Source organism: Cnephaeus nilssonii (genome assembly GCF_951640355.1).
Source record: "Cnephaeus nilssonii genome assembly, chromosome: 4".
Classification (NCBI taxonomy): domain Eukaryota; kingdom Metazoa; phylum Chordata; class Mammalia; order Chiroptera; family Vespertilionidae; genus Cnephaeus; species Cnephaeus nilssonii.
Genome location: NC_137075.1, coordinates 75,702,277 through 75,948,844, shown reverse-complemented (window position 1 = coordinate 75,948,844; position 246,568 = coordinate 75,702,277). Strand labels below are relative to the sequence as shown.

The 246,568-nt window shown below is 41.6% G+C and overlaps 1 protein-coding gene and 1 pseudogene across 9 annotated transcripts; both read right to left on the bottom strand.

Moving 5' to 3' along the window:
• Positions 1-18,829: 18,829 nt before the first annotated feature.
• Positions 18,830-19,138, bottom strand: LOC307098735 (annotated as a pseudogene). The gene has a single exon. The product of its transcript is annotated as an uncharacterized misc_RNA (transcript).
• Positions 19,139-50,376: 31,238 nt separating this feature from the next.
• Positions 50,377-210,190, bottom strand: DAAM1 (dishevelled associated activator of morphogenesis 1). Of its 8 annotated transcripts, XM_079769871.1 has the most exons (27): positions 210,053-210,125; positions 194,597-194,671; positions 182,081-187,700; positions 146,178-146,396; positions 129,150-129,239; positions 104,747-104,818; positions 98,189-98,283; positions 95,900-96,233; positions 95,197-95,307; positions 94,987-95,090; positions 94,635-94,701; positions 94,285-94,402; positions 93,722-93,860; positions 93,378-93,436; positions 90,118-90,305; positions 89,341-89,640; positions 88,956-89,063; positions 81,676-81,782; positions 73,853-73,937; positions 69,014-69,120; positions 67,203-67,291; positions 66,153-66,321; positions 62,222-62,329; positions 60,869-60,929; positions 58,222-58,353; positions 54,291-54,461; positions 50,377-53,084 (listed from the first exon to the last, which is right to left on the bottom strand). In XM_079769871.1, exons 4-27 carry the CDS (start codon positions 146,358-146,360, stop codon positions 52,875-52,877), a joined length of 3,207 nt encoding a protein of 1,068 aa, XP_079625997.1. In that variant the 5' UTR covers positions 146,361-146,396; positions 182,081-187,700; positions 194,597-194,671; positions 210,053-210,125; the 3' UTR covers positions 50,377-52,874. The 8 variants fall into 8 exon arrangements, with proteins under 8 accessions (XP_079625997.1, XP_079626000.1, XP_079626001.1 ...); XM_079769874.1 differs by lacking the exon at positions 194,597-194,671 and having other exon boundaries at positions 210,053-210,127; XM_079769875.1 differs by lacking the exon at positions 182,081-187,700 and having other exon boundaries at positions 210,053-210,126.
• Positions 210,191-246,568: the final 36,378 nt, after the last annotated feature.

Below are 246,568 nucleotides of genomic sequence, written 5' to 3'. Positions count from 1 at the left end.
CTGATTAACATGTTCAGCCTCATTGGGGAAGCATGTTCCCAGGGTGTGACTCGGCCTAAGCCCTGAGTTCAGCTGATGATAATTAAGGAAATGCCCAGGTGCCTCCCAGGCAGCCCTCTACAGGGGACAATTTGCATATTAGCCTTTTATTATATAGGATATACACTAAGTGGCCAGATTATTATGCGTTCAGAGATCTTAATAATCTGGCCACTCAGTGTATATTCATGTCAGAACTAATGATGTTTTAATTTTTCTTCTTCTCCAGGCATCATCATAATCAGAAGTTTATAAATTATCTGTATATATCTTGCTACACTCAGCGTAGTACAAAGTAGACGAACTAATCTTTTCTCTTCAGTAATTGTTATAAAACATACACAGACTTTATGAAGCCAAACAAACATTTAACAGATATCTATACTAGTAGTACTTCCTGTTAAAGGCAAAAAAGTTGTGTATTTTTTGGCATTGTGAGAAAATGGAAGTCATTAGAAATAATAAAAAAACAACTTCTAGTTATGAGACGTATCACAGACTAGGAATTCGGCAACTGTGAATAAAGGTCAGAAAAAGAGAAACCTTGGGGGAAGAAGGTGAGCATGTTGCAAAATAGAGTATTGCCTAGGACCGTGGTTGGCAAACTGCGGCTCGCGAGCCGCATGCAGCTCTTTGGCCCCTTGAGTGTGGCTCTTCCACAAAATACCACGGCCTGGGTGAGTCTATTTTGAAGAAGTGGCATTAGAAGAAGTTTAAGTTTTAAAAATTGGCTCTCAAAAGAAATTTCAATCGTTGTACTGTTGATATTTGGCTCTGTTGACTAATGAGTTTGCTGGCCACTGGACTCTAGGATAAAGAATCAAAGGAAGGTATTTCATAAACACATGTAATAAACAAACATGAAATGGAATAACTTTCTGGTGAATGAAGGGAACATCTGAGAGATTGGAAGTGAGAAGCTGGTGGCATGAAGGACTTTAAGACAGAAAAGAAATTCCCACCCTAACTCTTGGTAGGTAAGTGGTAGGAAGTTTTAGTAAAGAAATGGCTTGGGGAAGAGAAGGTGTTAATGGCTCTAAGAGTTATGGTTAGCAAGAATAAGAGGGAAAAAGATCCCTAGCCAGTTGGGCTCAGTGGATAGAGGCATCAGCCTGTGGACTGAGGGTCCTGGGTTCCTCAATCCCCAGTAGGGGGCGTGCAGGAGGCAGCCAATCAATGATTCTCTTTCATCACTGATGTTTCCCTCTCCCTTCTTCTCTGAAATAAATAAAAACATATTTTTTAAAAAGAGAAACTTGTTAGTAAGTTACTGGACAACCTAGAGTGCTATGTTTTTGTTTGTTTAATGCGAGGCTATACAACTAGTCAGTGATAGAACTAGGATTTGAAGCACAGTCTTCCTGGGCTCAGAGCCCTATGTTCCCTCCTCTACCCTCTGTGGTCCTCACAAAGGTCAATGGTAGGGAAACTAAGGATGAGAAGTTGTGGTACTATCATCATCATCAATCTACTGTTTTTATTTCCTACTTTATATTGGGCAACGTCTGAGTACAAAGGCTAGTAAAAGATAGAAATCATAGTGCCTGCCTTAAGAAGGCTTAACAGCTTAATTAAGGACCTTGTACTTTATAAAAATTGTCCATAATCAGGACTCTTTATTTTACCTATGGGGAAGAAGAGGTGCAGCATTGTTAAATGTGGTTATTAAAGGAGATGGATTTGGAAGCAAAAGACATGTAGATAAAGGCCAACTATGAACCTGGTCCAGTTGTAAATATTTAGAGGCAAAAATTAATGCCTTGAATAAAAGATAGAGGAAGAATGACTCTCCAACAAATTTAAGACTTGAGCCTTTCCTCATGCTGACTGAGTGCATGATTTTAGGGTCTTTGTGGGAAAAGGGGAAAGAAAGGTGTGAAATATTGGGAAGTGTTAAATATGGCATAATACAAAAAAAAAAAAAAAAAGCCAGAATGTAATCCTTCATATCTCAGTCTGCTCCCAGCTCAGATATTTCATTTCAATGGAAATAACAGCAACAAGTCATATTCAGCATAGTACATACATTAGCTCATTTAATCTTCAAAGCAACCCTCTGAAGGGGGTACTAGTGTGATCATTCCACCTATTTTACAGATGAGAAAACTGAGGCACTGAGGTGCTATGTGATTTGCCGAAGTTCACCCAGGAAGTAATGCTAGACATAAGATTGGTACCTAACAGACTGGTGCCAGAAGTCTGTCTTAATCACTGCATTGTGCATCTATCTCATTTGTAAAAGACAATGGGAAATCTGGAAAAGAGCCAGAGACGTTAAAAACAATGATCAAAGCGAGGGGGAAATGGGTAGCATAACATTTAAAAGAGAGGATTTGGAGAGCAGCTATATAAGATGTGTATTTAAAAACTACATGAAGAGATTCTTAGCAATCACTTATAGGTATAATCCCAGGCCTGAAAGATCCCAGTCACCCATCTTCTCTATTTCTGCTCCAGGGCAGCTGAGCACAGCTGGAGAAAATTACAGACAGATCAATAGTACCCTCGGCACCTAGAATCCATAGCCTCACCAGGTCCCTCTCCCCTGCTCAGCCATCTGAACCTCTGTGCTTGTCAGCTCACTCTTTCTGCCCACTGTAAGTTTCTACAAACTTTCTCCCCTCAAACTTTTAATGACCCTCCCCTGTTGGAGGATGAACATCCCTCCTATTTCACCAAAGAAACAGACAGATACATATCTATACTAATAAAAGCCTAGTCTTTGCGCCCTTGCACATGACATCACCACAAGATGGCCGCCACAAGATGGCCGCCACAAGATGGCCGCCACAAGATAGCCGCATGCACAATGGAGGCGGAGCCTGGGGACTGCTCCGCACAGTGAGGCCTGGGGTTCCCGCGGCTCTGCACAGCATGGAGAAGGCCAGTCCTGGCGTCTCTGCCACCTCGCATGGAGAAGGTGGGTCCTGGCAGAGAAGGTGGTCATGGCAGAAGAGGGCAGCTGGGGGCGATCAGGCTGGCAGGGGACGGCAGTTGGGGGCGATCAGGCCGGCAGGGCAGCAGTTAGGCATCAATCAGTCTGGCAGGGGAGTGGTTAGGGGGTGATCAGGCTGGCAGGCAGAAGCAGTTAGAGGCAATCAAGCAGGCAGGTGGGTGGTTAGGAGTCAGTGGTCCCTGATTGTGAGAGGGATGTCCGACATCCCCCAAGGTGTCCCAGATTGGAGAGGGTACAGGACTGGCTGAGGGACACCTCTCCCCACCCCGTGCACATAATAGCCACTAGTACATTTATATTTTAGCCCCCAAAGGTAACAAACTAAACTGGATTTCTGGGCTCTATCTTTCCAATAGTCAAGAAACCAGTCCCCTCTCTAGCCTCGGGAATCTCATGCTACCAATAATTTTCTTTCCCCACATCCTCAGCCTTTCTCACCGATCCAAATCCCTCCCCTGAGCACTTAAGCATGCTCTAAGCTCTCACTTATTAGGGTGGGGGAAAGGCCTCTCCTATTCCTCTACCCCTTTACTCTCCCTCTCTGTTCACCTCCCAGTCCTGGAGTAGCCCCTCTGTCCTAGGCCTCATGCAATTTATTCCACACGTGTGCAGCCTAACTTTGTTCCAAAGATCTATGGGGGAGCAGCCATTCAGACTTCTGCCTACACGTTTGCTGCTAATCTAAAGCCGAGTCCATGATTTTCATGGTGCAAGGAAGTCATTTTTATGTGACTCCTTTTTCCCTAACCTCCTCTTCTGCCAGATGGCAGAACCATAAGATCCCAGCATCCAGGCTTTAGGGCATACTTAGCACCAAGGCACTGGTGAGCCTGAGTCTTTGGTGGTCACCCATCTGTACAGGCATTGCGTCTCCAGTCACATCCACAGCACACTTGTGATGATCCCCTGCCGGGGTTCTTTTCCCAGCCTTACAAACGGTTCAGCATTCTGGAGAAAGGGGCTGCGCGTAGATTCAAGAAGGAGTCCAAGGACGAAAGGTAGTTTTGATAGGCATTGGGGGGTCAGAGGAGCTTCAGCTGAAGGAGCTAGAAGACTCTCCTTGTCTCAGGACCCCTTGCTTTTATTAAACACAATTTGTCCCAAGGCAAGGTGGAAATATACACTTCAAAGGGTACGGTATCAAAGGGTATTGTCAGTTTGGGGAGTAGCCTACAGCTGTTCAGGTTTTTGGCCAACAGGAGGCAATAAAATGCCCTGAGCTGTCTGGCAGTTAACAATCCCATTCAGGTTTGGGGGAAGTGCCGTTTAGCCATTTCTAACAGGTAAATTACATATGTGGCTCACCCTTGTTGAGCCCACCAAGTCCCATCAACCTTTTGATGGAACTCTTGTAATTATTACATGCTGGAATTGGTTCCCGCAATCCCCGCTCAGTCCCAGAGGGCCCCGCTCTAACGTTAGACCACATTAGAGCTCTTCTTTGGGCACGGAAAGATTATTACTCCATCTCACACCCACAATGCTGTCTCAGGCTGTTTTTAAAAAAATCCTTTTTAGTATTTTTGACTATTTGGAACATTTTAATATTGTTGGGTCAATAAATCAAAGCTATGTATAAAGTACACATTGGGTGTTCCGCTTATGGAATGGCAGCGGGGAGCTCTGTGGACCCACTCCCCAGTGAAACAAGTAGAACTGGTGAAAATTATTTGAAAGGCAACCATCTGAAGTCCCTGGAAATTGTCCCAAGAGCATGAAGCAGATGAAGAAATATTCATTCAAGGAAGTAGACTATGATTCTGGAAGAACAGCGAGAATCCGTGGAATTTGAATTAGAACCTTCTCTCTCCCTGCTCCCAGCTCAGTGTGGTGGAAACTGCACTTCAGGGGAGTACAGCCCAGAGAACAGGGCTCCCTCTTTCCCCAGCTCCCAGTCAAGGAGGTGGTATCTTCCTGGGAGGGGCAGGCCATGGGAACTTCTCACCTTCCCAGGTGCAAGTGGTAGAGGCTAAATCCCAGGTGATGACAGCCGCGTGGTTGGCAGTTCTCTTCTTCCACCTAGCCCCCATTCGCAGGGCAGATGCTTAACCTCAGTGCAGCATGCTGGGGCTATACTAACTATGTACTGTAGTCGTGTCCTTAGTCTTTGGATGTGGTTCTTTTAGGGCATAATTTTCGTTCCCAAGGGTAGAGTCTTTCTGTTTGTGTTCAGTGAATGCCTGAGGTGCTCAGCGAACTCTCTCCACTCCGGTTGGACTTTAACGCCAACATCATCCAGTCCGATGTCATTTCAGGTATCTCTCTGTTCACCTCCCAGTCCTGGAGTAGCCCCTCCGTCCTAGGCTCCATGCAATTTATTCTACACGTGTGCAGCCTAACTTTGTTCCAAAGCTCTATGGGGGGACCGCCATGCAGACGTCTGTCTCCGTCACATAACTTCTTTTTCTCTGGTACTCTGCTCCACAAATTCCAGCCACTTCAGCTGCCTCCAACTCTGATCTCTACATTCCCAGGGTGGCAAGACCACCTTTCTTTTCTTTTTTTTTTTTTTTTTTTTTAAATTTCTTTATTGATTAAGGTGTCACATATTTGTCCTCATCCCCCCATTCCCATCCCACACCCCTCCCCTTGGATGCCCCAACCCTCTGTTGAACTTAAGCATTGGTTAGGCTCATATGCATGCACACAAGACCTTTGGTTGATCTCTCCCCCCTCCCCCCACCCTCCCCTATCCTCCCTCTGAGGCCCGATAGTCCGATCGATGCCTCCTTGTTTCTGGTTCTGTTCTTGTTCATCAGTCTATGTTGTTCATCATTTCCCCTAGATGAGCGAAATCATGTGTCACTATAGATATACTTATAAGAATTGAATGTGCGACGAGCAGTAATAGTTATGCTGACATGCAAATGAATCAGTCTGTAGTGAGTTTCTTTCTGGACCAACAGTTCTTTTGAGACCCAATATCAATGTCCACCGGTTCCCTATGAGTACATGTCGGCACTGACCCCTCAGCTCTGGATGGTGGACAAATGGTGGTAATGCAGGTCCGACTCCCTCTGGTTTGGTCTCGGCTGGACCCAGGGGCACTGCTTCACCCGGATCCAGGGGCCCACGGCCTCACCTGGACCCGGGGCCAGGCTCAGCCAGATCCAGGGGCCTGCGGCCTCGCCCGGACCCGGGGCCCAGGGCTCACCCGGATCCAGGGGCCCGCGGCCTCGCCCGGACCCGGGGCCCAGGGCTCACCCGGATCCAGGGGCCCGCGGCCTCGCCCGGACCCGGGGCCCAGGGCTCACCCGGATCCAGGGGCCCGCGGCCTCGCCCGGACCCGGGGCCCAGGGCTCACCCGGATCCAGGGGCCCGCGGCCTCGCCCGGACCCGGGGCCCAGGGCTCACCCGGATCCAGGGGCCCGCGGCCTCGCCCGGACCCGGGGCCCAGGGCTCACCCGGATCCAGGGGCCCGCGGCCTCGCCCGGACCCGGGGCCCAGGGCTCACCCGGATCCAGGGGCACACGGCCTCGCCCGGACCCGGGGCCCAGGGCTCACCCGGATCCAGGGGCACACGGCCTCGCCCAGACCCAGGATTCAGCCTCACCCGGACCCAGGGGCGCACGGCCTCGCCCAGACCCAGGATTCAGCCTCACCCGGACCCAGGGGCGCATGGCCTCGCCCGGACCCAGGGGCACGTGGCCTCACCCGGACCCGGGGCCCAGCCTCACCCTGACCCAGTTCCCAGCCTCACCCAGACCCAGGGGCACGCGGCTTCACCCGGATCCGGGACCAGCGGGGTTTCGTCTTCTTGATCCCAATTCCTGTTGGTCAATTCCCTCTCAGCAATTCCTTCGGCCATTTTCTCAGAGTTCCAGGGCAGCCACCGCAGAACTCGTTGGGCGGCGGGCTCGGCGAAGCTCCGGTGTGCCCGGTGCACGGCGGCGGGCTGGTCCGGGGTGGCTGCGTCGGCCCTTGGGTCTGCAGCGGTGGCCGGTCGCCGAGCGTGCGCACCTGGCCGCTTCCGGGGTGTTGAGATTCTTGAAGGACTCGGAGGTCAGCAAGCGCGTAGTCTCCCGCCCCATGTCTCCCAGGGGCTCGTCTGTCCGTGCTCGGCAGCGAGTGAAGCCTTCCCCTCAGCCGGAGACCGCTGGGGGAACTGCACCGAGCACGTTCCAGGCCGCCATTGTGTCGCCTGAGCCGTAGTTTTTAAAGTGTGGTCTTTGGGTCACCGGCATCAGCTTCATCCCGCGTACCCCTCTCTTTTATTCTAGTTGTATAGCATCCGCTCAGTTAGCCCTCCGGTGGTTCTGGATGGTGTCTGCTCTGCTCTCCCGTCATAGTCTCAAAACCGTTGTGGTAGGCAGCAATCAGGCTTCTGCCCTATGCCTCCATCTTGGTCCTTGTTTGTATAGTTAAGTCTTGATTGTTGTTGGTGTCACTGGGAGGAATTGTCCTCCAGGCCTATTGGCCGTGCGGACCCTCTGTGTCTATAAAGGAAGAGTTGCTGTGCGGAAGACACGCCTATGTGCCGGGTCTTGGTGCAGCAAGGCTTCGGCGCTCACTGCGTCTGCCTCTTGAATGTGTCCCTTATGGGAGTGGTTCTTTTCTTTTCTTTTCTTTTTTTTTTTACAGAGAGGAAGGGAGAGGGATAGAGAGCTAGAAACATCGATGAGAGAGAAACATCGACCAGCTGCCTCCTGCACACCCCCTACCGGGGATGTGCCCGCAACCAATGTACATGCCCTTGACTGGAATCGAACCTGGGACCCTTCAGTCCGCAGACCGACGCTCTATCCACTGAGCCAAACCGGTTTCGGCAAGACCACCTTTCTTTACTTGGGCTCCACCTCCCAATGTCAAAGTCTGAAAAATAGCCCTAGGCAGAAAAAAATGAGTAATTTATATAATGCAAATGCACACAAAGCACTCAGCATGATGCCTGCACAGAGTAAATGGGCAATATATGCTGGTTTTTCTTATGAAATCTTTATTTACAGATATGAAATTTTATATATGTGTAACTAGAGGCCCGGTGCATGAAAATTCATGCACTTGGGGGGGGGGCGGTTCCTCAGCCTGGCCTGCCCCCTCTCACAGACTGGGAGCCCTCAGGGGATGTCCTACTGACAGCTTAGGCCCGCTCCCCCCCTGGGAAGCTACAGTCTGGCCTCCCTCTACGGGAGGTGACTGGGAGGGTCAGGGGAAGGTGCTGCCCCCATCACACTGCTGCTGCTGCCAAAGCTGGCTGCTGTGGCTGCTGGTCCTCGGCCCTCACTTCTTCTTCTTCTTTTTTTTTTTATATATATTTTATTGATTTTTTACAGAGAGGAAGAGAGAGGGATAGAGAGTTAGAAACATCGATGAGAGAGAAACATCGATCAACTGCCTCTTGCACACTCCCTACTGGGGATGTGCCCGCAATCCAAGGTACATGCCCTTGACCAGAATCAAACCTGGGACCCTTCAGTCCACAGACCGACGCTCTATCCACTGAGCCAAACCGGTTTCGGCACGACCAATTTAACTGGGGAAAAAATGTTTAATCCTGTCTTATCTTCAGCTGTGAGAGACAAATGACAGGAGAGGGCACTGAGCTCACCACTGCCTGTGCTCCTGAGCGCCTGCTTGTTTCTGGAAGCCGGCGTCCACCGGAAGTGCTGCCTTTCCTAATAGCCCTCCCTGAGCTCACTCTGTGGAAGGAGGGAAATCCAAATAGCCTGTCAGCTGCAATATGAAAGCCTGAAATACTGCTAATTCCCCACTAGGAGGCTCTATTGTCAAGTACAACAAGTTTCAAAGAGGGAAAAGTATCAACCATTTTAAAAGTAGTACATCATGGTGCATTAAGCTTTCATAATCTTTAACCACTTTAACATTCCTGATTACAGTTTGGTTCTTATTATCATATAAAAAAAGTATGCAAAGTAAGGCAAATGTATCATGTCTTAAATCCACAACTTAAATTAAGCTGAGAATAGAGAACAAGAGAGAGGTGTTTGTTTTGTTTTGTTTTGTTTTGTTTTTTGGGGGGTGTAGGGGTCTGGGGAGGCGAGGTTGATAATTATAATAAAATATATTCCCTCATGTTTTAGTTATTACATTTGATCCAAGAGTTGTCACATAGATTCAACTTTGGCTTTCAAAGTCAAAGGAAAAAAATGATTAACCTTTGGCTAAAATGTTTTCCCTTTATATATACGGCAAAACATTATTACCTGTTTAGTAACTTTGCTTAATCAATAACACATATGGCCATGGCATTATTTTAATATATCTTTAAAATGAAAGCCGTGAATACTTCTAACCAGATGATGTAATACCTTAAAATATTGGTAATATCATTTCTAAATGGCCACACATTTATTAAAAGTATTTAAAAAGGAAATATAGCTTAAATACATAATAAAGAATTTATACAATTAAGATCTTTTTTCAAAGTATGATGTTAAAACTAAATATATGATGTAACACTGTATGGTGTTAAAACTTTCCTTTTGCATCCTCAATTCTCTGAAGAAAAAAACTTAGAATAAATATGACCAGTGCCATAAGCGTTCAATTAAGTTTATGTTTAAATCATTTATTGCATGCCATATGGTGTGTGCATAAAATATATCAGGGCAACTGAGAAGGCAAATTTCTTTACATGAAAAATATAATTAGATTTGTAATTTGTGAGTTTTAGTGCTCTGAGACTTCAGCCTTCTTTAGCGAGTGGGATTTGTGGCTGTAGCTAGTATTTACTGAGTGCCTCCATCAGGTGCTTTGCTTATATTATTTCATTTGAGCTATATCCATGGGCTAGATATTAGTATGTGCATTCTGCAGAAGAAGAGACTGAGACTCAAAGAAATAACTTGTTCAAGATCCCATAGCCATCTAAACAGCTGGTACTGGAAGTACAGGTATTGGACTCACAATGGGAGTGAATGGGGAGGGGAGTGGGGGAGGGATGGAGGTATGAGAGCCTGAGAGTAAGGAGGAGGCAGGATGACATGAAGGTGGAGTCTTACCTGGGTGCGCACAAAGGAGAGATTTACACCCCTTAGCATGCCTACCGGTCCTCATCAGCCTCTCTGCACCAGATGTGTCTCTATTTATCCAGTGAGTTGAATTTAAGCATCAATATTATGTTTGAAATATAAGAGTGAAATTAGCATCCTATGATAACTTTTTAAATAATTACTGGGTAGCCAGGCACTAGCTTCTTAATGTCCGGTCACTCTCCCTAAAGGTCTGGACTGTGCCCTGCCAGCAGACGAGAGAAGACCTGGTGGCTGTGTCTCAGGGCAGCCTGAGCCAAGTGGTCAGGAGCTCGCTGAGACTCCCCAAGGCCCCTGTGCACCTGGAGGAACCTGGTGGCCTTGGGGATGCTTGGGCTGCCAGAATAACATCACATCAGAGTCAAGAGCGGATTTTGTCTTAAGTCAATGGTTGGGATAGATGCAGAGCAAAAATAATCTGAAATTAAACACAGAATGTTGGTTTTAGCATGAAGTGTATAAACAGCCTATCAAAAAATAAATAATCCTCTTGTGTACAAAAGCACTGAAGTCAGTAACACAGGTGAACTTGTCAAATAAGTTCTAAATAGATTCTAGATTGGTTCTTTGTCTTTGGTGCCAAAAAGACTAATCAACTTACCTTTTAAAAAAATTAATAATGAACAAAGGTTCGTGAAGTATTGTTTCTAAATATTTAAGCATTTACAGAATTCAGTTTGGCAGTTTTATTTTAGAGCTCACATCCATATATTACTATAGAGAGACATCCATCCATTTATTTATTTATTTTTCCTTTATTCAAATCATTTTTTATTTTTTAATTACAGTTGACAAACAATATTATATTGGTTTCAGGTGTACACCCCAGTGATTAGACATTCTATATCTTACTAAGTGATCATCCCAATAAATCTCGTATCCATCTGACTTATTGACTATATTCCCTATGTCTTACTTTATATCCCCTCTACAACTTACCTTTCAATGATCAAATTGCAGGTGTGATAAAATATTTCTCAACCAGTATGGTATGGATACGCTGGCTATATACCTTAAATAGTTTTGTTTGCTTTTTTCTTTTTTAATGCATCTTGGCAGAATAGTCACCCTACTTATGGGGAAACTGGTAGGTAGTTAGCATGCAATGACACTTCCCCCTTGGTCCATTAAAAAATCAAGCTACTCCTTTGGGGAAAAGGGAGAGGTCATTCCTCCTGAACAGATTCTCCACTTTTGGTGAACTCCTCAACATTTCTAAGATAATGTGTGGACATTCTGGTTGTTGAAAATATGTGGAGGATACAATTTGAAAAGCAATGTCAGTTTGCTTATTATACATTAAAATATCAATAGTCACGCCATGAGACACGCAGAGAAAGAGGTCAAAGGGTAGAGACTCCTTAAGCGCTGGCTTCCCCAGATGGGAGGGCCTGGCGTGCTTTTGGACCACATTGCAAACAACCACAGGTTCTATAGGAGGCAGCCCTGCTGTTATACAATGGGGAAGGAAAGAACAGGTTTGGTTCCATGTGACCCCCTGGGCATCTTTTAGTATTCTCCTGCCTAATTTACAGTAAAGGAACAAGGACAGCACTTGGTCCTTAGGAGGGCATAGTGAGCAAGGCTTCAGAGGGCACAGTAATGAGTGTCAGAGTCACCTGACCAGGGAAGCCATCTAGACTAGCCCAGGGTGAGCCGAATTTGGGTGGGTGATGGGGAAGGGAGATGTGGAATATCAGCAGCATCTCTGACATCAGCTGCAGGCAAGGGGATTGTACTTCATCCCACAAACATTTCTCCTGAGGAAAATGGACCAATCAGAATCCCGTGGGAGCTGTACCCAAATGGAATGAATGGTTTATATAAAGCAAGTGAATACAGGCAGTGCAAGGGGTGAACTGTGGTGGATACTGTGACATCTTGTCCAGACACCCCCTTTGGGACCAAGGCATTCATCTCCCCAGCTGGCCGAAGTGTTAGCTATTGATGGCTCATGGCTAATCCCTCCTGAAGAATTACTCTCAGATGGAAGGAATTGCTTCTCCAAAGGTTATGCCCAATCCAGAGGGGAAGCCCATACCCCGTGATTGGCCAAGGTGGAGACACAAAAATCCAGTCCTTTGCCCTTAATTTGGGACAGCTCTGCAGGACCATCCCAGCCCCCAAGCTCTTAAGGGATGTACAGATGCCTTTCTGACAGTTTCATCACAGTTTGCCTTCTATTGCCCACTCTTGCTTCTCTAGCTCCTCACAATTTTTATTCCTGAGACCACTCTACAATAAACTTCCTGTGTACAAATTTCTTTCCTGGAAAATATGGTGTAAGAGAGTTTCCTATTAACAATTTCAAATGCATGTGGAAAAGTTTATGTTTGTGACACATTTTATCAAAAATATGCCAGGAATATGCTATGCTTGAGTTTATGTTAACTAACTTAGCAATCCTCACTAAAACAAATGTAAGGCTTTAGCAACAGATTAATATTTGGTAATTAGTTCTAAATCACTGGACAGGCATTCTAAACATGCTATTTTAAGGCTATGCTTTATTTTTAAGTAAGTAATATATGTTCAGCCAAATCAAATAAACTACTTTAGTCCTTTTCATAACATTTGAAGTTAATAAAATAAATACCAATGATGATATGCTTTCACTTTTCCATGTTTTTAATTTATCACAAATTTTTAACTGAGCTTTGTCGTCATAAAAAACATTTTCAAATCTAAGGTTTATTATTTTTCAACCTCATGCTTTCAATAGTTTGGTTTCATTTGTCTACTATGATAAGTTTCAGAATGTATTAAAAATTATTTTGTTGACATTTCATTTCTCTAAGTAGGAGATTCTACAGTAGGCACCTTGAAAAGTTCACTTCACAGCCACACTCATGCTAACGAGGCCTGAGAGATAGTAAACGATAAAGCAAAACTGTAAAAGCTTTCAGCATCTTTGTTTTTAATAACAGCTTTATTGACATTATCATTCACATATATAATTCACCCTTAAATTGTAAATTCAGAGGGTTTTAGTGTGTTCAGACTTGTGCAACCGTTACCACGTGTGACTTCAGAACTTTTCATCACCCTAAAAACAATCCCCACCCTAAAAACAGTCCCCACACCCACCAGCAGTTGCTCCCATCCCTTCTCCTCCCCGTGGCCCCTGGCAACCACTAGTCTCCTTCCTGTCTCTATGGATTGGCCTATTATGGACATTCCATATGAACGAAATCAGACAACACGTGTTTTTGTGACTGGCTTCTTTCACTTAGTATAGTAACAAACATCGTTTTCGAAGTTTATCTGTGTTGTAGCGTCTATCAGTACTTCATTCTTTTTATTGCTTTATTCTTTTCGTTGCTGAATAATATTCTATTATATGGATATAGCGCATTTTGTTTTTTCATTTATCAGTCAATGAATGGGTTGTTTTCACTTTTTAGCTGCTGGGAGTAATACTGCTATGAACAGTTTAAGTTTTGTGTGGATGTATGTTTTCATTTCTCTTGGGTATATGCCTTGTAGAGAAATGTTAGGTCATACGGTAAATTTATGTTTAATATTTTGAGGAACTGCCAAGCTTTCCCAAAGTTGGCTGCACCATTTTACATTTCCACCAGCAGTGTATGAGGGTTCCAATTTCTTTCACGTTTTCACCAACACTTATTATGGATTATGGTTTTGTTTTGTTTTTAACATTAGCTACACTAATAGGTGTGAAGTGGTACCTCATGGTGGTTTTGATTTGCATTTCCCTAATGACTAATAACCATCCTTTAAAAAATAGTGAAGAAAAACATGGACGTTTAACTTGGAAAATAGGGAAGACTTCGGCAGGAGGGCCTGAGAGCTGTCTTTAAGTGTTAAAATAGAGGGACAGATGAACCGAGAGTTGATGTTAAATAGAGGCAGAGCTTGGCTCTATGTAAATGAAATGTACCATGAGTAGGTTGAACAGGGAGGGAGTAGGTTTCTATCCCCTAGGGATGTTCAAGTAGATGATACGGAAGAACTGCTCTGATGATTTGTAAACTTGTGTGGCAAATTCACAAGGCATATCACGATTATGTTTTAAGCCACACATACATAAGCTTAGTGAGAACACTGTTTTAATCAAGTTACTATGTGTTAATAGGTACTCTGGGAGACAGAGTCTTAACACCAGTTGGAGCCTGTGGGATGCAGGGCATATTGGGATAACAGTACTAACCAGAAGCCCCTATGTTAGGCCAATGCTAATAATCCACTTCGGTTAGTCAGGCTAAACCACCAGAAGCCAATTTGCTAACCCTTGAGGTTCACAATATATTTTCTAAATGCTCTCAAACCACTGATTAATAATATCCTAGAGAATCTTTCTAGATTAGAGCATGCTATCATGTTCTGAGATTCAACTTCTTGAAAATCAGAATCTTCACTGTTTTGACACATCTACTATAAATAAGAGGAATAATTGAATTTCTATTACATAGGTCTGCATATTTATATGTATGTATACGTGTATATGTGTGTATACATATACATCTGAATAATTACTTATTGAATTAATAAATGAATGGTGATGATTTAATAGCAAAGGGAGTGATGCCAAAGAACATAAAGCTGCTTCCAAAATATAAAACAGAAAAATAGAGAAATGCATGGACAGCTGTAAATAATTTTGCTGTTTATTTGACTCCTAGTTTTCCAAAATGCAAATATAGAAAAGGAAGAATATTGAACTCAACTCTTACTGAGGCTAAGACAAATGATGGAAATGCTTGAATTTTTTTTTTTTTAAAAAGAATTCCTAGTATGGGCTTGCTTACTAGCAGAGTTCAAAAAAGATAATTATTAGATCCAATATCATCTATAGTTGTTGACTGGGGTATTTTGGTAAGCATTCAAGCATACAGTCTACATGCTGTTTATAAGAAGTAAATCTTGCCTTCAAAATAATATTTCAATAAAATAAACTGAAGAGAGAGGAAGCTCTTGCTTTATCTTATTTCTCTTCTTTTAATGTAACAGTTTTATGGTATACGTTTAATTTCCTGTTGCTGCTGTAACAAATTGCCACAAACGTAGTGGTTTAAGACAACACACATTTACTCTTCTTCTATAGTTTGGAGTTCAGAAATCTGAAATGAGTCTTACCAGGCTGAGATCAAGATGTCAGCCGGGCCGGCTCCTCCTAAAGGCTTCCCGAATTCCTTGGCTTAGGGCCGCATCCTCCCAATCGCTGCTTCCACCTTCACATTGCCTTCTCTCTCTGACCTCTTTCCTCCCTTTGGTAAAGACTCTTGTGATTACATTAGAGCCACCTGGATAATCCAGGATTTGCTCCCATCTTAACCCTTTGCACTCGCTTGCTTTTTTCTCGATTCCTTTATTCTAATGCTAACCGTGTCGAGTCACACTCGACATCCGAGTGCAAAAGGCCATTAATCATAGCTGCAAAGTCCCTTTTGCCACATAAGGTAACATATTCATAGGTTCCAGGGATTAGGACATGAACCTCTTTAGGGGGCTATAATTGATCCTATATTTAAAAGTATAGAATAACTTTTAAAATGCATCCTAAATTACTTTTGGAGTTAAGTAGGGTCATGCCACCAATTAATCAGACAACCAAACAGCTCTTTTTGATAATATTTATCTCTTGCTTACTTTCACTGCCTTATCACTTAAACTCCTACCCATTAAGAGAAGAAATAAGCTTAATAAAAAACCACAGCAGGTTCATTTCCAGCATTGAATCCTGTGTTGATTCAAAAGCAGTACTCAAATAAGTGCTTTTGACCGAATTGGAAAGGAGGAAAGTTGAGCTTTACCTGGTGCCTGGCATTTGTCTGAGAGGGCATCCTGACCACCTCCAGATTGATAAACGGATCAGTTCTGGACAAGATAAAACCATGGTCATGTGATATCCAAGTCATAGCCCTGTGGGGTTACTCAGAATCACAGACACAGTATGTAGAGAGATCAACTTTTTTTATAGTAGCTTCCATGCAGCTGTATGAAATAATAGAGAGATGTCATGTGCCTTTACCCAGTTTCTCCCCAAAGCAACACCTTGCAAAACTATAGAACAATATTACAACCAGGATATTGATGCTGATACAGACAAGAGACAGGACATTGTCATCACCACTGGAATCCTTCATGCTGCCCTTCTGTAGCCACATCTATTCTCCTCCCACAACCTTCACCCCTGGCAACCACTAATCTGTTCCCCATTGCTATAATTCTGCCATTGTCATAATGTTACATGAATAGAATCATATAACCTTTAGGGATTGGCTTCCTTCATACAGCATGATTCTGTGGAGACTGATCCAGTTCCATACATTAATACTTGGTTCTTGTTGCTGAGGACTAACCTGTAGTGCTATTCTGAGTCCTATTTTACAATCACAATTTGGTTAACCATTCCCCTGTTGAAAGACATCTTGTCGTTTTATTGGGGGGCTATGACATATAGAGCACAAATGAACATTTGTGTATAGGTTTTCACATAAACTTGAATTGTCATTTATCCAAGATAAATGTCTGGGAGTTCAATCCTTGGGTTGTATAGTAGTCACGTGTTTAATTTTTTTTTTAATAGAAACTGCCATTATTTTGCAGAGTAGCTGCGCCATCTTATATTCCTGCTAGGAACACATGAGTGATTCTGTTTCTTCTTATCCTGGCCAGTATTAGTTGCTGTTCTGATAGGTGTGCATTGATATCTCACTGTAGTTTTAACTTGAATTTCCCTATTGGCTAGTAATGGTGAACACCTTTGCATGTGCTTAGTTGCTTATTTCAATTGCTGTGTCCCAAGGACCCTTGGTGTCTCTGTGAGGTGGACATGGCATCCAAGAGAGCTAGTTCCCTCTGCTTCTGCCAAAGCTGCCCATTATTATTATTATTATTGTTATTATTATTAATTTCTTACCCACTTTACATATTGGGCTTCTAAGCAAAATTTCATTTAAACAAGGATTCCTTTGCTAAAGAAAAAAAAAGTGTGACATCAACTTCATCTATTTTGCAGGTTATTTTGTAGGATATGACTTGACTTCCCACAAATCCTAGACAAAAACTAAATTCTGAATTAGAATGAATACACTCAAATATCTATATATATAAAAGCCTAAGTGACCGAACAACCGAACGACTGGTCGACTATCACGCATACTGACTACCAGGGGGCAGATGCTCAGTGCAGGAGAGCTGCCCCCCGGTGGTCAGAGCGCTCCCACAGGGGGGGCGCTGCTCAACTGACCGACGGGTGCCAGACGCCAGGCTCACGGCTGGCAAGCGCAGCTGTGGCAGTGCAAGCCTCTTCCACCTCCACGGCAGTGCTACCGAGCAGTGGCAGGCGCAGCGGGGCCAGGATGAGCGGGAGCAGCACAGCGCCGTCCAGCCTGGGCTTGGGCTCCTCCCCAGGCACCTGCTGCTTCATGCACTACTACATCCCTTGGGGGATGTCAGCCTGCAGGGATTGGGCCAAAACTGGCAGTCTGACATCCCCCGAGGGGTCCTGGATTGCAAGAGGGCACAGGCCAGGCTGAGGGACCCCACCAGTACAGGAATCCGTGCACCGGGCCTCTAATCCTATATAACGAAAGGCCAATATGCAAATCGACCGAACAGTGGAATGACTGGTCACTATGATGCACACTGACCACCAGGGGACAGACACTCAACTCAGGAGCTGCCCCCTGGTGGTCAATGTGCTCCCACAGGGGGAGCGCCGCTCAGCCGGAAGCCCCGAGCTGGCTCACGGCTGGTGAGTGCAGCAGTGGTGGCAGGAGCCTCTCCTGCCTCTGCTGCAGGTGGGCGGCAAGGATAAGGAGCGAGGAGTCCCGGACTGCGAGAGGGCGCAGGCCGGGCTGAGGGGACCCCCCCCACCTCCCCCCCCCCCCCCAGTTCATGAATCTCGTACACTGGGCCTATAGTATTTACATAAAAATATATTCCAAAGCCGACTACCTAAGTCAGTATGTACTTTTTTTTTTTAAACAACTCAGCAAAATAAAATTCCCGTTTATTGTGGACAACATTGTTTCACACATACATCAAACAGGCCAAAAATAAACAAACAAACAGCAATCTCATAGACCAGTGGTCGGCAACCTGCGGCTTGCGAACCACATGCGGCTCTTTGGCCCCTTGAGTGTGGCTCTTCCACAAAATACCACGTGCGGGCACGCACGGACAGTGCGATTAAAACTTCGTGGCCCATGCGCAGAAGTCGGTTTTCGGCTCTCAAAAGAAATTTCAGTCGTTGTACTGCTGATATTTGGCTCTGTTGACTAATGAGTTTGCTGACCACTGTCTTAGACAAAAAAGGGGAAAAAAAGAAACCTTTTTATCTTTGGCCTTTTTAACCATCTCACACAAACCAACTACTTATAGTACAGCTAAGTACATACACAAAAAGTTACTGGAATGCTCGGAATAAGATTCTTTTTGTTTTGTTTTTGCTTTTTTTACAAGGTTTTTTTTCTCCCTTGAGATTATAATGAACATGGTCACACCACAAGTAAAGTCAGAAGTAGGACAGAGAATGCTCTGAAGGCTGGTTTGTGGTCATCCCAAGATCATTAATAATGGCTGACCCCTAACAATATGCACAAAAATATAAAATGGAAATAAAAAATACAAATTTTCCTTTTTAAAGTACTTTTAAGAAAAAAAGCAGGGCCTTGGAAGTTTTGCTTCTTTTTCCCTCCCCTGTTGAAAATTCACGTTGTGGATTTGGTTGTGTGGGTGGCGCTGCCCGAGGTGGGCGGGTGGGCAGGCGGGGGAGGGGGAGTCTCTACTCAAAGGTGACCACGTTTAGATTCTGAGACGGGAAGTGGAGGGTGAATAGGTAATGGAGGTCTTCACTTTTTCCTTTTTTTGCTGTCTAGTCATCCTCATCGGTCTTCTGCTTCTTGGTGTCAACATTGTCACCCTCATCATCTTCAGCTGCCTCAGCCTACTCATCTTCATCTCCATCCTCTTCCTCCCCATCACCTTCCTCTTCCTCCTCCGCCTCTTCCCCTCCTTATTCCTCTTCATCTACCTCATTGTCAGCTTCCTGCTCCCCATTTTCCTCATTAGCGTTCCCATTCGCAGGTGCATCGCTTCCACTCTCTGCCTCCTCAACTTCCTTCTTCTCCTTGGAGTCCTTGGTGGTGATCTCGGAGCTGGTGTCCACGGCCGTGTCTGACATGGGGGCACCGGGTGATCCTATGCAGCGGATTTTTTTTTTTTAAAGCGAGAGTTGGAGGACTCGGGTGAAGAAGCTGCCCGAGTCCCAGCGGTGGAGGAGGCGTGCTGCGGAGTTGGTTGCAGCGAGCGGAGAGGGGGCCACAGGAACAACGCAAAGATGGCTTTTCAGAGCAGCCAGTCAGTGTGTACTCTTTTTTAACTTTGTTATTTCTTTACAAAGAATAACTACAAGGTAACTCTAGTTTTTAAAATGAAAATTGTATCTCTCACTAATTTTAAAAAGGCTAAAACATCTCTCATCAATGGTCTGTAGCAGTTTCCTCTCATGCGGGACCAGCACACCAATCACTCTTGGACAGGTCAGACAGGAGGGGCACTAGTATGGAAGAATAAGAAGTAAGTAAAGGTGCTCATGATTTGGTTGTAGTGCCTCAGATACAAATATGATATACTTGTAACATTTAACAATGATGGTGAATCCATGCAAAGATGCTTGCATACAGTCTGGTTCTCTAGTTCAGTCATTAGAAAATAAACCATTCCCACCTGGCCTGTGTGGCTCAGGGGTTGAGCGTCGAGCCGCGAACCATTAGGTCAGGGTTCAATTCCAGGTCAGGACACATGCCCAAGTTGTAGGCTCGATCCCCAGTAGAGGGTGTGCAGGAGGCAGCTGATCTATGGTTCTCATCATTGATGGTTCTCTCTCTCTCTCTCTCTCTCTCCCTGTCTCTTCCACTCTCTAAAATAAATAAAAACATATTAAAAAAAAAACACAAACAAACTATTCCCAGGGAGCACAATCATGCTGTGATCTTAAATTCCTTGGGGGAAAAGTACCCCTAGAGACATTAGTATTTTAGAACTTTCTTCCCATACTCAGGCCCTCTTGTTTTTTCATTAGGAGAGATGGTTTTTTGAGCAAAGCTAAAAAACTTGTCACTTAAACACACACACACACACACACACACGATATCCCTACGGCACTTGTCCTAGTAATTCCCACAGCCCAGTGGTGGGAGTGGCAGAGCCCGCGCTCCTGGAGGGGAGACACAGGAGGGCATCGCGTAGCCAAGCTGATGCTAACGTGCTAGTAACTCAGTCGGCCTCAGTGAGGCCGTCTGAGGTGACAGCCTGTGGCCGGACATGAGCTGCATCCTCCAGAGGACGAGAAGACAGAGGTCACTGCACCCCAGCTCCCAGGGAGCAGCGTGACCTCCCCACCCACTGCGCAAGCCAACAGGGGCTCTCAGCTGCCCATCCACGTGCACACAAATGGCTCTCCCGAGAACACAAATGACAGTGGGACATTTTTCTCCCATGTTATCATCATCCATTCTGATTCTTCTGCTGGGAAATCTGTGAAGAGTCAAGGATCGGTCTGGCAAGAGGAAAATAAAAACAAAATCTATCTGTGTGTCTTCCTTCTGCTCATGCACCTTCCCGGAACCCTGCGATCCCCGGGCTGAAGGTGAGGGCTTCATACATGGTGGTCAGAAGGCTCCCCGGAGAAGCTGCATGCTATTGGCCTGTGAGTGCTTTTCTCTCTTCTCCGTGTGTGGCAGAGTGACTTAGCAGGGGGCAATCTTTTTCGGAATAACATGTTTTACGATCCTATTGGACCTCGGGTCGAAAGCACAAGTAAAAGTTTAGAGGGAGAGTTGGCATCGAGGTAGGACAGAGGCCTGCTGGCTTGCTGGGCCCCGGGGAAGAGCTGTGCTACCTCAGCTCGTGCTTCATTGGATGCCTCTCTCTTCCCGGGCCCTGTCAGGACCCCAGCAAAACCGGAAGGCAGAATCAGGGTGCCGGCCAACTTCATCTTTCCCATAAGAAGTTAATGGCATTCCCACCAAACTCACTTTAACTCAGGCCAGAGGATGCAGGGCTGGTGGAACATTCACTCCTTTTCCTCGAGGAAGTAGAAGGCCCTCGTGCCTAAGAAAATGTGAGACTTGAGCCCATCCCCAAATAATTATGGAATCAAGGCAATTATAGTATCCACCTGGTCCTGGCCCTTCCAGAATAAATGCGGTTGTGTTTCAGCAGGAGAATGTTTTCTAATGTGGGATACTCTCAGAATCACACGCATATCAACAGCCAGAGAAGTGAGAGCCTTCGAGAAGAATGATTAAACACTGGCGCTGGGCTTTTATAAATCTCTCATTTAATCTTCACACAACTCTTAGAAGATACTAGTATAAGCCCCCTGTGGGAGCCGAGGGGTCGTAAGGTGAAATAACTTCCTCAAAGTCACACAGCCAGCAAGGTGAAGCCCTGGGACTTGAACACAACCCCAGAGCTCTCATGCCTAACCACTCAGCAGTCCAACCAAGAAGACCCGCCACCGAGGATGATGGGGAGAGACACTCACAGACTGGGGACTGAGATGGACAGAATCCTCCAACGAGTCAGAACTTGTGCTCAGTCCTGAAGGTGAGAAAGAAGTTAGAAGGGAGAAGAAGGGTCAGAAATGAGAAATGGGAAGATTCGCTCAGAAAGGGATATGGGATGGACAAATATACAGAGGCAAGGGGAACAGGGCAAGTGTGAGGAAAGCTGAGTGGTGCCCTGTGCTAAGATCATTGCATTTTGGTGGAACTGAACAAGGGGGTCCAAGCAGAAGCAGACGTAAGAATTAAGGATTTCGCCTGGCTGGCATGGCTCAGCGGTTGAGTGTTGACTTATGAACCTGGAAGTCACGGTTTGATTCTCAGTCAGGGCTCATGCCCGGGTTGCGGGCTCCATCCCCAGTATGGAGGGTGCAGGAGGCAGCCAATCAATGATTCTCTCTCATCATTGATGTTTCTATCTCTTTCTCCCTCTCTGAAATCAATAAAAAATATTAAAAAAAAGAATTAAGGCTTTTGCTAAGTCAGGCCAAAGAGAGTTTAATTTTGAAGGTTAAGGAAAGTCACTAAAGGATTTTGAGCAGAGATGAGGGTGACAAGATTTGCATTTCAGAAAGATCATGATCTGTATAGAAACCAGAGTGGCAAGATTTGCATTTCAAAAAAATCACTATTTACACAGGGATTCCTGGCAGGAAATCAGGGCCCAGGTGTGGCAGTAGTCACATGTGAGACAGTGAGGCTGTTGAGGAGAGAATGCCTTTATCCAGTAAGAAATGACAAGGGTGTATGTAGCCTCAGAGAGTGGCAGTGGGGATGGAGAGGAGGGAATTGACTTGAAGTAAAAGGACTCTGAACCAGTTGAATGAGAATAGGGAACAGGGAGTGTCAATGATGAGATAACACTTATGCGTTTCATCCATACACGATAATGGTATTCATTCATTTGGGGAAAGCAGGGTCGAAGAAGGCGACAGGGTTGGGAAGGACAAAGAAAAGGATAATGAGAACAATTTCTTTTTATTTCTGTAATCCTCACCCCAGGATATTTTTCCATTAATTTTAGGGAGAGTGGAAGGGAGGGGAAGAGACAGAGACAGAAACACCGACGTGAGAGAGACACATCGATTGGTTGCCTCCTGCACATGCCCGAACCACGCCCAGGATCCAGCCTGCAACTGAGGTACATGTCCTTAACTGGAATCAAACCAGGACTCTTCATTCTGTAGGCCCACACTCTATCCACTGAGCCACGCTGGCTAAGGCTAATGAGAACAATTTAAAACATACTGAATTTGATGTAACTATGGGGCAACCAAGTAAATATTGGCTAAATGAATCTGGGGGCCAAGAGAGAGGCTTAAGCTGGGAAGATGGGCTTGTCAATCCTCTGGTGGGATGTAGGTTGTGGGGTTGGCCCAATTTTTATCTCTCAATCCAAATTCACTCTCTAATACTGTCAGATGCTGGAGCGGGGACTCCGAAAACCACGTCTCAGGCTCTGCCAGTAGAGCAGTGGTTCTCAACCCTCCTAAAGCCGCGACCCTTTAATACAGTTCCTCATGTTGTGGTGACCCCCAGCCATAAAATTATTTTCGTTGCTACTTCACAACTGCAATTTTGCTACTGTTATGAATCGTAATGTAAATATCCGTGTTTTCCGATGGTCTTAGGTCACCCTGCTAGCGGTTCTCAACCTGAGGGTCGCGACACAAGAGGCATCGCATTCATGGCATTCCCACCAAACTCACTTCAAGCCCACAGGTTGAGAACCGCTGCTGTAGAGCCTAGGACCATCGGAAAACACAGATATTTACATTACGATTACAAACACAGATTTACATTACAAACACAGATATTTACACCACCACATGAGGAACTGTATCCAAGGGTCGCGGCATTAGGAAGGTTGAGAGCCACTGCAGTAGAGGGAGGCTGCAGGGCTGGAGGAGAGAAGGCTCGAGTCCCCACCAGCCTCTCCTCTTCACCCAGCAGCTGCAGTTGGTTCCAGGAGCAGCTGTGGGGTCCAGTGTGCATTTCCCTAACACTCGAAGAACCAACTTCCTCTTACCCCACGTAGAGACCCTGCAGTGCCCAGTTACCCCGCCTCCCCGAGGTCTGGGCCCCACGCAAGGCAACGCTCCTCTAAGCTCTAGTCTCAGTAACTCCAGCCTCTTCCTCTGTCCCTTCAGCCCTGGAGGGGGTGTTGCTTCCTGCGGGTGCCACCTCCGCCAAACCTTCGAGTTCCTTTGTCACCCGTCCAGTTACCTAGCTAATACCTTCCTGCCGAGCTAACAATTCTCTACATGAATTTCTTCCTTTTAAAACGACTGGCGTGGCTGTGTCTCCTGACCGCCCCTGACGGTTGCAGGGTGAGTACAGCACCCAGGGCAAGTACAGAGCGTCGTGAAGAAGAGCTTTGAAAGGAACCCAGGCCCACCGGTATTTAAGGGCTGTCAGCCCAAGCAGCGGGCCAGGGAGGTGCTGGGGAACCCAAACAGTCAACTGAGAAAGAAAGAGAAAACAGTCGGACCAGAGCGATAATTATGAATGAAGCAAGGCTCCTGAGGAGGTGGTAGAGTAAGCTTCATCCTTGAAGGGAAAGGAATGAAGGTGAGCGAGGAGTAGGTAAGCTTTCCAGAGGGACGGTTATCCACTGGGGGGAAGTGAGGCAGTCTGAGGGAGGAGGAGGCGGCGGGGCTGGGGATGGATGGATGGAATAGAGGCTGCGTGTGGGAGAGGGCACAGAGAACTTGAATTTGAGGTGGCTCCAATCCATATAACTGGGTGTGCTCTTTGTTTTATACTGTTTGGGCATAGCAGCCCTTTGTGGGGCATTGAAGAGCCAGACAATGAGTTTAATCCAGGGAAGGAGCTTACCAGGTGCTCAGAAGACAAGTGGGTGTAGGCAGGAGAGGGGTTAACATGGAGGGCTGGGGCTGAGGTTGGCAAGAAAATGAAGTGAGGCTTATGGGGGGTGACGTGCAGAAACCGCACAACCCTGTGGGAGCTCCTGAGGGTGTGTGAGGGTTTAACTCTCTTCTTTAGCTAAAGCCATAAAAGGAAAACCTTTTCTATATCCTCTGGCCAGAGAAAAAAGTCCCCCACAGAGAATGGACACACGTTTTAATCTTAATAAAACATGGTGGCTCATCCTTAGGTCTAACCTAATTTACAAGTTACCCTTGTTAAGTGGCTGATCAATCTGATATATAAGTCGTGTATTTATTCTAGGTAAGGTTTTTATTTATTTATTTATTTATTTATTTTGAGAAGCAGTGTGATAAAGAGCTTAGAAAACTTCAGAACTCCTCAAATATGAAGAATCAGGGATATTGTTGTAATGAGGTAGGTCTGCTTTAAATGCTATTTTATTGCTTTAAATTTTCTTAGGGTGAGATCAAGTCTGATAAGCACTTCAACTTAGGCAAATAAAGATGGTAATAAAATATGCCACTGCAAAATAAACTAAGTGCCCAGGCTTCCGAACTTTCCCAATTATTTCCCTGTAAATGCATTTCTATGGGGGCCGTTTCCCCCTAGGACAGAGCATAATTTTAAAAGCTTGTGTTCACTGCAGCCCTATAAATTACTGTTTCCCCTTAACGTTGGCAAGTAGTGATTTATCTCAGCAAAACTGCAGACTTCACTAGGCATGCTTTACTGTGTATGTACTTCCCTGGGGCACGCAAGACTTTTTTAGCATATCGTATAGGGGAAGCATGAAAGTCATTAAATTCATAAATTAATTTACACAGGAATTCTCAGTTTACTATGATTCGTCATATATTTTGTTCAAAATGGCTGTTATACTTGCATTATCTATAAGCAACTAAATTATACAACTATCAGTAATTCTTACATGTGTAGAAGAGAGCTTTATTGCTGCTAAATATCTTTAAATATGTGTTTTCCACTTCTGCATTTCTGATTGTGAATTGTAGCATTGATTAATGTTATATCTAAGACTCACCTTTCCACAGACATGGAATTTATTTGAACCCTTCTCACATCACGTCTAAGAAAGGCATAGGAAACACAGTTCAGCTGAAATAGGTGTAGTTTTCTTTCAATCACAGAGACATTTGAAAATAAAATTTATTCAGAAAAATATACAGTAGGTCCTCGGGTTACGTCGGAGACCCGTTCCTACAGTCCTGCGACATAACGCGATTTTCTCCGTAAGTTGGAACCCACCTACATAAGCACCTACATCACTCACATGAAGCACACACACAGCAGTAATGAAGTGAAACAGTCAAAAAAATTTAAAAGCAAGATAACAATTCTATATCTTTACTTGTGGTACATAAATAATAAAAAACATAAAGCACATATGTACATAGGTCAAGATGATAGAACTTTTTTAAAATAAATAAATGGGAGATGACAATGTAACCACGAAACAACGTACGTTGAGTCTGATGTAACCTGAGGACCGCCTTTATGGAATAGGAAATGTTTCATAAAATGGAAAAATGTTAAATGGTTTAAGGGGAAAAAAGGTCCAGTGCCATGAATTGCAGCTACTTTCAAAGTGTCAGAATTGTAGCATTGGGGACCGTGGTGGGAACACTGTAGGAATCTTCACAAATCCAACAAAAAGGAAGTTACTTAGTAGAAAAAAGGTCACTCGAGTCAGACAAGTCTAAGTCTAGCTCATCCACTTACCAGATTTTGACCTTGGTCAACTTGAACTTTCCTTAGTCACCATTTCCTTGTCTGAAAATTGGAGATAAAGTCATTACCTCTCAAGGGCCTTGAGAGAAACGTGTGATCACAGGTGCTGAGTGCTGGCACCCGGGGAGCCGGGTGCACAGTGGCCTCCTGCCTCCGGGGCCCCTGGCTTCCTCTGGCCTCAGGTTCTGACCTCCCAAACGACCAACTGGGGACACATCAAGTAAGACTGTGCTCGAACTTAAAGGGCAGATGCCACCAACAGGCCATCGTCTGTTGACTGATTACAAACTTTAAAAATGTGGAACTGGTTATACTTTGAAGACCTGATGCAAAATGTGTGATGGAGAAAAGAAGTTTGTTCAGGAAGCTGTCTCTATCCAGAAGGGGACGATAATGGCACCATAATCCCTATTCCATTGCCTTGTCATAGAAGCCCCAAGCATCGTTCCTTAAGTTGGAAACATGGCTGAGAGTGCAGATTCCAAAAGCAGTTGGGATAAACAAGAAAGTTGGAAGGATCCACACAGTTATTTGAAGCACACAGGAGCAAATTCTCTTGTCAAGAGAGAGCCTGGCTTAATCACTCCTTTGCTATCCCATCCAGTTACCCAAACGTTAGCAGCGTATTTCATGTGACTGTTTATCAGATCTATCAAGAAATCAGAGTCGTACCATTGGTTCAGGAGACTCCCTGTGACCTTCTCCGCAGCAGCTGTTCATTCCTCTGTTTCTCATCAGCCTGTCTTTGCAGTACGTGACAGCTTGTGCAGGCTTTTCCTATGGGTAAACTCGACAGGCACGCAGAACTGGAACCTCTCCCACTTCTTGTTTCTCTTCTTTATGGCAGTGCTGACTCTTGTCAAACTCTGTGTCACTCAGCCCCTCGCTTCCGCCAATTCTGCAGGTAGCTCCAGAATCTCAAGCTGGACTTCTCACCCATGCTCCAATCCCCGTTTCTACTTGTCTGCTGGACATCTTCACACTACTGTCTCTCAGGTACCTTGAACTCCTCAGAGCCAAAGCCAAACTCATCTTTCCTCTTAACTCATTTCCCTGTTTAATGATATCACTATATTCCCTCAGAGACACAGTCTCAAAAGCTTTGGCTTCTCTTCTGCCTCTAAAATTTAAGCAGTTGCTCTGGTTTGTATAGTCTGCCCTTTATGAAGCCTTTCAAATGGACTCCTCATTTACATTTCTATACTTCCTGCCTTATCTCAGGTCCTCATTACCCATCCCTAGGGCTTCTGCCATAGCCTTCTACAGAGTAGCCCAGTTTTGTCCCACTCTACATGCTCATGCCTCCGATGCTCTAATCATGCTGCTTCCCTACTCCAAAATCTCTGCAATGCTTTAATCGCTTGGGCAATCTAAGTTCCAACTTCTCATCCCACATCAAGGCTCTACACTATGGATCCAACCTACTTCATGCTCCCTTATATCTACCTATATTCCAACCAAACCACTTGAAACCAACTTTGTATTGAGCACTTACTATGTTTTAGACACGGTGATGAAAATTTTAATATATTGTATCATTTAATTCTTATAACATGATGGTATTATTTTGCCCATTTTACAAATGAAGAAACTGAAACCTTGAAAATTTCAGGTAAGTTGTCCAAAGTATTATGGTTAGTAAGTAGCACTGAGAAAATTTAAATCTGAATTCCCTAAATAAATAATTTTCTTTCTTGCTAATCTGCCTTTATGCATGTATTTCCCTTCATGTGCAATTCTGCAATGTCTTCTCCACATACAGTTGCATATCAAAATTGTATTCATTTTCCAAGACACGTCAAATGCCACCCCTTCTTTAAGGTTTTCCTGATGTCCCCAACTGGTGGTGCTTTGTCCTTCACCTGAATGGCCATGCACTACTATACACCTGGCTCTAGTGACTGGTGAACTGGTCGCCTCATCCTCACCACTGGGGCTGTGGTCTTTTAAGGCTGTGGCCATGTCTTAGTCATATTTTTACCCCCTGCACTGAACACAAATCCTGGCACATTATAGGTATTCAATGTTAAAATCAATTGTTCCACAAATAAACAAAAAAATAGGCAACACTAGTGATGGCAAAATAATGGCAAGAAGTAGTTCTTACATATCCCCTGGAAATCATGATGTTCAATCTAGCAACTAAGTAATTTAATATGACACTAAGGAAGACTTTGTGTCTTACTGAAAGGTTTATTTTTGACATTAAATCCTGTTAGAGAGTGGGAATTTTTGAGCATGCTTATGCCCCAGATAGAGTTGTCAGTGCTGACACCAGGCCAGGCCTTGAGATACGGTCTCATGGCCCCTTCCCAGCACGTAGGCCTTCTTTCATAGAACACTGTTAGCTTTCTGAAGAACAGGATGATCCTGTAAATAACATGGTCGTCAATGACATGACCCTGACGTTGCTTGGGAAAACGGTTTTGTCTTGGGTTGCTTGCTCTGCAAAAACAGGATGTGGTTAATGTGCTTAAAAGTGGTCCTGCACAAAGGGTCGTGGCTGCTCTCTGGACTCCCTGTGTGGAGAAAGGCAGAGCAGTCACCGGCTAGCTGGCTGGCCGGCCAGCTGGCTAATAAAGGCTCCCTAACTTTTAATTTGGTCTGGACTCCAGTGGTCGTTCACTCGCGTTCACTCCACAACAAATTCCTGGTTTGTGTGGTTTGTACACCTGAATAACATAGACACTATCTTAGATAGTCAGCAGATGTGGGGTGCAGCTACAGTGTTTGGACAGGTTCAAGCCTTGGGCTAATGAGAGGGCACAATCCTCTCGTAGCCACGTGCAAGTCCCAGCTTGGACGGCAGAGCCCTCCTAGCACAATTATAGCCAACAGCTATAGTTGTAAGCTTGAACCTATGGTCCAAACACGTGGCCCCACGTGCCTAAGTGATATAGGCTGCAAGTAAACAAAGCTTGATCAGGTGCATGTAATTGAGTAGGATCGAAACCCATGAGAATGTTGTAAACATCTTGACCACGCCCTTCCTTTGCCTTGTGGCATCTGGCTATAAAATAAAGACACGGCTTGTAGTCCGTGGCGCTGCTGGGTCCCCAGCAGGGAAGCAGCGTCCCACCGAGTCCCAGCTTTCCTTCTCTTGTCTGTTTTTCCTAATCCTTCACCTGCCCCCACTCAGGGTCACTGAACCTGGCTGAGCTGGCGCGGCACATAAGACGCCCTAGGGCTGAGTATGCCTTGGCCGTGGCGTAGCACAAGCAGACACAGTTGCTGACCAACTGATTCTCCCTCTGTAAGTTGAAGGTGAGTGGTTTCCTGTTTAGCACAAGAAATCACGTAGGGATGTTGGCAACAAAATGGACTCTATTCTAAGTCCATGGGAGCAACACTGACCAGTTAATGTTGTCTGCCAGACACCTTCACACTAGTGTCCCACAGTTACCTTGAACTGTGTTTACCTGTTATGAAATCTGGGGTGTCCTCATTCAGTATTGAAAGGCAGGCAAAATGATCTGACCTAGTAATTCCACTCCACATGAAATATATGAAATATATGAAAGCACATGCCAATACAAAAACGTGCGCAGTATTATTCATAACAGCCAAAACATGAAGTCAACCCAATGTCCATCGACTGATGAGTGGATAAACCAAAGTGGTATATCCACACCTAAGTATCATTCAGCAATAAAAAGGAATGAGCCCAGCCAGTGTGCCTCAGAAGTTGAGCATCAACCTATGAACCAGGAAGTCATGGTTTGATTCCTGGTCAGGGCACATGCCAGGGTTTTGGGCTCGATCCCCAGTGAGGGTCATGCAGGAGGCAGCCGATCAATGATTCTCTCTTATCGTTGATGTTTCTATCTCTCTCTCCCTCTATGAAATCAATAAAAATATATATTTTTAAAAGGGAATGAAATATGAATATGTAACTACAACATGGATGAACTAAGAAAACATTATGGTAAGTAAAGAAGCCAATCACAAAAGATAACATGTTGTATAATTCCATTTATATGAAATGTCTAGAATTAGGTAAATCTAAACACACAGAATGTGGTTTCCTAGGGGTGGAGAGGAAGGAAATGGAGGGAAAAGGGGTGTGCGGATTCTTTTTGGCGTGATGAAAATGTTTTCAAGTTGATTGTGGTAACAGTTGCACAGCTTGTGAATATTCTAAAAGACACTGAATTGTACATTTTGAGTGAGTAAATGTTATAATACATACATTATATCTCAATAAAGCTGTTATTTTAAAAAGCAGTCAACTGGTATCAAGGATTATTATGGGATAAAGAGATATGGTAGTCAATAAGCTGCTAAACATTCTTTTTGAAAGATGAAATTCAACATTTGAATAGGCACCTTCCAAACTTTCTCTTTCTCAAAACAGAGAATAAGGAAGCAGAAGAAATAAAAAAGAAAAAGGTACTTGGTTCGTTGCTCTGTCCCTGGGGCATTATACTTTAAATAGAAACTCTGCTTTTTCAAAAATAGCGTTTACTCTTCTATATTTCAACAAGGCAAAACTGGATATTTCACCGTTTGGATAATGGAGAACTATTATTTCTAGCTTTGATATTAATTTTGGAAAGCACTTAATACAAATTAACATTTTTACCCAGCTAGATACATGTGTTTTAACACACACAGGTTTAACCTTATGTAAGCCCAGACTATGAAAAAATCAGCTGCACTGGTAACGACTGTTATGTATGCCTGGCCCGCTGGGACTTGACAGAACACTGGACCGCAGAAACCCTGTGAGTGAATAACACGGGAAATGGTCTATCAATAGGAAGAATACCAGTTATCTGCCGAAACACACAGCTTTGGGGTTGACCACACAGAGAGAGAGGAGTAGGAACACCATCAGCCTTTCTGACGAGCTGAGTGAACCTTGGACAAAGACAGTAATAAAGATATCATGTTCTCCTGAGCAGATGTTAGGGGCCAGCTTACACCACCTCTCTCGCTTTGGTTGGGTTCCAGCTCCCCAGAAGTGGAAAGTGGGCCTGGGAATACTGATTCCATGAGGCTGAGATGGACTTTGGCTCCTGTGCTGGACTCCCTGGGCTCTTAAAAGCCAACGCACAGGAATGGGGCTGGCTGGCTTTGGTTGGCAGGGACCACCATTTGCTTCAGATGCTGCAAGAGTCTGGGGAGCCTGGAGAACCCTCTTGACCAATGGGAGCTCGGCAGAGTGGCTTTGTCCTGCCCGGAGGATGGTGCGGGTGGCCCCCCGAGTTCCTCCTAACAACCTTGTACTCCAGCGCCACTGCAGTTCTCATCAGTTCCAAACACTTGATAGGCCTATGTTGGGACATACTGTTTCTTTTAGTCAGAATGTCTCTCTTCTTCATCTGCAAACCTCCTCCTCTTCCTTTCAAACTTACCTTTGCCGCAAAGCCTCCCCACGTCTCTCAGGCAAATCAGTCATGTCCACCTCCCTCTTCCTCCTAAAGCTGTCACTGTCATGGCCCTCAAACTGTGCATGGCTCTCGCTTCCCAGATAGTGAGTGTCTCACATATAAGAATTATATATCTATTTTTAACTCTGTATTACTTAGCGTGCCTGGCAGATAGTAAGTATTTAATAAATGTTTCTTGAATTCCACTAGATGGAGATCCTGATATGTGGCCTGAGAATATAGAGACAAAAAAGCCAGGTGCCTGGCCTAGAAGAAGCAACTAGAACATGTGTGTGTGTGTGTGTGTGTGTGTGTGTGTGTGTGTGTGTGTTAACTGCCACGCGTCCAAAAAGGAAACCATCCCGTTTGCGTCTATACCAGTAGACGCTTATGGCATACAAAGGGTTAAGTAAGAGAATGTTAAACTGAAAAGCCAAAGCGAAAGGGATTTCAGGCACCGAGGGGAGAGAGACTTTTTCAAAAACATATGAAAATGGGTATATTACTGGTAGTTTTCTAGGGCTGCTGTAACAAAGAGCTACAGCCTGGGTGGCTTATACAACAAGACGTTTATTTTCTCCTGACTCTGGAGGTTAGGAGTCTGAGATCCAGGTGTCTCCACGGTGGGTTTCACCGTGAGGCCTCTTCTTGTCTTCTAGGCAGCTGCCTTCACACAAGGACACTAATCATATTGAATCAGGGCCCACCCTAGTGAGCTCATTTAAGTTACCTTATTCAATTACCTCTTTAAAGAACCTATCTCCACCAGCCAAATTCTCAGGGTGAGGACTTCAACACATGAATTTTGAAGGGATGCAATTCAGTCCATAACAGTGGGTAACTACCTTCTTGGGTAACTACCTTCTTTGCCTGAGGTTAAGGTTTGCCTTGTACATCAGTTCTGCACATTCTTTTTACCTTCCTTGAACTTGATCTTCAGATCTAAGCAATGTTGACAGAGTCCCTTTAAGCTCACATGAGATGGTAATTGGAGCTGGCAAATGTGGAGCCTGGATGCTAACTCAGATAATCTTTCTCGCCCTTCTCAGTTCTACATGGGATGGGGAGACCTAGCCTGGGGACCCTTTCAGGGGGTGTCCAGGTACATGGTCCCTGACTTTGCACACTGTAGCCTGTATTTCACAGGCTGCTTTTATAACCCAAAGGAATGTGCCTTCAAAAGTCTATGCCAGCATTTGCTATCTTTGCTCTCCAGTTAGCACCACCCAGCACTAAACCAGGTTAGAGCCTGTGAGCCTGTGCATGAGGCTAGAGAGGGAAAGCTGACCGGCCAGGGTCTGTGTACCATCCTCCCAAACTAGACCTGTGTGTAGCTGAAGTCCCCATCCTCAGTGCTGGCATGAAAGCCAGGCCAGTCATAGCAACCTCTGAGTGCAGCTGTCCATTTCAACATAGATCAAAAGAAAATCACGAAACTGTTCAGAGTGGACTCCTCTTGGAAAGAGTAATACTGGAGTAATTTCCTGAGATAAAATTGGGTTTAGGGTTGGCCCTCAGAAATGTTCTTCCCCTCCTTTACCATTTCTCCAGGTGAGGTCCTAGGCCCCCTAGGTGGGACTCACATGGAGTTCTTAATGAAAATGTAGATTCCCATGCCTACCCAAGGCTGACTGAGTCAGGATCTCTGGGTGGATCTCAGAATCTGAGTTTTAATTCTTGCCTTCATTCTTATTCAAGGGAACATGTGCAAACATTGATTTGATAATCCTGCCTGGAAATGTAGGAGGTACACTGCCAGGTGAGTGATGCTGCCTGGACTGTGGCCTCCTGATCACTCACCTTCCCATGGGCGTGGTTCAATGGGACTCCGAGAGATGACAGAGCCACCAAGTCATGGGACCCTGGATCCAGCTGCTGATTCCCACTCCAGGGCTCTGCCCACACGCCCTTTGTTTTTTGAAGCCACAGCTTGAATCATCCCTAATTTAAAAAAAAAAAAAAGTGGTTAAAAGTTTTCTAATCCTGGTATTACTCAATGTTGATGACGGCGTGTTAGTAGAAGGGAACTCTCACCCCAGCTGCCTGGAGTGTAAACTGGTACGATGCTTTCCAGAGGGCTTTTTGGCAATCTGTAGTGAGAAGGTATGAATTCTACTTCCAGAAATGACCCACAAGGGGAACATGATTCTGTCAAAGCTGTATTCAAAATATTTATCAGAGCCTTGTTTGTAATAAGTAATAAATAAATGTTCAACAGGGAACTTGTCAAATTCATAAAATTAAAATATTAGGTAGTTATTAAAATTTCTGTTGTCACAACATTCCTAACAGGTGCAAAAATGCATTTTATTAAGTTTGTTAAAGAGTAAGATTTTATTATATAAAGTCTCTCTATATAATTCTAATCTCCCCCAAAACACGCGCACGCGCACACACCCACACACACACACATTTCTCTATATCTGAAGAGAAACACACCTACTTGTTAAAAATGATTGTCTTTAGGTGAGAGGTTTCCACAGGCAGAGGAAAGAGTAAGGACCCTGAACACCATCATCCAAATCTTCTGCAAACTCTCATTCATTTCCTGCCTTTCTCTCCACTCGAGCTCAGATCAGCCAGCTTGAGCAAAATAGAAGCTTGGATTTGGGGTGCAGGTGGAATTGGCAGCTAGAAACCAAAACATTTTGGCTCTCAACCCTCAGTGTGTAAAAGGATCCCCGGGGCACTTTGTTAAAATGCAGATTCCTTGGCCCCGCTTCTAGAAATGTCTATGTATGATGTGGGGTTAGTAATTGTGCTCAGGTGACCTGAGGGTAGCGGCTGGAGAGAGAACCGCAGGGAGACCTAGGGAAGCCAGAGGCCCCGGGAAGCTGGGCTGAGGGCCACAGGAAGGGGTGTCAAATTTTAACATTGTTCCTTTCTCTTCCATGTCAACTTAGAACTACTTGCTAGAACACTGGGACTGTGAGAACAGTCTGGAAGCCCTTTGTAGGCTAACCTTGAGGACATAGCTATCATTGTAAGCACGATTTCCAGTGGAAAATATGTTTCAAGTTAAAAACTAATTCCCATCTGAACTTTTGGAATTCAGTTGGTTCCTATCCGGACTATCTGTTCTGACCGCCATGCCATAAGCCTCCGACTAGATTTTGGAAAACCACCCCAACCCTGATGTAACCATTTAGATGCCCTTCCGTTTTTCACATTAGTTTAGCTCATTTAACAAGATAGAAAGAAAAAAGATGAACTTGTGTTTTAGGAAAAGGGATATTCACTGTTAACTATAAGATTACATTCACTCTCATGCCAAAAGCCACAAGTCAAATTTGAGCCTCTGCTCACTCACCCCCCCACCCCCGCCCCGCAACGATCTTTGGATTCTTGCCTTTTTGGAGAGGGATAGCATGAGGACTAGGAATGTAGCTTCAAAGTTCTGGTCAGCTTCTTCAGATTTAGTTTTGAATTCGGAATGGCCCTTTAACATTTTATAAATTTCAAGTTCAGTAACTCTCAAAATAAATTATTGAACAGATTTCTTTTGACAGGTACGGAGTGAAAAATAATAAAAACTGCCAGCGCTGAAAGTGCACGCAAACACATGTGCCATCGTACATTTGCACTCTGGTGATGATAAGACGTTGTTTAAAGGGAAGTTCAGATGCGATTTGGAACCAGGTTTGAAGAGTTGTCAGCGGGAGGCGAGCTGGGATGGCGGTGGTTTCCGCGTCTGTCTTGATTGGGTACAAGCAGTGGTGAGATGAAAGGGGCTCGTAGGTGCCACCCCCTCCTCACACTTGAATTTATTTGCAAAATAAATGAATCTAACAGCCCAAGCGAAAGTCCCCAGGGGCTGAGCTAGATGGTCACGATTTGAGCTACCAAGGACCGAGGGTGCTCAGACTAGATCCGTGCTGTTTCCAGCTTCAATAACCAAACCCTGGTTAATACCCGACGGAGCCCTTTGGCTGAAGCAGACGCGGGGAACTGGTGCCTGCTTGTCTGGCCCCGCAGGCCCCCCAAGACCCGATTAGACCTTTGTATCAGTTAGGAGTCTTCGGTTCCCACCCCCAGAATCTGACTTGGGCCAGTGTTCAGAATCGCTGGGAAAGCTGAAGAACTAAACTTCAGGCAGGACCGGAACCGGGGGCGCTCCTGGGTCCTGGGTGGCAAGAACGACGTGCGGACTGTCCCTCAGGGATTGCCACGGAACCAGACTGCGCTCCTCGGTTCTGACTGCCTGGCTCAGGCCGCACGCCCATTCCTTGAACTGGGGGGTGGGAACACTGACTGACCCTCTGGCGGGGGAGCGTGGTCAGCAGAAGAAGGGGGAGTCGATGGTAGGAAACTAAAGCGTGTGCCCACTGCAGTCCTTCCAGGTCCCCTCCAGCCCCCTGATTCCGTGACTTCTGTTCCATTATTAGAAAATCCCCGCTTGCAACAGCAAACAAAATGGCCCCAGAGAGCCACAGGCTCTGTTCTACACTGGAGTTTTAATCTCAAAGATTAGCAGCATTAACATAAAAGAAAAAAAATTTAAAAATCAGATAATAATGGCAGTGTCTTTTGCAATTTTTTTCCTCTTTTTTTAAAATCCTCACCTGAGGATATTTTTCCATTGATTTTTTTTTTTTTAGAGTTGAAGAGAGAGGGAAGGACAGAGAGAAACATTGATGTGAGAGAAACACATTGATTTGTTGCCTTCTGCATGCACCCCAACCAGGGTTCGGGCCGGGGAGGAGCCTACAACGAAGGGATGTGCCCTTGGCCGTAATCGAACCTGGGACCCTTCAGTCCACAGGCCGACACTCTATCCACTGAGCCAAACTGGCTAGGGCTGCAATTTCTTTTTTATTAAATATTTGCGAAGGGTTCACACTCTTTGGTCAGGTTCTGGTTGAATTTTGTGTGACCTTCAGTAAATTTTTTAATTTTCCTGAGCCTCAGTTTCCTCATTTGTAAAATATGAGTCATTGGACTTTTACTGGGTTGTTTTATGGGAATTGCTTATTACAGTGTCTGGCCTTAATAATGGTAGTTATTATTCTAAAAGGAAATTTCCTCTCAAATGTTACCAATGGAAATTTATACAATCCTATTTTAATGAGGTCATTTTCATAAATTCATGAAAGCTTGGAGACATGGTGAACAGCTAGATATTATTGTCAACAGCCAAGCCCAGGGGACGAACAGACTGAATGGTGGCAATTCACCCAAGCTGCAGGTTTGTGTTCCATGAACTCCAAGACCCTCGGAGCCACTGTGTCCGGGTGCATGGCCTGTGTTTATGCCTGACAGCAACTAGGGCAACACTGTAGGAAGAATATTACAAATGCTCCCTACGAACGTTTACCCCGGCTTCTCCTGAAAAGGTTTCCTCCGTACTGACTTCCACACAATGGCAGGGATCACACAGTTCTGTAGAATTTTGATACAGAATCCAAATCTGCACATCCTCTGTGCTTTGGCAGCCTGGAGCAGTTGCGATGACTCTTGGGTCCATCATCGTGTTGACTAAACTACAAATGAGTTTCAGGCCAACAGTGTGTCCTGGGAATTATGCAACCACATGCTTTCGGAAGAAACTCACTCACGTAGGATTTTAAAACAAAGAGGGACTGAAGTCTGGGGGGAGAGTTTCCATCACCTAGTTCATCACAAGCACCTTATTAGGGAACGGGAAATGGGGAGAGGAACTGTTTCTAGTGCCGACTTACAAATTATCCTGGTGTGACCAGAATTATGTCTGAGAGGAAGGGAGTCCTGTCCCTTTGCTAAACACACTTCCTTCCTCTGGACACTGTGGATTGCAAAGTGGAGCCTTTCCTTCCAGAAACAAATGCCAGCGCTTGAAAACTCAGCGTCCATCCTCCAGAATCCCCCAGCTTATTATTTCTAAAATCAACGACCCAGAAGCCTTTGTTGACCACCTACCTACCTCTTCAACCGTCACCAGGCTGCCCCCTTGAGCTCTCAGAAGAAAAGGGTGACTCATACTTCTAGACTCTGCTTGGGGGTGGGGGGTGGGGGGGCATGGAAATACATGGAAATACTAAGACCAGGTGGAAGTCAGTATGACATGCAAACTCATTTCTGTGGCTCACAGGCTGGGTGGGGAGGGGCAGCTTTGTGAACTTGGCTACACACGCGGCAAAACCCCTTGCTCAGCTGGAGGAGGTTTCAATCAGCAAGCTTATCTGCGCCTGACGGAACAGTGTCACTAGGCCGCGTTGGGAGGCACTTTGTTGAAATCATTTCGCATGCAGGAAATCCTGTGTTTACTAACTGGGAAATACTACATAAAGATTTGGATTGGTTTCCCCTTGTAATGCTCTTCCAAGATGAAATTTGGCAACAGAGCCACCGCAGATAAGAAGAAGGTTGCTCAGGAAATGACAACACAATGACAGCTCGTTGTACATAATAGGCCTTATTTCTTTGTTCCCGTCCCGGTTCTCAAAGCTAGTTGATAGAATCACTTCCTTCGGGGAGTCCAGTCACTCACTGGTTTGTGTCTCAAGTGCTGATGCCTTCAGGGAGCCATTGCCATCTCCCTGACAACGTCGGAGAGATGCCTTGAAAATATTGGACTCATCGGTAAAGGTACTGGAGGATAATGCGTAAGAGAAACAGGGAGATTCTCCAGGTTTCAGCTAATCGAACTGAATCAACGACTAAGTGAACAGAAAGTAGGCCCTTTCTGAAGTCATCAGCTTAAACAATAATGTCTATACTTGTAACTCAGGAGTTTCCTTTAATCAAAAGATCAGCAGCTGTAGACAAGACCTGATGGACATTACATAGCATGAAAAAGATGTGTGGTAATATATTTATATTTATTTTATTTTATTATTTTTTAAAATAATGCCACAATAAAAATAGCAGGTTTAACATGCACAAAGCCAAGAAAACCAATGATGCCAGATACTGAATTTATATTGCACTGTCCTTCGAATGCCCAGCAAGAATAAACTGAATGCAGAGACCATGCAGTGCATGTCTCATCAATAGAAGTGTTGATGAGCACTTAGAAGGGCAAACAGATGTAGGGCATTATTAGAATGTGTCCAGCACGGCCTCAGAACCAAAGCCCCTGGAGCAGTATAATCCCATTGGCAAGGCTGTAACTAGGGTGGGAAAGGGTTCTTCCTTGAAATTAACTTAGCTGTGAGGCATCCCTTTAGATTACGTATTTTGTTTTTCTTTGGTATTTTTGGTGGTTTTCTCATTTTTATTTTTTTCAAAAATATTTTTATCGATTTCAGAGAGGAAGGGAGAGGGAGAGAGAGATATAGAAACATCAATGATGAGAGAGAATCATTGATCGGCTGCTTCCTGCATACTCCACACTGGGGATTGAGCCCGCAACCCAAGCATGTGCTCTGACTGGGAACTGAACCATGACCTCCTGGTTCATAGGTTGACACTCAACCACTGAGCCACGCTGGCCGGGCTAAGTTAAACATTTAGTTCATTTTTAATCGTATCTCTGCTTAAGAAATAAAGGAGTCAACAAACATACCTTTGCCTTTGAGTACAGTTCGGGATGTATTCTGTGTATAGTGGCTGTATTTTTACATGAAATTATGTTATATTCATTATTATATGAATAACAATAATAATGAGTTAACCATTAATAATAATAATTAATGAATAATGAGTTGCCAGATTTAGCAAATAAAAATATAAGATTCCCCAGTTAAATTTATATTTCAGCTAAACAAGAGATACATTTTTAGTGTATGTGCTAAATATTAGTTATACTAAAAAATGATTATCTGAAATTATAATTTAACTGGGTATCCTATATTTTATTTGGCAACCCTATTAGTTTTGGTTAACTTTTAAAAAATATATATATTTTACTGATTTTTTACAGAGAGGAAGGGAGAGGGATAGAGAGTTAGAAACATTGATGAGAGAGAAACATCAATCAGCTGCCTCCTGCACACTCCCTACTGGGTATGTGCCCGCAACCAAGGTACATGCCCTTGACTGGAATCGAACCCGGGACCCTTGAGTTCCTGGGACTCTTGAGTCTGCAGGCCAACGCTCTATCCACTGAGCCAAACTGGTCAGGGCAGTTTTGGTTAACTTTTGATCCAATATTTCTTGGGAGATTTTGCCCCAAATGGTTGTGATATTTTTTGTTTAAACTTTTATTGTTACATTTTGTTCTTTTTATGTAGATACTAGAGGCCCGGTGCACAAAATTTGTGAACTAGAGGAGGTGTGTCCCTTAGCCTGGCCTATACCCTCTCACAATCTGGGACCTTTCGGGGGATGTCTAACTGCCGGTTTAGGCCCAATCCCTGGCTCCTAATTGCTTGCCTGCCTGCCTGATCGCCCCTAACCTCTCTCCTGCCTGCCTGATCACCCCTAACCACTCCCTGGAGGGTGGGGCCAGCCAGGGCAAGGGGCCGTGGTGTTCTGGTCTCTGGTCGTTCTACCATTTTGGTCACTGGGCTTTTATTGTATAGGATGGCTCAATTTTTTTAAAAAAATATATTTTATTGATTTTTTACAGAGAGGAAGAGAGAGGGATAGACAGTTAGAAACATCGATGAGAGAGAAACATCATCGGGGATGTGCCCGCAGCCAAGGTACATGCCCTTGACCGGAATCGAACCTGGGACCCTTGAGTCCGCACGCCGACGCTCTATCCACTGAGCCAAACCGATTTCGGCAGGATGGCTCAATTTTAGGAGTGTAACCATAGGTGAGTGGGCCTCAACTGGGGGCAGTTTTACTCCCAAGGGGACATTGCAAAGTCTGGAGATAATTTTGGTTGTTACAACTTGGGGAGGTATGCCAATGGGTGGAGATCAGAGATGCTGCTAAACATCAATGACCACAACAGCTGCCATAACAAAGAGCTACTGGGCACAAAATGTAACAGTTGCTGTTGAGACACACTATCATAAACATTTAAAAGAAGATATTTTCTTTTCAAACATATCCTTGTTTAAAAATATCTACTAAATAAACCTCATCAATTGCATTATTCATGTCTCTACTTTTTTACATATTTGATCTATCAGAGAAGAGAGTGATATATTGAAGTCACTCATTTAAGTTAACAAACATTTATTGAGAACCTCCAGTAAGTCAGACTTTGTTCCAAATGCTTGAATACTCAGTGAACAAAACAAACATCTCTAACGTCATGGAGCTTTTATTCTAATGAGAGGGAGGGGGAGTTGGATCAAGAGACATAATAAACAAATGGTATGCAAAATATATGATGACAACTGTTATGAAGGAAATAGAGCAGAGAATAGGGATGTGTGTCGGGATGGGCATGGTTTGTAATTATAAACTGAGTGGCAAGAAAGTCTTTACTGAGAAGGTTACATTAGAAGAAAGATCTGGAGGAGATGACAGAAGGCGAAGAAAGGGAAGAGTGTTTCAGGCAAAGGACACAGAAGTGCAAAGACTCTGATGTAGGTCGGTGCTTGGGATCCAGGAAGAGGGGGAGCAAAGGGAGGAAGAAGGAGAGGAGTGAAGACAAGGTCAGAAGGGCGATGGTGCTGGGCTGGTATCCAGATCATTTAGGGTCTAGAAGGCCATTGTGAGAACTGTCACTTTACTTCTTCTGGAAAGTTTCAGCGGAGTGATATTTGAAAGCATCCCCTCAGCTGTGGTGATGAGACTAGATAATGGCAGAAAAGACTGAACCAAAGAGACCAGCTAGGAGGCCATGGCCATAATCCAGAAAAGAGATGCTCAGTCCAGGATAGTAACAGTGGAGGTAGTGAGAATTGATTGAACTCATTAGACACACTTACATATTGCTGGTGGGAATGCAAAGTGGTACAACCCTTAGCAGGGTTGTTTAGCAACCTTTAACAATAACCTAGGTGTCTACTCTTCGACTCAACAATCCCAATGCTAGAAATTTATATTGAAAACATATCTCCAACAATAACAAATACAGATGCACAAGGTTATTTGTTGCAATGTTATATGTAATTGGTAAAGGTTGGAGATTGGTTGAATAAACTTACTGACACACAATGGAGTACTATGCAGCTATAAAAAGAATGATCTGAATGAATTGACATGGGGTGTTTTCCAGCAGATATTAAGTGGGAAAGGTTCACTGCAAAAGAGCATATGTAGTATGCTGCCTTTTGTGCAAAAAAAGAAGGAAAAACAAGTAAACATACACATATCTATCATTACAAAAGAAACAAAGGGAAGATAAAGGAGAAAACAAATTTGAATACCTGCCAGATAGGGTGGGATGACAGGGATATAGGAAGTTGGGACACCTCTCTGTGTACCCTTTCAAATAGTTTTGACTTTGAGAGTATGTTAGTAGTCTACGTAGTCAAAAAATAAAATTAAATCAATATGAATGAGGAGACAAAACCTAACTAAAACTGAAAGAAAATGCAAACAAATGGATCTAAGTGTATTTCAAATGATTCTTATAACTGTAATGAGGGAGGAGGAAAAAAGAAGAAAGGACCAGTCCAAGTAATTTATGAGCACAGTTTTTGATTATGTACCACCATCTGTGGGATGTGGCAGGGGAGAGGCATACATTCTGTAGTTTCTTTGTAGTGTTACGTAAGAAGCAATTTTGAAACTCTCTTAGATTCAACATAGGATTGCACAAATGCGTAGATGTGTTATATGGTCGGGAGTTAGTGTCCTCGCTGTGGAAGAAGGATATACAAACATGGAACAGGAGAAAGTGAGGGAGGACCTGTGGGGATGGATTAGACTTTGAGGCACTGGTATGAAGTCATGATTCCTAAAATATGTGCATGTATAGAAGCATGTCTATGTGCACATGCATATTTGTGTGTATGTATGTTATACATGGATATACACCTGTATACATTTCCTCACTGTCTGTGAAACAGGTCAAGAGGCAAAGTTAATCTCAGTCTCTAATGACATTTCCCACTGAAAGCATCAGAGTTCCTGGAAGAAATGGCTCACTCCAAGGCTGGGGCAGGGTAGGTACAAGATAAACCTGGAATCTTTTGCTATGCCAGAATTTAGGAAATTATTTTTTTTTAATGGGACATATTACAAGGACACAGGAACAAGCTTGAGGGGGCATTCTCAGGTCAGATCTGGAATAATTTGAGTATAAACATAATTAAGTCCAGTAATGAATTATAAACCACTGGAAAAAATAGGAATTTACAAGCCTATACTGATCAGAGATAAATTAATGATGGAGGAGTTGGGAGGGCTCTTGATTAGAGTAGAAAGCCTAGGTCGACTGGTAAATGTAGAGAAATTGTTGGAGCCGAGCTATATCATCATTTTCCAACCTTTATAGTAAAGATTATTTCAGCCAAGGATCTACAGTAGCTGCTAACTCTGGGGGGGGGGGGGGGGGGATTTTGAAGAGGAACAGACAGCTTATTAATTGCAAGAGAGAACAAAACCCTATAATTATACAGAGAAGAAACTGGGTCACACCTTGACTGGGTGATGAAACTTATGTTACCTATGAGGGAGAGATAAACATTGTGTGATTCCCTGATAGCACCTATGCTGTCTTCCAGCCCAGAATGCATAACCTCAACCTAACAAAAAGAAATATCAGACAAATACGATACAAGGAAAATTACAGTTATATAAACAAATGGTACTACATCAAACTAAAGAGATTTTGCATGGCAAAAGAAACCATCAACAACCCACTGAATGGGAGAACATATTCTCCAATGATACATCTGACAAGGGGTTAATTTCCAAAATACATAAATAATTTATACAATTTAAAAAAGGAAGATAATCCAATTAAAAATGGGCAAATGACTTGAATAGACACGTCTCCAAAGAGGACATACAGAAGACCAACAGACATGTGAAAAAATGCTCAATGTCTCTAATCATCAGAGAGATGCAAATTAAAACCACAATGAGATAACACCTCACACCTGTCAGGATGGCTATCATCAATAAATCAACAAACAAGTGTTGGAGAGGGTGTGTCATGCACTGTTGGGAATGCAGACTGGTACATCCACTGTGGAAAACACTATGGTGTTTCCTCAAAAAATTAAAAGTGGAATTGTCTTTTGACCCAGTGATCCCACTTCTGGGAATTTATTCTAAGAATTCCAAAACACCAATTATAAAGAATACATGCACCCCTATGTCCATAGAGGTGTTATTTACAATAGCCATGATCTGGAAATAGCCCAATGCCCAACAGTAGATGAGTGGATAAAAAAGCAGTGATATATTTACACAATGTAATACTACTTGGCTGTAAAAAAGAAGGAAATCTTACCTTTTGCAGCAGCATGGATGGACCTGGAGATTATTATGCTGAGTGAAATAAGCCAATCAGAGAAAGAAAAATATCCTACGATCTCACTTAGATGTGGAATCTAATGAACAAAATAAACTACTGAACAAAATAGAAACAGAGGCATGGAACAGACTGACAGCTGTCAGAGGGGAGGGGAGAGGGGGGTCTGCATGAAAGAAGGGATTAGCCAAGAAACATCCTATATAATAAAAGCCTAATAATATGCTAAGTGTCTGGTCGTCCATTCAACCAATCAAAGCGTAATATGCTAATGATATGCTAAGGCTGCTCAACTGCTTGCTATGGTGTGCTCTTACCACCAGGGGCAGACGCTCCAACTGGTAGGTTAACTTGCTGCTGGGGTCTGGCTGATCAGGACTGAGGGAGATGGGCCGGGCACGCCCTGGAGCCCTCCCGCGGTCCCTCCCCAGCTGGCCAACCTCCCGCGTCCCTCTCCAGCCCCAATCATGCACCGGTGGGGTCCCTCGGCCTGGCCTGTGCCCTCTCGCAATCCAGGATCCCTTGGGGGATGCTGGAGAGCCAGTTTTGGCCCAATCCCACAGGCCAGGCCGAGGGACCCCACTGGTGCACGAATTCGTGCACCGGGCTTCTAGTATATACATATCACATAACACAGACAACAGTGTGGTGATAGCCAGAGGAAAAGGGGGTGGGGGCAGGTGGAGATGGGTAGAGAGGGGGAAAATGGGGATGAAAGAGACTTTTCTTGGGGCAATGGGTGCACAGTGCAGTGTGCAGATTAAGTTTTATTGTGTTGTACACTTAAAACCTGTAAGGTTTTGTGAACCAATGTCACCCCGATAAATTTTACAAAAGGTGGGTGGGGGGACTTGTGTTTCTTGGTTTGTGGCACCCTTCTGTCAAAGCCAGCAATCTCCTTACTCCAGCCTGAGCTTTCTTTCTCACATCTCCTCTGACTGAGACCCTCCCGCCTCCCTCTGATAAGGACCCTGCGATAACAGGGCCCATGTGGATGATCCAAGTTAGTCTTCCTGTGTCAAGATCCTTCACTTAATCAAAGTCGTTTTTTGTCATGTGGAATGTAATGAACATAATAAACTGATGAATAAAATAGAAACAGAGGCAAAACAGAAACATTTACATACAAGTTTTGGGGGATTAGGATATGCACATTTTGGGGGGCCATTATTCTGCCTACCACAGGACGATTCAAAAATGTCAATGTCATAAAAGACAAAGGAAGGCTCAAGAGTGTAAGAGGCTAAAGAGATATGGCAATAAGTACAATATCTGATCTTGGACTAGACTCTTTTCTGGAGGCGGAAATGTTATAAAGGACATTCATTATTGGACAAAATTGGAACATGAATGGTTGATTAGATAGAGGTATAAATATACATTTATGAAGTTGATAAATGTACTGAAGTTATATAACAGTATATCCTTATTCTTAGGAAATGCACACTGGAGTATGTAGGAATTAGGGCCATGATACAAACAACTTTTTAATGGTTCAGAGAAAAGGATTATGGAGAGATAAGAAGTGACAAAATAAATAGAGCAAAATGTTAACAATAAGAGAATCTGGGAAAGGGCACATAAGATGTTCCTTATGCGATTTTAATTTTTGTACTTTCTTGTAAGTTTGAAATTATTTTCCAATGAAATGTTTTAAAAAGTCATCTATTCAACCTGCCACTTAATCCCAAACTTCTGACAACAGCCCGGATGTGATGAATAGTGTGGAGGTTTGAATGCCTCTGAGGACAGTGTACTCAGTGTCTCCTGCGGCACCTGTTCAACTGCTGGTTATCAAAGGAGTTTGAAAGTTCACTACGGGTTAAGGAAAATGAAATAGATTTTTTGGGGGGTGACTTTTACCTGTTGGTTGCAGTCCCGTGTTCTGGTGAAATACAGAATAAGTCTTCTCCCTCTTCAAGGCTGGCTGTCATTATGAAACCAAAATGTGAGGTGTTTGAGTCCGAGTTCTTTGCCTCGCAAAATCGAAGATTGAAGTCACAGACAAAAATGGTTAGTGGAGCCGGAGTTCAGTGAGAGAAGCCAGTCCTGGAAAAGGTGCAGCTAGGGTTCCAGGAGCAGGCCAGTGTCGGGAGCTTCCTTTCCGTGTTCCACTGGGGAGTTTAGTGTCCACGCTAATTAAAGTCCACGTGTGGAGGCCCACGTGGCCATACTCACGTGGGCACAGGGATGTGCTCCCCTGCCACAGGAATGAACCCCAGGAACCCTTCGCGCCAGGCCAGGGGAAAGGAGAAGCGCACGCCCCTTTTCATTTAGGGGGTGGAGACAGCGTTGCTAGCTCCTGATTGGTCTTATCAAAGAATTTTGCCTTAGCAAGATCCTTGGGATTGGTTTATATGCCTTACTGCCTTGTGATTGGTTATCTGCACCCGCCTGTCTTAGTATTTTAAAGTTCATGCCTCTCCTGTGTGTCCTTCCCTCCCCCCTCCAAGTTGGGGTGCCTTAGTAACTCCATCTCGTTGGGTTCCCAATTTTATTCCTCCTCTGGTGAGCCCTCTGATGCAGTGGTCCAAATTCCTGACTAGCTAGCTTCCCTCTGTCTCCTCACTGTCTCCTTTGTAATTTGTCTTGCAGGCTACAAATTTCTTGTCAGTGGATGCCACTGAGTCAGCTTTTAAACCTGCTTACCAGGATGCATTTGGGTTTGGCAGTGTTGCTCTCAAAATGCATCGTCCCTGAGAACACAGCACTCCAGCCGTGGCCACTCCGGTCAAGAGCGCAGTGGGCCCATCCATTTAGTTGGATTTGTTCCTGCCTTCTCTCCCAGCCCCACTCTTCCTAAGTCGCCACAACCTCTACAGGGAAAAGCCACTTAATGACATACGTTGCTAAATCAAGGGAGGCCGTTTGGATGCTCTGAGGATCCACGTTACCCCAGTTACCTGGTGAAACAAAAGGAAACCCTGGCATGAGCCTCGCTACTGCTGAGATGGAAGCTGCTCTCAGAACTTGCCCTCCCAGGCAGCCAGGGCAGAGGCGGGTTTCTAGTCTGTGGGTGATAAGCAGAGTGATCAGGAGAGTTTAATGTTAGTAAATTGGCTGCAGGACTGCTCGGCCCTGCAAGGGGGGGGGTGGGTGGGTTTACAGCTGCTCTCCCAGCTCCCCAGAGGGAAGTGAAGGCATTTAGGAGACTCGCCGAAGGTCACAGCCCAGGTCGAAGGCAATCCACAACTCTGGAACTCAGAGTTCTGGGTTTTACAGTGTTGCTTAGAAATCGGCACAAGGGAGCTTGGGAGCGTCTTCTGGGGCAAGTACCTTAATGACTAGTTGGCTTTAGGCTTCCTCGGGGTCCCCTTTGCCGCATTCTAAGAGGGAGTCCAGGCCAACTGACCTGGAAGCATCGTTTCTCCCATTGCATTCATCCTTCAGCAGCGACCCAGTGGACAGGGCTGCATGGCCCGCCGAGCAGTGCTCCTGCGGAAGGAAAGGCCAAGCTTTTTGTGGGAACTCGCCCGCCATGAAAACATCAGGTCACTACACAGCTGCTGCATATCAGGGTCAAACAGCTCACATTTGAGGCAGGAGGAGAGGACTGTTTTCCTCAAAAGTCTTAAGAGAATGCCTAGTGAAGCCTTTAGATCAGGGGTTCTCAACCTTTCTAATGCCGCGACCCTTTAATACAGTTCCTCATGTTGTGGTGACCCCTAACCATAAAATTATTTTCGTTGCTACTTCATAACTGTAATTTTGCTACTGTTAATGAATCATAATGTAAATATCTGTGTTTTCCGATGGTCTTAGTCTCTACAGCAGCCGTTCTCAACCTGTGGGTCGCCTAAGACCATCGGAAAACACAGATATTTACATTACGATTAACAGTAGCAAAATTACAGTTATGAAATAGCAACGAAAATAATTTTATAATTGGGGGTCACCACAACATGAGGAACTGTATTAAAGGGTCGCGGCACTAGAAAGGTTGAGAACCACTTTTCTAGATGGTGGAATGATGGTGTGACGACGGGAAATAGGGAGGGAAGGACAGGCTCCTCTGGTGAGCCCTCTGATGCAGTCAACTTGCAGAAACTGTCTTAAACGGGAAGTCCTAATGATTTATAATTTGAACCACCTGAGCATGCTTAGCTCACTAGCGTTCAATCCCTCCTTTTATTTCTGCCCCCACCTCTAAAGTAAAGGAATAGACAGCGTGGTCCTACTGGCCTAGGAGTTAGTCATGAGGTGTTAGAGACGGGGCTGGTCTCAAAGGACGGTGGTCAGAAATGGAAGTTCCAGGAAGTGTGAGAAGCTACCCTGTTCTTTGGAGATATACCCAGATGTGGATAAACTGGGGAAGTCAAGGGGGCGATAAGTTATCAAAGGGAGTTTAGCTGAGGGAGGGCATGTGCAAGGGAGTAGGGCAACTTAACCGGATTCGGTGGGGAAGTGTCCTGGCCATGCACGCAGGGGCTTTCTCCTTTTAAGCAGCTGGTGGAGGCACCTCCTTCTTCCTCTTCCCTGTGCCTGTTTATCCGAGTCATTGCTCAGCATCATAATCACCTCCCCTCTGAGCACCCCTTCCCATCTCAAGAGTCAGGTGGACCTCAAATCTCAAACATAGGAAAGTTTCTCTACTCTGGAGGCCAGAATTGGGGTAGGGGTGAGGCCACTAACAGGAAACGTTCATCACCACACGGGGGACTGCAGATTCCTTTGCCATAGAAATGTCCCCATATGACTCTAATGGGTGTAAGTAAATAAAACGGGAAATGGTACCAAAGACCAGTATTGGGCTGTTTCTTTTCTTCCTCCTCTCAGTGAAAGAAACCACAGGCAGAGAAGCAGAGAACAAATACTTTATTGGAATGACATGGCGACTTTATACCTCAAAACCTCTCTCCCATGAGAAATAAAAACATATCAAGGTCTGATAAAAAAATAAGGATCTCCTTTGTCAAAAACCCCTAGTGTGCAATCCTGTGTTCATGTTGTTTGTTTGATACCATGGAAACACACAGTTGTTTGCAGTAGACAAAAGTGTGTCAGGGAAGAGACCAAAGGTTAGATTCGATGTTTTCCCCATAAGACTGAAGAAAAATAATTTTGATTGGTCTTCGCTATGGAAAACGCAAAAATCCTTCTAAAAAAGAAACTCTTTCCTCTAGGATTCCAAACTTTCGCTAAGGTAAGAATTTACAGATTTTAAGCCACCTTTTAATTATGAACTCAACAGGGTTTTAGACGTCAGTAGAGTTCATATTGATAGGGAAAACAGGCATAAAGAGACTCAGAAAATGGGCACCTAACTCAACACAATGGCAGTCTATAAATGACCCCGGAGCAAGAAGCCCAGAACTTTGCTTCAGGGTCATTGTCCCATGGGTAGAAGGCTCTCTTCCATCTGAATGGGAACAAAGCGACAGAAAACCAAGTTCTCTACACACAGTCCAGTGGTTCTCAAAGCTAGTGTTTATGGAACTGAATGGTATCAAGTAATTGTTAAGCCTTTGGGTTCTTAATTTAGGCTTTCCACTTGGAAACAAAATCTCACCAAACAGCTCTTTCAGAACAGTCTTTTGAATAATTGTGTCTAGTTTAATAAAGATGATCCTTTTGCCTCACCTAAACCCATGTTTGGTTAGAAAAGGGGCAGAGTTCTGGAGGGATCAGATAGCTTCACCTCCTGACAGAAGTACATTTTCCCCAGTGATGATTTTTTTTTTGGGGGGGGGGGGGAACCAAAGACATAAAAGTAAATGTAATGAGCTGAAAGTTTCATGTTTTCTCCTACTTCTATTAACACACCAAGGGCAACTGAAGGTCTAGGTGGTTCTCTATGTAGCTTCACACTCAAACATACTAATAGGCAATGGTAGGTACATTCAGTACATTTGTGGAATGGAATATACCTAATGAGTAGAAGGCTCTCTTCCATCTGAATGAGAACAAAGCATCAGAGAACAAAGTAGCCTTTGTTGTTGTTTTTTAAATATAAAATATTAAATATTTGTGTTGTTTTTTTCTTTTTTCTTTATTGATTAAGGTATCACTGACTGGATGAAAACCAAGATGGTTAGTAATTATAAGGACATCATCAATCCATTCGAAAGTGCCTGGGTCCTCTATCAGCTACTGGGACAATTTGTTTTCAGCTTGACTTCAAAATGGTTGAGGATAGCCAGGCAGCCAAAGTGATGTGGGGCCAAGAGAAAGGCCCAATTTTCAGAGGATAAAATACACCTTCCTTGTTTGGTACAGGCAGCACTTCCCATATTAACCTAGATCATAAATTAATTTTTAAAAAGGAAATGCTTCAAAATGAAATAGATTTTGATTCTAGAGACTACAGTCTTTTCAATACCCCCAGATGAATAATTTTATCAGTAGCCCCACCATGAAACTATATAACTCACAGAGTTATACAAAGAGGTAGCAGATGGTAGGCTGTGGACATACTGAATGCTGCCATAGCAGAAAACTATACCCTTCTAGGTCTAGTATGTACAAGTTAAAAAATATGTATATGTTTCTGATCTAGTAGTAAATAACTTGCAATATTTAAATTTACTGGTGGAATGTGCCAAAAATTTGATAATGCTGTTTTAATAATTCATAGAAAGCATATACATACACCCAATGAATTCATCTCTTTATTGCATATTGCTATTTAAAAAAATGTACAATTTCATAACACATACAACATTTTCTTCTTGGTACTATAGCAACAATTTTGCACCTAAAGACTAAGTGGGTCCAACTACTAAGCTAATAAGATACAAGACATACAATTAAGTTTACAAATTATAATGCTTTTTCTTTTTGGCATTAATTTAAAAAAACACAAAATTTAAAATACACACCCAAGAGAGAAAAGTGGCTACTTACACCAGCACCAATCTAAAAAAGTAGATTTTTTTTTTCCCAACATGGCACATGGAATTACCTGCACACAGCTTTTGGGGAAAGAAACCAAAAAATGGAAATGGCATAGGAGGCAAACCAGGATGGTCATCTCAAAATGAGGATGATGGGAAAGGGCAAGAGGGACATGACACACAGCTTGCTCCTTTAGTGACTCTCCAACCACTTGTCTATTCCTTAAACTGTAAAACAAAGCCATTCTCAAAATACAGTCCCCAAACGGAGCCAGACCAAATTCTCCTGCTATAAATAGAAAAGAATATATATAGAGGCACTTTAGTTAAGGAATAGACAAATCCACCAGCATATCCCACTCCTCCTCATCTCCAGCCTTTTTGGAACAGTCTCTGCCTGCACCTTTAATGTGGTGTATTTGCAGACCTTGGTAACTAAAGGTTGGGGGAGCCCAACCTCTGCTGTGTATTTATGTTTTATCTGCTAGTCATTTACTTCTATTAATCGTAGAAAGTCACTAAGTTTGCAACGAAGGGGAAAATGAAAACCACAGCTCTTGACAACGCTTAGAGCATTATTTCACAGCTTCCACACAGCGCAGGGACCTTGCCGTCCACGCTAAGCATTATAGTTTATACAAACTATTTTTAAATAGCACGATTCCTGTACAGCGCACGCATTGGTATTTTATTCACCCCTAACATCCCCGTTAGAACATGAGTTCCTTGGGGGCAGGGACTCTGTCTTGCTTACCATTGTAGCCCTACTATGCTTGACACATAGTAGGTGTTTAATAAATATTTGTTAATTGACTGAAAAACTCCATTTAGTGAGTAAATAATGTTCTAGTGCAACAAGACAAACTACTCTCTCCACAGGAAACCCAACCACAACAGGATAGATGGAAAGAAAAGAGAGACCCTTAGCCCTCCTCCCCCACTACAAATAAATAAAGCAAAGCCAAAAAAAAAAAAACAAAAAGTAACAGCCCCCTTTATATACCATATAATTTAAAGATATTAAGAGTTGGTAGGTTAATGGTAAGTATCTATATTTTATTTTCTAATGTTCATTGTTTTTATCCATTTCTCCCTGAGAGCTTTATCTTTTGGACTGAAGTTTTACAGGTAGCTTTACTGACACACAATTTAAAATGACAACATATAACAGGAAAGCACTTCAGACATACTTAGAGCTAAATAGATCTCGGCATCTCTGTTGGTGTTGTTGACATTTTGTGCATTTACTTAGTATTCTTTCGTCCAGACTTATATTTACAGAAGATGCAGCTTGTCCTAAAAAAACTGAAAATAGATAATACCAAAAAAAAAGAAAAAAAAAGAAAAGAAAAGGGAAGGCACCCCATAAACAATTTTAAAAATAATTTTTAATCCTTCAGAGAATCCCTCCTTTTAGGTCTTGGGTGGGAGTTTTATTTTTAAAGTTTCTATATCTCGATTGTTAGAACAAGCACATTCCGGCAGTCTTTTTCTTTAACAAGAGCACAGATTGCATTTAGATAAACAGTGTTCTTCCCAAAAGCAATTAAAGAAATCATTAGGATGCTTGGCAGAGAACTCAGTGAAATTACGAATAAAAAATTGATGTCCAAGTTTTAAATATATGAAAAGATTCTGACTGACATTCTACATAATTCAGATTGTGTGCAAGATGTCCTCCACAAACAGTTACAGACGCCTCCCTACACCCACGTCAGAAATCGGAGCTGGCCCTGTCAGGTCCTGATGCGAGGCACCGGCATCACATGGGCAACCACCAAAACCACTTTAAATCTGTGTCTTTCCAACACCAGCTTCACCAATGAGAATAATTCCAGAGCGTACCAAGCTTGGAAACCATATAATATTTCAAGCTTCTTTTTTTTTTTTTTGTCTTTTACTCTAGGGAATGTCTCTGTCATCTCTTTCAGGAGATAGTATTGTGCTTCTGAACAGGCGTGGTGTTCAGGGAAGAAGACGAGCCACACTCAATATGAATGCATACACCAAGGGCTTCTGGGCACAAACATCAACGTAGGTTTTTAAAAACCATACAGATAGGTCTCCAGACAACACTCAGACTTCTATATACATTTTTAATATACATATACACATACATTTACATACACACACACTCACACCTGTACTCACAGATGAAAGGAGAAATTGCCACTGTTCGGATTGCAAGGCAGTGTAATGAAAAGTTCTAGTCACTTCAAAGGGCTGCTAATGAGCTTTCTAAAAAAGTTTTCAAGGAAAATTAGAAATTAAGTTTTGTGACTGGTCTCTCTCGGCTGCTGTCCGTCATCTGGTTGGTAATGCGTTTGCGATTCCGTTTCAGTTTAGAGAGGTCTTTGTCAAACACTTCTCCCGAGCGCAGAGCTGAAACCAGGTCGTCGAACTCGCCGCCTTCCTCGCTATTCTCCTTAGCTTTTCTTATTTTACGTTCCCTTTCACGCTGTTCTTTGAGCTGCAATCAGAAAGCACCCTCTTAGAAGTGTCAAAGTGCTGTATTTTGTTTATAGTGGCGATGAATTCTGTGAAATACGGCAATGCTACAGCCATGTTCATCTACAGCTGCCAACCCCCCTCAGAGTCACAAGAGAGGGGTCACTGGGACTTTGCTCATTGTGGAAGCAATAATCAATAGAGAAAAGTGACCACTACCTTGTGATTAGAATATCACCATCTAGAATCTAGGTAAACCTCATGACACTCCAGTTAAAGAGCAATTGAAGCAATGAGAACATCATCACTATTAAACTGACCCCAAATATTGGTTTCTTTGATGGTACAGAGAGACTAAAAGCAAATACTCATCGGGCCACTCTCCTTACATCAAAGGCTTAGCCGGTATCTATTGTGAATGCCTGGAACCTGCTATGCAACTTACTATTATTAAAAGCCAAATAATACACATACATTATAGAAAATTTGGATAATTCAGATACACAAAAAGGAAGAAATTCATCCTTAATTCTTTTATTTATTAATTTGTTAAATTTATTGGGGTGACGTTGGTCAACATGAACATATAGGTTTTAGGTGTGGGTTTCTATGTTAAAGATATGTATATTGCACTGTGTGCCCACTACCCAAAGGCAAATCTTCTCCTGCCACCATACACTAGGTTAATTCTACTATCAAGAGATAATCTTTGTGAACATTTTGGGGGAATATCGCACTACTATTATTTTCTGTATTTACACTTATTTTACATAAAAAAAAGATTTCATGTAGAAATCATTTTGTAAGCTTTCTTGCATTATTAAATAGTCTTTGAAGACATGACTTTTAAGGGCTGCATAAATATTCCTTCATGTAGCTATTATTCATTTTAGAACTGATGCCTTTTTAGGTTGTCTGCAGTTGGGGCAATTATAAAGACTGCTGTTCTCATGCAAATTTATAATCATTTCTTTAGAATAATTTCTAAGAGATGGAATTCCAGATCAAAAAATGTGGATATAATTTGGGGGGCTTTGGACACAGACTGCCAAATTGCCCCAGGGAAACTTTATGCCGATTTAAACTCCAAGCAGCATTCTAGAGAGTGCTCTGACGCCCTCCTTCTTGCCAGCACACCAGAGTGCTATTGAAAAACCAAGAGTTGAAGCAACAGACCTTCGAGGAGGTGGGATTGGCCAACTAGCCAACTAACCCATCATTCTCTTACCTGAGCTTCCATGCGCGCTCGGCGCTCTTCCTCCTCCTTCCTCTTTCGCATGTTTTCATTCTCTTGTTTGGCTTCTGACACAGCTTGGAGAAACTGATCGAAAATGCCAAAGAACTCATCTGGCTGCATTTTGCCAGCCTCTTCCCCAAAGTGTTTCACTGCTTTAGTAAACTGGAAAAAAGGAGGTTTTAGTAAGTCCGGTGTTCCACCATCAAATCTAAATCCCTCTAGCACTCAAGCTCAAGCTGAGCCAAATTTAACTTGCGGGATTTGAGTGAGCCTGCATTTATCTTTGGCTGCCACATGTGTCTATCAGTCATTTTTATTTTTATTTTATTTTTATATTTTTTAAAATATATTTTATTGATTTTTTACAGAGAGGAAGAGAGAGGGATAGAGAGTTAGAAACATCGATCAGCTGCCTCTTGCACACCCCCCACTGGGGATGTGCCCGCAACCAAGGTACGTGCCCTTGACCGGAATCGAACCTGGGACCTTTCAGTCTGCAGGCCGACGCTCTATCCACTGAGCCAAACCGGTTTCGGCTATCAGTCATTTTTAAAGTAAAAGAATTAATACTCCTCGACTTTTGAAACCATTTATTCTTGTCTGCCTCATTTCAGCTTAACATCTATGATTACCTCCTATGACTTTTTATTAACTAAACAGTAGTAAAAACAAGAAAGCAAAATATCATAAGGCAGAGCACTCAAGACATAAAACTAATAGCAAACTCAGCAGGGGTAGGGAAACTTGTACTTTTAACTTTTCTTTGAAGTAGTTTAATATCATTTATTGGTGCCATATGGTCAATATCAAAAACAAATGGGATCCAGTGCTTGTTAGATGCTCTTTCTAATAATAAATAATGCTATTATTATCATATTTCCTGGGCCTCAATTAGAAAACAATAACTGATTATTAAGGGAGAATTTAAAAAATATATTAAAATATATGTATATGATAAAATAGTATTTTCAGTCTTTTTAGTTTTAACTGTTTCTAATTTTAGTTTTTCTGGCAGTTATCTTCATAACTTGAAATCACATGCTTCTAGGAGTCAGCGTCATTACGATCATCCAAATATGTTCAATGCTGGTCAAATTGTTGGTTAGACTTTTTCTTTCTCTGTAATGGTCTAAAGCTGTTACTCTTAAGCTACTAAGAATGGTGTTTCTAGGTTCAAAGTGAAGTAAATGATCACTCCCTATGCCTGTTTCACTACTTAAAAATTTCCAGAACTTTTTTTTTCATATTTAGACCATAAAGTTTATGCAGTTCCATCACAAAAGTTTCTAACTACTTTTATTTTTTTTTTGCATGACTTGCCTGATTACTATGGTTTTCTGATATTTCAGTGATACCATCTACCTAAAGGAAATGTTTTCAATATTTAGTCTCTTTTTATATTTTTATCCCACCCTCCAGTTTTATTGAGATATAATTGCATACAGCACTGGTATCCAGTGTAATGACTTGACTTACAGTATTTGTGAAATGATTACCATAATAAGTTTAGTTAAAATCCATCATGTCATATAGATACAAAAAAAGAAAAAAAGGAAAAATATATTTTTCCCCCTTGCAATGAGAACTCTTCAGTCTACTCTCTTAACACCTTTCAACCCCAGCACACAGCAGTGCTCACTACAGTCATTGTGTTTAGAACATCACATCCCCAGGACTGACTTATCTGAGTGGATGTTTATACCTTCTGACTACCTCCCTTCAATTTCCCTTCAATATATATTTTTTAAAATATATTTTATTGATTTTTTTACAGAGAGGAAGGGAGAGGGATAGAGAGTTAGAGACATCGATGAGAGAGAAACTAATCAGCCGCCTCTTGCACACCCCCCACTGGGGATGTACCCGCAACCAAGGTACATGCCCTTGACCGGAATCGAACCTGGGACCCTCCAGTCCGCAGGCCGATGCTCTATCCACTGAGCCAAACTGGTTTTGGCTTCCCTTCAATATTTATTCTTAAATAAACAGTTTTTAATTATGTTATACACTGAGTGGCCAGATTATTATGTGTTCAGAGATCATAATAATCTGGCCACTCAGTGTATATGTGTATGTGTGTGTGTGTATATATATATATATATATATATATATATATATATATATATATATGATATTTTATAAATGTTATTTCATATCTTTAATTTATAATAAAATATTCCTTTACCACTTTTCCGTCACTGAGGAGTTGTTCTCAGTGTTTTACATATTTGGAAATATTCTATTAGAAACCAGAGCTCTTTAGGAAAAAACACAACATTCTTCACACACCACATACAGCACTCCAGCTTGTTCCATGGTTTTATAAGCTCATTTCTAAAAGCTCTGGTATGAACAAAATGGCAATAGACAGCCTACAATTGTGTTTCTAAAACAGTCAAGTTCATGCACTCCAAGCCATCCTGAATGATCTTTTTATCTAGGAATTCTAGTGTTGATGAAGTCATATATATTTTTATCTTAGAAACATGAAGAAAACTAGTTCCAGACTAAAGTTCCCACGCTAAAATAAAGGGAAAAAAACACACACTGTGTATTTGTGTGTTTAAATAAAAGATTAACTATCCAGTTGATTCCTACAAAAATGTTTGAGCCCTTGATGAAGTAGGTACTATATGCCCGGTTTGGGGAGGGAGGTCCCCTTCCTTACCGAGTGTGTACTTCAAGTGGTGAGGCATACACAGACAGGGAGGGGCTATCCCGGTGGAGGCTGCTGGCATAGTTGACCTATCGCATTCTTCAGAGGTTGGACCTCTAACAGCAGTCATTGAAGATGTATTGTCTTTCCATTTATGTAATAATGTTGGAAATGGGGCTGAATGTTGAGACTACCTAATGTATCTCCTTCTTAATTTTAACCAGTATGTGTGCACACTTACAGAACAAGCATCCAGTTCTATAGCTGAACACGTGACCACAGAAAAATGACATCCATTACTCAAGTTTCAAAGGAAAGATTCAAGTTAAAGTGAAATTTGTGGTAATTGAGAGATGGGTGTATAAAAGTACTTAATAGGTCAGGGTAGAGGCTTAATATAATTTATAAACAACGAGAAAGAAAATGAGAGACTATATGCCTATATATGTATTATGAAGATGTATATATTTTGGAAGAGGAAATAACGAGAGAGAGAGAGAGAGAAAGAGAGAGAAAAGGGGCAGGAGAATTTAAAGGTCTTAATAATTAACCAACACAAATTTTTCCTTTATAAAAATACAAAATTTAAAAATAGCAAAAATTATAAAAAGAAATCTTATTAAAAAGTATTCATCTGGCAACAAAACTTAAGAGGATTAAGAGACACCTCATTTAATAAGTTCTTGTTTATTTATTCTGATTGTCTTTATTGTTTATCATTTGTCATGGAATTATCTATTATTGCACAGCAATTATAGTTTACAGACTCCTTCTTGAAAAAAAAGTCAATTCCTAAAAATAAAAACATATTTTTACAAACTTTTAGTAGAATAAATTACTCTAAATGTACACTCCACTGTGAATACTATATGTGGGCCATCCTCTGCCCTGTTGAACTTGGCATAAGTTCTGCTAGAGATTCAAGAGGGAGTATCCTGTCCTCCCGAGCATCTCAGGAGAGCATACTGAGGCACACGGTCTTGTCACACCTGATCTCACATTTCCTGACTTTAGCTTTCATAATCTCTTTTCTGTTTTCCAGCGATAAGTACTTTGACCCACTATTAATCAATAGAAAAGTGTCTTAGTTAATTTACTGGTTTTACACCATTTGGATACTTCATAGTCTTGCTAAGTTAAAGGCAACAGAGGCCAGGCAGACAAAAGGGTGTGTTTTAATTGATCACAGCCTGAGGGGGGTGGGGGAGAAAATATGCTTATAGTATAATATAGGAAAGTGCCAGCCCTGTGCACGGGGAAACTTACCAGATCTTTAGCTTCTGCTAGAAGATCTTCAACATCAGAGAAGCTGAAGCTGGCCACTGTGATGAACTGGCTGACAACGGACACAAACTTGTCTCCAGGCTGCGGGGGCTGAGTCTTCTGATATTCCAGCTCCTTAAACCCAGGAAAAGGATAATGTCAGTGTAGGCCTTGAATGCAGACACACCTTGTCTCATTCTCCATATGCTCACATTCAGTAAGTCAGAAACCTGCCTTCTGCCCACCGTGCTAGGCCATGCCCATGTGCACACATATTTGCAACAGCCATTTATTCAATCATCTGCATACTGTATCGGTGTAACTCCTTACACTGGCTTAAACATAAGCAGATTAGTATCTGGATAAAATTAATAGAAGTTAAACAAGAACTCTGCTTCTTTGATTTTTTTTTCCTTTCTCCCTCTGCCAAACCTACTTAGTTCCCAAACCAGGATATCTGGGTAGGTAGGATTTCAACTGCAGCTACCATTTTCCTTCTTGTCCACCCAGTGATTCAGTTTTTGTGAACAGACAGGTGAGGAGTATCAGTGCCTTGTTAATTATCCATATTCTCCGTTACCATGGTGATGAACACACATTATTCAAATTTAATAATTAATTTCAACCTTTACCAGATGCACTTCCTTACTTAATCCCACAAAACCTCAATGAGTGAGGCATTGTAGAGGGTTTTAAATCCTTGTGCAAAGTCACATAACTGATGTATGACAGGGTCAGAATTTGAACTCAGGTCTGCCTGACTCCAGAGCCTCAGTAACAACGATGCTGTGTAACAATGGACGTAATCCGGATCTATTTCCTTCTTCACCTGCTTTGGCAGAGGTGCCAACAAGCAGGTGTGTAGAGGTCACAGGCTATGGGCTCTGACTCAGCTCTACCACTGATTTGGTTCTCATCTGTGACGAGTGGCCTGGGCCTCAGTTTCTTCACTTGTAAAAGAAGGGCAGTATCTATATCACCATGAGAGTCAAATAAAATAACAGAAGTGGAAACTCATAAACTATGGAGCTTGCTCTGATGGAAAAAATGGCTACAATCCTAGCACTTTGGAAACTTAGCATTGTTTGTGTGCGAGAGACGTAGACGTGACGGCAGTTTTAAAGTGTTTCATTAGTGTAACAATATAATCACCTTTTGCCAACCACAATTAGGACACATGAACATTTACGTTTCCTTCCCATGCTGCCTCTTGACATTTAAGCTGCTGGGGGTGGGGAGGGGAGGCTTCTGGAGCCCCTTTCCTATGAAGAGTGTGTGACAGTGTACATGACCCAGGGCCGGAGAGATTTCAGCAAAACTACCTTTAATAAACCCCAAACACAAAACTTCCTTGCCCCGCCCCGCCCCGTGCCTTGCTGTGAAGTAGCTCTCAGCTCAGTTTCGAGTGTCAGAGCGCCCATGGTCAGGCTGTAGGGCGGTCATGACTGCCATTCCAGCTCAAGAAAGCCTTCTCCCGGAAGGAAGTAAAACAGCCTCGTCCCAAGTGGCCCTTCTCCGTTGGGCTCTGAAAGCCGAGGACGTCCCACGACTCCCCCAGTCTCGCCCACGGGGGCTGGGAGGAGAGTTCACTCCATCAGTTCATTGGCTTTTCTTTTTAAACAGCTCCCCCGCCTCCCCAGGGGGAAAAGAAAACCTTACGTGCTTCTTTGTTTACTAAAAGCCAACGGAAAAGATTAGACATTATAACTTCAATATTTGTTGAGCTATGTCTTTAATGAAGTCAATTCCTTTCTATGGCATCGTTTTGAAAAGTATTTGAGAGAGGGGCACCTTTCCAAGCTGCTTGTGAATCGGCCTCCCTCACCGAGTGCCAGACCAGAGCTACGTCCATTCTCCTGAGCAAAGCTCCTCACCCCTGACCTGCTCCTCACTGACGGGGACATCCGTGCAGCAGCTGGTGGCACTGTGCCATCACAGCCATGGTCTCCCACCGCCTCTAGCGGTCTGACCTGCTTCCCTCCTGCTGAGGCCTGGGCCAGGTTGTCTGAAACCCTGGACATCCTCCCTCCCATGCGCCTAGGTCTACCCTGCTTCTCAGCATAGCTCATGCCATCTCCTCCAGAAAGGAAGCTTCCTCTAACTAACACATGCCCGTCATTCCCAGCCTCAGCTAGCCGAAATTCCCCCTTCTTCCCGAAGCCACCTTGGCCATCACCGTGCTTTTCTGGAGGTGGCCACAATGGGTAAACGTGATGCTCTCTGGACTGACTGCTTTTGGCCATTGCAACACCTAGACAGCAAAGGCTCCAAATCGTCCCGACCCCTCGCCTTGAGAATGGACTGTACCCCCAAGTGTCTGCTCAATACACACTCCCCAAACACAACAGCGAAGTTCCCTGACTCTACGGAGAGAGCACACATCATTTATTAACAGGACGGGAACACTGTGAGGATCCCTGAAGATTATCTAGTCCAGCCCACGTTAATGAGCCCTGCCCGCGCCCCCCCCCCCCCCCCCCCCGGGCAGGAAACCCTGCTGCCTGGCTGAACACAACCTGCCTTTGCTTCTTTAGTGTTGCTGTTTTGTTTTAAGTCAATAACTGTTTATGCGGGCACACCACATGCTGGATATCACCAGCACCAGACGTAGTTGACGATACGGGGAATTAGAAAAGAAACACACACTCACCATCTCCACCGCTTTCAGGCCACTTCTCAAGGTGCTTATTTCTTTGTCCAGCTCCGTCATGCTGTTACAAAGAGCAGCATTTAGTAACGAACATGTGACTTACATGTATTAAATATATGATGGCTTTAATATTTCATGCTTCAATGTTCAGATTTCACAGAAAGACAACACCATTTTAAACTTGTGGAATTATGTTGTTTTTTTTCTTTTCCACAGCCAACAGATCTGTTTTAGTATAGGTTAAAAATAGCAGAATAAAAATATCTTTCCATATATACAAAAATATTCCATGTTTGAATCTCAAAGATATCACTTAAGCAAATCAGGCTATGTGAAAATGAATGTTTTGCCATGTGTGTCCCCCTTTGAACAAGTCAAAGAAGCGAGCTTGTCCACAGCCACAGCCACACTGTGCTCTTTATAATTAGTGTTGCTTTTCACTAAAGCTCCAAGTGATGTGAAAATTGCAAGGTGATGGCTTAAATTTCAATCAACAATTATTTTTCTTAAGGTTGTACTAACTAGTTTTTATCTTTAAAAACAAAAACAGAGAAAACTCCCTGGACTTCTTCCATAACACTTTCTATTTAACGACTTTTAAATTAGAGAATATAACCGATAATTCACATGTAAACAAATTCACCAACACTTCATTTTTAACTTCATGTCTTACATGGTACATTTCTACCAAACTCTACAAACAGAGAGAAAGCCTGCTTATCATGCTTTTCAGATTCACTACAAATATATATATATATATATATATTTTAAAAAGGCCAAAAGTAGGAGGAGAGAGAACAGCAAGGGAAATTGCCTGCTCCTCAGTCTCTGAAAAGTGGTGTGAAGTTTGTGGTAAAAGTTTGGCTACCTTCCATTTTTTATTTTTAGTGCCTTCATTTGCATAAGGACTGCTTTCCATTAAAAGGTTGCCTTGGTTTCTGGGAGTGTGTGTGCACATGTGAAAGCTACCAGCTACGCCCTGACATTAGTCTTCTATTTGCCTACCCATCTATCCTCACTTACTACCTACATTTTAATATAACTGCCTTTGAAAAGTACTAGTGAAACCACATTCCTTAACTCATAATGCATACTCTAAATAAACCCATGATGAGGTCTTGTGGAAGTTAAGCACCACATGGGGGAGTACTCCAAAGGAGCTAGCATACACACATGTATTCAAAACCATGTTACACATCTGAGTGATTTGGATAAGATTCAAACTTCACTTCATATACTAGTATTCAGGGTAAAGCAAGCAGAAGGACCCCTTTCAGGCAAAGCTAACTGAGTCTCTCAATGGCTAAGGCACAGTCCAAGTGATATGAAAACTAAAAATTTCACTGTACTTACTTTACTTTTGCTGCTTGAGGAATGTCCCGCAGTTCTTCATTGAGGTTGAGAACCTTGGGATATTTATTTTCCACTATAGTTATGAGATAGTGCAAAAGTGTAATGTTCCTACAATTAAAGAAGAATATTAATCATGATTAATATCTGCATATAATTTGCACGTTCAAGCGGTTGAACCCACAAGAATGCTATATTCCTGCATTAATTTCAAATTTTGGAGGTTCCTATAAGGCAAGGCTTCTCAAAAGAAGGGGATATTGGGAGAGCTTACATGAAATTTATATAAACATATGTCAAAAGGAAGCGTACATCTTCTACAAGGGAAGGGCAGGGGATAGGAATTACTTCTAAGGCCCATAATGAACAGCCTTCAAAATCTGGGTGATTGAAATGAAGCTGAACCATTACCATTGGGGGCATACCCTCACAGTGCATCCGCCCAAAGAAGAGGTGTGGCCGGAGAGTGCATACCAGGCAGGGTGGGGACTGAGAGATGTTTAACCCACTAATGAGGATAGCTATTTCAAGTCTAAAAGTACAGAGCAGCAACTCACTGATGACAATTACTGATAGTTCTCATTTACAGTTTCTTTGAACTCCATGATAACTGTTTTCCCCTCTGACTTATTTGCTTTGCTGTTGTGGCAAAGGGTGGTCAGAGAGTTAGAAAGCTCCCAATTTTAGGGCTGGGCCTGGATGTGGGCCAGGACTGCGCCATCATGGATATGATGTCCTGGCAGCCAAGAATCCACTTCCCAATTTTAGCAACACTTCAGCTCCTAACTGCATACCCCCCTTCCCTCTTCAGTGGTGACAGGCCTGAACCCTCACTGACCTGGGTTGAAAAGGTAGGCGTCTCAGAACACTGTTAGGTAAAGCTGTGGTAGTCTGGCCCTGTTGTCCCTGACTCCACTGCGTGCTATAATCACCTGGACTTGATACCTGGGCCCAACTAAGAGTCATTTAATTGGAATGAGGTGGGGCCAGGTGTGGGTATTAATTTTTTTTTAAATTAACCCTCACCCAAGGATATTTTTTCCATTGATTTTCAGAGAGAGTGGGAAGGAGGGGAAAGGAGGAGGGAGAGAGAGAGGAGAGAAATATCAATGTGAGAGAGACACATCGATGGGTTGCCTCCTGTATGCGCCCCCACTGGGATCAGGGATCGAACCTGCAACCCAGGTACGTGCCCTTGACTGGGAATTGAACCTGCAACCCTTCAGTGTGTGGGCTGTTGCTCTAACCACCACGCCGCCAGGGCCAGGTATGGGTATTTTTTAAAAACTCTATAGTGATTTTAACAGCCAGGATCAAGAACTACTAGTCTATTGAAAGTTATCATAATCAGGACACAATGCATTTCTTTTAAAATATTTCCATAATTCTTAGATGGTTGCTAATTCACAATGCTGTCACAACAGCCCACTCACCTCTAGCTCAAGTAGCAGCTGCCACAGTTTTCTCTTCCACAACAGTGAAAACCACTCTAATTACCCTTGCAGCTTCAGAGTCAATGTAATACTGTTCCTGAGTCAACTGACTCACACGTAAAAAAAAATTCCCCTATTTTTTTTTTTTTTGCTCTCAATAATTAGAGAACAATTGTTCAGCAAAGTAAAACAGTGGTTAAAAATTCCAGCTGTATCACTGCACGTCAACTTTGCAGTTCCCAGAATCTACGTGATTATCTGCCCATGTGGAGCAGCCTGAGGGAGCAAATTCCCAACCACCGTCAAAAAAAGGGAAAAGCCATTTTTCTTCATTATTTCAGAGAAATGCTTTGTTATTTAGAAAAAATTAAATTTAACTGACCACATATACCTTTCTTAGTATAGAAAGATTTAAAACCAGATCTGAGACCTAGCTGGTTTGGCTCAGTGGATAGAGTATCGGCTCACAGACTGAAGGGTCCTGGGTTTGATTCTGGTCAAGGGCATGTACCTCGTTTGCAGGCTTGATTCCCAGCCCTGGTTGGGGTGCGTGCAGGAGGCAACCAATCTATGTGTTTCTCTCTCTGTATCTCTCCCCCTCCCTCCCATTCTCTCTAAAAAAAAAAAAAAAAAAATCAATGGGAAAAATATCCTTGGGTGAGGATTAACAAAAAATAAAAATAAAACCAGATCTGAGCTTCCATATATGTTTGTTATCCAAATAACACCTCATTGGACTGAATATACATACTTGGAGAATAAGAAAACAACTCAGGCGCACATTCGATCATCCTCTTGTCATGACCAGAAACAAGCCTTTAACATAGAGTGATTGCACCCTTCATGCTCACTGCCCCCCCTCCCTTGTGCAGTTCGATTAGATTCAATGAATATTTAAAGAGTGCTTATGGGCAAGGCCCTCTGCTATGCACTGTAGGTTTATTAGACACTGTGCTACTTCAGGGGGCAAATATTCACAAGCAGAGAGAGGGGAAAAAGAAAGAGATCAGAAATGCTTTCATTTTATTTGTTTTGAAAAGGCTTGTGGAGTAGATAAAATCTGTAACTTCAATAAGCAGTTCATCCCACAGTAAGGGTCAGGTTATCAGTAAGTTGGGGAGGGCAAAGGGTATCAGAGGCTTGTGTGTGTGTGTGTGTGTGTGTGTGTGTGTGTGTGTGTGTGGTGAGGGGGGGGGCAGAGGGGGAGAGGTAGAGAGACTGGGAGAACAGGACTGACTGGTGGTGAGGGTTTCTGTCCTACCCAACTTGCAAGCCCAGGTGAAGAGAACACCCTTCCGTAAAGAGGTGGCTGCTCCTGATATTGTAAGTACAATGCCACAGTTATTTACTACAACCCCTAAATAAGACCTGTTTTTTGTAGTGTAGAGCTGCAGACAGAGCAATGACAGGTGTCAAATACCTGTAAGGCCAAATACCCTTCTTGCTGTGACCTTGGGCAAGTGGAATGAGTGCCCCAGTCTCTTTATCTGACAGCAGGTGATGCAGCACTTGGCCCGTGTCCTTCACAGGCTGTAGTGACAATCAATGTGGAAGTGCCCGAGAAAGGATCAAGTGCTTACAGTAAAAACAAGGGGCCGTGAGAAAACAACAGCTCTCCTCTGTTCATCCATCTCTGCACAGCGCAAGAATAAGGCTGGGCCCCTCAATTTAACGCATTATTTCCTATGGATTTAGAGTGGTCATAACGCTCTGCCTCAGTAAGCCTCACTAGTTAGGAATGATTAGGGTGAACAGCCCACATATTTTACAAAAGAATGAAGGTACAGAGAAGTTGATTTTAGAAACAGCTATGCATGTTTCTTTGAAGTCAGTGAGAACCTTAGAGACACGTGGCTCTCAGGGAGAGGAGACTTAATGTGCTAATGACCATTCCTGCTAATGACACCAGAGCATTTCCACACCTCAGTGTCTCCAACAGTCCACCTGAAACCCACTTTCTAGGAAGCACTTTAACGAGCCTTGGGATGAGCAGCTGAGCACCAACAGCCAAGAGACATTTACACCATACTTTTTTTCACAAAGCTGCTAGCGTCAGTGTGAAAACCCAGCATGCTTCAGGTCTATCGCCAGATGTCAGGTTTTGAGCCTTTTCCCTGCAACACAGGTCTCTGTGGGGGTAGTGACTGGGAGTCATGCACAGACTAAGCAAACACTGGTCTTGGTCCCTTTCTTGATCTGGCACTAGTTACACAGATGTGTTCAATTTGTGAAAATTCAGCAAGATGTACATTTATAATCAGTGAATTTGTCTTTAGTCTAAATGAAAAGTTTACCTAAGAAAACCCAACAAACAAAAAACTTGGACTAGATGATATCCCTGTGGAGTGAAAATGGATGAAGGATAATGGCTCACTAGGAACTTGGGGGTACCCATGCTTGTGAGAGAGGAGAGAAGAGTGAGAGAGACAAGTGCACACTGGAGACTGCAGGATCAGAGTGTCCAGATTTAAGCCGTGGGTCCTCCAAGATCCCATACTTACTTGTCAATACTGGATTTTGTGTCAGCAATCTTGTTTAGGCTGGATATCTTGAATCCATATGCATTGCCTCTTTGGCCTTTATTCATGTAATTTCCAAATGCCAAAACCACTTCCAGCAACTGCTTCAGGGCACTGCTCCTAAACACCTCTTCTGAGCCAGAGCGGATCGCTTCAAAACAAAACATGCACAAACACAGCTATGACAACCGAGACTTTTCAGTGAAACCCATCCTAACTCCACACACCGAGTATGTATTGAAGATGCAAGATTGGGTTGTTAGATGGCCAGGGGCACTTTCGAAACACCCGAATTAGAAGCAAAGAGCAAGAGGACAGAGAGCTGGCTAACCCTGTTCAAGAGGCCCACAGGCAGTTGCACAATCCTATCCCTTTCCAGGGCTTTTCTTGGCTGATTTATCAACCAGAAGCAGTTAGAAATACACAGAACAGAAAGTGCACTTCCCACATTCCTTTGCAAACACTTTCTTGCCTGGTGTGAGTCAGATCAATAGGCTTACTGATCAATTCCATTGATAAAAACATTGGGTCAGTTGTGTTGCATGTTACAGCTTGCAGGTGGCATCAGGGATCAGGGCCCGAGCAGGGTCCCGGTTCCAGCCGGCCTTCTGGGGCTGTGCTCTCCAGCTGCCTCCACCACATTTCAAACATTTACAAATTTAATCGTCTCAAAATCAACCCACATTTATAGCTTCAAGTCTTCCCTTAGAAAAATTGAGTAAGGCCCTGTTGCAAGAAAGCTAATTAAAGGTTTGATGCTAGTAGCAGTCAAATATATTCCTCAGTAACACCATGGGGTCAAAATGCCAGTCCTGCAGAGGAGCCAGGAGGTGTGCTGTGAGCTCCAGAGCCCAGGCCAGGCCAGCGAGCCAGGTGCTGACAATAGGTAATCACCTGACAGAATCCCAAAAGATTTCGAGCAAAAACAACACCAAAGGAATCCTGTTTACTATATGCATTAGGATTGCACTTGGACATGGGCACTTAAAATGAACATCATTTTCAATCTGGGCGGCTTGATTTTGACTTTACCTTCCACTTTAGGTTTAACTTCTGCGACACGCTCTGCAAACTTCTTTTTGAAGTACAGCGACTGCAATCTTTGCTGATAATGATTAATTCTGTAAGAGCAAGTATAGACTAATGAGCATTCACTTAATATGTCTATGTTCACTCAATGGACTTGGAGGGGAGGTACCTCAGAGCCCTCTCCCCAACCCCAGACTCTCTGTTTCTCTCTCTCTCTCCTGGAGAGGAGCATGGGCATGAGGCGACTTTGCCTTGAGGGCCCACTTTTCTCGGACCTACAGGGGAACTGGGCAATTGCACCAGGGTCCTCCTCTCCAATCAGATTAGACAATGGCTGGCTGCAATTGACTAAAGACCCCTTCCCTTCCTCCAAGTCCCAGCAGTTCTTGAACAGAGAAGATATAAAAAAAAATGTAAATGATAAGACTCCCCATTCTGCTGCAAATAAAGGGCTGTTTCCTACACTTCTCTCCTGGATTCTTAACTTTCCACAAGTCTGCCTGTGGCAAAAGCACAGAGAAAAACTGCCTCCAGCACTTTCTCCTCATACCATCTTCTCCTCACTCACATCTCCAAATCTTCTTCCGTGTAGCTCCCTATCTGCTCCCTCAGGGCTGGCAAGCTCTGCCTTCCAAGATAGCAACTGGCTACTCGAGATAACAAGGATAGATTTGGCCTCTGGTCACCACCAAGGTTAGAAGCTCTAAGCTGCTGAGAAGGAGAGAGTGGACATTTTGGTCCAGATTTTCTGGAATCACTGCCTATCTGGCTCTCTGGCGGAAATTTCAGTCCAGTAGGACCAGGGATCAGCCCCTCCTCCAAATCTATACTATACAATCAGACAGACCTGGGTTTGTTTCCAGGTTCTCCCTTTATTAGGTGACCTTGAACAGGTACCTTAACTACTCTGTTAAATGGAAGAGAACAGCTCTGGACCTCACAGCCCTCCGGGCAGGGCTGACAGGAGGACTAAGCGAGATGATACACGTAAAGGTCTGGACAAAGACTATGTGGAGCTATTGCAGGTGGCCATCCGGTTTGTCTACACAGGTTGCTGGGCACACCTGTCAAAATTTCAAAACCATCCTTTGTCCTCCTGCAGTAGGCAAGTTGAGACAGAACAACAACAAAAATAAGTCTGGATTGGGCAGCAATGTGGAGTAAGAGGCATGTCCACCTTGGATACACATGTTGGCCTCTGGCACTCAGAAGTGCTCTGCCCCGGGCTGACTGAGAGTTTTAGGACTGCTGGTCCTTCTCTAGTGCAGAATCAATTCGCTAGGCCTGGGAGGGCACCTACATTCAACTCACACGCCAGAGTCAACTAAGAACAGTGGCTGCTGCAGGGACTTCTGGAGAAGGCTTGGAAAGCTTGCCAAGGCTCTGTGGGAAGAATGCCACCATCGATTAGTGATGTCTGCTTGTGTCATGATTCAACACCCAGACCTGGCTGTTCAGCTATGTGAGCTCCAGGTTGACATCAGAGTCTGTCCATCATTGAGATGGGGAAGTAGTAGGGAGAGTAAGAAACAATCCCCCAAAATCAGAGGTGAGGAGAAGGATGCTGAATGGAACCAGAAAGTTATGACCTGAATAGGTCTAAACTCATGAGTCAAAAAGCCCAGAAGTAGAGATAATTGTGAAGAAACCCTGACCCTGTCTCACCCATGGACAAGGACTCAAGCAAAACAAATTCCACACAACTCTGACTTGAAAAGATTCTGCAATTCAAAAAGGCTTCAACATGAAGCAAAAGTTTAACTTCCTTAGAGAGATAAGGGACGTCTTCACTTTTTAAGCATTTTTAAACTCACCGGCTCATCTCAAAGAGGAACCTGTCAGCCTTGGCCATCCGATCCAGCTCATGTTTATGTTCCTCCAGAAGGTCAATGTCACTTTTTTCAGGAACGAATTTCAAGAGCTAAAAAGGACACACAATATTAAAAGTGAGGTGTGTAACTTAAATTTCTTCAGTAATTTTTCACCCTTTCAGTTAATTTGTCCCAAGATGAAAGTTTAACTTTTGATTAATTTATAAGCTCTGCTTACAAGTGATTGTTAAGAAACACTAGAAATGACTAAATCTTTCCATTTTTACTTGAAAGTAGATAAATTGGTGTAAGATTCATTCCCGGCCCCTTTCTGTTCTGTCCTGCCTCTCAAACCAGAATGCGGCAGTTCTTCACCATGCCCTACTTCACACAGACCATCTGAGGGCCCTGGAGATCCCACCCTCTCATTAGATGATGGTTTAAACCAGGTCCAGAGAGGTTAGAAAACTTCCCCCAGGATTACAAGGCAAGAGTGTGTCATCACCAGAAACAGAATCTGGGTCTCTTGACGCCCAGCTCTACTCTTTTTTTCTATTACATCATGCTGGGATGAGTTATTCTATGTGTATTTTCCATTCATTTTGCTTATCCAATTCTCTCTCTCTCTTTTCTCTATGTAGAATTGGATGAGAGGAATGAAGTGGGATTTGAAGCTTTTAAGTCCATACTTTATTTTGGAGGAAGAAATGACATGGAATGTGGACTACCATTTAAACAGAAATACCATTTAAAGTGGAAAAAGTACTTCTTGTGTGTCTGATTTCCTTTAAAGGAACAAATATGTGTACGTGTGCACAGGCATGTGTGCTATTTTCTAGACCAAATGCCTGTGGGCGTTTAAAAAAAATTACACTGACCCTGTGGGCCCCAAGGTCCTCCCTAGAACTTGATGCTGACATTGGGTGCTCTATTTAGCAGGTTTCAAATGTTGGATTTAACCAGGCACCTCGAAAAAAGGCAGTCAGTATGTGTGTGACCAGCAGAGGAAGAGAAGTAGAATGACAGGGAAGGAGGCGAAGGGTGTGAGGGTGGAAGTGTATTCCAGGCAGTGTCTATCATGTGCCAGGGCCTGGCATGAGTGGCACAGCACTTATGCAGGTGGAAGAGCAGCTGGACCAGCAGTGGGGGAGGGCAGCAGTGGTCAAGGTTGGGGAGTAGCAAAGGCCTGTTAAGAAGTTCAGTCTTGCCCTGGCCAGGCAGCTCAATTGGTTAGAATATTGTCCTGATACTCTAAGGTTGCCAGTTCGATCCCCAGTCAGGGCACAAACAAGAATCAACCAATGAATATATAAATAAGTGGAACAGCAAATCGATGTTTCTCTCCTCACCCCCCACCCTTCTCTCTCTCTCTCTCTCTCTCTCTCTCTCTCTCTCTCTCTCTCTCTCTCTCTCTCTCTCTCGTCAATTAAATTAAAAAGTTCAGTCTTTATTTTGAGGATACTGGGATAAACTCAAAATCCTATGTAGGGGAATAAGTCTGCATTTTTAAGAAGATTACTGTGCCTGAAGAATGGAGGCAGAATTAGAAGGGATCGGAAGTATTAGGGGCTGGGATTAGATGGCTGATGCAGTAATCCAGGTGAGAGGATGGTGGCCTGGACAGGGCAGTGGAGAGATCCCACAGCTATTTAGGGGGTTTGAGTAGAAGTGGCCTGGCTTGTTGATGGATGGATATGGTAGATGAGAGTCAAAAGGATGAGCTACAGGCTTCTGATTGCGGCAATCTGTAACAGTGTGTACCAGGGAACCCATGAAGAGAAGGCTCATGACGGGTGGGCGGGGAGAAGGTGAGTTTAGAGTTCCAAATATGGCAGGAGAAGCAAGTAGTGATTTCTAGTAGGCAAGAGGACAAGTGGGTATGAAATCCGAACCTGTTAGGAAGAGGAAGCATTAGTATTGGTTGTAATTGCTTGGAAGTGAGGCAACCTGGACAGCCATCGAGAGAAAAAGAGCAGGGCTCCAGAGAAGCCAGCATTTAAGGGAAGAGGACAAGAAGCACCTTCAAAGGAGGCCGTGGAGGGGCCACTGTGGAGTCCCAGGACCAAAGGAGGAAGGCGTTTCATCAGGGAGCAAGTGCCATCAGTGTCACACCGAGAAATCAAGGAAGAGAAGGCTGCCAAGTGCCCTGGCTTTGGCAACAGGAATGTGAGTCCTTGGTGAGAACAGCTCTGGGAGGTGAGGAAGACGACTGCAGTGAGTAGAGGAAGAGTGAATAGGAGGTGAGTGGGGACAGACTTTCAAGAACTAGGGCTGCGCCCAAAAAGAGAGAGGACAACAGCAGATGGAGATGTGGGGTCTTAAGAGGCATGTGTTGAAAAGCTGAGACTCAAACAACTTACATGTCCAGAGGCAGAGGTGAAAGATCTAGGAGAGGGCAGAGTCTCTAATCTGGCTGGTCCCTGAACCAGGGACACCCCTCTTTCCCAATGGTGTGGCAGGGGCGGGGAGAAGAAAGTGGATGCTGGAGAGTTCATAGGTCTGATGGCCTGGCAGCTTCTGGCCATTTATGTTCCGCTGTTCAAACAGTGACAGTGGACTCTTCCTCAGTGTAAGGAGGGAAGGCAGTGGCAAGGGCGATGAGAAGGAAGAGAGAAAAAAAGGCTTGCTTCCCCACCTGACTTTGGATTTTTACCTACTGGGCAAGGAAATTCAGTTCTAGTCTCAGGTATCACCCCGAATCATGATGCTGAGCTCACAACTCTGCCCAGGATAACACGGCCACTAGCTCTCTTTCATTACGAGAGAATAGTAAGAGGAACATGCTAAAGGTACAGAACTTCTCAAAGCACGGATAACAGACTGTGTGTGGAGAGTTTTAAGAGAAGAGTTAGACAAACACCTGGGGGTGGGAGAAAGGTATACAGTCCAGGAGAGTATACTGACCTCATCTGATTTCTGAGCTCAGGAGCTAAAAGCAGGAGAGGAGGAAATGAATGTGGCTCATATGCAAGTCGCAGAGGAGGAAAGAGAGGCTGGCTCCAGCGCCTATCTGGGAGGGGAGAGTGTGGTATGAAGGAAAAGGGAACAGGAGGAATAGCAGATCAGGGAGAAAAGAAAGAGCACGAGACACAGAGTCACCGGAGAGACCAGGTCAGGGGTTCTCGGTGGCCAGATTCTGCTTCATAGACTGACTTTCTCACTTGTATTTATTTGAAGTACATTCTATTTGCACTGCAAGCCCTTTTGGCAAGATTTTGAAATCCTTTCCCTCAAGGAGGAATTGTGCTGGATGCAATTTCACAGTAAACAGATCTTGTGGAATTTAAACATGTGACCTTGTCGATAGGGGCTGAAGGCCTCAAGACTAAGGCAGCTTTCTGTGGCTCTTCACTCTGGGCAAGTGACTGCTGAGGCAGACAGCTGCCGAACGGGCCACCTGGGGGCGGGGACGGCAGAGGCGGGTCTGATGGTCTACAGTGAGGGAGGGAGGACTGCAAAATACTCTAAAAAATGAATCGGAGGCTTAGGAATTACTTTTAAACTATTTATACACAGAGCATCCCAATAGACTTGGAAACACAGTCACTATTTTGATAACTAAATCAAACCTATGCAAGGTTTCCTGTTGCAAAGCGTGAGCGTTTTCACCTCCGAACATTGCAGCTGCAGTGGCTTCAGGGAGGGCGGGTCCATTTGGGTGGAGACACCGCACTCATCACTCCTCCCTGCTTTGTGTCCCAGACCTTTCAGGACACCAGTGAGCACCACTGGAAATGCACACGCAGAGAGCACCCCATTGGGAGCAGCCCCGCCACCCAGGGTCACTGTTAGCAATGCAAAATATTCTTTTCCTCTGCTATGGGGAGCTGAGCACCCCTACAGGTGAGCCCTCAAGTTCAGCCTGGATTCATGATTCTTGTGTCCACAGTCAACCGTAGGTGTACATGGCTCTTACAAACATGGACCTTTTGACCAAAATCACTCACGGTCCCGAGGACAATGAGGCAAGCAGTCAGAACAGTTTAGGCCCAGACCACGAGACAGGTAATAACTCTAGAACATCTGCTAGCTACCGGCACTGTCACTTGGGGACACTGAACAAAGCTGCCGGACAGCACGCACAGAGCGCGTTGTAGAAACACTGCTCGAAGAGAGGCTAGGTCCCCACACCTTGACTTGCCCGCCAAGGATAATACAAATCATTATTATCTGCCAAGGATAATAATATCCGCCAAGGATAATAATAAATCATCTCCAAATACCACGAACAAGGATGTGTGCTGACTGCGGGTAAATCCATCCCAGGCTTGTCAGCTCTGGCAACCGAATGTACTGCCACATACGATGCAAGAAGCGTGCCATATGTCCTAGCCCCAAGGAATTGAAACCCCACCTTATGACATATGTGGATGTTTAGATGTAGATGGTAGTGCTAGGGGTTTAACAGTGGCTTCTGTGGTTGTGGGAATGGCAAGCCAAGACCAAGACACAAATTGTATTAAGGATCTAGCAAGGGTTAGTTTATATAGATTCTTGATATTCCTGTGAAACAGATTTTTCAGTAAATTTAATAGATATATATGACCTACAAAAGCATAATAACGTAATAGCAGTGGGAGGGACATGTTTGCTAAATGCTGGCATTGTGGATCCCAGGCACCTGACAAACATTATCACCTTGCTTCTCACCAATCATTTTGAGGAACATGGAGAGAATAAAGTCATAATAATTTCCTAATGGAAGCCTATGGAACCTGGGCTCAACCCCCTCAGTTCAGAGATGAACACATTATCTATCAGCAACAACCACTTTCCTCAGTGTCTTACTCCCTGCTGAAAGCTCGCCATCACTTGTGCTCTGAGAGACGTCTGGCAGCTCACCTGTTCCAGCATGTCCTTGGGCAGATCTTCCTGCTCATCCATTGTTAGAATTGCTCGTTTGATTTCATCATTGGATAATCTCAACCTGGAGAAAGAATATTTTATTTTGTTAACAATACTGCTTTGAGTATTAAACTTTAATGGAAGATAATTCACTTTGCTACTCCAGCTGCTGATTTTCAAATAACGTTTTGCTCAAAAATCTCTCAGTGAAAGCTTATTTCCTGACAACATTGCACCTAAAAATAGTATTTTGAAACTGCTCTAACATTCTTTCAGAGCTTTGTAATGCTCTGCTGACATAGCGAACAAAGCTGTTATGTTCTGTCGCTTAGGGATTAGCAGATGAGAAGTAGGGGCAACACCCATACACACCATTCTCTTTAATATATTCATGAACTTCAGGTGACAGCAGAAAACTAGAATCTTAATGTGATTATATATCAGGAGTGTGTAAAGCTTGCTGTCATATTAAAATGCATTTAAATAAGTTTAGAATCTATGTTACTAGTATTGTTAAAGATTGAACAATAGTTAACGTAAGTAATAAAACGTACAAACACTTCACAGTTGAGGAGTTTTCACATGTTATTTCATCTGAACTTCAAAATAACTCTAATGGTTCATTTTGTTTAATAGAGGAAGAAACTGAGGCTCAGAATAGTTAAGCAATTGCCCATGGTCAAACATATAGAAAAGTGTCAGTATCTCACACTAACCCAACATGCTTGATGCTAATCCCAAATTCTTTTTATAAATATTGCTTAGGGAAGGATTTAAGCAAAGACACAAATCTGTTTTCTATCTACAATAAATTTATATGATTTACTAATTTCATTAAGGATTTATGTCTTGATTATATCAGAACACCAAAATGTTAGCTGTAAAGAGTCATGATATTAAAACATACTTTGCCCTAGCCAGTTTGGCTCAGTGGATAGAACATCGGCCTGTGGACAGAAGGGTCCCAGGTTCGATTCCAGTCAAGGGAACATGCCTGGCTTGCAGGCTTGATCCCCAGCAGGGGGCGTGCAGGAGGCAGCCTATCAATGATTCTCTCTCATCATTGATGTTTCTATCTCTCTCTCCCTCTCCCTTTCTCTCTGAAATCAATAAAAATATATTTAAAAAACCCCCACAAACTACAAAAAAACGTACTTGCAGCCCTGGCCAGTGTGTTTAGTGGTTAGAGTGTGCCCCCCCGCCCCCCCAAACACACACACACTGGAAGGACACGGGTTCAATTCCTGGTCAAGGGCATGTACCTGGGCTACAGGTTCAATCTTTGGCCCCAGTTGGGGCATGTGCAGGAGGCAACCAAAACCAATTGATGTGTCTCTCTCACATCGATGTTTTTTTCTCTCTCCATCCCTTCCACTTTGTCTTAAAATCAGTGGGGGAAAAAATATCCTCCAGTGAGGATAAAAAAATAAAATAAAACCTCCTTCATTTTTAGTAGACACAACCAATAGTCATAACCAGATTATTAGCTGTAACAATCGAGTCATTCTTTTGTTTTATTTGTAAACATCTGACCCAGACTTATTTTTTTACATCTCACTTCCTTACAAGCTACCACTAATGTGGCATATTAACTTCATTTGATCTGTTCTTCTAGTCTAAGACCTTCAAGAAGAATAACTTTTAGGACTAAAGAGAAAGACATAAACACAAATATGGAGCAAAACATACAGCCCTCACAGGAAACGTTTGAGGACAGGGGACTTGACATTGGAAAGGCTAGTCCCCAGTCTTGGCTGATACTTCTTGGCCAGTGAGACATTGGAAAAAGTGTTTCTTTAGCCTTACTTTCCTCATCTATAAAGTAGGGGTAATAATAACTACACTTAAATGAAGGAGTGTGTGTAGAGGTGTATAAAGTGAAATAATACATGTAAACTGTTCAGCATAGCGCCTGGCTATAGAAGGGCTCAATACACTGTATGTATAGTCTACAAAGCAGACTTCTCTACACCAGAAAAAAGGGCAGCAATACTTATGCAACCTTAATAGTCATGTGCAGTTATCTGAGCATTAAACAGCGCATAGTAGGGTTATTATGGACACTTCCCAAAGTACTCTCATACCCATTATTTCACCAGTTTCCTCTCTGCACACACTACCCATTATGCCTGGGAGTGTTAAAATAGAATTAGAAGACGTGGTGTCTATTTTAGAGGTGGGAGAATCAACCGATAAGCTGAGGCACAGGCACACACATAGTACAGGTGTTTGCTGTGTTCTCAAAGACAGACAGACAGACAGAGGGCTGGAGAGAGCTAGGTGGACATGAAGGCCATCAGGGAGGAGCCCACTCTGACACCTCTGGATCATCCCCTCCTGTAGATTTTGACACAATCTCATTAAAACCATCCACCCCGCCATTTAAACGGAATGTTGTTTCATGTGCCAATAAGTAGGACAGGGAAGGAACACAAATTGGGGAATCCTAGTGTACTAATACCACTCTCTTCTATTTCATGTTTTCATATCCAAATAGAGCCTCTAGGCAACACACCCAGCCGTCCACATTCTAAAACAAGGCCCATTCTACCGCCTTGTCTGATTGTGGAAACATCAGAACTCCTGGGCTGTGGTCGGCATGCTGGACCTGAGCAGACTTCTACAGATTGTTTTAGTCAGTGCCCCATAAACATGGTATTCAGTGGAACATCATGAGGGAAAAGCCCCAAACTTAAGTGGAACAATTAGCCAAACTGGGCTGGGTGAAATGAATGACGGGAAAAAGTATCCCAGCATCGAGGTCTCCACCGCACAGGCCCGGGCAGCCCTACATCCCAGGACACCGAAGGCTCTCCAGTCGGTTAAGGGCAAACACCACGGTGCGGGCCTGTGAGGCCGAGGAAGGGAATGTTAGGGAAGGTGGAAACTGCCACTAATGGAAACCAACTGGCTGTGGAAATGTCTCTAGTCCTCAGGAGAAAAGCTCGGCTTATAAGAAAAAAATAAATTAGTCCCCTGTCCTTTTCACACTGCGTTGAAGAAACCATGTTAGGCTGCAGTTCTGCCGAGTTCCTTCTGTTTTGCATTTAAAAGAAAAGGAGTTGAAAATCAGAGAACAATACTTGAAGTATCAGACATGCATTTCATTAGCTCCCCATATGGAGTGCAGAACTCCTTGCTTTTGAAATTGTATATATTTATGCTCCTCAACCCCTTGAGAGGCTGTCTGGACTAAACACTAGCTCTACTTCGTAACAATTTTGGTTTCTCTTAATGTGGCCCACAAAGAGACTGGAGACTTTAATGGGTAGTACTTAAGAAAATCGACCTGTCAACATGCCGCCTAGCACGTGGCCTGTTGGAGCAGACAGAGAAACTCTACCTTGGGGAAAGAGGAGAAGGTATGCTGCCCTCCGGGATGGTTCCATAGGCTGCCGGGTTCTTAGTGTCATCTGTCATCACAGAATGAGCTGCTAATCTCTGTAATTTAAGGACCCTACCAGTTCTAGCCTTTTAATTGCTTTTAAAGCTCGGCAGCAGGGCTCTGGTGTGCTGGAGGGTGGCAACTTCTAAGACACCCACTTCAACTTTCTTTACAAGGCAGGAAACAAACTGGCCATTTAAAAACAGTATTTAAGTCTACCTTGCTCTACTCAAGTATTTAAAAAATGTGCCAAGAGAATTGGAACATCCAGGCGTAATTACAGTAAGTTAGGGATGGACGGCTACCTTAGCCTTAGCTAGGCCTCGGTGGATCTAAGCCAAATCCTCCTGCTTTAAAGTAGCGTTCTGTGGTTTACGGCACCCTGGCTGCCGTGCTAGTGAGCATCTGGAAAAAAGAATGGCAGGACACTTCATAAACGTGTTTTTAGGTGGGTTCATTTTGCAATATAAGCCAGCTTCCCAGTTTCTTCCTGTCTTTTATTTTTTCCCCTTTTGGAAGGTAGGGGTGATTTGGGGAGTAAAGCGGAGTGAATTGTAGACGGCCACATATCACCTACAGACACACAGCGGAAAAGTTGCTGCTTACCCTGCCCAGAGCCCAATGGGTTCTCATTCCATCCCCTTCTCAGGGTCCCTCATGGCCTGGAGCTTCTGATTCAAAACCTACCTTCCAGGCACTCTCTTCCTAGGAGCCACAGTGACCCCGGCCATTCATGCTGTGGGCACATAAAAAGGGCCTGTATCCCCCCCTTCCCGGCCCCTGGGATGGGAAGGGCTTCCTTTCTGTTTGTCTGATCAGCTCCAGACGAGACTGTGGCAGGTGCCTCTGACCAGAGTCCACTGCCTTGCAGTGTGTGGGTAAGGAAGAGCTTTGAAGGAGAACAAGCACTGCAGACATACACTCATTAAACGGAATACGCCCAGACTTCACTGGGGCGGAATTGGATGTAATGACTACCTTGCTAGGAATTAAATTCCTAGTCAGCGAGATAAGAAACAGAGAGGGTTGCCACCCTTTGGAAATGAAATAAGCAGAAAAGAAGAAAAATAGTAAGTGTGGAAAGGTAAGAAATCTTGACATCAACTTGGAAATGTTCCTACTCATTGTCCCCATGTATAAAATCAGTCTCCAGGTCCTGTTCAGGGTTTCTTCATCTCTCTCAACTCTGTCCCTTGTCTTCCCTGGGCAACAGAAAGAGCCTCCTACCCTCCGGCTCCAGTCCTTGACCCATTCCAACCTGTCCTGCACACGGAGATCAAATGTGCAACCTTATTAAGACAAAGTGATCTCCTTCCGAACAAGCTGCGCCAATTTCCGATCTCATGGGGACGTGAACAAGCCACTGACTGAGCAGCCCCCACATGCAGGCATCCTGCCAGGTCCACTCTCAAAGGCCCACTGCAAGGCCACCACTCTCATTATCTCCGTCTTATAGATGAGGAGGGCATGGTCGATCCTGGGTGGACTCCTGCCCTCACAAAGGCACTGGGCACGGATTGCAGGCTCTCCTGCCTGGTCTCATTCAATCCAAGCGACAACTGTCTGCTTCAGTTATAGGGCTCTCTTTATTAGCTGCTCATACCTCTCCGGTGCCTTTTCTCCGGCTGCACGCCTCCTTGGAACTGCCTCCGTGCCCCCTGCTCAGGTAACTATTATCGCCCTTTGAGGCCCACTGTCCCTCTTACCTGGCTGAGCTGCTGTCTCCTAGTCAGACCAGTCTGAGCCCTGAATTGTTCACAAGGTACCTCGCCTGTGTCACCTTCCTTATCCAGTCAGCATGAACTTCCCATGGCAGCAGTGCTACCTTAAGTGTGGGTACATCCTATGGCACCCTGCAGGGTGGCGGGCAGATAGATGCTTCAAAGCAGTAACTCTCTAAGAAAAATATCAAACATGCTCTCCCAGATCTCTTCCCTTCATTAAGCCCCTGGGTCCTTAGTGGATAGTAATGGATTGCTGACGAAATGGGAAGAATGAAAGCAGGAAAACTGCTGACTGGTTACAAAAACTAAATAAAAAACAAACTAAAATGAAACTTGCTTAATTTCTTTTACTTTTACCACAGCACATACAGTACATCAGCCCTGTACTTTACCAAGGAGGGAGTGGAAACTATTGACTACTGAGCAGGAAAGCAAGTGCTGATGGATCCTCTGTGGGAGGGAAGGTTTGGAACCTGAGCAATAGGCTGAATTACCATAAGGTCAACTGAGACTCAAAATTGCTTTGTTACGCACAATAACTTTTAATTATGCACACTGCAATAGCACTTATTCATTAAATTGTGTTTTAATAGATAATCTAACATATATGAAGCAAGCTCTTAAAGCTCTCTTCCAGAGTTCAGATACATTCAAGTTCTAAGTCATCTTAGGTTCTGACATTTTTGAGGTAACAAGGGAATTACATACCACAAATATGAAATGATTCCTTCAATTAAGGGATGGGAAATCTGCCAGCAAGATATGTAACCTTATCTATAACTAGTGTAATTACCCTGGTTGGCATCTAGTACTGAGAATAATCTCTCTATAAGGAACTGGGTCACAATTTATAGTCCTAAGAGCACTTAATTGCATGGAAATTCAAGAGTGACAGCTTCCTTGATCAAATTGTTTTAAAGTATTCCTCCTGAAAATATAGGAAAAATTTTTAAAAAAACAAAACATTTTCCCCAAATTTTCATTGTATTTTGCTGTTAAGAATGTTATTTGTAGCCCTTGTTGGTTTGGCTCAGTGGATAGAGTGTTGGCCTGTGGATGGAAGGGTCCTGGGTTTGATGCTGGTCAAGGGCACATACCTTGGTTGCAGGCTCCTCCCTGGCCCGGGCCCTGGTCAGGGCATGGGCAGAAGGCAACCAATCGATGTGTTTCTCTTACATCGATATTTCTCTCTGTCTTTCTCTCTCCCACTCTCTCTAAAAATCAATGAAAAAATATCCTCAGGTGAGTATTAAAAAAAAATGTTATTTGTAAAAGAAATTGAAATAGCCCTGGCTGGATGGTTGAGCGTTGTCAAGTACACCAAAAAAGGTTGTGAGTTCTATTCCCAATCAGGGTAGATATGGGAGGCAATCGATCAATGTTCTTCTCCCACATTGATATTTCTCTTTCTCTCTCCCTCCCTCTAAAATCAATAAACATATCCTCAGGTGAGGATTAAAAAAAATTGGAACAAAATAGATTGTGTACACCCAGAAGAAAAATAAGAGGCCTTCAATTGCTTTCAGCGGTGTCTTCCTGAGCATGTGATCGGGGAGCAAATGTGGGGATACACAGGACCTGGCCATTTACACAGCGTCCCTTCTTCCAGAGGCAGAAAGGAAATGCTAGCTAACAGGACGGTTCATGTTACCTCATCAGTTGTATTAAAATTCAGGGATCTAGTGGCTTCAATTTCTCTTTCACTAAAAGAAACATTTGGTCCCTGGAGTAATATATATCTGGCTAACAATCAAGCTGCTAGGCTGAAAACCAAGCAGCAGCTTTCTGTGTTAAAAGAAACTTACTCTAAGACCCTCTAAAAACTCAGGACTACTACTTTCCCTCTTCCCTCTCCCTGAAAGAAAAGTCACCTGACACCAGCCTCAGTGCATATACAGCATTCTTTCTGGAATGCAACCAATGGACTTACACTTAAAGCCTCAAAATTCAGGATTCTTTACATCTTCATTCACCTCATAAGCATTAGGTATCTTTGCCTGATGTAAAAGTCCCCTTTAGAGAAAAGAAGAAACTAGATCCAGACAAGGTTACTAGAAATGCCCTAGACAACCTGAAGCGACAATCAAATTCCAGGCTTCCAAATTTCCTTTCTTCTTTTCAAGTTCCAAGGTTGAGATGATTCACTAGTTATGAGAAAGATTTCTGAACAGGGCTGAATTAGTTACATTAGCATTTCATTGAGGTTTGAGATTTACATATTCTTTTAGTCATAAAAATGTTCAGAAAGAGCATGATATCATATAACCTTGAAGTATAAAAAGATGACTACAGAAAGGAAAATTAAAAAAAAAAAAAGGAGAGGTTCATCGTCAGTCCTGATTCTGTGACAGTGTTTACTCAACAGCCAAAATATCTCTGAAGCCAAGAAGTATAAATAAAAGTAACGTCCATTTTACAGGCTTACTGAGGGGAGGAGGTGGGGACACGCACAAACATGGACTTGGGAGGTTCTGCTTTTTAAACTTAGGAGTCTGGAAATTTAACTCTAACTAAGACAGTAGGCAACCAGCTCTGACAGATTCCATTGCGGGAGTAAGCACCACAGTTGTCCTCACCTTAGCAGAGAGAGTTAGTCCGAAAAACAGTATCTCACAGAGTCGAGGCATAAGAACAAGTGAAAACACATATTTTGGAGCCACATGATAGAGAAGTTGGTCCTACCAGAAATGTCTATTCAACATCAACAATACCTCGATAGAAGGATGTTGCAATTCTGAGCTCTCCGACCATCAATCACCGAAAGCTCTTTGACTTTTAGTTTGGAACTCAGTGTGTCATCGATGGCATCTGCTTCTTTCTATAAAGAGCATGAGAGAAATCCATCACAGTCAAACAGGGACACTCCGGCTTCAGACACATACTTTTCCTGCGCGCGCGCGCACACACACACACACACACACACACACACACACACACACACACACCACACACAGACAAAGCTGAGATGGTGAGGGGGGGAGTGTAGGAGGGTGACGGAATTGAAACAAAGACTAAAATCTAGTAGACAAAGGGGAAATAAGAAGCGCTGACCACCCACATTTGAAAAAGCATTGTTTGGAAGAACAAAGTGCTCCTAAGTTGAAGATGCTCCGTGTGCATACATTATAAGGGAATGGTGCCCTCTTTTTGTCCCCCAAACCCCTTTGGACAGCAGACAGAACTGTCACTATGAATCAAGCTCAGCTGAGGCCTGCCATTGCTGGTCCAACCATTTGTAGGACACGTTCACCCCACAACCATTTGCATCCTAAGCACTTAAAGGGCTGAACAATAAAGACCCCAAATGTCTTCATGTGCAACAGGAAGCTCCCAAGCCCAGATGGTACCTTTCGTTACCCTAGAGCCTGATGGACAGCTCAAGGCATTAGTCCAATTACTTGAGTTAACAACGAAACACTACTTGCAACCCTGCTGCTGTGCAGAAAGCTGTAAGCAATGATGGCCAGTCATAGCTTATGGTGGGAGAAGCATAAAACAATTATATAAGATACTGTTTGAGTAAGCTGGACATCAAGGTGAAAACATAGAGTAATTAGATAAATAGCAAGTTTAATCTTATCAGAGGGCAGGATCCATTTATAAAATGTAAGGAGCTCTGGAATTGTGTAACAGCTTAGGAAACAAAGACGATGTGGAATTTATACTAAGAGCACCATGTGAACAAACTTTGCAACTGTCTTTTGTCGTGATGAGATTCCAGCTAAGAGTTGAAACCCAACATGAAATTACCTAGGCTGTGTTACACTATCTGAACAAAACAAGATAACTGAGACTTTTCGAGCTTACAGTGAGCTGGTTTACACTAAGCGAGGTTCAGGTAGTAGCTCACTTACCTGCTTGGAGTTACTGCTCACAAAGAAGTCCTACAGCCACGGCAGAGGCATGGGAAAGGCAAATCAGATACATGCAGCTCAGAAACCACAGCAACAAAGGGGGGAAGTCCAGGAGATCAGGGAGGGGTGTAAGAGGTGACTACGCCCCTAGGAGCAGCAATGAGGGTGAATGAAAATGACAGAGCCTAGCGGAAAATACAAATAAGGGCATGGTACTGAGCATTTGGGGTAGAGAGAGATGGTTGGGCCGCACCTCATTTTCACTGGTGGAAAATCAAATTGAGAAAGGAATTCAAACACCCCAGGAAGACTCAAGTTGGGAAAGGAACCACATCCTGTTTGAAAGGACCACTGGGCTCCATTGATTCAACATGATTTTTACTTGAAGTGAAAAAAAAAATCAATTGAACCAACTTAAGGAAATTATTCCCATTGTTATATACTACTATATATATATTTGGTGGAAGCAATCTTCTGTCTTCTTGTATCACAAGGAAGGATTATGAAAAGACAAAAGACTAGTTCAACAACATAGGTCAGTAGTATTAACCCTCACTGCCCGTAGGTGCGACAGGGAGAGAAAAGACAGAACTCACTAACTGGGAGACAATAAGGGATCTGTGTGGTGTGCAGCCATTGGTGGCCCTGTCCCAACTGCCTCAGGGCTGTTTCAAGCATACAAAAGTCAACAGCCTCTTCTTGAAATAGTCCATAGAAAAGACTTGGAATGAAGAAGAGGAAGAAGTAATTGACACATTATGAGAAAGTCACAAATTTCTTTATATATTTTTGCCATGATGGAATGAATACAGCTTCGGTGTGCAAAACACACCCCAGCTTTCGGACCAACCACTAGCACAACCAGCATTTGCTCAGCAAATTCCTTAAGGCCTCACTGGTTCTGGCAGTGCCGCTAAGGCCAATTTTACGCAGATGAGCGGCTTCATAGATAGCATCTCTAGAGGGAAACAAAATGCCCCCTCCCCTGGCTCCTCCCTGACAAGGAGGGACTGCTTTTCTAGAATGGCATTAAAAAAATCATTTGATAACCACAAGGAAACTTTCTCCTCCTCTGATGTCACAGTTTTCTCTTGTCCTTGTTGTAATTGTCAATTTTTCTACTCTACCAGGTAAAACTCCTTAGGACTCGTTCCCTGTAAAAGCAGTTTCTCCTTTCCAGGGCAGAAAGAACTATGTTGACGTGAACTCCACGAGGCTTTACCCTACTTTTCTCTCTTAAAGAGACAAGCTGCTTAGTTGAATTTAGATCTGGCTCTCACTGTCTGGCCTTCAGAAAAGAAACTTCTAAAAAGTTCTCTGGCAACTCTCATAAATTCCCACCATCAGGAAATGGAGATTTCTGACCTCTACTGTCATGGGCTATGCAATCAGGCAACTATCAATAACTAACTGGTACTGGTGCTCAGTCTGTCCGTAAAATAGGGTCAACAACCAGATTGCTAGTATGAGGATTAAATGTGATAATGCACGTAAAGAATTTTGTACAATGCCTGACACACAGTTATGAGCTCAGTACTTGGAAGCTATCATAAAATTATCTTTCAAGCTGATGATCAAGTCCTTATCTTCTCCTACTGTCCTGCTTTCAGCTGAGTTGAACAGTTGGTCCAGATCTCCCATTTGTAACCAGTGGCAGTAATAAGTGCAACAATTAATAGCTAAGTAATGTAGTTCATCTTTCCAGGGGAGGGGATGAGGAATGCCATGGGAGAGTTTGGTTAATTGTTAGCTTTACGATTCCCTTCCTTTAAAGAGTCCTTGAATCATCACATTTTAAATAAAATCACAAAGTTTATTAGATGGGGCATGACAAGAATAACAATGTTTCCAGGTCTATTTCAAATAAGTTAACATTCTTTTTGAAACTTTAAGTTCTTCACTAACTGGCTTGAACCAAACTTGACAGAATCATCTATCTTTGGCTCCACCTAACAGGATGCCTGATTTTTCCAGATGATTTTTTGGTGTAGAGCCTTGGGCTTGGAATATAAATAGGAAGTTGAGACTTGCATTCTCAGGAACTAGTGCTGATAGATTCTTATAGATAGGGTTCCACAATGAAGTAATGACTCAACAGTTCTCAGATAATAATAACTCATACACGAATGGGTCTTAATCTTTTTGAGGTTGAGATTCCTTTGTAAATCTGATAAAAGCTGGGATCCTTCTCCAGAAAAATTGTATACACTGATATTTATACAAACCCTGCATTTGATTAACTCTTACCATGCAGTCCATTACAGAACCTCTACCCTATACTTTAGTCTTAAGAAAAATTATCATTTACAATTTTCTCTTCAGTGCTCAAGGACCAAGATTATTGAAATATATTCCTAAATCACATAATTTTTCAATGTGAAAACGAGATAAACAGAATAATGAAACATGTAAAAAGAATAAAAAGAAAAATTCTTTGACCATTTATAAATATCAGAAGATACCATTAAATGTTCCAAAGGGGACCCCAAGAATAATTTGTGCATTACATACTGGCAGGAGAGATCAGGTTGTGGAGCCTGAGACACAGTTACTCTTTGTTCCCTAAATCAAAGCAGAGAGGCTTTGAGATATTATTCTGTGGGGTGATAACAGGGCCTATAAAGAAGGGGTGTCCCCAGGCAAAGAGCAGGGGGAGGAATGAAGATAGTGAGCTGTTAATTTATTGCTACAAAGATATGACTCTCTCTAGGTAAATGCCAAGTTCATTTCCCTCTGTCCAACTGCATGGATAGGGAGAATGAATTTATAACATCTCAAGATAAAATTTCCCACAAAACCAAGATGAATATTGTTTAATTGCATGTGAGATAGTATTACTACGCAATGCACTACTTTATATAATAAAATAAGCCTTTTGTGGTTGGCCTGTGTAATATAGTTTTAATGAGGAAAAGAGCTTTTGAGATTCAAGAAATTGACTTTCAAATGAACTTCTGGAATGTGAGCAGGGGAATAACTGCACGCTATTAAATTCCATTTCATGTGGCACATAAGCTTATATAATCAACCCTACACACCTTTGATATCTACACTGAAAAAAGTCCTGAATAAGAATGGTCTGTTTCTTAAAACCGCAGTTAAAGAAAATCCTTTACAAAACCCAACCTACACAATGAATAAAACCATGGCATAAGAACAACATGAAGCTAAGAATTATCCACTTGTACACTTGACTGTGCTACCTGTTTGGACACTGAATATACACTAAGCCATTTTTTTAATTATCTGTGAAATAGAAATAATACTCACTTCATAGAACTGGTGTGAGGATTAAATTTAAAAATAAGTATAAGAGCTCCTTGAGAACTAACTTTAGGGTTGATGAGACTGGTAACTCTGTACCAAAACTGATTATCATCTTTTAGCCTACCTTACTGCTATTTAAAGATTTCCCTTATTTCTGCTTTTATTCTACAAGTGGCATTATAGGCCTGTGCAACCATTTAATACATTTGCATCAATTGAAATACTTCATATATAAAACAGACAGCATAAATATTTGTCCTGTTTTTAATGATACAATATTTTTTAAGTCAATGGAGCATATCTTGTGCATGTGTATGCACAGAAAAATCTCTCCTAAATGTAATTAATCATTATTCACCTAACTTATACAGATCTGATATATATATAAATATTTTCCCTACCCCCCAAATGCATGAGTTCCTTTCCTTTCTTAGAAATTTATTTGGCCAAACTGGATGAAGTATAGGGAATTTGACCAAGGTCTGCTTTTTTTTTTTTAAACTCTGGAGGGAAGAAAGAGGAGATACCATAGAAAAAAATAGGTTCCTAGCATTCATTTGGGAGTGGAAAAGAAAGCAGTTCAAGTGTGATAATTATATAGTACCCTGAGACTCGTGGACAGTCAGCGACAGGAAGCCTGTTTCCTTTATTCTGCTACAACTTCTCACTAGAGTGCCTGCATCTTTCGATTTTCTATCTCTCAACATTCAGTAAATTCAATGAAATGGCTCAGATTTCCTTCATTTGGAAAATACTAGTATATTTATGGCTTTCAAGTTCTCATCTCAAATTCTTGCAGCAAGTGGAGAAACATGCTTGAACCAAGCTGAGCAGGTGTGTTGAAACTTTTCTCCAGGAAGTGCTACTGAAAATAGCACCAATGGTTCTACTTGCCAGTCTACTTAGTGGTAAGTACAACTGAAATGTGCTGGTCTATCCTGACTGCAATGACTACTGATGAGTTAAACAGTGACTGGTTGCTAGGAGACAATTGCCCAATACCAGGCTTTCTGCAACCCTGTCTCCCAGAGCTCTTGAGAACTGTCCACATATTTGTCCCAGAGCATTTTGGCAGCATCCTTCTGCACCTTCTGCTGAAAGCCAGTTAATTATGAGTCTTGTAAACTTGGGTCTTTCAACCACCTGCCTTCATAATAAATGCAAGCCACATGCTCAGGCTTGAATAGCATCATTTGGAATAACTGCTGTTTTCCCTTCCTTTAATTTACTTCCCAAATCCTCACCTTCAGCAACCAGAATGGACCAGTATTAGTAACTGAAACTAAAGAAGGAAATCAATGGGCCATGTAATGAGGTCAGAAAATTATTTGACTTTCCCAGGAAATCAGCTAAAATGTCAAGGCCCAGAGAACACCTTGCTGTGACAGCAGAGGGAGGAGACCCTTGCAGCCGGTCAGGGATGAGTCTGTGCCGAGCACCTGCTGTATGAGGGCTCTAAACACACCCTTTACTTGAAAGGTAAAGTGTCTCGCTTTACGTCCTATCTTCCTGTTCCTCGTTTCCTTTAATGGTGTGCATGCTATTGCCCAAGCTTGCCTTCACACTTACGTCTGGTACCAGCTAGTCCTGCTTTAAGACTATGTAGCCACGCCAGGCAACCACGTGCGTTTGCACACTTCTAGAATAGCATCAAAATGCACTGCAGAGAGGCTGTCCCTCTAAGTAAAAGTATTCTGGCTGAAGGACATACCCCCTTTTCTTTTCAATGGCAGATGTATTCAAGGCCATTTTAAAAATAACCCCCCTCATTTTTGTGTCTCCCCCAGCTGCAGGCATCTTCTCCCTCGGTGTAGGGCAGTTCTGCTTTGAGACACTCTTTCTTAGGCACCAGGCCAGGCCTAAGCAGACTAGGAAGTGTGCTGCTTGTCTGAGGATGCCCCACCCTGGCATGATTCATTCAGGAGTGAAGGGCCTCCCAGCAAAGCCTGAGGAATGCCCCTGGCAGATGCACGGCACCCGAGTGCTCCTTGTTTAAGCCACACTCCGCTTTCCTCATCATTTCCCTCCCAGTCATCCTTAAGAATCTTCCTTCTCATACTCGGGGACTTCATTTTTCCCTTCCCAGGTCTCTGACTGCCCACTCCACCTCTTCCTTGTTCTTCTGAAACTCTGAACCTGTGACGCCGTGAGAGGTATCACCTTGCTGTGACCTCTTCTGGCCCACGTGAGAGGTATCACGCAGATGTGACCGGGGCTCATGGCGTCACAGGGACAGCCTGGCCATGTAAGCCAGCCTGGATCAACACTCCCACCACTATCACGAGGGCTCTGCTCACTTCCTGAAGCTTCTCTAATCCTAGTTGTATCACTGCCACCTGCACGCTTGCTCAGCCTCCCAGCCCCACTCTGAGTTGATCGTGTTCATGACACAGTAAAAACTTCTCTCTAGGCTCCAGCTAGCTGCCAAATTACAGCCATTCACCGACCCCCAAACTTCTAAAGGTTCCATCTATTTGAAAAAAGCAGTCTGCTTCTGATAATAACCATTTGATATGGTGTGTTTTTTTTCCAAAGTCAGATAAACTAAAATGGCTTCAGAAAGAAACATTATTTTGGCTAAGCAAGTTGATATACAGAACTTCCACCAGTGGAGACAAGGTCTTGGACACACACCAGGGTATGAAGCTCCCTAACAAGAAGCTTATATACCTTCGAGATGTTCACACACACGCACTGACAGGCATACACGTGTGGACACATACATCATGCTGCTTTGCAGGAACATGCAGGGTAGACCAAACAGCCTAGAACTAAGATGCCTATCATGGCATGGGTATGGCAGGTGGCCCAGGGATCATGCATGAGGATGTGTTTTTCCTCTGTAGCATCTGGAAGGCATGTGCTGTTACCTGCTGTCTTTGGTAGGCAGAGAAAGTTCGTTCCAGGTCTTCAAGATCTAGAATTTTGAAGACTTTTGAATCATCAATTTCAGTCCATACTGTTCCTTCCAGCTTGTTCTGCAAACATTAAGTTAATAAGCACTAGGGTTTACAGTTATATACAAAAAGAACAGGCGTGGTTATATTTTAAAATGCTGCCACCCCCAATTTTTCATTCTACCAGATGCTCAAAGTGAGCTGGCTTCCAACAATGTGCCATTTATTTCAGAAGCTTTATCACTTAAATATCTAAGCTGGTGAGAATCCCGAGTCTGTACTAGAAAATGAGATCACTTAACAGCCAGGGCTGTGTCCCCTTTCTATGACAGCACCATGAGCGGAACAAATGGCTTACCTCCGGCAGCTTGGACCAGTTGAAGGATTTCAGGGCATTGGTGGGCTGAGGAATGTTCTTCTTCTTTAGTGCCAGACCCAGCGGAGCACCAGGAGGTGGCATGATTCCCCCCAAGGGAGGAGGCCCTGGGGGAGGCGGAGGCCCCCCAGGGGGGAGGGGAGGAGGAGGAGGAGGAAGCATTCCTCCTGGCAGAGGTGGGGGCGGTGGGGGAGGAAGGAGAGACCCTGGCACAGAGGAGGGAAAGGGCCCCCCTGGGGCCCCAGGCGAAGGTCCACCTGGGATTGAAGCACAGACGGCCCTCTGCAAAGATAAAAATAGGAAGAGATCAATGGAAGAAATAAATTCAGGCGATGCTTTTGAGAGTCTGACACTTTGCCTGAAATTACAGAGGAATTCTGAGAATGTGGGACTAAGGGGCAGTAAGGCCTAGACCTTCCAGGCCTCGGTGGACTCTACTGGGTGGGTCCTTTGTATTTGGCGCTCTGGTGCTTGTACGCAAAGCGTTCACACACCTCTCACTTTTGAACCATCGTCCAGTTTGGCTTTCTGGAAATCAGTTTTTATTTTAAAAGGCTAATGGGACTCCCCTTGCTCTTATTAGAGGATTTGTATTTAAAAATGCCCAGTCTATATGAAAGCAGAGGGAGCGAGTCTCACAACCATGCAGTAAATCGGGAGCTGGTTCAGGTTTTCTCCCCGAGTCAGGAGCTGGCTACTTAGGATGAGGGGCTCAGGGACAGGATAAGGGAGGGCGGAGCTGCTGCCTGTGGTCCTCACCCTGCTGAGCTCGTGCAGCTGGGCCGTCAGATCCGCCACCTGCTGCTTGACTTGCTTATGCTCAGTGGTCTCCTTTTCAAGCTTCTCTTTCATTTTATTTAAGGTCTGCATCATCTCCTCCTTCTCTTGGGTCTTGGCGTCACATTCTCTCTCTTTCTTTTCCAATTTCTGTTGTAGCTCATTGTGCTCTGCATAGGAAACAGCCAGACATGAAAACCAGGATCTCTTCAAAGCCAAAGCGTCTTCTCTACAGAGAAAACTGAGGATTGGGAGGTTCTTTATTAGGTCAATATTATTCCTCTTCTCCATCAAGGGGAGCAGCTTGCAGGCTCAATGGTGTTCGTATTTAGAGGGGGCTTCAGATGAACAACTTTATTCACTACAATATTTTGTAAGAGACGGAGGAAGAGACCCTAGAGCCACAGTTCTTGTGCAGGAGAATGGTGCCTGTTTGGAACTTAATTCAGAATCCTGTCATAGACATGGCCCTTCACCTACACTTGGGAAAATGAGTATTAAAAGGGCCTCTTCACAAATTAGAAATGAAGAGAGAGGCCAGGGTTTATTAGCTAGGTTTTCTGGCTTGTGTCTGACTCACAGAGGGGCTGAGAGGGAGGATCTTGCACTGTGAGGAAATGCTGCTGCCAGACCACTGTTTGTCTCAAAGCAGTCATTTCTTCCATGCCTCGCAGAAGGCTAGTTTGACTAGAAGAATTTTATGCTTCTGGCAAATAGTTCTTAAAACTTGTGAAAACAAAGGTTATCATCACAGCATTAAATATCTTTAGGGCAGTGGTACCGGCTGACCATGAGAATCACCGTCCTATGGGGAGAAAAGTAGCTGCTCTCATCTGCAGTTTTACTGACTCCCAAGCCTGCTGATTTGCATTGCCAATATGCCTGCCGCTTTAGCACTAATGGGAGTGACGGGCTTTGGAAAAGAGGACTAACGAAGTTTAGACTGTAGATCTTCATTTCCAATACTTGGCCCCAGTTACAATCCCTGTTCTTTTTATATCAGTAAATCCACTAGAGAGATAACCCACTGGGGCAGAGCTATACAGAGTTGGTGTCTATGTCCAAATTTGATAACATATTGAAAATTTTGCTTTCTCTATCTCTTACTTTTCCTCTTGAGTCCTCCAAAATCAGACTTTGCAGAGAAGGGTTCAAGACACCCAAGTCCTTGGCTTTTACCAGCCTTGGAGCGAAGGTAACGGTTAACCCACTTTTTACCACTTCTACCACTTTGGGAAGTCAGACACATCTGAAAACTCCCTCCCTGTCTCCCATTTTCCTTCTTCTATCTCCGTTTCATTCCTCCCTGACAGCTGTAAGACTTGACTCTCCATCACCAGTCATTAGCCTCTGACATCTGGCCTCACCCCAGAACCGCCTGAAGGAGTAACATCTCAGAAACCCAGACCCTATCCCAGAAAGTCTCTTCTGCAGGCTGGGGCAGGGCTTGGGGGTCTGTGGTTTTCAAATGCTCCCTAGATGATTCTGATGTAATGCCAGGTTTGGTAAGCTCCAGACTAAAGGATTCTCTCCACAAATGGCGTCCATTTATCATCCATTTGCTAAGCGTTTACTCAGTGCTCACACAATTCTCTGCACAAAAGAGAATTCTTTCCAGGTATGCTCCACCTTTCAGGGCCACGGAACTTCCTGTCTCCTCACAGCCTCCACCCTCTGACTAACTCATCAACACGTGCCCTCTTTAACACAACTTGGCTACTTGAAGCTTCCAGAACAGAATTTTATTTACTAAGTCTCCTTTCACACCCTACCCTTGACCTTGGTTTAAACATCCTGTTCCTCCCACTGACCATGGCCATTTTCTCTGTACCACCGCAGCCTACAAAAGTCCCTGTCATTTATTGTGCAACCGGCATGTGTCGGACACTATGCTACAGCCCTTACAATCCTTTTGTCATTTAATCTCCACAGCAACCCTGTGATTTAGGTTTACTCTTCATTTTTCAGAGGAGGAGACTGGAGGAGAAGAGAACAGGGCTTAGCCTACCCACACTGTCAGGGGCCGAGCTGAGACTCAGACCCAGAGCCCAGCACATGCCTGACATACACAGGCACTCAATGAGTAAATGACCGCAAAGCTATGTCCTCAGTTCTCTCATCAACTTGCACACCTGAGTCTCCATCCTCTAAGGATGTATCCCTAAAATATCACTCATTGACCATCTTCTCTTTGATATAATTTCTCTTTACTATTTTAGTCAATGTTCCTATTTTTTTCTATAGAAGTTTCTAGAACTTATTTCTAAAAATGGATGTGCAACCTTACTTTTTGGAGAGCAATCTGAATTCATGAGGATCTTGGAATATTACAGAACTTCACATTTGGCATTTTCCCCTATCAGTGTGGCCCTGCCCTTCTGTTCAATGGAAAAGGACAAATGTGACAAGAGGGAAGGAAATGCTTCTGCAGCTCTTGGACCTTTTTTTCAGCTCTCGGGTGAGTGCTCTTGTGTTTCACTGGCTGTGACTGAGTAACATGGACAAGGAACAGGAAGTCAATTAATACTGGCTGGGAGTATGACTGCTTTCTCAAAGGGACCAACTTTAATTTGCTAATATTTTGAAGGAGGAGAGAAAGTTATACCCATTCTGTGTGAGGCTGGCACAGCGATGGGCACAAATGACCCTCCTGTCATCCGATGCTTACTGTTACTATCAACGACATAGCCAAATACTCACCAGTAGCTGGCCTGTTAATGTTACATAACACATATATCTACAAAGGTCAGTGTTCCTCTGCAAGATTTCTCTCTTTATAACTGGTGCCAAAGTGAGGTCATGTGAAGAATTGGGCTGCCGAAACCAAGTGCCCGTGTTTCTCTTTTAAAATTCTGGGCAATCCTTAGTGTTCCTTAGTATATTTCTAACAACCCAGTGTGCTTTAAAGAGCAACTATGCAGTAGGGGATGGGCTAAGAAGACTAATAGCCAAGAAAATTTTAATTAACGAACACTGAATAGCAAATACTTCAAGCTTTTTCAAAAAACTTACATGGTTATAATAAAAGGATAAAATTTGGGAAGCAGCATGACAACTAAAATAGCTAAATTCAAGAGAAACCAGTATAAAATGCCCTTAAGACATGAAAAAAAAAAAAAGACTTATGCACTTAGGTCAATTAAGATGCATCAATGTAAATTTCTAAAATATACAGAAAGCAGAGTTAGTTGCCCAATAACAAATAACGTAGCCTCTTTTCTTGTCAGGGCCTCATCACTTACCTTTTCTCATTTTTTCTGCTTGTTCTTTCCACTGCTTAACTTCATTTTCATTAACCAACCTGTATAATAGTTAAAGTAGCATTCATTAGAAAACACACAAAAGGCCTACAGCTAAATGCATGCTCTCTAGGTACAAACAATCTAGTGCAGAGAACCCCTAAGCACGCTTGATACACTTGGAAATCCAGAAGAGACTTAGATATAATACATGTGTATAGCAAGGAATTCCTATTTGACCTCTAATACATTTCAGTTCTCCCAGCTGCTATTTTAAAGTAGGATTAAAATAAATGTCTTACACTGTCACTATTATCTTACAGACTGCAAAGTAGGAAGAAACTTACATCCGTACGACATTCTTAATATTAAAGTTTTCCAAAGGTGTGGAGTCAGGGTCCTGTCCTTTGTCATTCTGGATAACTATTTGCTGTATAATTCTATCTAGTAGGAGCCAGTACTGAACGGTGTTGCCACTTCTCTTGTCTAAAAAAGAAAACAGTGGTGGAAAATACTTCAGGTTATTTCTCAGCTAGAATGAATATTTTTTCAACATGGTCACCCGAAGGCCCAGCCTCAGAACCAGAGAGATGTTTACATCTGTACCTACGCTTCCCAGAGTTTCTGGAATTCAGACCTGCGATGATCATTTACTTATTGGAGAGGAATTTTCTATCCCTATCTATATGTGTCATAAGGTATATGTTTATTTTTAAAATCAAAGCAAGTTATAATTAATTTCATTTTGAGAACTTCACGACATCCCACAGGCTGTGTGGAGACACACTGGGCTGTCACAAAGCTAAGGTGTGAAATCCCTGGTGTGCACCCAACCTAATCAGCACGTCCGGACGACACAGCCCTTTGGATGATGCCCAAACACGGAAGAATACATATCACAAACACTCACAAGGCATTTGGAGGCAGTGGTGCAGGATAGACATGAAGTGAGGGTAAGCTTCACTGTGGGTGAGCCTCTTCCTGGTCAGCTCAAACATCTGAGTCGCACTTTTTGTGTCTATGTGAACCTATTTCATATGAAAAAGAAATCTAAGTCAAACACTCAAGTTCCTCAGTTCCCACGATGCAAGGTAAGCAAAACTAAGGCAAACAGAAGCTCATCCTGCCACTTAGATAGCAGAGCAGAACTCTGATGTTGCTGTTAGGTCACACTGCTGCATGCTGGCTCTACAATACATGTTGCAACGGGGGACTCCGTGAGCTCACGAGTCAAGTCAGAATAATTGTAAGCCCACATACCAGTTCAAATCTTTTGGCAAATTCTAGTTCATCTTCATTTCGGAGCATTTCAAAGAAGTCTAAATGCCTGAAAGACAATTAAAGAGATGCTATTAAAACACCCTACAAACACAGGCACACAAGAATCAAGTCTAGGAAATGGATTCAGGGCTAGTGCCAAAACCTACACTAAGTGCTCCACACAATGTGCTCTTCTTTCATCAGGAAAGTCTTAACATAATAAACAGCATTAGCTGAGTTGACATTCTGGTGAAAGTACCTTGTGTCACGGGCAGGTTACAAGTAGTTGATAGAGTGGCGCTACACACAAGGAAAAAACATGAACTGTCTCAGACCGGACAGCTTGACTTACCTGTCTAACGTTGAATTTTCATGTTCCCTTAGTTTATCTATGACAGGTTGAATTCCTAACATCAGAAATTCATAGCGAAGATGAAGTCTAAAGTCCAAACTTTCCTGAAAGTAAAAGGGTAATAAAATTCATATTTACCTTTTTAGAATAGTCAGTAATCTTTCAAAAAATATTCTTTAATAATACATGTTTTGTACATAAGGTCCTTACCACGCCTGCGCCTTGGCTCAGCACTGCATTGATGAAGGACATGATGGCAGTCTTGAGACTCACTTCATCCCGATACCGCCCTGTGCTTTTATCCAAGTCATTAATTAATGTCTACCAAGGATACAAATATAAAAACAAAGGACCGAATCATTACTAATCTTCCACTCATTTTATTACAAGTTAATTTTCAAAATCATGTGCTTAGTCAGAATCACATTGATCCATAGAAAGCCACTTTTTAAAGATTAGGCCTAAAAACTCTTTTCAAAATTCTGAATATCATATATATTCAAATATACATGCATACAAAATATAAAAGACTGCTTCGTTAACTCTGCTTGCTTCTCCCATGTGAGTATAATTATGGTGACATAATCTCACTGTTTAGGCTGATCCTAAACTAAGAAGGACAACCTGTAAAATTTTCAGGGCACACTCCATCTAGTGGATTCAAAAGATGTGTGCTCTATCGTGTGTAGGAACCTGGGTCGAATTTTCAAGTTCAGTAAATCCAAAACCCCGGATTGATCAATTATAGAAAACATACTCTACTTGCTGGTCCTAAAACCGGAGAGGAAAGAAATGCTTGATGTCATGGTGTAAGTAATCACCATCAAGGAAATCTCAAGTTCTGTTCCCCGCTCAGTGCCAGGAGAGGACCTGATGGAGGGTGAATGAAGAAGCGGAGAGGGAACACACCCACCTGAAAGCGGGTTCTCTCGCTGGCATACTTCTGGTAGTGCAGCATGGCCTGCAGAACCTTCTTGTGGCCCCCGGGAACCAGGCACACGGCGCCCAAGATTTCCAGCACAGCCACCTTTGTTTTAATGTTCTCTGTGCTCAGACTCTGAGCAATTACATTAATACTCTCAGAATGAGCCAGGACATGAGCCCGACCTTGAGAGTTGTTCATTAGCGCTTTTATACATCCAATGAGAGAGGTATGTATGCGAGACTCCGAGGTCTCGTAGTCCATGGTCTTTAGAAAGTTGAGAATACATGACAGGCCATCCAAGTCGATGAATCTGGTTACAAACCTGTCAGGAGGAGGTTAAAATGTGTCAGACTTAAGTCTCCCTGAAATTTTGTAATAGCCTTTAATGGAAAAGTTTAGGGGCTGGGGAGCAGGAGAAAGGAAGAAGATGCAGTTCCTAAAGTACCAAAAGGCTTACACCGATGAAGTCTTCTGAATTTCTGGCCTATTCCTCGACACAGACCCAATGGTCAGGTATAACCAGAAATGTGAAAAAAATCTCCATTTGAGGTAAACAGATCTCAACTGACACAAAGAACCAATTATCAGATCACATAACCACAGAAAATCAGGAGCAAGAAGGCACTCAGGACATTTGTCTTAGGTTAAGTCATCTGCTGATCCTGTGTTATTGTAACACCCAGTCACCATACACTTTTATGTACTAACCACTGACTCAGGCAGGCCCCCTATCAATGAAAATCAAAGAGAATCCTTAAACTCCAGGATATTTGCTTGTCAAACGAATGGTAACCTGCATCCCTAAGGTTCCGAAGCAAAACCCTTCTTTTGTATTGCATGCTACTCAGAATCCAAGTACATAAAAGAGTAAAAGCAACACTTTATCACTGTACATCAATTTTATTGATATTTATGGTACTTGTTTACTGTAAATTCAATCAAGAGTAATTCAGAATGTACATCTGCATGTTAAGCCTCTGTTCAGAAGTAACATAACCTGTTTATCTGACTACCCCAGAAATTTCCAAACTTACTTAGTTTTGGATACCCACTGACATCTGAGAACACAGAACACACACAGAGGGAAACACTGATCTAGGCTAGAAAACCTCTGTCATACAACTTCATAAGATTTTTGATGAGTCAGTAGGTTTTTTCTTAGTATTTTATAGTCAAATAAAGGAAATATATCTTTATTTTCCAGCCTTTTCACCCAAACACATGACCCAGATATAGCCAAGCTGGTTAAAGCAGTTGGCTTCATTCATGGCACTTGTGCTAATAAAATGTACTGGTGAGCCCAACACCTCAGCAAACCTTAGAGGCATTGATGGAAAAATGAAGGTGTGGGAGGCACACAGTGGAAGATGATTGCCCATCCTCTTTTCAATAACAGTGTTTTTGAGATATAACTCAAATGCCATAAAATTTACACTTTCGAATGTACAATTTTGTGATTTTTAATTATATTCCCAGAGTTGTGAACCACTGCCACCCTGATTTTAGAACACTATCAATTCAATCATCCCCAAAAGACTATTTCCCCTTCTCCCCAAACCCAGGCAACCACTGAACCTTCTGTCTCTGTGGATTAGCCACTTCTGGATAGTTCCTATAAATGGAATCATATAATACATGGTCCTTTGTGTATGGCCTTTTTCACACTGCACCAATATTTTCAAGGCTCATCCATATTGTAGGGTGTATCAGCACTCCATTCTTTTTTATGGATGAATAATCCATTTTATGGATATATAATATTTTATTTATTTATTCATCAGTTGACAGAATCTGGGTTGTTTCCACTTTTTTGCTATTATGAATAATGCTGATATGAACATTTGTGTGTAAGTTTTTTGGAGGGTACTTCTTTCATTTCCCTTGGCTATTCATTATGGAGAAAAATTGTTGGGTCATGTGGCAACACTATGTTTAACATTCTGAGAAACTGCCCAGCTGTTTTTTAAAGTGGCCGCACTATTTTTCATTCTCCACATTTACACTAATACTTGTTAGTCTCTGTCTTTTTTTATTTTAGCCATTTTAATGGCTGCTTGCATATCTTTTAATTGAAGGAAATCAATTTATTGAATGTTCAGTGATTAAAGTATTTTATCCATGGTTCAATTGCATGCTTTTAACTTAAGACTTCCTCAAAAGTTTGGCTATTGCAGGGGAAAAAATAAATTAGGAAAGAGAGGAAGAAGGGCTGGAGGAGAAGAGTAGAAGAAAAAAAGAAAAGAAACAAGTAGTATATACTACCCAGGAAAAAATTACCTCATTGGTTTTGTCCTTAGTGCCGTCTTCAAGCTCTCTATAGTTTTACTTCTCTCCTCTTCTTCTTCCTTCTCTAATGCGAGCAGAGATTTTCTCTATGCAAAGAAAATTGAGGTTACTTTATCCAATTGTATATTTAACCCTTTGCACTCGCTTGCTTTTTTCTCGATTCCTTTATTCTAATGCTAACCGTGTTGAGTCACACTCGACATCCGAGTGCAAAAGGTTAAATTATGGTACAAGCAAGACAAACCACAGATTACATGCTACTAATACTTTTAACACAAACCTACACTAACAAAAGAGAAACATGCAAATTGACCATCCCTCTGCTATGCCCACAAGCCAATCAGGAGCGAGTATGCAAATTAACCCAACAAAGATGGTGGCAGCCACAGAGCTGGAGCAAGCAGGAGGCTTGGGTTGCCCTCGGTGATGGAGGAGGCCAAGCTTCCTGCCCACCCTGGCCGTGGCTGAAGGAGTGGCTGGGGGCCTGGGTCACTGGGGGGTGTGGCCAGCCTGAAAATGGCCCTCAGCCCCTCACCCAGGCTGACCATGCCCCCATGTGGTGAGGGTCCCTGCTGGGGGCCTTGGCCAGCCTGCAAACAGCCATTAGCCCCTCACCCAGGCTGGCCAGGCACCCCAGCAGGGACCCCCATTCTGAAGGGGGTGTGGCCAGCTTGAAAACAGCCCTCAGCACTCCTCACCAAGGCTGGCCACACACCCCCAGTGGGGACCCTCACCCCATGGGGGCATGGCAGGCCTGCAAACCACCATAGGCCCCTCGCCCAGGCTGCCCCATGCCCCAAGGGAACCCCCACCCTGATCTGGGACACCCTTCAGGGCAAACCAGCTGGCCCCCACCCATGCACCAGGTCTCTATCTATACTAATAAAAGGGTAATACGCTAATTAGACTGGGAGACCTTCCAGGAGACCTTCCGGACGTTCTTCTGGACAAAGCTATGGTGGCGAGGCCGAGGTAGAGGCGGTTAGAGGCCAAGAGGGGAGGGCAGTTTTGGGTGATCAGGCCAGGATGGGACAGCAGTTGTGGGTGATCAGGCTGTCAGTGGAGGTCAGTTGGGGGTGATCAGGACAGTGTGTGGGGGGGCAGTTTGGAGTGAGCAGACCAGCAGGGGGGCAGTTGGGGGCGAGCAGGCCAGTGGGGAGGGAAGGTGGGAGCGAGCAGGCCAGCAGGGGGGGGGCAGTTGGGGGAGAGCAGGCCAGCAGGGGGGGCAGTTGGGGGCGAGCACACTGGCACGGTGGGCAGTTGGGGGTGGTCAGGCTGGCGGGAGGGGCATTTGGGGGCGAGCAGGCCGGCGGTGGGGGGGCAGTTGGGGGCAAGCAGGCTGGCAGGCAGAGTGGTTAGGGGCAATCAGGCAGGCAGGTGAGCGGTTAGGAGCCAGCAGTCCCAGATTGTGAGAGGGATGTCCAACTGCCTGTTTAGGCCTGATCCCTGTAAACCGGCAGTAGGACATCCTTCAAGGGGTCCCAGTTTGGAGAGGGTGCAGGCCAAGTTGAGGGACACTCCCCCCACCCCCGTGCACAAATTTCATGCACTGGGCCATTAGTAAATAATAAATCTGTAACGAAGATTTACTACAAGCCAAAATGTGGGGAAAAAGCCCCAAGAAGTCCACATATTTGTTTTCTCTACTAAAAGTTAGTTATTTCCACTTTTAAATAAAGCTTTAAGGAAATGTTTAGAAAACTTAAAACATTAAGTTGTCCAAATGTTTGTGTAACTATTCTATAATCACACTCTGATGAGATATTACTCTTTATATTTGATAGAAAGAAGAGCGAACCTGTAGTTAATAACAACATTCTGACGATTAAAGTTAATAACATCATCACACTATCAAGCTGAGGTGGGCAGCAATCCTCCCACCCTATGTTTCCCATTCCTCAGACGAAAAGTGTAGTCTTTTACACTTGTGGGTTCCATCAAATTATTTTTAAAAAGGAAGAATTAAATTGGACCTGATACTATGATGGACAATTCTTTCAGAGGAAATGCTTAAGTTTTAGAAACAACTCAACATCATTTGGAAATGAGGATATGGAGTGTATGTGTGTGCGCGCACTCTCCCTTCCCAGGGATCTGCTAGAGCACTGCTTCTCAAGCTTTAACGTGGATACGAATCATCTGGGGTCTGTTGAAATGCAGGTTCTGAGTTGTTTGGTCTGGGGCGAAGCCTAAGATGCTGCATTTCTGACTAGTTTCCATGCAATACGGATGCAGGTCTGTGGGCCTCACTTGGAAGAACAAGGCCTAAGGAAGCAGATCTCAGTTGTTATTATAAAGTCATGAATGCTAATAAGCTTACATTGTTAAAAAGTCTTTTCCTTTCCCTTCACCTTATGACCCCCTAGTTGTATTAGAAGTATCCCAGGTCTTTTGGGCCCAGGTGTCTCTACCCATGGAATCACTGGTCCCTTGCCTTCATCCTACTCTGTACATGGGCTTGGCTAGTCACCATCTTTTCACCTGTTACCAATTCTGATAAAATATGTGGTTGGGGAACAGACTGGGGTATTGAAAAGTTTGCCTCTCATCCAATGTGTTGCAATGATACAGTCTCTTCCTTTCTTTCAGGAAAACAAATCATCAAGGGGGGGCTTTACTTAATTATTTTCTAGTTAACAGTATCAGCATTAAGTAACTAGATGTTAATTAAAGTCTAACTTTGACTTCACAATTAGGAGGATAAAGCCCAAAGCAAACATAAATACCAGTATCATTTATGGCAACTGAAAAAAAAAATCAGTAAAGTCTTGTTTTTAAGCTGTTATTGTTTCTGCTAAAGTTGTCCTCTTGCTGGTGATGCATCTGGACAGCTGTCACCAGAGGGTGGTCGGGAAGAAGCTGTGTGCAGAATAGTCAGTGAATTCCTTCACAGTTCTATGAGACCCATCCTCTGGAAAATTCAGCACAAATCCAGCCAAGTACATTTAATCTCCCAAGGCACAGCTGAACTCTATACTCTTAAGCAATCCTTTGTCTCTGCAGCTCAGAATCAAGCCTTTTATGAACATCACTCCTTGTTCCTAATCTTAATCACACAAAACAGTCCCCAAATTAAAGACTACTCACATTTTTTATTATGGTTCACTAACACTAAGAGAATTTGCACACATTTATCTTAACCTTGAAGAAGGTGGGACATATAAAAGCAGACTACATTGAGTCTCTCCCTAGTAGAGGTGGGAGATTTATGAAAAGTCAAGAAAATTAAATTGGAATTTCCCTTCCCAATATAAGGACCATTACTTTCCTATCAAAACAAAACACAATACCCTATTTTTTGTATATGGAAACAGATTTAAATCTAAGATTGCTTATTGTACTGAGAAAGCAAAGGATGTAGATGAACCTAATATACTAATGTGACTTTTCAAAATGAAATGATTTATGGAAAGTCTCATGTTTTCAATCTTCACATTTAGGAAGAAGGCTCATTTGCAGCTTTTTATAGAAGAGGGGGAGATGCCTACATTTCTGAAGATGGCTGCTACACCAAACATCCAGTATGCGGGATAGGCTGTGACCCTCTGTGGGTGCTCAATGCACCTAATAAGTCCCTGCTCACATGAGAAGTGGGCAAAGACAATGTGCACCCTGGCGGAGGATCTGGTCAAAGATGCTACAGTATACACTGGAGCATGCAGGTCTAAGAGAAAGGCACAGAGGCACAGAAACCCTTCCTGGCTGGAAGTCAGGAACCAAGCTCTGCTTTGAACATTTCATTGGTGTGAAATCAGTAAGCCGGCAGGCTAAGCACACTGAGTTCCACCTCACACCCTTTCACCCTAAGAGTGTACAAAGTCACACACAGAGAGTCCTTCTACAACCTATTGGGCTGCACTTTTCTTTTTCCATTTTTCACTCTTTAATGGATCATTCAGGGGTCCTCTAAAGAACAAAGCATCCTTGTTAGGAGGCTTACGTAAGTAGCTGAACTTGCTCCACAAACGGCTTCACAAACTAGTAAGTGCTGCAGTCCTTGACCTGGACTGTTTATCACTCTCAAGGCATTAAAGAAAACAGATGCCTGCCCCGCCTCAGAAAAGTTGGAAGTGGGGAACGGGGAGGGATTCCTAGGCCTCTTTTGTGGGTTTTTAACCCAAGTTAGTGAGAGGCAAATTGGAAAGGAGTCTTTCAGCTCAGGCTGATGGGTTTAAATTCCAGTTCTACACTTCCTAATTAGATGACCATGGGCAAGATAACTTATAGACTCCTTATCTATAAATAGCACTTACAGCATAGGGTGCTTGTAAGCCTTTAAAACAACATGTAAAGTGCCTGTATACTGCTTGTCATAAGATGCACACTCAAAAGCTGAAGTTGCTACTGATGCTGAAAGCAAAGGATGATGACAATGGATAAATGCCTCTCAACAATTTCCTAGTAAAGAGCCAGAATCTGGCTGCCAGGCCATAAAAGGATTGAACAAACTGTGTGCCTTCCAGTCCCCGGGACAACGCCTCAGGATTCTGCTGTGTGTTGTAGGCATCCTCTAATACAGTTACCAGAGCGATTAGCCAGAGCTATGGGAGGAGGTGGTGGCAACAAGTGTGCTGAGGAAAACAGAATATCCACCAGAGTTTCTGGTCTTATCAGGCCTCCTTACTCCTTTATGCATGCAATTGTTCTCTGGTCTCACTAATTCTGTTAATGCCTTTTACATTTAACCCTGGAAAGATACTGGCTGGGTCCTTAACAGAGCATTAGAAAGCTTTGCTAGGTGTTTAACACAAAGAATAGCGAAGTGACTGCCAATTTAATAGCCTCGAGATTCTCTTGGAAAGAAAGCAAATGTAATTAAAATGTACACAATTCATGAATGCAGCAAAGGGTTGTCCAAGGACTGGATGAGGAGAAAGGAGGCCACACACTGGCACATCATGGACCCCCTAGAGCAGGAAGGGAGCCAGGGGGACACCAGACAGGCATGGATAAGTCACTAAAAGACCAATTAACCTAATGGTCCCAAAATATGAAGAAAGGAAAAATCCATAGTGTTTAGTGCTTCTCCATTTATGGAAGTGAATTCATTAACAAAGAAGCAAGCGCCCCTGCTAGCTATCAAACAATGCTGACTCCATTAGAAAGAAAGACAGCCTGCCCAGCAGGTCCCTTTTTCCCTAACTGCAAAGAAGAAGAATTCAGAAAATAACCTTTATAAGAAAGAAATGTAAATGACTCTGAATTATTAGGGTTTAGGCAGAAGCATAGAAAATCCCTGATAGTCACCACAAGCCTCACATTCTGCTAACATATTCACGCAAATGCTGAAATCTGCTGAAATCGCCCTTTATCTTTGCCTTTGTGCAGGATGCCTTGTATGAGGAGGATTTGGGAGTTACTTTCTATTCTTTTCTGCTGTGCTTTCTGAGTAGAAACCCTTGGGGGCAAAAGCATCTATAATTTAGCCCTGTTCACATTTACCGGGCTGTTTATTATTCACTGTAGGACAGCAGAAGCATCTTCAAAGGGAAAGCTAGAAAAAAGGAAGTTACTAAAAGTCAAGGCCTCTGAAAGTTTAGCAAAAGTGTGAATGATTCACATATTCTGGTCAGTTTTTAACTTTTGCAGCAGCAGCAAAATGTTTGCTTTCAGTGATAAGAAACTAATTCTCCACAAGGACTCTGGGGAAGGCAAGGAAGAAAACGGCAGAGGAAAGCATTATGGAAGCTATCATCTATATGGACGGTATAAACTCAAAGCCGAATCTAACAGACTGGCTCTTAAAATCATGAGTGTGTCCACTGAGGCAAAGGCTGTGTTCTACAGTGGGCAACCTCCTATTGTTATCAACAGGAAGGGGATTTAAGCTCCTGAGGCTCAAAGGCTGATGATTTGTTTTCCACTACATATTTCAGCTGGGATCAATATGTGCCCCTCAAGCTGCTCAGAACACTGACATCACAAAGACTGCCACTTTAGACACCGAGAATGCATTTTAAGCAATTACTGAACCAAAAATACATGTACCAAAGATTTCCCAAGGACATCTTGGTGGTGGTATTATTATTATGCCTTTTCATAACACCACTCATACCATGGACTTTTTTTTGTTATTTATATGAGCAAGAGAGTACCTTGGTGCCCTGTAAAATCAAGAACCAAGGAACTAAATAAATCCTCAATAAGAGAACAGGAGGAGAACAATGAAGAGAGTGTCATTATTTTTAAATGGCATTAATTTTTAGAACAGTGCTGCTGTAATGAAATTCCAAATAATCGGTAAGAACAATTGCAAGTTAAAGTTGAACATAAGCCAGATTTAAGATTACATTTCCTCTTATAACATTAAACTCATGTATATTTGAGGGTGTGCTGATTTTATTTAAAACATACTGGAAAAAATAATTTTGCCAAGTACCACTCCTGCCCTCCCTCCAGCGGTTTTCCCAACGTTGAACATTTGGAGTGGAGTTTGGAAAGATAATGACATTTGGTAGTTCTTACTCAGGTGAATTAATTGTGCAACTGTGTGCTTTGTATTAGACTTGTATTTTAAACCATGTGTCAGAGAACAGAAAGTATACCTACAGCAGCCATGGAATTGAGCTGATCAATGTAGAATTCAGGCCAACTTGTCGCTCCCTTGTTTTCTTCCTGATCCTAAAGAGAAAAACAAAAAGGTAATATACCACCAGCTGTAAACATCCAAGGGCCATAAGCACATCTGACTTCCAGAGCATCGAGACAATGGCCCACACAAACCCCTAGGAGGCACTGAGATAGAAAATATTTGTCTATAAATGTTGGCTTTCAATCATCAGGCTCTCCACTTGACTAGGGTGGTCTCCCCAGTCAATTTCCAAGGAGTGCTGACATCATTTCAATGGGAACTTAACCACATCATGGTGTGAAGTTGTTTTTCTTCAGGGGCACAATAACTATGGGCAGGGCACTGTGTTTGCTGCAGGGACAAAGGATCTCTGAGTCCTGTCACACTGAGGACAGTACTGCTTGACTATTCGTCAGGATGAAATCCACAAGAGAGAAAAAGTTTTCTCAAAAATGGCCACAGGATTCAGCTAGCTGTTAACTAGATTTTTGTCAGTTAGTTTATTCAGACTCCAGCAGACAGTAACGATTTTAAAGGAGGGTTTCATATGATGCGCGCACAACTAGATTCTTCTTCAGATGAGGATGGGGAATAAGGCTTGACATTGAAGGGAAGGTGATAAAATGAACACACATTAGTTCCAGGCCCAGCCCTCAGGCTATGACAGACTGAGTTTGGATAGAAAATGTAATGCGTCTGAGCTGAAGAGAACCGACACCCAAGGAATTTGGGAACCTATTCCTAAACCACTCCAGCCAGTCTTGTCTTATAAACCAGGTGACCTGAAGCCAGCACCAGAGCCCCAGGGATTCATGGATGGGAGGTCTGTGCCAGACTGAACCCACACTCCAAAATAAATAAATAATTGGGTCAGGCAGCCCCACTGGAGCAGCGAATCAGCCAGGAGATGGCATTGTGGCCGGGCATATCCATCCATGCATGTTTGCACAACTATGCGCTGCAAGTCATTTGTGAGCAAACAGACATGAAAAAGAAAATGTCAGCTATTCTCTAACTTCACATTCAGAGAGCTGCTTAGGACAATGGGTCCCTTTGGAGAAGATACTAGACCAGACAATGAAGACGTTACTATCTATTAACTGGTGTCAGAATCCCAATCCTCAGGATAGTGGTTTCAAGGTGGGCTATTAATTTCAGTCCTATACTTTTCCTCAAAAAAAACCACACACATACACACACACACACACACACACACACACACACACACACACACTCACACACACCACATCCCACTTTCTGTAAGCAATCTTTCTAGTCAGGTCTACTTGGGTAAGATAAAAGAAACATAATTTCAAAGCTATTCTTTAAGTAGTCACAGAAAGGGGGCAAAGTAACTATTGCTTACAGCGCCTTAAAAAGCTGGCAGTAACTGATATGTGAACTCAGGCAGTTGCATGAATTTAATTTGGAGACTGAACAAGGCAGATGATGGGGACGAAGGCTACAGCAGCGGCTTTGAAGTTGGGCTGGATTACACTTCCATGGTTTTAAAAAGCTTAAGAAATCTGATGAGTTTTTAGAAGAGGCCTTGATTATTATTTAACATGCTAATAAACTAGCTAAATGGTAGTGTGAAGGCTGAACCCTTCTCTCGTCTTAAAAGGGAGTAAAATTAGCAAAACCCCACTGTTACCAATGTTTTCAGCAAGCCAAAACCCACAATGGCATTCAATGGTATTTGAACCTATAAAATGAAATAGAAGGTGCCAGATCTTTTTATTCCCTCAAACTAGGGCAAATTTCCAAAACGACAACAAAATCATACCCCATGTTTGGGGTCCCATGAGAGCCTGTCTGTTGTAATAGAGCTTAATAGTCATGGTTGTGAAACAAAAGTCATTTTAGAAACTGAAGGTTAATATATAGAGAGAAATCTCTACACTTTGGAAAAGCTTTAATAATATATACAGATAAAGAGTAGACCTAGATACTGTAGTCAAAATAAGGAGAAGACTTCTTTTTATTTCACATGCCTCAATGCTGAGAAAAATCAAATGAGCTCACATATGTGAAAACTTCTTGTAAATGTACCAAGTGCTATCACTATATTCCTGGGGGCGATTCTCAGAGTTCTTCATTCTATCAATGCATCTCCAGTTTCCCTTGTGCGACCCTGGCCCTTCTATACAGATGTCTACAGCAGATGCCTATAGTAGGCAACTGAAACTCACATCTATGAATCAACTCTTTCCTGCTGTGTGTGGCTGCCAGAGTCTGTAGTTCTACAGAGGCACAGACAGAAGGAAACAAATGCAATCATTCCCTGGGATTCCCCCGAGGAGCACTGGAAAGAAACTCCTGATAGAGAGCAATTAGTAAAATATTACTGGGTCCTTGTTTTACCACGTCTAACAGGTATTATTCTTTGAGCTATCCATCTCAATTCTACATATTTGTTCTAGAGAAACAAATATAAAATATACACGATTGTATACATTAATTATATAAAGGAAGTTATTGCCGGGAACCAATTCCAGCATGTCATAATTACAAGAGTTTCATCAAAAGGTTGATGAGACTTGGGGGCTCAACAAGGGCTGAGCCACATATGTAATCATCTGTTGGAATGGCTAAAAAGCATCTCTCCCAAACCTGAATAGGATAATCGTTTGCTGCCAGACAGCTCAAAGAATCTTAATCTACATCTTATTGCCTCCTGTTGGCCAAACACCTGAACAGCTCTAGGCTATTCCCCAATCTGACAATGCTTCTGTAAACCCTACCCTTTGAAGTGTATTATCTCCACCTTGCCTTAGGACAAATTGTGTTAATAAAAAGCATGGGTCCTGAGTCAAGGAGAGTCTTTAGCTCCTTTAGCTGAAGCTCCTCTGATCCCCAAATGCCTTTCAAAACTATCTTTCGTCTTTGGACTCCTTATTGAATCTACGCACAGCCTTTCTCCAGATTGCTGAACCCTTCGTAATGCTAGGACAAGAACCCCGGCATTAATGGCGTACTGAACTGGGGCTTAACACCAACAAGTTATAATGGGAGCAACAGCAAAATCCAACACACATATAGTTTATGTGTCAAACACTGTTATAAGCCCTGTGCTCTTCATTTAATCTACCCCAAAAGCAGGTGTTGCTATGATATTCATTTTACTAAAGAGGAAATAAGACCAAAGAGAAGATAGATGAGCTGCCAAAGGTCACCTTGCTGAAAATTCAGTCAGTAGGAAAGAATCAGAGCAACTTCTTTCTAAGATTAGACTTCAGATGAATCACAAGCAATACACATTAAGTGCAAAGCTGGCCTTTCTCTCTTAACCACTTCACTATTAGAAACTCAAACATGGTCACTTCTATCACCATCAAGGACACACATCTGAATCCTTAGTCACTCACTACCTTAAGTGACTGACAGGCAGTCAGGCAAGATAAGTAACCTCTCTGTGTGACTCAGTTTTAGTTTCTTTATCTGTAAAATGAGTGCCTACCTCACAGGGTCATTATAAGGATTTAAAAAGTTAATACAGTGAAAAAAGCGCTGGGAACAAATACATACAGAACATGCTCAATAAATGTCAGCTAGGATGATAATGAAACTGTTTCAGAATCTCTAGCTGTGGCCATTCTAAGTCCTTGTTACTAGGACTATAAAACTTGGAGCAATCAGTTTGGAGGTAAATCTTGGCAGTAACTGTTCAAATTTCAAACACACAGTCTTTGATGTGTAAGTCTACTTTCAGGAACTTAGCCCACAATTACAAATTTAGACTTCCACAGATATATATTACAAAGAACTTTTTTTCACTGTAGTGCTGTTTGAATTAGCAAATAATAAAGTTAACAAATGGAAGGGGGATGGTTGAATAAATTATCTTGTGGCAGTAATTAAGAATGAAGTTATGTAATGATATGAAAAATGACCAAATATTTTGAGGGAAAAGTTTCAGAGTAATATTTCCTACCCGTAGCAAAAAGAAATATGTATACTTTACACACAACATTTATGGAAATATATACAATAAAATTTAACAGCGGCCACCTCTTAGCAGCAGCAGGTCTTTCACGTATAAACTTTTGTACAACCCCAACTTCTATTTTTCCAAGAACATGAACTACTAGTATATTCACAATTATATGAAAGTTCCAAAGCTTTATATGTTTTGTTAGGATAAGAGCTTTGCTTTTTCTGGTGTTCTGTGTAATGTGAAATGCATTGAGTTAAGACCCTGTAACCTTTGGGGTGTCTCTGTTCTCCACCCATGGGGTACCTCTCTGCTCCACACAGCAAATATTTAAAACCATTTCTCTAATTGTCTTCCTCTCATTGGAGTTTCTATTTCTAAAACATAATATAATCCTAATATCAATTGTCTGTGCAGAGAAAGAAACTATGACTTGGGTTAAGATTTATGTACCCAAAGCAAGCTAGAATTTTCTAAATTCCCACACATATATTTTTGTGGTAAACAATTTCTTGGTAGCAGCTAAAGTCCTTCAGTAATGTAAGTGGGTTTTGGAGTACAGTTTAAAAATTAAGTCTTTAAAAATAACAGCTTTTGAAATTAACACAGGACAAAATTTTAATAGGATAATTTCCCAATATGTAAGAACTGGTAGTTTTTCTTCAGTTTAAGATGCTCTTAGTAAGGCCCAAAATAGGCTGTGCAAAGGTCAATCAATGGTAAAGGACATGCTCTGGGGTTGTTTACAAGACCACAAATCATAGGCTGAAGCACGTGGCCAACTAAAGCTATAAGTCTCCACGTGTTCTGCTATATTCCCATGAGGTTCCTTGTCTGGATTGGCTAACAATTCTCCAGCAGTGTATGAGTACTAGCAATCCCAAAGAGCAGGCATATATTAAGGTTTAACCAATTGAATTTCAACAGCACAAAAGTATTATTTCGGCATGATAGTATGAAGTAAATTTCATTCTGACAATCTGCAGTATAGGATAAAGGCAACTAAATAATAATAAAAACCTGTTCCATTTGTAAAGAAAATGTTATTAGAAAACATGTTACCTGTGATCATTTATAGGATCAAGAAATTCTATACCTTGGTAATGATTAAAATGGTCACCTGTTTCATTAATTTGTCATTACTATTCTGGTTTCCATGGATCCACCGCATTTACTAATAAATTCATTATGTGCTTAGAATTTTTAGAAAATTCTAGTTAGAAAGAGGCAGAAAGGCCAAAATATTTTATTCTTTTAGGCATGTCTTCATGATGTGTGGCATTTACTATACTCAAGTGAGTGACAGGAAATCAGGAGTCAATGTGGGTAAAACTGGATTGAAAGAAGAACAGGTACAATGGAAGGTGGAAAAATATTTTTTGGAAGGCCTTGCTAATCACTTGTGCTAACTTTCCTCTCTGCCTCAGTAATGTGTAACCAGCATCTCCTCAACAGATGGCCCCAATGAAGTCTAGAGGAACAGCGTAGAAACCAGTGGTGGACGAACTTTCTCTGGAAAGGGCCAGATAATAAATATTTCAGGCTTTGCAGACCACACAGTCTGTTGCAACTACAAGACCCTGCCACTGTAAGTGCACAAGGCAGCCACAGATAACACTCCAATGGATGAGCATCACCACGTTTCCATAATACTGCATTTACAAAAACAGGTGGCCGGCCAGATCCAGCCCACAGGCCACAGTTGGTGCTAGATAGAGTGGCTCTCAAGAGGGTGGGAGTACATAAAAATTCTAACTTGATCACCAACTGTTTTCCAAGCTTCTTCCTCTTCGTGAAGCCACTGTCTCCAGTAAACCCAGCTGTAAGTTAGGATCAGCTCATGGGGTGTTTGGAATTCCCCAGTAACCTGCACTTTTTCTGGAGAAACATGCCTGAAAAGCCTACCTTCTTACCAAGCTCACTACTCCCTGAAAGTAGTTAAAACAGCATGGCATATCCTGATATTAGCCCCCAGCTGTTTCTATCTTTCTTTTCTTTCCTTTTTAAATGATGCTTTCTTTATTTTAGGATGTGCCTATCTGATGATTTTTTTCCTTTATTTATTTTAACCTTTTGCACTCGGATGTCGAGTGTAACCCGACACAGTTAGTATCGGTAGCAGCTCGTATGTCGAGCCACACTCGACACGTAGTTTCACCGCGGGGGGGGGGGGGGGGGGGGGGGGGGAGGGGGGATTTTGTCTATTTTTCCAGTTTCTTTTCTTGTTTTCATTAGCATGAAAGGACAAGTAAAATGTAAATGCCATCTCAACTGATGCCAAAAAAAACAAACTGAAAAACCGATAATGCATGTGAATTTTATTAGGAAACTAGTACATGATCTTGTTGGAGAATTCAGAGATGGTACACTAACTTTCAGGGGTAGATTATTATCCACTAACTTAGAGCAACGTTTAGATGGAAAGCTCCACATAATCACACCTCACCCTAACAAAAAAACACAAAGATTGTGTTGTTTGTTCTAACAGAAAAATCAAAGGAGAAAGAAGAGAGAAGATTTATATTTGCGAAACATGTGAACGTAAACCAGGTCTTCATGTGGGTAAATGTTTCAAAAATTATCACACCATGAAAAATTATAGAGATTAAAATTACTCTTTGAATGTATCAATAATTTGAAATATAAAAAAATCCAAATAAATAAGTTTGTATGAAAAGAAACTCCAGTTTTTTATTCTACTGCCGCGCTTTGTAAAATCTGAGGTATTTAAAAAATTAAATCCTGAGTAGAATAAAGGAATCGAGAAAAAAGCAAGTGAGTGCAAAGGGTTAATTTATCTTTATTGTTGAAAGTATTACAGATGTCCCTCCCCCCTCTTTCCACCCATTGATCCCCCTCCTTCCCACTCCTTCCTCCTCTCCAGACCTTCACTCCACTATTGTCTATGTCCATGGGTTATTCATATCTATATATACAAAAGCCTAAGTGACCATTACAACTGGACGACTGGATGACCGACAACTGGCCGGTAGCTATGACGCACACTGACCACCAGGGGGCAGACTCTCAACATAGGAGCTGCCCCCTGGTGGCCAGTGCGCTCCCATAGCCAACTTCCCCCCACTGACCAACCTCCTGTAGTCCCTCCCCCTGGCTAGCTGGGTGGTCAGTGCACTCCCACAGTCAACCTCCCACAGCCAACCTCCCACAGCTAGCCAGCCAACCTCCCGCAGCTGGCCAACCTCCTGCGGTCCCTCTCCCTGGCCGGCTGGCCCTAATTGGCCCGATCTGGACTGGGCGAGACTGGGACTGGGCGAGATGGCCCCAATCTGCCCTGATCGCCAGTCAGACTGAGGGACCCCACCCATGCATGAATTCGCGCACTGGGCCTCTAGTATGCATATGTTTTTTGGTTGGACTCTTCCCACCCCCATTCCCTCTGAGGATCTTCAGTCTGTTGCATCCTTCCCTGTTTCTGGATCTACTTTGTCAGGCTATTTTGATCATTAGAGTCCTTATATAAGGGAGATCATGTGATACATGTCTTCTGCTCACTGGCTTATTTCACTTAGCATAATACTCTCCAGGTCCTTAAGAGAAGAACAAGCAGGCCCACAATCCTGGCTCCCTGAAGACTGTTGCTTTTCCTCAGTCCTCCCAATGCTTACCTCTCACCTAACAGTGGGCTGAAGCTACATCTTATATCCAAAGCTTGCCAAAGGGTGGAAGTTGGTTTCAAAAAATAACTCCCACGTATGCTGTCACATTTCAAGAGTCATGTGGTTCCTGGGACTGCTGGTCCTGGTTACATTATCTGGTCACTGCCACAATTATACATCAAGCTCATCTGTTGCCAAAATCCGGTTGGGCCCACACAGAACAGAAGCTTCTTCATCCTCCAGGAAACCCGACACGTCCTCCAAGGGTCAGAATGCCAGTCATTTTCTGGAAAAACTGGAGGGTGGCTCTCATGTTTAGCATTTAGGATCACTGAAGAAAAGCAAACCTCTATCCCTATATTTCCTAATGCTACAACACATCTGTATGTTTTTAAGGAAAACCAGCACATGATTATAGAGCTAGGTCTTTGACCCTAGAGACACCCCAGTTTGAGTTTCCCCTCCCAGGGGTCCTTTATATAAGTCATCAGCAAGTGATCGATTGTGTGCTCTCGGAGAGAAGGCTCGAAGGGGTCCACAATCACAGCCAGTACTGTTAGAAAATTCACCTCATACTGAATCGACAGATGTCTCCTTATAACTTCAAGCACTTGTTGGCCTTAGTTTTGCCCTCGGGAACTGCATGGAGTAAGTCTAATTTCTCCTATGAGCTATAACCCAGCAAATATTTGAACAATTTGAATAAAGCTATTATGTTCTCCCAAAGTCTTCTCTCTAACCAAGCCAAAAATTCTCCACTGGCTGTATAGCACAAGTTTATCTTCCTCAATTCATAAATAAATCTCACATTTTCCATAAGTTCATCACACCCTCATGTTCATCCTTCACAAAAATAACTCCAACAAATATATCTCGATTCCTATGAAAGGGCTCTTCTCACACGGCTTGTCAGTGATGTACAATGCTAGACAGTCCCGACTGAGAGGGCATCGGGACGATTTGACCAGTGTCTCCCAAGAGGAAAAAGAACAAGTGCTTGCTCTTCTGATGTCCACAGCAAACAGCATTTATGATTTAGAAATAAAAGATACATGCCATGTGAAGCAGAGGTAAAAATGCACAGTCCTTGTTGTATTGGGTATCTCTATTTTAGCAACAGTAAAATTAGTTTTCTTGCTGTAAGCTTGAGGATACTTTATCTCTAAACATAAATGTAAGTTAATGAATTAAAAATGAGAGACTAGGGACTGCGGAGACACTGGGGGATGTTTAAGCCCTGGTAGAGAATTGTTTTTTAGGTCTCTAGATCACGCTTCTGAGCCCCTACTCCTCTCCTGTACATCCATCCTCCCTTCAAATATCATGGGAACGTCTTCCATGACTGGGTGTGAAGCCGGACACCTCTTCTGAACCCCTGAGCCCTGTTCCTTCCCCTCACTGGTCTAGGTAGATCTAAAGCTCAGTAGAATCGATATATAATGCACACTTTCCCATAGAGAGCTTCCTGCAATCATATCAGATACTCCAGCCTAAAATATTATTAAAGACCTCAGATCATTTAGAATGTTAGCCCCTTGATCAATCCTCTAAGTTAAAAATTGTATATTGATATAGGACAAAGTTTTGAAAGGTAAAATCATGACATAAACTTATATCAAAGATTTTAGTGAACTCATTAATAAATGAGGGAACTGCTAAGATGTCACAATGGGTTCAAAAAGAGAATCCAAGGAGTAAAGACATATATAAGCATCTATTTATATATAGATGCAAAACTGGCCAACAGGACCATAATCAACTGCATTAGACAATTTGCATTTCAATGGACAAGAATTATTTCCACTATCAGGTTTTTAAAATAATTTTCAGATTTGTTAAATAGCTCAGAGATAGTAAAAAGTAGAGGTCACGCTGCAGAATGCAATGGACAGAACATTCAGTAATTTCCCCTATTTCAATATAATTACAGTGTAGCAGAATAAGAGATGCATGACTAGTACTTCCTAGTTGAGGAGAACACCATCTATAAAGGTGTAATGTGGAACCCAAGCTGTATGACTAATACTCTGCTCCAGGCTTCTCTCACCTAAGTTACCCAATTGCTCAAAGCTGGCCTGCCCAAAGCCCTTGCTCAAGAACACCTACACCCTCCTGACCACTTCACCTCAATCTCGCCTGTTTCTGTGGCTTTGTCTAGGCTGTGTGGCACAGTTTCTATTTATACATCACTGATCTCTGACTTGAAACCACGGAGACCACTACACTCTATGCACCTTACATGCACACTGCACCTGGTCCTCTATCCTGCCCAGATATTAGTTGGGAAAATCATTGGGAGTACTTCTAAGACTTCTTGCTCTGGGGAGAAACCAAGATGGCAGCATAGGTAAACACCTAAACTGCTGCCTCGTACAACAATATTAAAACTACAACTAAAAGACAAAATGAACACCATCCAGAACCACAGGAAAGCTGGCTGAGTGGAAATTCTACAACTAGAAGGAAAGAGGAAAACACATTGAAACTCAGAGGAGCTGCAAAAGGCTGAGGTATGGAGACGCGCACGCGGAGAAGACGGGCAGCTGTGTGCATGGGCAGCTGAGTGCGTGGCTGGCTTTCTAAAGCAGGAGGGAGACAGAAGCTCCTGACTGCACTGAACTCCAGTCCGGGGCGAGACGCTGGGAAACCAGACTCATTCGGAGGAATCTGGGCTGTCAGGAAAAGGGAAAGCACACTGAGACTCGGGAGCTGAGGAAGGCAGAGGTCCAGAGACGCGCTCGCATGCAGAGTAGCTGAGTGCACGGCTGGCTTTCTAAAACGAAAGGGAGACAAAAGCTCCCGACAGCGCTGAACTCCAGTTCCGGGCAAGTTTCTGGGAACCCCGACTCATTCGGGGAGAAACTGGACTGTCTGGCAGCGGACGAAACTCAAGGGCGGCTTTCTCTCAGAGGTGCTTGCAGTGATTACCGAGGGACACTGAGACCCAGGGGCCTCATAGGGCAGGGCTGACGGGAAGCCACGGCTGTCTGCTCCGCCCTGAGACTACACCCCATCCAAGCTGAGCACAGAGGCTTTTGCAATTTTGCAAGTCTTGTCTCATAAGAGTGTCTCCAGCACAGAAGTTCTTCCAGTGTAGACACAGCTGATCCTCACAGCCAATTGGCCTGGAGGTCAATTCCCCCCAGTGATACCAACAACAATCAAGACTTCACTACAACAAGGCTGAGCACACAGTCCACAAAGGGGTGCACCAAGAGTGTCCACCTCAGGTAACTGGGGAGGCTGAGCCACTGTACTCTATAGGACACCTACCACACAAAGCTACTCTACCAACTCAGGGAAGCAGCGAAAAATGCAGAGACAAAGAAACAGATCACAAATGAAAGAAATGGAGGAAAGCAAAAGACTGGGTATAGAGTTCAAAACCACGGTTATAAGGTTTTTCAAGAATTTCCTAGAAAAGGCCAATAAATTTAGCGAGACCCTCGAGGATATGAAAAAGGACCAACTAGAAATTAATCATACACTGACTGAAATGAAAAATATTATACAGAGACCTAACAGCAGACTAGAGGATCGCAAGAATCAAATCAAAGATTTGAAATACAAAGAAGCAAAAAACACCCAACTGGAAAAGCAAAAAGAAAAAAGAATCCAAAAAGTTGAAGATAGTGTAAGAAGCCTCTGGGACAACCTCAAGCGTACCAACATCAGAATTATGGGGGTGCCAGAAGAAGAGAGAGAGCAAGATACTGAAAACCTATTTGAAGAAATAATGACCGAAAACTTCCCCCACCTGGTGAAAGAAATAGACTTATAAGTCCAGGAAGCGCACAGAACCCCAAACAAAAGGAACCCAAAGAGGATCACACCAAGACACATCATAATTAAAATGCCAAGAGCAAAAGACAAAGAGAGAATATTAAAAGCAGCAAGAGAAAAACAGTTAATTACCTGTAAGGGAGCACCCATACAATTGTCAGCTGATTTCTCAACAGAAACTATGCAGGCCAGACGGGAGTGGCAAGAAATATTCAAAGTGATGAATAGCAAGAACCTACAACCAAGATTACTCTACCCAGCAAAGCTATCATTCAGAATTGAAGGTCAGATAAAGAGCTTCACAGATAAGAAAAAGCTAAAGGAGTTCATCACTGCGAAACCAGTATTATATGAAATGCTGAAAGGTATTCTTTAAGAAGAGGAAGAAGAAGAAAAAGGTAAAGATAAAAATTATGAACAACAAATACGTGTCTATCAACAAGTGAATCTAAAAATCAAGTGAATAAAAAATCTGATGAACAGAATAAATGGGTGAATATAATAGAATCAGGGGCATAGAAAGGGAGTGGACTGACAAATTCTCGGGGGGAAAGGGATGTGGGGGGTTCGGGATGAGACTGGACTAAAAGCGTACACCTATGGATGAGGACAGTGGGGGGGAGGTAACGGCAGAGGGTGGGGTGGGAACTGGGTGGAGGGGAGCTATGGGAGGAAAAAGAGGAACAATTGTAATAATCTGAACAATAAAGATTTATTAAATTAAAAAAAAAAGACTTCTTGCTCTGCTCATAAAACAAAAGCTATGAGTTCAGTGAGTTTAGACTCACACCCCACACCCTCTACCTCTAGCCTGAAAATAAGCAAAAACTTGACCACTGTTGCCCAATAGTTTGGTCTGGAGTCCAATGACATTTAAGAATAACACTTTAAAAAAAAAAAAAGAAAAAGAATAACACTTAGCGTAACTTGGGAGTATTAACCATTTGTATGCCATAAGTGTTTATAGATGCAAGCAGCGGATCTTTATAAAATAAATTCAAAATATTTTGGCAGTTAACTGGTTAACACTATACTGCTGAACATAGGGCTTCTCTTGGGCAGGATAGAAACCCTCTGTCATCATACTTAAAATTCACAGTGCTGAACTGAATCTAAAAAGTCATTTGCTTTCCTTTTCATTCATTTACTCATCCAATAAACATTTATTGAGTTTTATAATGGCCTAGGCACTGTTCTAGATGTTAGACTACATAAATAAGAGAGCAACGCTCCCTGTTTTGCTTGTTAGTGATCCATGAATACAAGAGGAGGCAGATGAGAATATGTTTCCAAACTTTAGCACTGAGAGTTTCTTACAAGATCACAAACTTATTCTGATAATAGGTTCTCATTTTTTGCAAGTATAGCTACAAAGAACTGTATTCATTTATAGACTTCACTCCCTCTTTTCATCATGACAAAAAGAAACAGTCAAGTATTATTAACTCCTGCATTTTTACTAAACTCCAGTCTTTATCAATGTTTCTTCAAAATAAAAATCCAAAGCTCTACTGGGAAAAATGCTTTGAAACATTTCCTCGATAGCATAAAATATTACATTATTTTCTTATTGTTGCAAACTTTATCTACACTGGTAAAAATCATCAAAAATTTCTGAATGACCTGAAATGAAATGTTAGCACATTGAAAATCTGGCTTGCCCGTCAGCGCTCAATCAGCTATCATTTTTGTTCTCTCCCCTAATAACATACCCCAGAAAAGCAAGAAAAGAGTGCTACTTTAAAGACATTTAATCTCCTGATGGGGAACAGCAGCAATGACACAGACAAGTGACAATAAGACTTCAAGAGTAAAGAAACCGCTCACGGGCTCAATCTGTCCCAACACCCTCTTCTCTCCTGAAGAGGCCTTGGCTGACTTGACAGAATTGAAAACTGGGGGAAAAGGATTTCGTGTTCTGATATATCTAAAAAATAGTCATAATCCTTACCTAGAATTAAAAACTGAGACTTTACATCCCACTTCCCAAACTATGAGACATTTGTTTTATTTATTAACAAATCATTTCTTTGGCAAAGCACTTCACAGCCTGGAATATGACTGGAGACTAAAAATCTCAATCAGTACAACTCCAACATCTGAAGGCAATTTTAGATGACAATTCCCCTCATTTTCATGGAAAAGAAAAGAAACATTCTTCAATTATTATTTTCAGAAATGATATAAGCCCACATTCCCCTGTTGCCTATGACACAAAGTATACAGTGACATAAAACAAATTACTTCTATGTAGCTTGTTGAGAGTCAAGTCTTTGACCCACATGCCACCATGGAGTGCTACAGTCCTCAGTACGATTAGACCAGCCGGTTGGTAAATTTGCATGTCTGGACACACATCACTACCCTTTTGCAGTGTGGAAATCCAATCAGTGGTGTCAATGGTCTTTGTTGCCTCACATCTTGCCACCAGATTTCCTGCTACCAGACCAGCTTTTCAGAATGCCGTAAAGCAGGTTTTGATGTTCTGTAACATACTCTTGGGAAAACTATCAAAGTGTGTTTATGATTTGCAATATAATGCTTAACACGAGGCTATAAATGGAGGACTTTGGAAAACAGTAATTAAACTAAGAAGAGAATCAGGGGAAACATTAAGCCCACAAAGGCATATTTCATTCATGGAAGCATTCTCAGGATGACTGAAAAATGCTAAGACAGGGCTAACTGTCCCCTAGAAGGAGAGTCATAACCTTATTTCTAATTTTAAGCCATCACTGACTCTGTGGCACACTACTGAATTATTGACAGCATTTTTGGCAAAAGAAAATAAAGAAGAAAAGCATCAGTTGGAAGATATTACTGTCTCAGATATGTGAGGGCATGGGAATACCATCTTAAGACTGCTTAAGTCAAATGCTGTTCTGTACCTCATTGAAGAAGCACAAGGGAATTTAAGACACCGTAATTTAGAGTTGGTATTCTTCGGTAATCTTTCTACTGTAATCAGCTTCCAGTTTCACAAAGCACTAGGTTCCTGAAGTATAAGGAATTTGAAGCCCAAATTAGAGGTATTAGCAGTGCATTCTAACTTACACTGGAAGCTCAAAGCTTCTTCCTACTCTGTGGGGAGGAGAGGGGTGTGTGTGTGAAATTCTGAAATGCACCAAGCATAACATAGATCCAACAGTATTAGGTATGCTAGAGCTATTAGTGAAAAAGATGCATAAATATATATGTGTATACTTAGTTCATATCTTTGGAAAAGATATCAGAGAAAACTTCCTTCTGTTGATGTCCTCCATAAACCTATCTCCTGGAGATGTGAGGTCAGACAGGCTTGAGGCATTCTTTCTATGGAAGTAGGTGCTATAGCACTTAGAGAATCTGCAGAGAACCAGGGAGAGTCCCAGGAGAAAAGAAGTAGGAAGTATGATACTTACATCCAACTATAATCTAGAAGCAAGAAGAGACCTCAAGGACAAAGATGGCAAATATTTGCTACATATGACACAGATCCCCATCATGTGTCATGGAAGACACTGCTCATCAATTACCACACTACTCTTATTGATCCTATTCATAACCTCTAATGCTTCCCAAAGTGCTCCAGGCCTCAACCCCCAATTGTTCAGAGTTAGCAATCAAGATAAAGCTTTTTGTCAGCTCTGCTTCAGGTTCTTCATTGTGTGCTCAGTAAACCGGGGAAGGAAGCTACCGTCCTAAGGAATATTGAAACAAAGGATGTGCATTGTTCTGGAGTGTGTCCTGTGCTGTGTGTCCCTCAGGAGTCCATTGTTCGGCTGATACCAGACTGGGAGCTACTTCTAGATTCTTGGATATGAGATATAGTGATATCACTTTCTACCAAACAGAGAGCTATCACTCAGACCACTCGCTCATGTGTAGATTGCAGAATTTTGGAAGTGAAATGGAGTTATGCCCATGTGTTTCAATCCACAGAGGCAAGGGGCTCATAGGCCCAAATAGTTGCAATCAGAACCTTGGCTCCACAATAGCACTGTTGGCAAGTACTCTGCGACAAAGATTGAGAGCTCCAAGATAGTCACGTGTTCCTAACCCTGCAATTGACACGAGATGCAATTTGTTCTGTACCTGAGCTCTCAAAAGGAACCTGGTTAAGAATTAAGACTGGGAAGCCAAAGATAGCTGCTCTGCCTCAGCTTAAGACCACTACCCGCCCCAGGCTTCCATTCAAACCCAGAGCTCCAAGTCTCTTCCAGTGGCGGAGCCTACACAGGAGTGTTCTCCCACAGTGAGCACTAAGGTGACAAGCGGAGTGAGAGCAGTGGGAGGTGCTTCTCTGGCCTCCACTCCAGAGGACAAAAGAGAGCTCCGCGGGACACACAACCCCCATGCTCCCCAGGACTCCCCATTAATTGGTTTGTCCAACTAGGAAATTATTTTTTCCCAGCTGTACATTGCTTGTTTCAGCTGTACTTTGCTTACTGATTTGTTTTTACTGTTGTTGGAATGATTCTAAATGAACACAAACACCAGGTCATTCTCTCCACCCTTTTCCAGCCTGGCGTTCCCTAATTACAAAGAAAGCAAGGCCCTGGATAAAGGGATTACTCAATGAAGAAATGCAAGTCTGAGGAAACATCAAAGAGAGATGGTATCCACGAAGCACATGCATATTCACTGTTTGTACAATGCTATGAAGAACGAAGCAGAGTTAAGTATCTCTAGACTGAAGAACCAACAATCTCCAAATCCATAAGTTGACTTGTACATAGCTCAGAACTTAGGCTTGGGGGACAGCCAGATAGCAAGTTGCACATCTCAATTTCTCAATATTTGAAGGAATCAAGGAGTATGAGAAAGAAAGGCTTTCACAATGTTATAAGGTGATGATCGAGATGAAGATGCTGCTGTGATTTCCAGCCACAGCTAAGCTGCTTGTTTGGGCGGACGTGCTGATTCTGCACCTGCACCTTAGTCACCGTCAGGGAAGTGGCGGATGCCTCAGAGGAACTTCCTGGCTGGGTGATGGCATACATCAGTTAGGAGCTTGAGAGATGGAAACACAATTTGCCTGGGGCTGAACTGAGGGTGTAAAAAGATCTAGAGGAGAGGAAGGATGAACCACACACAGAGCAGTTTCCTTTGTAGTCAAACCAAATAAACACAATGCTGGGTGAATTGTTCATTTTTATGTACGTCTAACATTTTGTATGGCTTATGGGTATTTGAAACGTTTTTCATTTTCTAACTCTTAGGTTTTCGTTTTCAAAATGAACACCTTCTATTCCAGTACATTTTACTTCAATTTGATTTGCTAAGACATATGGGAGAAAATGGAAGAACTTTAATGACAGTTTCTTGTACCTGAAACATTTAAACTTATGCCAAGTGATTGATCAGGGTAATGAGAAAATAATTCTCTACCCTCAGACGGTTGGCAACTAATTTACTACAGGTATAAATTGTTACAACCACTTTGGGGGTAATTAAAGGTGAAAATGTTCATATCAAACAATACAGTAATTAGATGTCTAGGTGTCTATCCTAGAGAAATTTTTGAACACATGCACAAATATGTTCATTGCAATGCATTTTTAATAATAAAATATTGGAAATAAGTATTATTCAAAGGGGAATAAAAAATTAAACTGTGGCATTTTCATATAATGAACATTATTATATCACAGTTAAAATAAAGGAATACCCTATATTTTTAATGAATCTACATGTGCAAAATAAGGTTAAAGAATAAACCACATATCACCTTCAGAATAGAAGATATCACTGGGATTCAACCATATTAAAATGTTTTATGTCTTTTTAAAAAATCCAAGGTAAATATGATAAAATGTTGGCATTTGTTAAACATGGGTGTTTATTATATTCTGTACATTTAAAAATTTCATAACAAAAATAATCAACCAGAAAATAATAATTTATCCCATGACTTGAGGTTTGTAAGTTTTTTGTTTTTTTAGAAATATTAGAAAGTGCCAATTTCTTGGAACCCAGACTGTCTGCTCTGGTAACTAGGTTTAAGACTTCCATCAATAACAGTATCTGCAACTGTGCTGAGACATTCTTTTATAATCTTAACACTGAAGTTTTATTTTATTAGCTTAACTTGGAAATCACACAGCTAGATCACACTATTGAATTTTAATGCTGAGACTTTGAACAAATGTTGTTGCTGAACAGGGCCCTTGTAAATCTGGCTTGCTTCAACCTAATAAGTTACTTATTTGTGAAAATTGACTTGTTTAATGAAACCTCTGTGTTGTATCCTTTCGCTAGCAGTATCTCAACCCTGAAAAACAGGACTATATGTAGAACCAGAAGACTCAGAGGGTGTCTACAATATTTTAGATTTGTTTGCTTGTCCAACCACCAAAGAAGAAAGATGAATGTGTTTTGGTTCACTCTGTGGGTGAGTTTGCTTACTGCTTCTGCATTAGTGAAGCTGGGCACTGAGAGTCAACATTTATGAAAACACAAACTGGAGCTCAGGACCATTCTGGACACCACCAGGAGGGGTGGTAGCCGGCAAGGCTGGAGTGACAGAATTGTGAGGAAAAAAATACTCCAAACTGGTGTTATTGAACAAAGGGATTATAGGAAGAGGAGGCAAATAAATACTCATGAACCAAATGCCCTTACTGGAATATAATGTTAGTTTAAGGGCTGCTAGAGGCAGAGAATCCTTAAATTTTGTACTCTAACCTAAAATTTGGTGCTCATTTTGACAGCATGTTTTTGTAATAAAAATAAAATTAAGAGAAAAAAAAAGAATAGCTAGCTTTGAGATTATGCTGCTTAGAGGGGAAAGGGCAAGGTGAAACATGCCTTTAGTGAATTTCTGGGCAGAAAGCTAAAGAAATCTCACCAGGGCCAAAATCGCCATGTTTTCAGTCACTGCCTAATAAATGATATTGACAGACTCTGGGTGATTTACAGATTCACCTTTGTTTTAATGCCTCCGGGTAAGAGCAGAAAGAGAGGGAGGGGAAGAAAAAGGGTCCCTGGGCTAGACAATGAAAAAAGAGCCGGGGTTGTCTTGACAACACAAGCACTGGTTTGCATGCACTGTTCAAGTCGGCTAGGCTGAATGACACCCTTTCTTGTAGGTTTCTGGGTCAGTGAGCCACAGAGGGCCTCTCTCATGGGCGATGTGGCGGGTGGGAGCAAAGTGGGTACCTTTTTGTCCACACTGTCCCCTGACTAACCTCATTGGTGTGGAGCAGCGGGCCGCTCGGCAGCTGCTCCGCCTTTCCCTGGATCCTCCTCCGTCTTTGGAGGCGGAGGCGGGGAGAACTGACATGGGCTTGGGTCTTCTCCGTGTGGACTCCAGCCTGTCCTCGTTCTCCCCTAGTTTACATCCGCCTTCCCCCTGTTGTGCCATGCTAGCAGTTCACCCTTGAGCCCCTGAATCATGGAGAAAGACTGGTGGGTCCTTAGGGGAAAGTCAGATTGTCAGTGTGGTTTTTATTGGGGGCAGCTGCTCTTTACCAACTGGAAGTTGACAATATTTCAACAGATTCTATAGTTTCACTGGGGTATAACCAGTGAACGTCAGCTTATGTTGAAGTTTCCACCCTTCTCTTCTCCAGGCTGAACAAACCTCAGTTATTTCAGTCTCCCCTCTCTTTCCCCCCGCCCCCAATGTCTTCATTTTTACCAAAGTTTAAGCTTCTTTATAGATTTCCTAACAAGCCCTACAAATTGTGTTTAGTAAAGATCAGATTAGGCCAACAGTCTAAACTTGGCCTTTTAAGCATTGGCAAAAGCAACAAAGAACAAAGTACAAATCAAGAGGGAAAGTGTACAGTGCATGCAAACACAGCTCAACTGTTGGAAAAGGAGCCGGTTCTAGATGACGAGGTGAAAACATGACAACATCAGTCCTTTCACTGGCATAACCGCTGGATGGGTCAGAGTGGCAAAGGAGCTTCTCCCGGTCACATGCATATACCCTCGGTCGCTCCTTCCTCTATGCCCCAGTCTGTCTGCTTACCCTATAATGAAGCTTAAGGACAAGATCTGCCTTTATTTGATTTTATTTGCTTCTCCTACCGGTACCACCCACTCCAGGAAAATTGACTTATTGGTTAATCATCCTCAGGATTTAGCTCCAGAGAAGGCACTCAATACACATCAGGTGACTCTCACACATCAACCTGCCCTTCACCAACTGCATTGTTTCATTAAGTGAAGTGCCCGACTCAAAGCTTGCTATTTCTCACCATTTTAATCTGGGGTTATACACAAATCCTCATCTCTCAGAGCCAGGAAATACGTGGATGAGGCAGGGAGTTTCAGAAACACAGAGCCTGGAAATGCCCGTTGTCTTCCAACTACTGTGCTTTCCTTATCTAGTCTTTAGAGAAACAGAGGGGGAAAAACAGCCCAATCCTACTTCTAATCATTATTATGTCTGCCACTTTCTTTAACCTCTTAGCATTAGGAGCACAAATGCCAACTGGAATCTATTATCAGGGTGAAAACTCAATGGCAGGAGACCAAACCAGGTACCTCTCAAGAAGTCTAGAAATAGTGTTATTGAAATCTAGTTTTCTCCCATTTACTGGTTCCCTCTCCCACATCTTGACATCTAGCAAAGTGGGCACTGAAAAAGCAAAATTCACTCTAATGTCTATTGAAATAACGACAGTGAAGAAAGAAGAGGATGTCTAATTTATCCTTCCTCTCAGATCTTTCAGGTCAAATGCCCAATCGTTCATGCTTCCCCTCCCAGCAGACCCACTGCAGCTTCTCTTCAGGGTAGTGGGGATGACTAGAGGACTAACCTACCATCTTTCTTTTCTAGCTGGTTTGTTTAATAGTTTGTGAGGAAACTGATGATTCCTTTTGTCTTTAATTCCACTACTTAGCACATGTTCCTTTAAATCTGTGTTTTTATTAAACCACTCCATCCGTGTACTCCAAATGCAGGAGGGCCTCAACTTTCAAGGATCCGAAGGAAGTGCATCCTGATGACCATACACAATGCAACTTTAATCTGTGTGTGTGTGTGTGTGTGTGTGTGTGTGTTCGGTGAAAGAATTCCTTTCTGGGGAGAGAAGCAGGAAGGTGATCCAATGAGGATATTCAAACCAAATAAAGGGACTGCATGAAAAGTATGGGCTGAATTTTCAGTCACTTGTGCTAGATGTCTTCAAAATCAGTACTCTGCACAAATCACAAAAGCTGAATTGCAACCAGGTTGGGTGAGATTCTGGAATGATTTAATTGAATCAAACAAACTCAGCCGCAGAGAAAAAAATTCACCTTCTCCAAAGTAAACCTTGAAAGATGCAGAGATGTAATGTGAAGACTACAAAGCCTGTACTTAAGCCTTGGCTTTAAAGATCAGAAATGAAAGGAGGAAAAATTAGGTGCAGTCGTCAAATCCTGATCTTTGCCGCAAAGATCTGATGTCACTACAGCTAACAGGGTCTAGCCCCATTCACTTACTTGGCAAACTCAGAAGCTCAAAGAGGAGAAAAAGCATGTTCTAGATACTGTGCGGACTGGTTCAGTGCCACAGCTCCCTGTGAAGAGCTTCAGTTAAAGGTCCCTGCCTGTGCTGATAAGATTGCTGTCGACATACTACAGAGATACACCATTTTGTTTTCTCCTCTCTGAAGACCTACTCCTCGCTTTTCCCAGGGTTTAAAAATCATGTTAACAATAAGCAAATACAGCATGGCCAGATGCCTTTCATGGTCAGATGGTTCATTGTTTAAAAAGCTTCAATTTAAAATCCAAAAGATTGTTAACAGATGCAGTTTCTGGCTGGAGACTGGGAAAAACCTCACTTAAACAAAAGAGTATGTTGTGATTGGAAGTAAAAAGGGAATTACCTTTAAAGATAAGAACCACAAACATTTCCTATTTGAAAATACACCCCCTCCCACCAAGCCCCACCAACAGGACCTTTTTGGGGACCTTTCATGACAGTTAAAGAATGTGACAGTGGATGGCTGCATATGACAAACCATGGCTGATCAACCAGTCCAGTTGTTCCTACAGATCTGTTTGGACTTTCAACAAGACCACAACATCCATCTCTTGCTCTCCCCCAGATTACTCAATTAGGCAAAATTCCAATTAGTTTCTTTCCAATTCTTTTAGACCCAGAAATACTTATGCTGCTTTCATTTTGGCTCTGGAAATAGGTTTTTCAACCAGAGACTTAGATAGAGAAGTTTGAGAAATGAACACAGAGCTTGATAAGCAGATAGCCACTGCTGGGACTCTAGTCACTCTTGGATGGAAAAGAGCCACTTGGCTGAGAAAGATCTGGCCTCCTCTTCAGTTCCCAGTCCTGTGCTCTTTTAAACAGAAAGCCTGCCTTTCACCAACTCCTGTGTCTGTTTCTGTTGGCTTTTGTTGGCCTTTAACCGGTGGCCTCACTATGTGTGAGAAGGTCTGTAATGCCCTGGGTTCTAATCTTGAAAGATGGGAAATGTGAAGGAGCCAAGGGTGGATTGCTTTCCCTTAGCCTTTGGTTTGGCTTGCTAGTGACAAGCCTGATTTGCAAAGGCTACATAAGATGGTTCAAGGAAAAAAATCGATCCTCCGTATTAAGGACGGCCACCACGGCTCCATTCTGAGATGGCCAACCTGTCCCTCAGGAGAGCATATTCTCGGAAGAGAGGTAAACATCGTGCCATTCTGTGCTTAGGTGCTTGTGTTCTCTCACTAGTTGTGTTATTTCCTGATTTATTAAGTGCTCAAAAAGGCCCATTTTAGACCAAAGGCATAGTTTAGTTTTAGCAGTGTGAGAAGCTCTAATCAGCATCCTTAGTCAAGCACTGCTACTATCCATTTTAAAGTGAGGCAGATCTATATGCCCACGGGACTCCCCAAAGAGTTAAAACGCCTTTCCCCCTCAGGGGCGCCACTGCTGAGTCACATAAGCAATCCAAGCTGCTGGGATGAAGCCAGCAGGAGAACTGTACTCTCAAAGATCTGTGCAATGTGGCCAGGTACGCGCAGGAGGGGGCCATCCATCCATCAAGAGTGGGATTTTGAGCCAGTGGCCACATCCATATCCACACTGCAAAAACCCCTGGAAAGTGAAAAATGAGCAGCAGCTGTGAGCCCGAGGTCATTACTATTCTCTAGGGTTTGCCTTTTCTAATCTAAGGGGCAGTAGTTTCCATGATTAACTTTCAATTGCCGTCAAGGGTGTAATAAAATCTGGGAAAGAAGAAAACTTTTCCCTCGGTGAGCTGCTCCCATTTGCCTGCCCTTTCCTTTCCTCCAGTGCATATTTCAATCCCAGCTTCATATTGCTTCCTAATTTTGAGAAAAAATCTGCTTTCAGATGAGCCAAAATAGACAATGTCCTCTGTGTACACAGGCACTTGAGGACTTTTTGTTCTCAGTTCCAGGGGCCAGGTCTTTAAGACAGCTGTGTGAAAAGTTCCCTTTTCCAAAGACCTCACTATACATCACTTGCAGAACTACGCACATTATATTTCATTTTAAAATTCTCTCCGTGTTTTCTTTGCTTCCTGAGTCATGGCAATCAGTTCAACAGAAGAGAAGTTTTCTAGTTGGTAAGATGTGTACAAAGAGAAAGACGAGAAGGGGACAGATTCATTCACAAACACATCTTCCTGGTTATGACTGATCGGGAACCTTTAGGCTGCGCTTGGTCTGATCTGATAGTGGCTTGAAGATCACACGGAAAAGTTACAGCTGGACATGTCTCTCAGCAAGGGCCCCGGAACCAAACCCCACACATAGTATAACTGCTCAGGTGGAAAATTAAATGCACTTCAAATGTTGACAGTTCAGTTTAAAGTAATGATAACTTGTGGTTCACTCATCAATGGTACATTCATTTCAAAGTATCAGAAGCTGAATTATGGAGAGGAGTAAAACATGGTGCCAAAACATCGAGTCTGGTTGCAGAGGGGCACCAGCAGATGCATGCAGGAGAACGGCTCTGGAGGGTGGCATGCCAGTTACACAGGCAGCAAAGAGGAGACAGGTGCTGAGAGACAGCACGTGGACAAATGGAGGCCCCAATCACCTGAGAAAAGGCTTCCCTGACTGATACCATGTCACCTGAGAAAAGGCTTCCCTGACTGATACCATGTCTTGAAAAGATACTGGATTGTTGTAGTTTGCTCTTATTTCCCTGGGACAACAGTGAGTAATCAGCGTGTCCACTGCCTGTTAGACAGAAGTAACGTTCCTCCTGGGTGCTATCCCTGCCCTTCCTCTTACCCCAGCTTGATTCAAGTCTCCATTGGAACAGAAGGGAAAGTGGCTAAAGATGGCCATGAGCAGGTTCCAAAAATGGAATAGGAATAGTCTAAGAATCTGCCAGGGTTTAAAGGATGGCAGACTGAACTTGACTGCAGGAGCTCCAGTCCTCAGGGCGATGCCTACACCATGGATGCTAGGAAATAAGAGCTTTAGGGGTTTTGCTGCCAATATCCACTCTCCACTTCTCTGAAGGTAAAAGATCCCCCAGCTTTTAAGTGGGAGTGACCACGCAGAATAAGGACTGTGTTCCTTGCAGTGAGGTGTGGCCATTTGCTAACAGTGGAAGGTGAGGGGAATTCGAGTGCATAACTCCAGGGCATGTCCCTAAGAGCATAGGGGGGAAGTTTTTCCTTCTTCCCCTTTCCTCCAGTCTTAGTTAGGAATGTGAAATGGCTGGAGAGCCACCACGAGGACAAGGCCTTAGAGATGGTGAAATGAAAAGTTGTTAGAAGGTGGTCATAGAGGATGTGACCCCACAATACTAGCCCTAACCTACCTATATATAAACTTTTACATAAAGAGTGGGGCGGGGGGTGGGGGGGACTTTGTCATTGTGTAAGCCAATGTTATTTTGGGTCTCAGTTGTACAGGATTATGAGTTAACGGTTATAGGTACAAGGTAGGAAAGTGGTGTCCAGCGAAATGCTGATAAAAACAATATCCAAGGAATTGTCCCTGTGCTGAAGGTAGCACCAAGGCCACAGCAGAACGTGGTCAATCTGGTTTGCACATTATAAACAGGTGGTGACGCAGGAGAGCAAAGGGAATTAAAAATGATAATTTTCCAGTTAACCATATATTCAAGGTATATCTTACCTTTTTCTTGCTACAGTATATTTGCCATTTTTTCTCAGCTGGAAGTGCAAACATGGCCTCCCTGTGTTTGTCTGTGAGGTCAAGTTCATCCTGAGAAGAAAAATAATAATTAGTATTTCAGAAATAATTTGTTATCCGTACAAGAAAGTTATCAGCATCACCAGGGAGATGAAAAAAAAAAAAATCAACACGCATTTAAATGAACTCAGAAAAGACCAGGAAGCTAAGTTAAGGTGCATGTTACCACTATCAAGAAAGCACATCCTGGCACCGAGCTTGGCACCGAGCACAGCACAAAGGATGAGGCACTGCACTTACTGAAGGGTACGGGGAAGTGGGCAGAAGATGGACTAAAGTATCCTGAACCACGTGCACTGCTGCGAGGGTCCATTGATCAGTAAAGGCAATAGGTGCTAGCGTTTGGAAGGATTAATCATGTTACAGATCAGGGTTTGCTAGGGATGGCTCCATAAACACTGAGTATCAGGCTGGGCCCTGAGGGATTTGGACGTGATAAGAGGAGAGAAAGAACAGAATCAAAGGCTGGGGTAGGGTCACATACTTGGTGTGTTTGGGGGACACATTACAGCTTGGCTGAAACACTAGGATTATGCAAAGCATCATCACACAAAAGCTTTGAGAGGTAGAGAAACCAGTTTGTGGAAAGTCTTAAATGCCAGGCTAAGAGGTTAATTGTCCTGACAAAGGAGAGCCCATGAAGGTTCTGAGCAAGGGAGTGACATCTTCATCACCATAAATTCCACTGACATTTATTCAGTACCTTTCGTGCCAAGCATGGTGCAAGCATGTTCTCATTTCACAGCAACCCTAAGAGTTCCACTCATCATCACATCCTCATTGTAATAATAATCCCTGTTTAATACAGTTGAAAGAACTTGAGGCAGAAGACTGGGTAAGTAATTTGCTCAAGACCACACACCTGGTAAAGGAATGGCTGGGTTTTCAGCCCAGAGCTGTCTAACTCCAGAGCCCAGACTCTTGGCCTCTCAGACCAGTGTCTGGAAACATTAACTTCACAGTGGTGTGCAGCTTAGATTGGACACTGAGGAAAGGCAATTTATAAACATCCATAACTAATGAATAACAACAATGGGATAATGAATATAAAGTGCTTAGAGGAAAGTTCTTGGCAGTTGATAACTCAATCCACAGTCGGTATTGAGCATTTGGCCCATTGTTATTCTACAGGGAAACTTATCTAGTTGAACGTGGCATGTTGGTGGGCGTAAGACTTATAAAAAGATGCTATAAAGTAAATCACAATTAGGCTTAGATCCTTGAGGAGTATAAACAGTCCCCATTCTGAATGCCTTTGGTGTATATAGGCAATTCTGCCATGCATGAACACTGACTTCCTATCTCATACTCCTACCCCATTTCATCATCAAGTCCTATTATTTCTTCCTTGAAAAGTCTCATGATTTTCCTTTTTTCGTTTCCAATGAAACCACCCAAACTTATGTTCTAATAACCCCTCCCTCGGCTTTTGGCAATAGCCTCCACATGTTCCTCCTTGCCCTGCACTCCTTCCCACAGCAAGGCTAGAACTCATTAAGGAATGAATTCTCAAACTTGAGCCAGCACCAGCATCACCCAGAGGACTCCTTGCCGCACTGATCGCCCAGTGTTTAGGACTGAGCAGGTGGGAGGAAGTATAAGAATTTTCATTTCTAATAAGTTTCCAAGTGTTGCCGCTGCAGCTAGTCCGGGGACCACACTTTAAAACCACCACCTTAAAAACACAGCACCTGTGCTGTTTTGAGCTCCCAATTCAAAAACTTCATTCGTTCCACACTACCTACAAAATGAATCATGCATTCCTCAGCCGGCCCTGAAGGTCTTCCATGTATAACCCCATGTACTTTGCCAGGCTTGCTTCTGGTTATCCCCTGATGCTCTGTCTTGTTAACACCCATACATACCACCAAGGCCTAGCCACTCGGGGCCTGATACATGCCGGCTACCCAGGGAAGTTCTTAGTCTCATTAAACTTCTACTTCCTCATCTCCAGGGTGGGCATATCATTTCTCTTGTAGGGCTTTTGTGAGGATTAGAAACACCAATTAAGCATGTAGCAATGCCTGAGAAGCGGGGCGGGGGGGGGGGGGCGGGCGAGGAGGAAGGGGTCGGCAGTGGGGGCAACTGTACTAACTGTACAGTTGTTATTTCTCTTAACATTTAAACAAATCTTCTTTAACAGGGTAAACAGCCCTGGCTGGTGTGGTTCAGTTGGTTGGAGCATCATCTCATACACCAAAAGGTGGCAGGTTCCATTCCTGGTCAGGGCACATACCCAGTGGGTATGTGTGTGTCGGGGGTTGGGGGTGGGGGGATGATAGATGTTTCTTTCTCTCTCTCTCTCCTCCCTCTGTTCATTTCTCTGGAATCAATAATACTAACAAAACAAAAAAAAGGTAACAGTTAAGTCACTAAAACACACCCACATGCTATTATATACTAACTACAAAAAAGCTAGTTAAGAATTTTTAACAATGAACAACGAGGGAAAGAACAATATTTAGAGAAAGTTCCATTATGAGGGAACATGCTAAAAATGTTACAATTTTGGCATGCAACTATTATATATGTGAAGTAATTATTTTTCTTCCTTTCTTTCTTTTTTAATTTCCTGTAAGTCACACACCTGCTTTCATCTATTGATGAATGGAGGAAAATAATGGTGACATAAATCACTTCCCAACAATTAGGATTACTTGGGGGTAAGAGGGTCAGGTTAGTTATTCTAACAGCTTGATAATCTCATGCCTAGTTTGGGGAAAGGTTTGTGATTTGTAAGAGAGCGAACAGTGTTATTAATGTTGCATCCTTTACTATACTACGGCACTGTGTTTTTGCTAACTGAGCTGAGGTGTGAAGAAATGTGAATCCTAAAATCTAAATATTCAGAGCAAAGGGTATTAATATTACCACATTTTGCTGTTATAGGTAGAAAACTTCTGCTTTTGCAGTGACACAGAAATGACCCATTTAGAATTGAGAGAGCACAGTTGAACAAGGACTTAGGAGCAGATGGTTTCATGCAAGAAGTGAATTTCCATAAAATAAATTAAAAATTGCTATAGGGTCTCTGGATATAATTTTAGATTACAGTAAAAAAAAGGGAAGGAATTAATGGATACTGGTAACAGTAACGACTAGCAATTAGAGAGCACATTCTATGTACTTAGTATTAGAATTTTATATGAATTAATTTAGTTTATCCTCACAGCAATCCTATTAAGTGGGTAATATTACCTCATTTTCCAGGAAGCTGAATTCAGAGAGATTAAGTAGCTTGTTCAAGGTAACAAAGGTGGAGGAGGAACTTGAGTCTAGACTGTCTGGTTACAGAGCCCACATTCTTAAGCACCAGAGCCTGTTCATTCTATCGATCATTCAACAGTTAGGCAGAATCACGACGCAGATACAAAAATGAAAACGCATGCTGTCTGTTAGCAGATGGAGGAGGATTTTGTTGTCAGACATCCCTGAGTTCCAGGTCTGGCTCGATGGGTTGTGCAACCTTGAACAAGTGACTTAACGTATGAACTTCAATTTCTTCTCCTGAAAAATTAGTGATAGTATATGTCTGACAGTTATCTCAAGGATTCATTCATGCAACCAAAAAAGTATTTCTACTAAATGTCAGGCATTGTGCTAGATGTAGAGGACAAAATGGTATCACAGAGCTCAGATTCTTGAGCAGGCAGAAGGGAAATCAAATATGACATGATGATCACATGGGAAGCTGAGCTTCAAGGGCCCACTTATTTGGGGGAAAGGTGGGGCAGTGAGGGCTGTTCCAGGGAAGGAAAGTGAGAGCTGAGAGATGGCTAGGAATTAATAGGTTTTAAAAAAAGCACTGCAGGCAGTGAACAGTAGCCTTGAGGGCCACTATGAACTTTGGTTCTTTATCCTAAGAGCACTCAGAGGCCATTGGCAGATTCTGAGCAAGGAGAGTGACATAGATTAAATTAAATAATAACTGGGGGTGCCTAGGCACAATGCCCAGGATGCAATAATACCCCCACCCCTCCATTCCAAAACTTTCTGTGCTCTGACTCATTCCATTTTAGTAATATGGCTGAATCAAGCATGCAAGACTCAGAGATTATCACAGCCTTAGAGATCAATCAGCACTTACTTGCTGTCCTACCCATTCCAGGACCATGGCCAGACATTATAAAGAATACAAAAATGAACAACAGACCCTGATTTTATGGAATTTAGAATCTAGTTACGAAGACAAGATGACAGAAGGCTTCAACAGGTCCCTTTCTTTTCAGGATAAAGTCCAAATTCCTTAGCTGATAGGTCTAGACCCTTCATGATATGGCCTTGGCCAACCTGCCCCACCTCACCTCCTCTTCCTCCAACAGCACCACATTTTAGGACTTTTGATCACATGCCCACTTGTTTTAGGGACTGGCAGTTGATGAATGCAAAGATAAACAAAACAAATTTAGTGTCTGCCACTAAACGTTAGACTTGTATGGCCTATCTCCATTCATTGGCCATAGAATTTTTTTTTCATGTTATTAGATATTTTTTAAAGTTGGCTGAAGGAAAATGACTTAGCGAGTGATGAAAGGAGAAACACTTTTGCCAAGTATCATTCCTCTCCACAGAAAGTTCAAATTTCTGAAAAACCAACCGACAAAACCCTTCTTCTTAGAGAAGAAATTAATTATATTTGTCATATCTCTATAAAATTATTTGTAATATCTTAGAGGAAAGGCAATATATATATATATATCTTATTAAAAAGAAAGGAACTTGAAAAGAAGCCCAGCTGTAGGAACTAAAGTCCTAGGCTTCATCCCTAACACACCACATTATTAAGCCCTACCTAAAAGCTTTGGTACGAAGAAATCTCACTAGTCCTATGTCCTGGAGTAAGCAGGCAGCTCTATTGAGAAATCTACATAAATCAGAAAACAATTAGCACAGTACAAACAAATCTCAGGAAATGGACTGATTTGCTAGATAAAGCAAGGGAAGGAATTTTGAAATAATATACAATAAGGGTCTTGAATGAGTTGAAAACTTCTTTTCAGTGATGTGAACTAAATAAAACATTGGATTATTCTAAAACCTCCAAAGCAATATTAAAAGCATTCATTCTTTGAAAATCTACCAAATCAATAAATTTCAGTGAGCCAACAAGTTTCTAGCTACCAAGAGAAAGCTCTAATAAAGGAATTCAGGATTTCTATTTCCAATGAGTTAAGCTAATTCTTTACATACATACCAATACGTTCATAGGTGGGAGGCCCTGTAATTAATGCTGGGGGAATGGAGAAGAAAAATGAGGAGAGGGAGAAGCTAAGATAGGCCCTTGGAGTCACCTGACAATCAACTCATTGTTTTGTGTTTTTGGTGGTTTGAGTTTTATGTGTGTTTTACTTTTTAATGGTTCTTGACAAGGTAAGCATCTATCTGACTCAATGTAGAGAGCTCACAGAATTTCTGATCATATTATTACTCAGACAAGGCTAACTTCTCTCCTTCAAATTAAATATACCAAGTATTTACTTACAGCAAACAAGCCCTATTTGTCCATCCTAACCTGACCACATGCCAAAGTTTTCCCACATGCCCAGCAGGCAGCAACCCTCAGGTTTACCTCAAATACACCCACCACTAATTGGTAATGCCTGCCTTCTCCATCCAGATTTAACCCTCTCCTCCCATCCTACAACTCAACATTATCAGAAACAAGTCAAACATTTGAAGGGGCAAGTGACCAGACCTCAAGTCATATAACCTGGTGATAAATACAACATCAGGGGGAAAAGGCCAGGCAAGGCATATGGTGGGCTGAAGGGTGCCACTTTGGCAGTATGGGGAAAATGTACTATTAGGCTATGATAATTCATTAAATTTATGAACATCCAACCCCACCACAGCAAATGACCATCACATCCAGGAGTCGTGAATTGCCAACATAGCTCTTAAAATTTAACCACAATGACCCTGAGAACAGTATTTTATCTTCTCAGTGATAGTTTGGAATCTGAAAGTTAAATAAGATGTTTGTCATACTAAATAGAGGTACACTCCGTGAACTATTAGCTGCTCCTACCAGTCAAGAAAGACATAAATGGAAAACAACAGTTTTAAATTTCAAAAGGGATATGTACAGAGACCAAACCTTACAGGTTTTTAGCCTGTAATTTTTCTGCCAACATTCTTAGTCATTACACAAAATACCACAACATGACTCACCACCACCTACACAGTAATGCTCTGTGTCTGATAGACATGTCTTCCTTCAATATAGAAAAATAAAACTTGAGAAATCCCACAGGCAAAGGCTGACTAAATAGAAATAATTTTTGGTTTCTTACTACCAATGATTGGGTGTTTTATACTATTTTTCTTCCTGCTTTTAATAGTAGGCAATGCAAACTATACCCAATTTGTTAGACAAAGTCTGCTGCTAACCCTGTAGGCTTCTTATTTAGCTTCTTTGTGTATTTCAACTAGAAACTCATCAGAGTAACTTTAACTTTTAATTAGTCTGCCTTGCCAGCAGTTTTCTAGTAATCTAAAATAAGTGTTCTAAATATATGTTAAAATCATCTTTCAATATCCACCCAGTCACCCCAATTTCCAGTTTTTACACCTACAATCTAGTACAGCTTCTGTTGACAAGGCTTAATTGAGAGGATTTCTAAGCAGTGCTTTCCTAATTAAATGGAGGGACTTTGTCTCCTGGGACACAGACCCAGCTGTAAAGTGACAGATGAGAAATCATCGGTAGGCAATTGTGAAGCCAACTCCACACACACCCCCTGCCTCAGTGACACCAGCACTGCTCTTGCCAGCCCCTCCACACCTGCTCAGCAGGCCCTCCAGAGGCTTGTTTGGCAGCTTAGGTGACATCTTTTTGTTTTAATCGTGTCAAAAGATATCTAGTACAATGAGTCTCCTCCCACATTGATCTATTTATTTATTTTACCATGTAATATATGGTAGAGATATTGTTAAGGACAGAAAATATTTCTTCAACATTGTCACTCATCCTTTTAATCTGCCAGCCACTTTGGTGCTCCCATAGTAAGTGACCTTCAAATGAAGATGAGCAAAGAGAATGACAATAGGTGATGGGGTGCAGGAAGAATGCAGGGACCAGCCTCAATCTGTCACTTTTACTTTGATAATAATCCAAAATACAAACCCAACTGCTAAAATAAGCATGCATTCACTCAAATACTCACTGAGCATCTCATGTGCTATCCTTCAGTAATTAGTTATTCATTCATGCCATAAGCATTTCCTGAGCACTTACTCTGGGCCAGGCACTGCTCCAGGCCCTGGGAATCCTGACGGTATAATAGCCAAATACAAAGCCTGTGTGCCATTCTACTCTCTGAAGATGCAAGGGTGCATATTCACAGTGAATTTAACATAATGTGTGTCCCCAGGGGAACAAACTCAAACTGTCTGATTGTTTAGATGATGGCAAAGGACAGCTGACTTTTTCTTCTACATCCAAGAAATGCCCATCTTTCCTGAAAACAACTAGAGTGAGCTTTCAGTCATTTGGTTTAGTTTAGTTCTTAAATGTTACACTGTGTAATGAAATAAACAACTAGCAGCTGTAGGATGTTTCTAGTGGATTTATTTAACATCAGATAAAAGGGAAAAATTCAACTTTCTCAGGGATCTGGTTTTAAAAACAACACCATATATATATCCATGAGCCAGAAAATCATAACTAAAAGATGAAGCTGGTACTGAGCTTCTATAATATGCATGAATAAACAGTTTTAAATTCCAGAGAAATTCTGGGAATTAAAGGTGGGGGAGGGGAGAATTCTAAGCACAGCAAATAAAAATCGTTGAGGAGATTTTAGAACTAAAATAGACCATCCACATATTGGTTATTTACCTTCCACAGGTGACATATGTTCTGTAAAAGCAAATGATGTTTAGATGGTTCCTAATGTATCAGTATATGTTCTCATGTCCAGTTATTTGTAGAAACTACCAGACTGTTCCAGCTGTTACTGAAACACATTTTCAAAATGACACTTGAAAGATTACCTAAACCACACTACTTATGGAGATCATTTTTTTTCTCCCAGTCTTTTAAATATACTGGTTTATATGGGGACATGTAGAGAGTTGGAAAGTCAGGACAGTATATTGACTCTGTGTAATTTGCACATAGTAGCCTGAGGATTAAGTTAAATAATCAGATTTTAAATTGTAGCCAAAAACTAAGTAGGTACATGCTGCGCAGAGTCTCTTTAAGACTCATAGTAATGAAATTCATCAGGACCAATGGGAAAACCATTTTCTTAATAACATTATTAAGTTCAGAGATGATTTTGCAGTGTTTGTATTTAAAAAAATAGTTTCTTTCCTCCATCTCTCCAAGCCCCCCCCCAACTTCAATCCCCGTAATTTAAATTAAGAAGTACCCAGAAATAAAGGTAATGATTGATAACAAAGTATGCAACATGCAGTCAAAATCTAAATTTAACAGCCTGTAGAAAAGAACAATTGGAATAATCTTAGTGCAATAAAATATAAATTTAGGACTACAAGGAATAAAATGGTTTTGGGGTTTTAACTTAAACTTGACTGCATTTGGTTAGTGAATCAGAGGACAAGAAAGAAGCTTAAGAAGCCATGTTGGCCATCTTACTGTCTCTAAGCAGACAGGACCTTAATCAGAACAAAGAAATGTGTGCTGCCCCCAGGGATGAAGGTCTACTGCCAACCTTACTTTGATTCTGAACCACCTATGTCAACAACAGCACCCTGTATCACAGCCATCAGTTGACCTCAGGGCCCAAGTAACTTATTTATCAAGTTTTGGGTTTGGGATCATTTTTCGTCATATTTAAATTGACTGTACATTGGCAGCAGCTCACATCGACTTCATAGGAATTTTAGCACTTAAGCCCATATCTACATTCCCACTTCCCTTTGTGATATACTGCATATTTCCATGCTGTTCTAAATATTTTTCTATGTACTCATCGAGTTGATTTATCCAAAAATGCCACAGTGTTAAGAGGAGATCTATCCAACATTTTTTTCTTCTCTGTCAACTAATCACGTCCTTTACCTAAACAGAATTTTTTCTTTTGACCTTTATAGGTTTATCAAATAAAAATAATTTGTAACCTCATAGAAATAGAACAATTTTCATATCAATTCCTTCATTAGACCCTGATTTTGAGCTTCCAAACAACAGAAACTTTGAGACTATTCTAGTTATATCTTTGAAGTCTGATTTCCTCTGCTTAATTGCTGAGCAATCCTTCACATTCTAATTAAGAAACAATAGATTTAAATTATGGCTCCTTACAACCAGTTTCTTTTTTCTTCAATCGGGTTAAAATTGTATGTTCTTGCTACCCAATCTTTTCATCTTTCTTGGAGACAGGGAACTGAATAGTAGCTCCTGTAGGAAACTTTCTATTCTTAAAAAAAAAACACGTATATTTTTATTTATTTCAGAGAGGAAGGGAGAGGGAGAAATAGATAGAAGGAAACATCAATGATGAGAGAGAATCATTGATTGGCTGCCTATTGTATGCCCCCCACTTGGGATCGAGCCCACAACCTGGGCATATGTCCTGACCAGGAAACCTCAACTTCCTGGTTCATAGGTCAACGCTCAACCACTGAGCCACACCAGCAAGGCAGAAACTTTTTATTCTTAATCATGGTCTTAGTATAAAAGGAAAGTGTTAAAAATAAAGAGATAAAAAGTATTGAAACTATTCATCAATTCTGGTGAAAACGGAGCTTTCTTTTTTATTTAAGAGAGCTTAAAATAGCCCTAGTAATAATAATAAAATATTATGTTGGCAGCCTGAGAAGATGGGTAACAATTCACATGGCTAGTAAAAGAACAAAATTTGTATGCTGGTAAATCCATGAGACTAATTTGGATTCCTGTAGCTTCTTTCATACCAAAGTGACTTCAGAATATGCTGAAAAAATGAAGAGATTACTGATGTAGGTCCCCAAGGGAGTTCACTTGGCACAGCTTACCTTGACTGTGAATTCATCTAACTCTGAAACATCAACTAAATTCTCTCATTCCTTCTATCTTCATTTCTCAAATTCTATGCTGGTTACAATGTTAAGAATGTCCTCAGTACTTAATAAAATGGGCCTACAGTAAGTAATTATATTTATGAAGATACAAATCTTGCCATCATCCTACAGTATCCATCATCACTACCTTCCTCATTGAGATTCTAACTTCTATTGACAATCCGCAGTAGTATAAATGGTATAAATAGTATTCATGACCAGTAAAGAATTTCTCAGTAAGTTTTTAAAAAATATTTTAACGTTTCCTGAAAGGCACAACACTCTATATTATTCCAGAACATGAGACCCATTGGCCAAATAAATGGCGGACTAAGAACTGGGTTTGGAAAAAGGCAGATTAACAACAACAAACATGGAACCCTAACTGGTTTGGCTCAGTGGGTAAAGCATCGGCCTGTGGACTGAAGGGTCCCAGGTTCAATTCTGGTCAAGGGCACATGCCTGGGCTGCAGGCTCGATCCCCAGTAGGGGGTGTGCAGGAGGCAGCCAATCAATGATTCTCTCTCATCATTGATGTTTCTATCTCTCTCTCTCCCTCTCACTTCCTCTCTGAATCAATAAAAATATATTTAAAAAAAAACACACATGGAAAATGGAACTGGTATTATTTTAGGCTTAGGAAAATTTGGGGGCATACTGCGTATTATTTCCAACTAGCTATAAATTCACAGTGATTAGAAATGAAAGTACAGTATTAGAAATGATGTACAATATTAGAAATGAAAGTTTCCCTCTAATCAGTTATAAAACTGATTCCAGGTATACAATGTGTGTGTTGTAAGACATGTGATTTACTATAGTACACTTCAAAAATAATAACCAGACTTGTCTGGTTTCTCACCTAAAATCTCACCAGGAAAAGCAGTGGGATATTATATGTTTCACAAGGCAAGAGAGCAGAGGAAACCTGAGAGGAGAAATCAAGTCCAATATCACTGTTCCCAGAGAATATTCTGTAGGAAACCCTTAGTCCATCAACTCCTGGTGTATGCAGGAGCCTATGCATTGAGTAGAAAAGGGAAAGGGAACTTCTAGTAATTTTATTTCAAAATTAAAGTAGCCAGAGGAGGTATGAATTGTAACAAGAAGGCATTTCACCTCAACAACTGGACTCAAAGGAAACACACTCAGAATCTACTCTGGAAGATATAACACCTTTTGCTAAACTTACCGAAACTTCACAGAGAAGGCAAAAATCAATCATTATGTTTTGTAATATAACCAGGTGGCAAAACACTTTGGTATATTTAGTTCACTGGAAAAAAAAATTTTTTTTAAAAAGCAGAGGTACTTTCCTCTGGTTCAGAAAAAGTCTGAGATATATAATTTAACCAACAATACAACCACCCCAACACCCTTCTCAGGCTCACTTCTCAGAGCCCCCAGTGCTCAGAGCCTTCTATTTCATGCTCCGTCTCTATGAACTTTCATCTCCTTGAATCTTCCACACTTTCTCTCTCACCTCCCAGCACTTATGCATGCTGTTCTCATGGTCAGTGGCACTCTTTTCTCTCCTCTTTGCCTCAATAATTCCTTCTTGATTTTCATGCCATACCGTCAATGTCACTTCCTCCAGGAAGCCTTTCACACTGGGTTAGGTGCCTGAGGGGCTTGGGGGTTGGTGTCAGTAAATAGTATCCTCCTTCCCCAGCAAGTTTGGAATGATCTGCGAGCTAAGCTAAGGAATCAGCAAATGGAAATAAAAAGCTGGGAGAATCAACTTTTATCTACAGACAAGTGGGCTCGCTGAGATTTCATGATGAACTAGACATTCACCACCAATCACAAGGATAGCTGCACAACTGCAGAACTCCCAAAGGGGGCTCATTCCTATGACATTTATAGCACCTCAGGTCACAGAATATGTGTTTTCTGAAAGCAGGTTGATTTTCAGAGAAATACAGAACGGGAGAGAAACTGAGGATGAAGAGAAGCTGGCACTGTTACTCCCTAGCAAGAGGGTTAAAGGTGAAGGAAACGGGACTTGTGAGTGAAACTTTCTCGTTGCAAAAAAAAAAAAAAAAAAGATTGGCGGGGGCGGGGGGCAGTGAGAGGGGTAAAATACAGGTTATTCCCAGCAAAATGTACTGCTTGAGCATACCCCATCTCATAGCAGTTGGTCATATTGGGTAAGACTGTGTGTTTAGTTACCTATTTCCCTCACCAGCCCCTCAAAGTCATGAGGACCATGTCTGGTTTTTAGAAAATGTATATTTTATTAATTTTTTACAGAGAAGAAGGGAGAGGGATAGAAAGTTAGAAACATCGATCAGCTGCCTCCTGCACACACACTCCCTATTGGGTATGTGCCTGCAACCAAGGTACATGCCCTTAACTGGAATCGAACCTGGGACCCTTGAGTCCGCAGGCCGACGCTCTTATCCACTGAGCCAAACCAGTTAGGGTGACCATGTCTGTTTTGCTCACCAGTTACTTCAGGGCCTGGCACAGAGTAGGCACTTAATACCTATACAGATCAAAAGAATTGGTCTGCCAATTAATCTCCTATTACTAACATTGACATGGAAAAGTTGCTTGAGTAAAAACAGTGTATAGAGTTGTCATGCCTAGAACTCTTCAAATAGGTTGGTGGGGATAACCTAAGACCTTTAAAAGCTTGTAGAAAAGACAAGACTTCAGCTGAATCTTATTTTATGGGATGGGTGTTGGGTCTCAGATTGGTTATGATTCTGACTTGTGCCTGAGACAGAGATGAGGCAGGGAAGGTAATACAGGAAAAAAGTATTGATACTTTTTGTATAACAGGCATAAAATGTATGGTTAGCAGAGGTTATGCAAACTCTCAAGAGTTGGCAAATATGTGGAGAAACTGGAACCCTCATACTTTGATAATGGAAATGTAAAATGGTGCAGCCACTTTGGACAACAGTCTGGCAGTTCCTCAAAAGTTAAACAGTATTACCATACGACCCAGCAATTCTACTCCATGACAACTGAAAATATATTTCCACACAAAGACTTGTGAATGAATGTTTATAGCAGCATAATTCATGATAGACTGACATCAATCCATCAATGATAAATGAATAAACAAAATATGGTATGTCCTTACACTGGAATATTATTTGGCAATAGAAAGAAATGAAGTATTTATACATGCTACAACAAGGATAAAAACCCTGAAAACATTTATACTAAGTGAAAGAAGCCAGTCACAAATGACTACATATGACCACATATTACATGATTTCATTTCTACAAAATGCTCAGAATAGGCAAATTCACAGAAACAGAGAGTGGTTGCCAAAAGATGGTCAGGTTGGGGAAAAATGGGGAGTGACAGTGCTTTTGGGGGTGATAAAAAATGTTCTGAAATTTATTGCACAATTCTGTAAATATATTAAAAGCCAGTGAACTGTACACTTCAAATAGGTTAATTATATGGCATGTGGATTATATCTCAATAAAGTTGTTATTTAAAAAAAAAATAGGCAGGGTGTGGGACTGGGACCTCCAGAAACCACTGCTTCCTGAAATTGGATTGATTCTGTTTCTCCCGCTATGACAGGGAACCTGCTAGAGAACAAGGCACTCCTTGCTGCCCACCTTCTCTAAAGATTCACATGGCTGACCTCCCATACAGGCCTGCTTTATTTATGAGACGATAAGGTTGCAGTAAGCTATTCTCAAAGTAACCTATTTAGTATCACTTTTAAAAACATTAAATGAGTAACTCATCTGACAAGGCCAAGGAAACTAGCTTACAACAACCAGCTCTGATGAGATGCTTTCCAACAGATACAAAGGTAAAATGGCCTGAAAGTTGGGACCCACATTGGCTCGCTCACAGCACGCAGATTAGCTTTCAAGAAAAGGAAACGTCTGGGATATATGCTTAGTGTTGTGCCCAGAAAACACGTGAATTATCTCCCTACACTAGGATGTGGGATGTACAGCACCTACTAGGTGTCAGCCCTTTAAAAGACGCTATCTGCTTTAATCTTCATACCAACCTACAGGAGAGGGGGTATAACCCCCTCTTTTATAGATAAGAAAATAAACTCAAATTCCAACAGAGACCACCTGAAAGGAGTTAGCTAAGTTGCAGAGTGGTCTGACTCGAGAGGCCATGCACTCTCCGCCTCCCCACGGGGCCTCCCTCTCCTGGGAATTGGCAGAGGCAGAACTGCTTCTGTGACTGCTCAAGAGAATCCAGGGCAGAGGTTTCCAGTGGCTCTGAGTCCACTTCCTTGTCCCAGGACACCTTTGGCAGTTGGAAAGATTGTGGTCTAAGTCCCTAAAATCAGAAGTAGACAAAAATTCATCCGTTACACACCAGGACAGATACAAACCTCAAGATAATTTGTTTTCCAATGGTTTCAGCCTCAAGTTCTGGTTTGGCATTGGCTTTTTAACAACTAACAGCTGTAGACAATTTTCACACAGAATAAAGACATCACTAAGGCAGAACATGGAATTTTCTCCCTTATGAAGACACAACAATGAGCTGTCTTCAAGACGTACATGGAGCTGCCACCACACAGGCCCTGGCTCAGGTCTTATTTGGGGAGGATGACAGAACACGATTGAAAGGACAGTGGATGTGGATGCTTTGAGGGTACAAGCTCTGCCCACCAGCTCCACAACCACCAAGGAGGTCTTCACCTATCAGCAACATCTGTCTTCTTAGGTCAACTTTTGATTTTAAAATGCTTTAAGTTGGGAAATAAACCAAGCCTGTCAATGCCTCATTATTGCTCTCTTGGTGGCCATCATGGCAAGTGGTTCACTGCCCATCCCTAGGAGAAGACTGTGTCCTCCACCCGCACCAACGACCTCAGGCTTGGCCGGGTGACTTATGGTGCCAGTCTTTACTGAAGGATGATACATTTGCCCTGAGAACTCAGGAGTGGCCATGTGATTTGCCTTGGCCAAAGAAATGTGGGCAGAAGTCACATGTGTCATTTCCAAGCGCAAGCTTAAAACCCACTTGCAGTTTACCATGTCTTTTTTTTTCTTTTTTATTGAATTTATTGGGGTGACATTGGTTAATAAAATTATAAAGGTTTCAGGTGTACAATTCTCCAATATATCATCTATATATTGTATTGAGTATTTACCACCCCAAGTATCATGTCTCTCTTTCCTCTTCCAGCAGGGTTGGGTCTTGGATAGAAGATGGAGAGGAGCAGAACCACAGCTGACCCACACTGGTTTCATCTGCTGCTGTAACCACTTAGATTTTGCTACAGAAAAATCTAGCTTAAGATGACTAAGACTGTCATTAATATTGATCCCCTCCACTTCCCTTCTCACCTTCAATCGCTCCTCACAACTCAATTCCTCCAGAAAGGTTTCCTTGACCATCCTCCTCATCACCAACACCACCACAACCCATTTACACACAATCTAAGCTTAAGTGGGCTGTGCTTCTTCCTTTGGTGCATTATACCTTTATTGGCCCCCTTTATGCTACTGAAACTGTCAGCTCTTTAGGAGCAGGTTCCAGTTTTCTATTTTGAACATCCTCATTAACACTTAGAACAGAGTCTGTATGCAGTGAAGATGGCAGAGGGTAGATTGCTGAAACACTGAAATATTCAATATCATAAAGTACAAAGGTGCTGCCAAGAGTCATCTCTTCTTTTTGCCAACCAGTTCTGGTTGGTAATAGGCCCATTAATCTACTCAGGAGACTGGAACTCAAATAACAGCTTCATGCATAATACTCCCTCATATTGACTTCTCTTGTAGGAAAAGCTTAGAGGTGAATTCTGGTCTAGAAGAGCTGAGGTGACACAATCAGTTCAATTAATACCCCTGGAGGGAAGTGACACAGCCAATATTACTTTTATGACACAGTCATGCAAAACAATAGCACTCTCTGTTATCTACTCAATAATACAAATGGTCTGATTAGAACTAACTCCATTATAACATGCCAGTGGTAACTGAGGTGGGTAGAGTACTAATGTAACACTTATTGAGCACCAATGAGGACCAGGCATTGGGCCATTTATTATTCTCATTTAAACATTACATCAAATTAGGAGAAAGTATTATTTTTTCCTCCACTTCCCAGAAGACAAGCTCAGAAAAGGCATATGCTTTTTCCATACTTGTACAGATAATAAAGTCAGAGCAGTAATTGGAAGGAAGGTCTTCCTAATCACTATGTCAGTGCCATAATATCTTCTTGAAACATGGGATGGAAAGAAACACTACTTCGGAGATGCTTGAAAAGCTAAGTTGAAGATAGCCCTTACATCTCTAAGTAAATGGGTCCCACACCAGCTTCACCTCTCATTTCAGTATAGTGGATTCTAAAATAAAGTAGTATCTATAAAAAGGTTCTCACAACAGCTATTGGATCCTACATCAGACACATCTCTCATTTCAGTATAGTGGACTCTCAAATATGATAGTATCTATAAAAAGTTTCCCACAACAGTTATTATTGCAGTCCTATCATTAGGCTAAATCATTATACTGTGCTTAAGTAATAATGTCTTTCATCAAAGGGTCAAGGACAGGAGGGGTAGTATGACTAATTTTTAAAAAGACATTAATATTGTACACTGGAAGTGCGAATGGAGGAAACACTAGGGAATCCCATGAGGTATGAGGCAGGTGAGGGAACTGTTTGTGCACACAGAACAGGATCAGGTTGGGATGGAGAAGAATTAGAAAGGATAACTTAGGATGCAGTACTGCCACATATTTGAAGACCTAAAGGTTTAAATCGCTCCACTTAAAGCACCAGGAGGCCCTTTAATGTAGTAATGCTTCCTTCTTCCTTCTCTCTTTCCACAGGCTCAGTGCTAACAGTGGGGCTACAGACATAAGGGACAGATTGAGGTCATGTCACTGAAGCAGGGCAAGTCCATGGCTAACAAAACCAAACCACTCATATCCTCTCCTCTCCCTCCTAGCTCCAATCACTGTTAGGATGGAACTTACCACGAGTTCACTGAACATGACGTCCAGCTCCTCCACAGGGGGCATGGGTAATGCTGGCTCCATGGTCTGAAGTGCAAAGTTGCTATCATTTCGCAGCCGATACGTGATTTCTGGGTGATCATTATTGCGGAAACAGCAAAAGATGAATGAAATCCCCCGTCCACCTCTCTTCCTTGGGGCCATGGCTGAATTCTGTTCTATTTCTTGAGTGACTACACTCTGCAAAAAGAGGGACATGACATGGTTAAGAGTGCAAAGTGAATACGATTATATATATATTTCCCAAAGAGAAACATGCAAATTATCCATCACTCCGCTATGCCCACAGCCAATCAGAGTGAGTATGCAAATTAACCCAACAAAGATGGAGGTAAATTTGCAATATGCAGGCGGAGGGAGCTACTGGAGCGGTGCTCCTGACAGAAGCAAGGACTTGCCGGTTCCCGGGCGGCCGGGGAGCTGGGACTTGCTGGCTCCAGGTGGGCCAGGAGCAGGGACGTGCTGGCTCCCGGGCGGCTGGGAGTGAAGCCAGGAGAAGGAAGGCTTATTCTTGCACAAATATCATGCAACAGGCCTCTAGTATATGTAAATATATATATATATGTATATATATGTGTGTGTGTGTATATATATATATATATATATATATATATATATATATATATATATATATTTAAATCTGACCAGTTCAAGAAAGAGCCCTCTGCACTGGAGGCATGGCAGGGCATAGAGAGAGTAACCCAAGGGGGTTTGGAGTCCAGTTGGGCAAAGAGCACATGTCCTTCTATTCAATTGTTGAATGTTTCCTATGGCAAACTGATGGGCAAACAGCACAACGCCGGTCAGTCCACACCACCGCAGGTGCTGCTGTTACATTGGGCTACTGGCCATTCTTTGTACATCACATGCTCTTTCCTGCCAAACCATTTTGTTGTTATTCTCTGTGTATGAATTCTGTCTCTTCCTTGCCCCCAGAAGACCTCATCCTTTATAGTTCAATTCTAGCTTTTCCTTCTTTACCTTCCCCAAGTAGAACTAATAATATACAGCTAAGGCATTCCAGCTCGTGTCACTTTCTCTCTTAGTTTTTTAGGAGTGTGTCTTCCTGTTAGACTATGATAACTCAAATTGGGGGAAGGAGCTAAGTATTAAGCATGTTGGCAGCTCTAGTGCCTTGCATAGTGCTGGGAAGATAGGAGGTACTCAGTTAATGTTTAGTGTTGAATAATTTAAATTTATAACAAAGGAAGTGTGATTTAACATGAGCTAGAAGGGTCAGAGATTTTCAAACATAAAAGATACAAGTGAGTTTACTAATAGGGAGATGGTTAAATAAATTATGGTATATTCACATAAAGAATACTTTGTACTCATTAAAAAGAACAGGCATCTGTGTATCTAGATATGAAAAAATGTTCAAGATGCTATATGACATATATACCATATTACAGGATTACATGTTTTAAAGCATTTATGAATATATTAGTGACCCGGCGCATGAAATCGGGCAAGACCCGGGACCCAGCCCGCGGTGCAGGACGCCCTGAGTCCCAGAGTGCCACCCTGATGCACCGCCTCCAGGCCGCATGGAGCCACAGGGCCCCGCCTCCTGGTGATGGGTTGTGACGGCATGAGGACCACCGAGGATTTTATTAGTAAGATGTAAGTGTTAACAGCAATAACCTCCAAAATAAAAATAGGTAATTGGAGAACTATTCCTTTTCACTTTATACCCTTTGGGTTTGAATTCTTACCAAAAAGAAAACATTTTTAATGATTGTATAGTTTTTTAAAACTACATGTATTGGCCTGCAAAAACATACTGTCAAGTGAAAAAAGCAAAAACCCAAATTACTTATATGTAAATGCATAGCAAAGGACTTGGAAAGATACACAACAAATTCCTGTTTCTGAAAGAGAAAGTGGACTGGGAAAAGGCAAGAAAGGAAACATTCTTTTATATTTTACACACACACACAAACACACACACACACACACACATGTATAACGTTTGTCCATTTTCAAATTTTAAAAAGAGACAGAGTAGAAAGAAAAAAAGGAAAAGGAAGGGTGTGTGAATTGGCCCTTCATGATTTTATAAGGGCAGAGGAGGAAAAATCATCTGTGGAGGGAAGATGGAAGAAGAAGTGGTGTAAATTTCAGGGAGGAGCAATGGAGAGTCAAACTAGAGAGGGGTGCTGGTATGGAGAAGTTGCAGCCCAGGGTGAGGAGCCTGGATTTATCCCACATTTAAAAGCCTCTTCTGAGAGAGAGAGAGAGAGAGAGAGAGAGAGAGAGAGAGAGAGAGAGAGAGAGAGAGAGAGAACAAATTGTTGAGTCTGTTTCTTTTAGTTTTTAGAGTTGTGGGCAGGCGACCTTGCTGGAGAAACTACAAAGAATGCTGAGCACCCTCACAGAGAGTGGATTGCAGATAATCAGACTATGTTATTAGTGTCACCATCCTGATAATGTCAGCATGCCCTGATGCAGGGCTAACACTACTGCAGGCACATTCTGAATAGGAACTGAAGAATTGAGGGGCAGGCAGAGGTTTGCACTATCCTTGAACTGGTCTCAGGACTGATACTCAGAAAGAGAAACAGAGCTGTGTCATCCCCAAGGTTAAATTTAAAACGAATGAGTAGCTTTTATAAGAAGACATAAGGAAGAACTTCCTAATGTCTATGAATGGGATAGATGGAAGTGAGAAGTCCCTGGCTCTACCTAAGGCAGGCGTCCTCAAACTACGGCCCGCGGGCCACATGCGGGTGTTTTTGCCGTTTTGTTTTTTTACTTCAAAATAAGATATGTGCAGTGTGCATAGGAATTTGTTCATAGTTTTTTTTAAACTATAGTCCGGCCCTCCAACGGTCTGAGGGACAGTGAACTGGCCCACTGTTTAAAAAGTTTGAGGACCCCTGACCTAAGGTGTAAGGTATCCCAAATATTAGATGGGAGATGGGGGAGAAAGTAGAGATTTTCACTGGGTGCCAATTCCAGCTTCAATTCCAGCAGCTTGCTTTGATTCATTTTGGATCTTGAATTATTAGGTATTAATTTTATTTTATGAAAACCTTCTGTGGCTATTCACTGTAATTATAAGAATATGCAAAGGCCATCAACAGCAGCTAAGGGTCTCCAAAATCTGGCCCCTGTCTGTCTCTTCTCACCATGTAACATTCTTTTATGAGTAACTGCATTTCAACTACACTGGCCATGTTTGTTCCTACCTCAGGACCTTTGCATCAGCTGTGCCCTTTACTGGTATGTTCTGGCTCACATCTGTGCACAGTAACTCATCCTTATCCTTATGGCCTCAGTATGAATTTCACTTTCTCAGAGAAGACATACCTATATGCAACAGTCCTCCTCCCATGCCCCAGTCACTCTCTATCCCTTTAGCCTGGGTGTTCTTCATGGCAGTTACCACTATTTGAAATTGTGGTAGGCAGTTAGACAGATATTAGCAGAGCAAGGACGATGGGCCAAGTACAGAAGGTGACCAGGGTGGAAAACCTCAGGTGCCTAGGGACAGATAATTGTAGGGTAAGACCTTGTCCCCAGGGTGACCCTTCCTCACCTAGTATATTGCTGGTCTAGTGGTTTGGACTCCCTGACCTTTCCTCCCTAGAGATACATGTAGACCTTAGTTCTATTTCAGCTCCAGGCCCCCAAAAGCAACAAAACCAGACAAGTGATGCCATGGCTGACCTTAGGACCAGCTGCATTGGATAATGACCCCCTGCCATGGCCCCGACCTAGACCCTGAAAGGACACACCTGGAAAGCTGTTGAATACTCTAAGATCTTCCTCTGGGACCTCCCCTAAAATCTCTGCCCTTAAAACCTTTAGGACAGAGGACCCAGGGAGCTCTCCCTCCAGGGAGCAAACCCATCAGTCTTCCCTCCTCTCCATCTCCATCTCCTTCCCTCTAGGCATATCACCATTTCCCTCCTCATTCCCAAACCCGAGGCCCCTTCTTTTGCCTCTGTACCTTGTTTCCTGAGCCATTTTTTCTACCACTCATTTCTTCCATCTCTGTGATTTCCTAAATAAATGTTCTCTTATAGTTTGAATCTTGGCTCTGAATTCTTTCCTAGCTAGACTCAAGTTGCTGAACCCAGGTCCAGTCTGGCCCCACTGGTCTAACTCCTGGTACTGTTCCCACCACCACCAACAAAATTATCTTATTTGATTATTTCATGGGGCAGGGGCCTTGCATATATTGTTCACTGCTCTGTCCCCACTCTGAAAATCAATAGAAAAATATCCATGGGTTAAGATTTAAAAAAAGAAACTAATTGAAATCATTTTAATGACAAAATATTGCCTTTAACAGATGATGTGTGTTTAAAGACCTTAGTAAAGCCCAAAGGCCAAGTTTGATGCTAGTTCCTCTGTAGAAACCCAAATACAAAGTCCTTTTAAACCAAAACTTAAACTGCAGATGATGGCAAAGCTTTGAGATTTCCAACAAGCAACCATTTTTAAAACACATGTCTGGAACGCCTCTGTTCAGAGCCTAGTCTCTTAGACAAAGACCAAAACAGGAAGCCAAAGGAATCATCCCACTTGACCCCTTAGTGGCGGTAGATAAGTCTAACCCCGTGGTCCGAAAACTGTGGCTCTCGAGCCACATGCGGCTCTTTGGCCCCTTGAGTGTGGCTCTTCCACAAAATACCATGGCCTGGGTGAGTCTATTTTGAACAAGTGGCGTTAGAAGAAGTTTAAGTTTAAAAAATTTGGCTCTCAAAAGAAATTTCAATTGTTGTACTGTTGATATTTGGCTCTGTTGACTAATGAGTTTGCCGACCACTGGTCTAACCAGTTAACTGCTCTAGCACTTCACTAATGAGGGATCCCAGCAACTGCCTGTGAATAGGATTTTGGTAAGCACCTCACACCCAACACTTAATTCCATTATCCCCATTTCACATTTGAGACTTAAGAGGCCACTTGGGAGGGAGCATGGCAATTAGAAAAATTTTGAGGGAGACTTGATTTGCTAGTAAAGGCAAAGAAATGTTTATTCAGAAAAGCCCAATTGTTTGGGAGTGGGACAGGGAAGCTTGGCAGAAGTCAGGAAACCTGCTTGCTTAATAGGCTAGAATCCAGTCCCCACCCTCTTCAACCTCAAGGTTATGACCTTAGTTTAGCCTACCGCCATCTCCCATCTGAATGACTGCAACAGCTTCTTAACTATTGGTTCACCAGTCTAGAGGTTGGCAAATCTTTTCTGTAAAGGGCCAGATATTAAATATTTTTGGCTTTTGAGGCCATTAAAACTCGATCATAATTACTCAACTCTATCATTTTGTCATGAAAGCAGCCAAGGCATCTGTGAACATGGGCATGCCTGTGTGTCAATAAAATTTATTGTGGACACTGAAATCTGAATTTCATATAATGTCATGTCACAAAATATTAATCTTTTTTAATTTGTTGTACCATTTAAAAATGTAAAAAGCATTCTTAGCTTGTGGACCACACAAAAACAGGTAGTGTACCCATGTGGGCCCATAGGTTGAAGGTTGCTAAAATTGCCTTAGTCCATCATATTCACCCATTTAATTCATGAAGTCAAATGTTGATCAATTACATGTTCAACACTGGGCTAGGTACTTAGGAAAGAGGGATGAAAATGAGTTAATGAAACTTCAGAGGGCTTATTTACTTTGGAGAAGACAGAAAAAAATCAAGTAAACTAAAACAAGTATTGATTTTGGTTAGTGTTATAGGGGATGCAAGAAGAAAGTAAAAGAAAATGCCGGTGGTGGGCGTAGATGGCTACTTTAGATAGTGTGATCAGGGAAGGCCTCTCCAGAAAGGGGCATTTAAATGAAGACCCAGAGGGTAAGTAGACTAGCCCTGAAAGTGTCAGGGAAGAGGATTCCAGGCAGGAGTGTGTACAGAAGCCTAAAGCAGGCAGGAACTTGGCATGTTTGGGTTAGAGAAGGAAGAGCAGTGTGGCTGGAACATAGTGGGTAACAGGAGTGTTAACAGAAAGAGGCTGGAGAGGACAGGGACCCAGACCCCAGGGCCTCATATACCAGAGTGAGGAGTCTGGGATTTATTCTCAGCACATCATAAATCTGATTGTGCCACTCAGCTCTACATTGTCTCTTGGATACAGTTCAACTTTCCAGCATGGACCACAAGACCCTCAATGGCCTGGCCCTTGCCTACTTTATTTTCTACCCTGTGTCCCAATACCCTGAATACTGTGTGCCCACATGCCACCTCCTGCCTCCTAACCCCCACACACCCCTGTGCATGTAATCATCAGACCTTGACAGATCACACTTCTGAGCTCACACCTCCGTAGCCCCCTCAGCATAGTGTGCTCTTTTCCTTCTTTACCTGACTATCTTCCACTCACCATTCAAGACCTACTCTGATATTGCTATTTTATGAGTCTTAAGTTTCTCAGAGACAGTCACACATTTATTTCTACACAGTTAGCATTATATACATAGTTGAATGGGTGTTTTTGTTGCTGTTGTTTCAAAAAATCATGCCACTAAATTATGAGCTCCTGAGACAGGGACCACGTTTCATTCACTCCCTGGCACACAGTATAATCTCAATAAATGTTTGTTGAATGCAAAAGCACAAACGCCTAAGTGAACAAATGATTTCGTCTCTAAACTTCAGGGTTGTGTGATGGGGTGTTCTTCCCACAGTTGCCTGTAGATCTGTTTTTCACAACCGCCAATTTGAGGCCAATCAGATCACCAAGTGTTCTTTAGCCACTTGTCAAGCCTTTGACACTGGCAGTAGTCTCACAAACAGACTTCATCCTCGGGGTATTTGCAGCTTCCCTTGAGAGAGGAATTTCTTTCTGGCTGAACTAACTGGTGCCTGTTTTTTCCACCCATCCTCAAGTAAGCTCCTTTGGAAATGTCTCTGAGACATTTCCCCATTCCTTACATTCAGTGAACACTGCCCACAATGTATTCACTTACTCTGCTAGCATAGCTGAGCCTCCTCAACCCATAGGCCAGACACTGTGTTTGGTGCTAGAGAAACAGATGAAGAAGACTCACGGATCAGGGAGACCACGGCTTCAGAGGAACATTTAGGGAGCAATGAAATTGGTCTGTGTGCCCAGTAAAGAGGGAATTCAGTTACTGAAACCAGGAGCCTGTGTTTCCACATCTTGGCCCCTTTTTAATCAGATCAGCCTGAGGGAAAGGACTAATTCCACCATGACAGCTGGGCCCTCAACCAGAACACATCTTCTAATCTCAGCTTCTGGCACTGTTGCAGGGGGAAAAATCACTTCTGGGACATCCAAAGTATAATCCACCTTCAACATTACAGATGACTATTGCAATGCCATGCACAAGGAAGCAATTAAAAAGCTACTTAAGATTCTGGAGCAGGTGCATTTTGCTTAGCAAAGAATAAGAAACTTAATCCATCTGTGGCCTAGCTCAAAGTCGGAGTCATTTGTACTATCTTTAACAAAACAAATAGGACTCTCAATGTGGCAACAGTAAAAAAATGGGAACCAAATTTTAAGAAATGTAGAGAATCATAATCATGATAATAAAAAAAAAAGAAAAACAACTTTATAGTTCACAAGAAAAAGCTCCTTAACATTTTCCTTTGATAATGCCAAGTCACAATACATGTGTGACATGTGCAGTTTGTTTCCCAGAAAGCAACACATGATCAGTACCAAATATACACGGGAAACTTGGAAGGTCACGTTCACAAATAGATTTGCATTGATATGTACATATAATTTAGCGTTGCCAAGATGGCAGCCGATATGTACATATAATTTAAACTGGTTCAGCAGAGACTTCTGCCATACATTTATAAGATGGCTGTCCAGACAGAGAAATATGTGTTCACCTGCTAAGTCGCCAAGGTTTTCCTCCAACCAAAATGGTTATATGAAAAACAACAGCTTAGATGCTGGAGGAAGGGAAGAAGGAGAGACTATGAGCTCCTCCCAGCCACCACCTTGGTTCAACAGTTGAGAGTTTCTGCATGTATTCTCAGAGTGCACAGGGCACCATCTATGTCATGCCCCATTTCTATTACCATATTTTCCGGCGTATAAGACGACTGGGCCTATAAGACGACCCCCAACTTTTCCAGTTAAAATATAGAGTTTGGGATATACCCGCCCTATAAGATGACACCCCGCGTATAAGACGACCCCCGACTTTTGAGAAGATTTTCTTGGGTTAAAAAGTCATCTTATACGCCGGAAAATACGGTACTTTAATCAAGATAGATAGTAATTCACATTTAATTCTCCAATTATAATTTCAACACTAAAATACTGTCATTGTTTCTTTATTATACATAGTCTCTGGAGTCACTGAAACAATGTCACAGACACAAAAAGAGGGACAAGGAAGAAAATTTGTGCCTTAAGAGCAACTAGAATAGTTAGGGGAACCCTCAGTTTTAATCGTCATACCTATTGTTTTCAGAGCTGCATTTTACCCCACATTTTCCATTTTCCCAAAAGGCCCTGACATGCAATTTGGGTTTCAACAACACGATAATGCTAACCAAGATTCTCTTATCAAAAAGAATGTGAAAGGAAAAAATTGCTTTGCTTCTTTCCTTGGCCATCTCTCTCCCCTCTCACATTCCTCATGTCTGGTTTCATTTCCCAAGTACACCAGATGCCAAATACTATTTGGAGCTTTAAAAAAATCTTGGGATACAGTCTAAAGATTGTAGGAGAAACATTTGAAAGAGGATGTATTTTCCCTGCAAGTTTCAACTTCGTCACCATCAGGAAACGGAAAGGGCGTAAGTGTATCCAGTGCAGGGACAGCTCTTCCCACATACTTGGTCCCAAAAGGAGGTTCTAAGAGGGCAGTTCTTGGAGTGGCTTCTGGAAATTCCCCCAGCAGTTAGTCCTGTCAGTCTAGCGACTTTTCAGATGCACAAAGAAAACGAGGCAGGCACCGCACCATCCCTGAGAAAACCAAAGACCAAGCATGCAAAAGAGCCACTGGAACCCTGAGGACAGCTCCGCTGCACGGCCTGAAGCACAGGAGCAAAAGCAAAGCAAAACGCACTCCCTCCTCCATGTCCTCTCCGCATCAGTGCCGGCAGGGTTGTGCAAAGTGGAAGCCAGAACCAGGCCCCTTCCTTTCCCACTTCCTCCCTAGATACCGGAGGAAGCAACCCAAGTGAAGTCCATACACACCCTCCAGCCAGATCAAGCATCAACCAGCACATACTTAACAGCGGTTCTCCAAGCCCAAGTCAGAGACTCCTGCCAAAAACACCCTCTCGCTCATGTAAAGAGCAAAGGAGGAGACCTCTAGGTTTCACCCTAAAGAGCTGGCCATGACCGTCTGTCATGACTCAGTTCTTTAACCATGGGTTTAGGGCCTAAATCCCTAAAGCCAACACAACACAATTCTCGAGTTAGGAAGTTTGTGTTGTTCACGTGACAGAAACCAGTCTGGAAGCCAAGACATCTCTCGTCGTGATCATCTGGGAGAAGAGCCAAACCGAAAGTGTCATCGGAGCTCCCCACCAAAGAACGCACAGCCTCGCCAGACAGCCCGTGCCCTTGGGTCTGCTGACCTGTTGCTAGTCTGTGATTTAAGTCAATAAACAAATTTAAGCTGAAACTGAAAGAAATGCAAGTCATATTCCCCTTCTGGGTTTCTATCTTCACTGCCTCTAAGGGATCCACTCAGATTGTATAAAGACAAAGTAAATGGGAAGGTTACACCAACATAGGAAGCTACAACTCGGTTGTCATATCAAAGCTCTTACTCTTCCAAGAGGCCAAGTTTTGTTCTTTAACAAGCTTGTAAAAAAAAAAAAAAAATGCAACTTTTTTGAATCACCTAGCAGGTCTTTCGTAAAGGATATGAGAGTAAGACATAATAGTCACCAGGAAAGAGTACTTGTGTATTGCAAGACACCAGCAACCACCTGCACTCTATGTACTCAGGTCCTCTGCTGATCTCACAGAAATACCCTTAAAGTCAGTCTTCCCAACTACGGTAAATGTGGTACCTCTTAAAATGTCTCCCCACCTCAATCACCACACATAGGCATTTGAGGTTGCAGAACTTCCCCTACAAGCAGCCAACCTTTTAGTGCCATCCATACAGAAAATGCAAATGACATTAAAGGACATTGCCCAAAAAGAAATATATCTTCAGTCATTTTTTTGGAACCTTCTCACAATTGAAATAATTCTGGCAAATCCTGAAAGAGAAGAGGTTGAACAGGTACATACTTAGTTTGAATAACATTTTTCCAGGTCTTCAGGCAAAGTTTAGTGTGAGTTAGAGAAGAGACACTGAAGGTACTCTGGGCCAAGGACTCCTGACGCCATCCTTACAGTAATGTTAAGTCCCTCTCTGCAGGGAGGCATGAGACCTGGTCCCCTGGAAAAGTCCCCTACTCACCTTTGCAGCCCTCAACCAAATGCTGTTCAACAATCTTACTCCTTCTCAAACACTACGACCACATCTTATCATCAAGGCATTTTATTGCCAAGTAGGTATACTTTTTATTTCTACACAGGCATCTATGAAGAACAATGTCCCCTGGCATGCTATGGAAACTCCAGGTCCCTGGACTGAAAATAGAGACATAAAAGCTTGCCTCAGGGGCTCTATATGTTCATGTTTACTGAAAGCAAATTTTAAAACTCGCTAATTACCTTCCTATCTTCATGTTCTTCTGACTACGGTTATGCTGAGATTACGTTAATACAATTGCAACAGGAGAAAATGAAACATCATGTAGAACAAAAGTTCTTGGTTAAAATTAGCCTCTCTCTCTGGTAACTATTAAGAAACCCCCATCTTTCGCACGGCCATTGTCTGTGCTCTTCAGTTAGGGAAGTGCTGAGGAACAGACACAATATGACTCATGTGACGTGGAGTAACGACCTGGGCTCCAATACATGCTCGACCACTTCTTCCACGGAGTGACTTTAGGAATGACTGAAGCCCTCTATGACTGATGGGTTTTAAGTGGACATTACAAGGGAAATAAGAATAGCATTACAAAGTCAGAGGGGAATTTATATTTGATAGCTACTGTTTGGTGAAAGTATGTTAACCAGATTCCTTTCTCTGACATTCCTGTGTGTATCAGCAGAACAAATTCCTGGAATGAGGCTGGTTTAATCTCTACAGGGCAGTTGTCATCACTAAATTAAGGGCTCTGCAGGTTAGTCAGCTTATCTGCAAACTGTGGGAAATTCTCTGAGGGTCTTGGGGAGTGTAGAAAAACACATTAAAATAATCTTAGCCTGGCCAGCGTAGCTCAGTGTTGAGCATCGACCGATGGACCAGGAGGTCACCGGGTCAACTCCCGGTCAGGGCACATGCCCTGGTTGCAGGCTCCATCCCCAGTGTGGGGAGTGTAGGAGACAGCAGATCAATGATTCTCTCTCATCATTGATGTTTCTATCTCTCTCTCTCCCTTCCTCTCTGAAATCAATAAAAGTATATATTTTTAAAAATCTTAGCTTTCCTGTACATTCTAAAGCAATAAACAAGTTCAACATTTCAATCCAACCATTTATTTGAAAACTGCCATGTAACACACCCAGCTTAGTCACCACAAAGATGCTGACCTCTACAACATAGACCGGACTGCCCTCAGCCACTGATGTCATCTACTGATTAGTCTGTTTTTTAATCTGAAGGCATCTTGTCTGCCCAGGAGAGTAATTGCAAATTAGTCACCAAGATAGAAAACCTACTACTGAAAGTGCCCAGGGCCACTGGCTTTCACACTTTTCCCTCAGAAAAATTCTGAACAGGTGTGGACACGGCCACCACTTGCCATTACAAATATAAAATGTGTTTATAGAAAGCTAAATACATGGTGATTCCTGGGTTTAAAATTATAGTGTGATGAGTTGTTTACAAGATCCCGAGTCTCTCCAAATGCCTGCTGCTCAGAGGGGCTCATTTTGGGCAAGGCCAGCACCACACCTATTCTTGCACTATTCCCTATTGAGTCCTGCTCATGACGAGGCAGGGAGAAGCACCCAGAAACAATAAGGACAGATCATGGAGAGTCATATTATGAAAACTGAAACTCACTTTGAAAGAAGCACTCTGCCCTTCATAAAAACTCTACCTACAAATTTTACATAATAAATCTTCAAGAGCAGTTTATGGAAAGATGATAGTAAACGCTTCCACTGAATGCAAGTGCAGGTATAGAAATAAGGCAGTAAAGAGGCACTCCGGCCTCCACCTGTTTCAGGTGTTGTGTGAATCTAGTGGGTGTTGCTCTCCAACCAGAACTGCCCCAGCCTTTCCTGAGAGAGACACACACCCTCTAATGATGAAAATTGAAGGCATTACTTTGTCATGTCAGCCTATAAAATTAATTTTTAAAGGGACAGCACTAAAAAGACATAGCAAAATAAAGCTTTGGTATGAGGTTTCCCCAGTCTCCCTCCACATTGGGAATCTCCATAAGCACTGAGATATACAACCCTCCAAAATCAGAACTGATTTTTTTTTTTTAACTGGGGAGGAGGGACAAGGGGGAGAGCCCTCAGCTCCACAATGGGCAATCCAATAACCTGTAGATGGAAAATAGTTTCAATTGTGTTGCCTCAGTAGGGGCAATCTAGCAGTATCTTTGGATATTTTTAATGTACTGGCTCTTTGATCCACATCTAAGAACTCCTAGAATGCATATCTAGGAACTAACCTACAGCTAATCCTCGTGCATGGGCACAGAGATATAGTGACAAAATGTACACTGCAACTCTGTAATTGAAAGAAAACAGGATTCATTATTTGTAACAAGAGAATCATCTGTGTCCTTCAATAGGGAATGTTTTAATAAATATTGGTGCATCCCTATTGTAAAACACTGGTTCTCTTATCTTGATGCCCAGGCTCTACTCTGAACCAATTATATCAGACTAGAGGCCCGGTGCACGAAATTCGTGCACAGGGTTGGGGGGGTGTCCCTCAGCCCAGCCTGCACCCTCTCCAATCTGGACCCCTCGAGGGATGTCCAACTGCCCATTTAGGCCTGATCCCAGTGTGGCCCTCGTATCTGGGATTTATGTATCTTCTACAATTGAAACTTTGTAGCCTGGAGTGGAGCCAAGCCTTCTGTTTGCTCTGTGGCTGCAGCCATTTCTGTTGGGATTTATTTATCTTCTATAATTGAAACTTTGTAGCCTTAAGCAGAGGCCAAGGCAGGCCAGGGCTGTGGAAACTTGGCTTTCTCCATCTCTGGGGGCAACCCTAGCCTCCTGCTCTCTCCAGCTCCGTGGCTGCCTGCTGCTGGCATTTTTGTTATCTTCTGTCATTGAAACTTTGTAGCATTGAGTGGAGGCCTAGGCTGGCAAGGGCAGGCAGAAAGCTTGGCTTCCTCCATTGCCAGGGAAACCCAAGCCTCCCTCCTGCTCTCTGTGGCCACAGCCATCTTGGTTGGGTTTATTTGCATAGTCACTCCTGATTGGCTGGTGGGCATGGCTTGTGGGTGTAGTGGAGTGATGGTCAATTTGCGTATTACTCTTTTATTAGATAGGATTCCTCTGTATTGGGGGCCCAGGGAATGGGAGTTTCCTCAAACGTCACAGGTGATTCCAATGTGTAGGCAAGTTTGAGAATAGAATCTTAAGCCCAGGTTCAAAGAATGTGCTAGACTCATGGATACTGACATGGAAAGATCTAATATATTAATGTTAAGGAAGAGAGGAGAAATCAAGTTGCATAACAATACATGTGTATCACCATTTATGTCAAAAGTAAAACAAAACTGTATTGATAGCTACACACACAACACATACCCCTATATATGTGAATGCATAGCAATCCACACATAAATAGAAATATTAACTATAAAATCACTAAAGTATTTAGCCAAATGCTTGGCACATGGAAGATGCTCAATAAATGGTGGCTATTATTTCCATGTGTGTCTTAAGATTTTTGGAGTCTATAGAAATAGTTTCATGTAGATAATGAACTCTCATAAATGCATCAGGCAGATGTCGGTATTCTATTGAAATGAGAACATTTGCAAGCCTTCTCAATAATCTCATTAAAACTCTAAGGATACACCTAAAAACTTAGTCATGACATTGATTCTTTTATTTATAATTACAGCTTGCTTGCCCGGCTGGTGTGGCTCAGTGGTTGAGCGTCAGCCTATGAACCAGGAGGTCACGATTTGATTCCCTGTCAGGGCTTATGCCCAGGTTGCAAGCTCAATCCCAGGTGGGGAATGTGCAGGAGGCAGTCCATCAATGATTCTATCTCATCACTGATGTTTCTTTCTTTCTCTCTCTCTCTCTCTCTCTCTCTCTCTCTCTCTCTCTCTCCCTTCCTCTAGGAAATCAATAAAAATATATATTTTTAAAAATTTACAGTTTGCTTTGTGTATACTTGCAATCCATGCCCAAAAATGTTGACAGCTACACTGTCAATATTATATTGATTTGCCCATTTAAAAGTTGTTGTATGTCGGCCAACAAATCTAAACATTTGGATGAAATGCTAGATGCAACTTGATGAACACAAAGAGGAAGAATATTCCCAAGGCTGCAGGGATAACATGACAAACTTAAAAATATATATATGTTTGTTTTGTTTTAAATTCTGCATATTTCCAAGAGGCAATTATTGGATAATTTCCACTTCATGAAGCCATTATGTTGGAAGTTGTTCAAATGATTACAGGGTCAGTTAGAAAAGAAGTAAGTAAGTTCTTTTATATTTTCCTTTTATTTGGCTATGTTTTATTATGGATCAGAAATCATAAGAGCATCACAGATATAGCCCAGAACAGAGGGCTTAAGGATGTTCATACATGAATGAAACTTAGTACTTGATATGTTTTTAAGGTACCATCAAGTATTTAAAAATTGTATTTTTACAAAAGTGAATTCAGCCCTAACCGGTTTGGCTCAGTGGATTGAGCATCGGCCTGCAGACTGAAGAATCCCAGGTTGAATTCTGGTCAAGGGCATGTACCTTGGTTGTGGGCACATCCCCAGTAGGGAGTGTGCAGGAGGCAGCTGATCGATGTTTCTCTCTCATCTGATGTTTCTAACTCTCTATCCCTTGCCCTTCCTCTCTGTAAAAAATCAATAAAATATATATATTTTTAAAAAGTGAATCCAATACAATTTTCAAAATTCTTCTCTACTTTTAGATACTTAAAAAATTATGCATAAGTCATTTATTTGGGCACTGACTGGCTACAACAATTTTAAGGCTGGTTTCTAGCAATTTTCTCAAGTACATGCTCTAAAGGTTCTATCTTTAAAAGGTGAAATGTTTGGAGTCCTCCTTATCAACCAACAAAAAGTCATCACACTGTTATAGAACCAAATGAAAACACCATGATCATATGAATTTATAAGAGGCAAGAGATGGTCTTTCCAGGACCAAGTTAAGATTTTTATCAAGGAATGTTATGAAATTGAGGTCTGAATGCTAACAATGGTCCTAGGAGATGATTCTAATTATTTCCTGACCACACCTCCAAAAAGTTTACGTAATTGAAACCCCATTCCTTCAACTACTCCTTCACTAAATATTCATTGCAAACAGCTGGAAAGGAAATTGATTCTGAAGACCGAAAAATGATTACCAGTATAGTGATATCAGTCCCAGTGAATTAATTACCATTACGTTGGAATTAGATGCTCAATGGAAAAGTAAAAGTAAAATGGATTTTTCTGATATCTTTCTAAGACATTAGAACATTTGTACACACAGCTCATAGAAAAATGATTACCAGTGCTGAACAAATAGCCTAGCATCAGTCAATGGGACATGCCTATCAAGCTTTGGGAAAATATCGAAGACAGCAGGACCTGTTAGAGTTAATAATTAGCTCCTTTGGCAACTGAGTTTCAAATCACTTCCAGAAATCCCAGATGATGTAGGAAGATGGATAATAGATAATGATATCATTTCTGGGAGTTAAGGTAGAGGTTTAAGGAAGTAAAAGTTCGCATGTGCTCCCAGGGAAACTGTCTTTTAATATGCACTTTATTTTTTTTAAAAAATATTTTTTTATTGATTTTAGAGAGAGAAGAAGGGAGAGGAAGAGAAAGAAACATCAATTGGCTGCCTCCTGCGTGCCCCCTACTGGGGATCGAGCCTGCAACCTGGGCATGTGCCCTGACCTAGAATCCAACCAGCAACCTTTTGGTACACAGGCTGATGCCCAACTAACTGAGCCACACTGACTAGGGTCAGGGTGGGCGGTTTTAAAGGCATATGAAGCCTTGGACGGTGTGGTTCAGTTGGTTGAGTATCCTCCAGGGCATCGAAAGGTCCTTGGTTTGATTCCTGGTCAGGGCACATACCCAGGTTCAGAGCTTGATCCCCAGTAGGGGGTGTGTAGGAGGCAGTCAATAAATGTCTGTTTTTCTCCCTCTCCCTTCCTCTTTCTTTAAAAGTCAATAAAAAATAATTTAAAAAAAAAAGCCTGCCCACCCTGTATAAAATAAAGGCAATGCATAGACTTTGAGGATGGGGAAGGAATAGGGAAAAGTTGTGAGAATTTGCAATAATAGCCAAGGACAGGAGAGCACTGGTGTTGAACAAGTAAACTGTTGAATATATATATATATATATATATATATATATATATATATAATCTTTTTTCATTAAACAAAGCTAAAAATCAACCAAATTAAAATTATCAGCAGCTGCAATAAAGAGTGTGTTTTTTCACTGGTGATTTCTATGTGATAAATATCCTTGGGAAGTTACCCACATAGCTTAATAAACAATTCTGAAATGGCAGGAGCCAAACAAATAGTGAAGAAAGATTCTTACTGAATTTTAATTACTATACATGGATTACCACACTCTTGACTTAAACCTGAGCCAAAAAAAAAGTCATTCCAGTCATCAAAAGGAAAGTGTGAAGGAAGCTGATACTGTCCAATGTGTCCACTCCACCCAACTCTTGTATTTTCTATATAATTAGGTGAGGACAGTAATTGTTTTATTGAGTAATTCAAGACTAGACATTAAACAGTGTCTTCTCTTGCAAAATTTATTCTGAGTGTGATAACAAGAAAGGCTCTGTTTTAAATTGTTATTTGGACTGCTTTACCAAGCCTAGAGTAGTTGGACTGAGGGTTAATGTGTGGACTTTATATCCTCAGGAATATCGTTAAACCGCCAAAATTCATCAAATGGCTAAATATGGGAAGCTATCAATATAGGACTGGTTAAATGACATAGGGTACCTCTGCAGAATGAAATACTATATAGCCATGAAAAAGAACAGGGCATCTTTTCTCATATTAAGAACTCTAAATTATATTAAAAAGTTCAAGTTGCATAATAAACATGACATATCATAAATGTAAAAAGGATATACTTATTAAAACATGCAAAAATTGTCTAACATGTGATAAAAAAATAGATACAAAAATCCATAAAGATTATCTCCTTCTGGGAAATAAAATGGAGATTGGAGCCCTGGCTGGTGTGGCTCATCCTTTGCACCAAAAGGCTGCTAGTTTGATTCCTGATCAGGGCACACGATCAGGTTTTGGGCTCGATTGCCAGCAGGGTCCTACAGGAGGCAGCCAAACATTCTATTTCTCTCTCTCTCTCCCCCTTCCTCTCACTCTAAAAATCAATAAAAGTATTAAAATAAAATAAAATGGAGACTGGAGAAGAGAACTTGTTTGCATCTAGTCCTTCTACTATTTCTTTTTAAATCCTCACCCGAGGATATGTTTATTGGTTTTAGAGAGAGGGAGTGGAAGAGGGAGAGAGAGAAACATTGAATGGTTGCTATGCACCCCAACCTGCAACCTAGCATGTATGTGCCCTGACCAGGAATCAAACCCACAACCTTTTGGTGTATGTGACGATGCTCCAATAAACTGAGCCACCTGGCCATGGCTAATTTTCTTAACATGTGCTTGGACCACGTTTTTTCACCTTGATTATCAAGTGAAAGTTTAAAAGGTTTAGCCACATCTGTTTGTAAACAAGTTTTTTTTTTAAAAATAACTTTCAGTTATCAACCTTCTTCAATATACCAGGCACTTTCAATGTACTCTATATCTATTTGTCATTTGGATTAATAAAAAAGATAAGCAATGATCCTTTGTTCTCCTGGGAATAGAGTCCACTATCAATGAATATCTATGATCTGACCTTGCTTCACAGAATATTTTCATTTCTGCACTTTTCCATGTCACCGCACCCAACCCTACAATTGCTAGATCTCAAAATGAAAACAATCTGTTCAACTGCAAAACACCAATATGAGGAATGACTTTTTTCCTTTAAACTTATAATTTAGAATGGGGAGGGGGGAGGAGAAAGAGGGGAGGATACCAAACCATTTACTAAAGACAATGCTATTTATCAACACAATTCCATCTCATCACCACAGTAACAGAATGCATAGCTACTCACTTTCCCCCAAAATACAATTCAGAATCCCTTTAAATTCACTGTATTTTTTGTAATAGAAGTAAAAATTGCCCTCTTTATCTTCAGAACATCTACTCTCCAGGTGGCAGCCCCAGAAACAGTATATAAAAGACTAGAAGTGTCTAATTAAGGATTTTTTTTTTGTTCTGTTTTAGTAATAGCAAAGTCCTGCTTCCTAAATCTGGATTCTAAAACTATTGAAATAGTAGTACAGTGTATCCTGTTACATTCATGGCTTCTGAACCAATCTTAAAAGAGCAAGTAAATACAGTAATAGAAAGTATAAATTACAAAAGGGCACCAAATGGAAGCATAACAGCTGTTCACAAAAGATAAAGGCAAACATTCGTATCTTTTTAAGAAGAGGGACAAGAAAGTAAGAAGAACTAAAACACTAAAAGAAACCTGAAAGTAAAATTTAAAAAGAATCAAGAAAGTTAGGCTTTGCATTTCAAGGGAACATTCAATCTACTGGTACTTCTTAAAGACATGACCAAAAATGTTTGATTCTTACTTAATTATGATTTCTACATATATACCATCACCTTGCTCCTATGCCCCACATCTTTTTTTTTCCTCCTTGAAAAACTACTATTTACCTTACAGGTACCACTTTCCATTCCATGAACATAATCAACCAGGACGATCTGTTTTCGTTAGGTCTCTCTCGTATTCATCAGCAGTAAATAAAGTTGTGACCAATGCTCTTGCTAACCTGGTTCCTGCCTCCTTCTTGGTTACTCCTCTTATAAACACCACGCACCTCACTGGGTGGTGGCACATAAAAGGTAAAAGGCAGTCCCTTTGTGGAAAAACATGCTGGTTAACAACTATACTTGCTCATACTGGAAAAACAAGCAAGACAGAGCTGTCCATAGATAATCAACCTAACACACAGACAGACAGACACACACACACAGTAAAATTTGAGAGTATGCTGTACCTGTTTTTGAGATTTCTTATCGTTACCTCTAATAGACATGTCTCTTACCTATTTGTCTAGCTTGCACACCTCTGGAGAATTAATTCATCTCCTTCTCCATGTGATTCTAATGGGATAGCAACTAAGTGGTTCTGCCTCTCTATCCATAGAGATGGACACATGGCATTGGCTTGACCAATCACGGCACATCATCCTCTGGACAGAGCGACTCCTTAGGGGTGGTCACACAACACAAAGAAGTCCAGAGGTCTTTATGGGGTTAGATGGTGCAGATGAAAGGTTACTCTCCTTTTCTTGGAATCATGAGATGTAAGGACCACATACACCTGGAATTTACAATAGCTGTCTTTTCCACTACAGGTTGGAAACTGCCCAAGAACAAAGCCAGCATAGGCAAAAGTAGAACTGAGAGATGGGACAAAGCGGGTGGGGAGATGAAGAGGTTTCAATGACATCATTTAACTTCTAGATCCTGCTGAGTCACAAGTCAAGTATCCCTTGAACTTCCCAATGTACAATTCAGTGAATGTTTTCCCCTTAGGCCAGTTTAAATGGGGTTTCTGTCCCTTAACAATGCAAAAGACCCTGATTCATGCTCAATTTGACTAAGTGAAATGAAACTCCCACTTACTGAGAACCTCCAAAGTGTCAGAGATGATGTGGGACATTGACTAATTTTTACAGTCATGCTGGAAAGAAGATGTGACAGTTTCACAATAATGAAAATAAGATACAAAGAAAATTCATAGAATTAGAAGGTATTAGCAAGGAGTTAAACCCTACCCGTCTCATCCAAAACCCACTCTCTTTCTCCACACCATACCCCCTCATCTCGTTTAAGCTGTGTTATTATTTCTAAGAATCAACCTAATAATCAAGCCATAAATCCAGACAAATGTCTCATTTTAGAGAAGGCTCTAAAGATTTTGCTGCCCACAAATCAGTATGAGTAATGTAACACTTCTTTTCTCAAAGGGTTCTTATTTTTGGAAACAAAGTTTGCCCAACTGACTTTCTAGGAATCTTAAATAAGCCTATGGGAGACTTATACCTCAAAACTTTGAAATAATGCAAGTTTTGGTCTGTATGGTGCTGAAAAGATATAGTTAGTAGAATGTAAAAGTCATAATCATTGCTAAGCAGGGAGCATTCAGAAATAACCACCATCACCTCTCTTTCTCAAAGACAGGCCACAATCCAAAATTTTAGCCATTCATCTCTAATTTTGTCCACAGGAGTAGAGTTTGAGTGAAGGAGAAGGAGGGGGAGAAGGAGGAAGAGGAGGTGGCGGAAGCCGCAGCAGCAGAAGAGGAAGAAGAAGGAGAAATATAACAAGGGCGGGGGTGGGAGAAAGCATACAACAAGGCAAAATTTAAGAAAAGTATCAAGAATCTGAAAATTTGACTACAGAGCCTGTAAAAGGTAAATGTATGAAACTGTGGGAGGTGAGAAAGAAGGGGATGAAGAAACTGGAATAGGCATGAGTGGGGTGAATGAAATTTAATGCTCTGAGCATATAATTCATTAGTTACATCTCTTTCTTTCTCCATTTAGAAAAAGAGCTACCATGGCAATAAGGAAACTATGTTTAACTAACAGGGCACTACTATCCTTTTTTTCAGGGTTTGGGTATAACAGGTGGAACTTGAGGCCCCTATTTGGGTAATAGCCAACTGTCCTAATTATAGGTTAGATTACTTATTTTATATAACCACAAAAAAATGTAAGTGTTAAAACCATAGGGTGTCAGCCTATTTCATAATATGCAATAGTGTACTCCCTCTGTAAGGTAATTTATGGTTTTCTAAGTACTGTATGTACCGTATCGATTGATTTTCCCAACAACTCTGAGAGATGGAGAGGCACCGGCAATCAGACTGTTTTTGAGTTGACAGATGAGAAACTGGCTTTGAGCACTAAAGTGACCTCCACAAAGTCAAACCACTCCTAAGTAGCAGAGTAGGAACTTGAATTCAGACCATCTTTTTTTTATTATTATTGATTTCAGAGGAAGTGTGAGGGAGAGAGAGATAGAAAATCAATGATGAGAGAGAATCACTGATTAGCTACCTCCCACACATCCCCCACTGGGGATTGAGCTTGCAACCTGGGCATGTGCCCCGACTGGGAATCGAACCATAACCTCCTGGTTCATAGGTCAACACTCAACCACTGAGCCATGCCTGTTGGGCCAGACCATCCTTTTTACAATATTCTGCAATGCCAACCTGCCTAACCTAGAATCATCTAACAAAGAGCAGCCTGAGACACTTTGCTAAAAGGCTGTGATGGAAGAAACATCACTTACATTATTTTTGAAATAGATGACTACTATGTGTTATCAACACATTTGATATTTTAAAGGGCAATGCATTATACATCCAGAAAGTGTCTACAGCAGCAAAAATAATCATACAAATGTAGATATTCCAGTGTTTTATTGGATCAACTACAGCTTTACTCAATCTTTCATTCATCTTCACATGAATTAAGCAGCTACTTATCAGGGGTTATATGTGAAAAATTAGGAATACAAAATGGAACAAGCCATACTCTGTGCCTTTCGGAAATTAAGTAGATAAAAGGGAGAGGCTGACCTGCAGATGTATACTGAGAACACAGAGGAAGGATAAACTAATGATATCCAAGAAAGTCCCGATAGGGTGGAAAACAGTAAGAGAAATCACACTTGGTTCCAGTCATTTAGGAGCTTATAATCTAACAGAGGAGAGACTCGTGAACCCAACAAAATACGTAGCAACAGATATAAACACCACAAAAGAGGTATTAAGTACTATAAAGATTCAGAGGACAAAAAGGGCACTTCCAATTAGGATGACCTCAGAAAAATTTTTTTAAAAGATGAAATATGAATGGGCCTTTAGAGAACTGTTACATCTTAGTGGAGCTGAAGGAAGGGCCTACAAGCCAGCTGCCTGCTTGCTCCCTGTTAGAAACACATCCTGGGGAACTCTGGGTTCCATTTGAGTCTAGCTGAGAACAGGGGTGCTGCTGGACTTCCTTGAACATTCTCTGATTCACAAGATCAAAAAAACATCTCATAAAACAGACAAACAAAACTGATGAAACACATCCAAGATGCTTATTTTACTAGGTCTTGAGCCATTATGTTAAGAACATGAATCATTTGTGCCCCTGTATTTCTCTCTAAATAGCCTTCATACCCGCTGATGGAACGATAGCAATGTAAAGAACAAATATCCTACTCTTCAAAGTTTCTATTACATCCTCAGAAGTCATTCTAAACAGATCATTTAGTTTTGAAGGAAAAGCAATTTATGAATATATCATCTAAAAGCATGCTAGTAGCTTCAAATGGATATATGGGCTTCACTAATTTTTCCATTTACAATAAAACTGGAGCTGACAAAAGTACTCAACTAAAATTCATCTGATCTTCATTTTATAGATAATGAGGCGATAAAAGATTAAATGACTTCCTCAAAGTCACAGACTAATTTGAAGAAATAGCAATAAAAGGAGGCTCAAAAAATGATTCTAGAAAAGTGGGATACCTAAACTACCAAATGAATCTCAAAACCCTGCACGAATGTGTTTTTTTTCCACAATTTAAAAAATTGATTGGCAGGTAAATAAACCAAAAAAAATCTATATGAACATTTTTTGGTTTCTAACGATGCTGTTGATGGAATACTAGAGGCCCGGTGCACGGAATTCGTGCATGGGGGGGGTAGCGGGGGGGGAAATCCCCTCAGCCCAGCCTGGACCCTCTCCAATCCGGGACACCTCGGGGGATGTCTGACTGCCAGTTTAGGCCCGATACCTGGGATCGGGCTGAAACCGGCAGTCAGACATCCCTCTCACAATCCAAGACCTTTGGCTCCTAACTGCTCACCTGCCTGCCTGATCACCCCTAACTGCCCCCTCTTGCCAGCCTGATCGCCCCTAACTGCCCCCCCTGCCGGCCTGGTTGCCCCTCACTGTCCCCCTCTGCCAGCCTGGTCACCCCTCACTGCACCCCCTGCCCCCCCTGCCGGCCTGGTCGCCCCATGCAGCCTGCTGGTCAGTTGTTTGGTCGTCCCTCGCTAACCCCCCTGCCGGCCTTGTCGCCCCATGCAGCTTACTGTTTGGTTGTTACTGTGAGAGGGTCATGACCAATTTGCATATTACCCTTTTATTAGTATAGATTGTTTGGAATTTCATCAAGATTTTAACAATCTAGCCCTAGCCTGTTTGGCTCAATGGATAGAGCATCAACCCACGGACTGAATGGTCAAGGGTTCAATTTCTGGTCAAGGGCATGTACCTCAGTTGCAGGCTGGATCCCTAGGCCTTTAGAGGAGGTAACCAATCAATGTGTCTCTCTCACATTGATGTTTCTCTCTGTGTGTCTCTCCCTCTCCCTTCCACTCTCTTTAAAAATCAAAGGAAAAATATCCTTGGGTGAGGATTAACAACAACAAAAATATTTTAACAATTTAATTAGCTGTTTAGTAGAACGAGTCAACTTTGAATATATTTTCTCTAACTATTTCAAAGAAGAAAAGTAGAAAACCAACTCCAGAGACAAACTATGCAGCATATCATCTGTGAATCTGTGATCCTCCAAATAACTGAAAGAGCTAGTTCAGAGAGACTTCCCACTGACCAGCTGGTTCCTGCATCTGAGAGCAGTTTGGGGAGAAGGGAAAAGGTTCAGGGGACCAACAGTTTCCTTGACTACTAGGTAGTAGTAGTATGTGGTAGTGTCTTACCAAAGACAACAGGTCCTGTGCCAATCCTGGTTAAAAAAAAACAAACAAACCCAAAAAGTATTTAATAAGTTCAAGTTTTCAAAAGGATGCCTAATAGCATATAGGTATCCTTGAGTTTATGCTTCCTTCAGAAGATAATTGCATAAAGTGTTCCATAATTTCAGATGCTCCCACTTCCTAAATTTGCTGCATTGGCCTAAACTAAATCCTATATTTGCTTTAAATTGGCCAAGGGTGGTCAAAATAAACTTTTTCAATTTTTAATTCTTATAAATATTCCTCTTGGTATTTCCACTGCAATGCTAGATCAGTACATAATTTTTCTGTTACAACAATCTTACCTTATAAAACAGTAATATGCAAATTGACCGCACCTTCGCTACACCCAAAGCCACGCCCACCAGCCAAAGCCACGCCCACCAGCCAATCAGGGCGAGTATGCAAATTACCCAACAAAGATGGCAGTTAATTTGCATATGCTGAGGGAGGGAGGAGTGAAGCCTGAAGACAACTTAGAAGGAAGAAGGAGGAAAAGCAGAAAGCAAGGTGGCTGCCAGAGGGAAAGCACGGGCGGGGCGCGGCGGGCGGCAGCGGCGCGGGTGCAGGTGTGGTGGCCACAACGGCTGCGGCAGCGGCAGTGCACGCGGCCGAAGCGGCCGCTTGCAGGATTGAATCCTGCAAATGGGCTACTAGTCCTATATAATAAAAGGCTAACATGCAAATCGACCGAAGCTAAACAACCAGTTGCTATGACATGCACTGACCACCAGGGGGCAGATGCTCAATGCAGGAGCTGCCCCCCTGGTGGTCAGTGTGCTCCCACAGGGGGAATGCCACTCAGCCAGAAGCCGGGCAGGAGCCTCTCCTGCCTCTGCGGCAGTGCTAAGGATGTCCGACTGATGGCTTAGGCCCGCTCCCTGAGGGCACCCCCCGAGGGCTCCCAGACTGTGAGAGGGTACATGCCAGGCTGAGGGACCCCCCCCCCCAACAAATGCACAAATTTTGTGCACCAGGTCTCTAGTCGCTAATATATATTCCACCACCTGGGAAATGTCACTCTTTTGGAATGTTTCTATCATGCTACAAATAATTTTTACTACATGTTCTCTTCTAGCAGAATAGGAATAGATGTTCATAAGCTCCTGGTTGTAAACCAAGTGAACTGAGCCTCCAATTAAGACAGCTGCTCTTGCTTGACAGGTGTGGCTCGGTGGTTGAGCATCAATCTATGAACCAGTAAGTAGGTCACAGTTCGATTCCCGTTCAGGGCATATGCCCAGGTTGCAGGCTCAATCTCCAGTGTGGGATATGCAGGAGGCAGCCGATCAAGGATTCTCTTTTATCATTGATGTTTCTATCTCTCTTCCCCTCTCTGAAATCAATAAAAAAATAAAAGATAGCTGCTCTTCAAATCCCACACTCTCTCACATATATTCCAGAATGTGTAGGTTAAAACCCATGGATTCTGCACAAGGTGTAGGCAAACTACAGCTCACGGGCCAAATGTGGTACCCCTTCCCTCACCAACAGTCTTTGTAAATAAAGTTTTATTAGACCACATCCACACCCATGTTCATAGATTGTCTATGGCAGTCATTCCCACAGAGATATTTAGCACCCAAAACCTAAAACACTTATAATCTAGCACCTTATAGAAAAAGTTTGCTGATCCCTTCCCTGGTCTACATTAAGTACATGAAGCAAGAAGTTTGGGTATGTTTTCAAAAATACTTACATTAAAAATAAATGAATTAATTAATTTAACAAACATATATTAACCACCTTTGAGAATTGTTCTCAGTGCTGGAGGCCCATCACTGAGCCAGAAAGATGATGCCCCATCTTCATGGAGGTCATATTCTAGGGAGAGGACACAGGCAAACATAACCCTCTAATTTCAGATAGTTAAAACAGGATATAAAGAGAGTGTGGCCAAGGATTCTCAAGGGGTGGGATTCTTTAGCAGATGCAGTCATGATAATGACAGCCAGGAAGATGACACTGGAACTGATATTTGAATGATGAGAAGACAAACTAAAGATTGTCCCAGGCAGAGAGAATAGCAAAGGCTTAAGGGGAGGAAATACTAGGCCTGCTCAAGAAACAAAAATGTGACTAATGTACCTGAAGCATAGTGGACAAGAGAAAGAGGCCTGAGGCAAGCAAGGTCAAAGGGGTCAGCAGAGGCCAGACCATGTGCGATGAGTAATAAACAGAATCATGAGCCTAATAAATTTCCATCATCAGATCCTTAGCTATTAAAACAGTACTAGATAGAAAACAAATCAAAGTCTAAGGATTGCTCTGGCAGCCTCATTCTGTCACTTCTTCCTTTTGATCTGCTCAAAATTACCAGAAGCCTCAAATGTCTAACAACTCCTAAGAAAGAACACCTTACTAGAAACAGTTCTTACCAAGGAAGCAATTACCCAATCCCCACACCCCGTAAAAGATTGACTGTTCTTCTCATTGTAAAGACATAAAGTGACCATTTCAAATGGGACTTGTTTTTATAAAGAAAGGGAATTTCCCATTATTAAACATAATTAAGTCTATTTTCTTAAGTCCACTAGGCTATTCATTGGATGAAGTGAGGTCTGTTTCCTCACCACCTCTGCGTATGAGCATGAACTACTAGAAATCTTTCAAAGTAGTTGACTGGTTTGGACAAAATGCAATATTCCTCGAAAGCCTGTAAAGATGTACCATATGGCTTCATTTACCATCTCCAAACTAAACGGAGGATTGAATTTCAATATGTTGGTGAACAGCCACCATATCAATCTGCTGTGTTAATGCCCTTTCCCCTATAATATTTTTAGAGGATTTATGAATCTGAAAAGACAACTTTCCGTTTTTCGATCCAAGAATAAAAGAAATCAAGGGCATTCAGAAGAAAGGCCAAGACGGAAATGCTCTGATAAAAACCACGACTCTCAGTGAACAACCTAAAGTTAGAAGGAAAAATTAGTTATGAGATATTCTGGAGGAATGACATCCAACTGGCCTTCACTGACCTGACAATGCATGGATCAGCAGAACAAGCTCTCATGGGGAACACTGTGTGTTGACAGTATAGATGTTTATAAGCAGATTGGAACAGGCTATATAAGAACAGCTTTGAGAAATATGCTGAAGTGTGAACCTTTAAGCAGCAGCACTACTAGAGAAAAGCCATTGCACAACTCCGAGAATTAACTTGCAATCAACTTCATCCCCTATAAAATGGGGATAAAATAGTATTAACCCTGGGGCTAGTGGATACTTTACTAAGTGCTCAATAAATAGTATATTTACCAACTGTGCCAATCACTTCACATGCCTTATCTCACTGAATCGTCATTAAACTCTGAAGTAGGTTCTATTGTGCCATACTTACAACAGATTAGAAACAAAGGCTCAAAGGCATTACATAACTTGCCCAAAGATCAAGTAAACGCCCAGTGTCTATGCTCTTAAACAGAAGTTGCATATTGGTAGTTTGGTGACACACTTTCTTAGATCTACTCGGTGTTAATTGAAAATATAGTAGCAACTAATATTTATTAAGCACTTTCTATATGCCAGGCACTGAATTCTTCTAATGAATTATCCCATCAAGTTATACCTACAAGCCCACAGGTTTTTATTATTGGCATCATTTTATAGCAAGGACCTGAGGCTTAAGATTAAGTTTACTTGCCCAAGGTTACACAGCGAATAAATGGTGCAACTGAGATTTGAACACTGGAGTTCCAGCTCAGAGCCAAACTCTTAACCACTAGACCAAATAGTCTTGTTAAAAAATAATGTTTCGCCCTGGCTGATGTGGTTCAGTTGGTTGGAGCATCATCCCAGAAGGTGATGGGTTTGATTTCCAGTCAGGGCACATACCTAGGTTGTGGGTTCAATCCCCACTTGGGGTGTGTACGAGAGGTAACGAATTGATGTCTTTTTCCCTTTCTCTCTCTCTATCCCGCTTCCCTTCCCTCTAAAAAATCAATAAAAATAAACAATTTATTAATTAAAAATTGTAATAATGTTTAAAAATGTTATTTTATTAATTGCCAAATATGTGGGCATTTTATTAACACAAGACTTTCATTCCCTAGCAGCACCAGTTTGGTGCACAGTTTGCCATGGTCCCATCACTTCCTATTCTTTCTCTAACACCAAAGCTAGGAGTCAGTTGCCATTTTTTAGCATTGTTGCTTTCACTTTTATTTTTCCTTATAGAAGAACTAGAGGCTCAATGCACAAAATTTGTGCAAGAGTAGGCCTTCCTTCCCCCAGCTGCTGGCACCAGCTTCCCTCTGGCACCCAGAACCCAGGCTTCCTTCAGGCTGCTGGCAGGTACCTGGAACCCGGGCTTCCCTTGCAGCCCTGGCTTTGTCCAGAAGGTCATCCAGAAGGACATCCGGTCTAATTAGCATATTATGCTTTTATTATTATAGATTAGAAGGAAGGTAAAACAATTCTTGGACTTGCATTTCTATAAAAAATGAGAAAATAGCCTTAGCCAGTTTTGCTCAGTGGTTAGAACATCAGCCAGAGGAGAAGGGAAATGGGTTAAATTCCCAGTCACGGCACGTACCTCGGTTGCAGGCTCAATCCTGGCCCAGGTCAGGACACATGTAGGAGAAAACCAACTGATGTGTGTGTGTGTCTCTCTCTCCTCCTCCTCCCTCCTTCCCACTCTCTCTAAAAATCAATTTAAAAAATATCCTCTGGTTAGGATTTAAAAAATAAAAAAGGTGGATTTCAATGGGGATAAAGAGGGACATCTGTAATACTTTCAACAATAAATTTTTTTTTAACTGAGAAAATAGAAGATGGTGTATCACATGTCTAAGAAAAATGGGAGATAGGTGGAAATTAATATTCTTGTGTGTTTGATGTGCAAAATGAATGACTGCTTTCCTTCCCATGCTCAGGTACATTACCTAACTGATAGAAATATTTGAATTTAATTGGTTTTAACCTCTACATCATTGTAAGCAGCAAAAGACATGTTGACAGCAAGTATGTAGTTGTTCAACAGAAAAAAACTTTATTCTTATGATAGAATGATGAAAGGAATCCAATGTGCCATAGAATAATGCTTAAATTCACATGACTTGGAAGTCTCTAGTCAACTTAATTAATACCTGTTCTATTTTTTAAGTGTTTAATTTGCTTGAAAAGAAAAAAACCCAACCCCAGGAAGAGGCTCCATGTTACACTGTGGAACACTACTGCCTCCCAGGGTAAGGGGACTCCCATTTGTAAAAGAGGCTTTAGCCCCGATATCCATACCACCACCCTGTTCACTCCACTGCAGGGCTTGCTTCCAGTTACCCTACTCTCTGTACTACCCCAGTCAGACTTCCAGGTAACAAAGGCTACATGAGTTTAGTCCCCCCTGGCCACCTGTGAGGATCTGTTTGTAAGGAAGTGATAAGAGGCCCACCTATTTTTCTACAGTTCCACAGAGAAATAGTGGATTTGTCATGTGGTTTGCCTCATTTAAATCACAGCAGAAACTCCTTTTGCAGGGGGAAGAGAGTTAATGATGGGCCTTAAACTTAAAATCAACTAAGGTTTACACTACTGAGTTGACAGAGCTAAATTTATCCCTCTCACACTGTTCCATTATCTCAAACATTCTGCTATTAAAATGGGCGGTGAGGAAGAAAGCTATTTGACATGCATTCCAACATAGTGAACTATTTATAGGCAGGAAAATAGCCATGGCCACCCATAAGATGGAAACCACCACCCAGAGCATGGCTTTGCTGAAGGGTCTCTCAGGGCTTGCTAAGAACAGAAGCTGGCCCACGCGGCAGGGTTAAGCCTCCTTCCTTCGAATTTCAACCAGGAAGTTTAATTAAGCAGGTTTTAAACAACCTTATTTACTCTCACCAAGTTTTTAAACTTTAGGACCACACTATTGACCACCTGATAAAAGTAAACAAATGGAGAAACCTTTCTACTGTATTTACTTCAAAATTGAGAGCAGAATGAATACACAAAGGGTCAGGACAGATTACAAGTAAATGTAGGTCTTCCTTTTCATCATATTTGCATGTTTTTTTACTTGCAGAAATAAAAAAAAAAATACAACTTCCCAAAAAACCCAAAAGCTAAATGATTCACTGGTGTCAGGAAAACCTTCACATCTAATGGAGAACAAAGGACAAGAAGCATCCTCTGCTCAATCAAAACCAGGAGTGTCTTCAGTAAACATTTTAAATCAATAACCTCCACTGCTGACATGTCAGGTTGGGCAAAAAGGCATCCACTGAGGAATCTTCCAAATGAGCCCACTAAATGCTTCTTAGTTTCAAAACTTGCTGGCTAATCAGTGCCACGAATATTCATAATCAAATTCTCATTTAAAAAAAAAAGAATTTATTAGACTACTTCTCTAACATTTTCTAAATGTAATATATTGTTAAAATGGAAAAGAAAGGTGTTTTAGAAATCAGGGGGGAAAAATGGAGAGAGTATTCATTCTACCAACGGACTGCCACTGGTAACTAGGAAAAATAAATTACTTGAAACCAGAGGTAAATCCAAAACAAAGTAACCTGTTGATCTTTGGGGGAAGGGCCGAGGAAAACGGACGACAAAGAAGACACAAGATTTATTTAGATTACAAACTGACATGTGTACTGAGTGTGCTGGCCTCCAGGTGGTTCTGGGTAAAGAGACAAATAAGGAAAAGCCATCAAGCACAGTACACATAAATATGACCCGGGCCCAGCGGGAATAAAATCTGAGTAATGCAGCCCAAATATAGGAGTGCAATCTAAAAATAACCCTTCTGCTTCTACAGAGGTTATTTTCCTTTTAGCATTCATTCGAAATGTGTGGGAAGACAAAACAGTTTGAGTTAAGTGAATTTCCAGATATTATCAAATTAAGTGATGCTCAAAACCAATTTCAACCAAAAGTAAAAACTCAACTTCCCCTTTAGTTTTCTCTTGTAAGTAAATGTGTGGGGTGGGGAGATGAAGGACAATACTGGGCAAGAATGTAATTTCTAAATTCTATAAGAAACTGATATTACCTCTAGGTAAAATATCTTAATAGCTAACTTATGGCATGAGAAACAATTTGATCCTTGGAATTGTATCAGTGAGAACCACTATAATTATTATTTTTTCCATAAGAAAGATGAACAGAGAATGACAGAATGTTGGCATTGTGATTACACTTTCCTGTCATGCCCAAATTGAAAGGATTTCAGTATCACCATCTAGGTCTCCCCCAACTTAAGATGAACAAAGAAAGAAAGAGAATGGTAGGTAGGAAAAAACAACTTGTGAGTCGAAATATGCTGCAATTCCAGCACTTTTTCAAAAAATATTTAAGGGGCATCTACTAGTAGCCAGGTTCTATGCTCTGTGCTGCCCCCATCTGAGGCAAACCTTTTTCCCAATGGCAGATAGGAAAATACAGCCTTACTTCATTTTCCCATGTTATGTAAAATTATATAACTACAATGGTAGTGCAAAATGAAGAAAAAAAAAAGGAGTATCAAAGGATCACATTTCACTGTATAGCAGCAGAGAGGAGTCATATGGGAATGTCCTTTTGGTCACGCAAAAACAACAGTGCTGCCTCAGCTGTTTGAGTATGAGACAGAGATATAGTTTGGTAGAGATGACTGGGCATAAGAAGTCACTGACAGCCTGCCTTTGGCAGTGAGTACCACCCATTTAATAGTCCTGGGTGTGCAGATGAGAGTCCAGCGGTGATGTTAGGACAGTAAACAAGATCCCTCCCATCCTGCTCTCAAGAAGAGTCAAGTTCAGTGGAAGAACTTACAGTGTGAATAGTGAGCACCAGATCTAGTCTGGGATGCTGGGAAAACTGGCCCAGGTATGAGGTTACAGATACCTTCAGACCATCATGCCCACATGTGAACTCTCCCACTGTTCTTTATGCAGTATAGGATGAACTGAAATGTTCTGTTGGAACAGATTAAACTTGCAAATCGCACTTCTGATACCTCCCCAACAGATCCTTCAGGACCTTCCCACAAACACGAATCGCTCAATCTCACTGCCAGCTGTCTCAGCTAAACAGTGGAGAACAAGAAGGTAGCCTACATAGGTGGTCTGTAATGGAGAGTCAGAGACTTCCCCCTCTTCACTGAAAGCACATTTTCAGGAGCGAGGAACAGAAGGAAGGAAATGAAAGGTACACCACACCTTTCCTGTTCACATGTAAACCTATTTCAGTACAGTGGTTCACTTTCTAAAAGCACATCGATATGTGCAAGGGAGCCTGTTTAAAGAATCAGATGCTAAGATTAGAACATAAGAGAATTACTTTGAAGGTATACTATATATTAACTATGGAGAAAGAAATATTTTAACTGAAAACAGCAGTTAGTTGTTTCACTGGAAATTCTATAGACCTATGCTGTACATGTTTATTAAAGTCCGGAAGGGGGAAAATAATCTGACAGAAACATAGCCAAAGATATGGAAAGGTAGAAACCATAACTTTGCTAACTCTGGGGGCATCACTCACACTGTACTTCCTGTGACTGGAGTTGGGCAGTGCCAGCCTATGTAGACACATGTTGCCTTGAAAGTGACACAGGATGCTATTGAGTACCATAGCCCACTCCTAGACTCTATGGAAAGGGCACTCATTATTATATTTTTAGGACAAATGCCTCTCAATTAAATGAAGATCTTTCTCTCTTCAATCTTTGATCTCTCTCAACTTCTATTCTTCTTGTTAATAAAAGGGAACCCAGCCAGTGTGGTTCAGTGGTTGAGCATCGACCTATGAAATAGGAGGTCAAAGTTCAATTCCTGGTCAAGGCACATGCCCGAGTTGCAGGCTCAATCCCCAGTAGGAGGGTGTACAGGAGGCAGCCGATCATTGATTCTCTCTCATCATTGATGTTTTCTCTCTCTCTCTCCCTTTCCCTTCCTCTCTGAAATAAATAAAAACTTAAAAAAATTTTTTTGCCATTGCCCTTTATGAGTTTAAAATTTAATTAAGTTCCACGACATGTAGAGAATAGGTACATCAATTGTCTGACTTCTATGGATCTCTTCCTCAGACTAATCTATCTCCTGCCAGAAGCTTCTGGTAAAACAAAATCCCAGGAGGAGAAGCCTTGAAACATGGTTCAAATGCTTAAAAATCAAGAACTCAAGCCAAGACAATGCTTTTCATTGTGGTTCATTGATGGCCAGTGGATACCATTCTGGAAAATGTGTATTTTCAAAACAAATAGCCACATTCATAGCACAAACCACTCTTGGGTTCAAACACAATCTATGGCTAGCACCCAGACAAGGCAAATGTATGCATTTGGAGCAAGATATTGGACGACAGTTAAGAATGAAAAATGTATAGCCAGATGTACTACCATACATAGTCTCTGAGGTAAAGAAGTGGGCACTAAAGGCATTCGAGAAAAACAGAATCCTGAGAGCAAGAAGCCAAAGTAGGGACTGAATGAATCAGAACACATGATGACCAAGTTCATGTTCAAACCAAACATTATATGTTTCTATAATTCATGAACTTATAATGACATTGGCACCAAGTCTGGACTAGATCTAAGATCAAGTTCTGGAGAGCAGAAATTCCAATTTTCTAGATTCTAACCCAAGGTTTTACTCTTGGAGGAGAGTATTGTATAATAGTCTACATACAAATTAACCATGGACTAAAAAAATAATAATAATGCCACCAATTATAAGCAGGTATGAAACATAACAACAGAATAAAGAATTTGAATGATGCTTCCTGACAGAGAGAATGTAAAAGCCCTTCTTGAAGTGCTATAACAAGAATAAGAGGTACTCCTGCTTGTCACAGAAGAGAGCGGAGAACAAGTCCCTGGATACTCACCACAGCATACCAATGATTTCCCCTGGAGGTTATGGCTAGAACTGGCTAATTGTTATAGAATAAGTTTTTCCAGGCCTCAGGAAAATTATTATTATTTCTTTAAATTTTAAAGGCCCTGGCTGGTGTGCTCAATGGTTAGAGTGTTGGCCCGAGCACTGAAGTGTCTAGGGTTCGATTCCAGGTCAAGGGCATGTACCTGGGTTTTGGGTTTACTCTCCGTCCCCAGTTGGGGCGTGTTGTCTCCTGACAACCTGTCGATGTATCTCTCTCACATTGATGTTTCTCTCTCTCTCTCTCTCTCTCTCTCTCTCCCCCCCCCCCTTCCCTTCCTTCCACCCTCTCTGAAATGTAATGGGAAAAATATCCTAAGGTGAGAATAAAAAATAAATAAAAATTAATAAATTAAATAAGCTTTTTAAAAAACAACTCGAACAACCTTATTTACGAGGTTTCTGAACATAGGCTGGTGATGGGGTAGTTGGGGTGGAGGGAGTTAAATTTCTCTTCAGCATTACATGGTTGGCCTATGTTTGGAGAAGAATTTAGATATAATTTTGATGTAGACACCATCAAGCCGTTGAGAATTATTCAAGTTAGTGGAAATTAAAGAAGGAATGCTCACATTGCTTAGGAAAGGTCTTTCAGTTAATTGCCAGAACCTTCGCAGAGAGCTAACACATTGTTTGTCTGTGTTATATGGTTTGTATGCAGCAGCCTCAACCCTTAGATATCAGTCATACAAAAGCATTAATAACTTAACAGTCATATGTGGAGGACTGAGGAAAGAGATTTGTGCTCAATTCTTTTATTTATAAATTATAACCTGTAAATTCAAATTTCAAGGTGGGTAAAGATAATTAACAAATAACCAATCTTAAAACTATCCCCAAAGAACTAAAAGCCAATAGCATACATTTAAACCAAAATGAAACTGAACTCCCCAAAAGAAAAAACCTGAGTAAGATGAAACTCATACATAGATGTACTATTAGGAAACAGGTCAATAGTGATAATCAAATCTTTGTTTAAGTAAGCAAAATTTATTTAGAAAGTTAAAGAGGTAAAAGAAATGAGCCAGCTGGGCCGCGTGGGCTCAAGAAACAAATTACAGAGGCAAAAGAAGGGCCTAGGAACTTAGGAGAAAAAAAGCAAGAATACAGGCACGTGGGAAAGGCTCCGAAGTACTTCAGAGAGTGAGAGCTAGGGAACAAAGAAGGTGGGGAAAGGTACAACGATGCCCAAGAGCCTCAGGTAATCAAATCTTGGTAAAATTTTAACTTACCCTCGTCTCACTCCTGGACCTAGAATTAGAAGTATTGGTTCTAATGGAAGGAGATAGTAGATAATAATTTATACACTATTTCAGAATATTAAACTTTCATTTGAATATGAGCAAGTCTGATTACTGGCCATTCGCAGACCTTTGAAAACAATCAAACAAAAAACACAGCCAGGAAACAATGCCCAGGATAAAAAAAGAGCACGAGTGGCACATGTACTTATTTTTCTCATTTTAGGCTCAGGATAGACAGCAGAAATTTTCCAGCACCTGAATTCACCTAAGCAAACTTTTCCTTCCCTGTGATTAATGGTTTCCTTGGATCTTCTGGGGTAGAGAAAAGTCTACAATCAGCCAACTTGCTGTTATGATGGATATGTTCTATCTGCACTGTCCAATGGCCACATGAGGCTAATGAGGGTCTGAATGTGACCAGTGTGAGCGAGGAACTGAATTTAATTTTAACTAATTATAATTTAAATACCCATGTACAGCTTATTCACTACCATACTGGACAGCACAGGACATGTTTTATTTAGAAGATCGAATCTCAAATTTCACTCAGAACTCCAGTTATAAATCCATACTGATATAATCAGAAGCCTATCAAAGGTGAAAATGTCACAGAGAGATAAAAGGATGATTGTCTGTGGATAAGTTGTAATGTAGATAAATCCACTCACGGTACTCAAGTTGACGGTAGCTGTATGAAGTGTTAACGGTGACTGATGCTTGATAAATGCTTACTGCCTTAGAAATCAGTCACAGACAGACACAGGGAGCTGGTCCTGAGACGTGGCAGGTCAGACAGGCTGCCTCTCTGAATTTACTGTGGTCAGTAATAAAAAAGGTGCATGTAAAATTAGGAAGAGCCAGTTTTCCACTCTCACACCCATGAGAACCAGGCTTTTTCAGGTAGTCCTCTTTCTCCCAAGACCAGGTCAAACACAATGCCAGGTGAACAAATATGTATTGAAGATCAGTTGTTTTTTTTAATTAAAAACTGCTAGAAACTTCCATGGCTATTTTGGAGAGTTTGGGAAGGTGTATGAACTCTCAATCTGGTCAAAGCATGGCTGGGCCATAAACAAGGCAAAAAATATATACATATATGCATTGTATATATTTAGAATTCAGTGCTTTATAGTTCCAACTGATATCATTAAGCCAAATACATTAACTACTGCAGAAATTACACAATTGGTTAGCCAACAGAAAACATGTCAACTGTTATCCTAATCTTAAATTCTTCATGGTGATATGAAATTGACCCTTGAAATTGATGTACTTAAAATCTTGTTTTTGTCTAATCTAAAATATAAGCTTAATAAAATGGGTAGGCAATTTGCATGGTGTAATAAGTAGGCAGGTGTTCAAACCACACCCCCCTATACACATACACCCCCCCCCCCGCAAAACCTCATTTTAATGGAAGCAAGATATAGATTTGACAGAGATAACACAAGACACACTGAATGAATGTGCCTGAGAGGAGTTTGAAATGGAGAGAAACTAGGAACATGGAGTCCTCTCCTGATTTGAGTAAAACATTCAGGGAATTCTTAGAGGAGGTATGGCTAGTCACTGCTCAAGGAGATCAGCTAAAACAGCACTGGAGAGGCCCTAGGGACCAACACTCACCTTCTAGACCCTACCTGAAAGTAATGAACCCTACCCACAAGGAGAGTGTCAAGGGCTCAAACTAGGTATGCGAATGAAAATCTGGAGGGAATCTACCCTTGCAAACAAATATCATTCATCAAGTTCTGCTCTGTAAGAATAAAAACGGGTGGGATGTGAGAGAGGCAATCATAAGAGGCAGGCCTTCTCTGTTACAGTGGTTTCAGCAGGCAAAACTACTTGCTTATTGTCAATATATGACCAAAAGTAACCAATAGTGCCAGGACACAGTAGGAGTTGTCATATTTATATACTGACATAAAAAAGCCTACTCCCCTGGTGGGCTGCCCAGAGCACAGAAGATGGGGTCTTTCTTATCTTAGCTGATGCACTGTGCCACTTCCGGAATCTCCAGACTTGACTGCCATGGCGATTATAAAAGGTCCTGTTATTCTTAGCTCAGATGGTAAATTCAAACATAACCGCCTGTTGCAGGCCTTTAAGAGCCTGAGCGGCTCCGGCCTGCAGAAGCATGGCCTGTGGCAGGCCTGCCAACGGCCCTGAGCCAGCTGACCAGCATCCAGTCACCGTTTCTTTTCCAAACACCAACTGAACAAACCTTGATTCAGCTCTTAAGTTACGCTCTGGTGAAGAACAGCGCAGAGGAAGCACCAAGAGAATGATTTTAGAGAAACAAATCTGGGCATAAACCAAGTCCATGTTCCCGTGGAATTATTAATAACTCAGGGGTCCTTTATGTTTGTTTGAACCCTCCATGTCTAGCTGAGGAAAATACATATTTCTTTTTTCTCCTCGGGGAGAATAAAAGCAGGAAAGTAAAATTCCTGGTAATGTCATATCCAGTCAAACAGGAAGGTTTGTAGGCTTAATGCTGAAAGGTTTCCAGAGTTATGCTGAGCCAATCTGAAAATAATTTATTTGATTTTTATTTCTTTCATTTCCTCCAAATTATCATTCAACTCCATGCTCCCACACCTACCAAGACAAGAGGAAACATTTTGTAAACATAATAAAAACACAGTGTTTAGGAAACACCTGAGGTGTGGAGAAATTGAAACACTCATTCATTGCTGGTGGGAGTATAAAACAGTGCAGCCACTTTGGAAACCATTTGGCAGTTCCTCAGTGTTAAACATAGTCTCCATATGCCCCAGAAATTCTATACTTAAGGTATTTACCCCAAGAGGATTGAAAACATATGTTCACACAAAATTATACACACATGTTGACAGTAGCATTATTCATAGTAGCCAAAGAATTAAAACAACCTAAATGTGAATAAATACACAAAATGTGGTATATCCATACAGTGGAATATTATTTGGCAAAAAAAAAAGGATTAAGAACCAAAACATGCTATGACATGGATGAACTTTTGAAAACATTACTAGTACACTAAATGAAAGAAGCCAGTCACAAAAGGCCATATAGTGTATGACTCCATTTACATTAAATGTCCAGAATAGGCCAACCCATACAGACAAAAAGTATATTAATGATGCTCGGCTGATGTGGCTCAATTGGTTGAGTGTCATCCTGTGTACCAAAAGGTCACTGAATGATTCCTGGTCAGGGCACATGCCCATATTTCAGGTTCAGTCCCCAGTCCAGGTGCAATTGGGAGGCAACCAATAAATGTTTCTCTCTCACATTGATGTTTCTCTCTCCCTATCCCTTCCTCTTTCTCTGAAATTAATAAAAACATATAATTTTTTAAAAGCATATTATTGCCCTAGCCAGTGGGGTTCAGTGGATAGAGCATCGGCCCATGGACTGAAGGGTCATGGGTTCAATTCCGGTCAAGGGCACGCACCTCAGTTGCAGGCTTGACCCTGGCTGGTCGGGGTGCATGCAAAGAGGCAACCAATTGATGTCTCGCTCTCACATCAATGTTTCTCTCTCTGTCTCTTCTCCTCCTTTCTAAAAATCAATGGAATAATATCCTCGGGTAAGGAATAACAACAACAAAAAAACATATTAATGGTTGCCTGTGATGCGGATGGGGTGGGGGAAGATGGGGTACACAGATGACATCTAATGCCTATAGATCCTTTTTGGAGAGTTGAAAATGTTCTAGGATTAGATTGTGGTGATGGCTCTACAACTTTGTGAATAAATCAATGGAAACAGAAAAAAACTAATTAACTACTCTAAAATAGGTGACTTATGTATGTGAAATATACCTCAATAGCACAGCTGAGGGAGGTAGGGAAGAAGGAGGGAGGGAGGGAATTCAGACCTGAAATGTCTCACCTGGAATGGCCATTATTCTTCTCAGGATTTTATGTTTTTTTGTTTTTACTTTTTATCTTTCTATAACCATAGACTCATAATTGGGGGGGGGGGGGGGGGAGTACAGAAAAGTCTCCTGCATCCCCCATTAGTGATGTCTTATGTACATTATCAAAGGAAATTGATATTGACACATTATAGTTAACAAGACTCAGATTTCTAGCCTTTTGCACTCGGATGTCGAGTGTGACTCAACACTGTTAGCATCGGTAGCAGCTCTTTTTATACTCTTTGAATGTATCAATAATTTGAAATATAAAAAAATCCAAATAAATAAGTTTGTATGAAAAGAAACTCCAGTTTTTTATTCTACTGCCGCGCTTTGTAAAATCTGGGGTATTTAAAAAATTAAATCCCGAGTAGAATAAAGGAATCGAGAAAAAAGCAAGCGAGTGCAAAGGGTTAAGGATGCCTTTTTAAAACAACTTCTGGGTCATAATCCTTGAGGTTACCCTCCTTTTACTTGAAACAGCAGTCACTTTGGTTGTGATTATCACAAGCTAATCAATAATTCCAGTGCCACAGATACAAGCAGTGGACATTTTAACATCTCCCAGTTCCTAATTTGCCTTGGGGAAAAACTAAGTTACCATTAGTGAAATACGTCCACCAAAGCACATTAAGTTCATATATACTTTAAGGGTCCTTCTAACTCATTATGTTGCTCACCAACTTTTTCCCTGGAAGAGAACTTGGTGAGTCTTTCTGTAGAGTGGTGTTGGTGACATGCTGTGACAACTAAAGCTCGCATACAGTATTTCCTTAGGTGGATAAAGAATTTGCAATTAACCATCCTAGCTCATTCTGAAAGAAGAGAGACTTAGAAGGCTGACAAATGAGAGGAAAGTATCTCCCAGTAAAAATAGCAAATACCTTTTTAATTTCCGTGTGGGAAATGACAAGAAGAAATCCCTGCTCAAGTGAATGAAGTCTTTCACTAAGTTCCCGCATCTCCTTTACATCTCAGCTTTATGACTTAGAAGCAAAAATTACTGCTCAACTGTCTAATGATCAGATGTCTGATGTAAGGCTTTCTGTGTTTTGTTTTCTTTCTTCCTTTTACATTATTTTTTAAAAAAACTTACTTTAGAGATAGAGAAGAAGGGGGGAGAGAGAAAGAGGTTTGTTGCTCCTCTTATTTTTGCATTCAATGGTTAATTCTTGGATGTGCCCTGACTGGAAAGCGAACCTGCAATGCTCTAATCAACTGAGCTACCTGGTCAGGACTCTTCTCTTTGTATTCTTAACTTTCGCTCTTCGGCTTTAGTAAAAAGTGAGGTGGGCCAGAGAAAGTCATTTCTGATGATGAGAAACAAGGAGGTTGAAAATATTGACTGAAGTGAAGTGTTTGGCTTTGCCACAGTTAACAGAAAAGTGTTTCTACACAAGATGACCTTCCTGAGGAGGGTGAGGAAGCAGGCAGCCTGGCAGGGGTCTGCAGGGGGCAGTCAGCAAGCAGGGGTCTGCGGGGGGGGCAGTCAGCAAGTAGGGGTCTGTGGGGTCAGTCAGCAAGCAGGGGTCTGCAAGGGCAGTCAGCACTACCTAGGTCCTACCAACCAAGAAGAATATAAATGGGAAACACTTAACACCCCTAACCCAGGTGTGGATATGAGATGAACACAGCAGCCTCTACAAACTGTCACCAGACACTGTTGCATTATTCTGGATCACCTGGCCCCAACGTTCAAGCGAGGTAAGCAAGTCCTAGGAATCACACTGAGCTTTGGAGGGACTTTTGGCTTCATGCTAAAACCTTAGGCCAAAAGAAAAAAAGGTAGCCCAGACCAGGCAGGCATGATATCTTGGTGGCATGTTGATATAATAATGGCAATAGGTGAGCACTGCAGAGAAGTGAGCCCTGAAGTTGTGCTTTGATAAATGGTGAAATCCAGGAAAGAGACCAAAGGCTGCTTGGACGGTGGTTAAAATAAGGTCAAGGTAAAGCATGCCACAAACACAATAGGGAAGGACACGGCACTGGGAGAAAAGAAAAAGGAAACTGTCTGCCCATGGCATAGCTCTTTACTGTTTTATAAGAAAATCAAGTTTAAAAAGAAAGGTTTCACCATCCCTCCACCCATGCCAAAAAGTGAGAGAAGCCCACACCCAAACAAGACAACCATTTACAAATATGTACAGCACATAACCTTTTATTCAAGGGTGGAACAGATTTGAATCCCCTGGTATTACAACGCAAACAATTTTTCTTTCCATATAAGCATGTGCTGCTCTCTCAGCTGGCGGTGGTGTGAGCTTACATCCTCCAGGGGCTCCAGGAATAGCAGCTCAGGTAGGGAGATGAAGAGTGGCCTGTAAGTCGGACAATCGCGCTCTTCATCCTGGTTATTTTAATAGGGTAACCCTGAAACACTGTGTAAAATGGGAAGGTGGGATTAGCAGTGGTTTTCAATATTTTTTAAGCTGTGAAATCTTTTATCCAAATGAAATCTCATAAAGAACCCCAATATATAATAGTTTGAAGCAGACAGGGTGGTTAAAGCTGGAAGAGGGAAGACAATGGGGAAGGGAGTCTCCCATGAGGCACTTGCTAGAATTGAGTCTCTACAGCACATAGTATGAAAATCACTGAGATCCCTTTAAACAAAAACTTCATCCTGCCCTGGCTGGGTTGTTCAGTTGGTTAGAGTGTCGTCCTAATATGTCAAGGTTGTGGATTCGATCCCTGGTCAGGGCACATACAAGAATCAACCAATGAATCATACTTAAGTGCAACAACAAATTGATGCCTCTCTCTCTCAATCAATAAATAACTTTAAAAAAAGAATGCATTTTAAAAATAAAAACAAAAAAACTTCACCCTACTTAAAAAATGTAAACTGAAACCAAGGAGAAAAAAAAGACAAAGTAGTATAGAGTAATGGTTTCTAATGCCTGAGTCTTGTTGTTGGGAGTGGAAAGGGGTGGGAAGGTATCATTTATAAGCATGTAAAACAGGTGTCCTCAAACTACGGCCCACGGGCCACATGCGGGTGTTTTTGCCGTTTTGTTTTTTTACTTCAAAATAAGATATGTGCAGTGTGCATAGGAATTTGTTCATAGTTTTTTTTTAAACTATAGTCCGGCCCTCCAACGGTCTGAGGGACAGTGAACTGGCCCCCTGTTTAAAAAGTTTGAGGACCCCTGATATAAAATGTCTCATAGATATGCATGCTCATTTTAAAAAAATGAATTCAGATACTGTGATTAATAAAACTGAAATCCATTTAAGTGTAACTGAATTCATAGTCCTGTGGGAATCTATAGTTTCTTTTTAAATTAAAAAGGAATCATCACATGGTGAACCACTACTAAAGAGAAAGCAACAATACTACACCTGAATTAAACAATGTAAGTAAATCCCCTTAAGTTCCAGGGGGCTTTTTTACTTTAAAGATTCTACTTCCAACAGTGTACAACTAGTTAGATGCCTCTGTTGCTTTGAGAAGGATTCTGAGGCCATGTCAAGGCAGGAAAGAAATGTCATATTAGATAATCCTATCTAATAAAGAGGTAATATGCAAACTGACCATCACTCCAACACACAAGATCACGTGGTCAAAGATGGCCACCCCCATGTGGACACAAGATGGCTGCCACAAGATGGCCAGTAGGGGAGGGCAGTTGGGAGGGACCAGGCCTGCAAGGGAGGGCAGTTGTGGGCAATCAGGGAGGCAGAAGAGGACAGTTGGGGGTGACCCAGCCTTCAGGGGAGGACAGTTGGGGGGGGGGAAGGACCAGGCTGGCAAGGGACTAACCCTAACCCCCCCCCCCCTGCACAAATTTCATGCACCGGGCCTTTAGTCATTAGATAAACACTGTATGCCATGGCTTTGGAGGGGATAGGAAGTGAGAGAGAGGACACATAGATCTGACATCCAGGGCTTTGTCAAATAATCATCTGAGATGCAATCGTCAGGAGATCTGAGTTCTAACTCTGATTCTGTCAACACACTAAATTTATCAGTAGGCAAATAATTCATTCCAGGTTTCAATTGTGCCAGGTCTAAAAAGGAGGCATCCTGACTTCTGATTCAAAACAGAATCAACTCAGACAGTGAATGCTACATTCCTTTAAAAACCAATGGAGACACAACAAAATTGTCACAGAACTGGTGAGCTAACCTCTCCGTTTTATAGGTGAGGAATTTGAAACCCAAAAGATTGTTGGCCAAAGTCACACAAGTAGATAGCTGACTAAAGAATTAGCACTGCTGCCCTAGCTCGTTTGGCTCAGTGGCTAAAGAGTCAGCCTGTAGGCTGAAAGGTCCCAGGTTCGATTCCAGTGAAGGGCACATGCCCGGGTTGCTGGCTCAATCCCCAGTAGGGGGTGTGCAGGAGGCAGCTGATCAATGAGTCTCTCTCATCATTGATGTTTCTATCTCTCTCTCCCCCTCCCCCTTCCTCTTTGAAATCAATAAAAATATATTTAAAAAATTAGCCCTGCCTGCTGGAGAGTTTTCTACAACTTGAGTCATAACATGTAGTTTGAAAGTTTGACTTAATTACTATTAGTTCTCCTTGGGATACTTCATAATATAAGGGCTTTTTGGTTTGATGCTATAAAAGATACTTCAAAAAAGTTCATGCCTCTCAACTAGATGATTGTACTAAATAAATTATAGCATTATTGCTATAAAATAAACCTATACTTTGTCACTTTTAAGCTTAGGTATTAAAAATGTTTCTTCAATAGAAAACAAGATAACATACATTTGAGTTGCTCAGTAAATACAAACCAAATAATAGTTGCCAATCTCAGTAGAAAATTAATGATATCCTACAAAATGTCAAAGTTTGACCTACTTAGGAGCAGCCCCTTTAAAAAGTTAAACCTAAATAAAGACCATTTCAAAATGTGAATTGATTGGTCATAGTCAACCTAAAACTTGTATAATAAGAATTAACAAAGGATGGGAGAATCAGAAAATAACAGAGCAGTTTTTTATATTTGTCTGATTCCTTACTTAGAAAGGCATTTGGTACTCCCCCCCCCCCCCCTCAAATCAATGCATGGCTTTTATTATATCTTTAAAATATCACAAACAAGTCTGAGGCATCATCTGCCATCTTGTTGAACAACTTAGAGATCTTATTGGTTAGCCTGCTGAACTAACTGTTCCTTTTTTAGAAACATAGATAGCATCCAAAATTTTTCTGATATCCTTGTTTTTAACTGTTTTGGCTTACCGAATCAAAGCAGCTAAATTTGATACAAGTTCAATGTTGTTTCTTTCAGGAATTAACTCATCTTTCTGGGCTTGAGATACTGAACAAGCCATGCCTGACTGACCTCATCCGAACCCTGCAGATATATTGTTCGCCCAGGAAATTTCTGACTTCAACAAAGGAACCATTCTCCAGAATAACGACGCTGATGAGGAAGTGAGCTCACACAGACCTCATCTTGAGGGAAGCCCAATGTAACACACTTTGATCACGTTGTGTGCATGACTGCAGAGTGCAAACAGTCCCTTTCTATTTCCCCACCATTTGTCAACCAGAGCCTCTTTTTCTTTCCAAGGAGATTGAGTTCTACATAATGTGATTGAAGTCCCTCTGCAGGTGCCTCTAGGGGCCTTCACAATAACTGTGCGTCTGTTGACATTTTCTAGAATGTCTGATTGCCGAGAACAGTCTTCACCCTCGAAGTAGATGTGGCAAAAAGAGGGCATTTGGTACTCTTGGAAATTCTGCTCTGTCAGTCTGGAGTAAGGACCAAGATCCTAAGGAGAAGGTCACACTTTTGCACTCTCCTCCCGGAAACATCAATTCACGTCTTCCTAGCCCGGAAGAATAAATATTTCAGGCGATCGGTTAGTTCCCAAGCGCCATTCAAGTCACAAGTGGTTTGCCTCATAAGATAGACTGAGGCAGCCCTCACTGGTTTGGCTCAGTGAATAGAGCATCAGCCTGCGGACTGAAGGGTCCCGGGTACGAATCTGGTCAAGGGCACATGCTTGGGCTGTTGGCTCGATCCCCAGGTATGGGGCGTGCAGGAGGCAGCTGATCAATGATTCTCTCTCATCATTAATGTTCTTATCTCTCCCTTTCACTTCTTCTCTGAAATCAATAAAAATATATTTTAAAAAATAAAAATAAGTAAATAAATAAATATGGTACTATCCTAACAACCTATACATCCTTGGGTCAAACCACATCTCCCAATAAATGCACAGCGACTGCCTGCCAATACTCGCCTTAAAGAAAGCTCCACAGGATGTGTTGTGCATTTTGTTTGTTACTCTTTGAAGACAGACAGCCGCTGCACATCAAAGGAGTTCAAAAAAAAAAAAAAAAAGGAACAGAACCATGGTAACATTGACTAAGCGGTCTTCTCTAAAATGTGCTGGAAAACACTGCATTATGTTCTATTATTGGGTTACCATAATCATGAACCTTTTTTATTTTCTGTCTAAATGAGAACAAACCTAAAGCATTAAAGGTACGTGCAAACCCATTTCCGTCACAATATTGACTTATGTTAATGACACGAAGGCAACTGGGCCATGAGGAGTACAGCATTTTTCTAACATTGGGTGCAGTACAGGCAATGCTTTAAATATTTTAGCTAAACATCTGAGTATCTGTTTTACAATACATTTCTAAAGAAGAAGAACTGGGTATAACATTTCTTTTATCACATAAACCATTCTAATATAAACTTCTGTCTCCCTCCTCATAATATTTGGATTATTTCATTGTTCTACCTCCTATTTTTCCAAACATTTTCAGTCCAACGGAAAAACTACATATCATCTCCCTGTTCTATCTGCCTTCAGAAATGCCTTCTCTGCAGCAATCTCATTATCAGCAGAAAAGCCACATATAGTAGGAAAACCACTGAGGCAGACTCCACAAAATGCAAACTGGCCATAAAATGACAGGAGCTGGCCTAGGGTTTCCCTCCAGATAATGAGGAAAGGGCTTGTTAAGATAATTAAATTTGCAAATCTGCAGCCAGAAACCCTTAATCACAGAGAAATATTTTGGTAATTTTAAATGTGCCCAGAGGTCTCATAAGTTTCCTTCTAATGGATTCCATGATTGTTTACTGCATTTATGAAAAGTTTTGATAGCTTCATATTTGCAGTGCTAATTAATTTATTTTATGATCTGTTCAAAACATTGAGATTTAAACAGATAAACGGGTAAATAGGCCACTTGAGAAAGAAAGGAAAAGTACAAATAGCATAGAGAGAAAAAAAAGATTTAACAAAATTTTTAAATGCAAATTAAAATACAATGTGATAGCACTTGTCAGTTGCTCAATCACAGATAATTGTAAGGTAATTCTCAGCATAGACATGGGTAAAATGAAAGATGCTTTAACACCCTAATTCAGTGTCAACTGGCAAAACCTTTCTTAAGGGCAATTTGGCAGTACTTAGAAAAAGCTTTCAAATTATATACCCTTTGACCTATTAATTTCATTTCTAAGAATGTATCCTAATGCTATTTTTTCCTCCCAAACAAAATTTAAAATAATCTCTTCTATTTTCTTTCAATGGCAGTCATTCAAAATTCTTCTCTTAAAACAATATTAAGTGTTATACTTTTAAAAATATAATATTCCAACAGTGAAGATTTAAACTCTAAATCACGTTCTTTGAGGACAAAGGGCATATCTTTGGAGTGCCTACATTATGAAATTACTAGCAAAGCCCTATTACGAAAAAGCAATTATTTCACAATGTTCACAATTTTTAAAATATGGCTATTTTCCAAGACTCAAAACTGAAACACCTTCTTCCTTAAGAATTTTTCCCCATTTTATAGAGCTAAAACCTGATTTAACAAAAACACTTAGGCCAAAGAACTAAACAAATCCAAGTGTTACTTAATAAATCTATACTGAGTGGCCAGATTACTATGATCTCTGAACGCACAATAATAATAATCTAGCCACTCAGTGTGTGTGTGTGTGTGTGTGTGTGTGTGTGTGTGTGTGTATATATATATATATATATATATATATATATATATATATATATATGTATGTATGAGGCCCGGTGCATGAATTCGTGCATGGGTGGGGTCCGACCAGCCTGGCCAGGGGAAGGGGACATGGGTGGTTGGCCAGCCTGCCTGCTGGTTGAACTCCTGGTCGAGGGGACAATTTGCATATTAGCCTTTTATTATATAGTATATACACTGAGTGGCCAGATTATTATGCGTTCAGAGATCATAATAATCTGGCCACTCAGTGTATATGTTGTGTATTTTCTATAAGATTTTAAATGGCACTAATTCATACACTGTAAGTACATAACACTTAGATTGCTCTCAATATAGTTGTGAAAAACCCAACATACTTGCTCTACTCCCATATATTTTTCCAATTATCCATACACAAATAGATTTAATAAATTTTATCTATACATTCTATTTTCCAAAGAAGCTTTTCTATCTCTAGTGATCAGATAGGTCCATAGTGTTAATTATTTTCATCTTAACTAATTTACAGGAAACAGAGAGAGAGATTTGTACCATGAAGTTCAGTCTCTAAGACAACCCTATAAGACAAATAGGGTTATCTTCATAAGTAATTTGCAAGGAAAAATCCTGCATGGATTTAGAGAGACTTAAGGGACATATCAAAAACTGTAACATATAAAACTTATTGTGAGTTGAACACACTTTTAAAAAAGTAAAGGGTAAATTTGAAAACTGATGAGATGTTCAGTAAGTTTAAAGAAATAATATAAAAATTATTATAGGTCTGATAGTGGTATTTTAGTTATGTTTTTAAAGAGAGTCCTGATTATTTTGGACATAATTGCAAAAATGTTTACAGAGAAAATCATAAGATCTCTGACATATACTTTAAAATAATCCCAGAGTTGATGGAAAGTAGTTGGTGGTAGAAATGAAAGATTAGTCATGAACTGATAACTGGTGAAGCTGTGAGTATACGGAGGATTCTCACACTGGCTATACTAGTAATTCTTACTACTATGTTGGAAATTTCCAAGAATAAAACTTTTTTTAAAATCTTCATATTCACTCTACTTAAAACAAAAAAAGTAGGGATGAAAAGCAGTTAAGTCTGATGGGAGTCATTTGAGGAATACCTGAGTGGATCCTGAAGCACGTTTGTGAGGTGTCTTTCATTTTTGGATTTTCGATGTTCATCTTAATAATCATCACAGCCTACTTGGCATAATTCCTGTTATCTGGTATCATAGGCTGAACTTTGAATAGAACCTGTGAATATGATAAGATATCACTCCCCTGGTTATGTTATTATATAGTCAAAGGGAGATTACCTGGGTTGGCCTGATCCAAGCCGTTGCCCCAGCTGATTGCAGAGAAGAAAGTCAAAGAAGTATGTTCCAGCTAGTCTGGAAGAAAGCAAACATCCATATATGAACTGCCAATTATGGACCACATGGCACGGAATGTGGGTAGCCTCTAGGAGCTACTAGTAAAAGCAGTCCCCGGCCAACAGGTAGCAGTCCTCAGTCCTAATGCCACAAGGAAATAAATTCTGCCAACATCAGCCCCTGTGCCCCAGATGAAAACTGCAGCCTTGGCTGAAGCTTGAGTTTTAGCCTGGTGAGACCCTGAGAAGAGAACCTAGCCGAGCATGCCCAGACTTCTAACCTGGTGAAGTTTTAAGCCACTACATTTGTGGCAATTCATTACTCAACAATAAAACTAATATGACTGGATAAGCATCTTATACCTGAATAGAATCACAGTACCTCAAAGCCTACCTACCACCTCTTCATACAAGTTTATGATCCGCTGGCATCAAATGAGTCCCTAAACATCCAGCAATTTAATTTTTTATACGGTGTTTCTCAAAGGATCATGAATCCAAATCTGAGAAACCTTGAGCTACATCATACCTTGTAAGTGAAATATTTCTCTTCTAACACACATAGTTAGCTTTACAGGCAAGATTACATACTTGAGTGCTTTTTACAGTGTAAAGGCTCATACAGCAGGAAAATCCTGCAAAATATCAAATGGAACAAGTTTAAAACAAAGTATAACTAAACCAAATGTATCACCTAAACCTTAGCTCATCATCACGGCAGGTATAAAATAATGCAAAGCTTTCTATCCTTTAATACCTACCCTAGCTCACAATTAAGAGGAATAAGAAAATTATAAGCCAGATTCTACTACAAAAATTTCTTTATAAGTTTCCCATGTCTAAAGTGGTCCATAAATTTGAAAGAATTATCACAACCATTATTATGTCCATGATATACAACTATTTATTTAGAGGAAAAAATTGAGATATACATGAGGTAAAGAAATGGAAAAGTAAGTCATAGATATTATCCCTAAGGTCTAAAATTATGTTTTTAAAGTTTAACTTAGTCTGACTCCTTTTTTAAAATAACAGCTTTATTGAGACATAATTCACATACCATAAAATTCATTCATTTAAAATGTAGAGTTTAGTGGGTCTTAGTATAGTAGTCCAACCCCCTTCCCTTATTTTCAGTTTTGCTTTCTGTGGTTTCAGTTATTGGCAGTCAACCATGGTCTGAAAATATTAAATTTCCCTAACCACTGACATCATCTGCTCCTGACATTCAACCATCAGTATGGCTCAGATGATCCAGGATTACCCAAATCAGATGATGCTCCTTCTGACAGATCCTCAGAAAGTGGCTACATCACAATGCGTAATCGTTCACCTTACTACATTCTATCACTAGGCATTTTATCATCTTCTATCATCACAAGGTGAGTACAGTATAATAAGATATATTGAGAGAGAGCCCATATTCACATAACTTTTATTACAGTATATTTTTATAATTATTCTATTTTATTATTAGTTATTGTTGTTAATTTCTTACTGTGCCAAATTTATAAGTTAAACATTATCATAGGTATGCATGTATAGCAAAAAACATTGTATATTTAGGGTTTGGTACTATCCATGGTTTCAGGCATCCTCTGGGGGACTTGAAACATATCCCCTGTGGATAAGGGGGGACAAATGTATATCCACACACCATGTAACCATTACCACAAATTTTAGAACATTTTCATTACCCTATTGCCGTGAACCAATTCCAGCATGTCATAATCACAAGAGTTTCATCAAAAGGTTGATGAAGCTTTGGGGTTCAACAAGGGCTGAGCCACTTATGTAATCATCTGTTGGAACGGCTAAAAAGCATCTCCCCCAAACCTGAATAGGATAATCTTTTGTTGCCAGACAGCTCAGGGAATCTTAATCTACATCTTATTGCCTCCTGTTGGCCAAACACCTGAACAGCTCTAGGCTATTCCCCAATCTGACAATGCTTCTGTAAACCCTACCCTTTGAAGTGTATTATCTCCACCTTGCCTTGGGACAATTTGTGTTAATAAAAAGCACTGGGTCCTGAGTCAAGGGGAAGTCTTTAGCTCCTTTAGCTGAAGCTCCTCTGACCCTCAATGCCTTTCAAAACTACCGTATTTTCCAGCGTATAAGACAACTGGGCATATAGAAGATTATCCTGGGTTAAAAAGTCGTCTTATATGCCGGAAAATACGGTATCTTTCGTCCTTGGAATTCTTATTGAATCTATGCATCAGCTCCTTTCTCCAGATTGCTGAAAACCCTTCGTAATGCTGGGACAAGAACCCTGGCATTACCCTATGAAGAAACCCTGTGTTCTTTCTTTTAATCTGTCATTCTTTCTTTATGCCATGCCATGCTAACACATCTTTCTCTAGCACTAGAAAACACTGGCCATCTGAGACTCAAAATCAGCATTTATGAAAGGAAGAAACAGAGGGTAAAAGATTTGATCTACTGTATAACAAATATTGGAAAAACTGTGATTTGGGATTGTAGAGTATTGCTTCCTATTACTAATGCTGTGACCATCCCTTTGAAAAACACAAACATGATCCAAATAAGCAAAACATGAAACTACTTGCCAGTGAAAGCAATGAATCTTTCATTGGGGATACTCTTCAATGCAATTTGTTTGTTTCAGAAGCTAACGACAGAGGATGATCTGAGCTTTATTTAAGTAAAACAAGAGTTCTATATTCGAAAGAAAAAAATCTAGGATTTTAAAACAGCATTCCGAAATGTTTACACCCAACATTTAAACATTTTTTAACATGCTAAAATTAATGAATCATGTTTTAAAATGTTGCTCTATGAGATAGTCCATAAAATGCCCAGTATAATATTTTCCCCTAAAACTTAGTCCCTTGCCTCTGCTATACTTGACAGAAATCTGGATCTGAAATTCTAAGCAAAATCTGAGTGAAAGGAGCCATTTTATTCATTTTCCACCTTTGGTAGTTATAACTCTGGGACTCTGTAGTTCTCCACGGTGGCACATGGCATAGGCTAAAGGACACTTACAGGAAACAAATCTACCTCATGTTTATGAAACCAGAGAGAAAAGTCTGGTCGGAAATTCCCTGAGTTAAACTTAGCTTTGAAATGTTTAGGTCCTTCCTATGATGTAGATTTTTCTAGAATAGAAGCTGATACTAAACTACTCTCCCACCTACTTTACCTCAAGGGCACTCAAGGTGTTGGCCATTTGTGATAGGGTGTTTTCTGCTTCCTAACCTATTGTTTAAAAGATATTGTTTATCTTTTAAACAATAGGTTAATATGCAAATTGAATCCTCTCATAGAAGCATCTTGAAAAGTAGATAACTTCCACAAGTTTTTCAGTAAAGCATGCCAAAAAATAACATAGCTTCAAGATTATTAGAAGCATTCAGTTCCACATATCAGATGTAAAGAGTAAAAGAGTAATCCTTTTCATAAATTCAAAATTCTAGAAAAGTAAAAAAACAAAAATACCCCACACATTCAAGCCACAAAGGATGCAAAATTTTTAAAAACAAAAAATTTAACCAGCCAGCCATCTGGGCCCAGCATACATTCCCAAATGCAAGATCATTTGCACTTCGTACTAGTTTTCAGTCCTAGTTAAGTATCAGAATTACCTGGGGAGCTTGAAGCCCAAACCCCAGATCTCACTGAATCCAAACCCCTAGGCATCTCTTTCTAAAATCTGCCAAAATTCTGATGTACATTTGAGATGCAGAACCAACACACAGCCTTCGGGAAGAGGCACGGATCCCTTCCGAAGTCCCATCTCTGCCTCTAATAAGGCACTCTGGTTTACCTTTTAACTCAAACTGTGCTTCCCCAAGCATTATCTTTGCATTAGTTGCTCAAGAACTGAGATTGGGTTGGTTAATTGAAACTTCACAACATTCTCCCTTTGTACACTAAAAATCTTATCAACGTTTTTCTGAGAGCAAGGCAAGTTTGAGTGTTGCCAAAGCCCAAGTTTTAAAGAGATTCTTGTTTAAGGGTGAGAAAAAAAATGGAATGTCACTCTATTAATCCTTTTCAGAGTTCTTCCCACGCTGCTGATTTAAGGCTCTTTGCTCTTTTTTTTAAGCATTTGGCCTTTGGCAATAATGACAGAGAAGACCTTTTCCTTATCCAAAGCTTCATCTTCCTTACCCACAGATAACATTACTGATCTACCAACACAGGCCATGGGCTTCAAAGTTGTTTACCCACTAGCTCTGGTGGGTTTGCCCTGACCCAGCATCAGTGTCTCACAGTCCCCTGTTGTGACCAAGGACATGTCCTTAAAATGTGGCTGGCCTCCCAGGCAGTGGTCATGGAAGAATGGAGAAGTGACCCCAAAGGGCCTAATCCACTGACCTTTACTTTGCTCTAACCAACTGCCCAAATAAATAAAAACAGCAGGGTAGCTCGGTTTCCCAGATGAATTCCAATTTATCTCTAAATATCCAAGCTTGGTCCAATGTTTAAAGTTCTCAGACCATTCCAAATCTGTCAACTGGTTCTCACTGAGGCTGATTTTGCCCCCAGGGGACATTGGGCAATGTCTAAAGACATTTTTGGTTGTTACAAATGCGGGAAAAGTTGCTATTGGCATCTAGTGGGTAGGGGCCAAAGATGATGCTAAACATCTTACAATGCACAACACAGCCCCACACAACAAAGAATTATCCAGTCTAAAATGCCAATAGGGCTGGGGTTGAGAGATCCTGGATTGGGTCATTTGCCAACCTACTGCTGGATAAATGTTTGAAGAGATTCTCATCACAACTTAATGCAGTTTAAAATAGGGATCACAAACTCAAATGCCTTCAAGGGCTAACGAGCTAAAGAAATATCACATAAATAAAGTGGCTGTGTATGAGCCACTGAGATGGGGTGAGGTCTGCAACAAACCAGAGTGAAAATGCTCACTAAAATCATTCCATTTTAAGAATAACACTGTGCTGGCCAAACAAAACATGACAGCTGGCTACATCCATCCTGGGTACCACTGATGGTCAAACTGTGGTTTAAAGAAAATTATCAATTTAAACAGAACTAGATGATCACTCAAAGACACTGTCTAGCCTCATCACATGGACCTTTCTGAGAGTCGCACTGGAGGAGGTAACTAGAAGCTATTCAATTAAGGAAAACAGACTATAGATCCAGTCTTGAGGGTTCAGCTCCAGCCAAGAACAGGGTCTCAGGTACATTGTGCTAAGAGCAGGGGCCAACTGATCTCCATTCTAGGGAAACCCAGTGGGTAGTACGCCAATGTTACACAATGCCACATAAGTGAGGTCATTTTAAGATGGTACCTTTCTCACAAAATTTTCAAATTTTCACCATGTTCCACAGATGAAGAAAGAGGCCCAGAATGTTTAAAATTGCCAATATTGCCCTGGCAGGTTTGGCATAGTGGATAAAAGTTGGCTCAGTGGATAGAGTGTTGGCCTGTGGACCGAAGGGTCCCAGATTCGATTCCGGTTAAGGGACATGCCCAGGTTGTGGGCTCGGTCCCCGATAGGGGGCGTGCAGGAGGCAGCCGATCAATGATTCTCTCATCATTGATGTTTCTATCTCCGTCTCCCCTCCTCTCTGAAATCAATAATAATATTTTAAAAAATAATAAAAGTGCCGAGTACCCAAATCTGAATCTAAAATCAACTGGCTTCTTTTTCCTCTGTGCAATTGCAAAGCAGCAACCAAAGGTGAAGGGATTTCATTCAAGGTGTCAAGCATTCCTGACTAAAAACAATCTACCAACACAAATAAGTTATATGTTAAATTTAACCCTACTTAGCATCCTCCTCTTTCCTCATCAGAAAAGTCATTAACACATTTGCCTCAAGTCAGTGTTTTACATCTCTTTCCACATAACAGAAAAATTCAAAGCTGGTTAAATATCCCCAGCCCTCCTTTCAGATCAGGCGGTAGGAGGAAAGCCAAGTCAGCAGGAACTCAAGAAGGAAGCGCCATCTGAATATCCCCACGTGTATGCATGCTTCTGCTGGAGGAATTCCTGGCCTGAAGAGACAGTATAAACAAAGGCAATCCAGAGGGAAACAAATGATAAGATAAGTGAAACCCAGTAACTCCCTCTGTCCTCCCTTCCACGTACTTCCTCCAACTTGTTCCATCAGAAAAACAATCTGAGCGCTGGAGAATTAAAATGTAAACCTTCCCCTCTCTGCTGCCACAAGCTCCCCATCCTAAGTTAGGAGGTTCAGGGGAAAGATGTGTTTCTTCGTAATGTCAGAGACCGTGGCTCCCCTTATATGGAAACTGGCAGCCTGGGGACAGCGGCTCCCTCTGCCCACAGGGAGACTAAGAGAGCCGACTGGCAGCAGTTCCATGGTCCTCCACACTCAAATTACAATCCAAGGAGTGTAGTAGGAAAAGGTGGAGTATGGAAGAAAGGAAGCCTCAGTCATAACCTCAAAAGAAACTGGGTCAAACAAAAAAGAACATATTTTTAAACCAATCTCTTAGCAGAGATTGTCGTAGGCAAGGCAGTTTCTTGCCACAGTTCCTGGGACTTCTGTAGTTGGAAGTGTCACCTACTCACAGAACATCAAGCCCCAAATGGGACATAGAGGTTTTCCAGTGCAATCCAATCTCTACTCCTAATGTTTAAAACACAAAAATATAATGACAGGCTATTCATTTAACTTTCTGAAAACACAATGAAATCTCAGCCATCAGCTTCCACTCCAGCACAATTCATCCCACACTCTGAATTACCATTGAGTGCTGAGCAAGGGGAGGTAGGGAAGGTAGGGGTATGGTGGAGAGGGGTGGGCACACCTCTAATGCAATCACAATTGCCACACACAAACAGAATAAGAAACAAACAAATGTTATTATTGTTTCTTTGGCCATCATCATTTACATCAAATAACAACTACTATTATAGGGTAACTGTACTAGTAAATGCATTTAAACAAAACCCTAAATAGTTTACCTGGGATAGCACCATAGGACATTTTCTGTATCCACAATTTCACCAACTATCAAGAGTAAAATAGTGCAAAAAGGTCCTTCAAATGGTTAAATTTGTTCATTTCATTTTCTTTAACTTTTTACAATAAGTTTTGTAATAAGTTGTCAGGATTTAGGAGGGGGCCAGGTCTAACCTTGTCACAGAACTGCAGGTCCTAAATTAAGTTGTGTTTAGACATGTCACTACTTGGTTTTACCAAATCTCTATGAAACATACAAATTTATGCCTAGACACATATGAACAACCTGACTCACTCGGTGAATGATGGTGATCACCATCCCTCCCTCTTCTAAGGTGCATATCTGCAGAAGCTTTATGAAAGAATAGTGAAGCCCACAAGTGGCACTGAAACACACTAATGACTTCAGTCACACCCCCAAGAAATAGAAAAGCAAGGTTTATGGGACTTTGACAGTTTTAGGAAATGTCCCCTAGTCCTGACCCAGTCCTGATACCTGTCAGAGCATATAGTTCCTTGGCAAACTGCAACTTATGGGGTCTGAAAAAATTAAGACCCCTACACACATCAGTTCAGTTTATAACATGGCACCATCTTTTGCCCCTAGTGCTAATGGCTATGCACTGATATATCCAGTGTACTATCTACTCTCCTCTGTAGCCAAGAGAATGATGAGTTAAAAAAAAAAAAAAAAGTTGACTAGGATTACAGGTGCAGTTTGTGGCTCCAAAACAAGTCAAACTAACCCATGCCCTTGACCTGGTTTGTACGTCACTAACAAACTGAGCTTAGCCAACAAGCCAGAATATTAGAACCCATCTCAAAAACAAAAGATGGACATCTGTATTGCCCACACAATGGCCAATGCTCAGATGTGGGCTATCTACTTTTGGAAGTCTAAATTCAGAAAGTCCATCAGATGGGCAACATTTGCCAAACTCACAGATTTTTTTTTTTAGAAATGAAAAGGACAAAGACCCATTTAATAGGTGACCCTAATTGTGTACCTGGGAGAAACACAAGTAACCTTCAACTCTAATTCTGGTGCAATATATAGAACAGAATGAGCTCAGGTTGTTACTAAAGGTGAATGACATACTTAAAAAGTGTAACAAGATGAATGAAAAAATAAAAAGTTTCTGAAATCAATGTCTGGTGAATGAATATTATGTTTGAGTAGCCTAAATGACTAACAAATCTTTTGTTTTTATTGTCCTTCCCTTGCAATATGCTGTTAGGGCATAATTTTCCTATTATTTCCCTGAATGACACAGTTCATGTTTTAGTAAATTGTCTTCATTAATTATTGTCAAAGTGGCACAATATTCAGTTTTAAGCCAAAAGGAAAAGATCTATTGTAAGTCAGGAAATCGCACCAACTACACTGGAACTTGAACTTGCTTCCCTAGTTTTCCACACTAAATTCACAATAGTGACTGTGAATTAAAAGAATTGCAATTGTATATTTGGCACCAAATCTGTTCCACTGTGAAAATAAATAAAAGTCTTTCTTCTAAGGTGGAAAAAAACAGTTTAATATCTAAGAATACCCAATATTGGGTTACATGTTTGACTACTGCTAGAGTTTTCATTATTTTCTTTTCAAAAAAGCTTTTACAATGTACATTAAAAGACAACAGGGAAGAGGGAAGCTAAGAAGTTATGGAAGTCTTAACTCTCCAGGCAGGCTCTGTGGGCCTGTTCTGGATAAGGGATTCAGATAAGGGATTCAGCCTACTGAGAGGTTATCTCAGTTAATAAAGAGGGACTAGACTGGGAAGGCTCCAAATAGATTTGAAATATAAGAGTATTTCCTTTTTAAAATAATTTGCCTATCATTCACATAGCAAACAGAAAGGAGTTCAAAAGTTTTATCACTCAAATAAACAAATGCACCATTTTTAATTTCATGCAACATTTCCAGAAAAATCAGACTATAAAATACCGTTAAGTATCTTACCCTCAATCAACCCAGCATTTATTGACCTAGCACTACCAGTATGTTAGAATTAAGAGGTGTAAAGGATGTTGTGGTTCCCCCAACTGGATTGAGAGAAAAGAATATAATATGTAGGAAAACTAAAAGCAAGATAAAAGTGTAGGATGTAAAGAACTAGACTGCCTGGTCTAGTTCTGGGTCCCTAACCTGATCTGCTACTTATGCCAGTTGTGTGACTTGAGCTAGGCAATTCCTTAACTTCTTCATGTCTCAGTTGCCTCACCTGTAAAATGGTGATAATAGTACCTACTTCACAGAGTAGTTGTGAGGAACCAATGGTTAAGCTCGTGTCAAGTATTAGGAAGAGCTTGGCACAAGGTAAGCACCTCATATACCTGGACTATTAGTTACACATTAGCTGTAAATGTTAAGTTGTGTGGTCAGGCTACGGGCTCTGGGAAGAAAGGAGCAGAGGTGGGTGGCGAAAGCTGAAGGACAGTCAGGGAAGGCTTCCTGGAAGCTGTGGCACTCCAGCTAGATCTGAAAGCACAGGTAGAATTTAGACACTCAGAAGAGTGCACATTCCAGGTGAGGGAAGCCATTACTGCAGATGTTCAGACAGAGGAAAAACCAGGCGTGCTTAATTATCAGCAAGGAAAATAAGCTCATCAGAGTTGCTGAGGATGAATTTGGTAACAGTTTAATGGGGGGAAGGGAGTTCTGTATGCTTGTTGCTATGCTCCTAGGATTTCCCATTTAAATCGTTTTTAGACATGTGTAATATGCAAACACTGAAATGCTCAGTTCTCTTTTCCTGGAACAGTGGAAAGGATGCCAGAAAATAAAAAGGTAAACACTTTTTTTTTTTGCTGCAGAAATAGTCTGCTAGAGTGGAATGTAGGTCACCAAAATCAACTTGCATCTCATCATTTGTTTCTCTTTCAGTGGGGGTACTAAGTGGAGGCTTGGAGGAATCTGGGGTTGGGGGACAAAGATAATCTTCAATTCTAATCTCTATCAGCAGCTCTAGGCCGCTCTAAACACAATCCACATAAAAAGGCAGTACACTACCTAGCCGGTTAGCTCAGTGATTAGAGCGTCACACACACTGAAGGGCTGAAGATTCAATTCGGGTCAAGGGCATGTACCTGGGTTGCAGGCTCCACCCCCAGCACCAGTGGGGGGAGTTCAGGAGGCAACCAATCAATGTGCCTCTTTCACATCATGATTCTGCCTCTCCCCCTCCCTTCCACTCTCTCTAAAAAAAAAAAAAAAAAAAAAAAAATCAACGGAAAAAATATCCTGGGGTGAGGAGCAACAAAAAAACAAACAAACAACAACAACAACAAAAGACAGTACACCTGCTAAATGACTGCAACTTCAAGAAAAGGGTAAAGGAGGCCAAATATATTGTGACGGAAGATGATTTGACTTCGGGTAGACAATGCAATATACAGGTCATGTATCATAGAAATATACACTTGAAACCTATATGACCCCATTGATCAGTGTCACCTCAATAAATTTAAATAAACAAACTAATTAATTGAGAAGTTTCCTCAACCCCGGCCTATCCCACCCCACCCTGCCAACATACAGAAACTGCCCTCCTTACCTACTTCTTTTTTTTTTTACATGCAATAAACATTAATATTTCAAGAAAAACTATTTTAAGTATAATAATGTTACATGCAATAATCCAGTCTCTATGCGGTCTCCACTTTCAGTCCTCGGTTGTCAGGGTTCTCTCCTGCGAGTTTTCTGTTAATTATTCAGAAAGTTTTTCTCATGTCTTTCTTTTTATTAATATTATGTCATATATGGCAAAACATCAGGCATAATCATATTCATCTTCTGAAGCCATCCTTACCTATTTCTTAAATGTTACTTGTGCTATCAGTTCCCTCTAAATTGAGTTCTTGGGAAAACCACTAAGAACTGATGCTATGAGTGTTTTAAATATATATTTATTTAGAAGTTCTCCTTCAATACCAAGTTTGAAATTGTAATGTCTAAATAAGTGACAGTAGTCCACATTCCTTATTTAAAGAAAAATCGCAAACAAAATAGAATTTTCGTTTTGCCTGGTGCCCCCTCTAGAGATTAAACAAGGTGGCTAACATAACTTGACAAAACTGCTTTGTTTCCTGCAATATAAGGGATAGACTTTAACACTTAGAAATGCCCAGAGCATGATATGAAGCTAGGAGGGCCCCACGGAAGTTACAAGCTCTTGTGATTATTTCCTGAACCAAGCACCTAAGGTTCTCAGTGGTACCTTTTTTGTTGGAAAAGCTTGTTTCCCTGATCCAATAGCTGTAACTTTTTAAGGGATTTCACAGAAGAACTCAAGATTCTCAAGCCAAAGCCACTCTTAATACCATCCCCCAAATATTTACAAAATAAAACACTCTCAATCTTAAGTATATTTTGTTGGTAAACACTTTATTTGTTCTGACGACTATACTACCAACAACAAAAGCAGCCTTTTAAACAAAGTAGCTCAAATAAAACCACACACAGATACAACACACACATTCTTAACACCCAGAGCGTGTCCACAAAGCAGGAAAGCCAGGATTCAAATTCCTTGGCACCTACTCACTGAGCTCCTGTAGGCACCACCCAAGGACATGACCCACCACACCCTCTTCACTATCACACCTCCTCACTAATTTATACTTCTGAAAACCCACAGAACCTGACTTACCAGATGGTAACAGAATGTTACAAATATTGGACAAATGGCTCCCACCCTATTCCTCTATCAGGTCAGCCAGCTGATCCTGTTTATGGAACAACTCCATCCCAGATGAGAGCGCTATTGTCTAGCTTTTCTACCCAAAGGTGCCCCAGGAGCCATTGGTGGCCGGGCAAAAGCCTCTAGTTATCTTTGTCTTGGTCGCTCTCCCTGTTCTCCTGTCATACACCTCCCGAGAAAGTTATCTGGGCCAAGGATAATACAATGGAGAGAAATCTAGAAATGTCTGGTCTGGAGTAATAAGAATTGTATTAAGAATTATAGGGGACCCTGGCCAGGTAGCTCAGTTGGTTAGAGCATCATCCCAATACACCAAGATTTCAGGATCAATCCCCAGTCAGGGTACATACAAGAAGCGACCAATGAATGCATAACTAGGTGGAACAACAAAATCAATGTTCCTCTCTCTCTCTAAAAATCAATAAGTTAAAAAAAAAAAATTAGGGGTGGGTGTTGGGGGGGGTGGGAACCTCTGTGGGTGAATGTATTCCAAAAGCCAATAATCGCAAAATATGTATATTTCAAACACATGAAAGTCACATGCTACACAGGAATTATGGCTTATGCCGAGATGCAACTGCTTGACAGAAAGCTATGAGGAATATTACAGTTGATGACAGAACTGTGAGTGGAAAGGATACAGATATTGGATCTCTACTCATGGCTCAACTACTTAATATTGATTCTGCAAATATTTATTAAGTACCTACGTGGACAAGCACTGATTTAAATGCTGGAGAGACAGGGATAGACAAGACACAGACCCTGCTCTCAAAGACCTTAGAAGAGTGAGGAAAATACCCATACCTTGGAATTGGTGTCAGAATTATAGAGAGGCATAAAGTAAACAGATAATCAAAAAAATTTTTTGTTTCAGTCAATGATAATCTAGGGCAAAAATAAAGAGTAAGTGATAACTGATCCCATTTCCCCATGAGAAAGGATCTACATACCTAAAATGAGTTGATGAATGTCAATCACCTAGCACATAGCATCCCCAAGCATTCACCTGCACACAAATGCACATGCATAGACTCTCACAGACACACACTCCCCACCCCCCACCCCCTTAACAGCAATATCGGGATAATACACCTTGGTATAAAATGAAAGCAGAAGGGAAACAAAATATTGTGTAATCAATTACACTTAATGAAATCAAGTTGCAAATAACTGCATTCAAAAAAGGCAAAACCTAAATAATTAATTTGAACATAAAAGAACAAATAGAAGCCAAGATACTTAACAGTATTAGAAATAATATAAATAGTGCCCTAGCAGGTTTGGCTCAGTGGATAGAGCATTGGCCTGTGGACCAAAGGTTCCCGGGTTTGATTCTGCTCAAGGGCATGTACCTTGGTTGCAGGCTCCTCCCTGACCCAAGCCCTGGTTGGGGCTTGTGCAGGAGGCAACCAATCAATGTTTCTCTCACATCAATGTTTCTCTCTGTCTTTCCCTCTCTCTTCCCCTCTCCCTAAAAATATCAATGGAAAAATATATCCTTGTGTGAGAATTAACAAAAAATAAATAAAACAATATAAATAGTAAAATAGCTGCCTTGCGCACTTTGAAGGCTTGCCATGTATAGCCAGGTTATTTTGCCATCCAAGTGACACTTATTAGGTAGAGATATTAACCCAAATGCCACAGTAGTAGAAGCTTGGATTAAACATTCATCTCCATATTTCTTTAAGAAAAATAAACATTCATCTCCATATTTCTTTAAGACAATGACCAAGTCCTTAGAGTCACGGGATTTTATACCTAGAATCAACTTTAAGAAACCTTCTGTACCCTTCTCTCCACATCACTCATGACTGAGGTCCCCAGAGGTAAAGGGTTAACCCCAGAGTGGGTAGCCAGTAATGAGAGAGCCAGGTAGGTCCCAGGGCAGGCTTCCTAGATCCCAGGCCAGCATGCTTCACTTTCAAGTGCCTGCATCAACTAGGCAGGCTTTTAGATTTTATCAGAACCACAAGGGATGGCAGTGACTTCCAGAATTCAATTTCAGTTAACACTTGTCCATAAAAGCTTCCAGTCAAACTGAGGACCTTTACTGGTGGCCAGAGAGCTCCCACATTGGGAAGGCTACCTCCAACGCTGTAATTCACGGTACTAGGCAAAAGAAGTAGCTAGCCTGAAAGGGAGAAGATCTTTCCATTGAAATTTTCAGAATTTGCCTCAGGAAAAAGGCTCCAAACAATTATTTCTGGGGAGGGAAGTGGAGAGGAGAGGAATGGGCAATCTGAGAGGCAAAGTGGCTAAGAACTGTGTCCAAGCTATTTACGCGAAAATGGAGAGAGCCCAGGGCTGTGAAACGGGTAAAGAGGAGAGAGCAGCTGGGCCCAGGGCGAGCATTTGACCACACTCACTGGCCACTCCCTCCCAGCTGCCCGCAGAGCCACATCGAATTGAAACAGCAGTGAGAGCAGTTAAGATTCCGACAGCAGGAGTCGCCATGGCAACGGGATTCATCTTGCAGACAAACTCCGCTTCAATTCACTAGGTCCTTCTGGAGCCTCAAGAAACTACCAGCTTCACGATAGTACAACGGTCACGGGTGGCGTTTGCTCTTGATGTTCACCTGGTGGTGATGGGGGGCCACATGGGCGGGGTTGGGGAGAGTGGGACGCGGATATCTATTCCTGGGCCCAGAACTCCCAGCCTCAGGCTGTGAGCAGCTTGAGAACAGAGCCCTTAGCAGGGTTTGATCCACGAGAGAGGAAAGGGAAGAATTAAGGGTGCTAGGAACCGCAAAGGAAATCCAGGGGATGTTACAGGGTTCCCGGGCCTCGCGCACGTCTTCGATCAGAAGGCAAGCGGATCACAAGCAGTAGAATTTTCGGCACCGGTTGGGAAAAGCCGTTTACCGAGCCCTCCTCCCCCACAGAGAGCCTTATCATTTGATTATTCGACACCCCCCAACGCTTTGCCACCTCCCGCCCAGGGCTCCGGGCAGACGCTTCACCCCAGTCCAGGTGCTCTTTGTGGAGGGAGCAATCGGTGCAGAGGGGGGGACCGAGATGCGCCCTCCTCGGAGGACCGGGGGGCGGGAGCGCTCCGCGGAGCTTGGATCCGAGTCCGCAGGCGGCAGCCTCCCCTCGCCGCTGTCCGCCAACACCCCTCGCCGACACCGCAGCGCGGGTTTCCCCTCCTCTCGTTTGAAACCTTTAGCTTTCGACTTTGCCTGAATTACAGTTATCCATCCCTTTCACAGAAGTGAAGGTGCCAGGGGTGGCGGGGGCTCCGCTCGGCGTCCCTCCTTCCCTGTGGCCACCTCCCATTCCACCTCAGGATTCTCCCTCTAGGAGCCTCCCGGCCAGCAGCTCCCGACAGCGGCAGTGCCCGCAGCCAAGGCCACGACCCCCGGAACCCCAGCCTCCCCCCCGGTGGCTGCAGGAAGACGGCTGTACCTGGTACCCTGCCGGCTCTCTAGGCATCCGAGCGCCTCTGAAAGAAAGGAGGGAGGGACCCTCATCTTCTGGGGCGCCTTCCTCTGGGCTCGCCTCTTTTTGCGCCGTGCTTGCAGCCATTTTCCCAAATCCAGCTTGGCAGCCGGGAGCTATCTAGGTCCTGTTCCCACCCAGACCCAACCTGAAGGACGGGTTTAATATTTACCTACTGGTCCGGGAGCTCGGGGGAGGCAGCCGGAGGGTGCGCCGCGAAGCCAGCGCCCGACCCGAAGAAGGGCGCCCACCCCCACGCCACCGCGCAGTGCCACTTAATGAATGAATGCGGCGGGCGAGGCGGCACGTCCCCCCTTACCTGAGCGGCCCCTGCATGCTGGAAAGGCGGCTCTGCGCTCCGGGTACAATGGGATCCGGTTAAACAGTTTCCTTCACAGCCGCTCGTAGGTTACCAACTCGCAGGTGACATCACTCTCTCCTCCGCTGATAGGATACAATGTGGCGCCCACTGCGCATGGACTTCCCTTTCGGCCCCATAACCTCCTGGGAGTTGTAGTCCAAATCTCCCGAGAAGTACCTAGGTAGCTATGCTACTTGGGGTTAGCAGAACTACACTTCCCGACGCATTCCTCGGCCTCTCTGTCTCCGCCCCCTAGTTCCGCCCCCAGAGGGGCCCGCCCCCTCCCCGCCCTCCAGCCCTGCAGTGGTAGCGGTGGTCCTGCAGAAGCTAAATTGTGGACAGCACGGGCGGGGGGCATCCTGCGGTCGTGCTCTTTGACTTGACCTCCACTGGGCCGGTGGGAGCTCTGAGGGCCCCAAATGCTCCGGGCTAGTGCGCTATCGGCCAGGCAGCTCTGACCAACCCTGCCCAGCTGGAAACAGAAGATTAAGTCTTTCACTGCCTTTTCTTCGCGTAGCAACTAATTAATAGACGCATGGGTTTCTGGGTTAAATGCAGTCCTGGAATTCCCCCACGTCCCCGAGGATGAGGCGAAGCCCACCCCGAAGGAGAGAAAAAAATCCCCGCGTGCCCCCACTTGGTACAATTTATCTTTCTGTCTTCTCTTTCCTTCTCCCATTTAACGGAGTTCGCGGGGAACAGCTTAGTTGGCTGAGCTGACAGAATAACGGAGGTTGTCACTAATAAAAATGCAGTGTAATAGTCAAGACAGTCGCCGCAACCCTCCCTCAGGGAGCCTGCTGCTGCTGCTGCTGCAGAGATAATGCTATCGCGCAGACATGCTTTTGTTCTTCCCTGCAGCAGACTTCCCGCTCTGGTGGCTTTCAACTCCCAGGAAGACATCTTTTTCTAAAAGTTTTAATAAATGACATATAAGCGTACACACTTACTTTTAAATCATTAACACTGTACCCCCATTTTCCATACTTTTAGCTTCAAATATTTTTAAATGATCTAAAGCAAACAACATGCTGTTCAAGAATTGCCCTGATCTTAATATACCTAAATGTTAAAGGTGTGTATCAGAATTCTGAACCTTCAGGGAGATATTATTTTTAATATGTAAAATATTTCCGTGGCATTTTTCATTCAATGAATGCCAAATATGAATATATATATATATATATAGAGATAACATTGAGAGCAATCGCAAGGTGTCTTTTTAAATGGAAAAACAAACACCCCAATGCATCTACTTATTTCAGTTGTAAAAATAGAGTACGTTACAACCACATTTGATGTTGAAATCACATATATGGATCAGCTTACACCCCATTTCCACTAGCAAAATCTCTAGAATACTGTATGTCTTGTGAAGTTCACAATTATTATTTTAAACTCTCCACCTAATTTTGGTGGAAATCACTTGTTATCTCATTTCATTGTGCAACAAAACTTGGGTTCAAGAGAAAAATATTCATGAAACTAGCTGCGATCTCAGAGGAGAGGAAAATGCTTTGTTCTGCCGAGAGAGGTGTTTTAGTGCTGAGTTCTGGTTTTCTTTTAACAAGCCTATTGCTTATGTACCAGACACATTTTTCTCCACTGAAGGAAGATAACTTTGAATGTTGCTCTCCTGTTCTGAACTATTCTGTCCATTCCAAATATTGTCTTAAATGGAATGCAGACAATACAAATGTTCCACTAGCCATCAGATCAAGAGTACAATCAGTGATATTCTAGCTAATGGGTTGGCTCAGTAGGCTTAATGTATTGCAGTTCATTGTGGAAAAATATTCAGAAAGAAACTTGACCTGGGATGATTCTAAAAGCTCTCCCAGTTTTATAACTGTGTAAAACTTTTAGATGGAAATATAATCAGTGAGCCTGGAATTTACTTAGATCGGATGTAGAGATTCTCCATAAGGCAGGGTTTATCCTTATAGATAAAAGTATATAAATGAAACACACTGAGGGGTAACTTTATAGAACAAAATCACCTTACAGCAAGTTATCTTGGGTTTTCAGCAGTGAATGAGAGAATGGAGTCTGCCTAGAAAAAATAATCTACTCTTTATAGCAATAGGGATGTGCTGTGTTACATATATAAAGGTAATCGTGCACAATAGAGTATAAGCACAGGAATGTGGGGCTGTGCATGTGTGAGCTCTACTTCCTATGAAATAGATATAAATATAGATAATAAATAACAAAAGCAAGACATTGTGTTTGGAAGCATTTTGCTGTAAGTGTAATGGATTTAAACTGATCCCTGCATACTGTTTCACCAGTAGCCAGGGGAAACAAAGATGGCTCTTCCGCATCAGAAATGCAGTCTGAGGACCTGAGACCAGAAGCTTAACTCCTATGGAGAGAGAAGGGATCTTTCTCTTCTCCTCTCTCCTCTCTACAGCCCCGCTGGGTCGCTCCGTGGTTGAGCATCGACCTATGAACCAAGAGGTCATGGTTCGATTCCTGGTCAGGACACATGCAGCTGATCAGTGATTCTTTCTCATTATAGATGTTTCTATCTATCTCTCCCTCTTCCTTCCTCTCTGAAATCAATAAAAATGTATTAAAAAAATACCCACTCTGTTAATTTATATTCCCAGTCAATGGGTTTCTTTACTTTTTTCTTCTCTTTTTAAACAACTGCTGCTATTCTAAAATATCTTTTGAAAGGCCTTGTCTTGTCCCACAATCATTGCCTACTTATTAGGAAGCTGTGGGACCACTGAAAACAGATTTAATTGACCTTTTAGAAGCAGAGGGAACGGGAAGGGGCAGGGAAAGGGGAAGACACAGGGTATTTTGCTGATCTTTCAAAGTAATCTCTTAGTTCTGGCTACAAGGTTTTACTCTAGATGTTGGGTTTTAGATAAGAGGGGAAATGAGATAGGAACAGAGAAAGAATTTTAAGTTTGTAGCCTTGCATGTGTTTTCACACAATAGCTTGGTGTTTTGCAACAATTGAGGTTGTGTGCTGAGCCCAGGTTTGGGATCATGCGTTTGCCCCTTTTGTGCAATGTGACACTGCGTGTTTGGGTGGCTTCTTCTCTCTGAGCCTTGGTTTCCTTATTTAAAGAATGGGGCTGCCCTAGCCGGTTTGGCTCAGTGGATAGAGCATAGGCCTGCGGACTAAAGGGTCCCAAGTCTGATTCCGGTTAAGGTCACATGCCTGGTTTGTGGGCTCAATCCCCAGTGCTGGGCGTGAAGGAGGCAGCCAATCCATGATTCTCTCTCATCATTGATGTTTCTTTCTCTCCCTCTCCCTTCCTCTCTGAAATCAATAAAAGTATTTTTTTTAAAAAGAATGGGGCTAATAAGAAAACCTACTTCACAAGGTTTGTGAGGATTAAATTAGATGAGACAAATTGAAAGGAACTATACAAATGCTAGTTGTTGTTATCATTTGTAATGTTCCCCTGGAGATTATCTCAGAAATGTCCACCCTAATTATGGAACAAGTTAATAAAAACACATTTGAATTTAAAAAAAAATCTTATTCTTGCTTTGGCCAGTGTGGCTCAGTTGGTTGAGGGTGGCTCCATGCACCAAAAGATGGCTGGTTGGATTCCCGGTCAGGGCACATACCTGGTCATGGTGTGTACGGGAGGCAACTGATCAATGTTTCTGTCTCGCATCAATGTTTCTCTCTTTCTCTCCCTCTCCCTTCCTCTCTCTCTAAAATCAATAACATGTGTTTTGTTTTTTAAATCTCATTCTTAACAGGAAACTGAGAAATTATACATGTGTGCATATTATCTCACTAACTTGTAAGTAGGCAAAATATACTTTGAAGAACAAATGAGAAATCCAAATTGAACAGTGCTGGTTCTTGGCTAGTTTTCAGATCACACTTTGTCCTTCCGCAGTGCCCCAAGTTGTCCTCAGTATCACAAGCCATCTTTCCCAAGCTTCCCCGCACAGAGAAGACTGCTGGGAGATTGGAGGCAGGAGAAAGGGGGAAGCCAGGGTATTTCTCCACCTCCGCCGAGTTGCACTGGGTGAAGTTTCTGGCAGCCTGAGCAGCATTTCCTCTGTTGGGCTAGTCTGTTGTGGTCCCAGCTTCTTCCAGATTGCCCCAGCTTCTGTTCTCCCTTTGTCCCTCCAGCCTAAGCGTGGTGATAGCTTCCTGTTGTGACTAATCTTTCATTGTCTGTTTGTCTTAGGCCTCCTAAGACAATTCCCTGTACTATATTATAACTGTCTTAGATATTTAGAATGGTTTTGTTTTTGTGGTGGAACACTTAACTGATATACCCTTGTCTCAGTTCAGGTTCTTTTAGGGGCAGACTACAGAACCTTTCTACGGCCAGTTTATGCAAAATAAAAAAGTATTAGGATTTATTCAAAGACTTGAACAATTAAGGCGCCACTTAAGAACAAGACCAGCTCAGCTGGCATGGCTCAGTGGTAGAGCATCAACCTATGAACCAGGAGGTCATAGTTGGACTCCTGGTCAGGGTGCGTGCCCAGGTAGTGGGCTCAGTCCCCAGTGTGAGGCGTACAGGAGGCAGCTGATCAATGATTCTCATCATTGATGTTTCTGTTTCTCTCTCCCTCTCCTTTCCCCTCTGAAATCAATAAAAATATATTTAAAAAAAACAAAAACAAGACCAGCTCTGTGAACCTAAACAGTGATGGTTTGGGGACCTTCTCTCCAGAGCATTGTTCTAATAGCCCTCAGTCTCTGTATCTCTTTATTCCAAATTTCAAATTCCTGAGAGAAGCTGATTGCCACATCTTAAAGAAACTATCTCTGCCTTAATTATCTACAGCAGTGGTTCTCAAAGTGTGGGTTCAGACCAGTAACATCAATATCACCTGAGAGCTTGTGAGAAATGCAAATGCTTGAGCCCCACCCGTAGACCTGCTGGAAAAAACTTTAGGGTTGGGTCCCACATCTGTGTTTTAACAAGTCCTCCAGCCCATTCTGGCACATGAAAGTTTTCAAACCACTCATCCATAGCAACGATTACAAGATTGTGTGGCTCCGATATGATCCTCAGGACCTGTCCCATTGTGGGAGTCTTCCCAGAGAGGAAAAAGTTGTGAACTTGGCAGCCATCCCCAAGAGGTGTCTGGTAAAGCTGGTAAATCTGTCAGCATCTTAACAATAAAATTTGGTTCTTCTTGAGGGAGAGGGCTTTGGAGCATTCTGAGCTAACAAATCAATGTGTAGACACATAAATTCTAAAGCAATAGGGCGACTGATTAGGAAATAAAGAAGGATCTAAAAACTTAAGGTAGCAACCTAAAACTTCTCAAGAATAATAGAAACAGAAGATGCAGAATGCTTCCTGAATTATGTGGAAGCCCTGAGGCCAACTCTTTCTGGTTTTGAAGACTGAAGTCTTGCCTCCAGATACACAGTCCTGCTACTCTTGACCAGGAAGTCTCAGATGAAGACTCTACTGACCTTCCATGGGTAAAAAAATCCCTAGCCATCCATGTTACATGAACCATCCCACGTGAGCTTTCAAAATATTCCCTACTGAGTGTGTCACGCAATTTTAATTTCCTTTTTCTCTTTAAACATCAAATTTCTCTATGGGCTCTTTTACCCTAAAATGGGCAATCCACGTGTGGCAAAACCTTGTCTACAAGTAAAAAATGGGCTGGGTGTTCTGTGGAGAGAAAGTATTCTGTTGACTTTCTCTGTAACTTTCCTCTTGGGAATTACCCTGGCAGATATATTCTCCCTTGTAGCTGAAATATTACAGCGCGTGGGATTTATGTGAGAGCCTTGTTTCACAGCAGGTTGTGTTAGCACTTAGACACTGGATTTGCAGATTAGGGACGACTTTCGTCCCGCATTACATGAGAACCTCGTGATGGGGAATTTCTCATGGAAAGCCACACTTCAATACAATATGTCATGGCCTATTATCTCTGTGAGAGTATTTTCTCTTCACCACGCTGTGATTGTAACCTTTTCTCTGGGGTTGTCTCTGCCCTCTCCCTATGTCTCAAGCTCCTAAAATAATATTTTGGGTTGTCAGAAGACTAACCACCCCGTTAAAATGGAAAAGGAGATATTGGAATGCTTTATTCTGGCTTTGCTTTCCTGCGAGTGACAGGTTTTCTTCTCTGGGATTTATGTTATTGTTTTAGGAAATTATACTCATTTACTAAATCTAAACACAGCTAAAACGAGGGAAATATAAGCCCATTACTTTTCACTCATGTGTGACAGTGACTCTGAATAACAGGGTCATCCCTTCCTGACGTTGCATGTATGTTAACTGTGCTAGAAGCTCCATCACCTCTGGCTACAAGCTGACTAGAGTTTGCAAGTTGCATAGCTTTGAATAAAGTCAACGGCTAGGATGGGAACCTCCAAAGAAAACCCAGATGTCGCTAAGATGAATATATGATTTTAAATAAGTTGTGCAGATCTCAACAGCCCTCATTTCAGGAAGCCTTTTCACTCTGCACAATCCTTCTTAAACTGTGCAGGTGAGAGACCCCTGCTCAGGGCAGATCGATGTCACTGGTATGTTGGGGCCCCATGACACTGCCTCCCAAAAACCATTGCTAGATTTTGGAAATTCTGTGAGCCAGGTAGATATTAAACACAGTTACCATTACAAATTTAATTATATGAACGTATAGTTAAATAATTTACATTAAAAATGCATCCCTTGTTCATTGTTTCTACATTGTACTGTTATCTATGATCTTGAGGTTCATGGTGTACACTGTACATCTCTTCCCAACTCCACAGTCAGTGACGTCATATTGATAGTCAATAATGGTGGGAGTAGTGACATCATGGAAATCTGCAAGTGCTACTCATGGGTGACAGCGATTCTGAATAACAGGGTCATCCCTTCAGGTTGGGGTCCCCCACATATCCAGTTGCTAAACATTTACTGGCATTGTCCATCCCTGCATTTGTAATGCAAGAGAATGACCCTCTTTTAACTGCCTTGCAATGCTCTGTGCTTTTCTCTCATGACTTCATTCTGCTGCTGGATTCTAGAAATGGAGGACATGTGTCATTTTACTCAATTTGGGCAGAAGTATGGCATCAGATCCTGAGCAGAGAAGAGTCCTTATTCAGTTCAGGGAGCTGAGCATTTTCCCTCAGACAGGAAAGAAGAACTTGGTGATAGGTTAGCAGGGGGTAAGTGGTTTTGAACGAGGAAGAGAAGGAAGTCAGCTCAGGACTCTGTAAGTATCAGCTGGGATGCAGAGAGAGTTCTGGAATGATGACACTGGCACTGAGGCTGCACAGCAGCTTAGAGCAGGGCCCCACAGGCTGTTCTTAAAACTGTTTCATGAGCCTGCAAAATAATGATAAAAACAATCTCTCAGAGACAATGTGGAGAGCTGTTTATGAAATTAATTTTTTTTTGTAAAAAGGATGATTTTTTAATTTGGGATCACAGGTTAATCATCCAAAGAATAACAACTTTATTAGAAGCATAAAGCTGTTATCTAAGCTATATTTATGGGTAATTCACATCTTAAGAATTATTTTGTCTTCTTGTGCTCCATTTCACCTGCTTGCATTAGAGAATACTTGTTTTTTCTTAAGGAGAGAAAAAAAGGTTAATATTATAAATTAGAGACCCAGTGCATGAAATTCATGCACTGGTAGGGTCCCTAGCAGTTGGCAGAGGCCGGCTAGGTACTCTCCCTTCCCCCAGCAGGCCCCGCCCCCTGGTCGAGGAGACAATTTGCATACTATGCTTTTATTATATAGGATGGTGGTCAGGTTCCCAGGCTAGACCAAAAATGCAATATATCCCAGAGTAGAACAGTCATAGCATTAATCATGTTAGCCAGAGTCTCAATGTGAGGGAAGGTGGCAGTCTTTACAGGAATAAAAAAGAGCAAAAGAGAGGAAAGCATTACTTTTCCTTCTCCTGAGCCAATGGATGGCGACCTGAAAGATCTAAATTGGTGAAGTGTGTCCTCATCTCACCCCTTACCTCACGTATGCCTTCCACTCTCAGCTCTCTCAGTATCTGGTGCCCTCTCATCAGGCTCCCATCCCCTCATGGCACTCTGTACCTCCACAGGTCTGTCTGAATTCCTAAAGTGCTCCAAGTTCCAAAAATTACTTGCTTTCCCCTCCTCTTAGTCATAGCTCCCCCAGCTATTTCTCCAACACAGCTGGTTTCAGGTGTGATTAAAGAAGTTTACACAAATGTGTGAATAGTCCCTACTTTCCTAAAATCATTTGAAATTTTAGGAAGGAATCTTGCAAACACAAATCATCTCTAATTGGCAGCACATGGTGACAATTAACAAAAAACAAATAATACAAAAAACTAAGAGTAAGAGTTGGGGGAAGAGTATTGGAATAGAAAGGAACGGGGCAGGTCCCACACAAGGACACTGCAAACAAGTTGCTTAAGCCTTTCAAATGTGTCTGTGATTTTCACAAACTCCTCACTCTGACCCACAGATTTTCCTGATCTGGCCAAAGTTGGATTTAAGTTAATCCTTGTTTTGGTCATGGCCCACTGGTACAAGCAGCCCCAGAATAACAAATGTTTGAAAATTAAACATTGCAATCCTCTACATATTTTTTTCAGATTCATACTTGAAAAGCTCCACATTTCCCATGCGGGGTTGTTGTGGGAACTGTGGAGCTTCCACCCTTAGAGAGGGGAGTGTGTGAGCAAGTGTGTGTGTGTGTGTGTGTGTGTGTGTGTGCGCGCAAGTGTGTGTGTGTGTGTATGTGTGTGTGCACGCATGTGTGTTGGAGTAGGTTGCAGATGTGTGTATGCACGCACAACAATTTATCATTTTGTAAGAACAGCTCAATGTGTAATTAAACACACAAAGAGCACAACTGATTCTAGTTTTGCCTAGTTTAGGAGACATATATTAGCTCTAACATTTAAATTCACATCTAAAATTCCTCTGTCCAGCTATTCCAGGTCTTCCTGCTATGATTACTAAATGTATATTCTATTTACAATTCTAATCTCTTTGCTTCTTATTCCCCTCATTACTCCCAAATGTATTGCATAAAACAGGTGTCTTCTTGTGCTTGAATTGCCTTTGATCTATTGTTCAGAGTTAACCAGAACTCTCCATTATCAACTCTCAATCAGCCTTTACTCATTAGCAATAAGTGTTCAGCAATTACCTCTAGTTGTTCATCTATACACCCGAGAGCTATTACACAACCACAAATGTTAATGAACTACCGTGAGGTGTGAACAACGGAAGGGAGTTTCACAGATGGTGCTTATTGTTGGTGCATCTTTATCTTACATTCATAATGGGTCAGGCAAAACTCAGAACACAAAGCCCTTGACCTTGAGGAACTGAGAGATTAAAAAAAATAAAAATAAAAACAAGAATGTATCTCTCATTTCACCACAGGGAAATTCACCAGAGAAAGAGGAAGAAATTTCAGCGACTTGAGTGAAGGTCAGAGAGAGGCATTTTTGGAATGGAAACTGTGCTAGGTTGACAGGCAATGGACTAATCTAACCACTTGTTACTTATATTTTTTTTGCTAGGCAGCATCTGCTTACTTCTTCATTCTCGAGAGCTGCTGTCTGATAGAACTATGTACTTTAAGATGTTCTAGGAAAAGTACAAATAAACAGGTGAAATCAATTTTAAGCAACTATATGCAAAAATATCGTTTGGCATGTAATAAAAAACTATTAACTAGATGGTTTACATTTTTTTAATTTCATACTGTCTTCAAAAAGTGGATGTGTATTTCACACAGCACATCCTGACTCAGACTAGCCACATTTCAAGTGCTCAGTAGCCACACGTGGCCAGTGGCTACATAGGGCCACTCCAGAGGGTGCGCCATGTGTGCTGAAGCTCGCATTTTCTGAGGAGGGGCCACTTGGCTTTCTTGTTCTCTCTCCACTTCCTATAGTCAGACATTGGTGGGAGGCAGGGAAGGGATAAAGTAAATCATTTTTAATGTTTTCCAAGGAGTAGTTCAGCAATGCTTGTTATCATCCTGATGTCCTGAGGAACAGGAGAGAGTCTTTGTCAACAGCAGACTTCCTCTGTGATGTATCAGGAGCATTCCTTGCATCCTAGGAGTTTATCTCCTTGCAAGCTCATCACCTATGTGATAGGCCTGGCCCTGTGGTTTGGATCGACAGGAATTCCCTGACTCACTCTTTCTTCTCTAAGACCTCCTAGAGATAATTCACCCTGGATGCCTTTCCTTCTGTCTCTGGTGCTCTTTGAAATGCCAAGGCTCTGTCGAGGGGGAGTGCAACTGATACCACCTTTCTGGACTGGCACGCTGATGTAGAATCCACGTTTCTGGAATATCACAGTGATTTGGTGGTCAGTCTCTGGCCAAGGCTTTTGAGTGTTAGCATGCATAAGAATCTTTGAAGCTCTTACTGGGGGTCAGGCCTTGTGGTCAGGCCTGTGTGGAGCTTCCGTTTTAACAAGCACTCCAGGTAATTCTGAGTCAGAGGCTTGGCTCTCCACAGGTTAGAAATACGAGTACTGTTAGGTACTGGAACCCAGGTTCCTGTACATAGAGCTCATTGCTGTGTCCTTAGCTGTCCCACATTAGGGGGTAACACAATAAATCACTTGCCTTTTAAAAAATATCTATATATTTTTATTGATATCAGAGAGGAAGGGGGGAGAGAGATAGAAACATCAACAATGAGAGAGAATCACTGAATGGCTGCCTCCTACATGCCCCCTACTGAGGATCAAGCCCACAACCTGGGCATGTACCCTGACGGGGAATCCAAACAGCAACCTTTTGGTGCATGGGATGATGCTCAAGCAATTGAGCCACACTAGCCAGGGCTGTATTTTCATATGAAATTATATTTTAAATCCTTTTTTGCCCATCATAATGTTTCCCTTGGTAGCATGAAGTCCTGAGTGTCTTTTGGAATAAGGATCTGCTGGGCAGTTTTTTAAGAAAAAAATAAAAGAGATGGCCCGGCTGGTGTTGCTCAGTGGTTAGCATCGACCCATGAACAAAATGGTCACCGGTTTGATTCCCAGATTGTGGGCTTGATCCAGAGTAGGGCGAGTGCAGGAGGCCGCTGATTGATGTTTCTCTCTCATCAGTGTTTCTATCTTCCTCTCTCCCTTCCTCTCTCTCTAAAATAAATAAAGACATATTTTTAAAAAAGATAAAAGAGATGTATATAAGCTAAATAAAAATAGAATAAGCTGGCCAGATAGCACAGTTGCTTAGAGCATTGTCCTAATATGCCAAGGTTTCAAGTTCAGTCCCCTGTCAGGGCACATACAAGAAACAACCAATGAATGCATAAATAAGTGGAACAACAAATCGATGTTCTCTCTCTAAAAAAATCAATATAAAAAAAATTGAATAGGGTGATACTAGATTTGCCATTAACTTACCCTTGCTAGACTTTGTTTTTTTTATTGTTATCAACTTTATTATTTAATCAGTAAGGCTCTCTTTAGATAAGTGAGAAAATACAGGTAAACAAAAAGATCTATCATTCGGAAATATTAGCTTCTTTTTAAAAAATGAATTCATAACATATATTCTGTTTGCACCAGCCATTTTTTATACTCTGATCTTATTCTTAGTCATAAGTTTAAAAATGTCTTTATCCATATTATTACTGTTTTCAATGGTAACAGTTTCTTCCATGATATAGCATAATTTCATCAAGCCTCTGTATTGGAACTTCTACCTTTATATTTTAAAGCAGTTTAGGTTCACAGAAAAATTGAGAGGAAGGTAGGATTTCCTTTCTACCCTCTGTCCCAATAGTGCATAGTCTTCCCCATTAGCAACATCCCTCACCAGAGTGGTACATTTGTTACAATGGATGAACCTGCATTGACACATCATTATCACCGGAAGTCCACAGTTAACATTAGAGTTCATACTTGGCTTTGTACATTCTATGGATTTGATCAAATGTATAATGACTTGTATCCCCTATTATAGCACCATAAGAGTAGTTCCACTGCCCTAAAAATCCTCTCTGCTCCTCCTATTCATCCCTCTCTCCCTCAACCCCTAGCAACCACAGATCTTTTTACTGTCTCTGTAGTTCTGATTTTTCCAGAATGTCATATAATTGGAATCATATACTATGTAGCTTTTCAGATTTTTTCTTTTCTTTCTTCCTCCTCCCCATGACCTCCCCCAACCTGCCCTGTCCTCCTCCTTCTACTTCTTTTTAACAAAGCTACAATAAAACTTCTTTATATACATTTCTTTGGGGAAAGATCCTGAATTTTTAATAAATAAAAATGTCAAAGCAGAAACTAACACCCATTTCCCATTACTCAGAATTCACTACTATAAATATTTCAACAACACATTATTCCCCAGCCTTTCCATGTATGTAAATATTTTTAAAGTATACAAATATTCTAAAAAAAAAAAAAAAAAGATGAGACTGTTCCAAACAAAAATTCCTTTGGCTACCATCTTCCAATCTGTTCCCCATCCTTCCTCTCTGAGGAGATAACTATGAACTTGGGTTCATACTATAATCCATTTTTGTACATGCATATATAATACATGTATCAAAAGCATTTAGTAATGTCTTATTGTGTGTTTTTTACAGAAATAATATTATTCTGTATATATTATTCTGCAGTTTGCTTTTGCTTTTCTCATTCACCGATATGTTTTTGACATCTTCTTCCATGTCGTTATACATAAATCTAATTTAGTCCTCCATGTTATAACTTTACTTTCTCTTATTTATCTGCACCCTACATAAGGGATTTTAGGCTGTTCCCCCTTGTTTTTTTTTCTTGTCTATTATGAATCATGTATGAACATTGGTACCCTTATGTGTCTCTCTTTGAGCATGTGCATCTTTTCTCTAGGTTAGATACTAAAAAGTACAATCATTGGGTCATAATAAGCATGGTATTTTCTTAAATAGTGTCAAATTTGTCTTCCAAAGTGGGTATACCAAATTACCTTCCTACAAGCAATATGTATCTGTATTTTTAGAACCTTGACAATGCTTGACATTGGGAAAATTTTTAAATTTTGACAGCCCCATAGATGAACATATATATTTTAATTTTTTTCTAAACAATAATACACACACACACACACACACACACACACACACACACACACACACACATTGTTAATTATCGCCTGAGGATATTTTTTCCATTGATTTTTAGAGAGAGAATGGAAGGGAGGGAGGAAAAGAGGGAGAGGGAAAGAAAGAGAAACATTCATATGAGAGAGAAACATGGATTAGTTGCCTCTTATACCCTATAGGGGTCTGGGATTGAACCTACAACCCGGGTACATGCTCTTGACCAGGAATCAAACCTGGTGCACAGGCCAACGCTCTAACCACTGAGCATGCCACCCAGGGCCTAACAATGACTTATTTTTGAGTTTTTCAGGTTCGTAGTGAGGTTAAGCATCTTTTCAATGTTTATTAGCTAAACATAAACTTATGTACAATTATATAATTATATTCTCAGAAAAAAATCCTATCTGGTCAAAGGCTGTATTTTAAGGCTTTCAGAACATATTCTGAAATTATCATCTAAAAATTTTGAAACTATTTATATTCTTTTCAAAACCATGATAACATGTCTATTTTCCACACTCTCGCAAAACTCTGGCTTTATTAGTTTTATTTTATTTTGGATTACTCATTTTAATCTTTGCTAATCAGAAAAGCAAAAAAGTGTACCTTGTTTTAATTTTTAATTTCTTTGATTACTGGCAAGGTTAAATATATATAGTTTTAAATACATTCATATTTCTTATTTTATAGATGGCAGTTTATGACTTAAACCAACTTTTATATTAGCATATTCTTTTTCTTGTTAATCTATTGTCATATAATTTACAAATATATTTTTAAATATATTTTTATTGATTTCAGATAGGAAGGGAGAGGGAGAGAGAGATAGAAACATCAATGATGAGAGAGAATCATTGATCGGCAGCCTCCTGCACATCTCCATTGGGATCAAGCCCACAACCCAGGCATGTGCACTTGACCAGAATTGAACCCAGGACCCTTCAGTCCACAGGCCGATGCTCTATCCTTGAGCCAAACTAGCTAGGGCTAATTTACAAATATCTTGCCAGTTTGACATCCCTCTTAACTTTGTTTATGATAATTTAGCTATTGTACATATTTTCAAAATTTCAAGTATTTAAATATTAACATATTTTTATTAAATTGTCTGTTTTCTCTTTGAAATAATAACTTGTATTTTTTTTATCTCAGAATGCATGTTCATTATGAAAAGTTATTAAAATACAAATAAATTAAAAGAAATAAGTAAAAACCATATAATTTTACCACCTAGATATAAGAATTATTAATATTTTGAATTGTTAATATCCCTCCAGATTATTTCTATGCATAAATAATATTCATGTAATTAAAAAAATAGAATCATATAGAATATACCATTGTACTTTTGAAAGTTAAAATGACATTAAATGTTCTTATGAATCATCAATTATAATGCTACATAGTACTTATTTGAGGATGTACCATCATTTATTTAGTCAATCAATTTTGAATGCAGTATTTAGAATATTTTCAAATCTCACTACTTTCAAAAGAGAATCTGTCTGGCTCTTGCATGGGACAAGCAACCCTTCACCCAGCCTTTTTCCAAGGGGAAAGAGTGTGCTCTTTCAACAAATGCGAATTTATTCTAGGACTGAGGATTCACATCATTCTGATATATAGGTTATTACATTTCCTTCCCTACAGACTAAGGCTTGTGCCTGGAAATCCTAATCAGTGAGGGAGATGTGTGGGTCCCCAGTTAGCAGGGCCCTAGGGGACTACCTGAATGGGGCCTGGTAGAAACGTGCACTGCTCACCTGTAAGTGGTGGCCCTGCTGAGGCCAAGCCACACTCTTGTTTAAAATGGGTGTGATTTGCAACTTTCCAATAATCTTGCTGAGTATGTGATGCAGGGAGGGTGTTCAAGGTTAATGGTGCTCCAACTTCAGCAGCCATCGATCACCTGGGGATGCTTGTTAAAATACAGGTTGCTGGGCCCATGCCCATAATTTCTGATTCAGTAGGGCAGTGAGGGAACCCAGGACTTTGCATTTCTGACAAGTCTTCCGGTGATGCACAGGTTGCTGGTCTGGGGACCACACTTTGAGAACCCGCTTTGGGCTCTCTCCCTCCAAACCATCACTTTACAGTCATTTCCATACTTAAGCTCCTTTTATGGTTTCCTCCTGTCTGCAGAACAGAGTCCAGACTGCTTGGCAAGGCCCACGGGTCTTTTATGGTCTGGCCTTGAGCTGCTTCCTCTGCAGACTCCCTCTTCACAATTGGCCCAGCTCTCCGCCCCAGGAAGCTGACCTGTGTGGACTGGGTCAACTGGTTCTGTGCTCTGTGCCTTCTGGGTCGGCTGACAGGAGACTGGAGGGTGAGAAGACAGAAGTCACAATATTTCCCCCCTAGCCTTCTTTCCTCCAAGGTTTGGCAGTGGCTTCATTCCCCCACCTAAGGTCCAAGCTGATTGGGTTCTTTCCCTTAGTTGTAGTTTTCACTGAGTTCTGGTCATTTTTCCCTTCATCAGACCTTTAGGCCTAGGAGTCATACAACTTCCTGGTCCCAGGAGAACATCACCATCCTATTTGGGTTCCTTTAACTCTGCTCACACCTCTGTGAACAATCTCTTCATCACCTTCTCTTTACCCCCTTATGATCACTCCTTCTCTCTCCTGCTGAGACTGGCTGATTCAGACCTTTGTTTTATTTTCCAGTCTTATTTCCCACTGATCTCTTTCTAACCATACATTTCTCAAATACCATGCAGTTCACAAATTCCTAGCTTTTCTGTCTCGCTGAAAAGTGCTTTCACCTTCCTCTATGTGGCAAACTACCTCTTATCCTTTAATCTATAGATCAAATGTCTTTTTCTTCATAAAGCTTTCCTTTTCTCATTACTCCATGGTTCTGGGATTTTTAAAAAAAATACAGAGATATATTGAGATATATTTCACATTCCATAAAATTCACTAACTTAACGTGTACAGCCCAGTGGCTTTTAGAATATTTCCAGTTATGTAACCATCACTGCAATCTGATTTAGACCATTTCATTACCCCTGAAAGAATCCCGGTACCCATCAGCAGACACTCCCCATTCCACTCAGCCCCTGGTCACCACTAAGCTGCTTTCTTTCTCTATGATTTTTGCCTATTCTGGACATTTCACAAAAATGGAATCACAATGTGTGGTCTTTTTTGACTGGCTTCTTTCACTTAGTATAATGTTTTTAAGGTATTTATGTTGTAGTATACATCAGTACTTCATTCCTCTTTTATTTGCTGTTGTTGTTAATCCTCACTCTAGGATATTTTTCCATTGATTTTTAGGAAGATTGGAAGAGAGAGGGAAAGATAGAGAGAAACATCGATGTGAGAGAAGCACATCAACTGGTTGCCTCCTGCCTGCACCCCAACCAGGGCCCAGCCTGGGGAGGAGCTTGCAATCAAGGTATGTGCCCTTGACTGGAATCGAAACAGGACCCTTTGGTCCACAGGCTGATGGTCTATCCACTGAGCCAAACTAGCTGAGGTGGTACTTTATCCCTTTTTATGGCCAAATAACATTCTATTATATGAATACTAGAGGCCCTATGCACGAAATTCATGCAAGAGTAGGCCTTTGCAGCCCTGGCTGTCTTGGCCCTTGCAGCCAAGGCCCTCACAGCCCCAGTGGCTACCTTGGCTTCAGCTTCGTCTGGAAGGTCGTCCGGAAGGACATCCAGAAGGTCATTCCACTGTTTGGCTGTTTGGTCGATTTGCATATTACGCTTTTATTATTAGAAATGCCACATTTTGTTTTGCAATAATCAGTTGAGGGACATTTGGGTTGTTTCCACTTTTTGGCTATTATGAACAATGCTGGTATGAATATTCACGTATAAATGTTTGTGTGGACATACATTTTATATAGTAACTTTATGTTTAACATTTTGAGGAACTACCAAAATGTTTTTCAAAGTGACAGTGTATTCACACTAGCAGTGAATGAAGGTTCAAATTTTTTTACATCCTTCCCCACAGTGGATATTATCTGCCTTTTTAATTATACCACCTTAGTCTGTGTGATGAGGTATCTCATTGTGATTTTCATTTGCATTTTCCTAATGATTAAACAAGTTGAGCATCCTTCTCATGTGCTTCTTAGCCACTTGTATATCTTTCTTGGAGAATTGTCTATTCTTTCATATTCTTGATACAACTCTAGAGTTCTTTATATATTCTTGATATCAGTCTCTCATCAGAGATATGATTTGCAAATATTTGCTCCCATTCTGTGTGTTGTCTTCTCACTCCCGTGATGCTGTCCTTTGAAGCACAAAAGTTTTTAATAATTTTGAAGTCTAACCTCTATTTTTTCTTTGGTTGCTTGTGCTTTTGTTATTGTATCACAGAAACCATTGCTTAACTTTGGTAATGAAGATTTATTCCTATATTTTCTTCTGAGTTTCCTAGTTTGCTCTTATAGTTAGATTTTGATCCATTTTTAGTTAATTTCTGTGTCTGGTGAGAGGTAGAGATCTAACTTCATTCTTTTACATGTAAATATACTGTATAGTTGTCACAGTATCAGTTATTGAAGACTGTTCTTTCCCCTATTGAATTGGCTTGGCACCTTTTAAAAAAATCAATTGAACATTAAGGTGAGGGTTTCTGGCACTTTTTATATGTAACTTTACTATACCACTTACCACATTGACTTAATTTAATAGCATTTAAGCATCCTGGGTCAAGGAATTGGCCATGTCTGATGATGTAGGTAGAGCATAATGCCATACACAAAACAGTACTCAATATGTATGCCAATATTTAAATACATCTTAATGTTTTCTTCTGCTAAAATGCAAATGATCTCTGGAAAAGGGTATTATTAATTCCTTACCAAGGAATAATTCAGCAGGTGAACTATATATAACAGAAATTCTAGGGAAGGAGACACAGGACAGGTGGGTTTTGCTGGAAGAGTTAGGAGAAGGGAAAATCTTCAGCATGGGCCGTGTCTGGCTCAGGGAATACCTTGGGCAACTGGAAGTGCATGTCCCAGTGTTGGGTCTTTGAAAGGGGCTGTGAAAAAAATAGAAATTAGAATGTAATAAGAAGAAGCTGAAGAAGAATTCACATAGGTAACAATTTTGATAAGGGCCAGGCCATTTTCTGGGAAGGCAAAGATAAAAAAAATTATCAGAGGAGATTTTGATATCAATTAAGATAAGATCATAGGTGTTTGCAAAAAAGCACTTGGTTACTAATCAACGTGGCAATAAAACATTCAAAATAAACATAGAAAACAACACAATTGAAAGGACAATACATAGCTCTATCAGAAGTGAGGAGCCTTCTGGGCATGGACTTGAGTATTAAAGGACATAATAAAGTCAATATGGAGCATAGAGAAATTTTCTGGTAAGGCACAGAATTTTTGCTGTCTAGGCAGATTACATTTGAAGACAAGAATAACCCTTTATGTTGTAGACAAAGGCATTAATCAGTAAACAAACCAAAAAAGTAAGGCCATTAAAACTGAGAATATATTATTAGTTTTTTAAATATATTTCATAGCTTCTTTTCTGATTCAGCTATTACAAAACTAAGGCAACTCTAATTTGCTTTCCAAGCTTTTTCCTTCAAATTCATTTCATCAGTCCTTTTCTCACTGTAAATGTGTGGTACTTGGAGTTCTTTTCTGAACCAATTATAATATCTTACTGGTTCCCTCATTAGTGAGTTAAATAAAACTTTTCAAATATGTTTATGTTATGTTTGTACGAGAGTCATTTTATCCTCTTGTAAATATTATTCTTTGGCACATGAGACATAGGAACATAGTCTCACCACTTTCTGCCCCAGGATTTTGTGACCAACAGCACTCAGGACTGGAGATAGCAATTTTCCTCTGTAGACTGAGGAATAGTAATTCAAGCTTTTAATTCTCAGTAACCCCTTCATCCTTAGGTTATTTAGCAATTATCTCACAGTCAGCTGTTTTGTATTTGAAATAATTCTAGTGTGTAGACTTATGGAGAAAACAAAAATCTGTAACATAGTAACAAGATTCAGTTTTGTTCATCTTAAAAATCAGGATGTTTTAGCTTTCATCTCCTTTGTGTTTTTTCCCCCCTACATATCAACTACCTTGATCTTACTTTCAAGATTTTCAGTCCATGAGCTTTTTGTTGTTGTTGTTCAGTAATTTTTTACAGCATTCTATTTTTTTCATGGGTATCAAATCTTCCCTAACCTCAATGATGATATTAGTAATGATTTTTTTAAAAAGAGTTCTTTCGTTATTTTTATTGCCTCAAAGTAATGTTCTCTCTCTCTCTCTCTCTCTCTCTCTCTCTCTCTCTCTCTCTCTCTCTCGGTTTGGGGTTCAATCTTTCATTTTCATGTTAGGCGTGTTCCTCGCTGAGCGCAGGCCCTAGCTGCTCATGTTTGAGATTAGGAAGTGAAAAAGTGCCTTGAAAGCTCTGGGTGTTGTATTTTCCTGCCCACTCCTCCTCCTTCCTAACACACCCTGTCCACTCTCCCCTGCTCCCAACCTGGCCGCCTCCCTCTTTTCTTTCAAGATTCAACTTAAGCATTACCTCTTTTATGGAAGTGGTTTTGGTGTTCCATCCTGCCCCAGTACTTTCCTGTACCCTATACCGCCCTACGTAGATTGAGGACAAGTCTGGCTTCCAGTCCCGGCACAGGCATGTACAAATATTTGTGGAAAGAATGCCACCTCCAACATGCAGTTTATATGCATTACTTCTTTTTGTCCTCATAATAACTCTATGCCATTCTGCTTTTTCAATTGTGAAAAAATAGGAAGACCAACAGCTGCTAAAATGTTGAACAAATGAAGGTATCAAGCAAAAGAATAGCTTTCCTATTGCTGCATAGGTTTAAAGCAGAGAAGTAAGTGGCAGGGGAGTGAGATTGATGAGCGAGAGGGAAGGCTTAACATGTATCTGGCACTGTGCTAAGTATGCACTTTGTATACTTTGTTATTTCTCAAAAAACAAATCCATTGATTTATAAACAGTAAATTGAAGTTCAGAGACATTAAGTAATTTGCTCAAGGTCACACAACTATATTTGAAATTAGGTCTCTCTGGTGCCTCTAAGCCTATGCTCTGGTGCGTCTCTCGGGGATCAGGACAGGTAGGTGTGGCTTTGGTGAGGCGTTTGGTACACTGATGGGACGAGCCCTTCCCCAGCCTATCCAACTTCCTTATATGTTTCCCTTGAATGTCTGAACTTCTCAAGGCATAGTGCCTTATAAAAGTCAACTCTTATTTATCAGCATGGTTCTTAGCTACAGCAATCGATAAGACATACCCTTCTTTTGCTAATGGGTGCATTACGTGGCATCTGCCCCTTTGCATTAAGAAATCACATTGCACTTGTCTGCCAATGGACCGAAATGAAAAAGCACTTCCAACAGCTGTACCTCTTTGATTGCTGCTGCTTTTCTTTTGAGCTTAGCAAGAAAGAGACCAGTAAGATTATCAGAATGGGTCCTCTACTTCCCTAGCCTTGCCCACCCCTTACATGGGCACTGACCATGGAACTAAACTAATAAGTTAGCTTTTCTGGCCTAAATGTCATATGCAGCACTTCATACATACAGGAAAGTTCTAGAACTCTTTTCCGCAAGCCATTTCTCCACTTAGCAGTATCAGAGATATGAGTAAACCCAAGGGCTTGAGGAAATGGAGCATTTATGTTATGGGTCATAAATTTTTATATGTTTTATCCCCGAATTATTAGATTTAGGTCCAACCCTGGGTTGGCCCAAGGCCAGATTATATTATAATTATAATATTCATTAGCCAAGCAATATTGTGCATTTTTCTCACATCTGATCAATGTATATAATATATATAATATTTAATAATGGATATTAAATATATATTAAGTATATATTTCTCAAGCCATTAATCATCAAACCTTTCCCTCAGGCATGAGACAGGGCTTTATTTTTGTGCTTCTTAAGCGTATTCTTTGGACAGACTAAGTCATAAAAGCTAAAGTGTACTCATTCTCTTTTCAACTTGTGGATCTTACCCACCATAAAGCATCTGACTACATAAAAAAAAGCAATTGTATAAAAAGCAAGTATTATTAATGTAATACTTCCCCTGGGCACATTTGCGAACCAAAATATAAGCTTCCTTTAGAGAAACGCTTGGAAAGTATTAGTTTGTCATTCAATTTAGGGTTTATATGTGTAAAAATATCCCAACCAAGGTTAATGTGCCCTGCAATGTCATGTCATATGTAGTCTTCCAAAAGGGATTTGTGGTCTGCAATTTTTGTTTGGAAATGTTTTCTTAATTGCTGGAGTGCCAGAAAAGTTAGCATACTAGGCCATCTTGGATACAATCGTCAGCATCCCTTTATGTTGAAAATATAAAAGCTCAAATGGAATAGTTTCTATTTACACTTTTACTTTTTACCACAACATGTTTAAACATGTTACCCATACCTGCTAAAACACTAGATGAGATACACCAAAATGTATTTAAATCCAAATAAAAATCACTAGCCCGATTTGTTTTTCATAAATACCCAGAGTATTCATTCTAGCTTAGCTTTCCTCTTCCCCCTCTCTGCTCCCTTTCTCTCTCTTTGCTTTGACTTCAACACTTGAAAGATCATCTGTCCTTTTTCAGTCTCGATTTGGAAGCCATGCTCCCACCCCGCCCCCTGCCCAAGCAAGGTTACGGTGAGTTTGTGGCCGGGCAACGCAGGGCCTGACCCCATCTCTGCTCCCAGAGGGGGCTGGCCCAGCACAGCTCTCAACAATGCAACAGCTGTCGCAGACCAGCCTCTCTCTTTCCCAACTGAACACACAGCGGGTGGAGACTCACTCACTGCACTGGGCATCTACTTTTTTTTTTTCTCTCTGAAAGGGCAGGTGGCCCTAATGCAGCCTGTCTCCAGCACCCCACACCCCCTCTTTTCCCCTTAGCCTGCCCACCTCCTAACAGTAAGTTAGTCACTCAAGGCTTTGGAGGTGAAACGTAATGCAAAAACAGAGAAATCTTAGACTTGGAACAAAGCCATTCAGGAGAGAGCTGTCGCATCAGCTAGGACTTTGATTGTGTGTGTTTGCCGTCTTAAAGGCTAGTTACCATAGTTACTGTGAGCAACAGATATAAAAAGGTGATAATGGAACCAGGCAGTGGCTTTTCAGGAGGGTTGTATATCACATTTTCTTTTTGAGCCTTTCTTGCACTGAATATTACACCAAGAATGCCTACTTTCATTAGTGGTTGAATTGGAATCAAAATTGAATCATGATTAGCCACCTGATGTTGGTCATCTGTAACCTCGGAGCAAGGTTTTCAGTACTCCAGTTTTCTGCCATACATAGAAAGAAGCAGGCCTAATGCAGAGCTGGGAAGAGACTCTCAGAAGCCCATGTAAGGCTTATTGCTTGTTATTTATTCTGATTTAAATGCCCAATGTCAGATTTACCCTGTTCATTTTAATCTGAAAAAATAACGGATAGCAATTCCCCTAACCTCTGATCTTTTCAAATGATTACATGAGCGTTTTCCCATATCATTAGACATTGCAAAGAGTCAAGCGTCTAAACCATAGTCTCACCGAGAATGATAAAAACTATAAAAGCTGAAGACCAACCTGCACAACTTTATGGTATTTCTCTGATCTATAATCTATTTTCTCTTCAGTGGGCTGTACTATTGTCTAAACTGCCATTACAAATTCTTAATTTCCCTTTTGCTGAATTATCCAGCTCCATAGTCAGAGGTAAATTTTTTGCTTTCGTAAAATCTTCACTGCAGGACCAAATACAAAGATTTAGAAAAGATCTCCTCGAACTTAATAGAGAAGCAAAAAGCAACACAGTCTTCCCACTCCTGATGGAAATGATTACCAATGCAAGATTACCCACAGAGAAGCCTCTCCATGATGCATGGAAAAGTTTCCAGAACATAATCTAATAATAGCAAAATAAATAGAAATACTAAATAAATATCCAACAAACCCGTAGCTCACATCACTAATGGAAACCCAAGTGCTGACAGTGGGCGGGATTTTCCTGTGACCCAGAGCATGTAGGAGGTACGCACCCAGTCTGGGCGATATCATATGGAGGTGTGGAATGTCATCGTGCCTTCCCCTGTGGAAAAAGTGATGTACAGAAAAGGCATAGGGCTTGCCCAAGGTTATCTCGCACAGAGGCGAGTTTATTATGGATGCAAGCATCCTGGCGTTCAGCTGGGGCCTGGACTCCTGATTCACTGCCCCTTCTAGCACATAAACTCTCTTTACTATAAAGCCTTGTTATGCTGTTCTTACAGCCCACTGAGCTTACTGTGATCAGAAAATGATTATTTTAATAATAACTTAAAAATGTATGCGAGGGATGCATGTTCATTATAGAAAAATAAAAACTATATTCAAGACAAAGAAGAAAATAAAAATAAACTATCACTTGCATTTTAGTGCATTAGCTTTTAGAATTTTTCTTAGCATATTCATAGTATACAACTAATACATAAATATGAAATTGGCATTGTACCATGCATAATTTTATTTTTTGCACCTGTAGGTTGCTAATATATAAGTATATTAATAAATATGCCCCTATAATTTCATTTTTAATGGCCAAATAATGTTCTATCCTATAGAATTTCACAAGTGTTAATGAATTCTTTATTTGTTGGGCATTTAGTTTATTTCTACTTTTTTTATGAGCTATTGTTTTATGAAGTAGAAACACTGAAAAATACAGGGGTAAACATTTTTATAATTAATGGTTGCACATACCCTTAATTACAAATATTTCATTATTAATTAGTTAATATTCATCTAATGATGTTTTTAAGCCCAACAACTTATAGATCATGTACACCATAAAGGCGCATTCCTTCTGAAGGAGTTATAGCCTGCCTCCCTATATTGGCATCAGACAAATAGCTATCTGTTGAAAGCAACCTTGAGGTTTGCAGTTGTTTCTACCTTGGCAGTATAAGCAGGCAGGATTTTAGCATCAGGGAAAGAGGAGAGATGAAGAGTTGAAAGCTCTGACTAAATTAAGAAAAAAAAAACTTCATTAGTGGAAGTGTCCAGTTTCCATCCTATACAGTGAATTCTAAATAGAAATGTTCTTTAAAATGCCAAAGTGATAGAAAATAATACTACCCGAGCAAAGGGACAAGTTGTGGGAAATAAACTGTGAAGGTCAGATTATCTTCTAAGAAGCCACATGGAGAAAGAAAACTCCTGATGACAGAATCCCATCAGACCAACAGATCAGCCTTGAAATATGAACTTCCATGGGATATCACGAATCCTTCTAAGAACTGCAAATCTCCTTGATCTTTCTGCCTGTAGTGTTTTGGAGATGTTTACAGTAGAACTGTAACTTAAGACTTGCCTTTCAGGAAAAGAATAACTGGTAATCCGACCCTAGAAAGCTTTCTGCACTGGGCTTTTAAAACAGTAAGTGAGTAGAAGGCGCTCCCTCCCACCATGCCCCATGAAGGGAAAGGGGATGGGAACTAACATGCATTCGGTTGCTTCTATGAAGCCGGGTGCTGTGGTAAATACTCTACATGCATCATCAAAGCTCAGTGCTTCCTCCCAACAACCAGCGAATGACTCATTATTATTCCATTTTACATAAGAGGGAAACTAAGGTTCAGAGAGATTAAACAATTTACCCCAAATCATATAGTTGGCTAATGGCAAAGACTACATTTGGACGCAATTCTGCCAAACAGGAAGTCACATGTTTTTTCTACCACGCTTAGGTATTTAAAATATCTTCCCCATGCCTTGCCAGGCAAGATGACTTCTTTGTGAGTTGGGAACCCCTCTCACATGGTAGCAGCCCTCAAATATATACACACGGTGAACTCAAGCTTGAATAAATGCTACCTCCTTCAGATGACTCCAAATTCTGAAGGGCTCAGGAGCCTGTGTACTTTGTAAGTGGCTTTCCCGTGGGCCCCTTTAGACTGGGTGCTATTGAGGGTGGTCCCTGTTGCTTATTTGAGGCAATCCCTGGTGGTGTACTGGGTGTTCTTCACTAACTTGGTAGGGACACAAGGCAATTGTTTCAACTTTCTATTTGTAGAAAGAGGCTTGGAGATGCCACATGTTGAGGAAAACATGTACTGCACTCTGGTAAGAAGGACTGTAGAATAATGGTTCACTGTTATTTCAACATCACCAGGATTCCAGTAACTCAATCAAGTAATGATAACCCTAGTAATAATAATTAAACGCAATGATAGCACCTAGCCTTTATTGAGCTCTCACATTTCCCATTACTGTCTAAGCATTTTGAACTGATGGACTGCAATTCAACTCTGTTATTAACCACCCAAGTTAAGGGCTCAGTCCTCCACAAGACTGCCTTCACTTCAGATGCCGGCCATACTTCGGGGTCCCTAGGCCACCTGCATATCTGCCTGATTGGCTACAAATATGGGGGTCCCTCCAGGTTTGATAGTTCACTAGAACAACTCACAGAATTCAGGAAAACACTATTATTATTAAAGTTTTAATATAAAGGACACAAATCAAGACCAGTCAAATGAAGAGACATATAGGGCGAGGTCAGGGAGGGTCCCGAACATAGAGCTTCTTTGCCTTCTCCTTATGGCATGAGAATGCATCACCCTAGGTGTTCACCAACCAGGCAGCTCCACTGAGTTCTGGTGTCCAGAGTTTTTATTGGGATTTCATTACATATTGAATCATTGGCTACATGACTGAACTTCATCTCCAGCCACCAACCCTCCCCTCCCCCATACACACACACACCAAGTCAGGAGATTGGGCTGTTATCATATGGTCCAAAGCCCCAACCCTCTAATCACATGGTTGGTCTTTCTGCTAACTAGTCCCCATTCAGAGCCCTTTCCATCTTGTTAGCACAAACTCTGGGGCAACCCAAGGAGTTTATGAAAGACAAAGACACTTGGGAAATTCTGCGAGTTTTAGAAGCTCCATGACAGGAACTCAGGACAAAGACCAGAAAAATTTTTTCCTATCATTAAAAAATACACATTCTTTAATTTATCCCTTGTAACATTTCTATGAGGTAAAAATTATCTCCTATTTATAGGTAAGAAAGTTAATGAAACAGCTACATAGCTAGTCAATGATAGGGTCAGGATTCAAACTCAGGTCTCCCTAGCCTCAAAGTCTATTCTTGATCTAGCTACCAGTAAGTAATATTGCCCTCTGTAAGCCCCTAATTACTCTTAAGAATGCTTGTGTGTGAGTGTGCGTATATAAGCACACACATGTATTTTGAAGCTTGTCATTTAATTACTATGGGAAAATTCTAATTGGACCACAATTTCCATTCTCCTTTGAGTAGGAGAAGCGCCTGAGTTTTAGATTTTCCCAGACTCCTTTGCATGTAGCTGTGAGGATATGTGATGTATGTAATTTGGAGGGTATGTTATTATGAAAGAGGTTAGCTGTGCTCTACTTTCTCATTCCCTGCTTCTTAGGGCCCGACCATGGTCTGGTGCTCATAAGCCACCATCAGTCATGAAAATGAGATGAGAGAATCTTAATAGGAATCAGAGCATCAAAATCAAAGCAACTTGGCTCCCTGTATGACCCTGAAACAGCCATCTACACACCTAAGAATGCTCAACTTCCTCTGGGCAGCAATGTATAAAATAAATAAACTCCTGTCTTACTTAAGGAATTGTATTGTTGAGTCTCCTTGTTGTAGTATCTTGACCTGTATTCCAATCATCACAACTACTAGTGTAAAGGCTTTTCTGCAAACTTCGTGTTGCATAGTAATGGCTACAGTGTCACTAGCCAGCCTTTAAGTGTTATCCTTATTCAGCATTTGCATCAGGCTTATTCCTACTTGGAGGTTCTTGAGTGCTTAGTTGTGGATTCCCCTTGATCCACCCTGCTTTTACCAGCTTGAAATGCTTCTGGATTGAGTGGGATGTCTGATGCTAAAGCCTATTGATCCTTCTGTACAAATGCATTCTACTGTTACATGATGGTTGTATTTTTCCCCCCTATTGTGAAGCACTGTTGACAAATCTCAAAATGGAGGGTGAAATGCCATAAACTTTCCTTCCTACAGTAATTCAGACTCACACTCAAAATGCTGCTTTGCCAAATGTGATGTGCTACCACTCTGTATCAGGACTGTCCCCAAACTGAGCTTGTGCTGATGCCAGGCTCAGCCACTTCAGTGGGTTTTGGTCTTGGAGGTTCAAGTTTGACTAGAACCAGTATCCTGGACCTTTATTTAAATTTCTCCTCACCCTAGCTGGTTTGGCTCTGTGGATAGAGTGTCAGCCTGTAGACTGAAGGGTCCTAGGTTCAATTCCATTCAAGTGCACATGCTGGGGTTGTGGGCTCAGTTCTCAGTAGGGGCGTTGTAGGAGGCAGCGGATCAAAGATTCTCTCTTATCATTTATGTTCTTTCTCTCTCTCTCCCTCTCTCTCGCTCTCGCTCTCGCTCTCGCTCTCTCCCTTCCTCTCTGAAATCAATAAAATAATAATAATAATAAAATAAATTTCTTCTCTATAGGCTCAGATACATTTAAAAATAGATCTTAACCCAATGTGTCTCATTGGAAAAGAAATAGAAACATAAATGACAATAGCCCACAATTTTTTAAACTTATAAAATCTGCAATTATTTAAAAATCCCACTACCTTGACCTTTTAAAATTCAACTTTATGTTCATTCCAGTGAATTTTTTTTTCCAGTGAATTTTTTTACAGTGGCACATTAAAAACAAATACTGGCTGGGTAGCTCATTTGGTTAGAGCATTGTCCCGATACACTAAGGTTGAGGGTTTGATCTCCCGTCAAGGCACATACAAGAAGTAAGCAATGATAATATAAATAAGTGGAACAAAAAATCGAAATTTCTCTCTCTCTCCCCTCTTCCCCTTCCTCTTTCTCTCTAAAATCAATAGCGCGCGCGCACACACACACACACACACACACACACACACACACACATACTAACAACATGTTTATGGGGCTGTTTTTGAATTGTGTTCAATGAAAAACTGACACACATTTTCAAAGCTAGCTTCCACTCTCCAAAAAGCCCTTTAAGGAAGTTGTTTAATTTATGAATTACTGAACTTAGAGAAGGGTGTGGTTACTTACATAGTTTGGTGTTCCCAAATTACCCAGGGTATTTAAAAACAGAAAGATACTTCTGTGTAAAGTGAAGACAAAATGAAGAAAACATCAAAGCCTTTTTCTTTTATTCTGTGTGGGTGTCAGAAGAAAAACTCATAGTAGTAGATGAAAGAGTAACTTTTTCTGAGGTCTGAATTGAAGATAATCAAAGTAAAGCCATATTTCACGGGGATGTCAAGTACAGCCTAGGGAATATAATCAGTAATATTGAAACAAGTGTATGCTGCCAGGTGGGTAATAGACTTATCTGGGGGAATCACTTTATAAGTTATATAAATGTCTAAGCACTATGCTGTACACCTGAAACTAATATAACATGGAATGTCAACTGTAATTCAAAATTTTTAAATAGGCATAGTCATATTTAATTTGAAAGGCCGAGATTAACCAGTCAGAGAAAATTGGATTGGAAGGGATGCAACAAACAGGAAAATGGGGAGGCATCTTTTCAAAGATGGGGTACCCCATTGTTCCTCCCATCATGGACAAGTAGACAGCCACAGTGAGGGCCACCGAGAACCCTATTTCACTCTTTTTCTTTCCACATCTTATCTAACATATTCTTCTTGTATAATGTGACATTAATGTGAGCTCTTTAATCTGATAACTTTTCTTAATTCCAAGCTAAGGAGATATTTTGAAGTGAAGTGGAGAAAATGAGAATGGCAGCATTTCGTCTTTTATTTGTCAGGGTACTTGGTGAGGGTAAAGGGATGTGAACCCTGAGCAGTATTTTAATAGGAGGCTTTACACAACAGGGGACAATTTGGGGAAGCTCGGTATAGAGCGTGTTGTGAAGATGGCAGTTCTGAAACTAAAAGGAGACAAGAAGGCAGCAAAGACAAGCTTCCTCGAAGTCAAATTTGCTAGATCTCTAGTGGTGTCAGAGGTTCACCCATCCCTGGCTTTGCCTGTTCCTATAAAACACCTTCACCTTAGCATCAATTAAACAACATACAGATAAAAACACAGGAAAAACATCAAGGAAGTGTTTATGTTTTTGAGTTATGAAAGCAAGATTAAAAATAGATTAAGAAGACATAGCAATTGTTGGTTACATAACAGGTTGGTTGTTGCTATGGGAAATACAAGTTTGCTGAATGAAAAAAAAAATTGAACAGAAGTGTCTTTCCTTTAAACTTAGTGTAATTATGATGGGTTCATCTGTATAAAATGGACAAATGAAGTAACAACACAATTTGACTGAAATATTTAGAAAATATCATTGAAGTCAAATCAGATTTAAAATTCATCTATTTAGATAATCCCTTTAGTGCCTCCTTTACTCTAATGAGGGAATGAGATCATTCTGTCAACCCATGCATTGTTTTGGAGTTTCTCAACCCAATTCCATATACAAAGGGAATTACTTATAAATAACTGGTAGGCATCTGAGCTTAGAAAACTCTATTGTCCTATATGTTCATATTGACCAATATCATCTCAATCAATTTAATAAAAAAAGAAAACTCTATCATTACAACATATGACATTATTAACAAGTAAAAGTCTGATATGAGTTTTACGTGCTAATAAGGACAAACCATTTGAGGGATGATCAGCTATCTCTCTGTTGGTGACAACCTCTCAGCCTTGGGCAAGAATATAATCAACATCATCAAATATTTATTCAGTATCCACAGGTGTGCTGATTCTACTCTGGGTCCCTAACCTGTTCTCTTGTGGTGATTAAATCGAGTTGAAACTTCAGTCCCTCACAGAAAATTGTGAGAATTCATTTGTGACCTGAGGTTCAAAAATTGGTATTTTTACATTCATACATCCATTGTATAACTCACTTATACTGGAGCCAAACCCCGCAAATCTAAATCCTTAAAAGCACCAAGAAGAAGGTAGACTTGCTCTTTTAAACTAAATATCAGGTGATTGAGAACTTTCAGACTATGATTGTTTCCCTCCATTGAGTAGGGATGAGTATTTGAGCTGTGGGAGGCAAACATGGTTCTGGATAGCCTATATCTACCACCAATTTTATACATATAATATATACATTTTTACATATATAAATATATGGTATATATTTAATTTTAGATGGTTTTTAATTTTGGGGGTATTCTTAGAGCTTTAATAAATATTTTTTAATAAAGTATTTTTAATTGATTTTTGAGAGAGGAATGTTGCATCGTGGGAATGAGACATCGTGGAAGGTGGACAGCGCTTTGGCTGAGAAATTCAGATACAGAAAACATTCTAAGAGCTGAACTGGCAAGCAGTGGTAGTAGGAAAGTCCCGAAGATTCCATTTCCTGGGCTGAGACAAGTCTCTAGCCTTTGGAAGGAGGGCTATGTAGAACAAAGCAGTGCTATATCTTGGAGGACAAGGGCTTAGGGCCAGGGAAGAAGGCACCCATCTAACCCAGGGCATCAGGTAGAAACTGGGACTTGAAGTGACCTGTTATGTGTTGAATTGTGTTACTCAAAAGAGATATGTTGAAGTCTTAATTCCCAGAACCTCAGAATGAGACCTTTTTTGGAAATAGGGTCTTTACAGAGGCAATCAAATTAAAATGAGGTTTGGCTGGTTTGGCTTAGTGGATAGAGCGTTGGCCTGCGGACTGAAGGGTCCCAGGTTCGATTCCAGTCAAGGGCATGTACCTTGGTTGCAGGCACATCCCCAGTATGGGGTGTGCAGGAGGCAGCTGATCAGTGTTTCTCTCTCATCGATGTTTCTAACTCTCTATCCCTCTCCCTTCCTCTCTGTAAAAAAAAATAAAAAATAAAAAAATTAAAAAAAATCAATAAAATATATTTTAAAAAATAAAATAAAATAAAATGAGATCATTAGGGTGGGATTTAATCCAATACAACTATTGTTCTTATAAAAAGGGGAAATCTGGATCTAGAGACAAATATGCACAGAGGGAAGATGATGTGAAGCCACACAGGAAGAAGATGGACATGTGCCTGGAGCAGTGAATCTATGAGCCAGGCATTGCTGTCAAATGCTGGCAGCTAAAAAAAAAAAAATATTATTTTTTTTAAATGCTGGCGGCTAGAGGAGAGAGGAAGGATTTTCTGCTAGAGGCATCAGAAGAAGCATGGCCCTGCCAACACCTTAATGTCAAACTTCTAGCCACCAGAACTATGCAATAGTAAATTTTCGGTTATTTTAAACCACCCAATTTATGGTCGTTTGTACCGGCAACCCTAGAAAACTAACACAGCTCTCATACTTCTTCCCATCGCCATCACCAGCCACATGACCATCTGTAGACTGGAGGAAGCCCTCTTCTCCAGCTTTGCTTCTCTCCCTCCATCGTTTACCCTCTTGTCTTTCTAAACACAAATGGATCAGTTTATTTGCTTGCTTTCAACAAGTTGGCTTCTCAGTTCTTTTTGGATAGAGTCCAAACCCCATGGCTTATAGTTTTCTTTCATCTGGCTCTTCTCACTTCCCCAGCCCATATCTTGTGATTTGCCCTGTTTCCCTTACCCTTTGCCCACTCGCTTTCTGTCCTCCAAAACCAACAGTTCTTAGACTTTCCTTCTGGTCTTTGTAGATACTGAATCCTCTGCTTAGGACTCTTTATCCTGCCTCTTCGCTACCTAAATCATATGCTTTAGGTCTCATTTTGAATGTAATTTCCATGACACTTGGGTTCAATGTCCTTCTTGAGTGTCCATAGCCCCAGTTAGTGCCCCCATCAGAGAATTTGCAGTCCTGGGTTGTCACTGAGTGCTAACTTGTTGGTGCTTGACCACTAAATGTAAGTTCCATGAGGGCAAGGATCAGACAAGTGGTGCTCCAGAATTTCCATAGGAGAAGAGTTGAGTGGCAGTCTGGTTAGAAGAAGGGCTAGGAATTTATGTGGGATGAGGGGACTAATAGAGATTGTAGAGCATCTAAAGTCTCCCCTAATTATTCCATATATTGCCTTTGGCAGGCATCATGCCTGTCTTGCTCACTACTGTGTCTGGCATATAATAGGTACTCAAAAATATTGACTAAAAAATGACTGATTGAATATGTGGGAAGTTCCATGATGAGCCAGATGCACTGTATCTCAAATAGAACTGGACATCTTATCTCTTAGGTTGCGATTGGTCATTGGTGGCCTAAACTGTTGGAACAGGAGAGTTGCAGAGGCTGGGAGACAGGCTAAACTCCATTCTGGGAAAGGCTCACTAGTCATTCGTCATCAGTTCTGCTGGCCTGGTCCTTCCTGCTGCTTATCTCATTATCAACTCTTCACCAGCTGCTTCCTTCTTTTGCAGCAAAATAAAAGGGCACCATTTCTCCAAGATTGATAGTCTACACAAGAATGATTTTATTGATCTCTAAAGATGCCACACAGCAGTCACCTTCTTACTAGTATTTACTTATTAAATGGAAATGGCCATTCAGGATCTCATGAAATGGTGTCTCTTTAGGGAATGGTAACAGCTGTATTAAAAAGGGGCATTAAAATAGGAAGAGAGAAGAAGGAAGATGAAATGTAACTGAATGCTGGACAGTAAAGGCAAACTCTGGAGAAATAATTTATATTGAGCTTGAAGAGACCTAAGATGAATCCTGACAATTATACTGTTAGACAGTCAACAGCTATTTAGTGAGTATCTTCAAGGAGTACTATTTTAGAAAATAAGTAGGACATGGAAAAGGGGTGGGAACTTCCGTAAGTGCGTTGTATGTATTAGTGGAGTATATACAACAGGAAAATTTGTGTGTAGCTAACAGTGCATTTCTATGATATATACTTGCGAGAGGACTAGAGTTGAGGCAGAGTCCAATAGCCGGGTAACATTGTAGATTCCCTGCCTTTATCTTTTTCAGTGGAATTGTCGGCTACACTCTGGGCCAAGGAGGAAAATTGGTTTTATTTCAAGTACCAACTAAAAGAAATAATAGCTCAGAATGATACTAGTTGGTTTGAGAATAATTCTGAGAGTACATCTAGGCTAGTGGTCGGCAAACTCATTAGTTAACAGAGCCAAATATCAACAGTACAACAATTGAAATTTCTTTTGAGAGCCAAATTTTTTAAACTTAAACTTCTTCTAACGCCACTTCTTCAAAATAGACTCGCCCAGGCCGTGGTATTTTGTGGAAGAGCCACACTCAAGGGGCCAAAGAGCCGCATGTGGCTTGCGAGCCGCAGTTTGCCGACCACGGATCTAGGCTAATTGAAAAAATAGTGCCATGATCAATTAGTGATGCCCTTCAGTTAATAGAGAGGGAGAGGAAGGAGAACAAAGGCACCATATATTTCCATCCCTGTTCTAGATCATTGGTAGATTGTAGAGGGCCGCCTGGGAGGCACCTGGGCATTTCCTGAATTATCATCAGCTGAACTCAGTGCGTAGACAGAGCCACGCCCTGGGAACATGCTTCCCCAATGAGGCTGGACGTGTTAATCAGTTCTGACTTCATAGCAGCCCAGGTGTCAGCAGGGGCGGGTCTAGGTATGTAAATCCAGTAATGCTAGGGCCTAGTTAAGAATGCAAATAAGCTCCTTTGATCCTAAGTTTTGGTGTTACTTCCTGGATTTTTGGGATATAAGATAAACCTGCTGGGTGGCTCAGGGTCGTCGTCATGCTGCCTCTCCATGAGAGAGGAAAGATGGCGTCCCACCCAGCCCCGGCTTCATGAATCTATTTTTGCGTCTTGTTTTCTTTATTTCTATTATTTCTCAATCCCTGGCCGCCTCCATTTAGGACCGGTTCATTCATCTCTCTTTCCGCGCGGGACGTGGAAAAGGGAGATCCCGCCATGTCTGGCCCCCGCCGCATCAGGCCCCCGCAGTAGATGGCTGAGTATCCTCTGGGGCTTCCAGTTTCTACTGTCTTTTTAACTGTAAGCCAGAAGTTTGTTCTTTTAGACATTTTTTTGGTGAGCTGGTGGATTGTGTCTTCTATATTAAAAAATAAGTGATTCTATTAAAAATGCATAGATGCTTATCCTACTTCAACAATATTTCTCATGAGTAATCAAAATTAAAAACAAGCAAATACTCTTTTAAAAACCTATTAAATATTAAAGATAAAAAATAAATTTCATGGAAATGTACATTCTAATACAATACTGCACAATGTTCACTTTGGTATAAACTTTTAAGAAGGTCCTTTGGGAATATATGTATATCAAGAGTCCAGAATGTTCATATCCTTTTACTCAGTGATTTTGATACCCAAGTTTACTTTAATCATATATCAATTAGCTACGATTCATATTTAAAGATATTCAATGCGGCATGTTTCTTAATTACAAAAAGTTGAAAACAACCTAAATATATAACGAGATGGGATTAAATAAATAATGTTAAGTGCATTCAGTAGAATAATATGATAGCCACCAAAAGTCCTCAAAGATTATTTTTAAAATATTGATATTTTCTATTCAGTGAAAAATGCAGGCTACAAAGCTCTTTATATAGTGTGATTATAATTTATTAAAACCAGTTTTTTTTTTCTCTTTAATAGTGTAGATTATCGTGTCACAAGCACACATATACACGAGACTCAAAGAAAATACACTAAATGTCAACAGTGTTGATTTCTGGATTTATGGGTAAATTTCAATTATTTTTATTTTTCTGCACTGTCCAATATTTCCCACACTGAAATGTAAGACAGGGAAAGAAGATAATTGCTTCTTAAAAAATCACCCATGCTCTAAGTTACCTCTCAGTGGTCTAGCCTATTTAACTCATCTCCAGCTAGGACTGAATAGAATTTTTTATCATAGTTTGTTACCTTAGCATGTATTGTACAAGGCACACTACAAATAATCCCTCCCCACACCCACGATTTCTATAGACAAAGATATTGAAACCTTGGAGGGAAAGGGAAAGATGGGGTATACATAATTAGGGTAAGGCCAGGCTTCAGTTTCTTAGTCCCAAACTTAAGTCCCTCCACTACACCCTGTTCCATTGGCCAAACCCATCGGGCTGTCACACACCCTCTAATCAGTTTGGATGCAGTCTTCAGAGAATTGGATCATGAATGAAAAGTTGTATTTTTTTCTTTTGTCTCAGCTACTGTTTTTAAGTCTTCTCCTCTGAACTAAATGACTTTCTAACTTCAAGGAGTCCCTCCTATTATCTGTGACTATGGGATGTTTGCAGCTGGACATACTTCACGTAGCCATTCTTTCTCCGTCAACATCAATATTGATTTTGTTAAAATGTTAATATTGACCTATATATAAACTAGAGGCCTGGTGCACGATATTCATGCACTGGAAGGAGGGGGGCCCTCAGCCTGGCTTGCGCCCCCTCTCACAGTCCGGGACCCCCGAGGGGTCCTTAGCACTGCCATAGAGGCGGGAGAGGCTCCCGCCACTGCCGCTGAGCTCACCAGCCATGAGCCCGGCTTCTGGCTGAGCGGTGCTCCCCCTGTGTTGAGCATCTGCCCCGTTGGTCAGTGGGCGTCATAGTGACTGGTCATTCTGCAGTTCAGTCAATTTGCATATTAGGATTTTATTATATAGGATATCTATCACTGGCATTTGTAATTTTGAGGTAACATACTTCTAGTTCTAGATATTGTAATATTGTTATATTACCAGCTAACTACAAGTGAAAATGACAAAAGAAAGCCTTTTTTTGAAATACAAACAATACAATTCATTCCATCAGATTGGTAGAGCGGGGTGTGGGTACAGAGACAGTCTATTTGTGGTGTAACAAAGGCGAGAATAGGCCTAGAAGCACAGAAATCTGTTCACTCTTTGTCTGATTTAATCTCTGACTCACCCATAACTCAAGTTGTCTTTGTCACTTTCTCACAGACCCAGTGTCTCAAATGTAACACAAAATAATTTATGCCTTTCCAATAAAACGCAGGGATGAGATAGGCGGCCCACTCCAAGTGGAGATTAGTTCACACTGACACAAACACCTTACAAAATCCATTAGCTTCTTAAAGAAGGATCTCAAATGGCAAGATGATAGATTACTGTGATATTTGATTAAAGATAATATTAATATACCTTACATTTGTATTGAACTTATTTAGGAAGTAATATGATAAAGTAAAAAACGTAATCTCAATTAAATTTGCCAAATATTAACATTTGAAAAGCTTACTTAGGTATTTTATATATAAAGTAATATTATTTTATAAAGTAATATTTATTATAAAGTAATATTATAATATAGTATGGATGTGTTTTATGTGAATCTGAATAATCTGCATTAAAATAGTATAAAATAAAATAAAGTTTTTTTTTTAATGTACAAAATTTGAGAATGTGCAAATTTAAAATTTATCACGAATCACATAATTTCAAAACTTTCAGGCCCGGAGAAATCACTGTTACTGTTGCTTGGCATGTGACAGCTTCATTT

What these genes read in the sequence shown, in the direction of transcription:
- DAAM1 (XM_079769869.1), bottom strand. Translation starts at nt 209,820, where the DNA reads ATGGCTGCAAGCACGGCGCAAAAAGAGGCGAGCCCAGAGGAAGGCGCC. An exon ending in ATTAAGAATGTCGTACGGAT is followed by an intron (nt 93,437 to 93,721) that starts GTAAGTTTCTTC and finishes ACTATTATACAG; the next exon opens with GTTGGTTAATGAAAATGAAG. An exon ending in AGCTGCACGAGCTCAGCAGG is followed by an intron (nt 89,641 to 90,117) that starts GTGAGGACCACA and finishes TTATCTTTGCAG; the next exon opens with AGGGCCGTCTGTGCTTCAAT.